The sequence below is a fragment of the Pelophylax lessonae genome (assembly GCF_965119305.1).
Source record: "Pelophylax lessonae genome assembly, chromosome: 2".
Lineage (NCBI taxonomy): Eukaryota > Metazoa > Chordata > Amphibia > Anura > Ranidae > Pelophylax > Pelophylax lessonae.
The window spans coordinates 299,962,711-300,251,068 of record NC_138769.1 but is presented as its reverse complement, the minus strand read 5'-3'; the positions used below and the strand labels follow the sequence as shown (position 1 = coordinate 300,251,068).

Sequence of the window (288,358 nt, the reverse complement as noted above, 5' to 3'; positions counted from 1 at the left end):
CCAGACCTGAAAGTCCAGAGAGTTTGGATTCTAGTCCCATTCGAGAAGGATCGCCTTCTAGGGGATCCCCGAGAGGGAGTGAGCAAAAGGGACCGTCTCGAAAGATGGCACCATCAGTCCCAGAATTCGCATGCAGGTCTGAAGGGACAATCATGTGCGGGACAGTAACAGTTGAACCGCAGTCTGAAGTTCCAAGAGTTTTTTCCCCAGGAGGGAGAAAACACCCTGACTGAGGGCGAGTCAAAAGTCAGGCCAGATAGTCCAGTCTCATGGAAAGGACCAGGCATAACTTCTGAAGCTTCAGAACCCACCTGAACTCCTCCAGAGTTCTCATGGTGACTTCCAAATTCATTTGTCAGCACCATAGGGGACTCCACACGGAGAAGCAGATCGGCCAGGAACCCCGGACCGATACGCCCTGCTGCCACAACAGCGCCAGGACCGGAGTCAACCCCTTGTGAAGACCCGAGTAGCAGAAGCGAGAACAAGGGGTAACGCCACAACCGATAGAGATCCTTCCCCACTGTAAAAATGGAGAACCCGTTGGTGTCCTGAAAACAACAGGATGTGAAGGTAGGCATCTTGATGTCTATGGAGGCCAGGAATCCCCCTGATGTAAGAAAGCCACCATTGTGCGAACCGATACCGCCTTGAATTTCTGATTCCGCATGTAACCATCAAAGGGCCAGAAGGTCCAGCTTGTTGAACCAGAACCTGAACTGCCCCACAGAGCACCTGTGCCTGTCATCCGGGCCAGCCGTAGGATCGAGAACCGGCAAGGACGACCCCCCACCCCATAGATAGGTGAGGATGCACCTTCAGGCCAAGTAGGCCTCGTCTACAGGTCTGGAAAAAACGCTCTCTTGTTTTCCAGACTAGGGTTGTTTGGAACCACCAGAGGAAGTCATGAAGGACTTCGCCACAGCGACTGTGGTGAGCCGAAAGGGAGGGACAAAGGCCTTACCCTTGGTAGCCTGTGGAAGAAAGCACTCTTCCCCCCCGTGAGAACCTTGTATAATGTCATCCAGGGCAGCGCCAAACAGGTGGTGCCCTGAAAGGGGAGATCCGTTAAGGTCTTCTTAGAAGTTTGATCCGCAGACCAACACTTCAGTCAAGTATACGCCGGATAACCATCGCCGAAACCGTCAGGTGACCCAAGAAAAGGAGTTCAGCGCGGCATCGCAAACAAATGCGCCAGCTGGTCCTACAGCTCCCCCAGGGCAGGAGGGACTGGCCCCTCACCAGGTCACGGTGTTGGAACTCGCCCATCAGGCAGAGTCTGCGTGGCAAGGGCAATCATGAACACTGTGCCCAGTGCAGACCCGCTAGGGAGTACAGATCGCGAGCCACAGCCTGCGCCATGCTATTCCCCCCAAGTCCTTAAAGGACGGGGATTCCTCCACCGGAACAACAGTAGGCCTATTCAGCCTAGAGACCGCCCGTCCACCATAGGTGGAACAGTCCACAGTACCAGAGACTCCACAAAAGGGTAGCGTCAATGAACGATAGAGAAAACTTGATTTTTGACTTACCGTAAAATCCTTTTCTCTTAAGTTCATTGATGGACGCAGTACCCGCCCCTCTATTTTGAGTGGGTTGGTGTTACTTTCTGACACTGTTTTGATACAAAACTGACATCCTATACAGGAAGAGAGAGAGGGTGTACCCTCTGGGACTGACCATAGGCATAGCCAGAACTTTTTTCTGCCTAGTGTCCTACTCCTGTAGGGGGCAGTATAACCCTACTGATATAGATCAGAGAGAACTACGTCCGTCAATGAACTTAAGAGAAAAGGATTTTACGGTAAGTCAAAAATTCAGTTATTATGTCTAGTGAATTGCCTTACCAGCACTCCCCCTTTCTAGCTATATACAGTATTAATTTGAATAGCTACCAATGCTTGGTTTTATTGCTTGTGCATACAGACCCGGTCTTTAGCTGCCTTGAGTAAGTTTTGGTCTTCACATATTTTCAATGGTTTGCATTAAAAACCCATGTTTTATTCAAAATCTTTACAAGGTAATTTTAGGCTGCCTAGCTGGATTGAATGCTTTGGAATTTGTTTAATGTCTCGAGACTACATTGCACTGCTCATGTAAGGAACACTAGTCATAAGTTAAAGGTCACTGACTGGAAAACACAGATGTTTAATAAGAGAACTATTCAGTATCATAAATGTACAGCCACCAAAATGACCACAGAATGGTATCAGCACTTCTGTTGTCCACTGGTGACACACATTTTTGACAAGGATGCCATTTGGAGCTATCAGTATCAGTATTAACATAAAGTATAATATCTTGGGGTGTGGCCAGCGCGTGGTATGAGGAGACGTGCTACACAGCAGCTACACCGGCATCCTGCACAATTTCCTGAAAATCACCACCTTTCATCAGTTCCAGAACATCCCGGGCAGAGCCCCTGCAACCCCTGCTTTCATATCAGGTGCATATTGAGCGTCCCGGTGATGTCTAGAAGGTGCCCGAGCACCCACGTGATCCAGGGATTCAAGATGGCGCATCCACGGCCCGCACAGCAAAGGAGAAGCAGAAGGAAGCAGCCCAGAGACTATTCTCTAAGCCACAAGGTAAAGATCATGCCAGTGACACAGAACTGTCTATTGAGGATATGGAGGGCGGTGGAGCCCCCCCCCCCCCGCAGTTTGCTGACAGGGCCTTGGCTGAAAGTATTACGCAGCACACTATTCCCATGTTGCCTGCCACACACTCCTCTGAACCAGACCCTGAGCCCCCTTTGAGGGAAATCTCTTCTGTGATAACTGGGAACTTCACTATTGCAGAACTGGCAGGGGAGATGAAAAGGATAAAAATTTAACTCTCACTTATCTGCTAGGACATGCAAAAACTCATGGACCACACTGTGGCCCTGGAAGGCTGTGTTAGCACTATTGAGGATGAATGGCAACCATTGCAGCGTGATGTGCATTACATTTAATCTATATCATCCGCAAATGCAGCTAAACTAGAAGATTTTGAAAATAACCTCCGTAGGAATAACGTACAGGCGGTTGGGATCCCTGAGAGGGCAGAGGGGAAGAGCCCGGTGACCTTTATTGAATCCTGACTTATTGATACATTTGGCAGGGACAGCTTCTCCCCTATGTTCACAATTGAGCCAGCACACCGAGTTCCTGTGAGGCCCCCTTCCAGCTGGAGCTTCACCCAGGCCCTTTTTGTTTAAACTCCTCAATTATAAGGACAGAGATGCAATTTTACATAAAGCTAGAACAACAGCAGATTTGTCCTTGGGTAATGCCCGTGTCTCACTCTTCCCTGACTTCTCAGCGGAGGACGAGCAAAATTCTTGGATATCAAGAAAAGATTGTGCAACCTGAATGTCCAATACTTTATGCTGTACCCTGCTAAATTGAAGATAATTGCAAATGGTTCCACGCAGTTCTTTGGCAACCCATCCTTCGCAATGCACTGGTTGGACAGAGAGGAACGTAATCTGACATGTAACGCACCAACATAACTACCCGCACCTACTATCCTACATATGGTGAGATATACATGGAGTAGTGCCTGTGAACTTTCACAGAACTACCCTAGCGTCTGGCAGGAAAACCCCCTAGTGCTTTGCTCACACAATATATCGCTCGGTTGAGCGAAGTTGTACTTATCACCTGTTATGTTCCTGATAAGGACGTTTTGCTTATCACCTACCTATCCTACAGTCCTGCGAGGACGTCACCACTCTGCTTTGCAGAGATACTCATTACCACTTTGGACCCTGTTGGTCCAGCTAACCGTGCTCTTTAGGTTTGTTCTTTTTACTTTTCTACAGGTGGGACACACTAATACTTTGCTGACAGCTCAGTCACCCGATTACAACAAGCTATCTCTGAATGGATATAAGCCATTGGCAGTAACTGAAGGGACACTACCCCACTGGTGGCAGCCAACACGTATCTATGCCCCCCGCAGGAGGGTCATGTTATTTTATTCGTACCTCTCGGAGGGGGGGGGGGGAGCCCATATTTGGCGCCCTCTGGGAAGATACAGGAGTATTCACATTTAGTACATAAATAGCGGTTCAAAACTCCAAATTACTTATGCTAACATGGAATGTTCGGGGATTAGGGGACGGGATTAAGTGGAAGGCTGTATTTAGCTGCTTTAGAAGGTTACGCCCCTCTCTAATATGTTTACAGGAAACTCACTTAACCACTACTACCATCCAGCTGCTGCGATCCAGAGACTATCCTCTCCAATATCTGTCTACTTTCTCTTCCTTTTCCAGGGGAGTCAGTATTTTAGTATCCAAGGAGGTGACATTTGTCTGTATACAGCAGCAGCTGGATGAAAATGGGCGATATGTTTTTTGCTATGTAATATTAATGTATTTTTGTGTATATTGGCATTGGTGTACTGTATATCCCTCCACCCTTCTCCCATGAGACTTTGAAATTGTTGGCACAATTTGTGGCTCCCTTCCCGAATATTCCAGTATTGGCAATGGGAGATTATAATAACTATCTTAACCAGGCCTTAGATAAATTCAGTCCAACGCGGGGCGCGAACCCCCCTTCCTCACGCCCTATGACCTTTGCTAAACTATTACAGGAGATGGGCCTCAGAGATGTGTGGAGTGATGGGCACAGAGAGCTTAAATTCTATTCATGTTATTCAGTTGCACACGGTGGACTAACCCCCATAGACATGGCCCTGGGTATTAATGCAGTGCTTGCATATGTGGAGGACTCAGCATATGAACCCCCGATTAGTGTCAGATCATGCTCCTCTTTGGGTACGTTTGTCTGTAGCTGGCCCCGTGACTCGCCCTCTGTGGCACTGATATGATGCACTGATAGCCTGCACTAAAGGGCGCTGATAGGCTGCACTGGTGGCCACTGATGGGGCTATACTGATGGCCACTGATGAGGCCACATTGATATGTTGCACTGATGAGGCCTCCCTGATGAGCAGTAATGAGGCTGCACACCCCCCCCCCCCCCGGAGCCAGGATGGTCTTGCATTCCAGAACGTGGCTAAATACTATTTGGCAACCCAATTATGTCCTATTGCCTCTTGGTATACACTCCGTGCCTATAACTGCTAGAGATAGATTGAGAAGCTGTGGAAGGCTCCTGTCCATCTGAACTCTATGCTTTGGAGTGTTGACGCTCCACTCCGCACAGACCAACTATTTGGACCTATGTTGCTCTTAAGTACCCTCTGGCGACGTGCAAAGGTAGCATATCCCCTTACCGCCACGGCCTCGCTGGTGACCTCACCCTTATAAACATTAAGCTCGAAGTTGGCGAATGATATATGCTATTTCCTCAGGTTTTGTTCCCTTTAACTGGGCCTCCTTGTATGTTGTGCGAGTTGACCCCACTTGTGGCTTTTGTCAATCTATATGTATCTTCCTTTTTGTTGTTCTTTTTCTTCCATTTGCTTTGTATTTAATTTTGAAAATCAATAAAATTATCAGTTTTCAAAAAAAAAAAAAATAATAAAAACCAATACCTGTGCACCACTCCTCCTACCAACAAGTTGGGGTTTTTTGCTTTGAAGTGGGTTATCGTGGACAAGCTCAAAGAATACTTATATGGGGCAGAATTTGAGGTTATAAAAGATAACAACCCACTAACATATGTTCCTGCCACAGCCAAACTGGATGCCACAGTAAATCGATGGTCGTTGGCACTGTGAGAGTTCCATTGCATTTTGAAATACTGCCCTGGAGTCAGGAATAGGGAAGCTGAAGTTCTGTCAAGAAGACCCTATGATTCACAGGCTCCTAAGGAAAAGTGTAATCGAGTTCAGAGCCAAAGTGGCAACAGGGGCTGAAGCCATTGGAGTCACCACTGCTGGCATCCCAAAACTCTACCTCACCCAGGTGAGAAATGAGGGTCTATCTACTTTCTCCAAGTAAAAACGTAAGGAAGACTAAGCAGAAGATTCTCTATGCTGTTTGACTTTAAAAGCCTTAGTGAGTAGTTGCCTAGATCTTCTACTAGCTGCAGATTCTCAGAGGGATGCTCGACTAGTCCACAAACAGTGGGATTGTTTACAGTTGCTGGAAGAGGTGGTCTACCAAAGGGGCACATCAGATGAATGCAAAGAAAGATGGCAACTGTTCATCCCTGGGATATGCACAGAACTGTTCTGAATGTGTTACTTGATGAACATGGACATTAAGGACCTGACAGAACATTCAAGTTAGTTAGAAATCTTTTGTACTGACCATGCATGCAGACCGAAGATGAGAGCTATTGTCAATCCTGCATCCAGAGGAAGTCTCTGCCCTCCAGAACTGCCCTAATAGGCCATTTTCAGAGTTGAGGTCCCATAAGTTTGGTGTGCATTGATTTATTGAGTATTGATTCCGACACAAGTGGCCAAGGGAATGTACTGGTAGCGACTGATTATTTCACTCGTTATGCCCAAGCTTTTTGAATGAGAGATCAACAGGCTGCTACAGTCACCAAAGTAGTTGTGGAGAAGTTCTTTGTTCACTATGGACTACCCCAGAGACTCCACTGTGATCAAGATTTCGAGAGCAGGGTCATTAAACAACTGTTTGATCTGTTGGGCATTAAGAAGTCAAGAAGGGCGCCTTAGCACCCTCAGGGGGATATGCAACCGGGGAGGTTTATTTGTACCCTCCCTGACATATTAGGGACCCTTCTTTCAGAAAGAAAACAGCATTGGAGCAGACACATCTCCACTGTGGTGCATACTTACAACAGTACTGAGAACAATGCAACTGGATATTTTCCTTATAGACCTATGTCTGAGAGAAAACATCATCTGCTAGTGGATTTGCCTTTGACATTTCCATAGACAGAGCATCAGCCACAACTCACAGAGGCTATGTGAACAGGCTCCAGGAAGAACCTAAAGGTGGCCTATAAGAAAGCGTGAGAAGTTTCTGATGCCATAGGTCAGAGGAGGTATGATCTGAGAGGTTGAGTACATGATTTACAGCCAGGAGACAAAGCTATGTTGAGATATCAGGGACCTCCTGGAAGGCATAACTTAGCAGACTGGTGGAGTTCTCAGCAATATGTCATCTGCAAGTAACTGCCTGGCTTCCTGTATACCAAATCCACCCTGATAGGAGGACATGGCCTCTGAAGACTTGGCATTAAAACCATTTGCTGCTCTTGGGTGAAGCCATCAGGGTACCTGCAAAAACAGTGGCGCCATCATCCAGACCACCTTCTTCCAGGTGAGTTCCAGCCACTAGGTCTCAACCACTGCCACCTGCTGAAGCAGAACAAGAAGAAGATGACAGTGATGATGACTTAGATGTGGATTCGTTTTCATCTTCCTAGCCAATGAATGCCACTCTATCTACCTCCTCTTTGGGAAGTAGTTCCTGTGTGCTTAGGCCTGAAGCCCCAGAGTTCATGCCACAGATTTAAGTTAAAGAGGAACTGAGGGATTCAAATGAAAGGAACTCTGCAGAATTTGTTTAATAATTGTTAGGCCTGCCAGAGCAACCAACCACCTCTCTGGTTTCCTGACCAGTAGTCTTGTTATCCCGGTATCAGGTGGAGGAGCGGATGGAGTCCTGCAGCCAAAATATCGGGACCACAAAAGAGTGCAACAAACAAACTCAGGGAACAACAAAATGAATATGACTCACAGTTAGGAGCAGTAGGTCAGAAGCCAGACCCTAAGGGAACGAAGTCCAGAAGATAGGTTGGGAGTGAGCCAAGACGAAAACAGGAGACCGTGCAATCCGAAAGGGGGGGTCCGAAGAGTGGTCAAGAGTGAGCCGAGTTTGATAACTAATGTCGGTACAGAAGATAAGCAGCGGTCAAACAGGAAGCAAAACCTATACTAAGGTGCCAGCAGGAAATGGAAAAGGGTATTTATAGGTCACAAGATCAGGTAACTGACTACAGCTGGTTTTCAGCATCTTCTACAGTATCTTCTCCTGTGTCCCATGAGCAGAACAGGGTAACCCCTATCTTAGAGTCACCAGAGCCTGAACAAAAAGATTATATCCCAGAGCCGTCTAAATCCAGGAAACAGCAGTTCAAGAGAATTGCATGATCCCCAAAAAGACTTATAAATTACTCACAGGGCAATAGATGAACTTGACTGTGCATTCGTCCTCTGATTTCAATGCTACCCATAACAGCACCAGAGGAGAGAGTCCCTTGCTTTACTTCTGACACACCTTGGTGGCAGTTTTCATAACCTGATGTGTTTTTTAGGAAATGTCATGACATCAGATTTGTTTCTAGATTATTTATTAACTTTCACTTAGTTCCTTGTTGCCTTTTACCTCTTTGGAGGTCTAAAGATTCTTTGGTTGGGGGAGTATGTTACCTGGATTGTAGCTGATAACTGCTGACGTACGTCTTCCATTGTTGCTGCTGTATTATTCTTCTGTAGTATGGACAGGTTTAAACTGAATATTAATTATTGCAGAAATGCAGCAGCCATTTTTAAGGAGACCACTTTGCAATGTTCATTTATGTAGTGTCTCCAGTGCAGGGAGCAGCCATTTTGTCTGAAGGACAGTAATTGGCTGATGTAACAAAGCAAGGAGAAGTGTGCTCTGCAGGCTAGGGAGGAGAGGGGAGTGGACAGTCTTGAAACAAGCAGATGAGTGGGAAAGAAACTGAGTGCCTGCTGGTGTTGCTGCTGCTGCTGGATGGACATATCTCCACCATAGCGGACCGCAATTGGATGAAAACTCAGAAGCAGAGAGACTGAGAACCTTCCCCATGGGAGGGTGTGATTGGGATGTCTGGTGAAATCAGACTGTACTAGAGAGCACTCCAACCACTTGTAAGAATGGGAAAGAGGGGCCGTCTCAGCACCAACTCATCACCAACTTCTATCCTTGTTTTACTTGAACTGGACATTTATTGAAACAGAGCATGTGTCTTGGGACCCAGAGAAGGTTGCTCTGGGACTGGTAACAAACTAACATCATACAAGTTAATCTTTTGCCTGCTGGGAACTGTTGTGCTTTCTTCAAGGGCCCCAACTTTGCCAGCCAACCTTTTTTTATCCACCAGTCACTGACCAGTGGGATAAAACTGGGATTGTTAGAGCAAGTTGGGACTGTCTTTATATACAGTGGGTATTGAAAAGAATAACCACCCTTTAAAATAATTACATTTTGTTGTTTGCAGCCTAAAATGAAGACACACAGTTTTTGTTTTATCCAGCTGTATCTACTCAGCACAACTTATAACATCCAAGTGAAAGATATAAAAACAACATGTCGGAAAAAATAAAATAAAAAACAGAATCACAGACCTAAACCCAATTAGGTGTAGATAATCACTTTCTCAATGCCACACACAGCCATTCGACTTTCAACTGTGACTAGCTGTGGTCATTTTAATCAGCTCAGCATGAAAATAACTTTCCTGTAGTAGTCCCTGGTAGTGCAACTGAAGCAAACAATCAACTATGGGTGGCAAGGCACTGTCAAAAGATCTCAGTAATAAAGTTGTGGACAGGCGCAAGTCAGGAGATGGAACCCAAAAAAATTGTAAAGGCTTTATCAATGCCTAGAAGCACAGTGAAGTTTATTAATAAGAAGTGGAAGGTATTTGGTACAACACAGACCCTCCCTGGATTAGGAGAAGAAGGAAGAAGGAAGAAGGAAACTGGTCAGAGAAGCTACCAAGAGGCCTACAGCAATTCTGAAGCAGTTGCAAGAATTTATGACAAAGAGTGGTCATTGTGTGTATGTGACAACAATATCCCAAATTCCCCACAAACGTGGCTTGTATGGGAGGGCTGCAAGAAAAAAGCCACTGCTCAAGAAAGGGCACATGCAGTCACGACTGAGCTTTGCCAAAATGCACCTTAAAGATTCTGAGGCCACATGAAAAAGGTGTTATGGTCAGATGAGACTAAAATTTAATTATTTGGCCTCAATATCAAATGATATGTCTGGCAGATACCCAATACAGCTCACAATCCAAGTAACACCATTCCTACAGTAAAGCAGAGAGATGGTAATATCCTGTTATGGGGGTGTTTCTCAGCAGGAGGGACTGGAGCACTTGTCAGGATAGAAGGAAAAATGGATGGGGAAAAATATTGTTAAATTCTTGAGGAAACTCTGCTGCCCTCTGCCAGAAAGTTGTCAATGGGAAGAAGGTTTACCATCCAACATGACAATGACCCAAAGCACACAGCAAAAATGACCACACAGTGGTTGTTGGAGAAAAAGGAGAATGTCCTTGCATGGTTTAGTTAGAGCCCAGACTTAAACCCCATTGAACATCTGAGAAATGACTTGAAGACTGCAGTCCACAGTCACCATCAAATTTAACTGAACTTGAGCAGTTCTGCAAAGAAGAGTGGGCAAATATTGCAAAGCCTAGATGTTCAAAGTTAGTAGAGACATATCCTAACAGACTAAATGCTGAAATTAAAGCAAAAGGTGGTTCAACAATATACTGACACAAGGTGGTGACCTTTTTTGAAACGCAGTGCTTCGGTTTTTGTATCTTTTTTCTGACACGTTGGTTTTATATCTTTCACTTGCATGTTATAAATACAGCTGGATAAAATAAAAACTGTATCTATCTTCATTTCACAAAATGTGATTATTTTAAAGTGGGGGGATGATTCTTTTATGCCCACTATACTGTTGCTAGGTAAATGCAGCTCTGTTAATTGCTGTTTGTCATAATACTGCTCTCATATCTCTCAGAATAACATTATTCTCTTATTGATTGTATAAGTAAACCTCCTTTTTGGCTATGCTTGGCATAATAAATTCTTTGAAATGCCTCAGGCTGTGTTGGTAAGTTCTGGGTGAGAGCAAGGTGTGTCATCTTCAGGTGTGCAGAGAAATCACAAGACAATTCATTAGCTCCTCTGGGAGTAGCCCTACACTTTGTATATGTGAAATATATACACTTTTGGATTTTTGGGCGGTAAAACTTCAAGCAGTGAGTTATTCTCGAAATGCGGTCCACAAAAGATTGGTAAAATACTGTCTCTGCAGTCTGTACAATATTCCTTTTCTTAACAGTAGGGGTTAATGGTTCATACTCAGAATAGTCTAAGGTTAGTAGTGGTGTACCCCAAGGTTCATTGTTGGGACCCCTACTTTTTAATATCTTTATAAATGATATAGGGTCTAGGACTAAAAGTACAATTTCAGTATTTGCAAATGACACCAAGCTTTTCAGTAGAGAACCATCCTTATAGGATGTCTCAAACTTAATGCACTGTTTATTTGGGCGACTGTGTGACAAAGGAGGTTTAATGTTGATAAATGTAAAGTTATGCATTTAGGGGGTAAAAATATGCATGCATCATAAATACCAGGGGGATTACAACTGGAGAAATCAATTTTGGAGAAGGATCGTGATGTTAGGGTAGATCATAAGCTTCATAATGGCATGCAATGCCAAGTTTCGATTTCCAAACCAAGCAAAATTATTATTATTATTATATAGGATTTATATAGCGCTGACAGTTTGCACAGCGCTTTACAACTTGAGGGTAGACAGTACAAATACAATACACTTTAATGCAGTAGGAATCAGAGGGCCCTGCTCGTTAGAGCTTACAATCTATGCGATCATTTCTTGAATTAAGAGAGGTATGGACTGCAGAGATAGCGATATCATTTTGCCCTTGTACAAATCATTGGTAAGATCTCATCCGGAATATGCAAATCAGCGGTGGGCACCAGTTCACAAAAAGAATATTGGGGAACAAGGGAAAGTGCAGAGAAGGCCAACCAAACCGATAAGAGGCATGGTGGAGCTCAGCTATGAGAAAACATTAGCTTGAAAAGAAAAGATAAAAGTGGAACTACACAGTACCACAAATCAAAAACACAATTTCATTCATTTTAAATATTCAAAGCAAACCCCCCCCCCCCCCCCATCCATCCATCCATGTCTCCATGCTTTGCTTTGCAGAGAAATCACTTTCAAAAATACCCCCTAGCATTTCTGGCTGTAGCCATCTTGAGTAAGGGCAGTCGATTCATGCAGCATTTACTTCCTAGAATCCATCTGCCCTTAGCTCAGGCATGCATAAAGGATGGTGTGCTTAGCTGAGAAAACCACTTCTTTTCCCCTGAAGACTCCAGGGATGTATGACTTAATTTGCCTAGGCCTGGAAACTAGGAAGTAACTGAAGAAATGTAAAAAAAAAACAAGTAAAATATGATACCTATCTATGTACTAATGCTAGATACATAAGGATTAAAAATAGTTAATGTTGATTGAAGTTCCACTTTAAGGAGGGATAAAATCAACAATTATAAAAATAAATAGGTGGTCCATACAGTGAACTTGGTGTAGATTTAGTCACTTTAAAGAGGAAGTAAACCCTCCTCTGCAAGTTGTACCTATAGGTAAGCCTATGATAAGGCTTACCTATAGGTACTGTAAATATCTCCTAAACATGTACCGTTTAGGAGATATTTACCTTCGATGCATCCAGTGACGTCACTGGCGCATGCGCTATGAAGGAACGGCCGCTCGTGCCGTGACTGTTGGCTCCCGCGCGTGTGCGTGGGAGTGACGTCACCGCGGCTCCGGCCAATCAGATGGCCGGATGCCGCGATCCCGGAAGACGGGCGACTAGACATGTCGCCCGTCATAGAGGTGAGCGGACGGCACGGCGGGGGCTCGTTCTAAGGTAAGTATTGCATAATGAGCTAGTATGCGATGCATACTAGCTTATTATGTCTTTCTCTTGCAGGGTGTAAAAAAACAAAAACGAGTTTACAACCTCTTTAAGGTCATCACAGAGGACCTTAAAGTGAATTTATGTCTGGAGGAAAAGAGATTAAATATCCAAATATGGAAAGGCTTCTTTACAGGGAGAGCTGTGAAATGTGGAATAGATTCCCTCAAGTGCTAGTTCTTTCCTAAAGGTTCATAATATAACTGGATAATAATATTTATAGGTAAAGTTGATCCATACCTGGTCACTGACATCACTGGGTATACCCCTTCACTTTGTTTACATTTAGTTCTGCGAACCTGGAGCTAGCATTCGCAGCAATTGTAGCGTCAACGGATGTCCTTTGTCGCAATTGAGGGGGATCAACATCACTAGATGATGTGACTGACAATAGATTTACATCATGGGACATTTGTGTTTTTCCATTTATGTAAAAAAATACTTTTGAAAAGGTGTGTGTCTTTATATACACCTAACACTTTTCTTTAATCAGTAGGGGTACTTTGTACTTTGGGAGGCAGGTATCTAGGGCCCCCCTATTTTTAAACAGGGCTTCCAGAATCTGAATAGCCCCCTTCCAGCAAACTCCTGTACCAGAGTTGTGGGAAAGAGGCCCTTGTCCTTATCATATGGCTGCCTGCTCATTCCCCTTTCCTGGCCTGCCAAGCTGTATGTTTACTTGAATACGAGTTTGGTATGAATTTTAGGGGACCTCACTTTTGTTTTCTCGTCTTTTGTGCTGGGTTCTCCCTTTAAAATTAAATTGAAGTTTGGATGCCAAACCTGAACCCCATTGAAATCGAGGGGAACCATAACCACTTGAACCAGGCTAGAATTATTGTTCTCACTCTGACGTTCATGGTGATACCTTACATGCGTAGTGCAACCTCCTTTTACATATGCGTGCAGAACCTACATATGCGTTTGCATTTGCGAGTGAGCACGAGGGGACAGAGGCACTTTACATTTTTTTATTTTATTTTATTATTTATTTTATTTAAAACTATTTTTGTACAGCAGCTGCAGCCATTATCCCGGTTTAACCACTTCAACCTGAGGATGTACAGGTACGTCCTATGGGGGTTGAAGTGGTTAAAAATGGGTAATAGCCATTCCCTAGGCAAAATAGGCAAGGGGCCATCAAATAGGAGGCATAGGGAGTTGGACCCTGGAGGAAAAATACCAAAGAAAAAAAATTATCTTTTAGTGGGGAGAGGGTCTATTATGGTGGTTTAACTGGCAACATTGGAATTATGCATTTCCTTTATATAACATGGTTGGGGGATGTCATTAAGCTGGATGTGGTTTTATGAGAAAAAAAAGCTACAATCCTCAGGGACAGCATCAGTGACAGAATATTGTGGCATTCAAGATTGCATCTGAAAATTGAAATATAAGACTAAAGATAGAAAAAGGTTAGAGATCTGCACCACAGCTATTAAGCCTTTTTGACAGGCCACATTTTTTGACAGAATGAGAAGGTATATTGCATCTGGATCTAGAAACAATTGTGTTTCTTCTCTGAGACTGAAAATGGAGAACATTAACATATTTGCACCACAGCTACTAAATTCTTTTGGAAAGGCTTCTATTTCTGAGGGATAGAACTGCATTTCTGCCCCTCTAGATAGATGCTGTCGGCACTCCCAAGACCTGCTCTACTACATATTGCTGTTGCATTCTGTGAGTGTTCCTGGTTGAGTGCCTTCCCGCTAAACTTGTTATGAATTGATGAACTCCAACTTTAACACAAGTTCTGTTTTCTGCAACTGGACCCTTAATGTTTACTGCTGCAACACCACGCTACACCTCCACACACTGAGCCTGCGGCTGAGGTACCCTAGTTGAGAGAGAGAACACACACAGTTTGGAGTGCTGTATATTATCTTGTATATTGCAATAAGGTTAACAGAGGTATTTGTTGTAGGCACTGGTATTCAAGTACTATACTGTTGCAAGATCATAAATTGTATTATTACAGTCAGGAAAGGCACAGTGTTAGTCATAGGCATGCACAGGAGGGGGTTAACAGCACACCCTAATCACTCTGTGTGTTGCCGACTCCCCCTATTTCCAGGGCTTGCCCCCATGTTGCCTCCCCCCCCCCCCCCGCAGTGCTGCTGGCTTCCCTCCTCTTCCCTTGGCTGCTGTGGGGAATGTTTCCAGATGGAGACCAGAGAAAAGGGCTAGTCAATATGTCATTTACTGGCACACTCACTGTGTCCATTCATAACTGAAGCATAGTAAAATGTGTTTACTATGCTTCGGTTTGTGAATGAACACGAAGCCGCTCAGCACAGAGCACTTCAAATGCATTCAATGTCCAGTGCAGCAGAAAATGGCATGTATGTTTGAGAGTTGGGCTGCACACCCTAATGCAATAGGCTGTGCACACCTATGGTTACAGTAATAGTACACTTAGTAATGGCACAGTATTGCAATAACAAGGCACTGTTCAATGCTTAGCCTGTATACCAGAGGAGGGCTTCTGCTGGAAGGGTGGCATACTGCAGTGTAGAGTAGAGACATTCCTGAGAAGATCCCCAAAAGCTGGTCTGAGTACCAGAATGACTGTAGAGAACATGAGTGACATAGGATTAGAGTCTCCAACGTAACTCATCCCAATTCCAATCACTGGCCGAAACTTTTAGTCAAACAGCAAAATAAACAAGTTGAATGTTGGTAGGCGAGGGAACATTTTGATAAATGCCCCAATTACATTCACTGGGTGTCTTCATATTTCTGCTGTCGCCCTAAAAAAAAACATTGGGGGAGAAGGGAAGGAATGTTTTGAACCAAAAGGTAGTTTCTAAGGGTCCTTTCACACGGCCGCTCCGTGTGTCCGCAAATCATCCAATCCGTTTGCGGATGATTTGCGGACATAATGTAAGTGAATGGCACTGCGGGTGTCAGCGGAATACCATCCGCTGACACCCGATTTTCCTCCTGTCAGTTCTGTTCCGTTTTTACGAATGGAACAGAACCCCATTTTTCCTTCCGTGTAAAAAACGGAAAGGAAGGAAAATCGGATGTCAGCGGTGTCATCCGCTGACATCCGCAGTGCCATATACTTACATTATGTCCGCATATCATCCGCAAACGGATGGGATGATATGCGGGCACACGGAGCGGATGACAGAAATGTCATCCGCTCCGTGGAAAAAAAAAAAAAAAAGTCCCGCAGCGGACCTTTCACACGGAGCGGCCGTGTGAAAGGAGCCTAAATTCGGACTGTACTATGCAGCTCAAAATACAGTAACCCAGTGTAGGGGATTCCTCCAATCTGTTAGCATTTTTTCCATTAAGCCCACTGGCTGGACAAAAACAAAAATGAGTGTATGGCCAGTTTTAGAATGTAAGGTATATTTAAAGTGCAGCAATCAAACAGTTCTTGCAGAGAACCGAGTGATACACTACCTGGCCAAAAAAAAAAGTTGCCACCAAAAAAAAAGGTCACACACGTTGGACCGCCTTTAGATTTGATTATAGCACGCATTCACTGAGGCAATATCACAAGATTTATTTCCGTCCAGTGTTGCATTCATTTTTCACAAAGATCTTGTATTGATGATGGGAGAGTCGGACCACTGCGCAAAGCCTTCTCCAGCAAATCCCAAGGATTCTCAATGGGGTTAAGTTCTGGACTCTGTGGTGGCCAATCCATGAGTGAAAATGTTGTCTCATGCTCCCTGAACCACTCTTTCACAATTTGAGCCCGATGAATCCTGGCATTGCCATCTTGGAATATGCCCGTGCCATCAGGGAAGAAAAAAATTCATTGATGGAATAACCTGGTCATTCAGTATATTCAGGTAGTCAGCTGACCTCATTCTTTGGGCACATGCAGTAACTATCCAAAAGGATAGTTACTGCAGGCTTAGTTTAGTTAGTTGCTTAGTTAATTCCAGGAAGCAACTTTTTTTTTTTTTTGCAAGGCAGTGTGTAAACCAATTACACTGCAAACATATTTGGCATAAAATAATTAAAAACATTATGTGACGCTGAATTTTCTGCTAAGTACTGTGACACCTGTTGTGGCTGCTGATGGGTTAAAGATTTGTGTAGGTGGCAAAACTTCTGTGTAATAAAACTAGTTGTTCTCATAACCGAAAGTAACCTTCGTAGTGGAAAAAATCTACCAATATGAAACTGCAAGCACGCTATGAGATATTTACAATAGCCAAAAATGAAATAAATAAAAGTGGTGGCCTTCTATATATATTACAGATTTATAAAGATCAGAAACAAAAATGATTAAAAATCAATTCAAATGTGTGCATATTCCAGTGAGTAAATAAACATTCAGTGCAATAAAGTTTATGCAACAACATATTATAAGTGAATCCAAGATCACACACCAAGGATGTCACCACCACCAAACATTCCAAGGGACTTACCAGAGATACAGTAGCTCACAAAAGTGAGGGTAAGGTGATGAGAAGCTGAGGGTAAAGGTGATGGACTGGCCAAGCATGTCTCCAGACCTAAACCCTATTGAGCATCTGTGGGGCATCCTCAAATGGAGAGCAAGGTCTCTAAAATTCACCAGCTCCATGATGTCATCATGGAGGAGTGGAAGAGGACTCCAGTGGCAACCTGTGAAGCTCTGGTGAACTCCATGCCCAAGAGGGTTAAGGCAGTGCTGGAAAATAATGGTGGCCACACAAAATATTGACACTTTGGGCCCAATTTGGACATTTCTACTTAGGGGTGTACTCACTTTTGTTGCCACCGGTTGAGACATTAATGGCTGTGTGTTGAGTTATTTTGAGGGGACAGTAAAAATACACAGTTATACAAGCTGTACACTCACTACTTTAGATTGTAGCAACAAAGCTGTCAACAAACCGACGCATGTCCGGTTCAGTTCTCTCCTCTCCTCGCACACTGTACACAGCGATTGGTACAGCGTGAGAGGAGAGGAGAGAGACTGTAGCTGCACTCATCCCCTGCCTCCTCCATGCCCATCCATGCCACATCCATGCCCATCAGTGCCACACTCATGCCCATCAGTGCCTCATCCATGCCCATCTGTGCCACAGCCATGCCTCATCCATGCCCATCTGTGCCACATCCATGCCTCATCTGTGCCCACTCATGCCACCTCAATGCTCATCTGTGGCTCATCCATGCCACATCTGTTCTCAACCATGCACATCTTTGCCACATCAGTGCTCATCCATGCCATGTCAGTGCTCATCCATGCCATGTCAGTGCTCATCCGTGTCACATCTATGCCACGTCAGTGCTCATCCTAGCCACGTCAGTGCTCATCCATGCCACCTCAGTGCTCATCCATGCCACATCCATGCCAACTCAGTGCTCATCCATGCCACATCCATGCCCCATCAGTGTTCATCCGTGCCACATCCATGCCAGGTCAGTGCTCATCCTTGCCACATCCATGCCATGTCAGTGCTCATCCGTGCCACATCAGTGCTCATCCATGCCACACCCATGCCACATCAGTGCTCATCTGTGCTACATCCATGCCATGTCAGTGCTCATCCGTGCCACATCTGTGCTCATCCGTGCCACATCAGTGCCTCATCCATGCCATGTGGTATCACCATACTCAGAAAGAGTAGCAGAATGTATTTTGGGGTGTCATTTTTGCTATGTACGTGCTATGTGTTAGAAATATCTTATAAATGGACAACTTTGTGTAAAATAAAAAGGCGTTTTCATTTTCTTTCCACATATTCCAAAAACCTGTGGAAAAAAATGACATGTTCTAAAGACGCATTATGCCACCTAGTGTATGTGTAAGGGTGTTTGCTTTCCAAAATGGGGTCATTTTGTGGGCATTTCCATTGTCCTGGTGCTTCAGGACCTTCAAAAGTGTCATAGTGTCAGGAAATTATATGTGTGATTTTTGCTCCTAGAACACCTGGAGGTGCTACTTGGATATTGGGCCTCTGTATGTGGCCGGGCTATGTAAAAGTCTCACACATGTGGTATTGCCATACTCAGGAGGAGCAACAGAATGTATTTTGGGGTGTAGTTGCAAGTATGCCTAGTATGCCTCAGTGTGTGAGAAATAACTTGGTAATATGACCATTTTGTAAAAAAAAAAAAAAAAAAAAATTAAAAAATCTTCATTTTGCAAAGAATTGTGGAAAAAGATTACAACTTCAAAAAACTCACCATGGCTCTTACTAAATACCTTGGAATGTCTCCTTTCCAAAAATGGGTAATTTGGGGGGTATTTGTACTGTCCTGGCTTGTTTGGGTCTCAAGAAATGAGATAGGCCTCAGTACATCAGGTGTGATCAATTTTTAATGAGTGGCACCATAGCTTGTAGACTCTATAAACTTCACAAAAAAACAAATAATATATACTTATTTGGGTTATTTCTAACAAAAATATGTAGCAACATAACTTTTGACCAAAATTTATGAAGAAAAATTACTAAATTTGCAAAATTTTAAAACCGAAACAAAGAAAAATGCATTTTTTTTACAAAATTTTCAGTCTTTTTTCATTTATAGCACAAAAAATAAAAAACCCAATGATGAATAAATACCACCAAAATAAAGTTCTATTTGTGTGGAAAAAAAAGGACAAAAATTTCATAGGGGTACAGTGTTGCATGACTGAGTAATTGTCATTCAAAATGTGAGAGCACTGAAAGCTGAAAATTGGTCTGGTTAGGACGGGGGTTTAAGTGCCCAGTGGGTAACTGGTTTAACGACCGTTAGGTGCCCACGTGGTCCTCCCCACATATTGTAAGCCACCTCCTAAAACTAGTTAGGAGGCATTACACTGTGGCCAATTCTGAATCACAAAACTTTACATTCTTGACCCAGTCCTTTTCCCACAGAATACATGTAGTGCTTGCCCCTGAAGGAGTTGCTTGATGTGTCGGGTTCTCTAACTTCTATGACTCTGCAAACAGCTCTGTACTCTCTGATACACCTGGGTGATCTAAAGACATGGATGCAGACAGCAGTGCATATAAATACCCCCAAACGCAGCAACACATGTACAGCAGAAAACAACATAGAGCTGTTTAAGTTTTAGTCTGTATAAATTACAAAGTATTTTGTAACTGATATGAGCAAGGGAAAATTATACCAGTGTGTATATACTATATATATATATATATATATATATATATATATATATATATATATATATATATATATATATATATATATATATATATATATATATATATATACATAGAAACTCAAATCCAAAAAGTTGGGACACTGTACAAATTGTGAGTAAAAAATTAATGGACTATTTTACAAATCTCATAAACTTATATTTTATTCACAATATATGATAGATAACATATCAAATGTTGAAAAGTGAGACATTTTGAAATGTCATGCCAAATATTGGCTCATTTTGGATTTCACGAGAGCTACACATTCCAAATAAGTTGGGACAGGTAGCAATAAGAGGCCGGAAAAGTTAAATGTACATATAAGGAACAGCTGGAGGACCAATTTGCAACCTATTAGGTCAATTGGCAACATGATTGGGTATAAAAAGAGCCTCTCAGAGTGGCAGTGTCTTTCAGAAGTCAAGATTAGAGTTGAGCGGACACCTGGATGTCCGTGTTCGGCGGGTTCGGCCAAACTTGAAAAAAAAAGTCCGGGTCTGTGTCCCGGACTTTTTCCGAACTTTACCCGGACACCGAACCCCATTGAAGTCAATGGGGACCCGAACTTTCAGGCACTAAAATGGCTCTAAAACACCAATGGAAAGGGCTAGTGTGCTGCAATGGCAGCAAAACGTAGTTAACAGCATGGCAAGTGCTCTGCAAACAAATGTGGATAGGGAAATAACTTAAAACAACAAAAAAAAAAAAACAGAAAAATAAAACAATGTTCTTCATCTGTGAAGGACGAGGCCCATATGGAGTAGGAGGGAGGTTGAAAGGGCTCGTGGATGTGGCGGTCACGGTGTAGGTGGAAGCGGCGGTGGAGGAGGACGAGGTAGCCAACACTGCTTTTTTTTCAGTCATTTTAAATGAGGGTACACCCCAAAAGAGTGAGAAAGATCAAAAATAGAACAATGGCTGGGTAAGGTCGGTATCCATCTCTATTCTGCACAAGGTACGGAAAAGTCCTGTGGGATCCATGCCTGGTTCATTTTAATGAACGTGAGCTTGTCCACATTGTCTCTGGACAGGCGGCTGCGCTTGTCTGTGATAACGCCCCCAGCCGTGCTAAATACCCGTTCAGATAATACACTGGCTGCAGGGCACACCAGCACCTCCAAGGCGTAAAGGGCAAGCTCAGGCCATGTGCCCAATTTGGAGACCCAGAAGGTGAAGGGGGCAGACCCATCATTCACTACATGTAGGCGTGTGCACACATACTGCTCCACCATGTTGGTGAAATGCTGCCTCCTGCTAAGACATTCCATATGAGCTGCTGGTGCTGCTGTTTGTTGTGGCGTGCTGACAAAGCTTTTCCACATTTCGGCCATGCTAACCCTGCCTTCTGAGGTGCTGGCGGTGCCCTGGTTGCGTTGGCGACCACTTCCTCCTCCTCCTCCTCTGCCTTAGCCTTGTGCTTCCACTGTTGCCCCGCTGTCAGGTGGGAATGCCAGCAGCATCGCGTCTACCAGCGGGCGCTTGTACTCGCGCATTTTGCGATCGCGCTCCAGTGAGTGAATTAAAGACGGTACGTTGTCCTTGTAACGGGGATCCAGCAGCGTGGCCACCCAGTAATCAGCACAAGTTAGAATGTGGGCAACTTGGCGGTCGTTGTGGAGACACTGCAGCATGTAATCGCTCATGTGTGCCAGGCTGCCCAGAGGCAACGAAAGGCTGTCCTCTGTGGGAGGTGTATCGTCTGTGTCCTCTGTATCCCCCCAGCCACGCACCAGTGATGGCCATGAGCTGGCCTGGGTGCCACCCTGCTGTGAACATGGTTCCATCTCCTCCTCCATCTCCTCCTCCTCATCCTCCTCATCCTCCAGAACTGTGCCCCTGCTGGACAATTGTGTCCCTGGCGTTTGTGGGTGCAGGAACCCACCCTCGGAGCCACTTGCGAATGACTGCCCTGAAAGCCTTGGAAATGTTACCTCTTCATCCTCCTCCTCCTCATCCTGTGCCACATCCTCTTCCATCATTGCCCGAATCGTTTTTGAAGGAAGCATAGAAGTGGGATAGTTAAGCTGACAACGGCGTCATCGGCACTGGCCATGTTGGTGGAGTACTCAAAACAGCGCAACAAGGCACACAGGTCTCGCATGGAGGCCCAGTTATTGGTGGTGAAGTGGTGCTGTTCCACAGAGCGACTCACGCGTGCGTGCTTCAGCTGAAACTCCACTATGGCCTGGTGCTGCTCGCACAGTCTTTCCAGCATGTGCAAGGTGGAGTTCCACCTTGTGGGCACGTGACATATGAAGCGGTGAGCGGGAAGGCCGAAGTTACGCTGCAGCGCTGACAGGCGAGCAGCAGCAGGGTGAGAACGCCGAAAGTGCGCACAGACGGCCCGCACTTTCTGCAGCAGCTCTGACCACCAAATTCAGCACATGCGCCAGGCAAGGGATGTGCGTCAAACCGGCTAGGCCCAGAGCTGCTATGAGATTTCGCCCGTTATCGCACACCACCAGGCCGGGCTTGAGGCTCGCTGGCAGCAACCACTCATTTGTCTGCTGTTCCATGCTCCTCCACAACTCCTGTGCAGTGTGTGGTTTTTCCCCCAAACAGGCAAGTTTTAAAACTGCCTGCTGTCGTTTACCCCTGGCTGTGCTGAAGTTGGTGGTGAAGGTGTTACGCTGACCGGATGAGGAGGCGGTAGAGGATGAGGAAGCGGAGTAGGAGGAGTTAGGAACAGGAGGCAAACTGAAGCGCCCTGCAATCCTCGGTGGTAGAAGGACATGCGCCAAATTGCTATCCGCCTCAGGCCCATCCGCCACTGCATTTACCTAGTGTGCCGTTAGGGAGATATAACGCCCCTGACCGTGCTTACTGGTCCACGTATCAGTAGTTAGGTGGACCTTGGCACAGATGGCGTTGCGCAGTGCACACCTGATTTTTTCCCCCACTTGGTTGTGCAGGGAAGGGATGGCTTGCCTGGAAAAGTAGTGGCGGCTGGGCACGACGTACTGTGGGACAGCCACCGACATAAGGCTTTTAAAATTGTGCGTCTCCACCAGACGGAACGACAGCATTTCAAAGGCCACGAATTTTGAAATGCTGGCATTCAGGGCCAGGGATCGCGGGTGGGTAAAGGGGTAGTTCCTCTTCCTCTGAAGTGTTTGGGAGATGGAAAGCTGAACGCTTCCACGGGACATTGTGGAGATGGTTGGTGACCCAGGTGGTGGTGTTGCTGACAGATTGTCTGTTTGCGGGGTGGCAGGTGCCGGTATCACTACAGAGGTGGATGGAGAGGCCGAGACTGCAGCAGAAGAGGAAGTAGGAGGAGCCAGAGACCTTTCTTGGTTTTGAAGGTGTCTACTCCACTGCAGCTCGTGCTTTGCACTTAGATGCCTGATCATGCAGGTTGTGCTCAGGTTGAGAAGGTTTATGCCTCGCTTCAGGCTCTGATTGCACAGGGTGCAAACCACTCGTGTCCTGTCATCAGCACATTTTCTGAAGAACTTCCACGCTAGAGAACTCCTTTGAGCTGGCTTTGGTGCGCTCGGTCCCTTGCTGCGTTGGGCAGTAGCAGGCGTAGTGTCTAGGGCACGGCCGCTCCGCTTCTGCACCCTGCTCCCTCTTCTGCTGTGCTGGTGGCTCTGTGCGACCACCGCCTCTTCCTCCAAACTACTCAGGTCACCTGCATGACCTTCATTCCATGTGGGGTCGAGGACCTCATCGTCCTCCACATCATCTTCCACCCAGTCTTCACCCCTGCCCTCCTTGTCGGTCTCCACAATTCTGAGTGCCGCAGCAGTTGGCACCTGCGTTTCGTCATCATCGGAGACGTGCTGCGATGGTCCTTCCATGTACTCATCTTGAGAAATAAGTGGTTGGGCATCGCTGCACTCAATCTCTTCCACTTCTGGGGCAGGGCTAGGTGGATGGCCCTGGGAAACCCTGCTGACAGAGTCATCAAAAAGAAGAAGAGACTGCTGCATGACTTGGGGCTCAGACTGCTTGCCTGATTTGCAAGGGGGTGAGGTGAAAGACGGTTGGACATTGGCTGCAGGTGCCAACTCTGACCTTTCTACAGTAGACTGGGTGGGAGACAATGTGAAGGAACTGGAGGCACTGTCAGCAACCCAATCTACTATCGCCTGTACTTCTTCTGGCCTCATCACTTCTAGAGGCGCATGATGCCCTACCAAATACTGCTGCAGGTTCTGTCGCCTACTCACACTTGAGGAAGGTGTTTCACTTGTGCGTGTAGCTGGCACAGATCGACCACGTCCTCTCCTTGCAACAGGAGCTCTACCAGCAGCACCACGACCCAGGCCATGGCCCCTATTTGACGTTCTCCTCATATTTCTGTAATTTATGATCTTGCCCTAGAAAGGTGTTTATTGAATAGCGGAACAAAACAACAGTATCGCACGGGTGTATCTCACAGCCAAATATGCAAACTATGCCGCAATTAAATTTTTTTTTTACCCCAAAAGGGTGTTTATTAAATAGCGGAATAGAAAAACAGTATACAAATACAACGGGTGTATCTCACAGTCAAATATGCAAAGTATGACGCAAATTAAATTTTTTTCACCCCAAAAGGGTGTATATTGAATAGCGGAATAGAAAAAAGGATATAAAACGGTGTATCTCACACGTACAAACACAGACTAGGCCCCGATTACAATTTTTTGTACCCTAAAGGGAGGATGAGGAAGAGGAGTAGGAGGAGTTCTGAACAGGAGGCAAACTGAAGCACCCTGCAATCCTTGGCGGTGGAAGGAGATGCGCCAAACAAATTTAAAAGGTGTATCTCACACGTACCGATACAGACTATGCCGTAATTTAATTTTTTACACTCCAAAAGGGTGTATATTGAATAGCGGAATAGGAAAAAAATTTATAAAACGGTGTATCTCACACGTACAAACACAGACTAGGCCCCGATTACAATTTTTTGTACCCTAAAGGCAGGATGAGGATGAGGAAGAGGAGTAGGAAGAGTTCGGAACAGGAGGCAAACTGAAGCGCCCTGCAATCCTCGGCGGTGGAAGGAGATGCGCCAAACAAATTTAAAAAAGTGTATCTCACATGTACCAATACAAACTATGCCGTAATTTAATTTTCTACACTCAAACAGGGTGTATATTGAATAGCGGAATAGAAATAAATTTATAAAACGGTGTATCTCACACGTACAAACACAGACTAGGCCCCGATTACAATTTTTTGTACCCTAAAGGCAGGATGAGGATGATGAGTAGGAGGAGTTTGGAACAGGAGGCAAACTGAAGCACCCTGCAATCCTCGGCAGTGGAAGGAGATGCGCCAAACAAATTTAAAAAGGTGTATCTCACATGTACCGATACAGACTATGCCGTAATTTAATTTTTCACACTCAAAAAGGGTGTATATTGAATAGCGGAATAGAAAAAATTTTATAAAACGGTGTATCTCACACGTACAAACACAGACTAGGCCCCGATTACAATTTTTTGTACCCTAAAGGCAGGATGAGGAGTAGGAGGAGTTCGGAACAGGAGGCAAACTGAAGCACCCTGCAATCCTCGGCGGTGGAAGATGTGCCCCAAAAGATTGGAAGGTGTATCTCACACGTACCGATACAGACTATGCCGCAATTTAATTCTTTTTACCCCAAAGGGTGTAGATTGAATAGCGGAATAGAAAAAGATTTACAAAACGGTGTATCTCACACGTACAAACACAGACTAGGCCCCGATTACAATTTTTTGTACCCTAAAGGCAGGATGAGGACGAGGAGTAGGAGGAGTTCGGAACAGGAGGCAAACTGAAGCACCCTGCAATCCTCGGCGGTGGAAGATGTGCCCCAAAAGATTGGAAGGTGTATCTCACACGTACCGATACAGACTATGCCGCAATTTAATTCTTTTTACCCCAAAGGGTGTAGATTGAATAGCGGAATAGAAAAATTTTTATAAAACGGTGTATCTCACACGTACAAACACAGACTAGGCCCCGATTACAATTTTTTGTACCCTAAAGGCAGGATGAGGAGTAGGAGGAGTTCGGAACAGGAGGCAAACTGAAGCACCTTGCAATCCTCGGCGGTGGAAGATGCGCCCCAAAAGATTGGAAGGTGTATCTCACACGTACCGATACAGACAATGCCGCAATTTAATTATTTTTCCCCCAAAGGGTGTAGATTGAATAGCGGAATAGAAAAAATTTTATAAAACGGTGTATCTCACACGTACAAACACAGACTAGGCCCCGATTACAATTTTTTGTACCCTAAAGGCAGGATGAGGAGTAGGAGGTGTTCGGAACAGGAAGCAAACTGAAGCACCCTGCAATCCTTGGCGGTGGAAGATGCGCCCCAAAAGATTGGAAGGTGTATCTCACACGTACCGATACAGACTATGCCGCAATTTAATTCTTTTTACCCCAAAGGGTGTAGATTGAATAGTGGAATAGAAATATTTTTATAAAATGGTGTATCTCACACGTACAAACACAGACTAGGCCCCGATTACAATTTTTTGTACCCTAAAGGCAGGATGAGGATGAGGAGTAGGAGGAGTTCGGAACAGGAGGCAAACTGCAGCACCCTGCAATCCTCGTTGGTGTAAGATGAGCCCCAAAAGATTGGAAGGTGTATCTCACACGTACCGATACAGACTATCTCGCAATTTAATTCTTTTTACCCCAAAGGGTGTAGATTGAATAGCGGAATAGAAAATATGATATAAAATTGGTGATTTTTCAATAGCACATGTGAACACAGCAGTGTCTTATGTCAGTCAGCTCTGCTGCAGGCTATGAAGGGGGAAAAAAAGAAAATTCCCCTTTAAGTATTGTAATTTTTAAATAGCTTAGTACAGACTATGCCACAATTTAATTTTTTTTAACCCAAAAGGGTGTATATTGAATAGTGGAATAGAAAAAAGTGTATAATATTGAAAATCACTAGCACATGTGAACACAGCAGTGTCTTATGTCAGTCAGCTCTGCTGCAGGCTATGAAGGGAAAAAAAAAAGAAAATTCCCCTTTAAGTTTGTAATTTTTGAATAGATTAGTACAGACTATGCCACAATTTAATTTTTTTTAACCCAAAAGGGTGTATATTGAATAGTGGAATAGAAAAAAGTGTATAAAATTTAAAATCAGTCAATAATAGCACATGTGAACACAGCAGTGTCTTATCACAGTCAGCACTGAAGCAAAAACGCTGCACACAACTGACTGATAAAAATAGATTTTTTTCTCCCTCCTCCTCAGCGGGCAAAAAGATTGTGTTCACTGCACCACCCCACACACAGCAAAATCGATGTAGAACACTGACCCTGCCTATTCTCCAGCCTCGCCCTAATATTGTCGATAAGATCGTTCACTGGCACTGCACAACCAACCCCCCACACAGCAAAATCGATGTAGAACACTGACCCTGCCTATTCTCCAGCCTCGCCCTAAAATGCCCTAATAACTCGCCCTGCCTGCACTCCGACCTGACCCTGCATTCTTTTCGGACATAATACAATTTTTCACTGTCTGTCCCTAATCAGCAGCCAGCACGTATGATGTGTGCTCTCTACCTAATCTACAGCAGAATGACGCGGCACGCTGGGGCTCTCGAACTTATAAAAACATGGTCACATGCTTCAGATGGCCAATCACAGCTACTAATACATTAGTAGGCAATCGCTTCTCGGCCTTTTGGCTAAGATCAAGTGTAGTATCTGTTCTTATCAGTTTGTATGGAACCTGATGGTTAGTATCGGTGGGGGCCGAAATGAACCAGGGCGCTCCGGAACAACCGGGGGACTGGGAAGTAAGCCACATCAAAGAAAGCCGGATGGGTCCATTGCCTCTGATTTGAATGGGTCCGCCCCTACCAGTTTGAAGGGAGCGAGAAAACTGGATTGGTTCCGTGGCCAGTTAGTACTGCTCCTGGATGTGATTGGTAAGGAACGGCGGTGGCGGTGGGGGAGCCTTTCCTCCTGGGTTGAATCTGGCCTTGCAAAAGGCTTGTCCCCAGTTGAAGGTAGGTTCTCCCTAAGCTGTCCAAAGTTCTGATGCCTCCTGGTAGGATAGGGCTACACTCGGTCTGGCCTTTGGGCCGGGGTAGAGAAAGCCCGTAGTGTATGTGCCCCCAGGGTGGCAGCCCAGGGGTGCCTTAATTCTCACTGGTGAGGGGCAGCTCGCCTTGAGTTTTTCGGCACCATGGTCACTGCACCTACGCACACTTTTTTAAGCACCTGCCTCTTGGGCAAGGCCTTTTGGCTTCGACCAGAGGAATTTTTATTCCGGCCGGAAGGCCTGCCTTTGTATTTTCACAAAGGCACTAATTCACCTCCCCACTTCCCCTTCCCCACCTTTTTGTTTGTGAGTGCTTTTTCTTTGTAGTGTTTTGTCACTTCACTATCACCTTTTTCTTCCTCTGCACGACGAGTACGGTGTGGGTCTCTGGGCCTACCTTGAAAGTCTTGGGAGGGGGTGGACATGGCCTTTTGGCTTCGTTCGCCCTCTCTCATGGGGTCTCCCTTCGGGGGAGCCCCACCCAGTACTTGGGGTGGGCTGTTTCGGCAGTCCCCCTGGAGAACGGGGTTTGCCAGGTTTCGGCCAGGCAAACCATAGGAAGTACCTCAGTCCCTGTCAGGAGTCTTGCGCCCCGGGGGATCAAGGTATAGGTCCAACCTCTTCGGAGGCCAGACCATTTTCGCACACCCTGTGCAGTTTTTGTGTGTTCACGTTTGCGTGTGTGCACTTTTTATGCACCGGGTGAAGTCTTTTGAGTGTGTTTCACACGCTACGGGCTTTAAAAAAAAAATTAGTAGGCATGGCTGGGATGGCTTAAGGCACACCAGTTAAACGCTTGTTGATTGGCTGTTGAAAGCCCGCCAATAAAAGCGCGCCATTACATACAAACCCGGAAATAAAATGATCGAACACGGATTTTAAATCCGAACATACAGTAAAGTTTTCAGGTCTGTGTTCGGGTAACAAAAATCCAATTATTCGGTACGAACACGAATAATACAGTCCGTGTTCGCTCAACACTAGTCAAGATGTGCAGAGGATCACCAATTCCCCCAATGCTACGGCGAATAATAGTGGAGCAATATCAGAAAGGAGTTTCTCAGAGAAAAATTGCAGAGTTTGAAGTTATCATCATCTACAGTGCATAATATCATCCAAAGATTCAGACAATCTGGAACAATCTCTGTGCGTAAGGGTCAAGACTGGAAAACCATACTGGATGCCCGTGATCTTCGGGCCCTTAGACAGCACTGCATCACATACAGGAATGCTACTGTAATGGAAATCATAACATGGGCTCAGGAATACTTCCAGAAAACATTGTCGATGAACAAAATCCACGTGCCATTCGCTGTTGCCGGCTAAAACTCTATAGGCCAAAAAATAAGCCATATCTAAACATGATCCAGAAGCGCAGGCATTTTCTCTGGGCCAAGGCTCTTTTAAAATGGACTGTGGCAAAGTGGAAAACTGTTCTGTGGTCAGACGAATCAAAACTGGAAGTTCTTTTTGGAAAACTGGGACGCCATGTCATCCGGACTAAAGAGGACAAGGACAATCCAAGTTGTTATCAGCGCTCAGATCAGAAGCCTGCATCTCTGATGGTATGGGGTTGCATGAGTGCGTGTGGCATGGGCAGCTTACACATCTGGAAAGGCACCATCAATGCTGAAAGGTATATCCAAGACCTAGAACAACATATGCTCCATCCAGACGTCGTCTCTTTCAGGGAAGACCTTGCATTTTCCAACATGACAATGCCAGACCACATACTGCATCAATTACAACATCATGGCTGCGTAGAAGAAGGATCCGGGTACTGAAATGGCCAGCCTGCAGTCCAGATCTTTCACCCATAGAAATATTTGGCGCATCATAAAGAGGAAGATGCGACAAAGAAGACCTAAGACAGTTGAGCAACTAGAAGCCTGTATTAGACGAGAATGGGACAACATTCCTATTCCTAAACTTGAGCAACTTGTCTCCTCAGTCTCCAGACGTTTGCAGACTGTTATAAAAAGCAGAGGGGATGCCACACAGTGGTAAACATGGCCTTGTCCCAACTTTTTTGAGATGTGTTGATGCCATGAAATTTAAAATGAACTTATTTTTCCCTTAAAATGATACATTTTCTCAGTCTAAACATTTGATATGTCATCTATGATTTTTTCTGAATAAAATATTGAAATTTGAAACTTCCACATCATTGCATTCTGTTTTTATTCACAATTTGTACAGTGTCCCAACTTTTTTGGAATCGGGTTTGTATATATATATATATATATATATATATATATATATATATATATACAGTATCTCACAAAAGTGAATTCATCACTCACATCTTTGTAGATATTTTATTATATCTTTTCATGTAACAACACTTTGCTACAATGTAAAGTAGTGAGTGTACAGCTTATATAACAGTGTACAATTGCTGTCCCCTCAAAGTAACTCAGCACACAGCCATTAATGTCTAAACCAGCCTTTTTCAACCGGGGTGCCCAGGCACCCAGGGGTGCCTTGAGGTTTCTTTAGGGGTGCCTTGGCAAAATGCCTAAAAATTGCCCAAAAATGTATACAAGCCAGCAGGTGGATCAAGCCTGTATTTTAGTTACACACAGCCAAAGATTTTTATTGTGTACCATTTCAACCTTCCATCAACTGGAATCCTAACAACCACCGATGTCTTAGGTGTTGATAAGAAGGATGTTGATCGCCTACACAGCATCCTTGTTTGACCCTCCCCTGCCCCTCGCTGTCAGCACTGGAGGCACATTAGCTAAGTGGTGGAGAGAAAGTGAGGGAAAGGAAAAACACTGGAATACGTGTCGGTAGTAGTGTGCAAAAGTCTATTTGCTTTGGAAGAATAAATCACCTCTAACGTTGGGTGTCCTACATGTGTCGGTGCTGCATTATGTAAAGCTATTAGAATCGTTTTTTAAATTTTTAGATTGGGATGCCCTGAGACTGTCCATAATTTTAAAGGGTGCCTTGAGATTGTCCATGATTTTAAAGGGTGCCTTCACTGAAAAAAGGTTAAGAAACACTGGTCTAAACTACTGGCAACAAAAGTAAGTACACCCATACGTTAAAATGACCAAATTTAGCCCAAAGTGTCAATATTTTGTGTGGCCACCATTATTTTCCAGCACTGCCTTAACCTTCTTGGGCATGGAGTTCACCAGAGCTTCACAGGTTGCCACTGGAGTCCTTTTCCACTCCTCCATGATGACATCACAGAGCTGGTGGATGTTCAAGACCTTGCTCTCCTCCACCTTGTGTTTGAGGATGTCCCACAGATGCTCAATAGGGTTTCGGTCTGGAGACATGCTTGGCCAGTCCATCCCCTTCACCCTCAGCTTCTTTGGTAAGGCAGTGGTCGTTTTGGAGGTGTGTTTGGGGTCTTTACCATGTTGGAATACTGCCCTGCGGCCCAGTCTCTGAATGGAGGAGATCATGCTCTGCTTCAGTATGTCACAGTACATGTTGGCATTCATGGTTCCCTCAATGAACTGTAGCTCTCCATTGTCGACAGCACTCATAAAGCCCCAGACCATGACACTCCCACCACCATGATGACTGTTGGCAAGACACACTTGTTTTTGTACTCCTCCCCTGGTTGCCACCACACATGCTTGACGTCATCTGAACCAAATAAGTTTATCTTGGACTCATCAGACCACAGGACATGGTTCCAGTAATTCATTACCATGTCCTTAGTGTGCTTGTCTTCAGCAAACTGTTTGCGGGCTTTCTTGTGCATCATCTTTAGAAGAGGCTTCCTTCTAGGACGACAGCCATGCAGACCAATTTGATGCAGTGTCCAGCGTATGGTCTGAGCACTGATTGGCTGACCGCCCACCCCTTCAACCTCTGGAGCAATGCTGGCAGCACTCATATATCTATTTCCCAAAGACGCTACTACCCTTAATATGTGATGTTAAGACATTAACTTAAAAATCTCTATACAAAGTGCCTAGGTGCTTGTTTTTGAAAAAAGTGCAAACGTGCTTCAAAAGTGCATTGGAAAAAATGACATGTGCAAGATGCATATACCTGTGCACAAATTTTACAAAATATACATTCGATAAATTATATAAATTATAATTGCTGTGATATATTATCTAAACAGTTTTGAAAACTTCACAGAAAAGTGTATAGTTCATTAGTCTCTTGTGATAATAAAAACAATAAAATGCTAGTAGATATGTGCTCCGTGCTCCACCACCTTGGTAAGTAATGGCCACTTACCAGAACAAGTCAGGACCCCAGGACCTATACTGCTATAGTATACCTCCTTTGATACCACCTCTACACAGGTTTTAAAAGTTAGTGCTACTGGAAGCACTTGTAAATGTGAGTGTCTTTTATCCTTTATCTTTTATTGAGCAAGCGTTTAATAAATGATATTTGCGCAATGAATACTTTTAATGTATTGTGAATACTGAGTAAAAACCTACGACTGGGTCAGCCATTCTGGATTGTAAAGCAAGCTCATTCACTGCATTCAGAGTGAAACATCTCCATATCAGAGGAGGCATACTATAGCTGTATAGGTCCTGGGGGCCTGACTCGTTCTGGTAAGTGGCCATTACTTACCAAGGTGGTGGAGCACGGAGCACATATCTACTAGCACTTTATTGGTTTGGAGCACTGATCACTTTTGGGGACACGCAGAAGAACCCCACTTTTATTATCACAAGAGACTAATGAACTATACACTTTTATGTGAAGTTTTCAAAACTGTTTAGATAATATATCACAGCAATTATAATTTATATAATTTATCAAATGTATATTTTGTAAAATTTGTGCACAGGTATATGCATCTTGAACGTCATTTTTTCCAATGCACTTTTGAAGCACGTTTGCACTTTTTTCAAAAACAAGCACCTAGGCACTTTGTATAGAGATTTTTAAGTTAATGTCATAACATCACATATTAAGGGTAGTAGCGCCTCACAAAAACCCACACACTTGATTTAAGCACAATACTTAAATTGATGGCGACACTACACAATAATTAAACGTTAATATGAGGATAGGCGCCATATTTTAAATTCTTTAATCCTTTATTTCCCAAAGACAACCTCTGGATATGATGCTGAGCACATGCACTCATCTTCTTTGGTCGACCCATGGCGAGGCCTGTTCTGATTGGAACCTGTCCTGTTAAACCGCTGTATGGTCTTGGCCACTGTGCTGCAGCTCTGTTTCAGGGTCTTGGCAATCTTCTTCTAGCCCAAGCCAACTTTATGTAGAGCAACAATTCCTTTTTTCAGATCCTCAGAAAGTTCTTTGCCATGAGGTGCCATGTTGAACTTCCAGTGACCAGTATGAGAGAGTGAGAACGATAACACCAAATATAACACAGTGTTGTTACATGAAAATATAATGCCTGGCCTCATGTGGCAAGAGTATGCAGCCAGTTCCTGGAGGATGAAGAATTTGATACCATTGAATGACCCCCATGCTCGCCTGACCTGAGTACAGGAATACCACATATGTGAGACTTTTTGGGAGCCTAGCAGTGTACGGGAGCACTCGAAACATTCCCCGATGCAGAGACCAGGTTGGTCAGGACATTTGGGTGTAACGCTCCTGCGTTTTTAGTATAGGCTGGATTTGCAGCTGCAAAATCTCCACTCAGTAGTCATGTAGAGATGTGTTGAATACCAGATCCAACTCTCCAGGACTCATCACCGTGGGCCTGTCAGCTTCAACATACAGATATATACACACTCAATGAGATGTTCCTGGAGTGATAGGATGTATATGATAGTATGAAGGTGATGTGCTGAAGGGACAGGTGTGAACAGTGACAAGGATGGTAATCACTTGATAGGTTTGTATAGGAGAGTTCAAGATGGTATTTAGGAATGCAGATAGGTTAGTATCGAGTATGCTAACAGGTGGTGAGGACAGCAGATGACAAATACAGGATAGACTAACCCAGTGCAAGGATAGTAGTAGACAGGAGCTAGCAATCTATGCAGCAGTGCAGATGATAGATGGCAGTAGGCTCAAGAGCTAGCAATCTATGTAACAGTGCAGATGATAGGATAGTATGGATAGGTAGTAACAGTCCTTAATGTGCATAGGTAGATAGTGCAATAAGGTTATGGAGGGTTCCCCTGCGGGGTACTTATCACTTGTAATGTTAGTAGTTTAGAGAGGTCCAGTAGATAAGGAATGATCCGGTAGCGAGATACAGGGATCAGTAGCGAGGTTCCGGTCTGCTCCAGGTAAAGGGAATAGCTGGAGGTTTCCGATCCAGAGACAGGCTTGAAAGCATGTGGATAACAAGGCAGGTTGAACGAACAATGTGAGTGAGACCGCCGGCGGTTGAAATAGCCGCTCTGCGGCGCTCAGCAGTGACATCATCGTTCTTAAAGGTATATGCGTACCACCTGAAGAGAAAGGTGGGACGCATTACAGAGAAAGTGGTGATTAAGGGTACCGGAGGTACCAGAATCTTACATTGGGACAATAATAACGGGTGTCATGCCTAAATCCGCGCCTGCTACAGACACGACATCTTCTTTGGGGGTATCTTTGGGTACTCGGGAGGACATGTGAAAAATGCCTCTCATGCAGCCGGCTGAGTGCATCTGGAAGGGGAAGTTGGGCAGGCATGCCTCCTGGGTACAGGTAGGCAAGGATGATCTCTTCCTGGAATTCCCGGAAGGATCCAGTTTGTCCTGACGCCCTGTATAGGACAAAGGCGTTCAGCATAGCCAATTGGAATAAATAAACAGACACTTTTTTGTACCAGCGTCTGGCTTTACGGGCAACTAAATAAGGCGCCAAAAGCTGGTCATTAAGGTCCACCCCTCCCATATTAAGGTTATATTCGTGGACACAGAGGGGTTTCTCCATAACGCCAGTTGCCGTAGGAATTTGGATCGTCGTGTCTGCGTGAAGGGATGACAGAACATAAACATCCCGTGTATCCCTCCACTTCACCGCAAGCAATTTGTCCGTTTTCAAGCAGGCTCTCGCCTCGCAACTAAGACGGGATGTTACAAGCCATTGGGGGAAGCCCCGACGATTAGGTCGCATGGTGCCACATGCGCCAATTTGTAATTCGAGCAGGTGACTAAATAGTGGCACGCTTGTGTAAAAGTTGTCCACGTACAAATGGTACCCCTTTCCGGATAAGGGTGACACCAAGTCCCAAACAATCTTGCCGCTGCTCCCTATGTAGTCTGGGCAGTTGGGGGGCTCCACACAGCTATCTTTTCCCCCATAGACCCGGAAACTAACTGTATAACCTGTGGCCCTGTCACACAGTTTATACAGCTTGACCCCGTACTTGGCACGCTTGCTGGGGAGGTACTGTTTCATAGCAAGGCGGCCAGTAAATTTAATCAGGGACTCGTCAACGCAGACAACTTGTTTGGGGGTGAACAAGGCTGCAAACCGCTGATTGAAGTGGTCTACGAGGGGCCGTATTTTGTGGAGCCGATCATATGCAGGGTCTCCCCGAGGACAACAGATTTCATTGTCGTTGAAATGCATAAATCGCAGAATTTGCTCATATCTCCCCCTGGACATGGAGGCAGAGTACATGCGCATATGTCGAAGTGGGCTAGTGGACCAATATAGCCGCAATTCACTGTGTTTGGCCCATGTTGAGGGAAATGCCCAGAAAGATTTTAAATTTGGAAACCGTTACTGATTTCCAGCCGAATGGTCTGGCAAGGGGCGAATTTCGATTGGCGGCGATGAATTGTTGTGCATATAAATTTGATTGATCCACAATAGATCTGAAAAGATCTTCTGTGAAGAACAGCTCAAAAAAGTTCAGGGGCGTAAAACCAGCTGTCGCCACGTGGATTCCAGGTTGGGCAGTGAATGGGGGAAGTACTGGCGCTGTAGAATCAGTGGGTTGCCAATTGGGATATGCCAGCGCATCAGGGAGGGCACTATGGGCTCTATGGGCCTGTCTTCGAATACGCGGTGGCTGCGGGACACTACCCGTGCTAGCCACCGCACCAGCTTCAACTGCACTTATGGGACTCGCCACGTCACCAAGTGATACTGCAGTGCTGGTTGTAGTAGGTCCAGGGTGTACTAGGCCGCTGGTGCTTGCCAGGTCACCAGAAGGATGAGCGGCACTAGTAGCCACACTCTGCTCTATACGAGCACCCTGCGATTCCTGCATCTCAACAACTCCAGAATGGGGTCGGGTACGCCTGGGTCTAACAGGGACCCATCCGTCATCGGAGCTATCTGTCAGGGAGCCGCTGCTGTCATCTGGTTCGTATACTGACCCTGATTCTGCCAGTGTAGCTTCCCCATCGCTATCATCTGACATGGCCAGTATACTATATACCTCTTCACCACTCTACCAACGTTTGGTCATTTTGGTAACTAAATTTACCGGTACAGTAGTGCGACTCACAGGTAATAAAAGTACCTGGTTGCCAAGGAATATTTCAAGTGCTACCAAAAAAAACTGCTAATGCTAGCAGGGATCAGGCCTGACTCTGCTAACACAGCGGTTTTGTGTGTGTTTTTTTGTAAGTGACAGTAATCTATTGATTACTACACTTGCCTGGGTGAAAGGGTTAAACGCAGGTGTTGGCCGGAATCAGTGCTGATCGTGCAAACACCGCGTTTTGGGAACCCTAAACTATGGGGACGCTAGTATAGTTCTGATCAGATCAGATATTGATCTGTTCAAACACTATACTAGTAATGGAAGTGTATGTGCGTGTGTGTGTGTGTGTGTGTGTGGTAATCAAGGGGTTATTTCTAACTATGCATCGGGGATCTGCGCTTTTTTAGACTGCCACTAACACTAGCTAATGTCACCTGTGTCACTAATAATAGTGATCAGAAAAAAACTGTACACTATAAAAGTGACACTGTGACACGTCAAGGAAGGGGTTAACTGGGGGTGATCAGAGGGGGATCAGGGGGTTAAATCTTTATTGGGGGGGTGGCGGAGACCCTAAACCTCCTTTGGGATAGAAACTAACTCGCTAGCGCAAACTCAAGTCACAATCACACTAATACAAAATACAGTAAAAACAGTATATTACGTGTGTATTAGTGTGCAATGTGACAGGGGGGAAGGGGTTAACTGGATGTGATCAGGGGGGGATCAGGGGGTTAAATCTTTATTGGGAGGGGGTGGCGGGTATCCTAAGGATAAAAAGAATGGTGGCAAGCGCTAAACCTGGTCACAAGTCACACTTATATGGGTATATAGAAAATGCTATATACTGTATACAGTGTGTGTTGTGACAGGGGGTGTAGGGGTGATCAGGGGGTTAAATCTTTATTGGGGGGGGTGACGGGGACCCTAAACCTCCTTTGGGACAGAAACTAACTCGCTAGCGCTAATTCAGGTCACAAACACACTAATATACAATACAAAAACACAGTATATTACCTTTGTATTAGTGTGCAATGTGACAGGGGTTAACTGGGGGTGATCAGGGGGGATCAGGGGGTTAAATCTTTATGGGGGGTGGCAGGTATTTTAAGTGAAAAAGGGGGGGTCGCAAGCGCTACACCTGATCACAAATCCCACTTATACAGGTATATAGGAAAATGCTATATGATGTATACAGTGTGTGTTGTGACAGGGGGTGTAGGGGTTAACTGGGGAGGCGATCGGGGGTTAAATGTGCCTATCTAATTGTAAAAGTGTGTGCTTGTGCAGTTACTCACAGTTAGATGTGCTCTCCTCTCACGCTGGATCCAAAAAGGATCATGGGAGGGGAGGACACATCTTTTCTGAGCCTGTGTTTACATTTCACAGGCTCAGCATGGATTCTGATTGGGCAGGACCGATCTACAGGTCCAGGCCAAAAATGATTGGCCTGGACCTGATGACTGATCGGTTCTGAACCCAATCGAGTCATCGGCGGGGGCGGGGGAGCGTGGGAGCGCGCACAGCAACGGCGGGAAGTGCCGACGTAGACCTACGTTACTCTGCCTGGCCGGGGCTGACTGCCGACGTAGATAGTCATGCGGCGGTCGGCAAGTGGTTAAAGGCCTAGCTGCCTATTGCCAATAGGGGACCGCTCCGCACAGTCATACTCATAGCAGATGCTATTGTCATCAGCTCAACCCCCTGTCTTCCACACATTGTTGATTGTGCTAATTTACTCACCTATCGTCTACTGTGGGGAGATGTTGTGTGCACTGGCCTCACTGCACATGGGCAGATTATGGTCTATATAGCACTGGTTTCCAAACAGAAAAAGAGCTTTCTTCCTCCTGCAAGCAGGGAAATCAGTCCCTTTAATGTCTTTGGCTTGGGAGCTGTAGTTTTCTAGCCGGCCTGTGGTAAAGCTCAGCCTCTCCTGCAGACTACATTTCCCACAATCCACAACAATTTTTCATCAAGAGTCTCTCTTGTGCCCCTGTTTTATGTTCCCTCTAATCAATAAAACAACACTGGCTGTAGCTGTGCAGAAGTCTTTTGTGGATACACATACAGACCAGCAACAACACAGTGAGACTGCAGATGCTCCTCTCCTGCCAGTTAAATACCGGGCTACAAACAATTCAACTACTGTTCCATATTTGAGAGCTTCACAGACTTGCATAAAATTAAATGTTAATTTTAGAAAAAAAAACTTTTGGACAAAGAGATAATACTTTCTCTGAATTACCTTAAACCTTTTGGATAGAGTAAGGGAGGGTTATAAGCCTGGTGGGTTTATTTTTTGCCATCTGTGCCCTTTTGGGGAGATTTGCCTTCACTTCCTGTTTCATAGCCAAAAAGCTCTGCAAATTAAGGGGACCCCCAGGTCACCAGAACTAGTGTCCGCAGTGGAAAGTGTTACCTCTATTACTTTTCGCCTTCCTCTGGATCAACTGCGGGTATAGGATTGTGTATATGGGATTGAATGGTTGTGTTTTCTTTACTGTTTTTTGTTTTTTATTGGTTAAGCCAGATGGACTTGTGTCTTTAACTATATGTTTTCTGTGGCCAACCCAAAATTTGGGGTTTCTTTTACTTTCATTTTTGATGATTATGGTAATCAGGACAAATAGAGAGGGCGAATCAACCTAATGGGGCACAGACAGATATAAAAACCGGAAGGGTGTTCTAATCCATCTCCACTACTAGCCTATATCCCCTTATTACCATGCCTTTTTGCCTTTTTTTTTTCAGCGATGTGATACTTTGACGTACAATTTACTTGGTCACACAAAACTGTACTCAAATGAAATGTATCTCTTTTTTTCTAGATAAAGCATTGTCTTGGTGGTATTTAACCACTTCAATACTAAACACCTCCTTTCTGCCCAGGCCAATTTTCAGACTTCACATTTTGAATGCCAAATACTTTCATTCACTGTCATTCATAACTACCCAAATTAAATTTTTACCAATTTGTTTGAGACAGATAGAGCTTTCTTTTGGTGGTATTTAAACACCACTGTTTTTTATAAATGTAAAAATACTGAAACTTTTAAAAACAAAAACTAATTTTTCTTAGTTTTTCTTTTGCAACTAAATAATCTTTCTTCATAAATGTAGGCCAAAATGTATTATGCTACATTTCTTTGGTAAAAATACCCCAAATCAATGTATATTATTTGTGTGAAAGTTATAGTCTAAAATCTAAAATTTCCCCTCTTAGAACAATACTTATCCCCTGCCACCCCCCAAATTCTCCCATCCAACCCAATCTCCCTGCCCCCATTCCCTTGTGGCGCCCCCTCCCCCACCTCACATGATACCACAGTGCACGGGGGCAGCCACCCATGCTGCCCACCCCTTGTCCAGGGTCTGATCCCAAGACAAAGCAAGTAGGACTGTCCTGGCAAAATATATATGTATATAAACTATGTACAACCAGCATTTACAAGCCCAAATGTGAGATAATTACGTGAGCTATATTTAATAATTGGGTTTACCTACATGTTTTTATTACAAGCAGTTTAAGTACTTAAATTTAACCTGGTATAGGCTTCTTGCACTTCTTTTAGAGCGAATATCAGACTGAGGAATGGAGAAGCAGCACAAAAGGCCAATTGGTTGTGCTGTAGTGCAAAGAGAATGCTGATAAGATGATAGAGAAGAATAACAGAAACATGAGCTTTATGGGATTACTGCTTTTCCTTTAATCAATCAGTCACAAAGGGGTTTATTTACTAAAGCTAGAGAGTACAAAATTAGTCACAATTCTGCAGAGAAACCAATTAGCTTCTAGGTATTTTTGCTAAATATTAATTAAACAAGCTGAGGTTAGAAGCTGATTGGTTTCCCCACAGAATTGTGACTATTTTTTGCCCTCTCTAGCTTTAGTAAATAAACCCCGAAGTAAGAATGGGGAGGAAATCTGAACTGCAGCAGAAAAAAAGGCTTCCTAACATATCCAAAAAAGTCCATACCCTATTTTTAACATTGTGGTCCACTACAATGTGTAATAGTAAGTTACCATGCATTATGGTGTGCTGCAATGCAGGTACATATAGAAAGGTGCTTTGGGTTGCCATTCAGCACCAATGCTCATATAACGTGAGCGCTGCATTTCTGCTGCAAGCTGAAAGTGTTGCAGCCTGACAGTATCTAATCTATTTGTTGCCGGTGTTCCGTGAGAATTACCTACCCGTGAGAAAAACCTACCCTCGTCACTTCCGGTTCACGGCAGTCTGTGTAACGCGAGCAGTTACATTAAAACAGCTGTGCTGCACCATGAGTCATCTCCGCTCCTGTCCCGGTCACTTCCCTGCTCTCGGCTACTAAATATAAAAGCGGCGGCGGCTGTATGAAAAGATAAATCACGGAGCCGCCAGCCGCTTTTATATTTACTAGCCAAGATCAGGGAAGTGACCGGGACAGGAGCGGAGATGACTCATAGTGCAGCACAGCTATTTTTTGTCACCGCCGCGTTGGTAGGTTTTTTTAACGGACACCGAGATCGTTTCAGACTAGTGCGCATGCGCACTAGTCTGATCCTCAGCTCTTCCATTAGGTATCCGGGGCTGTGAGCATGCGCACTGCTGCGCTGCTCAGCTGTTCCTGGCCGGAAGTGACGAGGGGTAGATTTTTCTCACGGGGTAGGTAATTCTCACGTTACACTGGTGGTCTCCCCTGAAACACCCACACTGGTCATGGGTTCATCTTCTACTCCTCAGAGCATGGGACCTGAGCTGCTCCTCGCTCGTGAACCAGCACTGCTTAGAGCCCATCCCTGAACAAGATGCCTGATATGTGCATTGTTCCCTTCACTGTGGGATAGATCTATGTTCCAATGTTGTTAACCCCTCTGCCTTGTCACAGAACCTCCACCATTCTCCCCACCTTATCACCTGCTATTCAAAGCACAAACCCCCTACATCATACCTAACCCACCAACCTCCCACTTATTCCCGGTTACAATGCCTTCCACCCTCTGCTTTACAATGCTTACCACCCACCTCATAGCACCCCTCAACCACAAACTTCACCTCACCAAACCCCACCCTGCCACAGCACCCACCTCACACGGCCCCTCACTCCCCTGGTCAAAGTGCATCCCAATAACCCTAACCTTACCCTTCCCCATAATGTGTCCCACAGCACTTCAAACTTTCCTACCTTTCTGTCCTTGCCACAGTGCCCCTTACCCACCCAACTGGTTCCCATTGGCAAAGCACCTCTCAGACACTTTACCCCTCTACCCAGCATCTCCCACCCACTTCACCCCCTTTACTCTGCTACAGCGCCTCCAACCCACCAGACCTTGCAAGTCACAGCCCTTACCTACCTACCTCACTCCCCCTCACAAGCCTCCCACTCACTTCAACCCCCTTGTCAAAGCATGGAGGTGCTTCTGCTGCTGTGACATTTCTGCTTATTCAGCTGGTAGCTTAGGGACTCTAGCACAACAGTGGCCAGAGAAAGAAGTCGCATCTTATGTGTGGAAGGTCAGCTGGTGGGGTTTGGACAGATGGAGGAAAGGATTTGTGTGGGAGGTAAGGAGGCCGGGAGGGTCAGAAGACTAGCTGAATGTGCAGGGAAGCTGGCTTAGTTTGCAAGAGGTGCACTGAACAAGATGCCTGATGTGTGCATTGTTCACTCCCTTCACTGTGGGATAGATCTATGTTCCAATGTTGTTAACCCCTCTGCCTTGTCACAGAACCTCCACCAATCTCCCCACCTTATCACCTTCTATTCAAAGCACAAACCCCCTACATGTTCTTTGTGATGCTGCAAGAGGTAGCTGGAGTTCCACTAGGGAAATCTCATGGGGGAGTGCATAGGGGCAGCTTTCCCCATCTCTAAAGACTATTATTGTGAAAGGTAGCTGGCATGAAAAAATGCCACTTGCTGCAGTGATGGGTGGTCGCAGTGTTGGGGACCCCGCAGGATATTTGTGTTCGTTTTTGTCTAAAACTTTTTCCTTTTCTCCTATTTGTATTTTTTATTGGTGCCAAAATCAGAAAAAATATATTGTGCTCTATATCATCCTTTTCCCAGGATGATGACTGAAAATCATATTGTTTGAGCTAACATTTTATAACATGTACACAAACTGTTGACCTGAATTCAACTAAAGTTAGTAAAATATTATCATTGGTTACCCCTCTGACCGATCCCAGGCAATCTATACCTTTTTTTTTTTTTAAATAAAGTTTCTAAGATCCACGTATTCTTCTCTTCATCCACAGTTCTGTAGTCTTCCTTCTACTTTATATGCTTCTTTCTTATGTGAGTTAGCAGAGTCTTTCAACCCCTATGATTTTGTAAACATTTGTTAACTTGGTCTACAATCTATTTTTGGGTGTTTTTTTCATATTTACTGCAGACGTGAATTTAGGTCCAGTTCCAATTTAAGCACCCTGGCTGCCAGAAATTTGGAAGTGCTCTCATATAAAAATACAAAAGAAAAGCCACACTAAATTGACACAATGATACTGAAATCAAACTGAAAAAATTATAATAACAGTGAACTGTGCTTAAAATTATACCATAATGTCCAATTGAATAAATCATGGCAGTGAATCAATCTAATCATAAATAATATCCATATAGGTAAAGCAAAATGAAAAGTCCAAAAATGGGTGCCAGGTGCAAGAAAAGAATCCTTCACCATATATTGTGACTTCCTCCACAATCAGTGCTGCATGCTAGGGGCACGCTAAATGCTTACCAGAGGGAAGATAAAGACAAGCATCCGGTATGTAATAGGAGCTCCAACGGGATCCTGTAGATAGCGTGATGCCTCTCTCTAACACCAGCAGGGAGCCGCAATCATAGACCAGCCACCGCACTAAAACAGTCCGGGTCTGACACTCCCAAACGGAATATAGAAGAAAGGGGCCACAGATAGTGTAGTACGTAGGGTAACACTATTATTAAATAAGGTGAAAAACTCACATGTAAAAGGAATAATAGCGCTATTGTCGGCAGATTCCAACAGAACACAGCCGCCCGACTTCCGGGTATCACGTGGTGACGTCAGCACGCCTTCCCGATGCGTTTCATCATAGATGACGTCTTCCTGGGGACACGGGCGGCATGCTGACTCACCACTTAAATACTCCAACAAACGAGTGTAGCTACCGCCCCCGTCCAAGTCAACCCTGAAGTGGCCAGCGCCATCTTTAACCAGGGAAAGTGCCAGTACCAATCGTCATTTCCAAACAAATAGATTCTGACAGGAAAAACATAAACACCACCCCTGTCTGAGCCGCCTCCAAACAGGGCCAGTTCCATCTTTGTTTAGGGAAAGTGCCAATAACAATCGGCAATGCTAATAAACAGGGATGGGTGAACTTAATTATTAACTCATAAAACGCCAAATCGCTCTTGAAAATGGCCGGATACCATCTATATTATATATGAATTATAGAAAATATAAAAATATGTACTATATAAAAACTCCTTACTGGGTTTATGGGTCAAGAGCCTAGCAACATGCACAACCTTTTAAGCCTCTCTGTTTTGGGCACCTAGGATGCCTAAAGAGCCTGCCACCTCAATATCAAAATAAAAGAACATGTTCCCTGCAAAGGAAGTTGTTTAATCTTTACCTATTCTGCACCTGCACCACCATTCTCCTCTGCATTCCTGAGACAGGCCCCTTTTCACAAGTAGTATTGGGGCTTTAATGTCCCTTTACCAAAGCAATAATATGTGGCCACACAGCACAGTACACAAATCTGGGTCAGTAACACTTTGCAGCAACTTTCACTTGACGTTTAGAGTTTGGGAGGCTTTGACTCTAGTCAGTCACCTCCATTCCAGTCTAAGAAAGCTTGGAAGAATATGTATACCTGAATGCAATGTTTCAGTTCCAAAACTCTTTGTATAATATAGGAGGTACTGCAGCCATTGCAAGTGGTGTTGTTGCAAAAATGACTTTTACTAATGTGGCATTATATCACAAAGTAGAACCCATGTTTTTGTCTTAAAAATAAAAGTTGGATTCATAAAAAAGGAAAGATGCACTATAAAAATCTAAGAAAACACTTGAAGTCACACCACAAATAGCCACACTTCAACCAGTCACTTCATACATCAATTTTCCTTTAAATTAACTATTATGAGAGAGAGGTTTTTGAGGCATGTTGATGCACATTCAACTCTGTGTTAAAATTGAACACCCATGTGAAAGATCCCATACTGCTGCCTGTGGAAGTGTCAGATGACTGGTCACCCTCTGCGCTCTATGGTTTCTCCAGGTGACTCCTACATCACTACAGGACACATGGTGGCTGGTGGAGGGAACCACAGCACGCAGTGGGGGACCATGCATCTGACACCGTTAAAAGTGTGCCAGGTGCTGAAGAGTCTTCAGACAGCAATATCTCAGGAATACAGAAGAGAATGGTGGAGTAGGTAATGATTAAAAAGACTTTGCAAGGAACGTGTTCTTAAATTTTTATATTAAGGTGATATGGACACCTAACATATTTATTAGATGTGATGTGCAGGCACCTTTAAATAACTTTATTAACAGGGAACTTGTTCTTTTATTTTTATGTAAAGGTGACAGGGTCACTTAACATTTATAATGGATGTAATGTACAGGCACACATACTGTATCTGCTACATGCTTGCAATGCTGGTTTAAGTACACATTTTACACTTCAGGTTTTATTTATGTTGCTGATTATCCTTTCTAAATATATATATATATATATATATATATATATATATATATATATACATACAGTGCCTTGCGAAAGTATTCGGCCCCTTTGAACTTTTCGACCTTTTGCCCCATTTCAGGCTCCAAACATAAAGATATAAAACTGTAATTTTTTTGTGAAGAATCAACAACAACAAGGACACAATCATGAAGTGGAACGAAATTTATTGGATATTTCAAACTTTTTTAACAAATAAAAAACTGAAAAATTGGGCGTGCAAAATTATTCAGCCCCTTTACTTTCACTGCAGCAAACTCTCATCCTCAGTCATCTGATGACCGCTGAGGAAGCCTCCACCCACGGGAGGCGATACGCGTGCGGGGGGATAGGAGGAGCGTCTGACGTCACCCGCTGACACTTCGGATACCGGCGAGGACCGAGCTGGTCTCGTAGCTCCCGCCGTTGCTTATAGTATATAAGTATATAAAGTAATATAATTCCTGGAGTTCTTCTTTAAAGAATAAAGGGCCATTGTTGGGCTATTCTAGGGCATCTGATGCCCCTAATCCAGCTCTGCCCATGACATTCCTTTAAAAGTTTATAGACAAAATATTGTGATTCTTACTGTCAATTCTATCCCTTTTAAACTTATCAAAATCCTCACTAAAACACTATCTGGGCAGCTCATTAAGGCCTTTTTTTTTACAAAGGTACAGGCAGTAGAGCCACTGATTTAATGCCACCTGACGGCCCACCTAAAACATAACAAGAAGCTGGAGGGGGGTGTACACATGTCTCGGCAGAGATGCTTAGCTTTTAGATTGATGTAAATTTACCTCGGAATGTCAAGTTTGGAGCTGGACAGCACCACCTGTCAAACTCGACTATTGATGTCAATGGGGCAGCAAAATATTTCCATACAAAATCCCCATTCAGCTGAAAATTCAAAACAGGCAAACAGGCAAAAAATCACAAAAATCCCCACACATTCAGGAGGTGAGAGGAACACCTCCTGAATGTCCAGAAGTCCATGCTTTTTCATATTTGAATATTGTATTGAGCAACACAAAGACCATCACATGGATATTAACATCTATTGTAAGTAGAGATAGTCTCCATGCATGGAGAGATACAGAAGCAAGCACCGTTAACATTTTTGATCAAAACACTAAACCATTGCAGGGGGCTGATCAAAAAATAAGCAGAAAGAATTCAACAGATGTTGGCATTTAACAGCATTTTAAAAATTTTAGGCCTGAGAGAGATGAGAAAGCAGAACAGTTAGATGGCCCAGTCATGGCCAAGGGAATAGTAGGGAACGTAATTGTCGGTGAAGTGTGCAGCCAAGTTCAGGCTAGCAAACAGGGAGATTAGAGAGATGGAGGAAGAAGAATGGGGGGGGGGGGGCAGGATTGGGGAAATTAAGTGGTTCCCGTATTTTTACCCAAGAGTTAATTTAAAAATAAAAAGGGGAGTATAGAGATCACTAAGGCTCCAAAAGGGAATCGTCAAAATCAGGAGGTAAAATTTTTTCAACCCAAAGTTGCAAACGTTTATTGTACCGTCTTCTTGTCTTGAAGAGTTGCCTCAATCTTGGCATGTATCAGACTAGCAAATAGGGAGAATATAAAGATGGAGGGAGAAGAATGAGAGGGCAGGGTTGGGGGAATGGCATGTATCATCACCCGAGTGACCCGAATTTTTGTAGCGACCAAAGTGCCTGTGTCTTCCAGGCTTTAGCAATTGTCCACTTAACAGCAGTCTTGATGACAAAGAGGAGACAACATTGGTTCCTGGTCAGCTCGGAGGGCTATTTGTGGATTGGGTACAATTAACTTGTCAAACAATGAAGACAGAATAGCAAAAACGTCATCTCAATAGGACTGTATGATAGGGCAGGTTCACCATGTGGGTATGTACAGTGGGGAAAATAATTATTTTATCCCCTGCATGTTTTGTAAGTTTGCCCACTTACAAAGAAATAAGGGTCTATCATTTTTTTAATCATACAGTAGGTGTATTTTAAATGATAGAGACAGAATATCAACCAAAAATAAAAAAAAACAAATACTATAAATTACATTGCAGTTCAGTGAGTAAAATAAGTATTTGATCCCCAAGCAAAATATGACTTAGTACTTGGTGGAGAACCCCTTGTTGGCAAGCACAGAGGTTCTTGTAGTTAGTGACCAGGTTTTCAAACATCTCAATAGGGATTTTCTTACAGATCTTCTCTAAATCCTTAAGGTTTCTTGACTGTGTCTTGGCAACTCAAAGTTTCAACTCCCTCCATACAATTTCTAAAGGATTAAGGTCTGGAGACTGACTAGGCCACTCAATGACCTTAATATGCTCCTTCTTGAGCGGCTCCTTTGTTGCCTTGGGTTAAGGCCATTGTCATGCTGGAAGACCCATCCACGAACCATTTTCAGTGTTCTGGCTGAGGGAAGAAGGTTATCATCCAAAATCTTACAATACATAGCCCCATCCGTTGGCCACTTAATGCGTCAAAGTCGGCCTGTTTGTTTAGCAGAGAAACAGCCCCAAATCTTCATGTTTCCACCACCATGCTTGACTGTAGGGGTGGTGTTCTTAGGGTCACAGTCAGCATTTTTTTTCCTCAAAACTTGGCGAGTCGAGTTAATGCTAACGAGCTAAATTTTGATTGCATCTGACCACAATCCTTCTCTGAATCATTAAGATGTTCATTGGCATGACTGTACATGTGCCTTCTTAAGGAGGGGGACTCGTCGTGTTTGGAGGAAGAAAAATTAACATGATCCCTACAGTCAAGCATGGAGGTGAAAACAATATGCTTTGTGGCTGTTTCTCTACTAAAGGTACAGACCGACTTTGCCGCATTGAAGGGCCAATAGATGGGGCCATGTATTGTAAAATCTTGGATGAGAACCTTCTTCCCTTAGCCAGAACACTGAAGATGGGTCATGGATGGGTTTTTTAGCATGACAATGACCCAAAACATACAGCCAAGGCAACAAAAGAGTGGCTCAAGAAGAAGCACATCAGGGTCATGGAGTGGCCTTACCAGTCTCCAGACCTTAATTCTATAAACAATTTATGAAAGGAGCTGAAACTTCAGGTTGCCAAGCGACAGTAAAAAAAACCTTAAGGATTTAGAGAAGATCTGTAAAGAAGAGTGGACCAAAATTCCTCCTGAGATGTGTGCAAACCTGGTCACCAACTACAAGAAACATCTTACCTCTGTGTTTGCCAACAAGGGTTTCTCCACCAAGTACTAAGCCATATTTTGCTTGGGGATCAAATACTTATTTTACTCACTGAACTGCAACTCAATTTATAACATATTTTATCGTGTGTTTTTTCTGCATTTTTGGTTGATATTCTGTCTCTATCATTTAAATTCACTTATGATAACAAAAATTATAGACTCGCCATTTCTTTGTATGTGGGCAAACTTACAAAATCTGCAGGGGATCAAATAATTATTTAAATTTGCCCGAGATGTTCTTTTTTTTCTATGCTATGTAGTGCTAGATAACATATCTATAAAACTTGATAGGATGTCTCTCACCATTTTCTTGAGAGAAAGGTACAGGGCTAAATCTGTGAAGTCCCTGCTTTTTAAACACATTTTTTTTAGGTATGCTGTGTGAATGGGAAGACATTCCAAACATAGAGTGCTGCTTTCTCCAACTTGACTTCAAAAGTAGAAAGACTTCAAAAGTAGAAACACATTTTTAATTAGAAAAAGCTAAGTTTTGACCCTAGATACATTAAATAGAAAAAAATCCTAATTACAGGCAGTCCCCGACTTACGAACATCCGAGTTGCGAACGACTCCTACTTACGAACGGGGGCGTTATCACTGCCGGCTTCTTCCGGCTTCTTCCTCTCACTCCTGTGCCAGAGACACAACGCACGCTGCAGTACTACATGTACTGTATGTGCCCACATACAGGACTGCCCAGAAGCATCTAACTCACATCCCACTACTGTCTGGAACCTGTGGAACTGGTGAGATTACAGTACTGTACTGCATTTGGAGAATGCCCTGTACTTGTACTTCTAGGATACTGTAGCAGGACTGTGTTGCAGTACAGTATTATCCCTGTGACCCAGCATGAGCTCATGTAGACCTCCCATTCAATTGTGTGTGCTTTGAAACCATTTTTGATTGTTATACTGAAGTTGGTCAGTACTGTATGAGGTTTGTACTGCTGTCTGTATCCTCAAAATTTTTTTTGGGCTGAAGTTACACTTAAAAATGTACATGTTCCAACTTACAAACAAATTCAACTTAAGAACAAACCTACATTCCCTATTGTGTTCGTAACCCGGGGACCGACTGTAGCTGGATAATGGACCACATTTATATATATGACATATTAACTTGCAAGGATGCCTGCTATCCAATCTGTTTGTATGCCATCAGGAATGAACTACTAGCTGCCACAATTAGGAATAAGTCCTTTGTTGGGTCCTGCCAAGCCTTGCTTGACAGAAAAAGTTAGATTGTATACTGATGATTCACTTTTGTATTTAAAAGATCTGAGAGATTTATGGAACATCAGAGCTTAAAACATTTGGTTGGTACTCACTCAGAGTTTACTATACTATCAATTAGGCTGGCTATAGATTATGCAATTTCCTTTCCTTCAACTATTGCATTATTGTATTCTGATAGCAGGTGATTTACCCGCCATTAGAACACAGTGATCACTGCTGGTGGCTATAGCTACCAACAATGATCGCACAAAAAAAAAAAAAAACAATCTGGTTGTGCTGAAGTCGATCGAGGTATCAACTACAGTACAATCAGCATGCATGTAGATGGATCGAAATTCGATCTATCCATGGCCAGCTTTAGTCTAGGTGGTCTTTACTGCCTCTGGACATAGTTGTTTCTTTAGATGCCCACACCACCCTCTCTCTGAAGTGCACCAATACCAATGTTCAACAAAATACAAATCCATCTTTTCAGCTCTCTTTATTTAGTACTTGTTTTCAGTTTAAGTCCCCACCAAAGTCTTCCAAGAGCCAGTCTGCTATATCCTTAAAATTGACAATAGAAAAGGGCAGCATCTGACCCTTCTTTCTTTCCTGAACTACATGATTGTCCCTGTTCAGAAACTTTTTACGCCTTCTTTCTTTTTCTTGTCAATTCTTCACTTTCACTCTTTTATTGCCTCTTTTTAAATTCTTGTACTTCTCTTTTCCTGCATTTTTTTTTTCTTCTTCCAAGCAACACAAATAAGCAAAAAGAACCACAATTATTGAGAATGAGAAAGCTATTTATTTGTCTAAACATTTGCCCAAACACGACACATAAAAAAACACTGAGTTATAATATATTCTAGGCATAGATAAGACATCTCTGGTTGATATGAATCATATATGATTACTCTTGCATGATTACAAATTGATTTATTTTACTCCGTTTTTCATGCTCATATCATCTAACAATGCATTCTCTATGTTTAATACATGTTAACTCAGAAACCTCATCTCTTCTAATCACTTTGTTTAACCAAAAATGTAACTTGTAATGCTTTCCAGATCTTTTTTTTATATTTAATACAACACAGATAACAAAAAAAAGGCACATGTGGTTAAAGTAGATTTAAATCCTAACTGAATCACATTTTGTTTGCTCTGTGCATTCTGTATCATAACCAACTTACAGTTTTGTTTGAAATAAAATATTTGCTTTCACATTTTTTACCGCTTGTTGCATTTTGGTGTTATTGGTCTTTAAGAGCCCATTCACATTAGCGCGACTTGTCAGGCGACTTGTCAGCCTGACAAGTCGCGCTCGGTCGCGGTCCATTGATTAGCACAGGACCCGTTCTAATAGGAGCGACACAAGTCACTCCGACTTAGAAAAAGGGTCCTGTACTACTTTGGGGCGACCTCGGAGAGACTTGCATAGACTTCCATTACGTGAAGTCTCTGCAAGTTGCGCCGAAGTCGCGGTGCACAGCGGTGCACGCGACTTCACAGGTCGCCCCCCAAAGTCGTGTCGCGCTAGTCTGAATGGGCTCTAAAACTCTCATTGTAGCCACTTCCTATCAGCATGTACTCCAGCAATTACTGGGCAGGTGACCTGATGGTGATTGAACTTTTGACCATATGTGGAGCCCATGTGACAACGCAGGAGATCAATTGACAGTATAGTAGAGATCATTGTCATCCCTTAACAGGAAATGCCTGAGCAAGGACTTTCATGGCAGGATCACTAGTTGTTATTTTTCTGTAAGCTGCAGATTAAATAACTGAAAACTACTTTGACATTAGCATGGTAAAGCTTTTATGAGATTTTAGTGATTGATTTTAAGTCTTTATGTATTACTTAGTTTTAGCATATTCTGCACTGTAAAAAAATAAACTTTTGAAAGTCTGTCTTGCAGCCAGAGAGTGAATTGTTTTGATAGAGGCCTTTTAAATTTTTAAGCATGTCATGGGATAGTGGGAGGATCCCCCAACAGCTAGTGGGATACTACATAAAAGCAGATAGAACACATCAACTCCATGCAGACAGTGCCTCCCTAGGATTTCAGCTTTACAATGAAGAATAATTTGAAACAATTTTGTTTTATATGAAACAATGTATTTTAAGTGTGAGGGTGTAACAAACTAAAAAATGCACAGGTTTTTTTACCTGTTAAAGGACAAACATGACAATGGGGGCAAATGGCCCAAAATTTCTGCCATGGCTGATCAAGCTCTCTTTCTTCATTTTTTTTCCTCCAGAATCTGCTATTGTCTGCTATTATTATCTGCTATCAATGTACTCTCTACATATCCTATAAAATAATTTTCTGAAAGCATCAAAAGTGTATTTCTTATACACAACTGACTTCTCAAGAATAATATTGCCATCCACAACTAGTAAGCATTCTTTATCCCAAAATGGCTAAAACCATTAGACGTGATTTTGTTAATGACTTAAGAACTAAAAACAAGCCTGTAACTTGTGGCTAGATAGACACCATGGAGAGCAAAGCCTTTCTGGCTTAAGTCAATTCCACAGGTTGAGGAGTCAATATCAGAATTTTTCATCCACAATTATTATTATTATAAATATACAGGATTTGTATAGCGCCAGCAGTTTGCACAGTGCATTACAACATGAGGGCAGACAGTACAGTTACAATACAATTTAATACAGGAGGAATCAGAAGGTCCTGTTCAATAAAATGTCTTCTTCAGGCCTGGCGATGAGGGACGCAAGGAAGGCATACCTTAGAAGCTTATTGATTAAGGAAATTAACAGTTTCAAAAGATCAGCAGGGCAATGGGAACATTTTCTACTGAGGAAGTACGTAAACCAAAGATACAATGTTTGGCTGATCCAACCTCTGATCATTTAAACTTTGGAAGGATGCCCAACTGAGGTATAAACAGACTGCTCTGACGACAGCAGAACATACGAGATTTGCTACCCAATGTCAATAATGTGAGGAGGGGGAATTTTCAAGTAATTTATTGGCAGTTATAGTTAGTTCCCAAAAAATCATCATTTCACCTAGGTACACCGATGACAGGGGAAACAGTGGAATCTTTTAAAGTCTTTTACCAGGACCTATATACAACGTATTTCTAGAGTAAACTATTGCCTTTTAATTACAAAGCATCTGGCATGGATGGTTTCCCATCCAAAATATATAAACAGTATAGCCACATATTACTGTCTGAGTTATTAGAAGTCCTTAATGAGGCGTTTCAGCTGAATGTAATCCCTGACTCTATAAATGAAGCTGGCACAATAGTTTTTCCCTAATTAGGGGAAAGATTTACTATACCCAGTCTCATACCCCCCCCCCCAATTTCTTTACTTACCTCAGACATAAAAATTCTGGCCAGAGTTTTAGCAAATAGATTAGGGGTGGTTATTCAAACGTTTGTGCCTGCAGACCAATCGGGCTTTATCCCCACCAGCTCTATAGCGATAAATCTGTGGAGGATCTTTTTGAACCTGCAATTGCCCATGGATAATATGGGAGGCAGGGCTGTATTGTCGCTAGACACTGCCAAGGTGTTTGAAATTGAGAGCGTTGAATGGCCTTATTGTGGGAGCCTTTGTGACTCTTTGGTCTGGGTAAAAGGTTCATCAGGTGGGTCCAACTACTTTACTTTGCCCCAAAAGCTTGCCTACAGGTCAAAGACTCCACTTCAGTATTATTCCCCCTTCACCATGGTACGAGGCAGGAGTGTCCTCTTTCTTTCCTCCTTTTTGCACTGGTGGTGAAGCCATTGGTGGCATCCATTAGACAATCAGACTCCATCATAGAATTTAAAAAAGGGAGTATTGAGGATAAAATCTCTCCTTATGCAGATGAGGCATCCAAAAATGGCTACATCCATCAGCTTCATGCAACATGCCCTAACAACCCAGGCTAACAAGACATCATTGTAACTGAGGGCAACCCCTTTAATAGACATTTTAGCTAATGCAAACGTTAAAAAGGGCCTTATCGCCAATCTTTATACGCTTACTGTACGGTAACTATTTCACTAACCTCCCTATTCTAGGCTGGGCGCGCTAGTAGAGGGACATAGGTATCTTGACAGAGGACGTCTGGACCAGTGTTCTGGAACTGATCCCAATGGTATCCCTGTCACCCCCTCTCAGAGATTATCCCAACTGTTTATATTACACAGAGCTTATCAAACTCCTTCAAAACTTTTTCTATGGCATGGAAGAGACAACCCAGACTGTCCTAAGTGTCAGGGAGTGCCAGCAGACAGCATACAAATGCTTTGGAAGTATCCCAAGAAATTTAGATACTGACAAGCAGTAGTAGACACCATTAACAAATACGAATCACTTTTATTCTCTAACTTGTATCTTGGGCTATCTAGACAAGGAGTATTTACTGGTGACTAAAGTATAATTAAATGCAAAACTTTTTTTTTTAGTTATGGATTGCGTGGAAGGGGAATAAAATACTTGCGAGTTTTTAATGCTGCCTGTGCCGCGTTAGGGAGATTCACCCTCTCTACTCGTCTTATTTGTCATTGTCATTAAAAGTGAAAGTAAAAGAAAATCCCAAATGGGACACAGATGGAAAAAAAAATCTGACAGGGGTTATAACCTTCCCTTGCTCTGTCCAAAATGAAAAACGTTTTGCCTATAGTTCTACTTCAAGGCCCCGATATCCAGACTACTTTTAATTGCCTGTAAGCTTATACATAGCTCTAAATTGGATATCTTCACTCCCTCGTTTGGGGAGTGGTGAACCAATGTTAATTTTGTTCTTTTAAAAGAATATTTCATTTTTCAACATAAGGGCACCCCTTTATAAATTCAATACAATGTGGGATCCCTGACTGTCTGTTCTTATTAATGACTTATTCCAATTTTGAGGAGTAGGACTCCCTATAGCAAGCTATTGGTAGCTGTGACCCATAGAATAAAGAGGCATAGGCTGAGTTATTGGAATAATGGTTCATTTTCAACATGGAGCAGCAAGTTATAAAAACTCAGATGCATACCTTAAAGCGGAGTTCCGGGCACAGATGTCATTTTTTAAAAAAACATACCCACGGGACAGTCAGGGCTAGCACATTCCACAATGGCTAGCCTCTGATCTGTCCCGGTTCGCAATTACCTTTTAGAAGAAATACTTACTTATAAAATTTCTTCCACAGCGTTTCCATCTCTCTTGTGGGCAGCTGAAGCCGGCGCGGTCCTCTTCTGTGTCTTCTTCCGCGTCTTCTTGTCCCAGAATGCGCCTGCACCGGCCCCTCTCGTCACTTCCGGTGCGGCGCCGCATTCCTAAACAGCTTCTGGGCATGCCCAGAAGTTGTTTAGCAGGGGAATGCGGCGTCGCCCGGAAGTGACGAGCGGGGCCGGTGCCGTCGCATTGATTCCTGGGAGCGATGACGTTTAGCTCCCAGGAATCATCGCAGCGCAGGAAGTGACAGCGGAGCCGCGGCGCTAAGGGAGGAAGTACCCTGAGGTGAGTATTTACGATCGTCAATTACAAGGTGAGTTTTTTTAAAAAAAAAAACCTAACTATCCAATTCCTTTTCAGGTTATGCTGAACTAGCGGACGGGCACAAAAAAAAAAATATCGATTTTGTGCCCGGAACTCCGCTTTAAGTAGTAGTTTGTGCATGTTGTGAACATGTTATTTCTTACTGTGGACCATAGAGGAAACCTCTAGTCTTACAACTGATGTTTTAATGAGGCCATGTAATGTCTTGTAATATTATTATGGTACTGATGAGAACTGCTTCATGTCTTTGCATTTTGGCTTTTCTTTTTATTTGGATTATAGACCACTTTTGATATGTAAGCCTCGGAAGTAGAGATCACATTTGTGATTTGCATGACATTTTTGTCTTGTTTCTTTAAAGCGGAGTTCCGGGCACAGATGTCATTTTTTAATAAACCTACCCCCGGGACAGTCAGGGCTAGCACATTCCACAATGGCTAGCCTCTGATCTGTCCCGGTTCGCACTTACCTTTTATAAGAAATACTTAGAGGAAGTACCCTGAGGTGAGTATTTACGATCGTCAATTACAAGGTGAGTTTTTTAAAAAAAAAAACCTAACTATCCAATTCCTTTTCAGGTTATGCTGAACTAGTGGACGGGCACAAAAAAAAAATATCGATTTTGTGCCCGGAACTCCGCTTTAAGACAAAAACATCTAATAAAACGTTTTTTTGAATTAGTGATGATGAAGGCACTAGGTTTCCTTGTAGATCTTAGTAACTGAATCAGTGTCAATCTGCAGCTTCTAAAGCTTCATGTACACACAGCCTACTTTGACCACAAAAAATTGCAGAGGGCCAGTGGTCAAAACATTCCTATCCTGAACTCAAGGTTGAAGCTCCCCTAACCGCAGCAGCTCCTAAACTCTGGCAAAAGCCTGTGGGTGCTTTGATACATAGGCTTTTGTGGAGTTGAGTTTAGGAGCTTTGGCAAAAAAAACGCCAAAAGCTTCTAAACTCAAGTTAAGGAGCTGTAGTGTACATGAAGCCTAAAGCTAGCAAGATATTTTCTTGTAATGAAAAAGGCCTAAACTTAAAGTGTAACTCATTGTCAAATTGCTATTTTAATTTTGGTTGAATGTGGGGGTCATTTCTGGGGTATTTGTACTGTCCTAGCATTTTAGGGCCTCAAGAACTGAGATAGGCTGTCAGTACATGAGGACTGAGCAATTTTCAAAAATATATCCATAGTTTGTAGATTAAAATTTTCATGCAGACTAAATAATATACACTGATTTGTGTTATTTTTACCAAAGAAATGTAGCAAACTACATTTTTACTTAGGCTACATTCACACCTGAGCGTAGCGTTTTTCGCGCGTTTTTTACCGCGATTTTTGCGGCGTTTTTTACCGCGATTTTACCGCGATTTTTACCGCGATTTTTGTGCAGGCGTTTTTAGATTGAATAGAGATCAATGGAAAACGCCTGTAATCTGCCCAAAAAGAAGCTCATGTACTTTTTTGAGCGTTGGGCGTTTTGTATACAGCGTCAAAACGCTCAGATGTGAACAGGGGCCATTGAAATGAATAGGATTTGTCTTGTTGGGCGTTTTGAGAGCTGATCCTAGAGCAGAAAAACGCCCCAAAAACGCCCCAAAACGCCTAGATGTGAACGGAGCCTTAAAGTTATGAAGAAAGATTGTTTTTTTGTAAAATTTTATAATAGAAACTAAAAAAAAAGATGGAAGATGGTAGTGACATAAACACACACACTGAAGGATAGACCAGTGTCTTTATTCAACCTTACCAAAGCATTCTGTGAATGGCACTAGTACCGAGAGGACAACCTCCTGTGTTTAGTAAGCAGCAGGGCAGCCACTCGGCACAGGACCTAGACGATAACAGTGATCATTGTAGTAGCAGAAACTACTACAGTGATCATCAGCTTTCACAGGAATCTCACAGGTATGGAATATGCATACTTACATTGGTCCAAGCTGGACCAATGTAACTATGTTATAAAATCCATTCCTTTAAAAGCACAACCCCTCCGCCCAATGTTCAGCATGGTTCTCTTCCTACAGGCAGCTGTGGTTTCAGCTGATCCACTGCATTCAGTGCCTCCTGCTGTTTGATTGACAGCTGCTCTGACCATATAGAAACAAAGACTGGGACCTCCTATAACTGTAACAACTGAAACTTTTTCTGTAGAGCTTGGCCAGTAGATAAAACAGGTAATAAAACTAAGAGGGAGGATCAGGAAATATAAACATTATTTTGCTCATAGTTCTAATATATTGGATTGGGGTAGCTCCTGCTGTGAATGGCAGAATGTGTCAGCTCTATATAAATGAGTTGAAATAAATACTTTTTATATGCACAATTTTTGTCTATGATGAATGCAGCAACTAGTTGATTTGGTTTACTTATGAATTTAGAAATATTCCAGAAGTATATGTCTGCTATTCTAGAACACAATACAAAGTTGTAAGGTCAGGTTTTGCCCTTCTGTTCTTTTCAGTTACAAATGCCATTCATTTCCTGAGTAGGTGTTAGATGTCTGCTAAGAATGTATTAGTCAGAAGGATGCAAGGGGAGACTTCGATGTTGAGTAACAAACAGATTTTTTGCAAACATTTGTGATGTTTCCTAATAGCTTTTTCTGATGAACCCCTAAACTTTCCTTCATGTACTATTAAATAGGAAACAACTGACAAAATGTGGAAGTACTATGTCTTAAAAAAACTGAATGAATAAAGCATAAAAACCCTTGTATACCAAGACCAACTAACTAATAAATAATTATATTTGTATTAACCTGAAACAAAAGCATTTTTCAAATTGATGATGATTATAATATTTCAACAGTTTGTTAGTGCTTGCTTTGTTAAAGTAGTTGTAAACTCCAACTGGATGACATTTAATTTGCTAAATCTATTATTATATCATAGGCTTATAATATCAAAAACACTTGCCAAATTTTGTTTTTATGAAACATTGTTTTTACCTCCTTTTTATCCATTTTTGCAACTCATCGCTGCTGATCTCCTCCAGCCTCTTTCAACCTACATGCACTCCCTCTAGATTCAGCTGCAAATCATTGGGCTGGGCCGCCTTTCTGATGGTGACATCATACCAGTGCCATGTGTGCTGGTGTAACCGCTTGTAAACCTTCTCAAAGGTGTGTGTGACAGGGTGACAATGCAAGAGCTCAGTTGGGAGATAGGTGTCACTCCATAACAGGAAGGGGGTGTAACGTGAAAAAACCCTACCTCGTGACTCCTTGTCATATACAAAATGGAACAGCTGAGCAGCGTAGCAGTGCGCATGCTCACAGCTCTGGATACGTCATTGAACAGCTGAGGAGCTTAACATTGCTCCGTGATTTATATTTTCATACACCCGCCGCCGCTTTTACATTTAGTAGCCGAGATCAGGGAAGTGACAGGGGTAGGAGCGGAGATGATTCATGTTGCAGCGAAGATGTTTTAATGTAACTGCGGCAACAGCTGATGCGGTGTAACGTTACAACACACTACCGTGAAAATTCCCTAACCTCCGAGCATGCGCAATGCTAAGCTCCTCAGCTGTTCAATGACGTAGGTGCACCAGAAGTGACGAGGGTAGGGAATTTTCACGGGTATGGTTTTTTCACGGAACAGGGGCAAACCAAAGACCCTAATGACAAGATCAAAATGGATTATTTTATTAAAAGCTCCATATTTCTCAAAATGTACCACTCTTGCTGGAATTAATAAACAACATATAATAGGAGGACTATAAGATTTACCTTTATTGGAAAAAATGCTGCTTCAGGTTTCTTACAGTGCTGCTTATGTAGACAAAGGCATAGAACTCCGATCATCCCCTTTGGCAGAGGTAAAGTGCCTATGTTTTTGTGGAAACCTTCTCCAAGAATGATCAGTATTCCAGCCATTCTATTACTCTTTATTTATCTATCCCAGCAGGACTGTTGACATTGCTTTATGTTAACATTTGAGAATTGGTCCTTTTAATAGCACAGGACTCTGTGAACACCTTCCCTGGCACCCTATATCTTGTTCATACATACCTTGTCTATATAGATGTTTATATTCTTTTTCCTTTTCATTGCAGAATATCATACCTTTTTAATGCAAATCAATTCACTGCATTTTTTTTTTATTAACAAAGTGTATTAGGAAAAGTGGCTCCCCATGCTGCCATTAGACACAGCCCTACTATATTCATTGCTAAATCTCTGAAAATACTTTCAAAGCTGGTTAGATTTTAATTCAAAAATTTGTAAAAAAAAAAAAAATCACCAGAGAATTCTTTCTTGGCATCATTGAGTCAACTAGTTTGTCAATCTCTCCATTGGCTCCAGCTCACCCAATAAATTAAATACCAAAAAAAAAAATTAGTTAGTTATTAGTATTAAAAATACTAACAACTTGCAAAGCCTTCCATAACTCTGCCCCCAGCTACATCACTAACCTAGTCTCAAAATACTAACCTAGTCATTCTCTTCGTTCCTCCCAAGGTCTCCTGCTCTCTAGCTCCCTTGTCACCTCGTCCCATTCTCGCCTCCAGGACTTTTCCTGAGCCTATCCCATCCTATGGAAATCCCTGCCCCTGCCCCAATCTGTCAAATTATCTCCTACTCTGTTTGCTTTTAGACTATCCCTGAAAACCCTCCTCTTCAGAGAAGCTATTCTTGCTAACAACTGTACTTTAATTTTCTAAATCAGCTCACCCCCCACAGCTATTACATTTTGTATCACTTGACCCTCCCTCCTAGATTGTAAACTCTAACGAGCAGGGCCCTCTGATTCCTCCTGTATTTAATTGTATTGTAATCGTACTGTCTGCCCTCATTATGAAAAGCACTTCCCAAACTGTTAGTGCTATATAAATCCTGTATTATATTCATTTGAAAGCCCTTAAAATTTTGTCATGGCCTGTTATTGGAATGCAATGCAAAGCATATTAAACAGGTTTTAATATGTACGATTTTTCCCAAACAAAAACCACATTCACAGTTACGAATCTGTTCAGTTGGGAAATATTTTCCATCCTGCCCCATCAAATTTTCTTGTAACTGGTCGAAAACGGACATTGACTTGACCACACTAACCATTAGAAAATTGAATGAACATTTAGAAAGCAAAGATTTTCTAATGAAATCCTACTAGTGTATGGTCAGTCTTATTGAGAAATCTGAGGGTGTTTGCACAATACAGTTAATCACCACATGAATCACTGTCTACTGTAACGTAATGCAACCAAAAGCAAACTTTTAGAACCCCTGGTGACTTTTGAGGCTATGGAGTTGATCTACTAAATAGTCTGCTCAAAGCCAAAAAATTTGCTGGAGCAAATTGGATCATGCTTTATTGGAGTTTTTTGCCTTCCACTGGATCAACTGTGGGTAAAATATTGTGTATATAGGATTGTATTTTATTTTTTCCATTCTATTTGATGAAGTAGATGGACTTGGATGGTGACTTTTTTATACCAGACTAACTATGAAACTTTGATTACTTTGCAGGGGTATCGTTCACTTTTGGCGCTTTTCCACTGCATGGAATCGAACGGTTCGGCTCGCTTTTGTGCTTTTCCACTGCTGGTACCGCATGGTATAGTGTAGGAACGGTTCGGTACGGTACAGTACAGTACGGTACGGTACGGCGGCACTTTTCCACTGCATGGAACCGAACGGTATGGCTCTCAAAAACAGTACCACCTCGATTGTGGTTCCAAGAGGTACCATACGCGGTACCATATCCCACAATCCTTTGCATGCAGTCACTACTAGCCACTGATTGGTCAGAGAATCCCACCCACCCCGTTGTTATCCCACCCACTTAACTTTAGTACTACTTTAGTGGAAAAGCAAACCGTACCGTAACAAACCGTTCCAACACCGTACCATGCGGTACCAGCAGTGGAAAAGCAAGCAGGGCCAAGCAGGGCTGAGTAGATCCATTTGCCATTTGCAAGGCAATCAGTCCCTTAGCTTAGTGATTGTGTAAAATTTCATAGTGCAAAGAATTCCCAAATCAAGTACATGGATAATTAAAAAAAAAAAAAAAACAGTATTTTTACTTGTACATGATTGAATGATTGAAGTCAGCAGAGCTTTATTTCATTCACTAAAGCTTGCCATGGAGTTTGATTTATCTATGACCAATCTAGTAATCGACTCCTCTTGAACGGGACTGCTGGAAAATTTGTGTTTGATTGGCGCATGGAACCTATCAGCTGCAGCACTGATCGGTGTATGCTGACAATGAAGGAGTCCCGCTGTCTGAATACAATAGCACAGCAGGGAGGATTAGTTCATCCACCTCGAATGTGTGTATTTGGGAATCCGTTGTTTTTTGTTTTTTTTTTTGATCAGCGGGCTGGCTAATCAAAAAAGATTGAACCATCTATGGCCAGCTTAAACTTTAGGGAACATGAGCAGAGCCTTTACTCTGGGGAAATACTCCCTTGGAAAATGAGCATTTGCCTTTAGAAAATCAACCCATATAAGCCTAATGTTGATGGATGCTCCTAGTGAGCACCAACGAATTGATCGGTCTAACAAAGATATCACTGCTTTTTTATATATAGAAGGTGATACGCATGGTTTCTTTAGAAAGGTATAATTTTTCCCTTTGTTTGATAAAAAACACGCCTTTTTATAGGTCCCCCCCCCCTTAACCACATAGCATACCCCCTCACTTAGCCATTAAAATGGCCTGCTGAAACAAGTGCCCTGTGTCGTCCACTTTCAATCATATTTAATCAAGTAAAGGAAATGTGTAATTAGAATCAGCTGCAGAAACAGTCTTTCCCTCTTCTTCCCGTGACCTTTAGCCTCTGCCCGTGGCAGATCTCCCCTGAGCTTGGCGTTGCACTGCATTATGTGCATCCCACACATTACAAACTGCTTAATGTAACCATTTGTAACCGTCTCCATTCTTCCCAACATCATATGTTTGCCTACATATCCTTGTGCTAAAAGCATTTGGGCACACTGCGACAAGTATTAATAGCTATGAACCTTAATTACATTTTTAAAAAAAAGCCTAAAAACTACTTTTGAACTATTGCCCCATCGTCAAATAAAATAAATAGCAGAGCATCTGGAAAAACTTGTCTTCTTTCTTTTTGTTGCAGATGAAGCTATGCAAACAAATACCGAAATCAAGAGGGAATTTACACTTTTTTTTTTATTATTCATTCATCTTGCCTTTAAGAGAGTCACATCTTTTTTTTCTTTTCAATCAAGCCTAAGGTAAAACCAGTTTGAACATGACAGGTAAACTTTTCTCCTGGCAAATAATGAATGGTAAATAATACTTAAAAAAAAAAAAAGTTTTTTTTTTTTTTTCTTTTGCGCCACACACTTAGAGAAAGTAGAGCTGCACCCTGCTAAAGAGAAAGATCAGGAAAGCTAATATATATTCAACAAGGAGGAGCATTGAAGTTGACAGTATCATTTATATGCAACACACAGCTAAGAGTGGACAACCTCTGTCCCAATGTATATTTTACAAGGTTGCAATGTTATTATAGCATCAGCAGGAAAATGGGCCATCTATAGACTTAAGACAAGTCCTTTTGGATTTAAAGGGCAGAATCACGGAGCTGACAATCTAGTGCCCAATTAACATCCAGAGAGAGGAGAAATGCTAGAGCATCTATGGAAAGTAAAACTGTACAGGAGGAGCATACCTCCCTCCTTCCCCCCCCCCCCCCCTTCTCATCTTGGTCCCCCTCCTCATTCCCTCCCTCCTTCTCCGCACTCCTTCCTCCTTTCCAAGCAGGAACCTTTGTGTGTTGCAGCTGGTGAGGGGGGAGGTTTTGCTCTATCTTTTCAGTATACAGGCTCTTTTTTAACAGACAACACTTCTTCTGTCCTCAATACCCTACAGATCTATTTTTATCTTATTTTTTATTTTTTTTTCCTGTGTGTGGGAGTTACAAACCTGCATTTGCCTCTCGTTTCCATCACCTTTTTAAAATGGTTTGAATTTTGCCAGCATCCAACTGATAAGTCATTTTTTTTTATTATCGTCTGACTTTTTTTTTTTTTTTTCCCATGATTGAATTAGTACTTTTCTACAGCGAAAATGCACAGAAAATGATTTCTATAGTAACGGCGCTGTAGAATTAGGTTGAAAAAAAAAAAAACGCTAAGAAAGTAAACTTCATTGTTACCAAGGTACCACTAAACAACATGGCACTTTTATTTACTTGATTGGATTTATGTGCTGTTTTTTTTTGCTTTTTTTTTTTTTTTATTAAAAATGCTGCAGCAGAAATTCATAGCATTGAATGTTCTGGCAGATCATGTTTGACAGCAGAACAGACAGAGGTTCTGACCTACTGGTAGTTCAACTTTCCCTGTTTCTGTAAAGTAGCCAAATATGTATTTTTACTGTAATAGAGCGCACAGAACCATTGCCATGGACGTACAATGGGACATGGTATACACGTTATTTTTGTTCCTGTTTCTCTACGGCCCCATCAGTCTCAGCATGGCCAGCCAAGGTAAGACCTTCCTGGTGTTATTCACATGTTGTATAACTTAACTACGCAGTTGAAAGCAGTGTAAACTGTCAGCTCTGTGGGTAAGTGGGAATTTTTCGAGCTGGGGTTTACAGGGTTTTTTGCCACTTCATGGGTCATACGTGATGGGCACCTTCGGGTTCATGGATAACTGACAATGTGTAAAGTGAGACAGCCAATCAGCAGTCATCTTTCATGTCTCTTGACTTCCCTAAACTGATGGAAGATAAATTCCTATGGGATGCCTGTTTTGTGCTGCCCTATAAATAATCTTGCTTCTTTCGCTTTTATCTCAGTATGCTTTTATAAATGTTGACATGTTTTTGCTTTAATATAATGATTTTCCTACATCAAAGTCGGCATATCAAATGGATTTATTTCGGAGCTAGGTTTCACGTGATGCAGGTTCAAAGTTTCGGGAGGAAAGCAGATGCAAGAAGAATTTAACCTATTTGGCTGTGTTTTCTCTATAATTATGTCTAATTGAATGGCTTGGTCGTGTTTTGCTTTTATCATAGTCATTTAGACTAAATTCATACATTTTGCTGTTGACGGGGTAAATAAGAACACCGTTATATTGATTAAACTTCATATCCACATTAGCTGCACTGTTCTCTATTCCCTTTAAAGCCGTAAAGCCCTTGTCTCTAGAGAGGCGCATAGTTACTATAAATTTAAACAGCAGCGAATTAAATGCCCCTGTTGTTTCATGTATAAAATGCTGCTTAGAGTCCATTCACATTAGCGCGACTTGTCAGCCTGACAAGTCACAGTATGTCGCGGTCCATTGATTAGCACAGGACCCGTTCTAATAGGAGCGACACAAGTCACTCCGACTTAGAAAAAGGGTCCTGTACTACTTTGGGGCGACCTCGGAGCGACTTGCATAGACTTCCATTATGTGAAGTCTCTGCAAGTCGCGCCTAAGTCGCAGTGCACGCGACTTCACAGGTCGCCCCCCCAAAGTCGTGTCGCGCTAGTCTGAATGGGCTCTTAAACATACATAAAGTTTCCATTTTCTTTTTTAAATCACCTTTGGCTATGAGAATTTTACACTGATACATTTGTGCTATATTTTGGGATTTCTATAAATAATGGTTTTATTAACCCATAGCACCCAATCAGAGATTACCGTTCAGCGCTCTGGTTAGGCATTATATTCATGCTTTTAAAGCTTAAAGGTTGATTCATAGATACCGGAAGAAGTGATATACAATTAGATGTTAGACTTTCCTCTAACCTGAACTTGAAACGTTATAGCTAGAATACGATTGGTGGCTATGGGTATCACAGGCGATTTCTTACCTCTCAATAAAGCGTAGCTAACCCCCCCCCCCCCCCCCCCACACACACACACACACACACACACACAAAAATAAAAATGAGGAATTAGCAGTCCCTAGGTGTTATGTGGCTTTTTAGATTTCTTTTTTCACACTTTTTTTTTTTACCTGCCATTACTTCCTGCCCAAGGGTGACAACCTTACTGAGCAGGGTTGTCACCCTAGGCAGGAACTGTCTTAGCACTACATAACACCTCCATCATTTCTACATAACATGGTGTTTTGTAGTACATTGAGCTAGCTGGGAACAATGTTGAACAATGTTGACTGATAACAGTCCAGAGGTAGAGAGCACAAGAAGCTTTTAGCTCACAATATGTCTGGCTGGGTGAACAGATTGTTTTGCATTTGTTGAACAGATATAATAAAATGCTTTCAATGGTATATTTAATAAAATACATTTATTGTTAGAGCTTCCATATACCTAAGTTGTTTGGGAATGTGCCATCATACAGTGCAGAGGTTTCAGCTACATTATATTACTGACTATCTGTATTCATACTTCAGCAATTGCACATCATATATTGGTACGTAGAACAGATTTTCTAAACTCTGTAGTACATCCCATATTTTACTATTAGGCATGTAGTTGGGTTATTTTTACTAATGCTTAGCACGAGTCCACCGTGCATGCTGCTTGCTATCGCTAGTACTCAGTGACTATGTATACTGTTGATTATACAGCATTGAAATCACATATAGCCATTCTGCTCCAGCTTTGTTCTGACCTTTGAAGTAGATTCATGAGAGCTGAGCTAGCCTATGATGTGTTTTCTACCGCTGTTATGAGGCCTCTTGTTATTTTTTGACATTTTTTAGCTATGACTGTGGATGTTTGGTGGGGTGGGGGAAATTTCAGCCCAAGGTTCAGGGCCAGAGGCGAGCAGTCTGGGGTGGCGGGGGCTACAGAATAAGATCTTGGTCTCCATAAAAAAGCTGTGGGTACGTCATATAATTAAAAACAGCAACTAGGAAAATGACCATGAGGTACAAAGTAAAGACATTCCTGTGAAATGTCCTCATTATAGAGATTACAGATACATTTGATATCAGTACTTACTACATTACATATCATATTGCCCAGTAATAATGCACAGCCTAACCACACACACTTTTCTTTTTTTATATCCTTCCTTTAGTAATGCAGCGAGAAATGTGCAGAAAGCAGCCAATCAGAACTTATTTTTCCATTTAGTCTTTTTTTTTTTTTTCTGAACTGGTAAAGGCCAACAACTGATTGGCTGTACACCACTACTGTTGTTGTCAATCAGTAATACTACTTTACTACTTGTTGTCACTTTCACTTAGCTGGCACATCTGTCACAGGTAACATCTTGGGAAGGTAGATGCACCCCACCTTGTTGAAATGAGATGCGGTTTCTTTTATTAAATAATTTAGGCACAGTGAAAGAACCATCATAGAGGAATTTCCAACATGCCAGGGAAGCAAAAGATAGCATGCTTTGCTAGATTCGAAATCTCTTGCTTGTTAACCCCCATAAACCAGATTTCCAAAAATGAATGTTAAAATTGGCTTGTAAAATAATGAAGCACCTTATCTTAATGAGTGGATCAGTGGGATCGTTTCTGAAATTGAACGGTGATCAGCTGACAGGGTGGTATAAGCCACCCATTTAAAATCAAAAGCAATGCAATATATTGGAGCATCATTTGACATAATCAAGTAGGGGAGGTGCCTTTGCGAAGAGAAAAGATTTTCAGCATGCTAAGAAACCCCCACCACTTAAATTGTATATATGCTCAAAATGTAAAAACACGTATTATTTTCTATATTGTATTTCAATTACTTCTACCCTACTCCTTTTCATTTGAACAATCTTGAAGTTTGTAAACTTACATTATGAAGATCTCCCTGTATTCTGTCACGTACTCACCGTGCCCTGTGGGTAGGTACTTCTGTGACACACATTTCACATAGTCTGCCTTCAGAACTACAGAGGTGTTGAGGGGAGAAGTTTCAGGAGTCAGTACAGGAATCACTGCTTGCAGACAGCAAGGTACCATGGGACATGTAGTCCTTAGAAAGTGAAAGTAAACAGCAGAGGAGAATCTGTAAAGCAGAGATGTCCAACCTGAGGCCCTCCAGATGTTGCAGGACTACATCTCCCATACTACTCTGTCAGCTAAGAGGCTGGCAAGGGAGTATGGGAGATGTAGTCCTCCAACATCTGGAGGGCCGCAGGTTGGACAACCCTGCTGTAAAGCATGCAGGGAATCCATGAAGGTATGGAAAGAGATGGCCAGGAGACAGGCAGAAATTGTAACATGAAAGGAGATTTTTCAAGTGAGCTCAAATTGTATTGTAAAATATAACTATTGTTTGTATTGTTATTACAATGCTTTTTTCTGATAAAATGTAAGTGAATGCTGCGACCAGAGAACTCCTTTAAGAATGGTTGTTCCCGATTAGACACAGAGAAAAAGATTTCCAGAAAGTGACCTTTTAATGAAAATGAATGATGGAAAGGGACTAGTTCACTTTATATATCCATAGGACATTGGCGTATGCAGGGGGGTGTGCCAGGCGTGCCTGGGCACACCCTAATCACTACACTCCATTATGGAGAGTGGGGAAAGGGGCTAGTAAATATGTAATTTACTGCCACCTTCCTTTTCTAAATGAACACTGAACACAACTAGGTTTACTATGCTTCAGTTTGTGAATGAACAGGAAGCCGCTCAACACATAGCACTTCCCATTCATTCACTGTCCTGTGCAGCTAAGGGTGTGGAGAAAGACATGTGTGTTTGAGCTTTGGGGTGCACACCCTAATGCAATAGGCCGCGTACACCTATACCATAGAATAATCTTAGTGGAGTCGTTGTGAGAAAAGCCACAGTGGGGAGGATTTACTAAAAATGGTGCACCCAGAATTTGGTGCAGCTGTGCATAGTAACCAATCAGCTTCTAGATTTTATTTTCAAAGCTTAAAGCGGAGTTTCGGCCTCAAAAAAATGTTTTCGATAAAAATACCCACGGGACAGTCAAGGCTAGTGCATTTCAGCAATGATAGCCTATGAACTGTCTCCGGGTCCACTTACCTTTTAGAAGAAATACTTACCTTGAAAATGTCTTGTTCAGCGCTGCCATTTCAGGTGTGGGCAGCTGAAGCCAGAGCGTCCTCTTCAGTGTCCACTTCGGTGACGTCAGAGTCCCAGAATGCCCTGCCCCGGAAGTGACGAGCAGGGCCGATGCAGGCGCATTGACTCCTGGGAGCAATGACGCTCAGCTCCCAGGAGTCAATGCAAGCAGGAAGAGACGGCGCGGGCTGCGGCCACAGAGGGAGGAAGTGGAAGGAAGGTAAGTATATTTTCTTCAAAAACAAGGTAAGTAAAGCAAAAAAAAATCGTGATTATCCAATTCTTTTTCAGGTTACTTAGAGCAAGCGGATGTCAAATTTTCATTTTGAGGCTGGAACTCCACTTTAATTGAACAAGCTGAAGTTAGGAGCTGACTTGGAGTTGCACCAGATTCTCTGTACATCACTTTTAGTAAACCTCACCTATTGAAGTTGGCATTTGTTTCTGGAATGTTAAGCTGGTGTTCCCCTAATTATCAAGGGGAGATCTCTTTGTGTATGGCCAATGATACATAGATCTGCTTGAATATGGCCAGCAGTTGCATCCTAAATTACCAGCCTTTTACCACTATGGTGATGTCCTGAAGCTTTCTGGTACAATTTAATAAAACAATAAACATGTTATACTTACCTGCTCTGTGCAATGGTTTTGCGCAGAGCAGCCCTGATCCTACTCTTATTCGGGTCCCCCGCTGGTGATCCTGCCCCCTTGCTAGGGGGGCACTCGTGCGTGCTCCCTTCAGAGCCGCCTCTGTGAGTCACGTGCCTGACGAAGGGGGTCTGTGTGACTCCGAAACATTGTACTACACTGTTTTGGTGATCTTTCTTTAATTAAAAACAGTTTGGACAAAAATTGACACGGCGTGCCTCTGCCCAGCCCCCACTTCCTCTTCACTACCTGTGATTGACAGCAGTGGGAGCCAATGGTACACAGAAGGTTTCCTTTACAACCACTTTAAAGTGTAACTAAAGGCAAAAATTTATTTTTTTTGTTTTATTTTTTTTTAGTTTTGGATAGAGTAGAGAGGGATTGGAATGCTTGTTAGTTTTTTTTTGGCTTGTCAGTTTTTATTGCTGTCTGTGCCCCTGTTAAAGAGATTCACCCTCTCTGTTTGTCCTGTTTACCATCAGGGCTTTTTTTCAGGGGGAACGTGGGGGAACGCAGTTCCGGCACCTCCAACACTGAATATATGAAATTGCAAGGGGTGCTGGGGTGTCCTGGAGGGTCTATTGATGATGGCCACTGGGGAAACTATTGTCACTTGTGGGGAATCTATTTTTGCATGAGGGTCTATTTTTGCTGGTGGAGGACCAATTTTTGCTGGGGAAGGATCTTATATTTCTGGGGAGTCAGTTGTTGCTAGGAGGGATCTACTGCTGAGAAAGAGAGGTATATTGTTGCTGGCTGCTGGAGAATCTAATGTTGCTGCTGGAGGTCTATTGTCGCTGGGGTGGATCTATTTTTGCTGGGGTGGTTTTTTGTTGTGGGGGGGGGGGGCAATGTTGTGTGGGTAATCGCTTGTTTCTGGGGGGTCTATTGTTGCTGGCTGCAGGGGATCTAGTTTGCTGCTTTTCTTGGTATAATTATTAAGTTCCATACAAATTACTTAGCACCAAAGAATGATACTTGGTTCTGAGTTCCCTAAAAGGGCAGTATTGGGAGGTGGGTAGGGGGTGGGACCAAGGGAGTGCTTGGGGTTGGGTAGGGGGCGGAGACAATGGGCGAATCAGAAGGGGGGGAGTTCCTGCACCTACTCTCTGAGAAAAAAAGCCCTGTTTACCATTATCATTGAAAGTGAAAGTAAAAGAAAATCACACATTTTGGGTTGTCCCCAGAAACGTAATAGACTGGAAATCTTCCAATGGGGACACTAGTTCTGGTGACTTAGGGTTTCCCAAGGAATTCCCTTAATTTGCAGGGATTTCCTCTCACTTCCAGTTTGACTATGGAACAGGAAGTGAAGGGAAATCTCTGCAATGGGACACAGATGGTGAAAAATAAATCTAACAGGTGTTATAACCCTCCCATACATTATCCAAAATGGAAAAAAAAAAAACTTTTGCCTGTAGTTTTACTTTAAGCTGCCAACCAAGAACAGGCATAAAGTTCCACTTCACTCTAGTTCAGCCTTTCTCAACCTTTTCAACACAGAGGGACCCTAGAAAAAAAATTCCGGTCTCAGGGAACTCCTGCTAAAAATGTAAATTCTACAACTCATGACACATTAGTGTGACAGTCAGTGGGAAGAATTACCCTCTTACAGATAGCTAAAAGGAACAATGGTGTCATTGGTAACTTATCTGTTAGGCAGAAATTGCCCATTTCTCAAGGAACCCCTAGCAACCTCAGGAAGAACCCTAGGGTTCAACGGAACCCTGGCAGAGAAACCCTGCTCTAGCTTAACCTCTTGCTGACCGCCGCACGACTATGTACGGCGGCGGTCAGCCCCTCACAGGCAAAGTGATGTATGGGTACGTCACTAGCCTGTGAGCCAATAGGGGGCGAGCGCGTGCCGCCGGAGGCGCGCTCCCGCCCCCGCTCGTTCCCTAAGCAGTCCCGATGTCCGCCGGTCACTCGCAATCGTTGGTTACAGCGGGAGAAAGGCAGGCCGCCTGTCATTCTCCCTGGTGTAACAGCAGAGATCATACAGTCCTGCTATGCAGGATTGTATTTCTCTGTTGTTACACAAACAGCCACATCCCTGCACAGTTAGAAGCACGCCCCTAGGGACACACTTAACCCCTCCTTCTCCAATAAAGTTAACCCCTTCCCTGCCAGTGTCATTTTTACAGTAACAGTGCATATTTTTAGCAATGATTACTGAAGTAATGTCACTGGTACCCCCAAAAGTGTCAAAAATGTCAGTCAAGGGTCCGATCTGTCCGCCGCAATGTCGCAGTCCCACAAAAAAAAAAACGCAGGTCGCCGCGATTACTCGTTATAAAAAATGAAAATAAAAATGACAAAAATCTTTCCCTTAGTTAGTAAACGCAATAACTTTTGTGCAAACCAATCAAAATACGCTTATTGCGATTTTTTTTACCAAACATATGTAGCAGAAAACACATTGGCCTAAAATGTTAAAAAATTTTGATTTTTACATTTTTGGGGGGAATTTCATATAAAACAAATGTGAAAAATATTGTTATATTTGCAAAATTGTCGATTTTTGTTTATAGCGCATGATCAAAAAAATCGCACAGGTGATCAAATACCACCAAAAGAAAGCTCTGTTTGTGGGGAAAAAAGGACGTCAAATTAGTTTAGGTACAGCATCGCACGACCGCACAATTGTCCGTTAAAGTCACGCAGTGCCGAATCGCAAAATAGGGCCTGGTCAGGAAGGGGGTAAAATGTTCCAGGGCTTAAGTGAGGTGCAGCAAACTTGTTTCAGGTCAGTGACTCAGAAAGTATTAAAGCTGAGGTTTGGTTACATGTTTTTGCAATGCAGCATGAAGGACATCACTTACCTGTGTCCCATGTCTGGCTGGCTGCTGTATAGTGTAGGAATCTTCTCCGTACTGCTGCTGAGTCCTCGCCACAGTGCTGATCTTTTAGCTTCTGCAGTTCAAAAGAATTGTGCCACTCGCCCACCCCCGATGTCCACCTCCTCCACTTATAGAACTCTTACTATTCTTTTCCAGAATGCGAGGCATTCTGCAAATGTCAGACAGGTAGGTAAATGAATGACAGGATCTGTCTCCTCCAGTCACAGAACACTTCTCTTTCTAGGAAATAATAATATGAGTTCTTTGACCACTTGCCCATTGCCTAACTGGGAAAATACGTCTTGATTTTCACGTTATATACCGGAGGTTATGGCAGCAACTAGATGCCATAACCCCAGTATAATTTTGTCCCTTGGGCGCCAGTCTTTCAAATAAAAATGCTCGCTGCGGGATCACTTTTGGAAGTAGCTTTGGAAAGTGGCTTTCCAGGGATTTTTGGGCTTACCTGGCAGATTGGGAAGCCTGAGAACCGATTTGGTGCCGACGGCAGCTAGGCATAGAAATGAACGAGGAAAAGATGGCCCCTCCTCATCTCTATGCCCTAGGACAGTGATGGCAAACCTTGGCACCTCAGATGTTTTGAAACTACATTTCCCATGATGCTCATCTACACTGCAGAGTGCATGAGCATCATGGGAAAGGTAGTGCCAAACATCTGGGGTGCAAGGGTTCACCATCCCTGCCCTAGGAGGACCGGAGCGATGTCATGAGGTCACCTTCGGTTCCGGTCAATGTAATTAAGGACATTTATTTTTCCAAGCAAAAGATCAACATTTTTTCAGATTTTTTTGCTTTTAAGAGTAGACCCCAGATCTCCCCATAAAGAGGACCTGTCATGCTGTATTGTTATAGCAATAAAAGTGATCAAACTTTTTTTTTTAAAAGGACAGTTTAAAAAATTTAATAACATTTTTAAAAGTGTCCCTGTCCCATCATGCTCATGCGCATGTAGGTCATGCCCACTCATGTAAACGGTGTTCACACCACACATGTGAGGTATTGCCATAAACATCTGAGCCAGAGCAATAATTCTGACACTAGATCCCCTCTGTATCTCTGAGCTGGTAACCTGTAGAAATGATGAAAGCATCACCTACGGGGATTTTTAAGTACCATAGTTCCACAAGTGCGTGCAATGTTACAGCTTGACATTTTAGGTATCTATTTACTCGGGGTAACATCATCTTTCATATTACACAAATAATTTTGGGTAAATATTATATTTTAGTTTTTAATTAATTAAAGTGAATTTCTTCCAAAACAATTGCGTTTTAATAACCGCTACGCAAAAACCGCATGACGTACAAAAACTGCAATTGCCATTTTATTCTGTAGGGTCTCTGCTACAAAAAAATATATAATGTTCGGGAGTTCTAAGTAATTTTCTAGCAAAAAATACAGCTTTTTACTTGTAAACAACAAGTGTCAGAAAAAGGCTGGATCCCTAGAGGTTGGCAGAAAGGGTGGGTGAGCGGCACGACTATTTTACCTGCTGATGTTAACCCTAGCAGCGCCACAAGATCAGGGTTTGTAGGGAGGACCAGACATGAGACACATTTCATTACAGGTAGGTTATGTCCCTGGTGCTGCATAATAAAATAAAATGAACTGAAGGCAGCCAGACAACTAGTATTTTCATTAGAATTTTGCCAACAACAGCCTACATGTTTCTCTTATCACAGGTTTCTTAGACATAATTTAGGTACATTACCTGAAACTTTAGCAGAAGTGTAGTTCTAGTCCCAGTATCCCATAAGGTTTCATTGTGTGTGAAATGAGAGAAGGATTTTTATATGTAACATCTCTTTGCTGCAGTTACTTTTTTTGTAAAGCAGCTCTATAAAATGAAAACTTTACCTGATTAACCACTTCTGGACAGGAAGGTTTTTCCCCCTTAATGACCAGGCCATTTTTTGTGATATGGCACTGTGTTATTTTAACTGACAATTGCGCAGTCATGCAATGCTGTACCCTAATAGAATTGATGTCCTTTTTTTCCCCACAAATAAATCTTTCATTTGGTGGTATTTGATCACCTCTGTGATTTTTATTTTTTGTGCTATAAAACAAAAAAAGAGCGACAATTCTGAAACAATATTTTTCACTTTCTGCTATATAACATTCCCCAAAAAAAAAAATGTAAATATTTTCATCCTTTTAGGCTAATTTGCTAATTTGTATTTTGCTACATATTTTTGCTAAAAAAAATCCCAATAAGCGTATTTTGATTGGTTTGCGCAAAAGTTATCACGTCTACAACTAGAGGAAAGATTTATATCATTTTTATTTATTTTTATTTTTTTACTAGTAATGGTGGCAATCTGCGATTTTTAGCGGGACTGCGACATTGCGGCAGACAGATTGGACCCCTAACTGACATTTTTGGCACTTTTGGGGGGACCAGTAATCACTGCTAAAAATACGCACTGCTACTGTAATAATGACACTGGCAGGGAAATGGTTAATCCCAGGGGTGATCAAAGGGTTAAGTGTGAGCCTAGGGAAGTGTTTTCTAACTGTATGGGGGAGGGACTTGGTGAATCAACACAGAGACCTGTGATATTAAATAGGAGGATCACAGGCTCTCTGTGTTCATTCCAGAGAGAACAACAGTCTGCTGTGAGCGATCGCGGGTACCCAGCGGCAATCACGGCCTCTGGTCACGTGGATCAGCTTCCCTGCTTCCTAATGGGGTGGGGGCGCGCCTCCGGCGGCACACGTGCGCCCGCCGAACCGCCTTACCTGTAGTATATCTGCGGCAGGCGGTCGGCAAGTGGTTAAAAAGAATAAAGGTAAGGAAACTGGTACCAAGCAGGCATTATGAAACGCTGGACCTTATAATCAGTTACAATAATCTTCTTTACAAGCCCCCTAAAATATCCAAACCTTTTTTTTTTCACTAGCTGAGAAACACAAACTTTACAGAGAAAGGAGAAGCCACACCTCAGAATCTTTTGCCATAGCTATAAAAGAAAAACATCTTTAGGTTAGATCAAACAAGCTTAAAGTGATTGTAGATGATCCAAATAAAACAATCCATTCAGTTTAAAATAGAAATAAAAGGAAAAACATTTTTGTATAGATATAAAAAAAAATGATACATACTTTTTTTCCCATTTTTTTAAAAGAGATCACATTCCCCCTGCTATTAGCTGCATAAGAGCTGGGGGAGGAGAAGCAGCACACTGATCTTCCCAGTGTAAGGTTGTACAGGGTAGGCGTGTTAGGAAAAGTCTGATCATTGGAGGAGAGCAGGCTGAGTTCCCAGCATAGCTAGAGAACTGACCACCGTGTGTTCTCCTGCTTAGTGTGGTCAGTTTTTAATAGTAAAGCAGAGGGACTGGCAGGAACACCAGGGATTTTACATAAAGGAAGCAATACAAAGAGAACAGGATACTTTTTCCTACAAGTACATGGTACAGCAGCCATATATCAGGAATAACAATTGTTGTGGTAACAAACACTTTAAAAGAGAAGTGCGAGATTAAAAAAAAAAAGAAAACAATTTTACTCACCTATACGATCTGATGCAGCAGCTGTCCCCTGTTGGATGTAAGTCTGAGAACTTACATCACTGCTGATCGCTTAGTTCTCAGCCTGCACTGGGCAAAGAGCAGTGACTGTCAGTCAGCGACTCTCTGCTCTGCCCCTCCAGCGCTCACTGGAGCACCGGACCGTGGAGGGGGTGGGAGTGGCTGGCTCAGGCTCCCAGCAGCGTGCTGAGAGGCTGAGCCAGCTGCTAGTTAGCTATATGGGTGGATTCCAACATTATTTTGGGGATTCCTGCAGTGCCTGGACCGGCTCTTTGATGTCAGCTGACAGCAGGGTTTAGCACTCTTGTAACCTACATGAGAAGTATGGCCAAATTAACTTTGGCCACACTTCCCCTTTAAATGAAGTCACATATCATTTCACTTACTTTTTCATAAAATTTTCAACAAAGGCACATTTAGAAATGTTTAGTAAGGACAATCTACAAACATACTTCTAGCTAGTTTCTAAATTTTTTTTCTTTGCATACTTTATTTCTCTTTTCCTTTCCATCATTTCAGGCTTTTTTTTTTTTCTTTCTGTACCTACCTTATTTCTCTTTTCCTTCCCATTCCTCTCACAGGGGCCATTTTCACTAAGGGCAGATGAATTCATCTCTATTTACTTCCTGGATCCCTGGGTTTGGCTCCTGGAACATGTGACAGGAACTTCCCAGGTTGCAGCAAAGCTGTATACTGATATGATTTATTAAAAGGGGGGGGGGTCTGCTTTAACCACCTGCCGACCGCCAGCAGTATATGTACATCATTTCATGCAATAGCCAGTGGGGGCGCACTGATGGGCAAAAGGAGGAGCCAATCAGCAGGTCTGGTGGACGTGATGTTCGCCAGCCACCCACGATTGCTCCCCAGAGAGACAGAATGGCGGTCTGCCGATGTAAACAAATTAGACTGCCATTCTGTCAGGAACACGGATCTCTGTGTTCATCTAGTCAGTCCATCCCCCACACAGTTAGAAAGCATCACCTAGGGCAGTGATGGCGAACCTTGGCACCCCAGATGTTTTGGAACTACATTTCCCATGAAGCTTATGCACTCTGCAGTGTAGTTGAGCATCATGGGAAATGTAGTTCCAAAACATCTGGGGTGCCAAGGTTCTCCATCACTGCCCTAGGGACACACCTAACCCTTTGATCACCCCTGGTGTTAACCCCTGCCCTGCCAGTGTCATTAGTACAGTAACAGTGCATATTTTTACCACTGATTACTGTAGCAATGTCACTGGTCTCCCCAAAAGTGTCAGTTAAGTGTCGGATCTGTCTGCCGCGATGTCACAGTCCCGCTAAAAATCGCTGATCGCCGCCATTACTAGTAAAATAAATAAATACAAATTGAACGTATGTTAGTATTTCTAAAGATGCTATACAGCGAAATGCATTGTTGTCCGTACAGTGTCTGAGCTTCCGGAGTACCCAGTGATGTCATTTCCTACACTCACATGGAATGCACGCCGGTCGCAAACCTCAGAGTGCAAGGAGAAGGGTGAGCTTGTCATCTGGCCACACGGAGGGGGATGCAATTTCTGTCTTGTTGTTCCAACTGGTGCCAGTCTGGGCACAGTACTCTGTAAGAATAACTATTATAGCGTCTTTGTTGATGCTCACTCCTACAATTAAACGGAGTTGCACTATTATTTGTCTCTGTCTCTTGCTTCCATAATGACCCTGGTATTTGAGAGGAGAGAGAGCGTTTTTTCTGGATTGGAATCCCAGATATATAAAAAAGGCTGTTTAGGTCCCAGTGACCTGGGACTTTCTGGTGAGCATTAGTATGAACTGATTCACGAGCTGGAATGGCCACTAAGAAGTGATTCTTCAGGCACGGTGTTGGTTTTTGGGATAGACCATCTTTCCTCTATGGTTTATGGACTGTTATATTTGATTAAATATACATTCATTTGTTTTTTTTTCTACAGAGTTTTTTTACTCACCTTATTCATGCACTCAAGCACTTTTTTGTATTTTTAGTGTGCACAATATCATATAATGTTTTTATTTATTTATGTTATTATCATGTTTTATGTATGAATTTAGATGTATTGAGTTTATACACATTGACACTTTAAGATGCACATGTAAGTAACCGTGCCTTGCCTTTTATGCATCTTATGACCATATGATTTAGTATAAGTTCCATTTAGATTCATTTTTTTGAGTTTATAAACATTTTTAGATGCACATATAATTAACAGCGCCTTACTTTTTCATTTATTTTATCAAATAAATAAAAATGCCATAAATCTATCCCCTAGTTTGTAGACACGATAACTTTTCCACTCCAATCCAAACCAAGCAATCAATCCAAACTGATCAATCCAAACCAATCAATATACACTTATTGGGATTTTTTTTTACCAAAAATATGTAGCAGAATACATATTGGCCTAAAATGATAAGAAAATTCGATTTTTTTTTTATTGTTTTATTTGGCTGTGATTTATAGCATTAAGTAAAATATATTGTTTTTTTTTATTATTTTTAAAATTTTAGTTTTTTTTTTTTTTTGTTTATAGCGTAAAAAATAAAAACTGAAGAGGTGATCAAATACCGGCAAAAGAAAGCTCTATTTGTGGGACATTTTTTTTTTATTTGGATACAGCATTGCACGACAATTATCAGTTATAATAGCGCAGTGCCATATTGATAAAAACGGCCTGGCCATTAAGGGGGTAAAGCCTTCCGGTCCAAAAGTGGTTAAGGAAAATCTGCTTTCAAAAAGGCCCCTATTACAAATAACTGTTTAGTAAGCATATACCGGTAAAGAAGAAACAAAATAAGTAGTATTCCTTCAGTTTTAAAAATACATACCTCGAAGTCCACTGGGAAACCAATATGCCTGAGAGTACTGATCTCTTGGGTCTCCTGCATCACTTTCATTGTCCTACTGATCTCCATATCAATACTGCCTCCTTGTAGTATTACCTACATATTGTCAGCATAGTTGCTAAGGAGTTGATTTACTAAAACTGGAGAGTGCAAAATCTGATGCAGCTGTACAAAGAAACCAATCAGCTTGCAGTTTTTATGTTTAAGCTTGAACAAGCTGAAGTTAAAGCTGATTGGCTACCATGCACAGCTACATCAGATTTTGCACTCTCCAGGTTTATTAAATCAACCCATAAAGCCTCGTACACACTGCTAGTTTTTTTTTTTTCGTTCAACGAAAAAAAAAAACTGACAACTCAGGACGGAGCCTTTATACTAACTATCTGACATTAGTACAGCGATCTTCCCTGCTGTTCTATTGTGTTCTGACAGGGGGCGATATGCAGATGTACTAAAATGTAGCTAACCAGTCTTCATATGCAGTAATGAGATCCACTAACTAGTGTGCCTAGCCCCAAATTAAGATACAGAGCGATAGTCTTCTAACTCCATTCATTAACCACTTTACCACCGGAGGATTTTGCTGTCTTACGTCCAGGCCACTTTTTGCTATTCGGCACTGTGCAAATTTAACTGATAATTGCGCGGTCGTGCGACGCCGTACCCAAACAAAATTTACGTCCTTTTTTTCCCACAAACAGAGCTTTCTTTTGGTGGTATTTGATCACCTGTGCGATTTTTACTTTTTGCGCTATAAACAAAAAAAGAGCGTAAATTTTGAAAAAATAACAATATTTTTCAAATTTTTTTATGTGAAATTCCCCCCCAAAAAAATGTAAAAATCAAAATTTTTTAAATTTTTGCCCAATTTGTTTTCTGCTACCTATGTTTGGTAAAAAAATATCACAATAAGTGTATTTTGATTGGTTTGCGCAAAAGTTATTGCGTTTACTAACTAAGGGAAAGATTTCTGTAATTTTTGGTGTTTTTTTTTTTAACGAGTAATGGCGGCAATCTGCGATTTCTTTTGCGGGACTGCGACATTGCGGCGGACAGATCGGACCCTTGACTGACATTTTTGGGGGTACCAGTGACATTTCTACAGTAATCAGTGCTATACATATGCACTGTTACTGTAAAAATGACACTGGCAGGGAAGGGGTTAATTTTATTGGAGAGGGAGGGGTTAATGTATGCCTGGTGCTTACTAACGTGTGTGGGGGGAGGTGACTGAGTGACACAGGGACAGATCGCAGGTTCAGCTATGCTGAACCCTGCAATCTGACCCTGTTTGTCACTTAGGCGATCCGCCCGCTCTATTTACACAAGCGGGCGGATCTCCAAACTTGATTCCCCGAAGAGCAGCGACGATCGCTGCCGCTCCTCCCCTGGCCCGACTCCCGCTGTGACTGAATACAGCGGGAGCGAGCCTCCGGCGGCGCACGCGCGCCGCCCACAAGGGGAGGAGTCCAGCGACGTAGGTCTACGTCGCTGGACGGGAACGAGCCACTTTGCCGCAATACAGTCAACGTGACTGGTCGGCAAGTGGTTAAACAATATTGCATACTGCTGACATGTTAAAATGCTCTGCTTAGAGTTTTAAAGTGATTCTGTTGCAATTTTGAAAACATGAAACAAATATGTCTCCATACGAAACCGTTGTTAAACAGTAATTGTTCACTTATGTATATTGCCAGTGTATGTGTATTGCCAGCAATATATTATACATTTTAATGAAAATACTTGTCCTTAACGGGGAGCTACACCCAAAAGGGTAAGCTCCACTTATCTGCCTTCTCCCCTCCTCCGCTGCCACCTTTTGGGGGGGGAGCGGGTACCTGATTTTGACAAGTACTGGCTCCCACTTCTGGCCATTCTCCTCCTTCCACTTCAGGCGGCCCAATTAGAGAGCACAGTGCAATTCACGCATGCGTAGTAGGGAACCAGCTGTGAAGCTCCATGGCTTCACTGCTGGTTTTCCTTAGAATGGTGGCAGCAACAACAGATAGCGGATTGACAAATCTGCTCGAGTGAAGACACCGCTGGATTCCTGGACAGGTAAGTGTGCTAATAGTAAAAGTCAGCAGCTATAGTATTGATAGCTGCTGACTTTAAATTTTTTCTGAAGGAGCCATGAGCTCCTCTTTAAAGTAGAATTCCAGGCTATTGCTAACTAGGCTTAAAGCTGTCCCCACCCCGACTCCTATTCTAATTACCCTGTAGAAGGAAGATGCTTATACTTACCTATTCTCAGGGCGCTCTGGTCCATTCATGTGATTCCTCCAGCGACTAGTTTTAGGGGAGAGGAGAGAGTGCCGACTGGCTGGAGCAGGGTTTCTCAACAAGGGTTCCCTGGAACCCCAGGGTTCCTCCTGAGGTTGCTAGGGGTTCCTTGAGAAATTTCTGCCTCTCAGATAAGTTTCCAATGACACCATTGTTCCTTTTAGCTATCTGTAAGGGGGGTAATTGTTCCCAATAATGACCAGAGTAAGAAGCCTTCTTCCCACTAACTGTCACACTAATGTGTCATGTGTTGTAGATTTTAAATTTTTTTAGCAGGGGTTCCCCAAGACCAGAAATTTATTTCAAGGGTTCCTCTGTGTTGAAAAGGTTGAGAAAGGCTGGGATGGAGTGTTTGGGCAGTGACATCACCCATAGGCATACTATGGGGCATCAGTTGTTGCCCCCCCTCTACAGCTGGTCCCCAATTGGAAACCAATAACGTGACCAGACTGGAGAATCCTGAGAAGTGCCGGGACAAGGTCATCTAGAGCCCAGGGCAAGCATGCCAAAATGCGCGCCCCCCCCCCCCCAAGATGTATGAGCATTACGTGTTAGAAAAATTCCCCCCAACAAAAACACTAAGCACTAATCTGCCTGCTTACCCCTAAGCATAAATTCCCTCTTCTCCCAGCACAAATCTCCCCCCCCCCCATTCCCCAAAACCCAGCTCAATCCCCCCCCCCAAAAAAAAATGTCACCCCTCTTTGCACAAATTTTCTACCACTAAAATTTCCCCATCTAGTACACATATCCCCCCCACCTACTTCAAATTTCCCCCTACCAGCACAAATTCCCCCAAAATACCCTCTCCTAGCACAAATCTTCTTCATCCCATACCCTCTCCCAACACAAACCAACACAAATCCCACAAATTTCCCCTCTTGGAACGATACTTACCCCCAGCCACTCCCCAAATTCCCCCTTCCAATACAAATCTCTCTCCCCCTAATCCCCCCACCTCACATGACACCACATTGCCCAGGGCAGCCTCCCCTCCTTCCCATCTCTACTCCTGGCCCTGGTCCTGAGAATAGGTAAATATAAGCATCTTTCTTCTACAGGGTAGTTAGAATAGGAGTTAGGAGGGGGGTTGGAGCAGTTTTATACTTAGTAATACTTAGGCTTCATTCACATGTCAGCGTATCGATCGCGGGCAGATCGCGCCTGTGCGTTGCCTGTGATTTGCAATAGCACCCCAAACGATGTGCGATGTTGCCACGATTTGCGCCTGCCGAATCGTGGTAACATCGCGCAAAAAAATCGTGGGATGCATGACGCCCAAAAAACAAGAGCTTCTTTGGGACGTCATGCGTCCCGCAATTTTTTTTGCATGATGTTACCGCGATTCGGCAGGTGCAAATCGCGGTAACATAGCACAACGTTTGGGGTGCTATTGCAAATCACGGGCATCGCACAGGCGTCCCGCGATTTTTTTTTTGCATGATGTTACCGCGATTCGGCAGGTGCAAATCGCGGTAACATCGCACAGCGTTTGGGGTGCTATTGCAAATCACGGGCATCGCACAGGCGTCCCGCGATTTGCAATGATTTCCGGATCGCGGGCAGAATCGCGGTGATTCTGCCCGCGATCGATACGCTGACATGTGAATGTAGCCTAAGTATACTTAGCCTGGAGTTCCATTTTAATCCTGCATTACTCAAAAATAATATAACGTTGCAGCTAGTCTTGTTATTTTTTGTTACAGTGTAACAAAAATAAGCAAAGAAGTTGAAAGAATGTTGCCACATAATATTGCTCTAAAGTGAGGCTGATAATGACGCAGGAGACACAGTAACAAAAACATATCAAGAAAAAGGGGTTTACCCATGACACACACAAAGGATTTGCAGTCTTTTGTGTTTTCTAAAGAAAGAGCAAAGCAAGTTTTTTTCATTTAATATTGTCTCTGGCTAAATGTTTCTACAAACTATTACAGAACTGGGGGAGAAAGGAAGGGGGTGATGAATCATTGCTCAATTTTATTCAGCTATGTGTGTATTTTGAGCTTCAGCCCCGGTTCACATTTATGCAAATTCTATGCAGATCAGATGCGATCTGAAAAGCATAGATTTGCATGTCATGTAAAAAAACATTATTTCCAATGATGGCTTTTCACATATATGTGTTGGGACTTTGATCCGGTTCAAAAGAAAAGTCCTGAACGAGTTTAGTGCGGCGTGAATTTCAGATCCATAGACTTCAATGGGACCAGATTGAAATCGCAGTTCAGTTTTCACATCACTGCAAAGAAAAGAAAATCGCAGATGTGACCACTCCCACTCACATATTCACAATTAATTTGCAGGAAACCACACATGCTAAGCAGAATTCCCATTGCAATGCAAAAAATATCACAATGCGAATTTGCACTGTGTACTGCTTTGAATTCTCAATGCATGAGTGGGGACTGGGGCTCAGTGATCAGGCTCTGCATGCAGCACACACTTCTTTCTTAGATTTTTTTGCTGTCTGTGCCCTATTGGGGAGATTTGTCTTCACTTTTTGTCAAGAAGATGTGCTAGAAAATCAAATTCCCCACAGTTGTCCCAATTCCTACACAGTTGTCACTAAAACATCTGTCCCCACTAATAGACTACCCATCACCTCTTGTTCTGGTGACAGTTTTGACCACTTAAGCCCCAGGGGATTTTCCTGCTCAAAGACCAGGGCCTATTTTGCGATTCGGCACTGCGTGAATTTAATGGACAAGTGCGTGGTCGTGCGACGCTGTACCCAAATAAAATTGACGTCCTTTTTTTCCCACAAACAAAGCTTTCTTTTGGAGGTATTTGGTCATTTGTGGGATTTTTATTTTTTGCACTATAAACAAAAAAAAGCGTCAATTTTGAAAAAATAACAATATTTTTCACATTTATGAAATTCCCACCAAAAAATGTAAAAATCTAAATTTTTTAACATTTTAGGCCAATTTGTTTTCTGCTACATATTTTTGGTAAAACAAAATTGCAATAAGGGTATTTTGATTGGTTTGCGCAAAAGTTATTGCGTTTACTAACTAAGGGAAAGATTTATGTCCTTTTTTTTTTTTTTTTTTTTAACGAGTAATGGCAGCGATTTGCAATTTTTTTTGTAGGACTGCGACATTGCGGCGGACAGATCGGACCCCTGACTGACATTTTTGACACGTTTGGGGGTACCAGTGACATTACTACAGTAATCAGTGCTATAAATATGCACTGTTACTGTAAAAATGGCACTGGCAGGGAAGGGGTTAACTTTATTAGAGATCCAGGGGTTAAGTGTGTCCTTAGGGGCGTGCTTCTAACTGTCAAGGGGCGTGGCTTTTGATGTAACCACAGAGACATACGATCCTACATAGCAGGATCGTATGATCTCTGCTGTTACACCAGGGAGAATGACGGGCGGCTTTGTTTACATCAGCCGCCTGCCTTTCTCCCTCTCCAGCGGGAGATCGCGAGTGACCGGCAGACATCGGAGCCCCTGTAGTTACGCCCCTGCACCCAATCACTTCTACAGGGCACAGAAAGCCACCACCTGCTGCCATTCTCGGGCTTAACAGTGCAGTTGGGAAGCCTGGGACCACTGCTACTTGTCAGCTCAGTTGTTCAAAGAGGAAAGGCAAGTACATCCATACTCGTCCGTCCTCTATCTTTAAAAACCAAAAGCGACAAGGATTTTTAGTTTACAAGCCGTTTCTGTGAAGCATTTGATCAAACCAATCAAGGTTTATTCAGATGCTTTTGAGGGCAGAGGAGAGATATGGGGTCTAGTAAAGAGTACCTGTCACTGCCCATGCTATCACAAGGGATATTGTTCATCCCTTATGATAGTAATAAAGGTGATTGAAAAAAAAAAAAAGAAACAGTGTAAAAGAAATGTAAATGTTTTAAATAATAAAACAAAAACAAATCTTAAATGGCCTCTAACCTGTGCCCATGTGCAAATGCGAACGCATATATGGGTCCCGCATGCATATTTAAACTGTGATCGCACCATACATGTGAAGTATCACCACGAAGGGAGAGCAATAATTCTAGCACCAGACCTCCTGTTTATCTCTAAACTGGTAACCTGTAAAGGTTTTTAAATGTTGCCTATGGATAATTTTTTTTTTTACAAACAAGGTTGCTCTTTATTGAAAAAAAAAACAAGGTAAAAACAGTATACAATAAGTGTGTAGACAATGGCCACCATGAGAGCAAACGGGAAGTAGCAATCCCAAAACATCAGTACATTGAGAGTAGGCAACAGCAAGGCACAGTGGGAGTACAATACAGTGATACGACAGCGAGATACAAGGAGGTCAAGTAAAATCCCTGAGAGAACCAGTAGATCAGTATGCGATATACAACCAGTGAATAGGAAATCAAGTTACATTATCTACCCATGGTTGCCAAATCTTATCATATTTGCGGGGGCAATTTCTAGCAATGTAGGTAAGTTTATACATGGGGAGGGCCCCGTTAACCAGGACCTTCCACGCCGACAGCGTGGGAGGGGAGGGGGAACCCCACCGCAGAATTATCTCTTTCCTGGCATAATACAGTACCAAAGATAGCATTAACCTCGAGTATTTAGAGCGCCTGACCTGGTCCGGGATGTCCAGAAGCGCCAGCTCCGGGGTGCACACAACCCTAAGGTCTAGGCGGGTGTTCAAAACTTCAAACACCTCACCCCAGAACTCCGCCACGCGCGGGCAGTCCCAGAACATGTGCATGTAGGAGCCCTCAGCCTATGGATAATTTAATGTAACATGTTGCCATTCCACAGGTGCAATTTTAAAGCGTTACATGTTAGGTATCTATGATATGTATCTATTTACTGTAACTTACTGCGGCTCCCCTGTACACCTGGATAGGAGGGGCGGCGAGGGCAGAATGTAGAGAAATCACTGTTCTCCTTTTTCCTCCTGTAGCTGCAGGAGTAAAATGGAGGAGATTGGTTCCTCTGTATGCTGCCCCCGCCACTCCTCCTATCCAGTTCACCTGTGTTCTGCTGTCTCTAGGCCCCTGTGTGCTCCCCCGGTCCCCCCCCCCCCCCCACTGTGCTCCCTTCCCACTCCTTCCGCCTGCTGCAGGGGATGTGTCACAATAGAGAACCAGGAAGGGGTCGGTAAATATATAATTTACTAGCTCCTTCCTTTTCTGAATGGACAGAGTCATAGTCAGTGACATTGTAAAAAAATAAAATAAAATAATACAATTAAAATAGCAAAAAATAAAACCACTGACACCAGTGGGTGAACTTCCAGGATCGCAAAGGTCACACTTGCAACCGGGCCCTGACATTCCACCACTGTGGGGAGGCCCAAAGATGGTAGAAAGGGGGCCCACTGCAGAACTTGTGAAAGGGTCCCGCTGCGGGACCGTAATAAAGGGCCCTGCAACGAGAGCAAAGGGCCCCAGGATCAGTGGGAAGAGCCCCAGGCTTGAAGGGAAGGGCCCTAGCCAGGGGTCCAGGGGGGCTTCATGGTTTCTTGCACCGGGGCCCTGAAGGTTCTAGTTATGCCTCTGATTGGGTGACTGTAATTTGGTGACTGTAGAGCTACATGGACCTCTGCTACAAGAAAGCCTATTTCCAGAGGCAAACATTTTTTTAACCACTTCGACCTGAGGCAAATTGGTATGTCCTAGGGGCATGAAATGGTTAAAGAGGAACTTTGGTGGTTTCTGAAAAATACTGTAGCTGTTGACTTTTATTAAACAAACAATTACCAGTCTAGGAGTCCAATGCTGCCCCCACCTAGGCCTGTTGTTCATCGGTGTTCGGGTCCCTGGTGCCACCATCTTGGATGTGGGAAACAGAGCAGAAGTGGGAGCAGGTACCTCACCAGAAATAGCTACCCACTCCCAGAAAGAAAACAAAAACTGTTGACTGTAATGAGAGAAGAGGGAAGGAGGAGGATGAGTGGAACTTTACATTTTAAAGTGAAGTACCGCTTTAAATACATAATTAAAATCTGTTCAGTAAGTAAAAAAAAATACCCACTGATCCTTTCCAAAACCAAGATAGCTTGTAATTTTCTATGCTCTCTGCTTCTGATGCACTGCAATCTCAGTGTTGATAGACCTGCCCAGTAAATCTTTGTAAACTCAAAAACAACCTCATTAGAGGATGGGGGGTGTTCTGTAGTCCAGATCAGGAGAGAGCTGCAGAGGATAATAGTGCTGCAATTTTATACATACAGACCACTGAGTAGGTATTGTCTCCCTAGGACAGAAAGTACAATTTTTGTTCTTGGGTTTAGATTTACTTTAGGGTTAGCTTCATAAATGTCAAAATGGAGCGGAACCTCCACATGCTACACTTATTAAATATTTCATATTTACCTGAGTAAAAAGTGAATGCACATTTTTACAAGATTTACTATTAGACTTGAAAAAGTATTAGTTTAGGTACTCTTCAGATTTTGGGGTGCCTGATTGACTTGCCTTGGCTAGTTTAGATAAAGAGCTTATAATTTTTAAGAGTTTGTTTTACTTTATATCATATGATAATGCAATCTTCATATTTTGCTTGTAACACATGACGCTGAGGCACAGCTCCCAACTATCCCTGATTTCGAGGGACTGTCCCTCATTCAGAACAATGTCCCTCTTTCCTACTCATTTGTCCCTCATTTTGGTCTGATCTATATAGTTGTAAATAATATATGTAAAAAAAAATATTATTATTATTTTAATATATGTAAAAAAAATAATATGTAAAAAAAAAGCACTTGTTGGTTTAACCAATCTTTTTTTTGTACAATTCTTCTTTAGGGGGTACGTGACATGGGGTTGTCCTATACCTACATACTTTTGCTAATAGGTGTCCCTTATTCCCATCTCAAAAAGTTGGGAGGTATAATTGAGGTATCCATACATGTGAGTTGCCTATTCTGCCGATTTAGGCCAGGTTGTGCAATTTATGTAATCTGCATCATCATCAGCAGGCATTCCCACATAATCATTTCAGGAACAAGAGATTGGCCAGTTTGGACCTTTTTGGTCAATAACTATAATGTGGGTAAGAGTGTGAATATATGTATAATGTGTGAAATACACTCATCGGTCACTGTATTAGGTACATCTTGCTAGTACAGGTTTGGACACCCTTTTGCCTTCATAACTGCCTTAATTCTTTGTGGCATAGATTTAACAAGGTGTTGGAAACATTCCTCAGAGATTAGGGTCCATATTGACATGATAGCAGTACACAGTTGCTGCAGATTTGTCGGCTTCACTTCCATGATGTGAATATCCCGTTCCACCGCATCCCAAAGGTGCTCTATTAGATTGAAATCTGGTGACTGTGGAGGCCATTGGAGTACAGTGAACTCATTGTCATGTTCAAGAAACCAGTTTGAGATGATTTGAGCTTTGTGACATGGGGCATTATCCTGCTAGAAGTAGCCACCAGAAGATTGATACACTGTAGTCATAAAGGGATGGACATGGTCAGCAACAATACTCAGATAGGCCGTGGCTTTGGCATTTATACGATGCCCAATTAGTACTAGGGAGCCCACGGTTGTGTGTGAAAATACCAGTAGACCAGTAGTACAGTGAACTCATTGTCATGTCCAAGAAACCAGTTTAAGATGATTTGAGCTTTGTGACATGGTGCATTATCCTGCTGGAAGGAGCCATCAGAAGATGGGTACAATGTAGTTCTAAAGTAATGGACATGGTCAGCAACAATACTCAGGTAGGCCGTGGCGTTGGCGTTTATGCGATGCCCAATTAGTACTAAGGGGCCCATGGTTGTGTATGAAGATACCAGTGGATCCGCAGTTTTTGAAATACTCAGACCAGCCCTTCTGGCACCAACAACCATGCCACATTCAAAGTCACTAAATCCCCTTTCTTCCCAAATTCTGATGCTCAGTTTGATCTTCAGCAAGTCGTATTCACACCTCTAGATGCCTAAAGCCCCGTACACACGTACTGATCACCGGCCGAACAATCGGCCGTCTTTTGTCCAGGGCTGTCGTGTCTGTTGAAAACTGCAAAAGACTGCACAAGAATTTTGTCGGCCAACAACAGCCGACTGCAGAAGTGATGTCATGTGATGGTTAACTTTCCTTGTCTTTTTTCTTTTCTGAGCATGCCCAGTCTTGCTAATCTGCTGTCTGTCGGCCGAAATCTGTACTGACTGGCGAACAATCGGCCGTTCTGGTGTTGGCCAACAAAAATTTTAATGCCTGCACGACAGATTCTGTTCGGCCGAAAATGCGCTGTCGGCTGTCAGAAGCATCATACTAACAAGCCTACAATCGGCCGATCGGTCGTCGGCTGAATATTTACGGCCGACAATCGGTACGTGTGTACGGGGCTTTTGTGCATGAAGTTGCTGCCATGTGATTGGCTGATTAGCAGTTTGTGTTACCAACAGGTGTACCTAATAAAGTGGCCGGTGAATGTTTATGCATGAGCTTGCTGGGGGTTTTTTTATAGACATCAAGAAATATTTATCAATCCCTGTCAGTAGATTTTAACTTATTCTGCACACAAAATGCATGCATGATAGCTTTTACATGATGCAATCATTTTAAATGATGTAAATTATACCATATAAAAAAACAAAAGCAGGGACAATGTGGCGTTGGTTAGTACAGAAATAATCTTTACATTGCTTGGAAGCAATCTTGGCAGCTCAGGGCTTTGCTTGGAAATCAGAAGCAGGTGGTAAAATAATGTTGTGTAATAACATATTAGACTGAAAAGCCTGTTCTTTAGAAAAGAGGAACTTCAGCAAAGTTGTAACCTATGGATTTAGCCTGGGATCACTCAGTACATGTTCTTTGAGCAGTTCCAGACAGGTATTTCCCCCTAAATTAGTTAGGAAACAAAACAGGAAGCACTGACAACAGCTGCCAGGTTCAACATAGAGCTAGGTATATATCAGGGTGTCAGGGTTTCTGGCTGAAAATGCCAGGACTAATCAGGGTACAGCAGAGTAAGTTGGCAACATAAAAATAAGACCATTGTAGTTTTTGGTCTACTCTAAGTACAGACCCACCCTTAAAGCGGCATTACACCTAAAAACAAAAATTGAAAATATTGCAGCTTACCAAATCTGAAAGTGGTATTAAACCCAAAAAGAAACATTTATTATATATCAGCTTACCAATTCATTGATGTGATGGCTGCATTTGTTTTCATTTCTTTATGTTCATCTGGAGATTCAGCTAGTAGGTTTGTTGTTTTTCAACAGAACAAGCTCCCCTGCAAATGTAGCAGTTAGTATGCTGAGACAAACCATTTACCACTGACAGGGGTGCATATAGTCAACTTTCATTTATTAGTGTAAAACCCTTGTCCCAAAAGGAAAAAAAAAAACGTTGCGTTAACTGCTAGCGTAAATGGATGTAGGATATAGGATATATACACCTCCAAAGACAAAGCAGCTCCAGATGAGCACATTAGACATCCATTTAGGTCAGGGATTCCCAAACTATGGCCCTCCAGTTGTTCAGGAACTACAATTCCCATCATGCCTACTAGTCATGTCTGTGAATGTCAGAGTTTTACAATGCCTCATGGGATGTGTAGTTCTGCAACAGCTGGAGGGCCGTAGTTTGAGGATCCCTGATTCAGGTAAAGGTGCTAGCACAGCTTGTCTGCAGATACACAATCAAAAGAAATTCAAAATTCACTGCAACACTTCACCTTTATTTATCCTTCATGCAAAAGACTTTACAGACAGTGCTGGCCTGGGTATAGTAAAAGTTTGACACATTTCACGCTGTTGCGCTTACTCATAACCTCATAATGAGGATTATCAGTAAAGATGAAGTGTAAATAGGGTTCAATCAGAACAGAGACCAGTCACTAGTGGTGTAACACAAGGCTCTGTACTGGGTCCTGTTCTATTTAATCTATATGTAAATGATATAACTAAAGCTTTGTTGGGCAAGGTATATCTTTTTGCTGATGACACAAAGGTGTGTAATAGGGTTGATATCCCTCTAGGTGTCCACAACATGGAACATGATTTGGCATTTTCTGGAAAATTGGTCAAAGCAGTGGAGGCTGCAGTTAACCACTTGCCGACCAGTCACGTTGACTGTACTGCGGCAAAGTGGTTAGTTATCGTCCAGCGACGTAGACCTAAGTCGCTGGACTCCTCCCCTTGTGGGCGGCACGCGCACGCCGCCGGAGGCTCGCTCCCGCTGTATTCAGTCACAGCGGGAGTCGGGCCAGGGGAGGAGCGGCTGTGATCACCGCTGCTCTTCCCCGATCGTCGGGGGAATCGAGTGTGGAGATCCGCCCGCTTGTGTAAACAAAGCGGGCGGATCTCCTAAGTGACGGACAGGGTCAGATTGCAGGGTTCAGCATAGCTGAACCTGCGATCTGTCCCTGTGTCACTCAGTCACCTCCCCCCACACATGTTAGTAAGCACCAGGCATACATTAACCCCTTGATCACCAATAAAAATTAACCCCTTCCCTGCCAGTGTCATTTTTACAGTAACAGTGCATATGTATAGCACTGATTACTGTAGTAATGTCACTGGTACCCCCCAAAAGTGTCAAAAATGTCAGTCAAGGGTCCGATCTGTCCGCCGCAATGTCGCAGTCCCGCAAAAAAAATCGCAGATCACCGCCATTACTCGTTAAAAAAAAAAACACCAAAAATGACAAAAATCTTTCCCTTAGTTAGTAAACGCAATAACTTTTTTCAGATGATTTCAAAATGAGTAAACAGTGTGGCCAGGCATTTGGAAAAGCGAATATAATTCTAGGGATCACCAACAGGAGGAAGGAGGCCCTGATTCCTCTATATAGATCTTTAGTGAGACCTCTTTTAGAATACTGTGTCCAGTTCTGTAGACCTCACTTAGAAAAAGATATTGATAAGATAGAATGAGCCCAGAGACGGGTAACAAAAATGGTGAGAGGTTTGAGGGATAAAACATATTGAGAGGGACTTCAGAAACTTAATATGTACATTCTGGAGGATAGAAGGGAAAGGGGAGACACGGTTGAAACCTTTAAACATATCAAGGGGGTGAATAAGGTTCAGGAGGGTTGTTTTTTCCATATGAAACCAAAATAAAGAACACGGGGACATGACCTCAAACTAACTGGAGGAAAGTTCAAACCTAATCTTAGAAAGTATTAATTTACTGAAAGGGTGGTTGATGCTTAGAATAGACTTCCAGCAGAGGTAGTGAGACAGTCAACAGTAAATGGCTTCAAACATGCTTGGGACAAACATAAATCTATAGTAAACTAAAAAAAAAAAAAAAACAATGAATGAAGAAAACACACAATCAAAAAAGCAAAAAAACAAAATGAAAAAAAAAAAAAATGGCGGACTTAATGGACTACTCTGTCTTTTTTCCTCTGTCACTTTTCTATGTTTCTGAATGCAGTGTAAGTTGGAGTTTAGCTTCAATTTGTGCATATAAAATTGCTGATCCATCTAACACTCCCCCCCCCCCCCCCTCAGACTGACAATGCTGCTGTCCAAAGGTGCCCCCTGTGCTCCTTCATCCTATGTGGGGGCACTCTATTACAGGAAGTATATTGAACCAGGCCAAATGTTGATCTGTCTATGGCCAGCTTAACAAATTAAAATCGGGCTTCTGATAACACAGCAGCAGTTTTTTTTTTTTACCTTTTGGGATAAAGTAAATACATAAATAAATAAAAGCTAACCATTTTAAGGAACCCTGTCAGTGTTAAATGATGTGTCTCAACCCTGTAACTGCAACTTTTACTAGACAGCTTGGGCTCACTGAATTACTGGCCAGATCTCCAGTGAAATAAAGAGAACAAAAATCCTAAAAAATAAATAAATAAATAAAAAAAATGAAAGCAGCCTCCACGTCTAAGAATTGGTAAGTTATAGTATAATCATCTTGTTTGTGTTTACTGCTGCTTTAATTTTGTAAAGATAAAACATATCTGTAGGCACTGTAAAAATAGAAAGAATATAATAATGGAGATATCATAAAAGACACTGATATAAAAAAAAAACTGATATAAAAAAAAAAATATTTGGAAACACAAAAAAAAAAGAGAAAATTGGGGGAAAAAGCAGATACGTGAATTAAACGAATTAAAAAATGGAGATTAAAGCATCCAGAGAAAAGATGGAAAAATAAAGATTTACTGGATAGATAGCTATATCTCTTTCACAGCCAGACAAAAGAAAATATTCTTTGGGCATTCTACAACTGTAGAATCAGCATCATTATGCAACAGACTTATATGCAAGTAAATACAATAACATACATGAGGACATGGACAACATTAGCATACACAATAAAATGTTTGAAAAACCAGTGTCAAAACAATAGAATATTAAAATGGGACTGTAGCAAAAAGGGAAAAAAATTAATATAATAAAACATTCTATAACTACAGAATGTTTCCTAAATATGATGTAATAGATAAAGTAACACTGCAATGAAAAGCACAGACTTGAGATACATTATTACATAGTAACATTTGTACATTTCATGCACAGTTTTGAACTTCCTGATAAAAATACAATGCAATACCTTAAAGTGACACAATATCCTTATTCTCCAAAAATAATTCATACACATTCACTACTTAACGGGATGCCAATCGGCAGACCTCTTTTGGTCATGCCCCTTTGATAGAAGCCAAATGTTCGGCCGGCTTCTGTTGAACCGGCTGCCATACACACAGGCCGTATGTCGGCCAGTTTCTGGTCGATATTCAGCCTGTGTTCAGGGATTTATGCTATCTATGCTGGCCTTGTTTATGGTTCCCATAACACGTCATTTGTTTCTGGATAGAATCATTCATCCTATGTTGAGCCCCAAACCTAAAAATCCAGGTCATTTTGGAGTAGCCATCTCCTAGACCAGTTGACCAGTTGTTGGACCATCAAAGATTTTAAAGTTCTCCTAGTCTTTTGGTAACATCCCTTATTTAATGCAAAGCAACAAGGGAAAGTGCTTATTTCATTGTCACATCTTTGACTTTTAGCATACTGTATGTGGCTTTTATCCAACAATATTATGTTAACAGTCATCTTATAACACATAGATAACGCAGCTCTCTGCCAAATATGTCCTTGTTTAAATGCATATATAGTCACAAGTCTACTGTTCACCACTTTTAACTCGTATAACCTCCTATAAAGTGTAACTCCACGAAAGCTATTTTTTTACTTTTAAATATAATGGACAAGGGTGCTAGGTTTTCATTGCTGTTTGGGATTCCACTGGGCACATTTCTCTAACTTCCTGTAGCGTGTGGTGTTTTATACAGGCAGTGGATGAGAGATCTGAACAGAGATACTGACAGCATTGCTTCCACTCCACCATTTAACAAGGTACACACTGTCATAACTCACTCATTCCTTTCCCTCTCTCCTCTTAATCCTCTAGATATAAAACTGGTATGTACAGCCGTCTCTTTCATTGTATCCCTTAAGTGTTGGATACGTTTTTGCAATACAAAAAAATATGCATCATATACTTTCCACTGAGTCTTAACAGAAGGGGACAAAACCCACACATCACCTATTGATCTTAAAAAAAACCTGTGATAGGACTATGACAATTCAAATAAGATTTACAATAAGCCCTCACTGACCTCTGTAACTTTAGTATCTGTGGGGAAATTCATCTTCAAATTTCATAACAAAAGTGCCAAAGTTGTTTTTTTTTTTTAGTCAATTTAGCTCACCCTGCTGCCTCTCCTAGTTGTGACGTGGCCTCTTCTAATCTCTTCAACGCTTCCAATCTCTATTCATTTCCATAGAAGGACCATCTGTTATATGTGTCAACAGTGGAGGACTTTTCATGGAAATTAATGAAGATTTTTGCACACATGCATAGAAGAAGTGCTTAGCAAGAAGACTTGTTGAAAGGTGGCTGTGCTGTGGTCTGTAGTTTCAAGCATTGTGAAGTATTTCATCCCCAGAGATCTCAATAGAGACTTTTAATTTAGGCTGCAGTCAGCTTCAGAACAGCATTATAAAGGCTATTTTTTAAAATTAAAATAAAAAAAGAAGTTTTACTTACCTGCTATAAGCAATGGTATTGCACAGAGCAGTCCCTTACTTCCTCCTCTGGAGATTCCCCGTCCCCCCCCCCCCACCCACGCTGTCCATGTCTACTTCCCGACAGGTACCCCTCAGTATGCAGCTTGCTGGGGGAATACCCATGTGGGCATGCTCCCGAGGTGGACTGTGTGCGTTCACAGACACACAGCATGGCTCGGCCACACTACCTGCTGTCTCCTTACAGGATTTAAATGACAGCAGCAATTGCCAATGACACACTCTGCTCTCAGAGTCTCCTGTGACTAGAACAAGGAGACCAGGAAGAGAGAGCAGCAGCTCTGCAGACAGCACTGGATCAAGAGAGGGCTCGGGTAAGTGTTTAGGGAGGTGGGTGGAGGAAAGAGGTAATAAAAGTTTTTTTTACCTTAATGCAGAGTATACATTAGGGTAAAAAAAAAAAAAAAACAGTTTGAGTGTATAACCACCTTAAAGGAGTTATATGGTTACATTGCTTTGATTTATAACATCAGCATTGTAATTTTCATACAAACAATAGTTATATTTGACAATCCAGTATAAGCTTGCTGGAAAACTTTCATGTTGGGAGTTCTTCTGGTCTTCAAGCCATCACTTTCCACAACTTCCTGGATTCCCTGCTTGCAGCTTCTCCCCTGCTGTTTACGTTTGATTTCTAAGGACTACATATCCCATGGTACCATGCTGCCTGCAAGCCATGATTCCTGTACTGACTCCACCTTCTGAAACCCCTACTCTCAGTACCTCTGTATTTCAGGAGGCAGGCTCTGTGAAATGTGGGATATTGCTGTGCCTACTCACAGGGCATAGTGGATATGTGTCACGTATTTACTATGTGTGGGGGAACTTCACAAAGTAACTTTACAAACTTCAAGCTCATTCAGATTAATAGGAGTAGGCTAGAGAAAACCGAAATACAATATGGAATTGAATATATGATTTTTGACCTCCTGGTGTGCATTTACATAAGAAAACTGTCTGTGCCAGAGAAAAAAGGGGGACAATCTACCAATTTACTGCCTCTATTTTGACATTTTAGGGTTATTTACCCCAGAGTACCTGCAGCTACAAGTCAGTGAGGTTTTGTTTTAGAGTTAATTTACTGGCTACTAATATTTTGTAAATATATGAGTGTGTACAGTCTGGCCTCTGGATTACTTTAAGCCCCCATTCACACTACCGCGACGCTACTTCGCACCGCGACCTCCGAGGTCGCGGTGCGAGCAGCGCGCCGCGACCTCGGAGCGGCCGCCACGGACTTCATAACATTGAAGTCTATGGCGGTCGCCTCCTGGTCGCCCCAAAGAAGCTCCGGACCCTTTTTCTAGGTCGGAGCAACTTGTGTCGCTCCTATTAGAACGGGTCCGCAGCTTCCCTATGGGAGGCGACCTGTGAGGCGACCAGGTCACCTCACAGGTCGCCCTAGTGTGAACCGGGACTTAAGCAAACTGCTTTTCAACCAGACTAGGGTATCATTTCGACATAATAGAAGCAGGGAATAAAAAATGTAAACTTTGAAGCATTGAAGTTATTAAGAAGACAGTCGGAGGAGAAAAATAGTAATTTCAGATAGGTAAAGAGAAAATATTCAAATGTTTTGATGTCATGTATATAGTGAATGAAACATCAGACTGGAAAGAAGAAGACAGCTTTCTAGTAAGGTTGTGTACTGACTGAGTACTTTAATAGGTTAACAGGTGGATTGAAAGTGTTATTGCAAAAAAAAGGTTGTGGTGTATCTCCCCCCTGCAGTTAAAGTCCCTCTATTCGGATATTCGGAAGAGAGGAGGAGAAAAAACTAAAAACAAGCAACCCAGAAAAAAGGGCATTTCATCCCTATCCTCTCTCTTCCTCTATTCCAACGTCTCTTCCCTTTTCTTGCTGTCGGGGGTAGGGATAGGGTCCTTCCCTGGGTCCTCGAGACAGCCAATTTTCAACCTCTATGGGGTCTGTCCCCATAAACCGAAAGAAGGCCGTTCGATCTTGAAAAGATCTAAGGTTAAAATATCGACCGTCTCTTTGAAATGTAACCGAGAAGGGAAATCCCCATCTATACGTGCATCCCATCTTTTTTGCCAGATCCAATAAAGGTCTTAGAAGTGCTCTTCTCCTCAGTGTTCCTCTTGCAATATCTGAAAAAATTTTAATCGGGGTTCCTTCCACATTTATGTCCTTTGCTCCCCATGCCTCCCTTAGTATTAACTCCTTATGCGTATAATGATGTAATCTGCATATTATGTCTCTTGGTCTTTTCTCATCTTTGTTTCTGGGGCCCAAAGATCTATGTATCCTTTCTATTTCAAGGCGGTCGGGGAATTTATCTCCTAGGACCTGCTTAAAGATAACTTCCGCCACTTCAGTTAGTTTTTCGTTATTTATATTTTCCGGGACACCCCGGATTCTCAGGTTGCTACGTCTACTTCTATTCTCCATTTCTTCCAATTGGAGTTGTACTGTGTCTTCCTTCTCCCTCTGTGAATCTCTGCTTTTTTTTTGGGTTTGTGACAGGCTTTGGGTGTAGAGCACATTTAGAAAGGGAGTGTTGAATTTTTTCAATACTCCCTATCCGTATTAATTTTTGACACTTTTTTTTTTTTTTTTTTTCCAGGGTTTTATGACAGGGTTTGGGTGTAGAGCACATTAGAAAGGAAGTGTGGAATTTTCCAATACTCCCTATCCTATATAATCTTTGACACATTTTTTTTTTTTTTTGGGTTTCATGACAGGGTTTGGTTGTAGAGCACATTTAGAAAGGAAGTGTGGGGAATTTTTTTTTTTTTCAATACTCCCCATCCGTATTAATTTTTGACACAAATTTTTTTTTTTTTTGGTTTTATGACAGGGGTTGGGTGTAGAGCACATTTAGAAAGGAAGTGTGGAATTTTTTTTCAATACTCCCCATCCGTATTAATTTTTGACACAAAATTTTTTTTTTTTTTTTTTTTTTTTTTGGGGTTTTATGACAGGGTTTGGGTGTAGAGCACATTTAGAAAGGAAGTGTGGAATTTTTTTTCAACACTCCCCATCCGTATTAATTTTTGACACAAATTTTTTTTTTTTTTTGGGGTTTGTGACAGGCCTTGGGTGTAGAGCACATTTAGAAAGGGAGTGTTGAATTTTTTCAATACTCCCTATCCGTATTAATTTTTGACACTTTTTTTTTTTTTTTTTTTTTTTAAGACACGTGGCACTTGGGGGGATAATAACACATTTTAGGGAAGGGAGAGTTTAGCTTTAAAACACTCTCTTCCCCTTGTATGATTTTTAAGATGGACTACACGGGGAGGATCATATGGAGGGAGGAGGGGAGGATGGATTGAGAGATATGTATATAAAGTGAAAGATGCATACATAAATGATAATACTTGTATTAAAGTAATATATATTATGTGCTTGGTTGCCCCATGGAGGGGGAAAGGGGAAGAGTGGAGAGAGAGGTGAGAGAGGAGAGAGGGGGGGAAAGACACCTGCAACTTGTTGTAATATAAAGGGGGAAGGGGATAAAGCTTTACCCCTTCACCTTGGAAAATTGGAAAAGGTATGGAATGAGAGACCCCCTCTCATTAGTTAGAGAAAGAATCAGATAAATAAATAAGGATACCGAGCCTCTCCACTCCCCCGAACCCCCCCCCCCTTGGGATATGTATACGGAGCATAGGATAGGGAATTAAGCTAACCCCTCTAAGAGGGGAAGGAGGGAGGTGGAGGATAGTTGGGATAATTTGAGGGAAAACAAATGTTAATACCTTGGTATGAAAGAATATTCACTAGGGAATGACAGAGCCGCTTTATAGATGAGGATGAATAAAATCTTGGTGAGACTACCCCCCCGAGGCCAATAGCCCACTTTGGACATACATTTGAATTGAGGGTAAATAGCTAGATATTGCCCCCTAGAAGAGGAGGGGGGAGAGAGGGGGAGGAATAGGTGGGAATACAGGGGGGTAGGGGGAGTAAATCAGATCGGCGTCAGGGAAAGAAGTATCTAGAGGAATTAGATAGAAAAGGGGAGAGGTGCGGGAGAGTATGGGGAGGAACATTCTGGGGTATAGCCCTTACTTTAGTCACACAAATGGCACTGGGAAGTGCCGTGTGAAATAAGGATAAAAAAGAGAGTTATCCGAACTGACGAGCGAGAGACTTGGCCTCCTGTAGAGGCCGATATCTCTCACCCGCCAGAAGGGGAGGGGAGTAGAGGGTAGGGGTCTTTTTTTTTTTTTTTTTTTTTTTTTTTTTTTTCTTTTCTCTCCGCTGACCAGGGATGGAGGACTTAAAAATCACTTCCTACAATGTGAAAGGATTAAATATACCGGAAAAAAGGCATACATTATTAACAGAACTGAGACGATTAAAAACTAATATTGCACTAATACAGGAAACGCATTTTAGGGCAGATAAAATATCCCTTATCAGAAACAGATTTTTCCCATATATATATCATTCCGCATACACGCAAGCAAAATCTCGCGGGGTCTCTATATTAATTGCAAATGGGGTTCCATGGACTTATCAAGACAGCAGACACGACCCAGAAGGAAGATTCCTATTTGTTAAGGGATTAATAGGAGAGACACGGGTAACGTTCGCAACAATATACACACCTAACAACCGACAGGACGCATTTATCTCTAGAACGCTAGCTGAGTTGATGGGTTACACAGAAGGTCAATTAATCCTGGGAGGTGATTTTAATGCACCATTGATAGCAGCATTGGACACATCCTCCGGGACGACTACTCTTACCCCTGGAATGAGTAAACGAATTTTAAGAGCCTTATATAAAGCTCAGCTGATAGATATATGGCGACTACAGCATCCCTCGGAAAAAGAGTATACTTTTTTTTCAAACCCACACAAGAATTACTCTAGAATTGACCTTCTTTTTGTACCCCATTCCCAGCTACAGGCAGTAAAAAAGTCAGATATAGACAGTATTACATGGTCAGACCATGCCCCAATATCAATAATATATAGCTTGACATCAAATTCTACACAGAAAAAACGCTTCTGGAGGCTAAATGAGGATTTACTGCAAAGAGAAGAGGTAGTGAAGGAACTCACAGAGGAGATGAAGGTCTACTTTGAGATCAATGACCAACCTGAGTGCCAGACAGGGACCCTTTGGGAGGCCCACAAGTCAGTAATGAGGGGCATATTCATTAAGCATGGAGCACGTATAAAAAAGGAAAGGGGAGAGCAAATGACACAACTTTTAGAAAGACTCAGCCTACTAGAGATAGAACATAAACAGACCTTATCAGAGACGGTGAGGGGAGATCTGAAGTTAATTAGAAAACAGATAACGGACCTGCTACAATATAAAGCCAAAGCAGCCATTCAAAGGTGCCGGAAAATGAATTACGAATCGGGCAATAAATGTGGGAAATTACTGGCTAGTTCAGTAAGAGAGCAGAAATTGAGATCGTACATACCACATATCATTACGGCAGAAGGTGACAAGAAAACGCTACCAACACAAATATCAGCAGAATTTGAGAAGTATTATACTTCTTTGTATAATTTAAAAGAAACCCCACCATCTTTAGAAGATATTGAGGGATATATAGACCAGTCACAGCTACCCAAATTGATAGAGGCAGACCGAGAAGACCTAGAGAGGGAAATCACGATTGAAGAGATACAGCAAGCTCTTAAATCCATGAAACCGGGGAAAGCACCAGGCCCAGACGGTCTAACGACTCAATATTATCAAACATGGTTCCACATCTTAGGCCCTTATTTAGCAAGATTATTTAATGCATCAGATATGGATGGGAAGCTAACTAGAGATACTCTCACGGCCCATATATCCTTGATATTAAAAGAAGGTAAGGACCCGTCCTCATGCAGCAGCTATAGACCAATATCTCTCTTAAATGTGGACCTAAAAATATTTACTAAAATACTTGCAAATAGACTAGCAAAGGTCCTCCCTAGCCTAGTACACTTAGATCAGGTGGGCTTTATGTCATCAAGGGAAGCAAGGGATAATACCACCCGAATTCTTAACTTAGTACAAGTAGTAAAGGAAAAAAAGATCCCGTGCGTAGTGTTGAGCACAGACGCAGAGAAGGCATTTGACCGGGTGGGATGGCCTTTCATGTTTGCTGTGCTCAAATATATTGGACTAGGGAAAGAGATGCTAGAAAAAATTACCAGAGTCTATACAGAGCCAATGGCTAGGGTAAAAACTAATGGTATATTGTCAAATGCCTTCCCAATAAGAAATGGCACAAGGCAAGGATGTCCATTATCGCCCATACTCTTTGCTTTGAGTCTAGAACCGTTCTTATGTAGAATTCGGTTAAACCAAGATATTAAGGGGGTAAAGATAAAAGAGAAACAATTTAAAATCGCCGCTTACGCGGATGACCTACTATTTTCACTAACTAGCCCAGGTATATCACTGCCAAATCTAATACAAGAGTTTAAAAAATGTGGGGTTATGTCATATCTGAAAATTAATTTTGGGAAGTCGGAAGCGATGGGAATAGGGGTACCTTTATCCCAGGTAAACGTGCTGAGAAGCAGCTTCGGCTTTAAATGGAAAGAAGAGGCGGTGAAGTACCTAGGGACATTAATACCAGCGAAATTAACGCGGGTGTACGATCTCAATTTCCTGCCCCTGATAGCAAAAACAAGGAACCTACTAGAACAATGGCGTAAAGGGATGCATTCATGGTTCGGCAAATGTAATTTGTTAAAGATGACAGTTCTACCAAAATTTGTATACTTGTTGCGAGCGCTACCGGTTAAGATCCCAAGTGCCTTCTTTAAAGCAATACACTCTCTGTTTGTGAATTATATTTGGAATTACAAAAAACCACGAATAGCAAGACGATTGTTAGTATTACCAAAGAAAAAAGGGGGGCTGGCTTTTCCAGATATACGAGTATACTATCAGGCCACTCAAGTGGCCAGAGTGCTAGACTGGTGGCATCATTCGGAAAACAAGCTATGGGTACAATTAGAACAAGCACAAACAGAAGTAGATTTGAAGAGAGCGATATGGTGCTACCAGGTATTACCTAAGGAACTGAAAAATCACTCGATAATAGGAAATACATTAAGGGTGTGTAGGAATCTAGATATATACAATAAATTGACAACGAGCGAGTCCCCTTTATTCCCAATTTTGGGAAATCCACAGTTTGCACCAGGCTTAGATAAGAGACAGTTTGTGGACCTGAGGGAGAAGAAAATTGATCAGGCCTCTTCTTTTTTGATACAAAGAAAATGGCCCTCAATTAATCAATTGATTGATAGAGCGGGAATATACAATGTTCCCTTCTGGCAAGCAATTCAATTACACCACTATCTAACATCAATACCAAGACCAGAAAGCTTCTGCAGAGCATTAACGAGATTTGAACAATACTGTGTGAGGCCAGGGACCTTATTACATACACTATCAATAGCCTATGGGCTACTGACAAATCCGGAAGAACAACCGGAATTAACGTGGCCGGGAAAATGGGGTAGAGATCTCGGATGCAATCTAACAAGTGAACAGGTCCAAAGGATATTAAGATTTACCTTTAAACCATCTGGGTGTGTCAGAACCCAAGAACTGAATTTCAAGCTCATAACGAGATGGTATATTACACCTAAGAAAATTCACAGATGGTTCCCGAGAGAATCAGGTGTATGCTGGAGATGCAAAAAAGAAGAAGGTACATTGTATCATATTTTTTGGACCTGTGCAGATATAAAACCATTCTGGGGGGGAGTAAAAAATATGACTCAAAAATTTACGGAATATAAAATTGAAGAAAATCCGCTCTTTTTCCTGTTGCAGGGGTCAGATATACCGGTGGGGAGATACGAAAATTCTATTATACCGTATTTAGTAAATGCAGCTAAAGCATGTATCCCAGGTAACTGGAAAAAAACACAACCCCCATCGATGGTAGAATGGATACACAGAGTAGAGGAAACTAGAAGAATGGAAGAGTTAATTGCATACTCCCAAAATAGACAGGAGAAATATAAAAAGATATGGGAAGAATGGAACTTCTTTATAATCTCGGAAGAAGGGAAAAAACTCTTAGGAGGATAGAGGCAAGGAAAAGATAAGAATATAGCGGAAGGATAAGGGGTCCTTTAGGCTGATGGCAGCGGAGCGGGGGAACTCTCCCCCCCCTTTTTTTTTTTTTTTTTTTTTTTTTGGGGAGGGAGGGGGGAGGGAGGGTAAGGGACAAAAAAGGAAAATAAGGAAGGAATACAAGTTAAAGTAAATGATGAAAGAGTGGAATTAACAAAGGTTAAAATGAGATTGTACTACCTGCTGAATTGTAAATGTACTCAAACTGAACTTCCTGAATAAAAATTTATATTTGAAAAGAAAGTGTTATTGCAGTCTAAGTGGAACTCAAAGGAGAAGTTTTGGGTAATTGAAAAAATAAACATACATACCTCTATGCTGCAGCATCAATCTGATGCTGCAGATATCCCCCGTTGGCTCTAAGCCTGAGAACTGAGCGATCACATGGCCACTGATTGCTCAGCTCTTGGTCCTTCTGAGTGGAGAGCATTGACTGTCAGTCATTGCTCTGCAGTCTTCCCTTTCAATGCTCACTGGAGCGTTGGGCAAGGTGACTCCAGCTGTCAATCAGGCATCTCGGTGAGATCCTTCCAGTGCTTGAAACAGCTTTGTGACATAAGCTGACAGCGGGCTTTAGACCTCTGTCAGCTGATTCTGGGTCATAAGAGTTCAAACGTTAGTGCACTCCTGTGATCCAGAAGAGAGGTATGACCAAAAATGATTTGTCCATACGAGAGGCAGCAAGTTGGACCAGGTTAAATTATTCTCATTCTTATTGTAAACAACACGCAAATGATATAAGTGTGCATTAGTAATATTCACTAAGTTTACCACTTGGACCAATGACAAACTTGTTAGTTGCTGCGGCTTAGTGTATATTCCAGCTCATGTCATGGATTAACAAAGTCATTTTTGAGTTCAATAACCACTCTGTAAGCTATTACAGTTCATTATTGAGTTTGTATTTTCAAATCTGAGTCTTTTAATTTGGGATTGCTCATATGTATTAAAACCCCATTTAAAAATCTTGGATATATTTTTCTTCCACCTAGCAGTAAATGCTGTTGTTGTTCTTTGCCATAAACGGCTCAAATCCAAACCATTAATGGACAGGCTGAATGTACCAAGTTGATTGATCAATAAACTTGGGTACAACCGCCTTCCAGATTTGCTCCAGATTTGCTTGCGATTACAGCAAGCAGCTGCTATAGCTGCTGGCAATAATCACTGTCTTCTCCCAGCGGGAAGAGTGAAAGAAATATGCACCGTCTATGGTGGTATGCCAGGAAAAACATTTAGTTTGGACTGAATGGGGGGGAAGTGCTTTTATTGCTGTCCCAATAACCATAGTCATGGGTACAGAAAAAAAGCTCAACCCCTTCAAACTGAACTTTCCAAGAGAATGTCACCGACCTGGCTATGCTGCATGGCAGGGGAGGTTAGATGAGAATTACAAATCAGGTAAAATAGTACCCACACAGTATATGTATTTCAACTTTGCATTTAAATGATTTTCTGGAGATCAGTTTAAATAAGTGAAAAATAAAATCAATATTTATAAAAAATGTTGGTCTATGAATACAATTCCTTAAGAATTGATACAAATTAGAAATTAAAAACTAATGAGATAAAATAAACATACACTCCAAAAAATTATTTTTTAAGCCTACCTGAGAGATATTAGGCTTCACTAATTACTTTGTGAAGCATGTTCGCTTAGTGAATAGAAAAGTCTGGTCCTTTAGAACATCCTTTTTCAACCAGGGTGCCCAGGCTCACCGGGGTGCCTTGAGGTTTCTTCAAGAATGCCAAGGCAAAATGCCTAAAAATTTATAAAAAATTGGATACAAGCCAGCAGGTGGATCAAGCCTGCCTTTTAGTTATACAAAGCCACGGGTTTCCATTATGCACCATTACGGCTTTCTAGACACTGGCATCCTTACAACCAATGACGTCATCAGTTAATAAGAAAGATGTCCACCCTCCTATGCCCCTCTCCCTCAGCACTGGGGTGACATTAGCTGACTGATGGAAAGAAATTGAGGGAGAAGAGAAACATTGGAATACTAGTCAGTACCAGTGTGCCAAAGTGTATTTGCTTTGGAAGAATAAATCACCTCTAATGTTGGGTGTCCTACGTGTGGATGTTGCTGCATTATGTGAATCTATATGAACAGTTTTTTACATTTTACAATGGGGCGCCTCGAGACTGTCCATAATTTTACAGGGTGCCTTGAGATTGTCTATAATTTTAGAGGGTGCCTTAAATGAAAAAAGGTTGAAAAACACTGCTTTAGAATACCAAATTCTGTGGAAAATTAGGAAACATAGGATTTTTGGGTGTACATGATTGGATGATTACAGTGAACACAGTTTTACCTTAACCACTTAAGCCCCGGAGGATTTGGCTCCTCAAAGACCAGGGCCTATTTTGTGATTCGGCACTGCTTGACTTTAACAGACAATTGCGCGGTCGTGCGGCGCTGTACCCAAATGAAATTGACGTCCTTTTTTCCTACAAACAGAGCTTTTGGTGGTATTTGATCACCTGTGCGATTTTTTACTTTTTGCGCTATAAACAAAAAAAGAGCGACAATTTTGAAAAAATAACAATATTTTTCAAATTTTTTTATATGAAATTCCCCCCAAAAAATGTAAAAATCAAAATTTTTTAACATTTTAGGCCAATTTGTTTTCTGCTACATATGTTTGGTAAAAAAAATCGCAATAAGCGTATTTTGATTGGTTTGCGCAAAAGTTATTGCGTCTACTATCTAAGGGAAAGATTTATGTCATTTTTATTGTTTTTTTTTTTTACTAGTAATGGCGGCGATCTGCGATTTTTTTTGCAGGACTGCGACATTGCGGCAGACAGAACGGACCCTTGACTGACATTTTTGACACTTTTGGGGGTACCAGTGACATTACTACAGTAATCAGTCCAAAAAATATGCACTGTTACTGTAAAAATGAAACTGGCAGGGAAGGGGTTAACTTTATTGGTGATCAGTGGGTTAAATGTATCCCTAGGGGCATGATTCTAACTGTGGGGGGGCGTGGCTTGTGATGTAACCACAGAGAAATACGAGAAATACGATCCTACATAGCAGGATCGTATAGTCTCTGCAGTTACACCAGGGAGAATGACAGACGGCTTTATTTACATTAGCCGCCTGCCTTTCTCCCTCTCCAGCGGGAGATGGCGAGTGACCGGCGGACATGGACACTCGCGCGGGGATGTTAATGAACGAGCGGGGGCGGGAGCGCGCCTCCGGCGGCGCGCGCTCGTCCCCTAGAGGCTCATAGGCGAGCGACGTAGCCCTACGTCGTTTTGCCTGTAGGGGGCTGACTGCCGCAGTAAATAGTCGTGCGGCGGTCGGCAAGCGGTTAATTACTAAGCTAAGTGAACTTTCAATTTGCAAAGTGAACATGTACTGACTATTCTTTAGGTAAATCAATTATACAGTAGTATCTTATAAGACAAAGTATAAAATGACTTTAAGTAGCTATGGTAGACTAGAAAATGCTAATGGGAGCATGAAGCCTGCTCTAAAGCTGGATACACACTATACAACATTTGTTGTTAGATTTTCTTTAGATTTACCTTCAGCTATGTAGTGCAAGGGCCTGCCAGATTGCATACAAATTGAAAGTGTTTAGGTTTAACCTCATATTATATGGTTTTGGTAAATCTAAAGGAAAAAATCTAAAGACAATTGTATAGTGTGTATGGCCCATAATTTATAAAACAGACAAACTCCTGTACAAAACACAAGATGACATTTTAATTTAATTGAAATCTTAAATTACAATTTGCAAAAATAATATTTTCTGAATGGCACCTGTGCCGAGTGTCCGAATCTCCTGTGTACAGTAGGCAGAGGTGCAGCTGCTCGGTATGGGACCTAGAAGCAAGTGGAGATCACTGGGGTAGTGGTGTTTACTTCAGTGATTTACAGCTTACAGGGGGATTGGCCAGGTACGGCCGGGGCCGCTGTTAAAGCAGGGCAACCGACCCTCTTGTACCAAGCCCGGGCCCCAATCAGTTCAAAAGGGGGGCCTGAGCAGCTGACGAGCTTATTCCTCTTTGTGCAGTTCTCCCTTCAGCACTGACAGTCCCTCCTCCTCTTTCTCCCTCCGGGTGCGCTGCAGAGTGATGCATTAATAAATATGTGCCCCTACCCCCCCCTGTATGCCCCCCCACCCGCAGCGCTACTGGCTTCCCAACTCTCCTCTCCCACCAACAGCAGCTGCAGGCACACAGGAGAATCAGTTCCAGGATGGAAAGTGGGGTCCCATAAATGTGTCCTATTTTCTTCCCGCTTCCTTTCTGGAATGAACACAGTGAGTGATCAGTACTGATCTCTCCTGTGTTCATTCATCATTCATGACTGAAGCATACTATGGTGTTTACTATGCTTCTGTTTGTGAATGAACAGGAAGTCGCTCAGCACAGAGCATTTCCTATTCATTCACTGTCCAGTGCTGAGGCTGCAGAGAAAGGAAGTTATGAATTTATATCCTCGTTTCCTATCTCTGTGACAAAAGTGAGACACTATGGGGTCTGTTTAGTCCCTTAATATTTCACCAAAGCCCCCCAACAGGGCTCCTAAAACATGTTAAAAAAAAATAATTGTAAAAAATAAAGTCTGAAATAAAAAGTATAAACATTTCTAAAAAATAATTTAAAAGATGAGGGCCCATTTATGTGCTACTCTCTTCAGAGAGCATTTGACAGGCGGTGAGGAGGTGTATTGCCTACTCACCACCTGCTTTAACCCTGCACTAGAGCATCGTGTGCTTTGCATGCAGTTGTAGGGCACAAGCAGAACAGTGCTATTTACTTAAATGGGTCTTGTTCGACGGTGGTAGAATTTCTGCCATGGCTGCAAAGCATAGCATCGCAACCATAGCATGTACACACCCCTAGCCACTTCCTCTGTTGCTAAAGGGGTTAGCAGTTGGTGAGTAGTAAAAGAACAGCTCAGCCATGGGGTTTTACTGTCCCCCAATCTCACGTGTGTATGAACCCCAAAGGACTCATTCATACAATTGCTCTGGCCATGTAAATTAATAGATTGTTCATGCAGCTAGAGCCACTTGTTACTCTAAGGCTGGCCATACATGTTCAATTTTCTTTTACTAATTTCCTTTAGATTTACCCTAAACTATATAGTGCAAAGGCCTGCCTAATTGGATACATAGTTACATAGTTACATAGTTACATAGTTACATAGTAGGTGAGGTTGAATAAAGACAATAGTCCATCCAGTTCAACCTGTGTAGGTGTGGGTGGCTGTAATCATCTCACATACCCCTGAATGTTCTGATCCTTGAGATGTAAGTCTAAGAGTCTTTTGAAAGCCACCATACTACCCGCAGAAACCACCTCTTGTGGTAGAGAATTCCACAATCTTGTAGCCCTAACAGTAAAGAACCCCCCACGTTGCCTGAGGTTAAAACGCTTCTCCTCTAATCACATTGTATGCCCTCGAGTCCTCATGCAATCCCTTCGAATGAACAGCTTTTTTTCTAAGCTGGGATCCCCATTAAGATATTTATAAATTGCTATCATGTCCCCCCTCAGACGTCTCTTCTCCAGGGAGAATAAATCGAGCGATTGTAGACGCTTTTCATAGTCAAGGTCCTCCAATCCCCTAATTAGTTTAGTTGCCCTTCTCTGGACTCTCTCCAGCTCCAACACATCCCTCCTGAGCACTGGCGACCAGAACTGGACAGAATACTCCAGATGCGGTCGGACCAGAGTTTTATAAAGTGGAAGGATTATAGTCTTATCTCTGGAATACATCCCTTTCTTTATGCATGCTAATATTCTCCTGGCTTTGGCAGCTGCCGCTTGACATTGCATGCTGTTGCCTAATCTATCATCAACCAAGACTCCCAGATCCTTCTCCATTTTTGATTCCCCCAAGGGATCCCCTCCTAACGTGTATTGTGTTTTTATGTTTTTAGTCCCCAAGTGCAAAACCTTACACTTCTCCACGTTAAACCTCATTTGCCATGTCGTTGCCCACTCTGTAATTTTGTCCAGGTCATTCTGTAGGATATCTGCTTCATGCTGTGCAGTTATTGCCCTGGCCAATTTTGTGTCATCTGCAAAAACTGATAACGCACTACTGATCCCGTCCTCAATGCTGTTTATGAATAAATTGAACAAGGTTGGTCCCAGGACTGAGCCCTGGGGCACCCCGCTTACAACCTCAGACCAGTCTGAGTATGCGCTGTTTATTACCACCCTTTGGACACGCCCTTTAAGCCAATTCCGTATCCAAGAGCAAACTCTGCTGTCGATACCTGCAGACCTTATTTTATAAATTAAGTGCTTGTGGGGAACTGTATCAAACGCCTTAGCGAAATCCAAGTACACCACATCCACTGGTCTCCCCCTATCTAGCTCACAGCTTACCTCCTCGTAAAATGCTAAGAGATGGGTTTGACAAGAATGCCCATTTGTAAACCCGTGCTGATTACTGCTGATGATGTTGTTGTCTTTAGCAAACTCTACGATATAGTCCCTTATCATCCCCTCCAGAAGTTTACATACTATTGATGTCAAACTGACAGGCCTATAATTTCCCGGGATATGCCTCTGGCCCTTTTTGAATATCGGAATCACGTTAGCTTTCTTCCAATCCCCTGGTACATCTCCTGTCCTAATACTGTCAGCAAAGATCAGGAACAGTGGTCTGGATATAACCTTACTGAGTTCCTTGAGTACTCTCGGATGTACGCCATCCGGACCTGGTGATTTGTTTGTGTTAAGTTTATCCAGCCTTTCCCTGATTTCACCCTCTGTTAGCCATAGTGGCAAGTCCTGTGTATTACTACTAACCATACAGTCATGGTCAGTGTACCCCTCCGTTTCCTGTGTAAAGACTGAGGAGAAAAAAGCATTCAGCACGGTTGCTTTTTCAGTGTCCTCTGTAACCATCCCCCCATCATCGCTAATTATGAGTGCAATATGCTCTGCCCTAGTTTTTTTGCTGTTGATATATTTAAAGAATTTCTTTGGGTTTTTTTTACTATCCTCCGCTATTTGTCTCTCAAAGTTGATTTTAGCCATTTTGATTTCGTGTTTACTTTTCTTATTTGCCTCCTTGTATTGCTCGAAAGCCAATACTGTGCCCTCTGATTTATATTTCTTGAAGGCCAGTTTTTTTCTCCTAATAAGTTTTTTAACGCTACGGTTTAGCCAGCCAGGTTTGGTTTTGTCTCTTCTAAATTTATTTCCCATAGGAATGCACTGCAAGATGCCTTTGCCTAATATGTTCCTAAAGCATTCCCATTTTTCCTCTGTGGTCAGGGATCCCAGGGTTTGGTCCCAGTTTACCCTTTCCATCAATGAGTACAATTTTGGAAAGTTTGCCCTTCTGAAGTTTAGGGTTCTTATGTTCCCCACTTGCCTTGTTATATTGTTATTTATACTAAATGTGATCATCCTGTGATCGCTAGAGCCCAGGTTGTCCTGGACTACTACCTCCGAGATTATGTCTGGGTCATTAGTGATCAATAGATCCAGGACTGCATTTTCTCTAGTCGGAGAGTCCACCAACTGTGACATGTAATTATCCAGTAAGGTTTCTGTGAATAGGCGGGCCTTCTGTGAGTGTGCAGTCCCCTCATCCCAGTCAATGTCGGGATAATTGAAGTCCCCCAATATGATGACTGATCCCAATTTTGCCACTTTACTCATTAGTGCTAAGAATTCCAGCTCTACCTCCTCCCCTTGGTTAGGTGGCCTATAGCAAACCCCCACAATTACTTTCCCCTTTTCTCCTTCCCTATGGAGTTCAACCCACACAGATTCTAACTCCATACTCATCCCTTCCATAATGTCACTCCTTTCTATCACCTTTATATTGTTCTTGACATAGAGACATACCCCTCCCCCTCTTTTTCCTACCCTGTCCTTCCGGTACACCGAATACCCTTGGATATTGGCCAGCCAGTCATGTGAGGGGTCGAACCAAGTCTCTGTTATTCCCACAAGGTGTATGTCCTCCTCATGTACTAATATTTCCAACTCATCCATTTTATTAGCTAGGCTCCTGGCATTAGCATATACCCCTCTTAGTTTTATGGAAGTTGAGCGCAATTGGTGGTTATGTTTATTCCTGTTTGGTCTGAGGTTTTCCCGCACAGACCTACCGATTGACGTTGTGGACCTACTGTCGCTGCTGACCCTACAACTGCCTTCAGTCCTCTGCTCCCTCCTGACTGACTCTACTTCTGAGCCCTCTCCCCCGTCTCCTAGTTTAAAAGCCCCTCCAACTTGGTGGCCATCTTTCTCCCCAAAAGAGCTGTACCGTCCCCATTAAGGTGCAGCCCATCCTTGCTAAAGAGCCGGTAGCCGACTGAGAAGTCAGCCCAGTTCTCCAGGAACCCAAACCCCTCCTTCCTTCACCAGTTCCTCAGCCACTTGTTAAGTTCCCTAATCTCCTTCTGCCGCTCCTGTGTGGCTCGAGGTACAGGCAGTATTTCAGAGAAAACCACCTTGGAGGTCCTTTTCCTCAATCTATTACCTAAGTCCCTGAAATCGTTCTTAAGGATCCTCCACCTACCTTTAACTTTGTCATTAGTGCCCACATGCACCATGACCACATGCATGACCATGACAATTGAAAGTTGTTTAGTTTTGCCCTCATATTTTATGGTTTTTGGTAAATCTAAAAGAAAATTGTACAAGAAAATGAGACATGTATGAGCAGCCTAAGGGTCCTTTCATGCGAACGATCCATGCATCCCTATGGGGCAGCGATGTCAGCAGAGACATCTCCGCTGACACCCGTTTCTATCCGCTTACGATCCTATTCGTGAAATCCGGACGGATGGAAAACCTATTTTCCATCTGTCTCGCGGATCGGATCGGATGGGATCGGATGAGAATGGACAGGCGGTCCGTTCTCATCCGATCTCCCAATAGAGGGCAGTGAGGATCTGACAGCTCCGTCTCTGCACACAGAGTGGAGACGGAGCTGTCATCCGCCTGCTCACCGGGGATCAGCAGATCAATCCCCCACTGAGCAGAACGGACCTCATCGGACACACTGCCATGTGAAAGGACCCTAAGGGGACGCAGCAGCTGTACAAACACAGCCACAGATCCTAATTTGACAGGTGCGCAGGTTTTGGGGAGTGGCCCTAAATGCACACTGTCTGTGTTCAGCTGTGTTCATACACCTGCTGCATCCCATTAGCATAACATAGACTGACTGCAAGCAGCTCCAGCCACATAAACAAACCACAAATTCACTAGGGATGATTGAATGGTTCTGGTCGACCATCGGTTTGACCCGAAAATTGGCTGTACAAAATTCGGCGGAATTCCGAACTTTTTGCGGTAAAAGTTCGGAATTCGGACACCAGAACCTCGCAAAATGCAATTGGACAGGAACTGGGCTTTAAAAGCCCATGATTGGCCCAGAAATGTCAGTAAAAGCCAATTGAGGGGGCAGTAGTCTGTTAGGAATGTGATTGGAGTGACTACGGGGTCCAGAGGCCAATCAGTAGTGAATACGCCCCCCAGTATATAACATAGCCCCGCCAAATCTCTAGCACTGTAATACAGGGGCTGTGGGAGAGAGTGGAAGCATTAGTGTTACCCCTGCTGTATGGAGCTGTTCTTTTAGTGTGAGGAAAGGGATATGCAGTGTAGTTAGGGTACTATATACCACTATAGTTAGATTCAATAATTTTGTTTCGTTAGGGATACCTTTAAGTGTCAGGGTGACCGTAGTGTAGTTTAGGTGACCTGACTCTGCCATGTCAGGCTGACCGTAATGAAGTTTAGCTGACTTAGCCTGCCATACCAGGGTGACCGAACTCTTCTATGTCAGGCTGACCATAATGAAGTTTAGCTAAATTAGCCTGCCATACCAGGGTGACCGAACTCTTCTATGTCAGGCTGACCATAATGAAGTTTAGCTGAATTAGCCTGCCATACCAGGGTGACCAAACTCTTCTATGTCAGGCTGACCATAATGAAGTTTAGCTGAATTAGCCTGCCATACCAGGGTGACAGAACTCTTCTATGTCAGGCTGACCGTAATGAAGTTTAGTTGATTTAGCCTGCCATACCAGGATGACCGAACTCTTCTATGTCAGGCTGACCCCACTATGCAGATTTTTTGTTAGGGGTATACATATATATATATATATATATATGTGTGTGTGTATATATATGTATATGTATATACACACACATATTATATATATATATATATATATATATATATATATATATATATATATATACATACACACACACATATATATATATATATATATATATATATATATATATATATATATATATATATATAGATTTATACCCCTATACAGAAGTTCAGATGTCATGCCTGCCTTCAAACGCCCAAAAAACGCCTGAAACAAAAACGCCCAGGTGTGAAAGGAGGGTAACACCATCCCTGCACTACTGAAATTCTAAGAAAAATTATCTTTTTTTTCTGGTTCTAGACATGCTACAGAGCTGAAACTTCACAGGTACACTTTTTAGACCCCCAGACACTAAATCCAAAGAAATCTCATTTTTTTTTCAATCATTTTTTCAATAATTGGCTCTCTATAAAAAACGACAATTTTTAAGAACTTTTTTTGCCTGATTAATAGTCCCTGGGGCATGACCCAGAACCCTAGGCACTTTTTAGGGGTATTTATTGGGTTTTAGGGCTTCAAAATGGTGTTTTTTGATTCCAGAAGTTCGGGTCCCATTGATTTCAATGGGGTTCTGGAATCCGAACCGAACTTTCGGGAAGTTCGGGTGTTCTGGCCGTACCAAACTTTTCAAAAGTTCGATCATCCCTAAAATTCACACTGTACAGGACACAGTGCCCCTGTGAATGAGCCCCTAAACCTTTTTAACTCACAGAGCTTTATTTATTAACTCAATACAGTTTTATCTTTTAGATTTAGCAGGAATTGTGTTATGTTTGTGACCACCACTTATAAGGGTTTTAGTGCATTTTTTGTGAAAATATAATTTTATATTTTCGGGGGAGGGGGGTTAGGGGGTATGTTAGGTAGGCTGTATGGGCCCCCTTGATTTCTAACAGCAGCTCTGGGTATAGTATATACATAGTTACATTGGTTCTAGTTTAGTTCAAAGTAACTATGTATAAAATACCCATGCCTGGAATTATTCTTTAAGCGCTGTCAACTTTGGATCCAAGGATTTGGTGCAAATAATACCGCTATTTCAAGATATATTATTAACATGATCAACTGAGATATTCAGCACTGTTTAGAACTGTTGTTACTGAATAAAGGAATATAGTGCAATATTTTCACTGATTTAGGAAATAATGGGTGCTATCAGCGAAGGAGCAAGATATAGTAGGAAATATTATTCTTAAAATCAATGATGTTGAGCATAAGTACAAGCGAGAGCTACTGTAGGCACTGTTACTGCCACTGGTGCCACTAAGTTTTTACATTATTGCTACTGAAGCAGTGAGTATAATACTTAATTGCTAACAGGTAAAGGGATTTTTGCTCTATCTTTTAAAGGATTGCATTCATTATTACCACTGCACTGCAGAATAATGGCACTATAATTACTGCTAAGGTAAGGTACTGTTGATAAAGCCAGGTATTTTTGGTACTGTTGTTACTTTTAGAACTGGGAATTTCGAACATGTATCACTGCAGCTAAAAATTTTACCAAAAAGATTTAGGAATTTATTGTGTTGTGTTCAATATTCGCTGCTGCTTCTTTCTTCCATGAATGTATTGTAGTGCAATTATGGAAAACTTGGAAGACTTAACCTTGGCAATGATCTACATGACCCACCATGTGCTTTTTCCTTCTCTGAAAGCACTGCACTGCACGAAAAAGGGATTTCTCCAGCTAAATCAGATTTCATAAGTAGATCCTTTGGCTTTTTGCTTTACTATATTCAAAAACCCTTTTATGCCTTGCATTCAAGTGATACTTGTTTTTCTTCTCTTAGCTGTGCTTCACTTCTCTGTGTATACCATTCTCTGTGCATATTCATTTTTTTTAGCACTGTATGCACATGGCTGTAAGTGCCATACTGGTACTAATGGGCCAGTGCCTAGGGCAGTAGGGCAAGGGTAAAAAGTAATCCAAGCTTCCATTTACAAACTGATTATTTTTACAAATATTTTGTTTCCCAATACTGGCTACCTCAATTCAGTTATGTAAAAAAAAAAAGGGGGGGGGGGAAACATGCCCCTATCCTTCCCAAAAGCAATCTGATAACATATAGATATATATCCCCTGGTATTTCTGAAAACCTATATCCCCATGTAGGTAGAGGTACAAGTACAACAACCTTTATAGAACTCTTCCACATAGCTGTGTTCATTTTCATGTGCCACTTGGAGGGACTGTGTTGTCAACATATTATCATTCCTTTCTTTTAGATGTTGATGAATGCGTGGAAGGAACAGACACTTGCCACATAGACGCCATCTGCCAAAATACCCCTCGGTCATACAAGTGCATATGCAAGTCTGGATACACAGGGGATGGGAAGCACTGCAAAGGTATATTAGAAGCATAGAGCATAGACAGTTGGGTTTTTCAATCTTGACTGCCCATTGTATTTGCTAATGCCTAAGTGCCCACCTGTTCTATTTAAAGGATTTCAAAAACAGCCTTATACATATGAAAGAATTCAGAATGCGTGTGGCTATTCTTATCTCTCATAGCATGGGTGAGCTACCTCAAATTGAGAACAAAACTTTGCTCTACAGGAATGTCTGCCATGGTGATGAAGTTGTGACGCTGGGTCTGACATTGGGTACCAATACTGTATGCTAACAATGAGTACTAGTGATCCTAAAGCAATTGTAATTATTATAAAAATAAGCATCTGGGTGTTTGGTTTTTTATCAATTAATTTGCACAGTACCAGTTTCAGAAACTGAGACAAAGCGTTTAACAGGTTCAATTTACAAATCTGTACATGTACAACTCTGCTGTACAGTTATTGTCTATGTTTTACAATTCTTCCCCACTCCTCAGGCAAAATGTCCACTTCAGCTTCATGCAATCCCCTGCACAGCATCACTTATACAAGGATAGAACTTTGTACGGTTCAGCAGTGACCGGACGAATTTCAATCCCTGTATGGGCAGGGTGGTTGTACAGAAGTCAATTTACTGACTGACTTCTGTACAACCATCCTGTTGGATATTTTGTCACTCGATCAGCACCGTCGGCTATAGGTAAAAGTAAAATGAGCTCAGGACAGAGTGCAACCAATCTTTGTATGTTGAGATTAAGACCTAAGGCCTACAAGAAAATACCCTGCCAACATAGGAAAGGATCTTGCACAAGAGTTTTGACCAGTTACTTGGACAATGGGTAGCTTCAATGATTCAGTTGTCCAAATAACCCATAACTACGTGTTATGTATGCTTTGTTTCTAGTTTAGAAGATTTTCAACAAAGTTGACACCAAATCTATGTATGTTTTGATTTATTTGACAGTAAAGGCATAGCTCTCTGAATTCACTTGTTATAAATTTGTAATTATTTCTGTTTTTTTTTTCCCTAGATGTAGATGAATGTGAACGAGATGATAATGCAGGGTGTGTACACGAGTGTGTGAACATACCTGGCAACTACAGGTGCATGTGCTATGATGGATTTCGATTGGCACACGATGGACACAACTGTCTAGGTAAAGTAAAACTTACTGACAGACAATATCTATAGGAAAGCTGAACTCCAGACACTTATAAAAGAAAACTATATTTTTCCTAATACTTTAATAAATGCATTTTTTTTTAATTCAGCCAGTGTAAATACCTGAATTTGACTTGATTTCAGTGTATTTAAATACCCTGTACAGCAGCACTGAGACTGGAAGAAAGCAGGCAGGACAGAGAACCAATCAGTTGTTCAGCAAATGGGCTGACCAAGGACAAGCTCACAGTAGAAGAGAACAGAATGAGCATAGAGATTACTTTATCAGTTTTCTTCTGCTACTTCACTGTACTATCTGCAGGCTGTGGGCGGGGAGATAACACTACTAACAAATTTGTGGCAAGTTATCCTTGCTATATGGGAATAAAGCACTTAAAGCTGAACTTTGTAGCTGGGCTACCCCTGCACGCAAGGGTTAAATGTTTGTTTAGGTCTAGAGCAGGGGGTATCAAACTCCATTTCAAGAATGGCTGCATCAGCATAGTGGTTGCCCTCAAAGGACCAGTTGTATCTGTAAGACTAGAAGTCCAGAGACCTCTACCCCCCCCTTACATTAACTGTCAAGAGCCCCCTACCAAAAGAAGTCAAGTGTCCCCCACCCTTCCTTACATCGCAGTGCACTACCCTCCCCACCCCCCTTACCTTGTGCTGCTGCTCCCGGGAAAAAGCTGGGGACAGAGCTGGCAAACAGAAAGTGCAACATATGGAGAAGGACACAAGCAGAGCCGCTGATAGGGCAGTACAACCGACCCTGTTGTACCGGGCCTGCCCCCATCAGCTACACAGCGGGGCCTGGGCAGCATGACAGTGCATTACTACATTTTTAAAAAATTGCTTTCTAAACTCCTTTCCCGCTCCTTCTTGCCTACGGAGGTGTGTTATATAATTTTCCTGGGCCCCATCGGGTCTACAGAGGTGCCCAGGAGGTGAGCGCAGTGGAGGAACTATTTCTTTATTTTCATCATTTTCATGTACATCATGCCGCCCCACTACTCAATTAGTCCCGGCCGGCAAGGTGTTACTATAATTCTCCGTCCGGCCCCTGGCTGCTGTCCTCACAAGATGTGAAGCAATTGAGTGGCTGACAGGGAGCAGCAGGAGAAGAACATGGCTGCAATGGACACAGTGAGTGTAAAATAGAGGATAGAATCCTCACTGTGTCCTTTTAAATCACAGCACAGTAGGTTATCATTAGCATTACAATAATCACACAGGCAGCACAATAAGCAGGGGCTCCATTATGGCTCTGTGTCACATGACTGTTGGGTGCTGACTTTCTTATGGCTGTGCTGTGTTACGGTCTGTAATACTCAGTACAGCCATAAGTTGACAAAGTCAGCACCCAAGAGCCGTGTGACACAGAGCCATGATAGAGCGCCTGCCTGTGTGATTATCATAATGCTGATGATAATAGGACATGGTGAAATGCTACTTTACACTTCAGTTGGGGGAGCAGTAAACATGTGCAGGAGAGCTGCATTTTTACTGTCCCCAAACCAATCACCTTTAACTGCTTCCCGTCCAGTGACATACTAGTTCGTGGCAGGATTGGAAGGGTGATATCTTGGTCATCACTACAGCAATGATCGAAATATAATTTTTTTTTTGCCTTAGCGATTCTGCACACAGTAAAAGTAATACTAGTGGCTAAGAAGTGGAAGGGGTTCCCACCCCTGCCGTTACTGCTTTTAGGATGCAAACAGTAGCATCCAGTTCCTGGAACACAGTGAGAGGGATGGATGTCGTTCCTCCCACTGTGTGATGTCAGAAACCAGAAGCGACAAGGATTTTTTCACTTCCGGTTTCGGTCTCATGAACAAGCATCTGATCAAACTGATCTTGGTTTGATCAGATGCTTTGAGGCTGGAGGACAGATATGGGGTCTAAAAGACCCCAGATCTTTCCATAAAGAGGACCTGTCATGGCCCATGCTATCACAAGGGATGTTGTTCATGTCTTGTGAAAGCAAAAAAGAAAACGAAAATGTAAAGATACAGTGTAGGATTTTTTTCTTTGTAATAAAATTAATCAAATACAATTTAAAAAAAAATTTAAACTGCCCCCCACTACTTTGTGCTTATGCGCAAACGAACACACACGTTTGTCCGCACGCATATGTAAATGGCAACAAACCTGTATTTAGTTTCGAGTCAGGGGCAGGGGCAGGGGCAGGGCCAGCGGTGGGGTCAAGGGTGTGGTTGAAGGGGGCCCCGTCAGGTAGACTGTACGGGGCCCCATGATTTCTAACAGCGGCCCTGCTCACGGGTCGATGGAGAAGAGGGGGTTCTACAACTGGCCAGGGAGGCACAGGAACTGTAGGTAGAGTTCTGTTGTCCTCTCTGCTTCCAACTGCTGAGATAAGGTGGGGCGGAGACAAGGGAGGCTCCGCAGCTGCAGGAGAAGTGCAAGGGCCACATGAAGTGGCCGGGGGGCATGATTTGGCCCACTGGCCCTATGTTTGACACATGTGGTCTAGAGGAACAAGAAAAGCAGTTTTACCTATTCCTCCGCACCCACAGGCTTCCTCCAGGCTGCAAGACTGGTCCCTGCGGCCCACTTTTCCTCCTTTGCGGGTCTACTTACATCATCAAGGCCTCGCATTGGACATTTAGACTGCAAAGAACAGTCCATCGCTGGAGTGTAGGGGAGCACTGGCTGCGACAGGAGTGGAGGATATGGTAAGTAAAACTGCTTTTCTTAACCCCCAGATATAAATGTGAATTTAGCCCTTGCAATGCAGGGACAGCCCCATTGCAAGGGAACATTTTTAATTTCCCTAAAGTTGGGCTTTAACTATGCTGCAACATTAATTAATTACAGTAGCCATAAACACCTAAATCTCTTATTTGGTACATTTGAGTCTGTAAAATAAGTCATAAAAAAAGTATTTTGTTTAATCTTTTGATAAGTGCAAAAAAAAATACCTGGGATGTTGCCAGAAATTGCGTCAGCTGATAACTTTTTGTGCCCTCTGCCTGTACTGCATTCTTATCCGTTATCTCTGAGGACTACAGAACCCATCCCATCTATGTTATGGATAAATAGATTTTGGTTTTATGAATGCTTTAATTACTGCGTCCTACTGCAGGAACATATGATGTGGTTTACCAGATCTATTGACACCTCTAGGAGAAGATCATTATGATGGTGGATCAGCATGAAAAGTGCTGTCTCCAGCAACTTGATGGACACAAAAGTCCTTGTTGCAATACCACAAGACTTGGACAAGACATTCCATACAGGCTGATGTACCTGTTAGCTTCTATATGCATGTCGTTTTTTAATATTTGAATAAGGAGTATGTGGATGATCTAATAGTACCCGCTTTGGACTTCTGAATCATCTCATAAAATATAAGAGGGAACTTGCTGTTGTTTTTGGATAAGGTGGGCAAAGGAGAAGGGTGGAACTTGTTGTATTGTGCAGGGTTTAGGCTTTCTGGTACATATATATATACTGAAATTAAGATTCAGAGTGGCTGATAAGCACAAATCATTCCTTGTGGAGAAATACCATGGTATGTTACCAAATAACCATAGTAATCAGAGAGCTTAGCCATTTGCCATGGTAAATCTGTCTTTTTTCTGTAGAGGGAAATTTACCATGAAAAATACTCACAAGCCATGAAATGTCATAGTAATTTCATGGTTCATTTTTCATTTGCCTTGGTAATTTTGTTTCTTTTTCTGTAAGGAGAAAATAAACCGTGGTGAATGTCCAAATCAAATGTGTCATAGAAATTTCCTGGCAATTTGGCATTTCTGTATCAATTTTGTAATGAAAGAAAACCTTTTTTCAACTGTAGCCATGGTACTTTCTTTAACATGTGCAGTGAATTAAAGGTAACACAGCTTCACTTCCTGCATGCTTAATTGATGTCAGATTTTTTTAATCAATTACAAGTGGTTATATTGTGAGTCCACGCAAAACTGACGTTTCAGTTGTGAGCGGATGACTGGTTAAAACTTATGTCAAGAAAGATTTCTATACTGACTCAGTCCATCCATTAGTGGTGGGCAACCATGGCACTCTGCTTTAAATCTCTAAGCTTTAGCATGTCAATGTAATTTCAAAAGTCATTATTTTCAAATCTGCAGCTTTCTTTAAATTAATACTTGGTAACCCTGACATAAAGGTCCTTATTCAAACACTGCCTGTTTTCAGATGACACGCTCTGTCCCCGTTTCCCAGTTGTGTTCTTTTGTTGTCATGCTGTTACAAAGGGTTCTAATAGGGATTACAGGTAATCATTTTAATATACATTAGGCTGGGATGGTAAACCATCATAAAATACCACGTAGTCATTGCTGGAGCACAGGCATGTGGAAATGAAGTGGCTGTGGCACAAAGATGCAATAAAGGATGAAAAAAGGTGAAAAAAGTATAGAAAGTCAGTTGTTTATTATACACTGTGTTTTAGCACTAAATGTGCTTTAGCAAACTAAATGTCATTTAAGTATGGTTTACGTTAACTTTAAGTGACACTAGACTTATGTATCAATAAAATATCAAATTTGGAAACTTGTGCATATGAAATGTATATTTGTAGGCATACTGTAAGTACCACGTGTTTTTCAAGAATCAGCATGGCAGCTGTAAATATGACTTAGCTTAGAACATTTGGGTTGCCAGCAGGTGGCATAGGCTTCTCTGTTGTGCAGAGTCCAGGAGTTGTCCAGCCCTCACCAGCAGCCTAACAGGGGGGTTTGGGGTTCACTATGGACAATTCAACCCTTGGATATGTTCCACTGGAAACAGCCCACATGCAAATAGAGCACTGAAGCAAAGTCCTTTTTGGGTGGAAAAAGCATAGGTCGTAAACAAACTGTGGTGGAGGCTGACTAAGTTCAGGCTTGTAAATTGTAAGGCTCGGAGTTGCAACTCATGTTGTGGAATAGGTCAAGCAGAGCAAGCAATAAACAGCCAAATAACATAAACCAGATCACAGGATAGAATCGTAGCAAGAAGCAACAAAATTTGTAGACCTGCCAAAACTCAGTCGGTCTTTGTTTTATTTACATAGACTAATGCAGGAAGACCTATATCTTTATGTAATAAAACTTTTTGTATATTTTTGATAGGGTTAAATTAGTTTAGGGGTTACTAACTTTGGGTTAGTTATGGCTGTTACGTCGAAGGGTTTAAAATTAAGGTTTTGTTTTTGGGGGTTAAGTTATGTTATGATTTGGGTTGAGTGTTAAGGGTCAATTTTAAGGGTTAGTGTAAGCATTAAGGTTGGAGTTTAAAGTGAACCTGTAGCCAGTCTATGGGCATTATGTATTTGCATATAAACAGGCAGTAAATGAGCTTTAAAAAAAGTCCTTACTGACCTCTGTACCTACAGATACTGTGGAGCAGTATTCTCCAAATTTCTCCAAAATTAATGACAGAGTTACCAAACAAAACAACTGTAGTTAGTTTCACAGCAGTTTTAGCTATTCCTATCGGAGCACTGACCTGGCTTCTTCAAATTTATACTGCGTTCTTTTAACCTCCATTCATTCCTGTGGAAAGTTCACATATTATAACAGTGGACAGCATAGAGAATCTTCTGCCCATACACATAAATGACCAGCTCAGAGACTTTGGAAACAGTGGCTGAGCTGTGCAAGGATCTTGGAGAAGCAGGGCCAGAAAAGTATAACACTTAGGGGGTTGCTGTGGAAGGTAGGCAAGCATTTCAAAGATAATATAATTTAAACATTTCTAGATTTCTTTTATTGGTTGAACTAGATGGACTTGAGTCTTTTTTTTACCAGACTAGCTATGTAATTGACTAACTGACTAACTATGTACTCTATCCAAAACAAAAAAATGGCTTTAGAGTTACTTCAATATAAGAGTTAGGTTAAGTTATAGAGTTTGCGAAAAGGAAAGCCTAAAAGTATAGGGTCAGTTTTAGGCCCAGGTTAATGCTAGAGGGGTCAGGGGTCTTAGTGGACATTTCTTCGAACATTAGTATTCTATACTTAAGCCTCTGCACCAAGATGGCTTACAGTTCTCAGTCTTGAAAACCAATGTACCTGGATTCTAGAGCACCATGAAGGACTAAGAGGATGATCTCACTTTGATCTTTAATATTTGGTAAATTACTTTGTCTGCCAACTGATATTTGACCCAGCACATGAAGAGATGCCATCTCTCTAAAACTTCAATCACCTGGCACTTTAATACTAGGCTTTTGATATCTGATTTTTGGAACTAGCAATGTCAGCAGCATTTAATTCAATTTAATTCAACAACAGGCGGGGAGTGTTTTAACTTGTAACAGTTGTGTGAAGTCTTCTCAATGCCAGCAACTTTGACTTCTGTAGGAAAAAAATCCCAGATAAGATGTGACTCCGTGATCACCATGGGTGATCCATGCAGAAGTACTATGCTCATTATTTTACTCATTGAAGTCTGCTGAGCAGTACACAGTGAAAGAGCTGAAATATTTACAGTTTACTGCTTCCCCCTACGGAGTCCAGGGCTGTCAAAGATAATTAATTCTTTATTATTACAGAGCAAGAACAGTATAGCTATTTGAAACTTTTACCCTGTTGTGCTATCTAGCGTGTAAAGATCGTGGGTGCATTAAAGAACAGCAACATATTATTGCACTTAAAGAACAGCAACATATTATTGCACAAGGTGAATGTCCAGCTAAAACCTTTTTTTTTAGTTTTGGATAGAGTGGTGAAGGTTGAATTTTTACTGCTATATAGGGTCCTGTTAGAGAGATTTCCCCCCCCCCACTTCTTGTCCCAGTGACTACCAGAGAGGAAGTGAGTGGAAACCTGCAACAGTAATGCAGGCAGCAGTAAAGTAAATAAAAAAACAATTTGACTAGACATAGGGTTTATTAACCACTTGCCGACCGCTCACTGAGCTGGTACTGCGGCAAAGTGGCTCGTTCCCATCCAGCGACGTAGACCTATGTTGCTGGACTCCTCCCCTTGTGGGCTCGCTCCCGCTGTATTCAGTCACAGCGGGAGTCGGGGAATCGAGTTTGGAGATCCGCCCGCTTGTGTAAACAAAGCGGGCGGATCTCCTAAGTGACAGACAGTGACAGATTGCAGGGTTCAGCATAGCTGAACCTGCGATCTGTCCCTGTGTCACTCAGTCACCTCCCCCCACAAACGTAAGTAAGCACCAGGCATACATTAACCAGTCCCTCTCCAATAAAATTAACCCCTTCCCTGCCAGTGTCATTTTTACAGTAACAGTGCATATGTATAGCACTGATTACTGTAGTAATGTCACTGGTACCCCCAAAAGTGTCAAAAATGTCAGTCAAGGGTCCCATCTGTCCGCCGCAATGTCGCAGTCCTGCAAAAAAAATCGCAGATCGCCGCCATTACTCTTTGAAAAAAAAACACCAAAAATGACAGAAATCTTTCCCTTAGTTAATAAACGCAATAACTTTTGCGCAAACCAATCAAAATACTCTTATTGTTATTTTTTTTACCAAACATAGGTAGCAGAAAACAAATTGGCCAAAAATTAAAAAAAATTTTGATTTTTACATTTTTTTGGGGGGGAATTTCATATAAAAAAATGTGAAAATATTGTTATTTTTTCAAAATTTACGCTCTTTTTTTGTTTATAGCGCAAAAAGTAAAAATCGCACAGGTGATCAAATACCACCAAAAGAAGGGTCTGTTTGTGGGGAAAAAAAAGGACGTAATTTTTGTTTGGGTATGGCGTCGCACGACCGCGCAATTGTCAGTTAAAGTCACACAGTGCCGAATCGCAAAAAGTGACCTGGACGTATGACAGCAAAATCCTCCGGTGGTAAAGTGGTTAACTAAAGGCAAATAGGCTGTCAACTTTGACAGGGAAGATGAACATTGCACGAGAATTTACACCAGAACTTGGTATTGCGGTGAAATTTGGTTTGAAAAAATTACCAATCAAATTTAAAAAAAATGAAAAAACAGCATTCTTGCTTGCACATAATTGGATGCTTCACCTCATTCACTAAGATCTGGGGAAAATGATTTTTCAAAGTGATTAGAAATTCAACTGTATGCAGGGTCCTCAGAGCTTATTTATTCTATCCTGGTTTGTAATATATGAATTTCAGATCAAAATGGAACCAACGGTGTTGGTACTGACAGTGATGTTCTTGTTTTCCTGAACCACAATAAAACCCTATATTACAAACCAGCTACAAAGCCCCCTGAACATTTTGAGACACTCAGTTTTTCTGTTGCTTCTGAAGCGAAGTGTTGCAGCTTCTGTTTTATTATTTATTTATTATTTCAGGTACTTATATAGCGCTGTCAATTTATGCAGCACTTTACATAAACATTGTACATTCACATCAGTCCCTGCCCTCAAGGAGCTTACAATCGAAGGTGTTTTAGAAACTTTTTCATATCAGTTGGTTCCTGAAGTAAGCGTTGCACCTCCTATCTTCACTGGTGAAAGTGTGCTGAGATACACGAGAGGCCACTTATATTTTAAAACTGCTTTATTGATGATCTGAGATGGGCGATGACTGCCACTAGGTACAACATGCCTCTAAAACTGTATTCGTTTTTTGGTAAAAGTTACACATTTTCATAAAGAAGGCACTGAAAGTTGACATAAAATTTGTAAAAAGCTATCGGAGCATTATATTATCAATACAATGATGAAGTTTCTCAGTCTGGCAGAATATTGTAGTGACGCAGATCGTTGTTAACCTAGTTATACCCTTATTGCATTACCACTGAGGTTTTTTAACTTGTTCCACATTAGGATCTTAAGGATAACTTTTCTTTATGGTGTTTTCCAAATCTTAAAACCACCTTCCTCCTCAGAAGCCCACAAATCTAATTCTATTGACTTAAATAGAGGAAGCCAGGAGCTGGGCAGGGAGGGGGAACCATGTGGTATGTTTCTGAGGTGGACCTCTGGGGAAATGAAAACCTGTATTTTATTTTCTGCCAGTATTTCAGCTTTTAAGAAGCAGAAAACTGTTACATGATTGCTAGCAGACTGCAGATCATAGAGCTATTACCATGTTTATAACAAGAGCCAAGTCTGTTATTCACCTTCAGCCTCAAAACCAGCAGCAACTCAAATCCCCATAATTTCAGGCATTATGTGCTACCAACTCAAATAGGTACCCTGCCAGAAAAGTGTTCCTACTTTGATTTAAGTAAATGTGCTTTAAAGTAGTGGTTCTCAAACTTAGTGAGACCAAGGTCGGGTCAATTCTTTTAAAACCTTCTATTCCCCAACAATAAAAAAAAAATGCTTTTAATGCTTGTACAATAAAAGTATTGGAGGGCAAAGTATGTAATTAAAATGCCTTAAAAAGGAGTAATCAGTTGAAGATATTGCCTGTAGTAGAGTTACTCTAATTGAAATTGACAATATGACATAAATTATTTAAAGCTGAAATTTTGTGAAAATTTATTCAATTAACCACTTTAGCCCCGCCTCACGTAGATTTACTGTGGCATTCTGCCGCTTACAGGCAAAGCGACGTAGACCTACGTTGCTCGCCCACAAGACTGTAGGGGGCGAGTGCGTGCCACCAGTGGCACGCTCCCGCTCGTTCTCTGGGGAGCCAGCGTGTGTGACCGGTGGCTCCAATGGCCGCCGGCCACTCGCGATCTCCCGCAGGAGAGGTAGAAAGACAGACGGCTGATGTAAACACAGCCATCTGTCATTCTCCTTGAAGTAAGCGCAGAGGCTATGTGATCCTGCTATGTAGGATCGCATGTCTCTGTGGTTACTTCACTAGCCACGTCCCTCTACAGTTAGAATCACGCCCCTAGGGACACACTTAACCCCTTGATCACCAATAAAGTTAACCCCTTCCCTGCCAGTGTAATTTTTACAGTAACAGTGCATATTTATAGCACTGATTACTGTAGTAATGTCACTGGTACCCCCAAAAGTGTCAAAAATGTCAGTCAGGGGTCCAATGTCTGGACAACTGTCTGCCGCAATGTCGCAGTCCCGCAAAATAAATCGCAGATCGCCACCATTACTAGTTAAAAAAAACTATAAAAATGACATAAATCTTTCCCATAGTTAGTAAACGCAATAACTTTTGCACAAACCACTCAAAATACGCTAATTGCGATTTTTTTTTACCAAAAATATGTAGCAGAAAACAAATTGGCTTAAAATGTTAAAAAAAATTGATTTTTACTTTTTGGTTTGAGAATTTCATATACAAATGTGAAAAATATTGTTATTTTTTCAAAATTGTCGCTCTTTTTTTGTTTATAGCGCAAAAAATAAAAATCGCACAGGTGATCAAATACCACCAAAAGAAAGCTCTGTTTGTGGGAAAAAAGGACGTCCCCTATCATTCTCTCTCTCTCTTTAATGTTCTTTCTCTCTAGTTCTCTCTCTTTCAATCTCTCTCTCCCTCTCTTTTTCTTTATTTCTTTCTCGTTCTCTATTTTTTGAATTCTCATTTTATCTCACTCTTTCTCATTATCTCTCACTCTCTTCTGTATGCCTATACCTCCTTCTTTTTTTCCTTTGTGCCGATCTGACTACTTTCTCTTACCTTATTTCTTCCCTGTTGGCCTGTCCATCCTCATTTTTTTTGTTACACAAAGGCAATTGGTTTTGCACCAAGTTGTGCATTAGCAAAGAATACTGTTTTAATGTCCATGAACATTCTAAATAAAGATACTGTCTTGAGATAAATGAGCTGTGCATGTATTTTGTAGGACTGCAAGCAAAGGATAAAGTTGCAACACTTGAAAGGTATCACTAGTAAACACTTATTTTAATTTTTCACCAGTGGTGGTAATCTTGAAAATTATACAGGGCTCTAAATGCCCCAACATTTCCAGAGGGATACACAACGGCAGTTGTTTTTATGCATTGACTCCGTGCATTTCATGACTGGGCTGTAACACACGGCCAAATATTTTAGTCCTTCTGCAATGTTTGCAGCATAAAACAATCCACACGAAAGAAAAACTGTGAATTAAGTAATTTCCTTCATTGGTGTCAATGGAAGTATTTGAAACACCCAGCATTAGTGTCAGTGGCTAACACAATAGCCCCCCCCCCCCCCAGCCCCCAGCATTGGTGTCAGTGTCAGTGTCAGTAAAAGTAACTCCTATGATTAATGCCAAAAGCAGTAATAGTAGTTCCCAGCATTGGTGTCAGTGGCAGTAATAGCAACTCCTGGCATTGGTGTCAGTGGCAGTAATTGTACCTTTCCTGCATTGGTTTCAGTGGCCCCCAGTTATAACCCCCAGAATTGGTGTCAGTGAACACAGCAATAACCCCCAGCATTGATATCAAAAGGAGCAATACTAACCTTTAGCACTGGTGTCAGTGGATACAATAATAACCCCCTGTCATGGTGTCAGTGGCATTAGTAATATCCAACAGCAGTGGTGTCAGTAAATGCAAGAATACCCACCAGAATTGGTGTCAGTGGCAGTACTAACTAACATTGGTGATCCATGGCAGTGCCATTTAACTCCCAATGCTTTGGTGGTCAGTCGCAATATAATTTAATCTCCTGCGTTGGTGATTAGAGTCAGTATTACTTAACCCCCCTGCCACATTGATGGTCAGTGGCAGTATTATGTAACCCCTTCTCCCTGGGGTCGGTGGAAACATCATTTGCATCCTTCCCATATCCCACATTGGTTGTCAGCGGTAGTAATTTTACCCCCTATTGAATAGCAGCATTAATATGTTACTCTCACCCCTCTCATGCCAGCTGCTTTTCACTAAAAATAGATTAAATCTGATTTATTTATGATAGTTTATTGCCCCGTGCTCTGAAACCATGAATCATGTACTTTTATTTGTATTCTCTAAAATGAAAACATATGCAAACATTTTTACGCTAAATCTAATTTAGTTAGAATATTATACATAGAAGAAATTGTAAAGGATCCTCAGAGCTTATTTATCTTATCTGTATTTATACTATATGAAATTCTGATTAAAATGGAAGCAACGGTGTTAATACTGACAGTGATGTTCTTCCCGAACCACACTGCAACACTGAAGATGTGTGAACACGTACGTAACTGTAAATATTGTACCATAACATGTCAAATTAGTTTACAACATCTATCTAGGAGTCCACTGGGGGTATAGGAACCAACGGGTGGAGGTACAGGAATGGATCTCTGAATAATTGAAAAAAATTTCCTTGCATTAATGTTCCATTGATCCTGAAATCAAAGTGAAAAAATGTATTCGAAATGCCAGATGACATGCGAGTAACAGTGTCAGTAACTGGACCTCGATTCTGTGTTTTATTTGAACAAAAACAACAGCAAAAATCTTACTAGACTTAGCTAGCCTGCATATTTGGGATTTGCTATTTTATATAAATAAACAGTAATACAATCCTAATGATTGCCTTTTCATGCCCTATCTATTCATATATAAATACAAATCAGGCTTTTGACATTGTTTTAAGTCATACTGGTGAAAATTTCGAAAGTGTGAAAAAGGGGGTATGGAAATATATTTGGCAATCCATTGAGGGCCTGTGTAATGTTAAAAAGGTAGAGTATTTCTAAAGGCAAAACTTTTTATTTAGATTTGGATAGAGTGGTGAGGTGATAGAACCACTGTCAGACTTGTTCAAAATTTTTATTGAGTTTTTAAATTAACAGGTTATGAAACATTGGTAAAGAACAGTTACAAGGTAGTTCCATGTAAATATAGCAACAATACGATAAGCGTGTACGTAATGGTAAATTCGGTACAATCCATATTTGGTAAAAAAAATCATAAAGTGACAACCAATCTTTTGGAATTGGGCACTGATTGAATGAAATGCTGCAACCAGATTGTCAAAAGTATTGATGTGTAAATGTGATGGTGCGCTTTTCAATGTAACGTGAACATAAACAAAAATTTATGTGTACAATAACTCAACATATATAAATGTGACAGTGATGTGAACCAAATAATATGCCAAATGGTGAAATTGATCAATAAACCAAAAGTTCCATAAAATTCAACTTGGATGACTAATACGATTAGTTATTGGACTTTCCACTCACAGTTTTATTAACATCACTATAATTAAAGGGAATTTATTTCTTTATGTATTATTGTGATTCACATCCAAGTTGAATTTTATGGGACTTTTGGTTTATTGATCAATTTCACCATTTGGAATATTATTTAGTTCACATCACTGTCACATTTATATATGTTAAGTTATTGTACACATAAATTTTTGTTTATGTTCACGTTACATTGAAAAGCGCACCATCACATTTACAAATCTTTTGGAATTGATCACAGTGCAAATTAAAGGTGCTAACTGTAGGGATTCAAAAATCGAAACTAAAAAGTACTTGTAATCGGATGGCTTGATCTGCAGTATACACGGGGTATATCTAGGGTTAGTGCAAGAGCCTTTAAAAAAGGGGCAAGGCGCGCTGTGGCAGGAAATCGAGTGAAGGCTAGGAGACGGAGTATAAAAAAAATTACTCCTCGATAACAGGGGATTTGTTAATTTGGGGAGGGATAAACAACAGCTGAGCTGGAGGCTAGGTGTCTTAAGAGAGTGGAAAAGAAAAGAAAGTAGAAGGAAGGGGATGGGAGGAGTGGGGAGAGGCCCCCAGGGTGACCTGACCACCAATGCATTCTCAAAAGCGGTAAATATAGCGCTTAGCTACCATGGCCTAAGGACCGACTCTTCAAAGTCTGGTGGCAAATGGTGTTTAATCCAGGGTTGCAAGATTTTGTCAATTTGAGAGATTTGATTTTTGTTGATGGCTTCCATTTTTGCATGTACTGTGTGCGGTTTACTCTATGTTTCGTTTATGCCACAGCCAAGGATGGGGACTTCCAAGCCTTTGCTATAGTTTGCTTTACGGCTGTAAGGAGTTGGATTGTGAGCTTAAATTGTTTACGCGTCAGATCGTCTGGTTTCAGATTGAGGAGGGCTATTGAGGGTTCTGGAGGTAAATACGCTTCAAGCATACTGGATGCAAGCGTAAATATGGCTTTCGAGAAAGCTTGGACCACTGGTCAAGTCCAACATATGTACATATGTGTACCTGGTTCTGAACAGCCACGAAAGCAGAGGGCTGAATAGTTGGGAGCAAATGTGGCTATCCTCGATGGGACAAGGTACCATCTGGTTAGCACTTTATAGTCGGTTTCCATCGCAAGTATGTTGGGCAAAGGCGATTTAGTCACCCCACTGTCAGATTTTTATTGCAGTTTATGTAGCTGTTAGGGAGATTCACTCTCTAATTGTCCTAATTACCAATGTCACTGGAAATTAAAGTGAGGGTAAATTCAAAATTTTGAGTGACAACCAGAGCAATAGACAGAAAATCTTCCAATGGTGACACATGTTCCTATGACAACTAAGAGGGGATATCCCCCACATTTGAAAGGTATACTTTTACTTACTGTTGAAGAATGGTGGAGATGGAAAAAAAAACCCAGAAACTGACAGTGGTTTTAACCCTCCAAATTGCTATCCAAAATGCAAAAATAAAATGTTTCTGCTTTAGCTGTACTAAGGACCCCTGATGTAGACATTCAAAGTGGACAGAATTTAGTAGAGTCTACAATTCACACAGCAGTGTGGTGTCACAGAAAGGCTTTTGTTGTTCTTTAAAATGCATGAACCATGAAAGCTTACACATATACACTTGCACCAAATAGAAAGTATTGGTTTACAGCTATCCAATGCAAAACTTTTGTGGAACATTAAGAGCCCTGTATTTTTCACAAGACATCAGCTTGCAAAATTAAGATTTTTTTTCCTTATTTGCTGTTCTTTTTTTCTGTGCCAGCTAAATTCCTGCTTGGCAGACATTCAAGAGTAAAAATAAGGGAAACTTTGATACAAGTTTTACATTTACAAGAAAGCTGCGTTTCCTGATTTTATTTCTTGTAGCTTGTATTCATAACACAACAAGCACAAATCATGGCTGTCAATATATACTTTAAAAGGGATAGATTATTTTTTTATACTATTTTTCTAATTATTAAGTTTGGATAGACATATCGTCTCACACAATCACTATGTGGTTTTACTTCCCAAATATTGAATAGCATTCTAAGAGTGCACAGGTACTAAACCCCAGCAGGCACTTCTGACACATTCAGCACAAAGAGAATCCTCCAAAAATGCAGGAATATTGTAGGCAATGACGGACAAGTGACCACAAGGGCATAAGTATATATAAAAAACAATAAATTTATTAAACACCAGAATAAAATCATCCAAGGAACAGGAAGGTTCAAAGGGAATTGGAGCTGAAATATAAGTGTACAGTACACAGCAGCACATACAGTAGATAAGGAAGGAACCTCTAAGTATAACAAAAGTGAGGAGTGAGACATCCAACGCGTTTTGAGACTTCAACGTTTGCGCTCTTCTTCAGAGATGCTAACATATACAGTATCTCACAAAAGTGAGTACACCCCTCACATTTTTGTAAATATTTAATTATATCTTTTCATGTGACAACACTGAAGAAATGACACTTTGATACAATGTAAAGTAGTGAGTGTACAGCTTGTATAACAGTGTCAATTTGCTGTTCCCTCAAAATAACCCAGCAAACAGCCATTAATGTCTAAACTGCTGGCAACAAAAAAGAGTACACCCCTAAGTGGCAATGTCCAAATTGGGCCCAATTAGCCATTTTCCCTCCCCGGTGTCATGTTACTAGTTAGTGTTACAATGTGTCAGGTGTGAATGGGGAGCAGGTGTGTTAAATTTGGTGTTATCGCTCTCACTCTCTCATACTGGTCACTGGAAGTTCATCATGGCATCTCATGGCAAAGAACTCTCTGAGGATCTGAAAAAAATAATTATTTCTCTACATAAAGATGGCCTAGGCTATAGGAAGATTGCCAAGACCCTGAAACTGAGCTACAGCATGGCGGACAAGACCATACTATGGTTTAACAGGACAGGTTCCGCTCAGAACAGGCCTCGCCATGGTTGACCAAACAAGTTGAGTGCACGTGCTCAGTGTCAAATCCAGAGGTTGTCTTTGGGAAATAGATGTATGAGTGCTGCCAGAATTGCTGCAGAGGTTGAGGGGGTGGGGGGTCAGCCTGTCAGTGCTCAGGCCATGTGCCGCACACTGCATCAAATTGGTCTGCATGGCTGTCGTTCCAGAAGGAACCTCTTCTGAAGATGATGCACTAGAAAGCCCGCAAACAGTTTGCTGAAAACAAGCAGACTAAGGACATGGATTACTGGAACCATGTCCTGTGGTCTGATGAGACCAAGATAAATGTATTTGGTTTACATGGTGTCAAGCGTGAGTGGTGGCAACCAGGTGAGGAGTACAAAGACAAGTGTGTCTTGCCTACAGTCGAACATGGTATTGGCTGTGTCATGGTCTGGGACTGCATGAGTGCTGCTGGCACTGGGGAGCTACAGTTCATTGAGAGAACCATGCAGGCCAACATGCACTGTGACATACTGAAGCAGAGCATGATCCCATCCATTTGGAGACTGGGCCCCAGGGCAGCATTCCAACATAATAACGACCTCAAACACACCTCCAAGACAGCACTGCCTTGCTAAAGAAGCTGAGGGTAAAGGCGATGGACTGGCCAAGCATTTCTCCAGACCTAAACCCTATTGAGCATCTGTGGGGCATCCTAAAACAGAAGGTGGAGGAGCATTAGGTCTCTATCATCCACCAGCTCCGTGATGTCATCATGGAGGAGTGGAAGAGGACTCCAGTGGCTCCAGTGAACTCCATGCCCAAGAGGGTTAAGGCAGTGCTGGAAAATAATGGTGGCCACACAAAATATTGACACTTTGGGCCCAATTTGGACATTTTGACTTAGGGGTGTACTAACTTTTGTTGTCAGCGGCTTAGACATTTATGACTATGTGATAAGTTATTTTGAGGGGACAGCAAATTTACACTGTTATACAAGCTGTAGACTCACTACTTTACATTGTAGCAAAGTGTCATTTCTTCAGTGTTGTCACATGAAAACATAATATAATAAAATATTTACCAAAATGTGAGGGGTGTACTCCCTTTTGGGAGATACTGTATGTATATAAAGAAGTTCTAAAATGTAAGAAGAAACAATAAATCCACAGTATATAAATACAGGCATAACAAGTAAGTACTTACAGCAGTGTATGGCATGCACATTGGAATGAATACTGACCAAGCTAGCACAGACTGCTCCACGTAGGAAATCAGCCCCCAACAATATGAAAGCAATTAAATGGAGTGTCGTCTGAGTGAAGCGAAAAGAGCAGTTGGCCCAATGCCCTCAAAAAGTGATACCACTGGGGGTGCAAAATAAGGCCAAACCAGCCAAACAAACACCACAAGACTGCATAAAAAAATAAATATGTAAAAGGGAATATATAAGAAAGTATACTTGTGAACTATAAATGGTTAAATAAGAGAAAGGGCATTTGCTAATGCTTAATACTGACAGAGACTTACATGTGGGACACTATACAAAATTGTTTCCCCTGAATATTGGGACTTTTTTGGGAATTTTAGGCTTGATCATACAAATGAAAAAATGTTTAAAAAATGATATATTTTATTAATACATGTTAAAAAATTGGTAATTGTGGCAAACACAGCCACTGTATATTGTCCTTCGTGTATGCATTAGGTGTATTGCATGTGTATACCTTTAAGAACCAAGTGTTTGGTATGAGGAGAGAGTGAGAACTCTTTCACTTGGGACTATCATATGTCTGAGCAATGTCCCTCAGGAGATGGGTGGGGGTTTGTTATTGTTACATACCTGCCTCCTATTGTCCTATTGTTTGTCTGGCAGACTAAGGTTATTATGGGATGTTCAGCTCTGTGTGTGGAATGTCTCGAAGAGGGAGGGGTTTTGGCTGAGTGTAGATCCCTGTGTTTTTCCAATAAACAAGCAGTCTAGTTTTGACCTCCAAGCCATGTGTCTGGTTATTGGAGGGTTGGGAATATTATACGCTACCAGGATTATTGTATGCTGTGCATGACTACCAGTGGAGATATCGTGGATCATACTGCTACCCCGCTACAATTGGTGGCAAGCGACGAGATCTTTATCCACAGAGCAAAGCAGCGTTTGGCAGTATTCACGCGAACAAAGAGAAAAGAAACAGCAACGTATGATCCAAACCATTCAGATGAAACCGGAGTTCGGCAGTACGTAAAACTACACGAAAGGCTGGTGAATGGGAACGGATTATACACGGCTAAAGCGGCAGACATTGAAAGCATTGCTGGAGGCAAGAGGCAAGATAGCCAGCAAAAAAAACAAGGCGACACTGATCGAAGAACTCATGGAAGAAGACAGAGCAGCCATGGATGCAAGGCCAGAAACAGACCGAGAATTTGAACTGGAATTTCGCAGCAGGATAGCGTTGTATCCAAGTACCCCATCAATGGAAACCCATGAACGGGTCGCAGCAGACGTACATGAATACATCATGGCCATAAGGGGGCCCCAGCCACAACCTCTCCAAGTACACCCAACTCCACTCAGCATGCCGCAAGGTAAACCCAAAATACTGTACCAGGCATTTAAAAACTTCACGGACACGGAGGGAGAAGTAGATGGGTATTTGCAAGACTTCGAGAGGCTGTGCCAGTTACATAACATTGACCCAGAGGATCAGGTACAGATACTGGCTGGGAAATTGTCTGGCCGGGCGGCCGATGCGTATCGGGCAGTCCCTAATGCCGACATCCGGGACTACCAGAAAGTTAAGCAGGCGATTTTGACCAGGTATGCCATCACCTCCGAGGCATACCGACTCCAATTCCAGGATCTTAAAAAGCAGGAGCAAGATTCCCACACTAAGTTTGCCCATCGTTTGCACAGGGCGGCCACCGGATGGTTAGATGCAGCACAAGCCACTTCACGAGAGGATGTCTTGCAATTATTATTGTTGGAGCAGTTTTTCCAGAGACTACCTCAAGAAATGCAGCTCTGGGTAAGGGACCGTAAACCTTGCACCCTTCCAGAGGCTGCCAAATTAGCAGATGAGCAGATGAGCACCAAGACACTAGGCAGGAACAACGACCACCGCCTAGGGTAGCAACCCTATCACTGACCAGCAGTCACCGAACCAGCACACCCGCGTTCAGGAGGAGGTAACAGTCAGTACCCCGGGTACCAACCACGAGCCCATACCCGGTGCCATCTCTGCAACCAAATGGGGCACATACAGAAAGACTGTCCCCAAAATCGGCCTTGTCAGCCCTGGCCGAATCAGGGCTACACACCAGCACCTCGAGCCGCTGTACACTGTTACCAAGCAGCCCCTGCATTACAACCCTCCACAGCAATCCAAATGGAGGAAACCCTGGGCACCCTACACGAGGTTAACCCCATCCAAGCGGCATTGGACAATCGACAAAACCACCGACAAGCTGTGCACATGGAGGGGAGACAACTAGAAGGGTTAGGTGACTCTGGGGCTACCATCACGTTGGTCCGGAATCACCTTATTGCATCCAGACAACTCACTGGGGATTCTGTAGCTGTGCGAGTAGCGGGGGGAGCCATTTTCAAATTTTCAAAGCGGGGGGAGCCATTTTCAAAGTTCCCACTGCGAAAGTACACCTGAATTGGGGAGCTGGGTCAGGGAATGTGGAGGTGGGCATGATGCAGGATTTACCCGCAGACGTTATTTTTGGCCAACGACCTGGGGGAGCTGACTTCAGCTTTTGTTCCTCAATCTACCATCCACGAAGCGTATTCAGTTGTTACCCGGCAGCAGGCTCACACCACAGGACCCCTACTACCACAGACGGGGCGAAACTCCTCAAAACACCAGACACCCAGATACCCGTCCCACAGTGGGGTACAGTGCCACAGGTGCAAGCAGTTTGGGCACTATCGACGAGACTGTACCCAGAGCAGGAACCAAGCTGCATGGATCTGACCAGGGTCACCCCCTTCAGCACGGACAACGGTCCCCTACTATCCCACAGAGGTTTCCCCAGTCGTACCCAGGTTCAAACACACTGAGGAGCAATGGGGTACCCTTCATGAAGCTAACCCGGTGCAAGCCGCTATGGAGAACCAACAGCATCATCTACAATCGGTCCAGTTAAATGGAATGCCTGCTCAAGGTCTCCGAGACACGGGAGCCACTCTCACCTTGGTCAAGCGACACCTGGTTCCAGATACCGCCCGAACCGGAGGCTCAGCAGTGGTACGGATGGCAGGGGGAGCAGTACACCGACTACCCACTGCGAGGGTCCACTTGAATTGGGGTGCCGGGTCAGGTCTGATTGATGTGGGGTTGATACGGGAGCTTCCCACCGACATCTTACTGGGGAATGATCTAGGCCAGTTGCCCTCAGCGTTCCTGCCAGTCCAGACCCCAGGCCAACATCCCGGAGACCTAATGGCCTTCTGAGGTCCAGACGCTTCAATGTTTGGATTAAGAACAGTATTGAGCCCGGTTGGGGAAGATGATAGAGAACAACCCGTAACCTACTTAAGCAGAGAGCTTCTCCCCAGGGAATGAAGCTTCAGCCCTACTTGTATGGACAACAGTTCACGGATCACAACCCGTTGGTATGGCTAAACCGAGTGGCAGGGGACAATGCCCGGTTGTTGCACTGGAGTTTGGCGTTACAACCTTATGACTTTACTATTCACTACCGCCCGGAAAACAGAATGGCAATGCTGACGGGTTATCGCGACAAACTGAACTGGAAAAATGATCTGTGAGTACTCCCCGGACATCCCCAAGCCGATCCGTTATGGATCAGACTGTGTATGCCGGCTTGGTTCTAGGGGAGCATTGTGGCAAACACAGCCACTGTATATTGTCCTTCGTGTATGCATTAGGTGTATTGCATGTGTATACCTTTAAGAACCAAGTGTTTGGTATGAGGAGAGAGTGAGAACTCTTTCACTTGGGACTATCATATGTCTGAGCAATGTCCCTCAGGAGATGGGTGGGGGTTTGTTATTGTTACATACCTGCCTCCTATTGTCCTATTGTTTGTCTGGCAGACTAAGGTTATTATGGGATGTTCAGCTCTGTGTGTGGAATGTCTCGAAGAGGGAGGGGTTTTGGCTGAGTGTAGATCCCTGTGTTTTTCCAATAAACAAGCAGTCTAGTTTTGACCTCCAAGCCATGTGTCTGGTTATTGGAGGGTTGGGAATATTATACGCTACCAGGATTATTGTATGCTGTGCATGACTACCAGTGGAGATATCGTGGATCATACTGCTACCCCGCTACAGTAATTACATATACAAAAAAATCATGACAATGTTCACACGACACAATGTATACATATTACGATGGACTGCGAATACATTAACTGTAAAGGATGCGATGATGAAGTTGTAACTTCCTCCACCCAACGCGTTTCAGAGAGCAAAAACTACTGAGCTGGCCAGAACCAGCTCTTGGGGGAGTCTATTCCACATTTTCCCTCCTACTGTGAAGAAGTCTTTCCATATTTGAAGATGAAATCTCTTTTTCTTTCTGACGTAAAGGGTGCCCCCTTGTCCTCTGTGATAACCTTAAAGTGAATAACTCAACACCAAGTTCACTTATTAGACCCCTTATGTATTTATACATGTTGATCATATCCCCCCTTAATCTCCTTTTCTCAAGAGAGAATAAATTCAGCTCCTCTAATCTTTCCTCATAGCTGAGCTCCTCCATGCCTCTTATCAGTTTGGTTGCCATTCTCTGCACTTTCTCCAGTTCCCCAATATCCTTTTTAAGAACTGGTGCCCAAAACTGAACTGCATATTCCAAATGAGGTCTTACTAATGATTTTTACAGGGGCACATTGATGTCTCTCTCTCTGGAGTCCATACCTCTCTTAATACAAGAAAGGATTTTGCTTGCTTTGGAAACTGCAGCTTGGCATTGCATGCTATTATTAAGCTTAGTAAATTATGGTAGCTACTTTATACTTTTTTAACAATCATATACTGTGAAAGGTTTATTCCGTTCTTCAACAATTACATGAGTTCAGATCCATGCATGTTTGCGTAAGTGCAGTTGCAAAAAATTATCACATTCTTGCTTACAGGATCACTACTGATGAAAAAAATTGTATTCTGAAATGTATATATGGGTAAAACATGTAGCAGTAGTATTCATTATACAATTTATTATTAGATTTTACTTCTTTATTTATATTTTCTCCACTTTTGCATTTAGGCTCCATTCACACTACCGCGACTTGTCAGGCGACTTGTCAGCCTGACAAGTCGCGGTCCCTCGCGGTCCATGCACTGGTACAGGACCCATTCTAATAGGAGCGATACAAGTCGCTCCGACTTAGAAAAAGGGTCCTGTACTTCTTCGGGGCGACCTGGAGGCGACTTGCATTGACTTCAATTATGTGAAGTCCGTGCAAGTTGCGCCGAAGTCGCGGTGCACGGGACTTCACAGGTCGCCCCCGAAGTCGTGCAGGAGTCGTGCCACTTCAGTGTGAATGCGGTCTAAGACCAACCCATCCTAAGAGACAGGGATTGAGACAAACAATAATACTATGATGAAAGCTTATACTGTATAAGTACTGTAAATATACTGTATACTTGCTGCATAGCTGAAACACCCATTGCATTTCATTTAAAGTTTGTCCCAACCCCTGTCATTGCCATTTTTAATAAACAGTTTGGTCTGCATATTTTGTAAGGAGATAAACCAAAATAATAAAAATAGAAAAATAAAAGCATATGAAAAAAAAAGAGAGTAATATGCTAAATGCTATCATTATATGTAATAAGCCTATACAGTTGTCGCAATACAACTAATTCATGCCAGTGGGCCTTTAAGCCTCTAGTATATATCACTGCTAGAATAGAAAAATTGTAGAATGTAATTGCCATATATACAGAGGTCTTGCAGAGCTGCCTTTTTTTTTTTTTGTGGACTATGCTTTGTCTTAGGCTGACTCTCACGGTCACTTCAACCGGTATTTATCATGGAATCTAAAACAAGCTAAACAAGGTACAAATGGCAAGACAATACTTTCTTGGTTGGAGACATTAATTGATGCAGGAGCCTGGAACCTAAAATTTGAAGAGTTACATGATAGTCTCGTAGAAGGTTTATTTAGGATACAGAAATACAATATGAATTACAGACTATTTGTAAAAATTAAAGACTTTCTGAAGTGCAGATGTAATAATTCTCATAAGAGAAAAATGACTTTTATAAGTAGATCTTTCACCTTTACAAAACAAATGAAAACTGACATGAACCACAGAATTTCCATGGTACCAGACCCAGGAATAATATTATGATCAGGTTCTATAAACCTAAAATCAGTGCCATGTTTACCAGACCCAGCGGCTATTAGAGCTTGTTCTCACTAATGGGATTTTCATTTGCTTTTATAATGAATGAAAGCTGCATGCCAGTGAGCTTCAGCCACAAGTCATTGGCTAACTGATCAAAAACAGATGAAGTGCAGAGAAACACTTGAAATAATCGTGGATTTTGGGATTGGCTAATATGGTATAGTTAATACTTATATTTGTGACATGACTTATACAGAATAAGAATATCTTCTGAAATGTCTCTATTACTATCACACCGGCCATATTAATGAACAGTTAGACATACAAGCATAGTCTGATATATTTTGTAAAGTGTCTGCCCCAAATGGGAAGGCTCCAGTTTAATAATCTGTCCCAGTCACATACAAAAAAGATGGGAACACCAAAACATATATGGTATATCAGTTTACCACTTTGAAGAATAATGTTCTGCCATAACTTGAATGTCAATACAGAATACACCTTATGTGGTTCCAGCTTGAGTATAATATAAAAGTGGTTTGTGCTTAAGTATCTCATACACCATAGCCAAAGCTGCAGTCTCGGGGCAAACTTTTGGGGTTGATTTACTAAAACTGGAAATAGCAAAATCTGGTGCAGCTCTGCATAGAATACAATTAGCTTTTCTATTTTTATTCCTCTTTCATCCATATAAATCAGTTTTCACTCCAGTTGAACTGGAAAACATCAGCCAAACCTGTGCAAACACAAGGAAAGGGATGGACACACATATTAAAGGGGAGGTGATACTTATGCCCCGTACACACGTTCCGATAATCGTACGACAAAACTCGCTTTCGACCTGATCTCAAGATAATCTGATCGTTAGTACACAGCTTTCGACAGCCGATCACGACAGTTGGTCCAACAAAATCTGAAGGGACAAACAGGAAAACTTCTGTCGTACGACATCTTCTCGAACGATAATCGTTTCGTCAGTACAGTATGCATACGCTAAAAGTCGATCGACAAATACCACGCATGATCGGAAACAGTAAAATAATCCGCAGGGGTCAGACGTATATACATCACTTCCGATACGTAGCTACAAAAAATACACTTGGTCAGTGAATGGTACGAAGAAAATCTGATGGTTTGTATGCAGAGTTGGTTTAGATTTTAGTAACATGCAACAATTTACGAAACATTAGTCGTACGATTATCGTACAATTATCGGAACGTGTGTACGGGCATAAGTTGCTTCTTAGCAATGTCTTTGCATGAGCTTCTAGGTTCTGTTACACATTCAGATTTAGATCCAGCCCAGGCTCAGTCATTCATTGCCAAAACTCCATACTTGGGAATGGTGCAAATTTCCAAAGGTATAGTAGCCTTTTTCCATTGTGCAGGCCTTGCTTCCACAATGTATAATGGCTATTCAGGTACACACTTTCCATGGCGCATCTGGCAGTCTGATCAACATGCAGTATATGAAGGTTATTTGGCTTCAAATACAAAATCTGCAGTTTTCCATCCCCAGGCTGGTATGAGGGAAGTACACATTTACTTTAAGAATTTTCCCTGAATAATGGCAAAATACCAAATATATTTTTTTGAAAACTGATATCTTTATAACATTAGCAATATGCATTGCAATTAAAGCTGAACTCTGGGTACAAAAACTCTCATTTGAATATATTCCTCAATAGGAACAAAGGCTATAAATCCAATTTGTGAACGCCAAATGCCTTTGCAGTCCCGGTGATTACACTGTAAAAATAAGAGTGACATAACCACTGCACTGTACATCACCTAGGCAGAGAGCAGAGCTGTGGGATGGACCCAGCAGGCCCATCCACTACGAGATGGCTGCAGCTAACTACAGGGGGGAGCAGATACAAAATCACTCTCCCTGCACAAGGACAGAGACCAGCAGTGACCGGTAATTATTATTGGAAGCTCCTGCACAGAGGCAAAATTTTATGCTATATTTCTTCACAGATTTCGAAAATATACACAAAACAGAATATACATGACTCTTGTATTTCGAGCAATATATGCTAATTATGGAGTTCAGCTTTAAAATATAAATTTTCTCCAAGGAAATCCCTAGGAGCATCCTATACGATCCAGTAATTGTGACTAACTTACCAATGTCTTAGGATCACTGTTCTTTTCATCTGGAATCACTACTCTCTGTCTTAAAAAGAAGACACTTTAGAACTTTTGAGACATATATTATACTGTATTTATCTCACTTTCTTCTTGACTTTCTTCTTGAATAAATTAAAACTACATGTAGTACCCCCTTACTCCTAGAGGCTATTAGGTACCCCCAGAGGTTAGGTGGGCTGACATTTCACTTCAGGGTTTTATTTTTGACTTTTAATGAGGACAAGAAAAAGAGTTTAATCAGGCTAATAACTTCCAGGGAAAGAGGGTTGTGGAACAGGACACCCAAAAGAACCATGCACGGACTCTGAAAAACATATTTACAGTCGATACAAAAAAAGACCTTAAAGCCAGACTGGCCATCTGTAGTCTATTGACTTTAAAGCAGTGAAAGCAATCACCGGACAAGTCACCAGAAATTTCCCTTGCAGAAGAAGTTTACCCCCTGGTGATCCTATTCAGGATCTAGCTTCACTCTTCCTGGGCAGTACATCTGGCCAGGCAGTGCAAGCTTTGGGCTCCAGCATTGGGTTTACCTTTCTCAGGCAATTGTGTCTTTACCAAGCAGCAAGCTAAGGAGACCAGAATCAACAGCAAATGCGACCCCACCAGGCAGAGATTAGGAGGCAAGAAAACTTCCACAAGGTTCCTCTAAATATTTATACTCTTCCGCAGCATGCTCCACAGGTAGTAAACCTCCTACTTGTTGGCCAGGGGGATATACACATTCATAACTCCAGCTTTTGAATCTTCCCCCACTATTGCTAGGGATACTCCACAGCAGCAGACAGACATAAGGAATAATCTGAATTTAGGAGAAGACCTGTAGACAGCAGACTATCCTATAAGGCTGAGTACTACATTTAGAATAGGGACACTACTAACCTATGGCAACCTATGGCACCTACATATGCAAAGAGCGCCTAGTTAAAAATGCTGGAAAAAAGATCCACCATGGCAGTAAACGGAAGTTGTTAATGGCTGATGCAGTGAGGCTTACCCTATCTCCATATAGAAATAATACATAATACAAGGGATTGCAGAATCTACAGCAATGATATTCTCCAAAAGTCACATGTCTTTTTCCACAGGCTCTCTGAAAAGTGAAAGAATGTGTCTGTATTGGTATTTCTATTGCCAGGCCAGTAATTGGTTTGATGGTTAACCTTGGTGAGCCCACTGTTCTAGGGGCCTCAATTTTCAGTTGTGTGTTTGCACCAGCAGAATATTGTCTGTAACGGTAGCAAACATCATCCATATATTTAACGAGACTCTATGTCATCACTCAAACCACATAAAAAAGTTCCAACTGGAAGGAGCTCTGGTTAGATGGGTTACTCCTTGGGGCTGGTTTACTAAAGGCAAATAAGCTGTTCACTTTGCAAGGCAGATTTCACTTTTGAAGAGAATATTCCCTTAGCTTAGTGGATGTGGCGAAAATTCATTTTGCAAAGGATGTCCCAATTACATATAAGAAAAATAAAAAAAAAAATGTATTTTTACTTGCACATGATTGGATCATGGAAGGCAGCAGAACTTCTCCTCATTCACAAGCCTATAGGGAAAACTTATCTTGCAAAGTAAAAATGCCCTTGCAAATTGAACAGCTTATTTGCCATTAGTAAGGGTTGCTCTTTCTCTAACAGACTGTGACCAGCATAAGTATTTATCCTTTCTCATTACTCCTGTAAATAAAGGTACAATATTAATGTGAAAAGATGGTTAGTAATCTCTGGCACAAGCAGAGACCCAGAGGCACATGCCATGCCCTTTTGTACTATTAATATTTCAATTTTCCAAGAATAATTAGTATTGATTTATTGAATCCCATTAATCATAGATGGGTTTATGTAAACAAGTTAGACAGATGGGTTTTGATATGGCACCTGAAGGGAACCTTAAAATCTCTATATTCCTATAACGTCATGTTCTGTATATGTAGATCTTTAATATTTGTACATATATTGCTTCAATGTAAAGTTAGTCTATGTATTTTCTCCAATCTATTATGTCATTCCTAATTAAGGGATGGCGTGATTTTACTCGCATTTAAACCACCGCCTAGGATTTCATTTCAACAATGTGATTATAAGTCACATCCCAGTTGTCAGTGCCATGCCTGCTGATTCTGTTCCAGGTTTCCTCTTACCAAACATCCTCGGGATACTGTAATTTCCAGCTTAGATGTTTGATATGATGCTTTGATCTCACCAGAGGTGTGTGTTTGATCTGTTTACTTATTAAGAATTTGCAAATGTTACTTTTTATTTAGCAATTCAAATGTATTTGGCCTATGTTTGCATAACCTTATCGTGACATGTCATATGAACACAAAGTAATAATTCATTTTGTTAAATCTAATTTATCAGAGGAATTAGGAAAGAGGAAGAAGGATTTGAGGGGATAGGGTAAGGATAGGTAAGGTTGCTATGTCTAATCTGATATATACTGTAAGTCCTTCACAAGCTGTCATCTTTAGGTAATGGAGGTTATAGATAGGTTTTATACTGACCATGCACATGGTCATTGTAGAAGCTTTCCATCAGATTTGATTGACAAAGAAATATTAAAATCTGTGAAAGATTACTGTTTTTTGGCATTGGTTCAAAACAATTTTATACAGCTTTTGTGATCGTTTGATCATTTAAAACCATTAAATATCAAAATCAACTTCTTTGCAAAGAAAAACTTCACCACATTTACAAAGCTCTGGGGCAAATTCCCTTGCAAAGTGAACAGCCAATTTGCCGTTAGTAAATCAACCCCACTATATAAGTTAGGGAGAACAAAGGCAAAACTTTAATTAAGATTTGGATGGAGTGGTGAGGGGATAGAACCACTGTTTGGTTTTTATTACTGTCTTCTTCACCATTAAGAAGATTCGCTATTTCTAATTGTCCTGATCACCGTTGTCACATGGAATCGAAGTAAGGGTGAATCATACATTTTAAGTTACCACCAGAACAGAAATTGAGGGGAAATCTTCCAGTGGGGACACTTGTTCCTGTGACAGCTATCTAAGAGGAGTTTTTTGTCACATTCCTGTTAAGTCTACAGGGGAGGAAATGGAAGATAAATCTCCTTATTGAGACCCAGCTGGCAAAAAAAGGACAATGGTTTAACCAAACCCTACTCTATCCAAAATTAAAAAGGAAGATCTGGCTTCAAGTATAACTAAAGGCAACATTTTTTTATTTTTGGAAAGAGTGGAGAGGGATTCAAACACCTGTCAGGTTTTTATTGCTGTTTGTGCCCGCCCCCAATAAGGGGATTCTCCTTCTGTCATGTACCATTTTCATGAAAAATATTTTGGGTTGGCCCTAGAACAGTAGTAGAGGAAAAATCTTCCAATGGGGACACTAGTTTGGGTGCCCTGGGGGGCCCCAATGCATTTCCTTAATTTGTAGGGATTTCCTCTCACTTCCTTATTTGGCTATGGGACAGAAAGTACAGGTAAATCTCACTAATGGGACACAGATGTAAAAAAATAAAAAAAAAAACTGATAGGGGTTATAATCTATTACTCTAACCAAAATTAAAAAAAAAAGTTTTGCGTATAGTTCTACTTTCAGATATACTTTAATGTGTTATCTGTATTGTCACAATCAGCAGCATGTTCTCTACTCATTGGGTTAGTGTTCTCCTCCTTAGGGAATAATAAGTATACCTTTCTAACATACTCTATCACATTATTATTATAACGGTTTATCTTTTTATGCTGAAGTTTTCTTTACCTCTTAAAGCAGAGTTCCACCTAAAAGTGGAACTTCTGCTTCTCTGTTTGCTCCCCTCTTCCGATGCCATATTTGGCACCTTTCGGGGGGAAGGGGGGAGCAGGTATCTGTTTTTGACAGGTACCCTTCCCTACTTCTGGTGGACTCGGCGAAGTACGTCACAAGTTTGGCTCCCTCCTCCTTTAGCCACCACCACACCATTAAGAATGCGCAGCGCACTTTGCGCATGCACAGTAGGAAGCCGGCCGTGAAGCCGCAAGGCTTCACTGTCGGGTTCCCTTCCCTGCAATGGCGGCGGCAGCACCTGACAGCCGATGAAAACATAGGCTAGGGTGCAAACATCGCTGAATTTCAGGATAGGTAAGTGTCCTAATAATAAAAGTCAGCAGCTACAGTACGTGTAGCTGCTGACTTTTAATTTTTTTTCTAGGGGCAGAACTCTGCTTTAATCACCAAAAAAGGATTTATGAAAAATACCCCTAATCATAGACAGACATTCATGTGACGAATGTACCAACACTATTAATAGTATCCAAGATGCTATTATATATAATAGGATAACTTTTAGAAGTCAGTAGATAATGATAGTGATGTAGATAACAGAGAGTAATGTTCTTACACAGAAACTGCTCAAGTACAGTTTTAAAGGTAACAGAAATGATACTTTCAGAATCATATTATTGTTATAAATACAAGTAGACATGACCATAGTTATAACATAATTTACTTTTAATAGTTTGGCAAAACTCAGGGTCAGTATCTTCTGCTTTTACAACATAAGAGACACATATTATATCAAATCATTCTTTTTGAAGCTCGCTTAGAAAATACTTGCCCGTTTAACTGCTCCATTGTGTACAAGAAACATTTTAATTTTTATAAAAAATTTTATAAAATGAAGTAGTAAAAAATGAAGGGCCATTACTTCCATGTTGTTAACTACTGTACTATATTATTTTTTACCTTGTTCTTCCAGATTTAGATGAGTGTATGGAAGGCAATGGGGGCTGCCAGCAGATATGTGTCAATATGATGGGGAGCTATGAGTGCCGCTGCCGCGAAGGATTCTTTTTAAGTGACAACCAACATACATGTATTCAGCGACCAGAAGGTAAGTTCAAAAGAGAATAGAAGGGGGCTGAACATGTAGGAAAGCCTAGAAATCCCTACTTTTTTGGTCTAGGTAGAAGGGAGTGAAGAAAATGTTACAGATACCTTTGACATTAGCAGAAAATAAAAGTGACCCCCAACCAGCCTGGGGCTCCCAAACTAATCCTCCTTAACCACTATCCTGGGGGAACTCCCTTCCCCTTCCTTTCCTCTGCTCCTCCCCTATGATCTGCCTTCTCTCACTACCCCCCCCCTTCTCTTCTCTCTGGACTCCCTGTCCACCACACTGATCTTCTTTCCCTCTTTTTGCCTCCTGCTTTAATTACCTCCCCCCTCCCTCTTTTTTTTTTTTTTTACTTGCTTACTTTAGCCCCTGAGTTCTACAGCTCAGGCACTATCCATTGGTCCCCTACCTGGGTCGATGGATCATTGTTCAGTAATAGTCTGCACTGTATGACACATCTTTTTCTGTGTTCCTATGAACATTCTGCACTGTGTCTAATGTTCATATCCCCTGCAATGGAATTTTATATCTGTTCTTTCCTTATATGCTAATAAAAATCATTGTACCAGAAAAAAAAGTGACCAAACAAGGTTTTCTTTCCTACTCTGCCAATGTTCCACCCAATGAGCCTGGGCTGATAACTCACAGATAATAGATTATCGCCTGTGAGCACCTGCAGAATACCAAGTTAAAGAGCAAAGTGATTATTACATACTTTTTTTTTTTTACTTTTTGAAAACAATTAACAGTCAGCAGCTACAAATACTGTAGATGCTGACTTTTAATGAAAGGACACTTACCTGTCCAAGGACCCAACACCATCCTCACCCAGGCAGGTTCTTTGCTGGTCTTCGGGTTCCTGGTGACGACATGTTCCTGGTGACTCCTTGCAGCTTCACAGCCAAATTCCCATGCACATGTGGAAGCCACTCTCCACTTTGTGCATGGTCTCACAGCCTTCTGGGACCTATGACGTGTCCCAGAAAGTTTCTGGCAGGGAGGGGGGGGGGTAACTTCTGGTGAAATCCCCTAGGCGATCAGACCGGAAGTGGGTGAGGATACTTGTCAAAACGGATGGCACTATATAAGTACCTGTAATAAACACATATATAAAACCAGCTACCTGTCCCCACCTAAAAAAAGAAAGGTCCGAAAGAGGAAGGGGGAGGGGGTGGAGGACATATGGCGGAAATTCCCCTTTAGGAAGAAGTTCAGATTTAAAGATGCAAACATTTCAGACCTATTAGGTCCCTTTCTTAAGCTTCATAAAGCTTGACAAAGGGGTCCAATAGATTTTAAAGGCTTGCTTCTTTAGGAATTAAAGTTAGACGATAAAGGGTATCACTCAAACATTCTGCATTAATCTATGGCTAACATGAAACAAGGCTCTACTACTACTTTTACTGTACATACATTTTGTTTTAGGAAGCTGTTGTAATGAAGCAACTTTTGTCATAGATTTGCTGGTCCTTCCATAATTCTGTAATTTCTCTGTTCTTTCTTCCTTCAGAAGGCTTCCTCTGCATGAACAGGAACCATGGATGTTCACATATCTGCAGAGAAACTCCAAAGGGTGTGTCCTGTGAATGTCGACCAGGCTTTGAATTGACAGGAAACCAAAAAGACTGCAAATGTATGTGTGCCTGTTTCTCTATTTACCTAATTTACTAAAAAGTAACATTTATCTTCAGATAAAACATTACATATGAAAGCTTCAAAAGTACAAGCAGCTGGTGTAGCTATAAATAATAGTTGGAGAAATATAAAGGATTAGTTTGCAGCCACTAATAAAAAAAAAAAAATGTCATATATATGTATATATATATATATATATATATATATATATATATATATATATATATATATATATATATATATATATATATATATATAAGTATATATATATATATATATATATATATATATATATATACTGCTCAAAAAAATTAAAGGAACACTTTGAAAACACACCAGATCTCAATGGGTAAAAAATCATACTGGATATCTATACTGATATTGACTGGGTAATGTGTTAGGAACAAAAGGATGCCACATTGTTTGATGGAAATGACACCCCAAAAATCAAAGTGAAAAAATGATGCAGCAGGCCAGTCCATTTTGCTGAAATTTCATTGCAGCAATTCAAAATGGTACTCAGAAGTTTGTATGGCCCCCACATGCTTGTATGCATGCCTGACAATGTATATGTGACATATATATATATATATATATATATGCTCTCCTAGTAGAGATGAAAGTGCCTTAGAGGAAATCTGTGCCTAAAGAAATATAGATGTTGCTATTACTGACCATGTCTTTGGAGAATGTTAGGTACCTGGCTGTTATGGGAATCCTTTGGTTTCAATGCTTTCTGATTTACTGAACCAGAAGAATATGCACTGTTACTGTAAACATTACACTGGCAGGGAAGGGGTTAACATTACTGGTGATCAGTGGTTTAAATGTGTCCCTAGGGACATGATTCTAACTTTGGGGGGGGTGTGGCTTGTAAAGTGATCACAAAGACATGCAATCCTATATAGCAGCAGTGCTGTATCTTGGCTTAGGCCAACAAGGCCCAGGCTAGGGCAGCACTTTGTAGGGGGGGGGGGCAGCAAAAAATTTGGACTTGTGTTTGCTGCCACTGTTTATTTCACTTATTTGTATAAGGACTATGGACTTTCTATTTATTATACAAATAAGTGACATAATCCTAGGATTACAATCAGTGGCAGCAAACACAAGTCCAAATATCTTAGAAGAACTGATGGGACTGCACTGATATGCTGCACTGATGGGCACTGATATGCTCTGATATGCTGCACTGATGGGAACTAATATGCTGCACTGATGGGAACTAATATGCTGCACTGATGGGAACTAATATGCTGCTCTGATGGCCACTAATGAGTTGCCAATGGTGGGTACTGATAAACTGCACTGATGGGCACTAATGAGGCTGCATTGATAAGGCAGCACTGATATGCTGCACTGATGGATACGAGGCGGCACTGATAAGCTTCACTGCTGGGGCTGCACTGATATGGTGCCCTGATGGGCACTGATATGTTGCACTGATGGGCACTAATAGGCTGCAATGATGGCAACTGATGAGGCGGCACTGATAAGCTGTACTGATGGGCACTGATATGATGCACTGATAGGCTGTACTGGTGGCCACTGATGGGTCTGCACTGATGGCCACCAATGAGGCTGTGCTGATATGTTGCACTGATTCGGCTGCACTCATGGGCACTGATGGGCTCTGATAGACTGTGGTTGTGGTTTGTGGTTTACAGATGACAGGGCGGGTCATAAACAGGAAGGAGTGTGGCCTATACAGGAAGGGGTGGGTCATATTTCAATTAGGAGGTGCACAAGTTCAGGCCTAGGGCAGCACAAAACCTAAATACACCACTGTATAGCAGGATCACATAGCCTCTGTGATCACTTCAGGGAGAATGACAGACGGCTGTGTTTACATCAGCCGTCTGTTCTCCTCTCTCAGCTGCGTGAGCTCGTGAGTGGCCGGCGGCCATTGGAGACGCTGGTCACACGCACTGGCTCCCCAGCTAACAAGCGGGGCCGAGCGACGTAGTATAACGTCGCTTTGCCCAGGAGCGGCTGCCTGCCGCAGTAAAACTGTGGCGGGCGGAGCTAAAGTGGTTAAAAATATATCAACGCTTTCACTCTAATGGATAGGTCAAGTAAACATGGTGAAAATGGTAATACTACCCAAAATTCTTTATAAATTCCAAATGTTACCAATAGCTGTTCCACAAGCATATTTTAAAACAGTAAAAGCAATGCTTTTAAAGTTCATATGGCAGGGGGAAAAGCCAAGAATACAGTATATGGTAAAAGACAAATCACAAGGGGGATTAGCAGCACTGGATATCAAAAGATATTACACCGCAGTTATAATAGCATGAATGATAGAATGGACTAAAATTAACTTGGATTAAAGATGGGTTAAGATAGAAATCACATTAAGTAGCTCACATTTAAATAAGAATATGTGGATTCCACTAAAACACAGAAAAATGTATGAAAATACACATGAAATAACTAGAACTGTATATAATATATAAGACACAATACATAGACACGCTAAATGGGAATAAAATTCACCATTGATACCACTAGAGGGCACAGATTATTTTCCACCAGGGAAGGAGGCACAATTTGGTGAATGGATAAAAAATACACAGTTTAAAGATATTATACAAGAAGGAAAGATAAGCCTATATCACGAATTAAAAGCCAAATGGGAAATTATGTCACTAAATGAATGGAGGTATTCCCAGCTAAAGCATTTTGGGAAATCTTTACCACAACTGATTAGATCTAAGAAGGATTTAAACCTAGTGGAAAAAAATGATGTAGTCCACAAACAAAAGTGAAGCATTATAAAATGCCCACGTGAGATGACGGGGCTGAGAATGCCTCCATTTATGCCTCCACATGCCTCCAGAATGCCATTTATGCCTCCAGAATGCCTCCACATGGGAAAAAAGATATGAAAAAGAACAACAAACAAATAAAATACTGAGAGCTGTACACGACTTTGCGGCAGATATAAACACCATTGAATTTAACTAAAAAAGTCTTGTAATATGGTACATAACAATAAAAGCACAAAAATGCCAACCAGACGAATCCCTATTGTGTTGAGGGGATGTAATATGAAGGGTACAATGACCCACATATGGTGGAATTGTCCCAAAATCCAAGAATATTGGGGAAAGATGCAACAATATCAATACAGGGGTAGATATCATCGATGAACCATGGGTATGCCTGTTCCATAAAACGAATAAATTAAAAAAAAAATATAAACGTACAATAGTACCAAATTTATTAAACGAAGCAAAGGGGGCAATTCCAAAAAAATGGCTAGACCCAGAAAGCCCTACACTTAGAGACTGAGTGGCGGAGAAGAGGACCAAGTAAAAAATTTCTCAAATAAATGGTAAAAATGGACAGAATTTGAAGGAACTAGCAAATATGCAGAAATATGGGGGGGGGGGGATAGGGGAGGGAGAGAGACAGTGAAGTGAAAAAGAAAGGTTGCGCAATAGAGGAAAAGAGAGATATGAGTAAGTAGGGAGGAGGGGGAGGGGGGGGGGGGAATTAAAAGGAGATGAGTTGCCTGTTTTTTTTTTTATATACATTTCTTGCGTTTTGGAATGTTTATGTATTTATAAATTTATATCAAAACCCAAATAAAGTCTAAATGAAAATAAGTAAATAAATACATTTTATATATAACAATGTTATCTTCTTCTACAGAATAATATCAGAAACAATAGGATTATTAACATACAGTATATTGAAATATATGCTTTTTTACTTTTCCCAATGTTTCATACTTATTACTGGTATAATGAGTAAGTGTGTAAATATAGTGAGGTCAAATTGTGTTTTTTTGTTCCATAAAGAACACTATTAAAAAGATTTCATTTGTACTAACTTATAGTACTCAATACATGACATGTTTTTGCAATGAATAATTATGTTGTGCACTCAAATATGATTGTTTATTTTTCTTTAATTTGTTATAGTGACATGTAACTATGGAAATGGCGGTTGTCAGCACACTTGTGATGACACAGATCATGTACTCAGATGTGGCTGCCATGTCAAATTTGTTTTGCACTCCGATGGCAAAACCTGCATAGGTAAGTAAAGCAAAAGATAAACACAAAAATTGTTTTATTAAAATGACATTATTTAAAGGATAAGTCCACCCTTAAACTAAAATCCCTGCATCTATAGACCTCCTCGATCTAACAATAACCTATCTAGCCCTCTAAATAAGAAACCTTTTTTTGAAGCCGATCTGATCCGGTCTCCAGTGGCGAAAGCTCTGCAGAGGACACGACCGACAACGGCTGTGAAATGAATGGGAAGTGACTTCACCCATAGACTTACTATGGGGTTTCCGTTGTCAGTCGTGTTCTCTGTACACGCCTCCACAGCGAGGAGGGATCGGGTCAGATCAGCTTCAAAAAAGGTAAGTATACTGATTTCTTGTTTACAGGGCTAGATAGGCTAGTCTGAGATCGAGGAGGTCTAATAGATGCAGGGATTTTAGTGTTTAGGGTGGACTTATCCTTTTATTGCTTTGCATGTTTTGTCTCTTTTTCAAAATGTTATTAGATTTATAGCTTATCCTTAAACTAAAGTACGTTTAGATCTTTATTCCAATAAAAATTGTCCCATTAACTTGGCAGTCAGTGATCTTTTGTTTGAAGCTTCCAGCCTTTTTGTCTGTGCAGGGCCATGTTTTTAATATCATGCTGCCCCAAGCAGACCTGGATGATAAACCTTTTTTTTTAACAAGCTGGTTCCTTGTTTAATGTAATTATTTCAGTAAAGACTATGTCTTTACTGGAAGCAGTATGCATTCTGCATTTTATGCATAGTAGCTTTTCAGCTGTACAGACCATCAAACAAGAGAAAGGTGGGATTGCTTCTTGTAAAGAGCCTTCAGACTCTTTACAAGACAGCGTCCCCTTTATCTTCTTCTACTAACAGTTTTCTTGCTGATTTTAGCTACAAATGTCTAGAGGTGTACTTGAAAGGGAAATAAAAGAAGGAGAACATTATCAGAATTTTTACATTGTGAGGTGCTACCCTATCTAACCCTACTGCCGTAGGCCTTTAATAATGTTTATATTGCATACATTAAACTAGATTTACCAATATATTTATATAAGTTTTAAAAAGGCATGCAATTGAATTCTTGTATAAAAAAACTTACATTACTTTCTCAAAACTGCACAGGAGCTGTAATGGTTACAAATATCAAGATACAAAATGTCAAAACACTTTGACAAAACTAATAGATGATATGCTTTAGGCCCCTTTCAGATCCTCCATGCATCCCTATAGGGCAGCGGATGTCAGCAGGGACATCTCGGCTGACACCCACTGCTATCCGATCTGATCCTGTCCGTGAAATCTGGATGGATGGAAACCCTATTTTCCATCCGTCCAGCGGATCGGATTGGATGGGATTGGATGAGAGCGGACAGGCGGTCCGTTCTCATCTGATTCCCCCATAGAGGGCAACGGGGATCTGACAGCTCCGTCTCCGCACACAGAGTGGAGACAGAGCTGTCATCGGCCTGCTTAGTGGGGATCATTGGATCGATCCCCCGCTGAACAGAACGGCTCCGTCGATGGAACAGACCTGTGTAAAAGGGGCCTTAATTAACTTAGTGGGTGAGGATTAGATAGTGATGGTTTCAGCAAGATTAAACAAAAGATTGGAAGAGGGAGAATCTGGCAGTTCTTAAAATAGACCTTAAACCAATATGCAAGGTCCACGTTTTAAATAGTGTGACCACCTCCCCATCTACAAAACCTTGCAATCCACATAAAAAAAAAAAAAAAACTTCAATGCCATACTAACCTAACACTCAACTTCTGCCTTCGGCGCCTAGGCAAGGGTGGTATTGCAGTCTATCTGAGAAGATTAAAGTATAATTAAAGGCAATTATTTATTTATTTTTGTTAGTTTTCGGTAGAGTGGAGAGGGTTTCGAACATCTGTCAATTTTCATTGATGTGTATGTCCCCATTAGGGAGATTTGCTTTCTCTATTTGTCTTGTTTACCATTTTTACTGAAAGTGAAAGTAAAAGAAAATCTCAAGTTTTAGGTTGACCCTGGAAAAGTAAAAGAGGAGACATCTTCCAATGAGGGCACTAGTTAGGGTTGCCACCTCATCCCTTTCAACCCGAACACATAGGAATTACACAGGTTCTGAGGCTAATTTAATCCAGATAAGGCACCTAGTGAGTTTAATTACCACCTTAATCAGTCACAGAACTTGTGTAATTAATATGTGCATGGTTTTAAAGGGATGAGGTGGCAGCCCTAGAACTAGTTCTGGTGACCTTGAGGGCCCCAGGGTATTCCCTTAAAGTGGCTGTAAAGTCAGGATATTAAAGTACTGCCATCCCCTTTGTGTAAGCAAGATCTACAGTACTGCGTGTTCATTTTTTTAAATTCTAATCCTAAATATCTTTTCTCACAGCACCGATGTGCAGTCAAATGACATTCCTCTGCTCTCCTTCCCTGATCCAAGGAATGCGGAGGGAGGGGTTGGCCAGCAGGGGAAGGTCAAATGACCTCACAACAGTGCTGTGGGAGATGGTATTTAGGATTATAATTGTAAAAAAATGGACACACAGTACTTTAGATCTTGATAAAACAGAGGGGATGCCAGTTACTTATAAATGGTATTTTCAAGCCACAGCAAAGAGCAGCAGGAGGGGAGGGGCAGGGAGGGGATTGCTCTCACACACAGGCTTCAGTACTGACAGGCAGGGAGAGAGGGGGAGAGGGAGAGACTCACAGCAGAGAGCAGGATGATGGAGGCACGTAAACTGACCATGGTATCATGGATCAGCAGCCATGATTACTGTGGTCCGCACACACGGGTAAACACAGGAACAGGTAGGATCAACCAGATGATTTACATCATACAATGGGACAATTTAAACAGCACAAGCACTGTGCTGTTTAACATGCTTTAAAGGAACAGGATTTTCTTCTTCTTTTTTTAGCGCTACAAACACTTTAATTTGCAGGGAGTTCTTATCACTTCCTATTTTGGCTATGGGACAAGATGTGAAGGTAAATCTCCTCCAATGAGACACAGTTAGCAAAAAAAAACAGACAGTGATTATAACACTTCCTTACTCTATCCAAAATGACAAAAAAAGCCTATAGTTCTACTTTAAGCAAAATACCCAGATTAAAATGGGAGTTGGTGGGTATTTTGTGGATAGGGGAGGGTATGCATAGAAGCAATTTTTTGGCAACCCTTTTGTTTTTAATGTAATCACTGGTATGATCAAACTCTTCTTAGGACACATTCAATTTTTTATTTTCACCTGATGGAGCCATATAGTGGGAAAACATCCTGAGATTGGGCTTGTGGGGCCACAATTATTTAGCAATTATTGCTCTAAACCATTTTTGGGATTTAGAGAAAGGGGAAACAAATTAGTTATGGGATTCTACACGTCCTCCTTTCCTTGTGCCTACTCTCCCCTTCCTTTTAGCATAAGAGTTTAAGCTAAACTCATGGATCAGCAAATATTGTCTAGTCACAAGTGGCATGTGTATTTTTAATAATGATGTGATTTGTGTATTTCTTGTAGATCTGGGCAGTAGTCCATTGTGAGGTTTTTCTTCTGTGCAGAAACTTCCTGTAATAGAGACCGGTCACTTCTGCTCTTTCTCATTGTGCAGGGTGACTGGTCTTGTCTTTTCCCCTTCTGTAGTTTTCTGCAGGCAATCTGTAGTAGGTGGGCTTGCTGGACCCCTCCTACAGCTGTACTCTATGCGCAGGCTAAGTACAGCTGAGAAAATATGTCACTGCTATTTGGCAATGTAAAATCTGGATTTGGTGGGAACAAAGTGGACTTATATCCTTTGTAGCCATTGACTAGTATGTTTAACTTAAATATTTGTGCCCAGGGTTTAGCTTTAAAGTAAATCTAAAGTCAAAACATTTTTTTTTAGCTTTGGATAGAGTGGTAAGGGATTAAAACACCTATCAGGTTTTTACTGATGTCTACATTAGGAAGAATATAAGAAAGAAGAAATAAATGCTCCTGCGCTCGAGAGTTGCTATGCGGCTTGATCTATAGACGAGCAGCTCCACTTATTTAGCCGCTATTTCGACTGTGCTGCCTCTCCAAACAGGTCAGGGAAACCCAGATAGGCTCTAAAAATGAAAATAATACAGAGGGCACACCAGCCTAGCGCATTACCTTTGTAACAATTTATTACAAAAAAGAATTTCTGTACATCATACTCACAAACGAGATGACTTGTTCAAGCGTGATAAAAATATATATACACACATATATATATATATATATATATATATATATATATATATATATATTTGTCCACCAAATATCCATACAGCATGATCTACTGGTTAGAAACAGTTGTGGGATGTAAATCTCCAAATAAAGTTGACGCGTTTTGAGGGTGACCCCTCTTCTTCAGAGCTGGCGCCCTCTGTATTCTTTTCATAGAATATCTCTCTATATTTATCCTGTTTTACCTTTGTCACCGAGTGTGGAAGTGAGAGAAAATCCCAAATTTTGAGTTCCCACAAGAACAGTAACAAAGGTAAAATCTTCCAGTAGGGGTGTATTTATGGTGACAATTTTTCTAGGAAGGGATTTTCCTCACTTTGGAGAGATTTCGAGTCACTTCCTGTGGTGTGTCTTTGGGACAAAATGTGAAGGAAAATCTCCTCAATGGAGCACAGATGGCAAAAGAAAAAAAAAATAAACTATTTAAAATGAAAATAATGGTTTTGGCTTTAGTTATACTGAGGAAGGGATTTGTTTGGGAGTAGTGGGAAATAGAAAATAAGAAATTAAAAGTTCAGATTCTTTAAAGCCTTGTATGAAGGCTTTAAAGCCTTTAAAAAATGTAATCATATAAACAGACAGGAGCAAGAGTTTGACAACGTTAGTAAAGCTGCTTATGTGTGATTTTTTACATAAAAGATACATTTTATAGGTTGAGATATTGATGTACAGTTTATATCACATATATCATTTTTATTCCACTAATTTTTTAATTTCCCTAAAACCAGAAAGACAATAATATCAAAGACTGTATGGGTCGGTGATTGGCTTTCATGTTTAAAGCAGAGTTCCACCCAGTGCGCATTTTTTTTTTAAAAAATACCCCCGGGACAGTCAGGGCTAGTACATTCCACAATGGCTAGCCTCTGATCTGTCCCGGGTTGCACTTACCTTTTAGGAGAAATACTTACCTTGAAAAAGTATTCTCCAGCGCTGCCATCTCAGGTGTGGGCAGCTTGAAGCCAGCGCGATCCTCTTCGGCGTCCTCTTCCTTCTTCTTCGGTCCCACGATGCACTGCACCGGCCCCGACGTCACTTCCGGGTGCGCGCGTCATCCCTCCACAGCTTCTGGGCATGCCCAAAAGCTGTTTAGAAGGGAATGACGCGCGCGCCGGAACTGACGTCGGGGCCGGTGCAGGCGCAATGATTCCTGGGAGCGATGACGTTCAGCTCCCAGGAATCATTGCAAAAGCCAGGAAGTGACGAATCGCCGCGGCCGCTGAAGGGAGGAAGAAGGAAGTAAGGTAAGTATATTTTCTCTACAAGGTAAGTAAAAAAAAAAAAAAAATTGTGATTATCCATTTGTTTTTCAGGTGACCCGGAGCGAGAAGATGGAGGTAAGTATAAAATTAGGGTGGAACTCCACTTTAAGTGACAATTACTTCCATAGCCTGCCAAGGTTACAACATTTAATAAACATATAGATGAATATCATGTGAAATAAAAAAATTGCAACTATCACCATTTTACAACTGTATTCTCCTGGGTCTTTGCTTTCAGAGCTGTATACTGCTTATGGGTTTAACTAATCTTTAGGCCTAAAAAGGTGTATTTTAAATGTACAAAAATGTAAAAAGTGTCTCTGAAAGACAAGTGGTTTGTCCAAAGAAAAGTTAAAGCGGTTATAAACCCAACAACAAAAATGTATTATATTGCAGATCACCAATTTTTATGCTGGCCATACATTATACGAAAAATCGTTCAAACTCATTTTCGAAAAATGAACACTCGGGTCGCCCGTGAGCGCAGACGATTGTTCCATCATGTAATGACCGATAAATCGTTCAAACTCATTTTCAAAAAATGAACACTAGGGCCGTGAGAGCAAACTATAGTGCTATCATGTAATGACCGATAAATCGTTCAATGGACATAAATAAATCAGTTTTTTGTTCGTGTTTTCACATATGTCTAGTGCAAAAAGTTTGGACGACAAACACATTAACCTTTCAATTTATCGTTCGTTCGGCAGAAAATTTCCAAACTTGTCCTTTGTTTTTCGCTCAAAAACATCACAACCGATTACCCATTTGTGCCTATTAACAGGCCGAAAAACAAATGAACTGTCCAAATGACCGAATTTCGGCCGCTTTTTGTATAGTGTATGGCCAGCATTAGATGTGGTGGCTGTATTAGGTTTATTCTTATTTTCTTTATTTTCACCTGGTAACCCAGACAGTAAGGTGACATTCACACTGGCAATTAGGGCCAGTGCGAATTGTAGCGGCAGGAATCTTCTGATTTCTGCTGTGGTTCTCAGCAGGTAGGTGCAGCCACTGGCCATGTTCACTGTAATGACAGGTCGTTGGCAACTGCAGTTTTTTGCAGCTGTCTGCACAGCCATTGATTGCTGCGGAGCGCACACAAAGTACATCCAGTAGCAATCAGTGTAGGTAATCGCTGGCTGTGCGGAAAGCCACGAATACCTGCGGCCACTGATTACCTATCATTATGGTGAACAGGGCTGGCGGCTGCACCTAGTCGCTGAGAGTCGCTGAGAGTCACAGCAGCAGCAGCCGCAACAATTTCCACCAGCCCTAATCCCTGGTGTGATCATAACCTACGTCTGTTATTTTTCAACTTTCTTTAACAGACCAAACTGTCCAGCAGAAGTGTCAGTTAGAGGGAAGAGATAAACCATTTACTACTGACAGGGGGGCTCACAATAGTCAGTGTGACGGTACTCGTACTCACCATCTCTGGGAGTGAAAGACAGATACTTTATGGTTTGAAAAACAGTCAGCTTCTGTTCATTTATGTAAAACCTACAAAAACAAAAGGAAAAAACTTTACTGTAACTGCTTAATAAGTGTAAGCTTGAGTTCAGCTTTAATTTGATAGTCAAATCCATCTAAATCTGCTAATCTAACACTACCCTCTCCCCAGACTCAGTGCCAGGACAAGATTATCCAGTGCCCAGGGCAAAGATGCCAAACAGGGCCCCCTTCCCCCATTCATGATGTGCAATTTTAGAGGCTCCTACACTTAGTAAACCATTGTGCCAAGGGCAACCGTCCCTCCCACCCACCCCTTGTCCCAGCCATGCCCAGACTGACAATACTGCTGTTCGAAAGTGTCTCTGTTGCTACTCCATCCAGAGTAGGGACATCTTAACCACTTGCCGACCGCCGCAAGTAGATTTACTGCGGTGGTCAGCCCCTCACAGGCAAAGTGACGTATATTTACGTCACTAGCCTGTGAGGCTCTGGGGAGCGAGCGCGCGCCGCTGGCGGCGCGCTCCCGCGCAGTCACGGACCCCCCCGCGCGTGTGACCGGCGGACCCAATGTCCGCCGCTCACTCTGCGATTGTCGGGGGAGAGGGAGAAAGGCAGGCAGCTTGTGTAAACAAGCTGCCTGTCATTCTCCCCTGTGTAGAAACACTGATCATACGGTTCTACTATGTAGGACCGTTGATCAGTGTAACTACAGCTCAAGCCACAGCCAATCACAGTTAGAATCACGCCCCTAGGGACACACACAGCCCCTCCCTCTCAAATAAAGTTAACCCCTTCACTGCCAGTGTATTTTTACAGTAACAGTGCATATATATAGCACTGATTACTGTAAAAATGTCACTGGTAACCCCAAAAGTGTCAAAAATGTCAGTCAAGGGTCCGATCTGTCCGCCCCAATGTCGCAGTACCGCAAAAAAAACGCAGATCGCCGCCATTACGCGTTAAAAAAAAAAACAACAAAAATGACAAAAATCTTTCCCTTTGTTAGTAAACGCAATAACTTTTGTGCAAACCAATCAAAATACGCTTTTTGCGGTTTTTTTTACCAAACATATGTAGCATAAAACAAATTGGCCGAAAATGTTAAAAAATTTTGATTTTTACATTTTTTTGGGGGGAATTTCATATAAAAAATTTGAAAAATATTGTTATTTTTGCAAAATTGACGCTCTTTTTTTGTTTATAGCGCGTGATCATAAAATCGCACAGGTGATCAAATACCACCAAAAGAAAGCTCTGCTTGTGGGAAAAAAAAAGACGTCAAATTAGTTTAGGTACAGCGTCGCACGACCGCGCAATTGTCCGTTAAAGTCATGCAGTGCCGAATCGCAAAATACCCCCTGGTCAGGAAGGGGGTAAAATCTTCCGGGGCTTAAGTGGTTAAGATAGGTGTTGGCAAAACACCAAGTGAAATTAAAGGAAAAATACTTGTAAAAAAAGAAAACTATTGCTGCCATCAAATTTAAGGATTGTAAAGTGCAATATATAGCATTTTTTTGTTCAGGGTTTCATTTGGGTTTAATACTACTTTAAGTACATTTAAAGCCAATATTTTATTTTTCACTTTGAATAGAGCTTGAAAGGGTTAAAATCTCAGACATTTTTTTTTTTTTTTGCCATCTGTGTCCTATTGGTGAGATTTCCCATCACTTCTTGTACTGTAGATGCAACCACATGAAGTGTGAGGAAATTGATCCAAAGAGAGGGAGTTCCCCTCATAGCTGTCACTAGAACAAACCAAGAAGGTGAATCGTCCTAAAACCAGACAGAGGTTCTAACCCCTCAGCACATTCCAAAACTGAAAAAATGCCATTGGATTAGTGTAACAGGCTTTATTTCATGAGGCAGGTTTCAACCTAAGAACAGTAATCAACACTTCAGAATTTGAACTTTTTAAGAATTTATTTAGAATCACACATCCAACTGAATGCATGTTTTCCACTGATGCCATGGACTTGACAGAAAAATCTATTTTGTATGTGAAGTTACAGTATCTCACAAAAGTGCGTACACCCCTCACATTTTTGTAAATATTTTATTATATCTCTTCATGTGACAACACTGAAGAAATTACACTTTGCTGTAATTTAAAGTAGAGAATGTACAGCTTGTAGAACAATGTAAATTTGCTTTCCCCTCAAAATAACTCAACACACAGCCATTAATGTCTAAACCGCTGGCAACAAAAGTGAGTACTCCCCTAAGTGAAATGTCCAAATTGGGCCCAAAGTGTCAATGTTTTATGTGGCCACCATTTTTTTCCAGCACTACCTTAACCCTCTTGGGCATGGAGTTCCCCATAGCTTCACAGGTTGCCACTGGAATCCTCTTCCACTCCTCCATGACGACATCTCAGAGCTGGTAGATGTTAGAGACCGTGTGCTCTTCCACCTTCCGTTTGAGGATGTCCCACAGATGCTCAATAGGGTTTAGGTCTGGAGACATACTTTGCCAGTCCATCACCTTTACCCTCAGCTTCTTTAGCAAGGCAGTGGTTGTCTTGGAGGTGTGTTTGGGGTCATTATGTTGGAATACTGCTCTGCTGCCCAGTCTCTGAAGGGAGGGGATCATGCTGTGCTTCAGTATGTCACAGTCCATGTTGGCATTCATGGTTCCCTCAATTAACTGTAGCTCCCCGGTGCCCACAGCACTCATGCAGCCCCAGACCATGACACTCCCACCACCATCCTTGACTGTAGGCAAGACACACTTGTCTTTGTACTCCTCACATGGTTGCCGCCCCACACGCTTGACACCATCTGAACCAAATAAGTTTATCTTGGTCTCATCAGACCACAGGACATGATTCCAGTAATCCATGTCCTTGGTCTGCTTGTCTTCAACAAACTGTTTGTGGGATCTCTTGTGCATCATCTTTAGAAGAGGCTTCCTTCTGGGACGACAGCCATAAAGACCAATTTGATGCAGTGTGCAGCGTATGGTCTGAGCACTAACAGGCTGACCCCCCACCCCTTCAACCTCTGCAGCAATGCTGGCAGCACTCATACATTTATTTCCCAAAGACAACCTCTAGATATGATGCTGAGTATGTGCACTCAACTTTTTTGGTCGACCATGGCGAGGCCTGTTCTGAGTGGAACCTGTCCTGTTAAACCACTGTATGGTTTTGGCCACTGTGCTGCAGCTCAGTTTCAGGGTCTTGGCAATCATCTTATAGCCTAGTCCATCTTTATGTAGAGCAACGATTCTTTGAGAAGAGGGTTCTTTGCCATGAGATGCCACGTTGAACTTCCAGTGACCAGTATGAAAGAGTAAGATTGATAACACCAAATTTGACACACCTGCTCCCCATTCATACCTGAGACCTTGTAACACTAATGAGTCACATGACACCGGGGAGAGAAAATGGCTAATTGGGTCCAATTTGGACATTTTCATTTAAGGGTGTACTCACTTTTGTTGCCAATGGTTTAGACATTATTGGCTGTGTGTTGAGTTATCAAATTTACACTGTTGTACAAGCTGTACACTCACTACTTTACATTGTAGCAAAGTGTCATTTCTTCAGTGTTGTCACATGAAAAGATGTTATAAAATATTTACAAAAATGTGAGGGGTGTACTCACTTTTGTGAGATACTGTATATGGGATAGGATAATTTACTGTCTGCAATAATAGTTCCCATTGTTAGTATATGTGACTTGTCCTTCTTAGTTGGTACCCAGACAGGTTAGCACTGATGAGATGAGTGGTTTGTGTATGATGTAGTGCTTTTTTGATACTTTGGATTTTCAATAAAAGCTTCTAGCCATAGTAGGGTTTGCAGTGCATAAAGAAGAATGATGTGCAAAGACGAATAACCCATAATTATCAGTTAGATTTCACCCTTCTTGAGTTCACAATAGTACCACATTTATTTATTGGTTGCTGTCGGTACATGTGCCAAGGATAAATGTGGTACATTTTTTTTTTGCTTCATGAAAAATATATCAAATATTAAGTAAAGTTTGAAGTTTTTAAAGGACAGTGGCTCATTATGTTTGCCTAGTCTTATTATAATACTATTCTATTACAGCTGATGCAAACAAAAGCAAAACAGAATCTAAACCTCCAAGTTTTGGCCATAAATATTTGGCATAAAAAATGCAATGATAAGTTATTATATAACTGCTATTACAAATATTACCAATACATTATTATCAATGCCTCAAACACAGTTACTAATGCAATTATAAATGTATATTTGAGTATTTTAAAGAGGTAACAGTGAATGCATACGATAATTACAGTAGATACCAAGGGGTCTTATTTATAAATGTTTTCACACAAGATTCAGGGCCGGTTCACGTGGGAACACGCGCAGTTCTGCACAGTATGGTTTTGAAGCCCATTCATTCGAATGGGCTGCAAAAGGCAGTGGAAGGTGGAAAATTAAGTGCTACTTTTTCTAAACACACTGAAACAAACCGCATAGTGTTGGGGTACCATGCAATTTGGTGCCGGCATATGCAGCACGTTTGCAAGATGCGTTTGGGGTGCTATTAACAATTCATTGGCATTCGCACACTCTCGCAATGCATGGAATGCATCTTACCCATACCGCATTTCCGTGTGAACCCCTTTACAAATTTCACCCAGGAATCCAACTAGAAAAATGTGTAAATTTCAGGTTAAAGGTGTAAGACTATTGTGTGAAAACATTTATAAGTACACTCCAAAAATTCTGTGAGCACGCAACCAGAGGGTGGTAAAAATAGGAGGTTGAGCCATGTTTTTTTGCCCCTCACTGCCCCTTTAACCACTAGCCGACTGCTCACAGTAATCCTACTGCGGCAGTGCGGCTCCCCTGGGTCCAGCGACGTAGACCTATGTCGATGGACTCCTTGTGCTCTCTAGGCTCGCTCCTGCCGTGTTTAGACACCGCCTCCCTTCCCTCATCGTTGGTGGAAAGTGTGAGAAGACCCGCCTGCTTATGTAAACAAAGCAGGCGGATCTTCTCAGTGACAGACAGGGAGAGATTGCAGGATTCAGCATTGCTGAACCTGCAATATCTGTCTGTGTCACAGATCAAAAATAAAAATCGCACAGATTATTAAATACCACCGAAAGAAAGTTCTATTTGTGGGAAAAAAAATACATCAATTTTGTTTGGCAAAGGCAGGGGGAGCTGTTCCCCCTCCAGGTCACGGAGTAGGAGCTTAGCCCACTCAGTTAGAGTTTGAGACACTAGGGCAATGGTAAATACCGGCCTCATTGCCAAACCAGCAAGACTGTACATAGTGCGGGCCACAGCCTCCGCCTTCCAGTCAGCTGGATCCTTAAAAGCCGGGGACTCCTCAACCGGAATCATGGTCACCTTGTTTTTATTCTGGAAACTAGAGGGTCCACCAATGGTGGCACAGTCCACTTCTTAACCACTTGCCGACCGCCGCACGACTATTTACTGCGGCAGTCAGCCCCCTACAGGCAAAGTGACGTAGGGGTATGTCGCTCGCCAATGAGCCTGTTCCCTGCCTAGCCAGCGCGTGTGACCGGCGGCTCTGATGTCTGCCGGCCACTCACAATCTCCCTAAGGAGAGGGAGAAAGACAGACGGCTGATGTAAACACAGCCGTCTGTCATTCTCCCTGAAGTAATGACAGAGGCTATGCGATCCTGCTATGTAGGATCGTATGTCTCTGTGATTACTTCACTAGCTACGGCCTCCAACAGTTAGGATCACGCGCCTAGGGACACACTTAACCCCTTGATCACTAATAAAGTTAACCCCTTCCCTGCCAGTGTCATTTTTACAGTAACAGTGCATATTTATAGCACTGATTACTGTAGTAATGTCACTGGTCCCCCCAAAAGTGTCAAAAATGTCAGTTAGGGGTCCAATCTGTCCCCCGAAATGTCGTAGTCCTTGAAAAAATCACAGATAGCCGCCATTACTAGTAAAAAAAAAAAAAAAACAATAAAAATGACATAAATCTTCCTCTTAGTTCAAAATATGCTTATTGCGATTTTTACTTCTTTTTTTGGGGGGGAATGTTATATAGCAGAATGTGAAAAATATATATATTTTTTTTTTCAAAATTGTCGCTCTTTTTTGGTTTATAGCCAGGATCGGCATAGGGCTGACTGTCGGTCACTCACTGAAGCTGTAATATGCTTCAGAAAAGGGTGGACCCAGGGCGCAGAGCACTGCGCCCTAGCCCACGTATTTGTGTGACAATAGCGAATGAAAATTCGCTATTGTCACATGGATCCTCCTCCTGGCCAATCAGATTGGCCAAAAGGCGAACCCATGCCATTGGCCGAGGAGGAGGAGGCGGGAGGACTCGAGGAGACGTGGGGGACTGAGGAGAAGCCGCCCGCCACTGCAGGTAAGTGCACTGGTCTCTCTGGCAGTCTCTGCACGCTGGTCGCTTTGCATTGAAAGGGGACACGCTGTGGTCACTCTGGCATTGAAAGGGGGCACGCTGTGGTCACTCTGGCATTGAAAGGGAGCAATCTGTGGTCACTGGCATTGAAAGGGGGCATGCTGTGGTCACTGGCATTGAAAGGGGGCACGCTGTGGTCGCTTTGCATTGAAAGGGGGCACGCTGTGATCACTCTGGCATTGAAAGGGGGCACGCTGTGGTCACTCTGGCATTGAAAGGGGGCACGCTGGGGTCACTGGCATTGAAAGGGGGCACGCTGTGGTCACTCTGGCATTGAAAGGGGGCACGCTATGGTCACTGCCATTGAAAGGGGGCACGCTGTGGTCACTGCCATTGAAAGGGGGACACACTGTGGTCACTCTGGCATTGAAAGGGGGCATGCTGGGGTCACTCTGGCATTGAAAGGGGGCACGCTGTGGTCACTCTGGCATTGAAAGGGGGCACGCTGGGGTCACTCTGGCATTGAAAGGGGGCACGCTGTGGTCACTCTGGCATTGAAAGGGGGCACGCTGTGGTCATATATATATTAATAAAACAATAAATATTGAATTATTTTTTTTGTGCACTGCAAATAAAATATGCGCATTAGAATTTGTTCATATTTTTTTTCAAACTATAGTCCAGCCCCCAACAGTGTCTGAGGGACCGTGAACTGGCCTCCTGTTTAAAAAGTTTGAGGACCCCTGTCTTACAGTTTCTTTTTTTTTCCCTTTTTTTTTCCTAGAAAGCAGCCACAGCTTGAATATAAAAGCCTCTCCTCCACCAGCATGCTACAGAGAAAAACCTGTGTTTTTCATATGGAAACAATGGTCTCTCTTCATAGGTCCAACACACCGCATGCTGAGTCAGAGCTAAAGCTCTCCTATTATCAGGGAGAATGGACCACTACTTATCAAGCAAAGGTCCTTCTCTACAGCATGCTGGCAGAGCAGAGGCTTTTATATTCAGGCCGTGGCTGCTTTCTAAAGAAAACAAACTGTTAGACATTCCACACCTTTTGTTTTGCTGTACCTAGAATGATTTCAGCTAATTCAAACTGAAAGATCAATTTGGCTTTCAATGAATTAACCACTTCAGCTCCGGAAGGTTTTACACCCTTAATGACCAGGCCATTTTTTGCGATTCGGCACTGCGTTGCTTTAACTGATAATTGCGCAGTGTGACGCCGTACCCAAATACAATTGATGTTTGCGCTATAAACAAAAAAGGAATGACAATTCGGAAAAAAAAAACACAATATTTTTTACTTTATGCTATAAAACATTCTCAATAAAAAAATTTAAAAAATCAATTTTTTTTTATCAGTTTAGGCCTATTTGTATTCTACTACTTATTTTTGGGAAAAAAAATCCCAAAAAGCATATATTTATTGGTTTGCGCAAAATTAATAGCGTTAACGAACTACGGGATAGATATATGGACTTTTTATTTCTTTTTTGTTTTTATTAGTAATGGCGGCAATCAGCGATTTTTTATCGGGACTGGGACATTGCGGCGGACAGATCGGACCCCCTAACTGACATTTTTGATATTTTTTGGGGACCAGTGACATTAAAACAGTAATCAATGCTAAATATGCACTGTTACTGTATAAATGACACTGGCAGGGAAGGGTGTTAACACTGGGGGTGATCAATGGGTTAAATGTGTTCCCTTTCGTGCTTACTTACTGTGTGGCAGGATGGGTTGGACAGAGGTAGAGAGAGATCGGTGATTTAGTTTAGCTGAATCACACAATCTCTTCCTGCCTCTCTGACAGAAGACCCGCCTGCTTTGTTTACATAAGCAGGCGGCTCTTCTGTCATTCTAGCTGAAGATCACGGGAGGCTGGCGACGATCAAGCCCGCTCCTCCCATGGTCTGGCTCCCGCTGTGTCTAATCACAGTGGGAGCGCAGCTCCTGTGGCGCGGGCGGCCGAAACTGCATGCACATAATCACGTAGATCTATATGATTATGCGTAGCCGAGCCGCGCTGCTGCTGTAAATCTGCATGGGACGGTCGGCAAGTGGTTAATAAGAACAAAAGTGGATATCCCTTGCTTATTTTTTGACTCCTTTGTATGGCAACAAACGTACAAGGAGCCATATAAGACAGAGGTTCCTTGTCAATGTCCCTAACAGAAAAGGAATTTACATTTTGCAGGCATACCTTTCATAAGGTATTATGACATGCTGCAAAACTCATTCTACAGCCTTCTATAGCTGCCGCTACTGGCGTTTTTATAATGTCCAGTGTGCATGAGGCCTAAAACGTTCCATACGTCACTTCCTACTATCAGGTTTGGGGTGCGTACCCCCTGCTGGCATCCACTGTGATTGTACACAGTGGGAGCCTGTCAGCAATTCCTGCCCAATGATTCACGGCCAGGACATGCTGATTGGTTGTGTACATTCACAGCCCAGAGCTCTGTGTTGACATTCAGCATAGGGCTCTGTACACATGGAGCTAACGTTAACCGTGTCCATGTCTGTTCGATGCACTGTTGTTTTCAACGAATGGGAATAAACACTTCAAGTTCATCTACCTTTGAGTGCGGTCACACTTTCTCTTTGGATATCTGTCTCAGCCAATGAGAAGGGGAGTCCTGGGCAGTCAAGACACTCCTGCAACATCGCTGGATCTAGCTGGATCTCAGGTAAGTATTAGAGGGGCTCAGGGGGGAATGCATTGAGATAAAAAAAACTTTCTGACTTTACAACCACTTTAAACAAAATATAGCCTAGCAGAAAAAGGATGTGACTAAAGGGAAAGGTGCTGACCTATTTATCATAGAACTGGGAATGAGTAAACAGCTAATAAAAGTAATACGCATGCTTGCTCTGTGGCCACATGGACCTTTGATGTAGTTGTCCCTCTTGAACCATTGTGGTTATTCCCTATATTCTTTACTATGCTCTCAACCAAACAATTACAGTAGTGTCCATTTTGAACAAAAGCATAGAAGAACAATACAAAATAGATTGACGTTAACTTCAATGAAGATGTAATTTTTAATTAAAGACTGGTTTGATTTTACTGATAGATCACTCTCTTGTAAACAGGGGAGAGACGCTCCGATCAGACTCCTAGCGCCCCGATCTTAGCCAATGGTAAATATTCAGCCTGTTTTGTGTTATCTTTATAGTTTATGTTTGTAAGTATGCATGCTTGTGTGTATAACTATGACATCCTAAAACAGGACTGTTGCAGAACCACAACTAGAAAAACTAGAAAAGGAAGGTCATGGTGGAGACAGAAAACAACACAACCACACTTTGGAAGCAATGTTATTTTTGCAAACAAATTTTTTTGTTATACAGAGGAGAGCTGGCATATGAGGGACATAAAAAGTGTCTTAGTCCCGATATGTACAGTATGAATACAACAAGAAGAATGCCCAAGGGACTTTGTAAGACACAAACCACATGGTATAAAATGTACAAAATGTATTAAACACTTTAGTACATACAATTAAAATAATTCAAACATAGGTACAAAGATATATGCATGGGTTTCCATAGTTACATAAATCAAAATATAACTGACAATCAAAGGTGTAAATGTATATATGGTAAGATTTCTCAATGGACAACAACATGGACCGCTTGGGGATCTTTCTGTTTTACCTACATCTTCATCTCCACTGGGGAGTTCTATGGGAAACATGAATCTATTTGACTGTTTACCCTGCTTTGGAAGTTTGTTTTTATATACACAATTGTAAGTTTTTTTGGCCTTCCCTCTCCCCTTTTTTGCCTACTCCCCCCTCCTATTTCCTTTCTTATCCTCCCTTTCTGCTCTGAGGCCTAACAACTGTCTCTAATTTCAGACATTTATATATGTATCTCCTGAGGAAGCGAGCATGGTCTCGCGAAACGCGTAGAGAAATCTTACCATATATACATTTACACCTTGGATTGTCAGTTATATTTTGATTTATGTAACTATGGAAACCCATGCATATATCTATGTACCTATGTTTGAATTATTTCAATTGTATGTACTAAAGTGTTTAATACATTTTGTACATTTTATACCATGTGGTTTGTGTCTTACAAAGTCACTTGGGCATTTTTCTTTTTGTATTCAAATTTATTTTTTTAGTCTGTTCTGCAAATATGACATTTTGGCAACAACACATAGGTTTTAACAACACAACAACAACAATAAGTAGGCTTATTCAGTAAGGCAAAGAGCTAAATGCATTTATCCATAGCAGCCAATTAGGGTTTATCTTTTACTGATTTAACTTCACTAAGGTGAAACTAAAATGGTGGCTGAAATGGTTACTGTACTTAGCACATTACATTGATGCATTATTGTTTTAGCTCAGTTGGACTTTAAACTACACTTATCACATTATAAAAAATATAGCTATAGAATGTGGCTCTATAAATACGATCTGATAACAAAGAACACAGTCTCAGTGAAACATCAGCATCTACAATATATTACATTGCCGTGCCTTTTGCCAGGCTGTTGTGATTGGGTAAATCTCATACAGTTCCTGGTTCTTCATGCCATTCATATGTTCTTATTGGCTCATCACTAAGATGGGTTGTCTCAATGACCAATGAGGAGGTAAAGGTGGTGGGAGGGGGCACGGCATGCAAGTTTAGACATTAACAGAAAGTGCCCAAGCTTTGCCCAAGTAGAACAACCTGGTATTCGGCCAAAGGATTGGCAATGAATGTTGCTGCAGGTATGTACAGGTATGCACTTTTAGACTCCTGTACTTAATACCTGTCAGAAGCTTTTTTGTGTTGCTGTTGAAGTCATTTAAGGACTCTGTGGTATAATTAAGAATAAAGTACTTAGTTTAGCAGTCAAGTGTCGGGGGGAGGGGATTAAGCTTACTTTAGGGCTTAAGTAATTTGTGAAAGGGGGGGGGGGGTACAGTCTAAAATTAGGGACAAAACAGGACTAAACCCATTAATTTAACTGTTTCGTCAAAACAGTTACAACCAAGGCTCCATTCACACTTGTGCAACTTGCCATGCAGCTTTAGACATCAAAGTTGCATGACAAGTCATTCTCCATGTTTACCAATGATAACCATTTATATATGTGCGACCTAAAGTTGCAGCGACTTCAAAGTAGTTCATGCACTATTTTTATCTGACTTTCAACTTGAGGGCCGTAGACTTTAATATTAACCCTCAAAAGTTTCATAAAAGTCATACCTAAATTTTATATAATGCAACAGTTGTGCAACAGTTGCCCATTATCACTGTTTAAAGCCAAAGTCGTATCCAAGTTGCATCCACATTTGCATCAAAGTTGCACCAAAGTTGCACTCAAGCCAGCGCAACTTTGAAGTCAAACAAGTGTAAATGGAGCCCAAAGGATGACTGTCACAATTTCCAATGTGCTTATATTAGCTCTCATATAAAACATGAAAAAATCTGCACTAGGTCAAACAAAAAGAACAAAAAGATAAACAGCCACTTAACCAACTATGATACCAGCTGTAAATGATCAATAAAAATAAGAAGGGGCGCTAAATCCTAATAGTGCAATCATGAATAATCATATGGTAAATAATGTGGCATGAAAACAACTAACCATGCAGTGAATAAATTATGAGCAAAATATATCATTGAAAAAATGTATCATATGAAAGTGATATAATGAAATAGATGCAAAATCCAGTATTAGGTGAACATAAAAAAGTAAACACAAAAAAAAAATGAAAAAGTCCTTATTAATATTAAACTAAAGTGTCCATAAAGTGCAAAAAAGTGTATAAGTAACGTTGATTGATGAAATCCTCCACCAAGCACCAACACTTAGCATAATCTTCTTACCAGATTGCGTGGACCATTAATTATAATGGTCATAAAAGTACAAAATAACCCGGCATCAGAGACAGGCAGTGGCTGCTCAGCAGTAGCTCCAAATGGATTGGGAATAAGAAAAATGAACAAGTATAGTGAAGCCTGCTAACATTTAAGTCCTTTAATTTAAATCATATTAAAAAAGTACATTTGATGAGTTGTAAAAAGACACATACGAGTAAAAAACCAGCAGGCTGTCAGCTCTTTAGAAAAGAACACCGTGAGTGACCGCGAAGCAAGCGTGATGTCTTCAATAACAGCCAATCCCAATTATTTATGTTAGCTCTCAACCGAACTGTCTAGCTATCAAATGGCTGGTGTCATAACTGATCACATGTGCAGCAGCATGGCAGCTGCAGTTTAAACAGAGGCTAAGATGGCAGCTTCCTTGGCTGTAAAAGATAGGAGGGTTTAGTTCTGCTTTATGGCCCAATATTAGAGTTAGTTTAAGTATAAGGATTTTATGAAGTTAACTGTTAGGAGTCAAGTTAAGGTTTAAAGCAAAACTAGTCTTCAGGCATATCCATTGGCTGTTGTCAGGATGATGTAACTCCTGCACATGTGCCAGAGTCACTAATGCCGGCACACAGGGACCATGCCGATGATGTTTAGCTGCACATGTGCAGCTCAGTTTACATGCAGCAGAACAGCCTGCCTACTCATCAGTTTTTGTAAAATGCCTTCAGTTCCGCTTTAAAGTGGCAGTAAACCCTCCTATCATTTTCTGCCAAGGAAGTTGCCATCTTGGCCTCTGTTTAATCTTCAACTGCCATGATGCTGCACATGTGATCAGTTATGAACCAGCCATTGGATGGTTTGACAGTTTGGTTGAGAGCACATCCAATGTGACAGTTACATTCCCGACATGTGCCGGAAATGTAGCTGCTTTTGAAACTGTTAAATCCATGGGTTTATTCCCGCTTTAAGTGTTTACTGGTTAAGGGATTGTTTTCAGGTTAAGTGCCCATTCACACTAGTACGACTTGTCAGGCGACTTGGTCAGCCTGACAAGTCACGCACCGTCGCATCCCATAGTGTAGTACAGGACCGGTTCTAATAGGAGCGACTCAAGTCGCTCCGACTTAGAAAAAGGGTCCTGTACTACTTCGGGGCGACCTGGAGCGACTTGCATAGACATTCATTTTATGAAGTCCGTGCAAGTCGTGTCGAAGTCGCGGTGCACGCGACTTCACAGGTCGCCCCCTAAGTCAGATCGCCGTAGTGTGAACCGGCGCTTAGGTTAAAGCAGGAGTAACCCAAAAATTAAACTGGTTCTCAAAATAGTTATATTCAAGGCATACTGTAAAAAAAACTGTCACAGCTGCTTGGTCATGCAACTGAACTGTCAAGCCATCAAATGGCGGGAGTCATAACTGATCCCATGTGCAGCACCATGGCAACTGTCGATCTAACAGAGGCTAAGATGTTGGCTTCACTGGCTGTAACCCAATCACTAAAACCACAAAAAAGAATCAACATTTTAATGCAATTTCTAAAGTGGTTTTCAATTTCTTTAAATCTGCAGCTATTAATAAAATTATACCTGGTGATCCTGCCATGAAGACATTTCCTGTTATGGGGGGACAACTGTCCCACCAATTCTGCTCCTGCATTATCACCATCTCACACGTGGTGGAGAGAACAAGGGCTATGCTAACACACATTGGGGGGATTTACTAAAAGTGGAGCACACAGAACCTGGTGCAGATGGGCATAGTAACCAATCAACTTCTAGGTTTTCTTGTCAACATTTAAATGAACAAGCTGACTGGTAACTATGCACAGCTACACCAGATTCAGTTTTAGTAAATCTCCCCCACTGTGTAGTTATTGTGTATCGTGACTATTATGACTGTCAGGAAGCTGGTCTGTAGCAAAGTTGTGCAGCCAGTGCTGAAGTACACAGGAAGTGGCTAAAAGAAGCATTATGAAATCATCAGCAATGTGATGCAAAAGAGAGGGTGACAAGCATTATATAAAAAAAGGACACTTTGTTGATACACAATACCTTAGCACATACCTGTCATCCAGTTATGGTTTGTATCTGTTTTAGATGTTTAGGTAGAGCAGGGGTAAGTGTTTTGTGCTTGGTGTAGGTTACATTTATTAGCTAGTGCAGCGTAAGGCACGCTTCAGTAACCACCTTGACTCTCAACTCAGGGAACCTTACTGACATTTTCCAGCCCTGGATTCCCAATGCCTAGAACAAATGAAAATATATTTTTTGGCTGTAGGAACAGAATATGCAGAGAGTCACAGAAACACAGGGAAATCATATAGTAGATATGCCTAGGACCTTGAATCCAGGATCATAGTGCTGCAAGGCTCCAAAGTTAGCCACTGTGATAAATGTGTAAAATGCAGTGTTTGCCTTTATTATTATACCGCACATGAAGATTAGATTACATTTTAATCATCAATGCAGAAATCTGAAAATTAAAAATGATTTGTGATTTTTTTTTTTACTTGCAGTTGTATAGGGCAATAGAGCCATCTACAGGCTAAGTGTGATCATTATAATGAATATTATAGTGGGAGAAAATCTGAACTGCAGTATTTATTTTGTGACACATATGCTTTCCTGTCTTTGGCATAATAAACAGCATGTTAACCACTTTAGCCCCGGATGATTTGGCTGCTCAAAGACCAGGCCCTATTTTGCGATTTGGCACTCCGTGACTTTAACAGACAATTGCGTGGTCGAGCGAAGCTGTACCCAAACTAAATTGACGTCTTTTTTTTCCTACAAATAGAGCTTTCTTTTGGTGGTATTTGATCACATGTGCAAATTTTATTTTTTGCGCTATAAACAAAAAAAGCAACAATTTTGAAAAAATAACAATATTTTTCACATTCTTTTATATGAAATTCTCCAAAAAAAATGTAGAAATCAAAATTTTTTAACATTTTAGGCCAATTTGTTTTCTGCTACATATTTTTGGTTAAAAAAAAATCGTAATAAGCGTATTTTGATTGGTTTGCGCAAAAGTTATTGCGTTTACTAACTGCGGGAAAGATTTATGTAATTTTTATTGTTTTTTTTTTAACTAGTAATGGCGGCAATCTTCGATTTTTTTTTGCAGGACTGCGACATTGCGGCCGACAGATTGGACCCCTAACTGACATTTTTGACACTTTTGGGGGTACCAGTGACATTACTACAGTAATCAGTGCTATAAATATGCACTGTTACTGTAAAAATGACACTGGCAGGGAAGGGGTTAACTTTTTATTGGTGATCAAGGGGTTAAATGTGACCCTAGCGGCGTGATTCTAACTGTCAGGGGGCTTGGCTTGTTAGATCATCACAGAGACATACGATCCTATATAGCAGGATCACATAGCCTCTGTGATCATCTAAGGGAGAATGACAGACGGCTGTGTTTACCCCCTACCCTATAATGTATTCTTTTCTTTATTGTGGGTGGAGATTTCCCTTATTTTTTTTCTGGGGAAACTGTTCACATCATGACTGTAAGTAAGAGAACATCTCTCTACCAGAACATTGGGGTTCTAATGATTCCTTCACTCCATTTTTTTTTTTAAATTAAGGTTATATTTAATATCCTATAAGGGCAGCCTTTCTCAAGCAAGGCTTCCTTGGTACCCCAGAGTTTCTCCAGCAGTTGCATGGGGTTGCTTGAGTATTGAGCAATTTCTGCCTCTCAGATAAGTAAACCCTGACTAATGATTCTTTACAACTATCTGAAAGAGGCCATGGTTTCCACTAACCACATATATAAGGAGCATTCTTCCTACTGACCACCAATGTATCCATTAAAGTAAATACTGGTAAGGCATAGTCTCACAAGAGTTTCCAGGATTGTTATAATGTTTGAACTTTTAGTCACAAACTGAATGCCCCCCTTTCAATTAAACATCTCATTAGGTCTTTCTAACTGATTATTTAATCACACATTTGTGTCAGGCAATTCTTTCTTTGACCTGTTGGGTGGTTTCTGTATATAACATAAGCTGCATAGACACCAAACCTTGTATATTACAATAGAGTTAAGACCAGTATAAATATTGCACATTTTCAGTGAATAAACCTGATGGGAATGAGAAAGCATTCCACCTTTGTTCATCTTTGAACAATGAATGGATGAAATGCATGGAAAACTGCCATTTGACTTAGCTTCAAAAATGTAGTTACCGGATTGACTTAAAGTGGAAGTCTGGGCTAAGCCTAATCTAATCGTAAATCTGCTCCCAACCTTGCTTCTAACTCCTATATTACCTAGTCTGTAGAGGAAAGATGACTATACTTACCTATTCTCAGGGCACTCTGGTCTAGTCGCATGATCTCCCCAGCAGCCGGCTTAAGGGGACAGGAGAAAGCATGGGAGAAGAAAGGGAGAGCATGGGAGAGGGAGGGAAGAGGAGAGAGCATGGGAGAGGGAGGGGAGAGGAGAGAGTAGGGAGAGGGAGGGGAGATCAGAGAGTAGGGAGAGGAGAGCGTGGGAGAGGGAGGGGAGAGGAGAGAGCATGGGAGAGGGAGGGGAGAGGAGAGAGCATGGGAGAGGGATGGGAAAGAAGCGAGCGTGGGAGAGGGAGGGAAGAGGAGAGAGCATGGGAGAGGGAGAGGAAGGGAGGAGGAGAGTGCATGGGAGAGGGAAAGGAGGGGAGAGGAGAGTGCATGGGAGAGGAGAGAGCATGGGAGATGGGAGAGGGAGAGGAGAACGTGGGAGAGGGAGGGGAGGGGAGAGGAGAGTGCATGAGAGAGGAGAGAGCATGGGAGTGGGAGGGAAGAGGAGAGGGTGGGAGAGGGAGGGGAGAGGAGAGCATGGGAGAGGGAGGGGAAAGGAGAGGGCATGGGAGAGGGAGGGGGAAAGGAGAGAGCATGGGAGAGGGAGGGGAAAGGAGCGAGCGTGGGAGAGGGAGGGGAAAGGAGATCGCATGGGAGAGGGAGAGGAAGGGGGGAGGAATGTGCATGGGAGAGGGAGAGGAGGGGAGAGGAGAGTGCATGGTAGAGAAGAGAGCATGGGAGAGGCAGGGGAGAGGAGAGAGCCTAGGAGAGGGAGGGGAGGGAGCATAGGAGAGGGAGGGGAGAGGAGAAAGCATGGGAGATGGAGAGGTGAGGAGAGAGCGTGAAAAGGGGAGGGAAAAGCAGAGAGCATGGGTTAGGGAAGGAAAAGCAGAGAGAATGGGAGAGGGGGGGAGAGGAGAGAGCATGGGTAAGACATGGGAGAGGAGAGCGCATGGGAGAGGGAGGGGAGAGGAGAGAGCATGGGAGAGGGAGGGGAGAGAGCATTGGAGATGGAGGAAAGAGGAGAGAGCATGGGAGAGGGAGGGGAGAGGAGAGAGGGAGCTGATCAACTGGACTAGAGCTCCTTCAGAATATGTAATTTTACACATCTTTCCTCTAAAACATAGTTAGAATAGGAGTTAGAATGGGGGTGAGAGCAAATTTAAGGTTAGACAGGTTTAGTCCGTACTTCCACTTTACCCACAATCTGTTCAACAACTCAGATTGCTAAACCTCTTCTAAATTATTGACGGGGAAATTTCAGAAATTCTGAGACTACATGATGCTTATCAATGTCTCTTTAAACAGGCATAAATTCTATTTGAGAGAGCATGAAATTGCAACATAGAAGGTATCTTATTATGGCCAGTACTTTTAGTCATACACCTAACTCTTAAGATCATGTTCTCTTTCCATTTCTTGTAAAGGATAACCACACCCACACAATTGGTTACCATTTCAGGGAATCCCTGCTCCTAAACTGACTCATCTTGAACAGTACATTAAATCCTCGGAAACTGGCTTTTGGGGAAAGACTTAAATGTAGATGCAGAATAAAAACCTGTGTATTTAGGTATTTGATTGCAGTTTGTGGGCTTAACATAAAGATCACTAAAAATAATTATCCTGAACAATATATCCTTGTATCCAAAAAATAAATAGAATTTTGATCATACGTTCTGATAAACTGTACAGCACCATTTAGCCTAGTTCACACCAGTGCGGCTTTGAAATTGCACTACTTCAGCATGATTTCAAAGTCGCAGATCAGTGTGATTTGATTGCAGCTTACAACTAACAGAAGTCAATGCAAGTCTCAATGAAATCACAGAAAAGTAGTACAGGAACCATTTTCAAAGTCCCTGCAACTTGAATTGCAACAATTTGAATACTTCTATCACCACAAATAGGATGCAACTTGTTATTTTCAGCTGTAAATCGCAAGATAAATCACATTGGTGTGAACAAGAGCTAATAGGAAATTACAACAAAAATTCAATATCTCCTTTCAATATGAGGGACACATCTTACATGAATCTTATATTAAACAATATTTTTAAAACAAGGGATTACTATAATTGTGTTGTTTCTCATTCCAATAAACAAATGCATTGGCATATGGTGGTGCACCATGGGAACCCATTGCTGCACCCTGCAATTGCAAGTCGTAGTCATTCTAAAGCATAAAATAGTTATTATGCAAGATGATTCCTAAAATAGCAATTATAAATAGCTTCTGGTATATTTTGCACTCTCCAGTTTTAGTAAAACAACTCCAATGACTACAAAAATATAGACAATAAGTCTTCTCATTAAGAAATAATCCATAAACCCCACCCTCATTTTTTATTGATGCACATCACAATGTAGGGTCCTCAACAGAACCTCCACATGATGTAAAACCCAAATTATGGCAAAAAAATTCCAATAAATTCAAAGTGTAGTCTCCCGATAAACTAGCAAGCATAAAATATCCATATTCGTATAACAAGTGGTGCATTGTGCCATAGACAACAATGCACTGGTGTTCAGATCAGAAAGAAACAAGGCATTTTTTTTTCTCCTTTGTGTAAGAAGCCTTAGGCCAGTGACACATGGCCATGAGAATTCTGAAATTTATACTCAGGATCTTATTGACAAAAAGATCCTGATGTTCTGTAAAGACCTTGTATAAATGCGCATAAATGTGTGTAAGCCTATACGAGAGTAAAATTCTTCTTCATTGCTAGTATTGTAATATTTGCATATATATGTGCGTAAACATACATACATGTGTATATTACTGCTGAGAAGCACAACATTTTCTATTTTTTCTAAATTGTGAAGTAATCAATTTATATATGATTACCTATAGTGCTTGCTTAAATAAATAGTAATAAAATAAATAATTCTAACACTGTTAGATTCAAACTTTTTATCATAGATCTCTATGGCTGTGTGGGTAAGTAAAGGGACAGTGAGAAATAAAATATACATTTTCTTTTTTTTGTTTTACAACACGGTACTCCATAAAGATCAGTAATACAGTAATGAGTACAGAGCCGTAAAAAATATAGAACATTTTACATTTGAGTGCAGTAATTTATGTGCACACACATGTATAAGCATATTTACGTGCATATATTGCAACAATGGAAACTAGAAGAGGATAAAGAAGAATTATATGTGTGTATACACATACATACGTTTATGCATGTAAACACAAGGTCTTTACAGAATCTACAAGATTCTTAGTCTAGACATCAGTAAATGATTACGTCCATGTGCAAGAGGCCTTATGCGCCACACTCTCATTTCATCAGTAAGTGAACCACATCGAAGTATATATATATATATATATATATATATATATATATTAGGGCTGTGCATCTTCACTGGTCTCATGATTTGATTTGATTACGATTATCATGTGAACGATTATCGATGCATCACGATTACTGCCCACAGCCCCCATTTACATAACACAGCCCCCCATTAACATTAGACAGCCCTCCATTGACATAACACAGCCCCCCATTGACATAACACAGCCCCCCCATTGACATAACACAGCCCCCCATTGACATAACACAGCCCCCCCATTGACATAACACTGCCAATTTATATTATATAGCACCCCCCCCCATTGCACTTTACAGGAAAGCCCTGCTGGCTGTCAGTGCACTCAAAAGTTACAACAAATTAGTGTCAGTGACTCAGTTTCCGGGACCCTTCCTAGTAAGGGTTAATGTAAACTGATGCCTGATTACCTTATTATCTCCCGATCTTTTCATTGCTGTCAGTCTCGTGCACTCCGCAACTCCGGCCGGCGGGGAGGAGGAGATCGGCCGGTCAGAGGGCACATGACTGACGGCCAAGACTGACAGCAATGAAAAGATCGGGAGATAATAAGGTAATCAATCAAGCATCAGTTTACATTAACTCTTACTAGGAAGGGTCCCTGAAACTGAGTCACTGACACTAATTTTTTTAAAACTTTTGAGTGCACTGGCAGCTGGCAGGGCTGTCCTGGGAAAGGCGGGGGGGAGTCGGGATGATGTCATCCATCCATCGATGCGGCCGTTCCTCAGCATAGTATACGAATTGTGTAAGGCCGCATCACGATGCATCAATGCAACGATTATTTTCAACACCCCTAATATATATATATATATATATATATATATATATATATATATATATATACTGTACATATATATATATATATATATATATATATACTGTATATATAAACAGTACTGTACAAACATTTTAGGCTCTAGTGAAGAAATGCTGTAAAGTAAGAATGCTTTCAATATATATATATATATATATATATATATATATATATATATATATATATTAAATATATAATATAATAGTTGTTTATTTTTATCAATTTCCAAAATGCAAAGTGAGCGAACAGAAGAAAAATCAAAATCAAATCAAAATTTTGGTGTGACTACCTTTTAGCTTCAAACTGGCATCAGTTATTACATTTGCATAAAGTCAGAGATTTGGTAGGATTAGATTCAAATGTATAATTACCAATTATACCAAGCAGGTGCTAATGATCAGCAAGTTCATATGTAGGTTGAAACATGGTCATTAACTGAAAGAGAAACAGCTGTGTAGGAGGCCTAAAACTAGGTTAGGAACAGCCAAACTCTGCTATAAAGGTGAGGCTGTGGAAGACAGTTTCATGTCACAAGTGAAACTATGGCAGACTGAGCACAGCAACAAGACACAAGGTAGTTATACTGCACCAGCAAGGTCTCTCTCAGGCAAAGATTTCAAAGCAGACTGGGGTTTCAAGACGTGCTGTTCAAGCTCTTTTGAAGAAGCACAAAAAAAAGGGGAGCATTGAGGATCATAGAAGCAGTGGTAGGCCAAGTAAACTTAATGCAGCAGAGGAAAGACATCTCATGCTTATTTTCCCTTCAATATCGCAGGATGTCCAGCATCCCAATCAGTACAGAACTGGCAGAAACCTGAGGGACCCAGGTACACCTATCTATGGTCCAGAAAAGTCTGGCCAGAAGTGGTCTTCATGGAAGAATTGTGGCCAAAAAGCCATACCGCTGACGTGGAAACAAGATTAACCACTTGCCTACAGTGCACTTTCACCCCCTTCCTGCCCAGACCGATTTTCAGCTTTCAGCGCTCTCACACTTTGACTGAGAATTACTCAGTCATGCAACACTGTACCCATACAAAAATTGTGTCCTTTTTTTCACACAAATAGAGCTTTCTTTTGATGGTATTTGATCAATACTGGGTTTTTTATTTTTTGTGCTATAAATAAAAAAAGACTGAAAATATCGTGAAAAAACGCATTTTTCTTTGTTTCTGTCATAAAATTTTGCAAATTAGTCATTTTTCTTCACAAATTTTGGCCAAAATTTATACTGCTACTTATCTTTGGTAAAAAAAACCCCAAATAAGTGTATATTATTTGGTCTTTGTGAAAGTTATAGAGTCCACAAGCTATGGTGCGAATCATTGAAAATTGATCACACTTGATTACACCTGATGTACTGAAGGCCTATCTCATTTCTTGAGACACTAAAAGGTCAGGAAAGTACAAATACCCCCCAAATGACCCCTTTTTGGAAAGTAGACATTCCAAGGTATTTAATAAGGGGCATGATGAGTTTTTTGAAGTTGTAATTTTTTCCCACAATGCTTTGCAAAATGAAGATTTATTTTTTTTTATTTTTTTTTTTTTACAAATTGCCGTATTAACAGGTTATTTCTCTCACACAGTACATGTATACTTGCAACTACACCCCAAAACACATTCTACTACTCCTCCTGAGTATGGCGATACCACATGTGTGAGACTTTTTCACAGCCTGGCCACATACAGAGGCCTAACATCCAAGAAGCAGCGTCCGGCATTCTAGGAGCACAAATTACACATATCATTTCCTGACAACCTATCGCACTTTTGAAGGCCCTGGAGCACCAGGACAATGGAAACCCCCATAAAATGACCCCATTTTGGAAAGCAAACAGCCCAACGTATAATTTTTGAGGCATAATGAGTCTTTTGAATATGTCATTTTTTTCCACAAGTTTTTGGAAAATGTGGAAAGAAAATGAAAACACATTTTTTTTACACAAAGCTGTCCATTTATGCAATATTTCTAACACATCGCATGTACATAGCAAAACTTGCACCCCAAAATACATTCTGCTATTCCTCCTGAGTATGGCGATACCACATGTGTAACACTTTTTCACAGCCTGGCCACATACATAGGCCTCACATCCAAGTAGCGCTTTACACAAAGTTGTCCATTTATCCACTTTAAGACTGGGCCTATTTTTGACACTTGGTGTTTACAAGCTAAAATCATTTTTTTTGCTAGAAAACTACTTTGAACCCCCAAACATTATATATTTTTTCTTAGCAGAGACCCTAGAGAATAAAATGGAGATCGTTGCAATATTTTTTATCACACCATATTTGCGCAGCAGTCTTCCAAATGCGATTTTTTTGAAAAAAATTCACTTTTTTTGAACTAAAAAATAAGAAAACAGTAAATTTAGCCCAATTTTTTTCCATAATGTGAAAGATAATGTTACGCCGAGTAATTTAATACCCAACATGTCATGCTTCAAAATTGCGCATGCTCACAGAATGGCGCCAAACATTGGTACTTAAAAATCCCCATAGGCAACATTTTAAAAATTTCTGCAGGTTACTAGCTTAGAGTTACAGAGGAGGTCTAGGGCTCAAATTATTGCACTCGCTCTAACGATCGCGGCGATACCTCACATGTATGGTTTGAACACTGTTTACGTATGTGGGCGGGACTTGCGTATGCGTTTGCTTCTGCGCGCGAGCTAACGGGGACAGGGCGCTTTAATTTTTTTTTTTTTTTTCCTATTTATTTTATTTATTATTTTTTTATTTTTACACAGTTTAAAAAAAAAAATGTTTTGATCATTTTTATTCCTATTACAAGGAATATAAACATCCCTTGTAATAGAAATAGGCATGACAGGTCCTCTTTATTGTGAGATCTGGGGTCAAAAAGACCTCACACCTTACAACTACACTAAAAAAGAAAAAAAAAAAAAAAAATTGTTGAAAGAGGAAAAAAAAAAAAAGCAAAAAAAAAAAGCGGCCCTTTAAACCGGTTGCTAGGCAACGTCTTTTGACGTAGCTCCGGTCTTCCAAGACCATAGAGTTGAATGAGGGCCATCTTGCCCTCACTCGACTTCCTGTCTCTGAGGATCCGGGATCGGATAGTTTTCCCCGCTGCCGGCTGGTCCGGTAAGCTGGGAAAACGTCTGGGACGCGGCAGGAGGGGGGGACACCTCTTCCCCTGCACCGTAAGGGTAATTCCGCGGCGAATCCGCCACTGGGACCACCCTTATCTGAAAGCCGACCGCCCGCCGTTTCAAAAAATACCGGGGTTATGGGGGCTATCTGCTGCCATAACCCCAGTATTTAGCTTTTAATGGCCGACGCATATAGTCGTTAGGCGGTCAGTAAGTGATTGCATGTATATGGCAAACAGGTGACGATGACTGACGGGGTGACAGGTGACGATGACTGATGGGGTGACAGGTGACGATGACTGATGGGGTGACAGGTGACGATGACTGACGGGGTGACAGGTGACGATGACTGATGGGGTGACAGGTGACGATGATTGATGAGGTGACAGGTGATGATGATTGATGAGGTGACAGGTGACGATGATTGATGGGGTGACAGGTGACGATGATTGATGGGGTGACAGATGACAATCACTGACAGGGTGACATGTGACGATGATTGATGGGGTGACAAGTGACGATCACTGATGGGGTGTCAAGTGACGATGACTGATGGGGTGACAGGTGACGATGACTGATGGGGTGACAGTGATTGATGGGGTGACAGGTGACGGGCGATGGTCACTGATGGGTGACAGGTGACGGGCGATGGTGCACGGCGGTACTGATGGCAGTCTCTGGTGACCGGTGAACTTTAGGCTATGTTCACATGTGAGCGTAGCGATCGCAGGCAGAATCACTGCGATTCTGCCCGTGATCCAGAAATCATTGCAAATTGCGGGGCGCCTGTGCGTTGCCCGTGATTTGCAATAGCACCCCAAACGCTGTGCGATGTTGCTGCGATTTCCGCCTGCCGAATCGCGGTAACATCGTGCAAACAACGCATGACGCTCCAAAGAAACTCTTGTACCTTTTTTGGGGCGTCATGCGATGTTTGCGCGACGTTACCGGGATTCGGCAGGCGGAAATGGCGGCAACATCGCACAGCGTTTGAGGTGCTATTGCAAATCAGGGGCAGCGCACAGGCGTCCCGCGATTTGCAATGATTTCCGGATCGCGGGCAGAATCGCAGTGATTCTGCTTGCGATCGCTACGCTCACATGTGAACGTTATGGGTGTCAATTTCTGGGCACTGATGAGGTGACTGTTGGGTGACAGGGGACATTGGGGGGGGCTGAGGACTGTGTGGGGACCTTTATTAGTGTGATTTTTACTTTGTGACAGGTGTACAGAGCAGTAACTCACTATTTCTAGCTCTTCTCCCCTCATACTGGAAACTGTATGAGGAGTGAAGAGCTAGTAACAGTGAGTTACTGCTCTTTGTTTACATTTTGTGATCGGCTGTGAATGGATTCACAGCCGATCACATAGTAAACAGTCACTGTCAGTGACTGTTTACTACCGCCGGTGACAGCTGTGTTCCTACGGAACACAGTGCCACCGACATGACCGCGCTGCGCGCTCCCGATCGCGCATGCGCGGTCATCTTGTGGGCGCCTTCATTGTGATCGGCTGTGTCATTGGAACACAGCCGATCACGTGGGAAACAGCCACGCCCATTGGCTGTTTCCCCCCTGCCGGTGAAGGGGGTGTCCCGGGGACACCCCGACACCGGCAGTGCACGGCGGCGCGCACGCGATCGCGCGCCTGCCCTGCTTAAAGTGCCGCCGTCATATGACGGCGGCCCAGGATAATGGTCGCACCGCTCCGCCGTCATACGACGGCGGGCGGGCGGCAAGCGGTTAAGCAACTCAACTGTGCATGAAAACATTGGAACTGAGGTGCAGAAAAATGGCAGCAGGTGCTCTGGACTGATGTGTACAAATTTGATATATCTTGCTGTAGCAGGAGGCAGTTTGTTTGTGAAGTGCTGAAGAGAGGTACAATAATGAGTATCTGCAGGCAACAGTGAAGCATGGTGGAGGTTCCTTGCCAGTTTGGGGCTGCATTTCTGCAAATAGAATGGAGATTTGGTCAGGATAAATAATGTCCTCAGTGCTGAGAAATACAGGAATACACTTATCCATACCATCAGGGAGGTGTGTGATAGGCCCCAAATTAATTCTGCAGCAGGACAATGACCCCAAACACACAGCCAATGTCATTAAGAACTATCTTCAGTGTAAAGAAGAACAAGGAATCCTGGAAGTGATGGGTTGGCCCCCCCACAGAGCCCTGATCTCAACATCGAGTCTGTCTGGGATTGCATGAAGAGACAGAAGGATTTGGGGCAGCCCACCTCCACAGAAGATCTGTGGTTAATTTCCCCAAGATATTATTTGGAACAACCTACCTGCCCAGATCCTTCAAAAACTATGCGCAATAAGTGTACCTAGAAGAATCTATGCTGTTTTGAAGACAAGGGTGGTCACAACAAAAATGTATTTGATTTGGATTTCTCTTCTGTTCATTTGCTTTCCATTTTGTTAATTGATAAAGAATAAACTGTCAATACTTCTGTTTTTGAAAGCATTCTTATTTCTATTAACTATAGATAAATGCATTCTATATTGTAAAGTATACATGAGCATTTCCCTTGCAACTAAACAATGGGCAATTTTGCTTTTTAGTTTAAAAGCAATAGGTAAAACTAGGAGCTAAACACTGTTCTAAATACTATGCTAGAGAATAGTGCATTGTACTTTTGTATTTTAATGACCATTCTTATTTTCTTTATCACTTTTGTTCTTTAAACCTTTAGAGACCTGCTCAGTGAATAATGGTGGTTGTGACAGCCGATGCCATGATGCAGTAACAGGAGTACACTGCAGTTGTCCTATGGGTTTCATGCTACAAGCAGATAGGAAGACTTGCAAAGGTTAGTAGACCTGGAAGCTTTCTGTTAAATTATTTATTTATTAAGAAGCAACACCACTTTTGTGGGGGGGGGGGGGGATCCTCTGCAACAAACATTTAATTTTTAGTAACTTACAAAGCGTTAATAATTTCTAAAGGGATGCAGACACTGCACTCTCCTCCTTAGAACACTACAAGTGCATCAGCTGATTAATAATGAAAAAGTAATTCCCATTCAGAGTCACTCAGCACATTGACATAGACAAGTAAAACAGCTTTTTATTCAGAGCAGAAATAGGAAAAAATCTAAAACATGTGTTAAAATCTATTCAATTATCAATGGTCAGCCAGAGGGGATTGTTTTTTTTCTCAACAAAAGTGGAAATACTCTTTAACTTTAAAATCAAAATACACATGTTGGGAAATTCTACCCAATAAACTGTAATCTGTGTCCTATAAATCCCTCTGCAGTCACATTTAGGATGCCTTGTCAAAGGATTTCTGAGTGGGGCTGCACTTTTTTGCACAGCCCCAAACTGTCCCTCTTTTGGAACCATATTTCTCTTTCCAACTCAGTTGTCCTGTTTTTTGGTCTGATGTATATAGCTCAATAAAGAATTGGAGAATTTATTGGCCAAAGCCAGCAGAATATTAGCATGCATAAAGAAAGGGATGTATTCCAGAGATAAGACTATAATCCTTCCACTTTATAAAACTCTGGTCCGACCACATCTGGAGTACTCTGTCCAGTTCTGGTCGCCAGTCCTCAGGAGGGATGTGTTGGAGCTGGAGAGAGTCCAGAGAAGGGCAACTAAACTAATTAGGGGATTGGAGGACCTTAATTATGAAGAGCGTCTGCAATCGCTTAAATTATTCTCCCTGGAGAAGAGACGCCTGAGGGGGGACATGATAGCAATTTATAAATATCTCAATGGGGATCTCGGCATAGAAAAACAGCTATTCAGTCGAAGGGATTGCATGAGGACTCGAGGGCATACAATGCGATTAGAGGAGAAGCTTTTTAACCTCAGGCAACGTGGGGGGTTCTTTACTGTTAGGGCTACAGGATTGTGGAATTCTCTACCACAAGAGATGGTTTCTGCAGGTAGTATGGTGGCTTTCAAAAGACTCTTAGACGTACATCTCAAGGATCAGAACATTCAGGGGTATGTGAGATGATTACAGCCACACACACCTACACAGGTTGAACTGGATGGACTATTGTCTTTATTCAACCTCACCTACTATGTAACTATGTAAGAATTAAAGGAAAAGCAGTGTTGGAAAAAATATTTGTGGGTTTGACCACAAAGGAGATAAAAGGTGTCACTCATCTTGGAAAGTTAAGTGGTGTATTTTTGGCACATGATTCTATACTGTGGGATCTCCCTCTCAAGCTGATTATGTGAGAGCAGCACTGAATGAGGCCAGAGTTAGGGCCTCCTGACCTGCATTTTGTCAGCCTAGCAAGACAGCCAGCTGCACAGAATAACTGGTAATATGAAAATTTTAAACCACCAATTCATCACTTAATCATTTCAGTGCAGAGTCTTTCATGTTTGAGGGTCCCTTCGCACCACTCAGGCACATCAAATACATACATGTTAATGTGGGTTGCGTAAAGTTGTTCCAAAGCCTAAGAATTTTTTACTTAATGTACCCCCTGTATTTGGTAGTGATATTGCCTCCCCCCCCCCTACACCCCTGAGCCAGAGGAGGAGCCAGAAGCACCAGCGGGGGACCCCAGAGGAGGAGAATCAGGGCCACTTTGTGAAATTATATTGCACAGAGCAGATAATTATAATATGTTTTTTATTTTAAAAATTGTAACTTTACAATCACCTTGAAGTGATATTAAAATCTATTTTTTTTTTTTAAACACACATGAAATACTTACCTGCTCTGTGCAGTGGTTTTGCACAGAGCAGCTCAGATCCTCCTCTTCTTGTGGTCCCCGCCGGCACTCCGTCTTATTTCTCCAATCAGCTCTCACTTAGTGTAAGTGCTGTATCTTCACCCTTCCTATGTACTGCTGGCAGATGAAGGAAGATTTTTAGCACAATCTGCACTTTTGAAAGGGCATATAAAGGGGAAGACAGTAGATATACAAGTAACACTTATGTAGGAGGATTTGTTTCATCTCTGTGTATCATCTGACGCTATTCACTTCACTGGTTATATATAAGGGTTTACAACCACTTTAAGGTAGCCCAACAGTACAATGAACGAAAAGCCATTTTTCCTGTGTACCGCATAACCATGTGTTAATGTGCCAACTACCAAAATTGTATTAGGTTGGTATGTTGGGGTAACATTCAGGATGAATATTTTTAAATTTGTCAGGAACTCTAGTTTTGAGGTCTCTATGTCTGTGTTTCTGCAAGGCTAAACTGTATTTTTTTTCAATTCTTTAGTTATGGAATTTTTGATTAATCACTTCAGCTCTGGAAGGTTTTACTCCCTTAATGACCAGGCCATTTTTTGCGATTCGGCACTGCGTTACTTTAGCTAACAATTGCGTGGTCGTGCGATGCTTTACCCAAATACAATTGATGTACTTTTTCCCCCACATATAGAGCTTTTGATAACCTCTGCGGTTTTTAGATTATGCGCTATAAACAAAAAAAGAGCGACATTTTTGAAAAAAGAAAAAAACAATATTTTTTACTTTCTGATATAAAACATGCCCAATAAAAACATTTAAAAAATCTAATTTTTTTATCAGTTTAGGCCAATTTGTATTCTGCTATATATTTTTGATTAAAAAAAATCCCAAAAATTGCATTTTAATTGGTTTGCTCAAAAGTTATAGTGTTTACAATCTATGGGATAGATCTGTGGACTTTTTTGCGGCTGACAGATCGTACCCCTAACTGACATTTTTGACACTTTTTGGGGACCAGTGACATTAATAAAGTAATCAGTGCTTAATAATATGCACTATTACTGTATGAATGACACTGGCAGGGAAGGGGTTAATACCGGGGGTGATCAAAGAGTTAAATGTATGGCTATTTGTGCTAACTAACTGTGGGGGGGGAGGGCTCTGTGACAGGCACAGAGAGATCAGTGTTTCAGCTTAGTTGAAACACACAATCTCTCTCGGCCTGTGTGACAGAAGAGCCGCCTGCTTTGTTTACATAAGCAAGCGGCTCTTCTGTCAATTTTTGTAAAGATCGCGGGAGGCCGGCGTCGACCGTGCCCGCTCCTCTCGCGGTCTGACTCCCGCTGTGTCCAATCACAGAGGGAGCGCGGCTCTGGCGGCGCCCCACCAGGACCGCGTGCAAATAATCACATATATCTACGTGATTATGTCAGCTGAGCCGCCCTGCCGCAGTAAATCTGCGTGGAGCGGTTGGCAAGTGGTTAAACAGGAGTGAAGCTGTCCAGTTACATCAAACAGCATAAGCTGTGTGTGTCACACAGTTTTTCCACATGGTACATAAAGGCAAGGACTAGTCATCTGATAATAAAACATTTACTGGACATTTATGCTCTGACCGTCTTTGGCAAAATTTTGTATTATCAGATGACTGATAAGGGGAGATGGATTCCAGAAAGTAAATGATACATGAATCATCTGCCCTTACTTAAGATGGCCATGACCAGAAATGCTAGGGGTGTTTTCCAGAATGATTTCTCAGGAAAAAAAAGCATGGAGACATGGATGGATGGGGGAGATTGTTTTGAAAAATACAAATGAATTAGCATTTTTGGTTTTATGCTCAGATGCAGTGCAGTTCCACTTTAAGTATGCCCTTGTGATCAAGGCTAAAAAAGACATTTCTCCAGACAACTGAAGTACATATATGAATATAAAATACAGTATGATTGCTTCCAGTTATATACTATTTTATTTCCATTTGTAGATATTGATGAATGTCGTGCCAATAATGGCGGTTGTGATCATAACTGTCGCAATTCAGTCGGTAGCTTTGAGTGCGGCTGCAAAAAAGGTTACAAACTGCTAATTAATGAAAGGGGCTGCCAAGGTGAGTGTTTTATGTGCAACAAAATAAGAGTTGGTTGGCTCTCAACAGTTTCTCTGTATTTTTGACAGTCTTTCACTTTCAATTCAAATGTATTATTAGATCCACAAGAAGATACATTTATTTGCAGATAATGACTCATTTCAAATGCATCTCTTTTTTATATTATGTTAAAAAGCCAAGGCAACATAAATACAGTAAACCCCCGTCATATCGCGGTTCGGTATTTTGCGTTTTTTTTTCTGTAAGACCTATTAATATTATTTTATTAATTAAATCATTGTTAATTAAGTATTTTTGTGTTTTCCATTGCTTTTGCTCTGTCTCTCAGTATCCTTTATGTGTTTAAATGTGTTGCTATTGTTTTAAACGTGTGTTTAAAGACCTTAAAATGCTTTTAAAAGTACAGTGAAAGTTATAAAAACATACCTACAGTTTATTTAACTTCCTCGCATCCGCGCTACAGCCTATATACGGCTGCAGTGCGGACTCGAATTTTCGGGAGGCCGTTTTTAAACGGCCTCCCAGAAGCAGGCTCCCCGCGCGCTCCCGCGAGCGCGCATCGGGGAGAATCTGTGTCGGCCGTGTCCCTTGGACACAGCCGATCACAGATCGTGGTGAATGGCCAATCACAGCGGCCATTCACCACGTGATCGGACCATCCAATGAGAGATGATCTCATATGTAAACATATGAGATCATCTCTCATCGCCGGCGCTCCTTCCTCACACGGAGCCTGCAGTGTGAGGAAGGAGGGGGAGCCGTCAGCCGCCGGGGACACAGACACATGTAATCAGGGCACTGATCACCAGTGCCCTGATTACTAAAAGGTAAAAAAACATACAAATTGCCCCCAACAGTGCCCACAGTGCCCGCCATCAGTGTCCCCCATCAATGCCCACAATCAGTGCCCATAGTGCTGCCAGTCAGTGCCCATCAGTGCCTGCTCATCTAGGCACTGATGAGCACTGACAGTGCCGCCCATCAGTGCTCATCAGTGCCACCCGTCAGTGTCCATCAGTGCCATCCGCCAGTGCCCATCAGTGCCGCCTCTCAGTGCCCATCAGTGCCGCCCGTCAGTGCCGCCTCTCAGTGCCCAGCAGTGCCACCTCTCAGTGCCACCTCTCAGTGCCCAGCAGTGCCACCTCTCAGTGCCCAGCAGTGCCGCCTATCAGTGCCGCCTATCAGTGCCGCCTATCAGTGCTCATCAGTGCGGCATATTAGTACCTCCTCATCAGTGCCCATAAGTGCCACCTCATCAGTGCCCATAAGTGCCACCTCATCAGTGCCCATCAGTGCAGCCTATCAGTGCCCATCAGTGCCGCCTCATCAGCGCACATCAGTGAAGGAGAAAAATTTATTTTCAAAATTTACTCGCAGAAAATAAGAAAAACTTTCTTTTTTTTCAAAATTTTCTGTCTTTATTCTTTTTTTTTGTAAAAAATAAAAAACCCAGAGATGATTAAATACCACCAAAAGAAAGCTCTATTTGTGTGAAAAAAATGATAAAAATTTCATAAGGGTACAGTGTAGCATGACCGCGCAATTGTCAGTCAAAGTGTGACAGCGCTGAAAGCTGAAAATTGGCCTGGATGGGAAGGGTGTTTAAGTGCACAGTAGGCAAGTGGTTAAATAGGGTATTTCTATTTCACAGATTTTCACTTATTGCGGGTGGGTCTGGAACTTAACCCCCGCGATGGAGGGGGGTTTACTGTATACTGTGATAGGGGAGTTAACAAATTATACCAAAAGGCTTTTTTGTTGCAAGGCTAATTTCCCAACCAAGAAACATTTTGATGTAGGAAACGTTTTCAGTAACAGCCCCTATAACCACCACCATCAAAAAAAAAAATAAAAAAAATGGACTATTCTTGGAATTTAGGGATAGTTAACAGCTAAACACTGCCTCTACCACTTCCCAGCTTTTAGGTAATGAAGGATTGCAATCTTCTCCATATAGTCTTTTAATATTTCTTTAAATCTGGTTTGGCAGCATTACAGTATGGGTAACGATTGTGGTTCCTGTTTCTTATCTGATGGAAGAAAATACAGAGCCCTTTTCCTGCAAATGAAGCTGTTAATTTATTGACAATATTTTAACAATCTAGTCAATCAGTCAGTACTATACAATACGTGGATTTATCATATTTAATTCTTTCACTCCACTATACAATTAGTTTTGAGGGTAAACTGTACATCAAAAAGTATGATGGCTTGTTCCTAAAGCAATTGCAGGAAATCTAAAAATTAGTAGAAGCAAAAAGGAACTACATAGAAGAGTCTGTGTTTAAAAAAAAAAAAAATTAAAAAAATGGACGTTTTTGTTTCTGACTGCACCCACGTCTCCATCATCAGTGAACAATTTAGGTATTTATATCTTTTGGTTCCCCGGTCATTTCTACTTATATTACACAGCTGCAGTTACATAGTAAGGGCCCTTTCACACGGGCACTCCGTATGTCCGCAAATCATCCTATTTTTTTGCGGATGATTTACGGACATAATGTATATCAATGGCATTGCGGATGTCAGCGGATGACCATCCGCTGACATCCGATTTTCTTCCTTTCAGTTCTGTTCCGTTTTTTGGAACAGAACAGAACCCTATTTTTCCTCCGGTAAAAAAACGGAAAGGAAGCAAAATCGGATGTCAGCGGTGTCATCCGCTGACATCCGCAATGCCTATAGACATACATTATGTCCGTATATCATTCGCAAACGGATGGGATGATATGCGGACATACGGAGCAGATGACACAAGTGTCACCCGCTCCGTGAAAAAAAAAAAAAGGACCGGAGCGGAGCCAAAAAAATGAACGGCCGTGTGAAAGAGCCCTTAAGTAGGCAGGTTGAAAAAAGATAACAGTGTATCTAGTTCAGTAGAAAAAAGTAATAAATAAATATAAATGATTAAAAAAATCTATAAACCATGGTCCAATTTACTCCAGCAGGAGAAAAAAAACATTCCTGATCACCAGAAAGCAATTGAATTTTCCCCGGATGAACAATTTCTGGTGTTATTATTACCTATAAATGGTAATATCTAGTTATATTCTGTGCATTTAGGAATCCATTTAGCTCTTTTTATTTTATTATTATTGTTTGTGTGTGTGTGTGTGTTAACCTCCTTCATATGTGGATTTATTTATTACTGGATGTGACAAACCTCTCATAGACATTTCCTCACCCCCAGATATTGACGAGTGCTCCTTTGACAGAACATGTGATCACATCTGTGTCAACACTCCTGGGAGCTTCCAGTGTTTGTGTCACAAGGGCTATACATTATATGGACTCACTCACTGTGGAGGTAATGTTTTCACTTTGCTTACTTTCATATTGCCCTTTAGTGCCGGTTCACATTTGTGCGATGCGGGAACGCTGCGAATATACAGCGTGTTCCCGCATCGCATCTGCACCCCTAGCAGTTCACACTGCCATATGCGATACGCTGGGGTGTCAATTAAAAGTTAACGACACCCCCAGATCAGAATGCATATCGCAGTGTGATCTGAAAGTTCGCACAGAATCGGATCGGACTAGTGTGAACCACCATGCGCTCCGATTCTGCTGCGGACCAAAACAAGGGTCCTGTGCGTCTTTTAGTGTGATTGCAGTGCAAATTCAGCCATACAAACTGTATGGCTGAATTTGCACCGCACAGAGATCGCATGTAATTTTAGTAGCAGTGCGCTCCAAATTACATGCGATCTCTGTGATTGCACAAATGTGAACCGGCACTAATTGTTAGCTACTTAACCACCAGTCGTACTATTATTTGTTTGTTTTTTTGCTGACCTACCAGTCTAAGGTTGGCCATACACAGTCCTGTTGAAACTGCCAAGATTCGAACCATTAATGGGCAGGCTGAATGTGCCAAGTTGATCGATCGATCAACTTGGGTACAACCAGCCTGCAGAATTCACTTGCGATTATCACAAGCGGCTACTATAGCCGCTAATGATAATCACTGTGTTCTCCCAATGGGGACAAGACAATGGCCTAGCAGGGTGGTTGCAGGAAGCAAATTTGCTTCATGTACGACTGGCCACTTATGGTTCAATGGTTTATATTGTTTCGTTTCACATTTTAACAGGTACAGTAAACATTTTCATGTTTGTTTCAGTGATGAAAGTATACAAATGCATAGGACTTGTCGTATAGAAAATGGAAAAAACAAATTGATCTGAGACATCATTTGCCATATTACCAATATAGGTAGAATGAACTTGATATATTTAACACTAGTATATTTGTCCCTGATAAGGTAAATAAAAAAATGTAAGAGGGGAGGAAAGAGGAGGGTAGGAGGAGGGAAGACTGTTGGTATAAAGGAAATGATATGTTATATAAACCAGGAGGGTAGGTCATAAGTGAAGGGGAATAGGTGGTCAGGACCATGGTCATCTCCTGATTTAAAGGCCTAGTAGACAAGCATCTGTTCCATTGGGTAGGCAATGCGTAAACTAAGGGTACTGGGTAGTCTTGTACTTTTCCATTGTATGGGACTTCCTTCCTTGCCCCTATTTTGTAGTGTAGCATAGTCTCTGTAACTCTTGATTTAACTTCAATCATGGAGAGAATAAGAGATTTCCAAGCTTTTTCAATTGTTGGTTTCACTGTGGGGAGGACATGTCCCAAAAGTTTAAATGGGGCTTTAAAGAGGTCTAGTGGTTTAACACAAAGGAGGGCAATTTTGGTATCTGAGGGATCGCTTGTCCCATAAGGCTAGCAAGAAGTGAAAAAATATCAGTCCAGAATATCTGGATCACCAGGCAGGACCACTAGGTATATTAAAAGGTTTCCAATAGTCCACATCTTCAAAAACATAAAGCTAAATGGCCAGGTACTTAACAGGTTTAAAATTGGTCCATATACCAGGTCATCACAACCTTGCAGTTGGTTTCAAAGGCTAGAACTAGACTTCACTGTTTCCCAAATTTGATACCATCACTCTTCCCTGATAGCGGACGCTAGATCAGTATTCCATTGTCGGGTGTACGTCAGGAGTTGTGATGAAAAGGGTGATGTTAGCAGAGTATATATAAGTGATAAAAGGCCTGGAGAATGTGTAAAAGGTGGGAAGCTCAGGGAACATAACCTGTTCTAAGTCGTGTTTAATCTGGAGATATCGGAAGAGTTCCACATATGGTATATTGTAACGTGGTAACAAAATGATCACGGCAAGTTGTCTGTGATCAACTTTTAGGTGCGGTAAAAGAAACATTTATATGTATGCAAAACATGTAATTTACTTTTGTCAAATCCTAGATATAGATGAATGCAGCATTAACAAAGGAGGCTGCAAGTATGGTTGCATCAATATACCAGGAGGCTTTGAGTGCACCTGTCCAGCTGGCTTTAAACTTCACTGGAATCAGAAAGACTGTGTAGGTAAGTGTTTTGAAATTTTTGATGGGATTTAAAGCACTGCAAATCTTTTTTTATCAAAAATAAAACAATATTATTTAACAAAATAAATATTAAGGGTCCATTCACACTAGCGTGACTTGTCAGGCGACTTGGTCGCCTGACAAGTCGTGGTCGGTCGCTCGCCATTGAATAGTACAGGACCCGTTCTAATAGGAGCGACACAAGTCGCTCCGACTTAGAAAAAGGGTCCTGTACTACTTTGGGGCGACCTGGAGGCGACTTGCATTGACTTCAATTATATGAAGTCCGTGCAAGTCGCGCCGAGGTCGCGGTGCACGCTGTGCACCGCGACTTCACAGGTCGCCCAACAAAATCCTGTCGCGGCAGTGTGAATGGGCTGTAAGAGGTATTTTTTACAACCAAAATAAAAACATACAAAAAACAGAAAATGTATTAATTCTGTACATACATCACTTTTTGATGCCCTTGAGTGTCTGAGATTTGTCTTTGGATAGGGTAAATTGTTAAAGATATATTTTGGTCAGTATAGAGTCGGCATAGGCAAATCTTTATGTCTATGGAGGAACAAAGAAATTTTGGAAATGACTGCCAAATTATTTAAAGAGCACATTACTGTAGTTATTGTCTTCGCCTTTCCCAGGTTTTTCTTTTTTTAAAGTACCTGTATATGTAAAACCACTGAATGAAGACACAAATGAAAATAACACACAGATATCTACAGGTGTAATAACAGACATATATCAGTAGGTAAAAGTTGTACTTTTTAAGTTATATTACTGTACAATTTTATTCATACATCCAAGTAAGTAAAATGACACGTGCATCAAAATTTTGGTCATTGCCAAAAACTCTTGTTAACCTGTAGCACTTTTGTATAGGTATGTTATAAGAAACACTTATTAAACAGTTCTTTTGCCCCTTAGAGCTGGTAAAATGTATGACGACTGGCATGTCCTCCCGTGCAGCTATGATATGTTCTCGAACTGGGAAGAAAGATACCTGTTCTCTCACCTGTAGCACCAAGACTTTGCTGCAGCCAGGTAATTTCCAGAGCTTCAAGTCAGGGGGATTAGCTATAGGGTACAAAATATAATGTGTGGCATGAGGCTTGTTTCTAAGAACTTTATGTTTTAAAAAAGTGATTACAAGAATTAAAGTCTAAACCCAAACACAAAAATTAAATTTATTGTGGCTTACCAATCCTTAGTTAGCTGTATTTTGTCTTCCGACTTTTTTATTTTTTATTTTATTTGAAACTGGTAATCCTGCTATTAACATTCCTTCTGTCCAAGGGTACTGTATCTATGGAGAAGCGGTGTTGTCACCTTTGGGCAGTAAGTGTTAAAACCACAGAACACCACAACTTCTCATCATCTCCATAACATAGTTCAAAGTAGTTAGCACAGTAAAATCTTGGATTGTGAGCATAATTCGTTCCAGAAACATGCTTGTAATCCAAAGCACTCTTATATCAAAGCGAATTTCCCTATAAGAAATAATGGAAACTTAGATGATTCCTTCCACAACCATTTATTCATAAGTCCTTCAGTTTATAGTCCATATAAAAAGATTATAGCAATGTAATAGTGCTATATTTTTAATAGTGCTAATAGTTGCTATATAGTGCTATAATAGTGCTAATAGTTGTGTAATCAAAAAATGTCCATCCACAAATGGCAGCCTCTACAAGGGGATAAGAAGCAAAGTCCAGCAGGAGCTACAGAGTATAAAAGAGAAGAGAGGCGCCTCTAAGTGTAGCAATAGAGTTACATTTAATGAAGGTATAACATTTAGCAGCTCACATGGTTGATGATTAAAAGAGGCACATCTAAGTATGCAGGCATCCGGGGTAAAGCTGTCCACATAGACCATCTTCCTCACCGCCCGCTCTCACCACCGTCAGTCTGCAATCGTGACCGGGAAGAATACCCTGCAGTAGAGCGACCTGAAAGCGAGGCTTGAAGCGCTCGTGGAGTGAAGCATGGAAGGGATGACGTTGATGGCAGTGTGGAGGATGGTCTATTTGGACAGCTTTACCCCAGATGCCCGCATAATAAGATGTGCCTGTTTTAATCATCAACCATGTGAGTTGCTAAATGTTGTACCTTCATTAAATGTAACCATATTGCTACACTTAGAGGCCCCTCTCTTCTCTTTTATACTCAGTTGTGACATGATGCTACTTGTATATCAAGACATCGCTTGTTTATCAAGTCACAATTTATAAAAAAAATGTGCTTTTCTTGCAAAACCAAGTTACCAAACCAAGTTACTCTCAATCCAAGGTTTTACTGTAGTTCACAGATGTAAACTGGGCAGGGCTGATAACAAAGTTTGAGATTTCAGTTCAGCATTGTCATATTATTTCAGGAAAATAGGGGCTTATTAGATTTCTGGTAGGATTGACCGGTATTTTTGCACTTGCAGAGCAAATAAAACAAAAAAAACCTTCAAAGGTATATTTAACAGAACAAAACACAACAAATAAGAGATGTTTAGATAATATTTACATGCACTTTATATAAGAAACATATTCATTTCTGTGTCAAAGATGTAGATTTTGTGTTTTTTTTTTTTAAATACATAAAAAAATGAAAAAAATATCCAGTTCATTGGTTCGCATGCACTAAAAGGGAAGTTTAAATTAATATAAACAGTAAATATTTCCTGAAGGAACTAAAAGTAAAATAAGGAAATGGATTTATATTTTCAAGAAATGTAATTTAAATATTGCTGTTTTTGTAAAATGAATCTTCTATGTATCTTATATATTATTAACAACAATAATACATTGTTCTCTGTTTCTCTGTGCAGAGTCAGACAGCAGTTATATCTTCAGCTGTGGATCTCCAGCGCATAAACCTGGACTCAGCTCTAAACAGAATACTAGCCATCACTGCACTGGTAAATGAATGCCTATCACAATTGGGGAAACTATAAATGTATTGACCCTATAACAAAACAATTTTGTGGTTGCTAAGCTCTCCATGATCATTCACAAAAGCAATGAAACTAATGAGCTATAGCTATTTTCAGTCCTACAGACACGTCTTCTGTATTGTCCCAGGCACCAGGGCTCGGTGTAAAGTTCTTCATAAAAGCTCAGTTTCTTCCATCTCTTAAAAAAATCATTAACCACTCGCCGACCGCCGCACGACTATATACTGCGACAGTCAGCCCCTCCTGGGCAAAGTGACGTACCAGTACATCACTCACCCACGAGCCTGTAGGGGACTAGCGTGCACCGCCGGCGGCGTGCTCCCGCCCCCGCTCGTTCACTAACATCCCTGCGCGTGCGACCGGCTGCTCCGATGTCCGCCGGCCACTCGCAATCTCGCTCAGGAGAGGGAGAAAGGCAGACGGCTGATGTAAACACAGCAGTCTGTATTCTCCCTTAGATCACGACAGAGGCTATGCGATCCTGCTATGTAGGATCGTATGTCTCTGTTATGATCTAACAAGCCCCACCCCTTGACAGTTAGAATTACGCCCCTAGGAACACATTTAACACCTTGATCACCAATAAAGTTAACCCCTTCCCCGCCAGTGTCATTTTTACATTAACAGTGCATATTTATAGCACTGATTACTGTAGTAATGTCACTGGTACCCCCAAAAGTGTTAAAAATGTCAGTTAGGGGTCCGATCTGTCCGCCACAATGTCGCAGTCCCGCAAATAAAATCGCAGATCACCGCCATTTCTAGTTATAAATAAAAAAACAATAAAAAGGACATAAATCTTTCCCGTATTTAGTAAACGTAATAACTTTTGCGCAAACCAATCAAAATACGCTTTTTGTGATTTTTTTTACCAAAAATATGTAGCAGAAAATAAATTGGCCTAAAATGTTAAAAAATTTTGATTATGACATTTTTTTTTTTTTTCAAATTTCATATAAAAAAAATTGAAAAATATTGTTATTTTTTCAAAATTGTCGCTCTTTTTTGTTTATAGCGCAAAAAGTAAAAATCGCACAGGTGATTACATACCACCAAAATAAAGCTCTGTTTGTGGGAAAAAAAGGACATCAATTTAATTTGGGTACAGATCTTAGACATCTACTAAGGCTCATCCCCATACCTCCCAACTTTCTAAAATGAAAATAAGGGTCACCTACTAGCAAAAGTATGTAGGCTTAGGACATCCTCCCCCCCCCCCCCCCCATTGCCACATGCCCTATAAATGAGAATTGTAAAAAAAAAAAAAAAAGGGATTGGTTAAACCCACAAATGCTTTTTTACCACCACTATTCCTATATGTTGGCTTTTGGAATTTACAGATGCAGCAATTTAGAAATTGGATGAAAGATTTAGCACTTACAACTATACAACTATGTAGATCAGATCAAAATGAGTGACAAATGAGGGGGAAAGAGGTACAGAGGGAATTCCTTTGAAATCAGGGACAGTCCCTTAAAATCCGGGACAGTTGGGAGCTATGCATACCATGTAATGATGTTACAAAACGGGAAGTTGGGAGCCAAGAGAAGGATTTCCATTTACATCTTAAATACCCGCTCTATACCCCTGTGTGGGGTGGGTATATCTGGTTAGTAGGCTACTTACTAGTGGGATTTTCCCTTACCTCACCAGTTACCCACCACGGGGTAACCTTGAAATTTCATCCACTTACCAATTCTTTCTGGATTTGGACTTATTAGCTGGGACTATTTCACTCATTTGGTCACTTTGATCATCACTCTAGCCAGTTACCAAATACTTATTGTTTTTTGCACAATTATTTTGCACCATTCGCACTTATCACATTCTATTCCACTACCTTCATTTGTGAGTGGATTATTTTTATTGGTACTGGCCACTTAGTCATCAATTTTTAGCCAACTATTATTGTTGATTGCATACCATTGATAATTTTTCTCACATTTATTGCACTTATACCTTATACTTTTTTTGCTGGTAATATACTTATATATTTATATACTTCTGTTCTCTCATACAGCACTTTTCAGTCACTGGTCACTTTATAATGATATTTTTATACAGTTCACACCATTGCACTTGGTATTTTTTAACACTAATAGTCACTTGTCACTTCCAACCGATTCTACATTGATTTTTATATTTTTATCACATGTTTGCACTATGTTCCTTTATTATCTCTAATGTTTACATGTTGATCTTTTAATTTTATTTATTATATATATGCCATTTTTATGATATTCATTTTTCGGATATATTCATTGAGATCCATATTTATATACATTTATTGGCATTTGCACTTTACTATATTCACTACAGGTAGCGCCAATTACCCACCCACTGATCTTTCATGTTACAAAACTGTTTGATTTAGCCATTATAAGACAAATTCAGAGTTACACATGCAATAGTTATATTCTGACAGCTTGATGTCATCTTAATTGCAAGTGTGAAAGGTCCTCTAACAGATGCACTGCTAGCTCTGGTGATAGTTAAACCTGTAGGGTTTCTAATCTAAATTATTTTTCAATCCTCAAAGTGCTGTAAACCTCAGACATGAAATATGAATAAAGCATGTATATCTATAGTGTTTACTTGCCCTCTCTCCTAAGGGGTTGATTTACTAAAGGCAAATATACTGTGTCTTGCAAGTGCAGTTACTCCAGAGCTTAGTAAATAAGGGAAAACTTCACTTTGCAAAGAATACACAATCACATGCAAGGAAAATAAAAAACAGCTTTTTTGTTTGTACATGTTTGAATGATAGAAACCAGCAGAGCTTCCCCTCGGATCTTGAGCAAATACACCTAAAGTGAACTCACAATGCACAGTATATTTGCCTTTAGTAAATCAACCTCCCCGTGCCATTTCTCTCTGCTGCCTACTTCCTCTATTATTAGCATAAATCCCTTCTTATAAGTTTTCCTGACACCAAGTCAAAATAGGTGACAGGGGAGAGATCAATCTGTGATTGACAGCCTCAGCCTTGTTCCTGTAAGCTGTGTGAAGGGGTGTGTCCCTTTGCTCCAATTAGCTCTCAGAGCTCTGGTACAGTGTGTAACTGCAGATCCTCGCCCCTGCTTTGTGAAACTGTGAAAAATCTTTTTCATCACCAAATTTTACATGGATGTGTCGGAAAAATGGCTGCAAGTAAACAGGTACAACCTTTGTAGGAGGATTTATTTAATCTCTGTGTATCACCTGAGGCAAGTCACTTCACTGGGTATATGTAAGAGCTTACAAACACTTTAAGCTAATTCCAAGCAGGAGATGTTGGCCAGCATGCAGGCTCAACCCAACCACCAAGAGATCTTCCCATAAATGTACACAATAAATTGTATTGCATGAGAGTGAGACCTTAAAAAACACCCCCTATTCTAGTTTACCTCAGGAGAAATCAGTGGAGGCCAGTCTAGTCCTCTGATTGTTCCCATAAGCTTGGGATGTTTCAACAGATGTACCATTTTCCATTTAAGCCACAACCAGCTGGATTGGAAAAAGATTGCCCGTGGGCACTTTAAATTCCTTTTGTGAAACATTTAACTTCAAAGCAAAATTAAAAAAAAAAAAAACACGCACATATGCAGTAAATTTCCTAAATAAGTGTACATTTTCCCATGTTATCACTTTCAAACCTGTTAGCATATACAAATTTCTGTTGATTTACCAGATATTCACCCAGCTCCTAATTTCATATTGTGAGCTGACAACACATAGCTATTTTGTGGAGTGATTGTTGTCAGCCCTACTCATTGTCTTTTGCTAAACTACTTAAGCACTCCAACTGTGTTCTTATCCACAGTATAGAGACTACATGACTTGTAGTCCAAGATAAGAACTGGGAGGGCTAAATGCTCCCTTAGAGATAACATGGGCAGAGAGCAACAACATGATTTTAAGGGTATATTTAAAGCAGAAAGATTTTACATTTCCCATGCAGTGGGGCTGTGCCCGCACTGCATTGGTTAACTGCTGATTTTGTCTAGGGGCGCACAAAAGACTTTACTTACCCGATCCTTCAATCCTCCGGAAAACCGAGCTCTCCCAGGTCAAGCGGAGGACTATGGGCATGACGACATCAGAAACAGTTAATTCACAAGACCCCTAGCATGCAGAGGGGCAGGAGCAGTGGAGATCAATCTTGCTATCAAAGTAACTGTGGATTAGGTAAGTATATCCCCACTCTGCAATCCCCTAGACAAAAATTAGCACATTTTTTGCCCGGAGTTCTTCTTAAACCGAAGAAAGGGAAACAAATAATAAAAAATCATTGTTAGGATTTATATACTTTTTAATCAATTTTCATTTCTTATTTTAGAAACTCTGGTGCCACCAGTAAAGCAGAGAGCATCCTTCAAACTCAAAGATTCCAGATGTGGCCTGAGAGTGCGTGGCAGATCAGCAAGAGGGGAGGAAAGCGCAAGACATGGAAGTATGAGAAATGGAGAAGGCGAAAAGTGGTAGGAAGAGAGGATGAAAAGGAATTGTGGGAAAGGCATTAAAAGTGGACATTCAGGGAAAAAAAAAAAAAAAAGAAAGAACAGAGATGTATCAGGGAGGGATAGAATTGCAGATAAGAAAATTCAGTTACTGTTAAGTAGTTTTTTTCTGTTCTTGCTATTTCCTATGATCAGTTTGCTTATCTTGTCCTAATCAGGTTCTCATGCACCATGCTCAGACTGCCATCTAACATATATTCAGTTGAAATGTGATTCTCTGTGGAGAAATAAAGGCCGCAGCACTCGCTCTTCACCCAGTAAGGAAGTTACCAGGATCTCATTGGAGTTGGAAGCTGAAGTCAAAGTGGAGGAGGCTACATGTAAGAGTTTTCAAGACTTGACATAAGTTTTAGTATTGTAAAGAAATTAAAAGTTACTGATCAGAATAATAAAAAAGAACATTTGTCACATAAAATGTGATGGCATGAAAAATTGGAGGCTGATGAAAAGCAGGTGAAATAAAATAGAAGTTTTGAATTGTTTAGAAATTCGGTGTTAAAGCGTAACTTTAATTTGTTGAGAAAAAAACATTCCCCTCTGGGTGATCTATGTACATTGCAAGGATTATAACAATCTACCTTCTGTTTTTCTGAAGAAATCAATGTTTATTCCTCTGTGCTGAGTGAGTCTAATGGGATTGTTTCATAATTATCAGTCAGCTGTGCAGCTGCAGAGCACTATTGAGGAAATCTGCTGGGCCTGCATCCCTTTAGATGTGTTCCTAAGAGGAATATCTCACCAAAAAATAAAATTTTGTTGCAGGGGATGCCTGACATCTGACTTGTATCTTAGGCAGACTTCTTGGAAAATTGGTGAGCCAATCACACAAGCAGGAAATTATGTTTCTGGGGTGTGTTCAGTACACATTCTGTGTACAGAACAACTCCAGGTTGTCATATTGCATTCCATTTTCAAAAAAATACAGCAGTTGCAGGTTGAAAAGGCACTGGAGGGCTGGGGGGGGGGGCTTAAGAGCACTGGGGGGGCTGGAGGGGGGGCTGAAGAGCACTGGGGGGCTAGAGAGGGAGGGCGAAGAGCACCAAGGGGCTGGAGAGGGGGGGCTGTACAGCACTGGGGGGCCAGCAAAAGAAAAAAAGAAGTTGGATAGGAGGAGCGGTGGGGCAGCTGCATATAGAGGAATTGATCTTTCCATATTCCTCCTGCAGCTGCTGAATGCCTGCAGAGAGGAGAATCAGGCATCCAGCGGCTGCAGGAGTAATATGGAAAGATCAATTCCTCTATATGCAGCCGCCCCACTGCTCCTCTTATCCAGTCACACAGGGAGGCTGCTAAATCCTTGGACACTCACCTTCTTCCAGCCCCCGCGAGCAGCGCAGCACAGACCGAGGGAGCAACTGCCTTAACATGAGATGATCGGCGCGAGTAGCGGCTTGACACCCCCCATTGGAATGCCACTGCTGGCCGGATAATGTCAGAGCGGCGGATCATCCCACTGTAACAGCTTTAATTGTAGACGTCATACGTCCTGGTTGGCCAGGTGTTCTGTCTATCAAAGAAGAGGGGCTAGGAGGCGTGCTTATGTGTGTCGGCGAGCGCCTGGCAATTACAATTAAAGCTGTTATAGTGGGATGATCCGCCGCTCTGACATTATCCAATCCGTCGGCTGGCCAGCTTTCCTCTCCTCTCTTCCCCTGAGCTACTCCCGGAGCTCGCCCTACATAATTTTCCACTCGCAAAATGCGAGCAGGCGAGTGGAAAATTTGAGGGCTGTATATATATATATATATGTGTATATGTGTATATACGTATACATATATTATATATATATATGTATGTGTGTGTATGCATATATACGTGTATATCTATATCTATCTATCTATCTATCTATCTATCTATCTATCTATCTATCTATCTATCTATCTATCTATCTATCTATATATATATATATATAAACACACACACACACACACACACACACACACATATATATATATATATATATATATATATATATAAAGGACAGTAAAACTGCAGGAAAGGGCACTGGGAGGCAAACTAATGTCAATTTATTGTATTTTGTAATGTAATCCAATAGGATTACAATATATTGGTGTGTTTGTGTGTTTTACTATTTGCCGCCAGTTCCACCCCCCCCCCCCCTACGAGCATGACGTCGCAGGAGACGAAAGCCAGGGCTTACCGCTAATGGCACTAAAATTCCACCCTGAACCACAATCGGGAATACCGCTAAGGAGGTTAAGCTTTATACCAATGTAAAGAAGTTTAGAAAGAGTTATATATGAAGTTTATTTGAAGTTCAGCTATGGTTCCTCTGTTGGACTACATATGGGGATTTCAGTTTAAAAAGAGCTGTACCTTGTCAAATATTTTTTCATTTTTATTTTCCCAGCAAGTTGTTCACTGACATGCCTCCGCCAGCGACTAGAACGCAAGATTAAATCCATACTGAAATCTTTGAGGAAATCTATTAATCAAGAAAGATTTGTGATACGTTTAGCATCTGTAGAATATGAGGTAGCACAAAAGGGAGGCACAGCAACTGAAAGGGGAGAAAACTGCACTCCAGGACATCACCGCATGTGGGGAAAATGTGGTAAGGATGGAGGATATTTGCCTTAAATCACTAAAGGAGAATGCCAAAATAAAATGAAAACATTGCTTCTTAAGAAATACCAGAAGTAAATCCTCAAGCAGGATGAATGAAAAAAAAAAAAAAATGGGTTCCTACACCCACACAAGCGAAGTGGATGGAGTAATCCACCTTGCTGAGACATTGTATTCTGACAGCCCAACTCTTTGCTGTCAGAATACGCTGATCACCAGCTGCAGTGGATTGATGGAGAAAAGTTTTCCAACATTCCCGGTAGACGGATGTCAAAGTAACGATCGACTTCTGTTAAATAGGGACGGCCAAACATGGATCCCTACTGCTAAGGTTGAACTTTGACCCATTTATGGTCAGCTTCAGTTAGCTCTTGCTGAATACATAAATGACAGTATAAAGGCACTGTCTATGCTACTAATGTCAGCTACTGTAAATCTGCATGCTTATTTCCTGAAGATGATTCTTCTGATCGGAGAAAATAAGACTGCAAATGTTTTATTGCACTCTTCTCTTGTTTGCTTGTCTACTGTTTAAAATGTATGTATAGACAAATTCTTTTTTTTCTTTTTAGGATAGAGTAATGAGAGATCAAGTTTTTCTAGGAAGATTGGTACTTTGTAGAGATTAGTGATGGATGAATCTGCTTGGGCTTGATTAGGAGACATGGGGAACAGTTCTAAAAATCTGAAAATTGCTAACTTTAAATGCTAACTTCAGATTTAACAACATATTACACTAGAAGTTAGGTTGTAACATGTTGCTAAGGAAGTAGTTCTCTATGAAACACAAGTACGGTGATCACTGCACTAATGCACTTGTAATGCATTGACACTTTCTCCAGCTCTCTAACCTGAAGAGGTAATAAACCTTTTTCAAAAGAAAAAATTGGGCAGAGTATATGGCAAATTAACAGTACACTTTGGTCCACATCACATTCCAGCCAGTGACTGCCCTCACCTCTTTAAAGAATGCTCAGAGACAGCACTGTGAACTGAAATAGATTCATATTGGTTAAAAGTGTTGCCCATTTTCACCTAGTTTGAGTGCTACTGTGCAAGGGTATCATAAGGCTGAAATCAAGACAGATTTGCTTACTTTATGCTAGTTCTAAGTAAAAATAAATATATTTTACCAATGAATTCCTAAATAGTAAATGGTGTTGCTAATAATGCCTGAAGTTCAACTTTAATTTGTTTTCTGTATTAAATTTCACAAAACATTTAGTTAGCCACTACGGTATTTCACAATTTCAATTGGTATGCTTATTTCATAGAATAAATGACACTTCCTTAGTTTTCTTCTTACCCCTTTCCCTGTCTCTCAGCTAGCTGCCCTCCTGGCACATATTACAATGGTCAACTGGATCAGTGTCAAACATGTCCGCAGGGAACTTTCCAGGAAAAAGAAGGGCAACTGTTATGTGAACTGTGCCCAGGGGCAGAAGCCAGTGGACCACCAGGAGCCATTAATATTACAGCTTGTACTGGTATGATCGTAGAGTAAACACTGTAAACTGCTAGACTAGTAAATTAGCTGACATAGGGGGTTTATTATTGAAATAATAAAAATTATTATCATATTCTTTGCAGGTCAGTGCCTTCCAGGGCAATTTTCTACAGATGGCTATCGACCTTGTCAATTGTGCCCACGTGGTATGTACCAACCAGAAGCTGGGCGCACGCAATGCATATCTTGTGGAGGGGGACTTAGCACTAGACATGAAGGAGCTGTATCTTTCCAAGACTGTGAAACTAAGGGTAAGGTACCTTACGCAATACATACTAATGCAATCTATTTTCATATTTTTTTTCAACTCTACTTGAATAAAACCAACCAGGCCTTGGTCCAGTGCAGCAGGACAGCTAAAAGCAATGCCTATTAGCTTGCATCCAATTACACCATTGTTAGGTCCTTACTAGTGCCTCCTCCTCTTGCAGTGCTGGCTACTAGTATGTGCTTCTTATATGCCAGTTGCTCTCAGCATCAAAGTGAAACACAGGCTGCTTGTGTCAGGAAGTACTTTCGGTGACAAATCCCACCAATATAGGTGTGGTAGGGCATGCCACAACCAAGCACTAATATTCTTAAAACTTTCTGGACCTCTGCAGTAGACCATTTGAACCCTTCTGCTACATACTGGGTGACACAAAGTGATGCTTACTTCTCCTAAAGTAATATCTGAGCTTATTTTACCCTTTTACAACACATATTATGTTCAATATTTATTCCAAGATATGTATTGTTTTAATCATCCACTTTTTAGGCTTGCTGAAGTAATGATTAATTGTGCTTATTTTTTTACTCTACTCCTGTTTTCTCTCCCACAGTCCAGTGCTCACCAGGCCATTACTATAACACAACTCTACATCGCTGCATTCGCTGTACGATTGGCTTTTATCAGCCTGAATTTCGGCAGAACTTCTGCATTGCATGTCCTGGAAATTCCAGCACGGACTTCGATGGCTCCACCAGTGCCGCCCAGTGCAAGAGTGAGGGGACATAGCGGGACAGCAAGAAGGTCATGGGGGTGGAATAAAAGGAAATGTTACTCAGCTAGGAAGATGGTAGGGGAGGGAATGGAAATGCAAATAACAGTAAATGACTAAGCTGACAAGATCACAGACAGTCAAATATACTGTTTATATGAGGTGCAACACAGGTTTTCTAAGTCATAATATGCTGGCCAAAAGTTACGGCAGCTCAAACTTTTTTCATCACTACCAGCACTTGATATCACTAATAATATTATTGCCTTTCATTGGAAAAAAAGGTTTATTCCCAACATTTTATTAATTATAATGGTAATGATAATATATATTGACGTCACTGTCATTTGTGTGATTGGGCAGCTTAAACACTAATGCTCGCCAGACACTTGCAAGAACACCAAACAGTCTGCAGTAATCTGCCAGCCATTGTTTTGGCTATTTCCTACTTTTGAGCATCTAAATGATCAAAAAATTGTTCCTCCAATCTCAGTTGTTTGATCATTTTATATTGAGTCAATTTATATTGAAAGCTGGTGGAAAACTTTAAAATTTGCTTTTGTAAAATGGTATGGTCAGCATGACAGTCAGACAAGCAACACCCAAGCTGTAGTCATGTGCTGTACAAATAAATATCAATCCTGCAGTCTTCTCTGATCTTCTGCTTAAATAGGGTGATTGACTTGACATTTTGCTTAACATAAAATATCTAGAAGAATAAAATAATATAATTAGACATTTGTGAGTAATAAAGGTTACCTGTGCTGTATAACCACAAGGTGGTACAGTGACAGTCTAACAATTAGGATTGTGATGGCAGACCAAACAGTTCCACAAGCCAAAGAAAACTCAACTTAAAGGAGAACTTTCTTTTCCACTGAGATATCTACTGTTACCTTAAAGCTACCACTTAATTACTGAGGGACAGACGGGGTCTTACTGAGAATTAAGACCACTAAACTATTCAAAAATGATATATGCTCTTGTGAGGTTTTAAGAATTCTATGATGAATAAATTAAATAATGTGTAACGTTCACTTAAAGAACAAGAATTTACAGTAGCACTATGTATGCAGAAACATGACACATAGCCCTAATGTAATTGAGCAAAAAACTACAGCTTTTTTGTTAGCACAGAAACTTTATTTTGGGTCCATGTCTCAAACAGTCTTGCAGATGTTAAAAATGTAAAAAATTTGTCTCACAATGGTCTTAAAATAACAGAGGCACAGACACATAATCCCAGCGAGTATGTAATTTGCAAACTAGCACCTCTTTTAGAAACGGAAAAAAAATTATTAATTTGCTATGTTGCCATCAGAAACTTACTTTGCAAACTGTTTTTATTGCTCAATAAGATTTCTTAAAGCCAGACTCCAGGCAGATGCTGATAGGAACAGAAAGCAGAGTGATAGAGAGATAAGCTCCTCACTGTGCTGCTTCTCCTTTCACTGTTCAGACACAGGCTAATGGCGGGTTTAGGATGACTAGAGGAAGTGAGTTGAGAGATGTTGGTTTGGTTATCTTATCTGGTATCTTGTTATTTTTGTCTGGGGCTCATCCATGTCTCTCATCCATGTCTTTATGGACCTTGCTTTGTTCACTGCTGCGCAGTCATGTTGGGACAGGAAGGGACCATCCACGAACAAAAGTTCGTAGCATGAAATTCCCACAAAGTTGGGAGCATGAAATTGTCCAAAATGCCTTGGTACCCTGATGCCTTAAGAGTTCTCTTCACTGGAACTAAGGGGCTAAGTCCAATCCCTGAATAACAACCCCACACCATAATCCCCCCCCCCCCCTTCACCAAATGATTTGGACCAGTGCACAGAGCCAGGTCTAAAAAGACATGAATGAGCGAGTTTGGGGTTGAGGAACTTGACTGGCCTGTACACAGAGTTCTGAACTCACTCCGATAGAACACCTTTGGGATGAATTAGAGCGAAGAATGCGAGCCAAGCCTTCTCATTCACATCAGTGCCTGACCTCACAAATGTGCTTCTGGAAGAATGATCAAACATTCCCATAGACACAATCCTAAACCTTGTGGACAGCCGTCCAAGAAGAGTTGAAGCTGTTATAGCTGCAATAGGTGGGCCAACTCAATATTGAACCCTACGGACTGGGATGTCATTAAAGTTCATGTGCGTGTAAAGGCAGGCGTCCAAATACTTTTGGTAATATAGTGTATATTCCAATGGGGACAATAGTTCTGGTGACCCTGGTGACACCCAGGGATCCTCACTCTTTAGAGAGATTTTCTCTCACTTCCTGTTATGGCTATGGGAGAGGAAGTAAATGGAAATCTCCCCAATGGTATACAGATAGCAAAAAAATACCTGGGTTTTAACCCTATCTTACTCTATCCAAAATGGAAAAAAAAAGTTTGCCTTTGGTTCCATTTTTAAAGGCAGAAAAAAATCCTGAATAATTTAAAAGTGGTACACACTGGTGCGATTTTAGATGCAACTTGGGTTGCACAAAATCACATGACAAGGGAAATCACATTAACTTCAATGGTGCTGGTTCACATCAATGCGAATAAAACTTTAATGTGCATTTTTGATGTGATTCCTATGAGTTCCCCCCCCCCCCCAACATTCTACTTCTTACCCTCCCCCCCCCCAAAAAACAAAAAGTACACCAAAATCAAAATCACCTTAAAAACGCATTAAATCAGCAAATATGCACTACAGTTGCGCTACATAATTGTATTGGAAATCAGATGAAATTGCAGTTGCATCAGTCTGAGCCAAGCCTTAGATGACCTCAGTTAAATGACATCATGATTCTTAAACTCCATTGCAAGCAACAAGTGTAGGGAAAGGAAAATCAGCGTTTATTTCTGTTTCCTAAAGAGGAGTTGGTATTATAAAACTGATTAAACCTTACCTTTTTTTTGCAGACCGGCATTGTGGAGGGGAACTGGGGGATTACACTGGTTTTTTAGAATCACCAAATTTTCCAGGAAACTACCCTTCTAGTGTTGAATGTACGTGGAACATCAATCCGCCACCGAAACGTAAAATTCTGCTAGTGGTACCAGAGATTTTTCTGCCCTCTGAAGATGAATGTGGAGATGTACTGGTCATGCGCAAAAATGGTAAATGCATGAGCCTCATGCTATAATATAACTGGAAATAATTTCTTGTGTGGAAAAAAATAGAGAGATATTAGAGTAGTAGTATTAATTATGCAGTAATAGTGGTGACCTATAATACCAATTAAAGGGTTGCTCTTTCTCCTCAAGATTGCATATGCTATTTGTATCAATCATTTTAGCTATTAGACTGTAAGCTAGTGTTGGTAAACTTGGTGATGACTCCTAATGATAGTTTAGTTTTTATTACTTTTTACTATAATTAGTACTTTAGATTGCATCACACCCAGGAGAAAACAATCTGTGTAAAGCCCTCATGAGGTTCACGTAAAATCAACATAAGATCAATTTAGGTTTGCACGGATACAAAAAATGGCACGCCAGCAACATTTCACAGGTTTGCCATTGTAAAAATGTTGAATAACATTGTGCTCATTTACGTAAGTTACATAGTTTGTCAGGTTGAAAAAAGACACTAGTCCATTTAGTTCAACCAATAAACTAAAAAAATTAAAAAAACACACACAAATAGAAAACCTCCATATACACTATACTATACCCACAGTTGATCCACAGGGAAGCAAAAAACCCAATAAAGCATGATCCAATATGCTCCAGTAGGGGAAAAAAAATCCTTCCTGATCCTTCATGAGGCAATTGGATGTTCCCTGGCATTATTACCTCTATAAATTAGTATTCATTTACATTTTGTGCATTTAGAAATGCTCTTTTTTAAAATAATCTACTGAGCTGGTAGAACAAGTTTTTGAGAGAGTCTATTCCACATTTTCACAGGTTTTACTGTGAAGAAGCCTTTCCATAGGTGAAGGTTAAATCTCTTATCCTCCAGACGTAAAGAGTCCCTCCTTGTCCTCTGTAATGGTCTGAAAGTAAATAACTCTACACCAAGTTCACTGCGTAGACCACTTATGTTTTCAAACACATTGATCATATCCCCCCTAAATTGTAAACAGGGATGACTCTCGCGCTATTATGGGAAGGAATGTCTAAGATGGAGAAATAGAAGGAGGGAGGTGGCAGTTAGCACTGATAGTTTTATCCCTAAGCTACAAGAAAATGGGAGGTGTGGGGTAGTGCTGCGCTACCTCTTTCGTGTAATGGTATAGCAAATCAGAAGAAATCCAAAACAAATAATTCTTTAGCTCAGATATGCGAAATGTACTAATATACAAATATACAAAGTATATGAAAAATGATGCTAATAGAGGACAGAATAAATATTCCAGTGCATTAGTAAAGTGCTTGAGGGTAGTGCAAAATCTGATGTTAAAAAATTCCTAGTGCTATGATGGCCAAAAGTGCTTGGTGCAGAGGGATGAAACGTCAATACATAGTAGAAAATAGATATATAAATCTAAAATATTGGTGCTGATAAATATGTGCGCAGAGTGATAGTACTTGCAAATATATAAAAAAACAGTACTTGGCTAAAAAAATATAAAAAATATACATAGATACAAATAGTCCCAGACAAAATGATAAGTGATAATAAGTTCACTTATTCAAATAAAGTGCATGGTGCAGGAATCTTGGGAAAGGAAAAAAACACAGGTCTCTTCACATGTGATCAATGTGTTGATAATATATTGTGGTAAACCAAAAGATAGGTGCTGGTGATGGTAATCAATCCGGGGTACACATGCAGATAGGCGTTACCAGGTATCTTCGAACTAAAGTGCAAGTGATGGACAGTGGGGGCCCCCTAACTGTGTGGTTGGCCTCTAATCTGTCACTTTCTATCTATAAGGCTTTATACAAGAAATGTACAAATATAAAACTCCTCATGGTGTAGTATTTCAAAGATTTATTTAAATAAAAAAGTAGCAACTCACATAGAGGATAGTAGTCAGCAGTATAGTATTGCAGGTAGCGTGCGTCTCTTCCTGGTATGCCACTTCCGGGTCTACACGTTACGTCACGTGACTTTGTGACTTCTTCCAGGAAGGAAGAAGGAAGGAACTCCATGAGGCCCCCTAACTGTGTAGTTGGCCTCTCACCAGTCACTTTCTTGTATAAAGCCTTATAGATAGATAATGGCTGCAGGGTTCTATGGATGGGTCCCTCTCCTGGCTCCTGGTATCGGTATGCCCTCTGGTGGGGGGGTATTGGTGTTCACTCCTGGGGTCCTATAGGTGGGGTTCTCCTAAGATCCTAAGGATGGGGATCCTGTGGGGGTACTCCGCTACTCCTGGTAATGCTCTCAGAGGTGGGGTACAAATATAAAACTCCTCATGGAGTTCCTTTCTTCTTCCTTCCCGGAAGAAGTCACGAAGTCACGTGACGTAACGCGTAAACCCGGAAGTGGCATACCAGGAAGAGACGCACGCTACCTGCAATACTATACTGCTGACTACTATCCTCTATGTGATTTGCTACTTTTTTATTTAAATAAATCTTTGAAATACTACACCATGAGGAGTTTTATATTTGTACATTTCTATCTATAAGGCTTTATACAAGAAAGTGACAGGTGAGAGGCCAACCACACAGTTAGGGGGCCCCCTACTGTCCATCACTTGCACTTTAGTTTGAAGATACCTGGTAACGCCTATCTGCATGCATACCCCGATTTGATTACCAGCACCAGCACCCATCTTTTGGTTTAGCACAATATATTATCAACACATTGATCACGTGTGAAGAGACCTGTGGTTTTTTCCTTTCCCAAGATTCCTGCACAATGCACTTTATTTGAATAAGTGAACTTATTATCAGTGCATTTTTTTGCATCAAGGCATATGTGATATATTTTTGTCTGGGACTATTTGTATCTATATATATTTTTTATACTTTTTTAGCCAAGTACTGTTTTTTTTATATATTTTCAAGTAATATCACTCTGCGCACATATTTACCAGCACCAATATTTTCGATTTATATATCTATTTTCTACTATGTATTGACGTTTCATCTATCTGCACCAAGCACTTTTGGCCATCATAGCACTAGGAATTTTTTAACATCAGATTTTGCACTACCCTCAAGCACTTTACTAATGCACTGGAATATTTATTCTGTCCTCTATTAGCATAATTTTTCGTATACTTTGTATATTTTGTATGAGATGGTTTATATTGGATTTGTCCACATTTCGCATATCTGACCTAAAGAGTTACATGTTTTCGGATTTCTTCTGATTTGCTATACCATTACATGAAAGAGGTAGCGCAGCACGCCTCCTATCCCCCCTAAATTGCCTCTTCTCAAGAGAGAATAAATTCAGTTCTTCTAATCTTTCCTCATAGCTGAACTCCTCCATGCCTCTTTCACAGTTTGGTTGCTCTTCTCTGTACTTTCTCCAGTTCCCCAATATCCTTTTTGAGAATGAAGCCCCAAAATTGAATTGCATATTCCAGATGAGGTCTTATTAATAATTTTTACAGAGATAAAATTATATCTCTTTCCCTGCAGTCCATACCTCTTTTAATACAAGAAAGTATTTTGCTTGCTTTAGAAACTTCAGCCTGTCATTGCATGCTATTAAGTCTGTAATCTCCCAGAACACCCAGATCCATCTCTACCATTGACTCCCCCAGCTGTTCTCCTCCTAGTGTGTGTGATGCATGCATTTTTAGCCCCAAGTGCATATTTTACATTTATCGACATTAAACCTCATTTGCCACATGGTTGCCCAATTAAAAAGTACATTGAGGTCAGCTTGTAAGTTGAAGACATCCTGTAAGGACGTACCTCCACTGCATAGCTTGGTGTACCAACACTATACCACCTTGGACCATTGAGAGTAAAACAGAGTTACAAATTGAAAATTTCTAGGCCCTTGGACTTTAATTGACACATTAGTTCCATGCTTGATTTAACTATGCCAAATGCTTTGGCAAAATCTAAGTATACTATGTCCATAGCCACTATATTGTCTAGGGAGCTACATCTCCTTGCAGGGAAGACCTGTACAGGTAATCAGTGCACTGATCATCAGTGCCCTGATTATCAGTGCAGCCCCAACAGTTCCCACCATTGATGCCAGTCAGAGACCATCTGGGATACCAATCTGTGCCCATCAGTGATGCCAATGTGTGCCCATTAGTGATGCCAATCTGTGCCCATCAGTGATGCCAGCCAGTGATACCTTTCAGTGTCCCTCAGTGCCTGCTCATCAGTGCAGCCTATCTGTGCAACCTATCATTGCCCATAAATGCCACCTATCTGTGCCCATCAGTGCCCAGCCATCAGTGTAATAGATTAGTGCCCATGAGTGCAGCCTATCAGTGCCCATCAGTGCAGCCTGATCAGCGCACATCAGTGAAGGAGAAAATTTACAACATTTTCTCACAGAAACTAAGAAAAACTTTTTTTTTTCAAAATGTTCAGGCTTTTTTCTTTTTTTTTTTTAGCAAAAAATAAAAAACCCAGCAGTGATAAAATACCCCCAAAAGAAAACTCTAATTGTGTGAAAACAGAATGATAAAATTTTAATTTGTGTAGTGTTGCATGACCACGCAATTGTCATTTAAAACAGGGCTGAAAGCTGAAAATTGGCCTGAGCAGGAAGGGCTCACCTCTTTGAGGACCCTTGGGTGCTTTATTCACCTTTATTTTGTCTAAATGTTTCTGGAGCATGTCAATTTTGAGCTTTTGTGGATCATTTAGGGGTTTGTCAATACTACTTCCATTAAGGACTTGGGCTTTCACATTTTCCTTTGTATATACAGGGCTGGAGAAGGTGTTCAATAAATTTGCCTTGACCCCAGTAACCAACTCAAAATGATCTAGTAAGGTCTACATGCTCAGACCTAACCTTTTTACTGTTATATATTTGATGAAAATTTGGGGGGTTTTCCTGCTCTCTTTTGAAAACTATCATTCGTTTTTTAATTTTTGCAATCTTGAATACCTTTTTACATATATTGATATATTCTTTGTATCTTTTAAATTGTGATAGTGTTCCTTCATTTTTATATATTTTTTAAATGATTTTAACTTTGGACCTGAGCCACATAGGTTTTATTTTAAACCTTTTAAAAATATTGCCCATGGAAATACATTTTGCAGTTTGTTTGCTTACAATCGATTTGAAGCATTCCCATTTCTGTTCTGTGCTTTTTAATGACATCATTCCTCCTAGTCTAATGGTGTGAATACACGATTAGAATATCGCCCGATCATTCGACCACCGACTTTTGAAAAAGTATTTGTCTGTCGAAAACTTTGCCAACATACACGGCCCGAATATCGCCCGACCGATGCCAGCCGACTATCGAAACAGTGTTCGTCGGTCGAAAACGTTGCGTTTCGGGCATGCGTGATGAGGTTAAACTGAACGACCTCAACATCAACGTATAGAATATCGTTCTTTGGCAAACGAGACAACAGAATTTTTCGGGTTTTTCAAACGGTATTTTTCGTTTACAATATCGATATCGCTCATTGATGGCCGGACATTAACGAGTAGAATATCAGCCGATCGCTCGCTGAACGGAAATTTTCGGCCGATTTTCTTATCTTGTATTCCGGCCATAACTCTTGAAGAGCAGCCCTCTCCTAAACTGAAGTGCTTTTATCTTCCCAGTATGTTTGCTGTTTACAGCTAACATTTAATAAAACGGTGTTATGGTCACTGCTACCCAGATGTCCCCTTATCTAAACATTAGTAATAGGCTCTGTATAATATGGGATTAACAGGTCCAGCAGAACATAATTTCTTGTTGGGGCCTCTATGAACTGTACCGTAAATTTGTCATGTAATAGGTTTAAGAAAATTCCTAACTTTTACTGTTCTAGCAGTGCCATTACTCTAGTCAATTTCAGGGTAGGTAAAATCCCCCGTTATTACCACTGTCCCAGCTAAAATGTAGTTGATGCTTTAATAGTAAATAAGCCTTTTAGCTGTGCAATAAATATTTTGAAACAGAATCATACCCGGTACAAGAGTGGAAAGCAAGAGTATTCAGATGCAGCTAGGAATTTTAAAATGTATTTTAATGCGTTGGTTTCATTTGTTGACTTACAGCTTCACCTTCTTCAATCACCACCTATGAGACTTGTCAGACATATGAGCGGCCTATTGCCTTTACAGCCCGGTCACGCAAGCTTTGGGTACACTTTAAAAGTAATGAGGTCAACAGTGCCCGTGGTTTCCAAGTGCCATATGTCACATATGATGGTAAGAACACACATTGTCTAAAATGTATATTTACAATTATTTGCTGAACAGAGTTTACCACTAATGATAGGGTTGGATTCCATGATAAGAAGTTGCTTATCGTGATAAAGCTTCCACAAGTGACACCTTGCTCTAAATTGCCATGCTAATAAAATATAGCTATTAAAATAGCTTCAGGCTACTTGCCAAATGGGATATGATTGTTGCCAATGAACCCACTGGTTTCATTGGTCACATAATGTACTAATGTAAGTTCTCCTAATTTATGTCAGTTTACATGGAAAAGGTCAGGGACTGCTACTGGGAAAAAAAATGATTACTCTTTTTTAATTCCTGGTGGAAAGTGTCAACATATCTACAATTTCCAGTCTATGCTGGCTGCATGATATTTTCACATGCAGAAGCATTTAATAGCTGTTGATTTGATTATGTTATGTGACAAAATCTAATTAGATGTAAATGAGTAAATGGGTCAGTTAGACAGACCCTCCTGCTAACCAGTTGTTTGTAATTTTTTTCCTAGCTGGCTGAAGAAAGGGCCAACAAAATTGAATTGTGTATGGCCTATCTATTTTATGTGCAGATTGCTTAAGGAGACCCTGCAACCACAGAGTTGCTTATACACAAGGCATAACCTGTAAAAGTAAAGGCAATATGCCTACCTTTTCAGTGAAATCTGTATTCAAATACCACTGCCCTGCTTCTCCTCTAGCTGCAGCAGTAATTCCTTTTGAGTATGTAGATACTGTATATATTTTCCGGCGTATAAGACGACTGGGCGTATAAGACGCCCCCCCTAATTTTAAAGTTAAAACATAGGTTTTGGGCTATACTCGCCATATAAGACTACCCCCCTTTTCTGAAGCAAGGCAACACCATTGAAAAACATCAGATTTCTCATAGATCTCCAAGGTACCCCAAGTACTGTAATACATCTAATCTCTCATAATACTTAGGTTTCATTGGAGATATTATACTCGGCGTATAAGACGACCCCCCCATTTTTGGGGGATTTATTTGAGGTTCAAAAGTAGTCTTATACGCCAGAAAATACAGTACTTCCCCCCTAAGAGTGTGGTGGTTCTAGCTACTGCACCACTACAGGACATTTGATCCAATAGGAGAAACCAAAGTGTGTGCGTGTGTGTATGTATGTGGGGGGGGGGGGGGGGGCGCGGAGTAACAAACACCCAACTTACCTGAAAGGTAAAATACCTGTAGCAACTGAGGAAAAACAAAGCAGTGGCAGTTCAACAAATGGGCTGTCAGAAAAGTAAGTACTTACCTCTTCTTTTACAGAGTTTTTCGGTATGTACAAATATCTGTAATGACAGGTTCACTTCAGGATGTTGCAGAGGGTTGCTGAAATTTGTTGTTCATCTTGTTTAGTGTCATTGTGAAGCTATTATTGATTTACTTTTTGACCACATACAGGAAAAAATTACAGCAAACCTTGTGCTTTAAAATTAGTAGTCTCCTGTGATTCTTTGAAACAATAATAATTTTTGCTCTATATTCATTACTGGGAGGTGTCATATGACTTGATTATATGGTAATATTTTAAAAATTCAAAAAAATAATTTATTTTTTTTAAACATATTTTATATCTGTAGGTTTTGGTATAACATTTTACAGTCCTGATGTTTACAGCTTGACAGCTGTATTTTAGCACCAGCAATTTTGGAACAAAACAGAGTAGGACAAGGGGAAATTCTCTGCTAAGTGATTGATTCCAAAAATGGCACAATTTATCTGAGAGTCGCATAAGACAGTTGGCCTGATGGGGCTCAAAGCATAACACTGACTTTGACTGACAATTTGTAGGCCCATTGTGAATAAACCCTCTGCCTAGATAGTCATAATATAGAGGACTAGAAAAGAGAAATGTTTTATTGTCTTCCAAATTTCATCTAAATTTTGTCATTGCGGCAAAATACATTGAAATCAATGGGATTTCAATCTACCTTCTACCCACTCATTGCCACTCACCTCAAAGACAAGATTGATGCAATACATGAGGACACCTCCACTGTACAGACATTTTCCCCACTTAACATGCCTTGTATAAAAGCACAGTCAACACTTTCCTCTTTTGAACTGGCTACTACTGAAGAGGCTTCAAAACTTTTCACAGATGCCCACCCAAGCAATTATCTCTTGGATCCTGTTCCCTCACAACTACTACGGTCACCCTCTTATTCTATCCTACGCTCCCTCACTCACATTTTTAATCTCTCCCTCTCTACTGGTACCTTCCCCTCCCTCTAAAGCATGCTCAGATCACTCCCATACTTAAAAAGCCCTCACTGGACCCCACCGACCTGACCTCATTGCTGCCATTCACCTCTAAACTTTTAGAACACTTAGTTTACTTAGTCTATGTCTGAGCTCCTACCTCATTGAAAACAACCTTCTTGACCCCTTATGGTCTGGCTTTCGCTTGCAGCACTCCACAGAAAATGTCCTACTAAAACTCACTAACGATTTACAAATTTCTAAAACCCATGGACACTACTCCATACTCCTACTATTAGACCTCTCTGTGGCCTTTGATACTGTTAGCCATCCGATCCTTCTCAATAAACTCAGTTCCCTTGGTTTCCAAGATTCTGCTCTATCCTGGATCACCTCCTCCCTTTCACAGCGCTACTTCAGTGTTACCTACAACTCTATCTCCTCCTCTTTATTTCCTCTTTCTGTAGGGGTTTCCCAAGCTCTATTCTTGGACCCCTTCTCTTCTCTAGCTACACCTCCTCTCTTGGTCACGTGATAACCTCCCACGGCTTCAAATACCATCTCTACGCCGATTACATTATCTACCTGTCTACTCCTTCCTTCACTCCTTCGGTCTCCTCTTGCATTACTAATATACTAACTGACAAAGCATGGATGTCGCACCAATTCCTTAAACTAAGCATCTCTGAAACCGAGCTGATAATATTCCTTTGCCCCCCTCCATGACTTTTCTATCAATGTCAATAATGCAACCATCAATCCCTCCCCTCACGCCAGGGTACTAGGTGTAATCTTAGACTCTAGTCTGTCCTTTCAGCCCAAAATCCAATCGTTGTTAAAAGCTTGTAGACTTTGCCTCTGTAACATCTCTATAATCTGCCCCTTTATAACTAATGAAACCACCAAGCTACTCATTCACTCCTTTGTTATTTCTCGGCTTGACTATGGCCACTCCCTTCTCAAAGGACTACCTTTATAGGCTATCCCCTCTTCAGTCTATCATGAATGCTGCAGCCAGACTCATCTACCTTAACAACTGCTCAGTGTCTGCGACCCCTCTCTACCAATCCCTACACTGGTTTCCAATTGCCCAGCAAATTAAGTTCAAAATACTCAAAAGAAATAAATAGTGAAATCCAATCATGTGGACATGACAAACTCACATATATCACCAGTAGTGTAAACAAACTAATTGAATAATCAAAGACAATCCACACCCATATACTTTTTCTGTGATAAAAGAAAATAAATATAGCATGAACAAATAAACAATGTGAACAAGTGATACTTGTCCTATAATTCTAGTGTTAGATAAGTGTAAAGTCCATAAAGTTCCAGAAGTCCAGGAAATAGGGAATCCAGTGACACCTCGATAAAGAAAATCCCAGCAAACTCCACCATCATTGTGTGTCCCCACTCCCATCAGATGGTAACTCACCAGAAATTTAATGCCTCCCATTCTCATGGCTAGGCAAATGCGCTTGAGTTGAATACGTTAATACCAGATCCTTTAATGAGCCTGTTCTGCTCCTCCACCCCTCTTGTTATACTTAACATTCCATGGGGGTACATGTAAAAGAAAGGCTCCGCTAGTGTAATACAGTTACACACTCTAGTGTTTATTAAAAGTTTTCAATACACTCACATGATAAAACAATATTTCAGGCGTTACGCTTATGTCATAGATCTGTGATCCGACGCCCTTTTGATCTCACCACATCCATGCTGGCATACAGATCATTTGGGGACCATCACACAATCTCTCTCTGCTGTTCCGGCTGCCGTACAGTCATGCCCAACGCATTTCGTCACTTCTGACTCCATCATAGGGGGCGACTGTGCGGCTCTACACATCCTCAATCAGGGCCTTAAGTGCGCATCGAAAAGACCCATTAATAAATTTAATGTATATATAGATACACATAAGTACATTAGAAAATTGAACTTAAAGAAATATTTTCTCACGAATTCCATTTCCTCCATTAGTAATTTAAATGTAGCTGGTGGTATGATTAATAGTGGCGTTCGCAATAAGTCTACTTTCAATCCACCCTTGAGGAATAATCACTGCGTGAAAGTGTTCAAACAATTAGTTCTGAAAGATTTGGAACTTATTAAACCTAAAAAAGACTCTAGAAATAGACATATAAAAGATGGAATAGAGAGTTTAGAAAGTTGAAAAGAGATTATTATAAGACCAGCCGATAAGGGCGGAGGAGTGGTAATCCTGGATAAGGATTTCTACCATCAACAGTTGATACCAAAATACATAAATATGATCAATGTCCACCAGCGCGACCCATAGTCAATGGTATAGGTTCTGTGATGGCTAGACTGGGAGAGTATTTGGATAAATTCCTCCAGCCTAGTGTTATCAATACCAAGGCATTCTTGAATTATACAAAGGATCTCTTGTGCTCTCTGAATGATATTGAACTCAGCTGGGGCTCATCCGTATTTCTGGTTACTGCGGATGTGTCCTCATTGTATACTATCATTCAACATGATGATGCATTACTTGCATTAAATTGGGCATTAAGTAGGAGGGAGGATATCCCCCATCCCCAAAAAGTGTTTGTACAGAAAGCATTGGATTTCTGTTTATCTCATAATTACTTTTGGTATCACAGAGAATTTTATAGCCAAAAAACTGGTGTTGCGATGGGGGCTAAATTTGCCCCCAGTTTAGCGAATATTTTTTGGGCAGAATGCGAAGATAAATTTGTGTTTAATTCATTAGGACCTGAGTTAAAATACTACAGACGTTTCATTGATGATATTATATTTATTTGGGAGGGCTCTGAGGAAAATGTAAAGTCCTTAATGGACCATTTGAATAATAATAAAAAAAAGGAATAGTTATTTGTTTATAAATAGTGGACACCATCCATCCCTGCTTAGAACTATCCCACAGGGACAATTGATGTGAATTAGGCGTAATTGTACATTTGACCATGACTATGTTGAACAATCTGAACTAATTAAATGTACAGTAAGTTTATACGAAAAGTCTATAGAGAAGATATTTTAGATCAGAAAATTCAGAATATTTTATAAATCCCTAGGGATCATTGCTTAATAAGTAGAGATAGACCCCAGAATGATACTAAAGAGTGGAGTTTCCTATCTGAATTTCATTATCAATATAGGGACATTGAAAACATGTATCAGAAACATTGGCATGTCCTATTAATGGATAGAACATTGGGATCTATTTTACCTAATATCCCTTCTTTTATATATAGGAGAGCTCCAAGTTTTAGGGAGAAGATAGTTAAAAAGATAATAGATCAACCTCTTTTTTTCCCAGAGAGGAAGAGATTTCTTGCTTGTGGTAAGTGTAAAGCCTGCTTCTATGCAAGAACTAATAAGAGGAGACATGAATAGTGTTGAGCGAACACGGACTGTATTATTCGTGTTCGTACCGAATAATTGGATTTTTTTTACCCGAACACGGACACGGACACTTTACTGTATGTTCGGGTAAAAATCCGTGTTCGGTCGTTTTATTTCCGGGTTTTGCATGCTTTGGCGCTCTTTTCATGGCGGGCTTTCAACAGCCAATCAACAATCGTTTAACTGGTGTGCCTTAAGCCATCCCAGCCATGCCTGCAAATGTCTTAGTAGCTGTGATTGGCCGTCTGAAGCATGTGACCAAGTCTTTATAAGTTCGAGGCAGCCGCCGCAGCAGCGTCATTCTGCTGCTTAGCTAAGGGACAGAGCACACATCAATGTGCTGGCTGCTGATTAGGGAAAGATAGGCAGGAAAAAACCATTTGTGTCCGGATAGAATTGAGGGACAGGTCGGAGTGTTTAGGCAGGGCGAGTTGTAGGCATTTTAGGGATAGAGTCTGCTGAATTATAGGGTCAGTGTCTTCTACAAACTACAATCGATATTGCTGTGTGGGGGGTGGGGTGAATCTGCACTCAATCCTGATCTACGATCTCTTCTCAATCCTGTTAGGGACAGAGTCTGCTGAATTTTAGGGAAACTGTGTTCTACAAACTACAATCGATATTGCTGTGTGGTGTGGGATTGGAGATAGGCAGGTGTCAGTGATCCACATCCATTTTTCTGTGTGTGAGCTGCAGTGAACACAATCTTTTTGGGCTGCAGTGAACACAATCTTTTTGGGCTGCAGTGAACACAATCTTTTTGGGCTGCAGTGAACACAATCTTTTTGGGCTGCAGTGAACACAATCTTTTTGGGGTGCAGTGAACAAAATCTTTTTGGGGTGCAGTGAACACAATCCTTTTTGGTGTGCAGTGAACACAATCTTTGTGGGGTGCAGTGAACAAAATCCTTTGTGGGGTGCAGTGAACACAATCTTTTTGGGGTGCAGTGAACAAAATCCTTTTTGGGGTGCAGTGAACAACATCCTTTTTGGGGTGCAGTGAACACAATCTTTTTGGGGTGCAGTGAACAAAATCCTTTGTGGGGTGCAGTGAACACAATCTTTTTGGGGTGCAGTGAACACAATCTTTTTGGGGTGGAGTGAACAACATCCTTTTTGGGGTGCAGTGAACAAAATCCTTTTTGGGGTGCAGTGAACAAAATCATTTTTGGGGTGCAGTGAACACAATCTTTTTGGGGTGCAGTGAACACAATCTTTGTGGGGTGCAGTGAACACAATCTTTTTGGGGTGGAGTGAACAACATCCTTTTTGGGGTGCAGTGAACAACATCCTTTTTGGGGTGCAGTGAACACAATCTTTTTGGGGTGCAGTGAACACAATCTTTGTGGGGTACAGTGAACAGAATCTTTGTGGGGTGCAGTGAACACAATCTTTGGGGGGTACAGTGAACACAATCTTTTTGGGGTGCAGTGAACACAATCTTTGTGGGGTGCAGTGAACACAATCTTTTTGGGGTGGAGTGAACAAAATCATTTTTGGGGTGCAGTGAACAACATCCTTTTTGGGGTGCAGTGATCAAAATCCTTTTTGGGGTGCAGTGAACACAATCTTTTTGGGGTGCAGTGAACAAAATCCTTTGTGGGGTGCAGTGAACAGAATCTTTGTGGGGTGCAGTGAACACAATCTTTGGGGGGGGTACAGTGAACACAATCTTTTTGGGGTGCAGTGAACACAATCTTTGTGGGGTACAGTGAACAGAATCTTTGTGGGGTGCAGTGAACACAATCTTTGGGGGGTACAGTGAACACAATCTTTTTGGGGTGCAGTGAACACAATCTTTGGGGTGTACAGTGAACACAATCTTTTTGGGGTGCAGTGAACACAATCTTTGTGGGGTGCAGTGAACACAATCTTTGGGGGGGTACAGTGAACACAATCTTTTTGGGGTGCAGTGAACAACATCCTTTTAGGGTGCAGTGAACACAATCTTTGTGGGGTGCAGTGAACAACATCCTTTTAGGGTGCAGTGAACACAATCTTTGTGGGGTACAGTGAACAGAATCTTTGTGGGGTGCAGTGAACACAATCTTTGGGGGGTACAGTGAACACAATCTTTGTGAGGTGCAGTGAACACAATCTTTGTGGGGTGCAGTGAACACAATCATTGTGGGGTGCAGTGAACTCAATCTTTGTGGGGTACAGTGAACACAATCTCATACTTCTGAAGATTTGAGGGTGCTGCCTGTTCCATACTCCCCCTACTCCTCATCTAGCCTTTTAGGGGTACAAACAATAGTAATTGGGGCCTAGTGTGGTTGTGTACGTGTGATATACATACACTTTTTTTGGATCATATTTTCTATTCCGCTATTTAATCAAAAACCTTTGGGGATCAGTTAAATTGGGGGATAGTCTGTGTTGGTACGTGTGAGAGAGATCCACCTTTCCAAGTTGTTGGGGTTCATCTCATACTTCTGAAGGTTTGAGGGTGCTGCCTGTTCCATACTCCCCCTACTCCTAGCCTTTTAGGGGTACAAACAATAGTAATTGGGGCCTAGTGTGGTTGTGTACGTGTGATATACATACACTTTTTTTGGATCATATTTTCTATTCCGCTATTTAATCAAAAACCTTTGGGGATCAGTTAAATTGGGGGATAGTCTGTGTTGGTACGTGTGAGAGAGATCCACCTTTCCAAGTTGTTGGGGTTCATCTCATACTTCTGAAGGTTTGAGGGTGCTGCCTGTTCCATACCCCCCCTACTCCTCATCTAGCCTTTTAGGGGTACAAACAATAGTAATTGGGGCCTAGTGTGGTTGTGTACGTGTGATATACATACACTTTTTTTGGATCATATTTTCTATTCCGCTATTTAATCAAAAACCTTTGGGGATCAGTTAAATTGGGGGATAGTCTGTGTTGGTACGTGTGAGAGAGATCCACCTTTCCAAGTTGTTGGGGTTCATCTCATACTTCTGAAGGTTTGAGGGTGCTGCCTGTTCCATACTCCCCCTACTCCTCATCTAGCCTTTTAGGGGTACAAACAATAGTAATTGGGGCCCAGTGTGGTTGTGTACGTGTGATATACATACACTTTTTTTGGATCATATTTTCTATTCCGCTATTTAATCAAAAACCTTTGGGGATCAGTTAAATTGGGGGATAGTCTGTGTTGGTACGTGTGAGAGAGATCCACCTTTCCAAGTTGTTGGGGTTCATCTCATACTTCTGAAGGTTTGAGGGTGCTGCCTGTTCCATACTCCCCCTACTCCTCATCTAGCCTTTTAGGGGTACAAACAATAGTAATTGGGGCCTAGTGTGGTTGTGTACGTGTGATATACATACACTTTTTTTGGATCATATTTTCTATTCCGCTATTTAATCAAAAACCTTTGGGGATCAGTTAAATTGGGGGATAGTCTGTGTTGGTACGTGTGAGAGAGATCCACCTTTCCAAGTTGTTGGGGTTCATCTCATACTTCTGAAGGTTTGAGGGTGCTGCCTGTTCCATACTCCCCCTACTCCTCATCTAGCCTTTTAGGGGTACAAACAATAGTAATTGGGGCCCAGTGTGGTTGTGTACGTGTGATATACATACACTTTTTTTGGATCATATTTTCTATTCCGCTATTTAATCAAAAACCTTTGGGGATCAGTTAAATTGGGGGATAGTCTGTGTTGGTACGTGTGAGAGAGATCCACCTTTCCAAGTTGTTGGGGTTCATCTCATACTTCTGAAGGTTTGAGGGTGCTGCCTGTTCCATACTCCCCCTACTCCTCATCTAGCCTTTTAGGGGTACAAACAATAGTAATTGGGGCCCAGTGTGGTTGTGTACGTGTGATATACATACACTTTTTTTGGATCATATTTTCTATTCCGCTATTTAATCAAAAACCTTTGGGGATCAGTTAAATTGGGGGATAGTCTGTGTTGGTACGTGTGAGAGAGATCCACCTTTCCAAGTTGTTGGGGTTCATCTCATACTTCTGAAGGTTTGAGGGTGCTGCCTGTTCCATACTCCCCCTACTCCTCATCTAGCCTTTTAGGGGTACAAACAATAGTAATTGGGGCCCAGTGTGGTTGTGTACGTGTGATATACATACACTTTTTTTGGATCATATTTTCTATTCCGCTATTTAATCAAAAACCTTTGGGGATCAGTTAAATTGGGGGATAGTCTGTGTTGGTACGTGTGAGAGAGATCCACCTTTCCAAGTTGTTGGGGTTCATCTCATACTTCTGAAGGTTTGAGGGTGCTGCCTGTTCCATACCCCCCCTACTCCTCATCTAGCCTTTTAGGGGTACAAACAATAGTAATTGGGGCCTAGTGTGGTTGTGTACGTGTGATATACATACACTTTTTTTGGATCATATTTTCTATTCCGCTATTTAATCAAAAACCTTTGGGGATCAGTTAAATTGGGGGATAGTCTGTGTTGGTACGTGTGAGAGAGATCCACCTTTCCAAGTTGTTGGGGTTCATCTCATACTTCTGAAGGTTTGAGGGTGCTGCCTGTTCCATACTCCCCCTACTCCTCATCTAGCCTTTTAGGGGTACAAACAATAGTAATTGGGGCCCAGTGTGGTTGTGTACGTGTGATATACATACACTTTTTTTGGATCATATTTTCTATTCCGCTATTTAATCAAAAACCTTTGGGGATCAGTTAAATTGGGGGATAGTCTGTGTTGGTACGTGTGAGAGAGATCCACCTTTCCAAGTTGTTGGGGTTCATCTCATACTTCTGAAGGTTTGAGGGTGCTGCCTGTTCCATACCCCCCCTACTCCTCATCTAGCCTTTTAGGGGTACAAACAATAGTAATTGGGGCCTAGTGTGGTTGTGTACGTGTGATATACATACACTTTTTTTGGATCATATTTTCTATTCCGCTATTTAATCAAAAACCTTTGGGGATCAGTTAAATTGGGGGATAGTCTGTGTTGGTACGTGTGAGAGAGATCCACCTTTCCAAGTTGTTGGGGTTCATCTCATACTTCTGAAGGTTTGAGGGTGCTGCCTGTTCCATACTCCCCCTACTCCTCATCTAGCCTTTTAGGGGTACAAACAATAGTAATTGGGGCCTAGTGTGGTTGTGTACGTGTGATATACATACACTTTTTTTGGATCATATTTTCTATTCCGCTATTTAATCAAAAACCTTTGGGGATCAGTTAAATTGGGGGATAGTCTGTGTTGGTACGTGTGAGAGAGATCCACCTTTCCAAGTTGTTGGGGTTCATCTCATACTTCTGAAGGTTTGAGGGTGCTGCCTGTTCCATACTCCCCCTACTCCTAGCCTTTTAGGGGTACAAACAATAGTAATTGGGGCCTAGTGTGGTTGTGTACGTGTGATATACATACACTTTTTTTGGATCATATTTTCTATTCCGCTATTTAATCAAAAACCTTTGGGGATCAGTTAAATTGGGGGATAGTCTGTGTTGGTACGTGTGAGAGAGATCCACCTTTCCAAGTTGTTGGGGTTCATCTCATACTTCTGAAGGTTTGAGGGTGCTGCCTGTTCCATACCCCCCCTACTCCTCATCTAGCCTTTTAGGGGTACAAACAATAGTAATTGGGGCCTAGTGTGGTTGTGTACGTGTGATATACATACACTTTTTTTGGATCATATTTTCTATTCCGCTATTTAATCAAAAACCTTTGGGGATCAGTTAAATTGGGGGATAGTCTGTGTTGGTACGTGTGAGAGAGATCCACCTTTCCAAGTTGTTGGGGTTCATCTCATACTTCTGAAGGTTTGAGGGTGCTGCCTGTTCCATACTCCCCCTACTCCTAGCCTTTTAGGGGTACAAACAATAGTAATTGGGGCCTAGTGTGGTTGTGTACGTGTGATATACATACACTTTTTTTGGATCATATTTTCTATTCCGCTATTTAATCAAAAACCTTTGGGGATCAGTTAAATTGGGGGATAGTCTGTGTTGGTACGTGTGAGAGAGATCCACCTTTCCAAGTTGTTGGGGTTCATCTCATACTTCTGAAGGTTTGAGGGTGCTGCCTGTTCCATACTCCCCCTACTCCTCATCTAGCCTTTTAGGGGTACAAACAATAGTAATTGGGGCCTAGTGTGGTTGTGTACGTGTGATATACATACACTTTTTTTGGATCATATTTTCTATTCCGCTATTTAATCAAAAACCTTTGGGGATCAGTTAAATTGGGGGATAGTCTGTGTTGGTACGTGTGAGAGAGATCCACCTTTCCAAGTTTTTGGGGTTCATCTCATACTTCTGAAGATTTGAGGGTGCTGCCTGTTCCATACCCCCCCTACTCCTCATCTAGCCTTTTAGGGGTACAAACAATAGTAATTGGGGCCTAGTGTGGTTGTGTACGTGTGATATACATACACTTTTTTTGGATCATATTTTCTATTCCGCTATTTAATCAAAAACCTTTGGGGATCAGTTAAATTGGGGGATAGTCTGTGTTGGTACGTGTGAGAGAGATCCACCTTTCCAAGTTGTTGGGGTTCATCTCATACTTCTGAAGGTTTGAGGGTGCTGCCTGTTCCATACTCCCCCTACTCCTAGCCTTTTAGGGGTACAAACAATAGTAATTGGGGCCTAGTGTGGTTGTGTACGTGTGATATACATACACTTTTTTTTGGATCATATTTTCTATTCCGCTATTTAATCAAAAACCTTTGGGGATCAGTTAAATTGGGGGATAGTCTGTGTTGGTACGTGTGAGAGAGATCCACCTTTCCAAGTTGTTGGGGTTCATCTCATACTTCTGAAGGTTTGAGGGTGCTGCCTGTTCCATACTCCCCCTACTCCTCATCTAGCCTTTTAGGGGTACAAACAATAGTAATTGGGGCCTAGTGTGGTTGTGTACGTGTGATATACATACACTTTTTTTGGATCATATTTTCTATTCCGCTATTTAATCAAAAACCTTTGGGGATCAGTTAAATTGGGGGATAGTCTGTGTTGGTACGTGTGAGAGAGATCCACCTTTCCAAGTTGTTGGGGTTCATCTCATACTTCTGAAGGTTTGAGGGTGCTGCCTGTTCCATACTCCCCCTACTCCTAGCCTTTTAGGGGTACAAACAATAGTAATTGGGGCCTAGTGTGGTTGTGTACGTGTGATATACATACACTTTTTTTGGATCATATTTTCTATTCCGCTATTTAATCAAAAACCTTTGGGGATCAGTTAAATTGGGGGATAGTCTGTGTTGGTACGTGTGAGAGAGATCCACCTTTCCAAGTTGTTGGGGTTCATCTCATACTTCTGAAGGTTTGAGGGTGCTGCCTGTTCCATACCCCCCCTACTCCTCATCTAGCCTTTTAGGGGTACAAACAATAGTAATTGGGGCCTAGTGTGGTTGTGTACGTGTGATATACATACACTTTTTTGGGATCATATTTTCTATTCCGCTATTTAATCAAAAACCTTTGGGGATCAGTTAAATTGGGGGATAGTCTGTGTTGGTACGTGTGAGAGAGATCCACCTTTCCAAGTTGTTGGGGTTCATCTCATACTTCTGAAGGTTTGAGGGTGCTGCCTGTTCCATACCCCCCCTACTCCTCATCTAGCCTTTTAGGGGTACAAACAATAGTAATTGGGGCCCAGTGTGGTTGTGTACGTGTGATATACATACACTTTTTTTGGATCATATTTTCTATTCCGCTATTTAATCAAAAACCTTTGGGGATCAGTTAAATTGGGGGATAGTCTGTGTTGGTACGTGTGAGAGAGATCCACCTTTCCAAGTTGTTGGGGTTCATCTCATACTTCTGAAGGTTTGAGGGTGCTGCCTGTTCCATACCCCCCCTACTCCTCATCTAGCCTTTTAGGGGTACAAACAATAGTAATTGGGGCCTAGTGTGGTTGTGTACGTGTGATATACATACACTTTTTTTGGATCATATTTTCTATTCCGCTATTTAATCAAAAACCTTTGGGGATCAGTTAAATTGGGGGATAGTCTGTGTTGGTACGTGTGAGAGAGATCCACCTTTCCAAGTTGTTGGGGTTCATCTCATACTTCTGAAGGTTTGAGGGTGCTGCCTGTTCCATACTCCCCCTACTCCTCATCTAGCCTTTTAGGGGTACAAACAATAGTAATTGGGGCCCAGTGTGGTTGTGTACGTGTGATATACATACACTTTTTTTGGATCATATTTTCTATTCCGCTATTTAATCAAAAACCTTTGGGGATCAGTTAAATTGGGGGATAGTCTGTGTTGGTACGTGTGAGAGAGATCCACCTTTCCAAGTTGTTGGGGTTCATCTCATACTTCTGAAGGTTTGAGGGTGCTGCCTGTTCCATACCCCCCCTACTCCTCATCTAGCCTTTTAGGGGTACAAACAATAGTAATTGGGGCCTAGTGTGGTTGTGTACGTGTGATATACATACACTTTTTTTGGATCATATTTTCTATTCCGCTATTTAATCAAAAACCTTTGGGGATCAGTTAAATTGGGGGATAGTCTGTGTTGGTACGTGTGAGAGAGATCCACCTTTCCAAGTTGTTGGGGTTCATCTCATACTTCTGAAGGTTTGAGGGTGCTGCCTGTTCCATACCCCCCCTACTCCTCATCTAGCCTTTTAGGGGTACAAACAATAGTAATTGGGGCCTAGTGTGGTTGTGTACGTGTGATATACATACACTTTTTTTGGATCATATTTTCTATTCCGCTATTTAATCAAAAACCTTTGGGGATCAGTTAAATTGGGGGATAGTCTGTGTTGGTACGTGTGAGAGAGATCCACCTTTCCAAGTTGTTGGGGTTCATCTCATACTTCTGAAGATTTGAGGGTGCTGCCTTTTCCATACTCCTCCTCCTACTGCTCAACCATCCTTTTAGGGGTACAAACAATAGTAGTTGGGGCCTAGTGTGGTGGTGTACGTGCGAGATACATACACTTTCTTTTTGATCATATTTTCTATTCCGCTATTCAATTAAAACCTTTGGGGATCAATTCAATTGCGAGATAGTCTGTGTCGGTACGTGTGAGATCCACCTTTCCAAGTTGTTGGGGTTCATCTCATACTTCTGAAGATTTGAGGGTGCTGCCTGTTCCATACTCCTGCTCCTACTGCTCAACCATCCTTTTAGGGGTACAAACAATAGTAATTGGGGCCTAGTGTGGTTGTGTACGTGCGAGATACATACACTTTTTTTGATCATATTTCCTATTCCGCTATTCAATAAAAACCTTTGAGGATCAATTGAATTGCGGGATAGTCTGTGTTTGTACGTGTGAGATCCACCTTTCCAAGTTTTTGGGGTTCATCTCATACTTCTGAAGATTTGAGGGTGCTGCCTGTTCCATACTCCTCCTCCTACTCCTCATCCATCCTTTTAGGGGTACAAACAATAGTAATTGGGGCCTAGTGTGGTTGTGTACGTGCGAGATACATACACTTTTTTTGATCATATTTCCTATTCCGCTATTCAATAAAAACCTTTGAGGATCAATTGAATTGCGGGATAGTCTGTGTCGGTACGTGTGAGATCCACCTTTCCAAGTTTTTGGGGTTCATCTCATACTTCTGAAGATTTGAGGGTGCTGTCTGTTCCATACTCCTCCTACTCCTCATCCATCCTTTTAGGGGTAGAAACAATAGTAATTGGGGCCTAGTGTGGTTTTGTACGTGCGAGATACATACACTTTTTTGGATCATATTTCCTATTCCGCTATTCAATAAAAACCTTTCTAGGGCAAGATCTTAAATTACAGAAATATGAGGAGACCGTCAAATAAGGGCCGTGGCCTGGGTTGTGGTGCTGCTGGTAGAGCTCCTGTTGCAAGGAGAGGACGTGGTCGATCTGTGCCAGCTACACGCACAAGTGAAACACCTTCCTCAAGTGTGAGTAGGCGACAGAACCTGCATCAGTATTTGGTAGGGCATCAAACGCCCCTAGAAGTGATGAGGCCAGAACAAGTTGAGGCGATAGTAGATTGGTTTGCTGCTGACAGTGCCTCCAGTTCCTTCACATTGTCTCCCACCCAGTCTACTGCAGAAAGGTCAGAGTTGGCACCTGCAGCCAATGTCCAACCGTCTTTCACCTCACCCCCTTGCAAATCAGGCCAGCAGTCTGAGCCCCAAGCCATACAGCAGTCTCTTATTCTTTTTGAGGACTCTGTCAGCAGGGTTTCCCAGGGCCATCCACCTAGCCCTGCCCCAGAAGTGGAAGAGATTGAGTGCAGCGATGCCCAACCACTTATTTCTCAAGATGAGTACATGCAAGGATCATCGCAGCACGTCTCCGATGATGACGAAACGCAGGTGCCAACTGCTGCGGCGTTCAGCATTGTGGAGACCGACAAGGAGGGCAGGGGTGAAGACTGGGTGGAAGATGATGTGGAGGACGATGAGGTCCTCGACCCCACATGGAATGAACGTCATGCAGGTGACCTGAGTAGTTTGGAGGAAGAGGCGGTGGTCGCACAGAGCCACCAGCACAGCAGAAGAGGGAGCAGGGTGCAGAAGCGGAGCGGCCGTGCCCTAGACACTACGCCCGCTACTGCCCAACGCAGCAAGGGAACGAGCGCACCAAAGTCAGCTCAAAGGAGTTCTCTAGCGTGGAAGTTCTTTAGAAAATGTGCTGATGACAGGACACGAGTGGTTTGCACCCTGTGCAATCAGAGCTTGAAGCGAGGCATAAACCTTCTCAACCTGAGCACAACCTGCATGATCAGGCATCTAAGTGCAAAGCACGAGCTGCAGTGGAGTACACACCTTCAAAACCAAGAAACGTCTCTGGCTCATCCTGCTTCCTCTTCTGCTGCAGTCTCGGCCGCTCCAGCCACATCTGTAGTGATACCGGCACCTGCCACCCCGCAAACAGACGATCTGTCAGCAACACCACCACCTGGGTCACCAACAACCATCTCCACAATGTCCCGTGGAAGCGTTCAGCTTTCCATCTCCCAAACACTTGAGAGGAAGAGGAAGTACCCCCCTACCCACCCGCGATCCCTGGCCCTGAATGCCAGCATTTCAAAATTATTGGCCTTTGAAATGCTGTCATTCCGTCTGGTGGAGACGCACAGTTTTAAAAACCTTATGTCGGTGGCTGTCCCACAGTACGTCGTGCCCAGCCGCCACTACTTTTCCAGGCAAGCCATCCCTTCCCTGCACAACCAAGTGGGGGAAAATATCAGGTGTGCACTGCGCAACGCCATCTGTGCCAAGGTCCACCTAACTACGGATACGTGGACCAGTAAGCACGGTCAGGGGCGTTATATCTCCCTAACGGCACACTGGGTAAATGCAGTGGCGGATGGGCCTGAGGCGGATAGCAATTTGGCGCATGTCCTTCCACCACCGAGGATTGCAGGGCGCTTCAGTTTGCCTCCTGTTCCTAACTCCTCCTACTCCGCTTCCTCATCCTCTACCGCCTCCTCATCCGGACAGCGTAACACCTTCACCACCAACTTCAGCACGGCCAGGGGTAAACGACAGCAGGCAGTTTTACAACTTGCCTGTTTGGGGGACAAACCACACACCGCGCAGGAGTTGTGGAGGAGCATGGAACAGCAGACAAATGAGTGGTTGCTGCCAGCGAGCCTCAAGCCCGGCCTGGTGGTGTGCGATAACGGGCGAAATCTCATAGCAGCTCTGGGCCTAGCCGGTTTGACGCACATCCCTTGCCTGGCGCATGTGCTGAATTTGGTGGTGCAGAGGTTCCTTAAAAACTACCCCGATATGTCAGAGCTGCTGCAGAAAGTGCGGGCCGTTTGTGCGCACTTTCGGCGTTCTCACCCTGCTGCTGCTCGCCTGGCAGCGCTGCAGCGTAACTTCGGCCTTCCCGCTCACCGCCTCATATGTGACGTGCCCACAAGGTGGAACTCCACCTTGCACATGCTGGAAAGACTGTGCGAGCAGCAGCAGGCCATAGTGGAGTTTCAGCTGCAGCACGCACGCGTGAGTCGCTCTGCGGAACAGCACCACTTCACCACCAATAACTGGGCCTCCATGCGAGACCTGTGTGCCTTGTTGCGCTGTTTTGAGTACTCCACCAACATGGCCAGTGGCAATGACGCCGTTCTCAGCTTAACTATCCCACTTCTATGCCTCCTTGAAAAAACAATTCGGGCGATGATGGAAGAGGATGTGGCACAGGATGAGGAGGAGGAGGAGGATGAAGAGGTAACATTTCCAAGGCTTTCAGGGCAGTCATTCGCAAGGGGCTCCGAGGGTGGGTTCCTGCACACGCAAACGCCAGGGACGCAATTGTCCAGCAGGGGCACAGTTCTGGAGGATGAGGAGGAGGAGGAGCTGGAGGAGGAGATGGAACCATGTTCACAGCAGGGTGGCACCCAGGCCAGCTCATGGCCATCACTGGTGCGTGGCTGGGGGGATACAGAGGACACGGACGATACACCTCCCACAGAGGACAGCCTTTCGTTGCCTCTGGGCAGCCTGGCACACATGAGCGATTACATGCTGCAGTGTCTCCACAACGACCGCCGAGTTGCCCACATTCTAACTTGTGCTGATTACTGGGTGGCCACGCTGCTGGATCCCCGTTACAAGGACAACGTACCGTCCTTAATTCACTCACTGGAGCGCGATCGCAAGATGCGCGAGTACAAGCGCACGCTGGTAGACGCCATGCTGCTGGCATTCCCATCTGACAGCGGGGCCACAGTGGAAGCACAAGGCAGAGGAGGAGGAGGAGGAGGTCGCCAACGCAACCAGGGCACCGCCAGCACCTCAGAAGGCAGGGTTAGCATGGCCGAAATGTGGAAAAGCTTTGTCAGCACGCCACAACAAACAGCAGCACCAGCAGCTCAGATGGAACGTCTTAGCAGGAGGCAGCATTTTACCAACATGGTGGAGCAGTATGTGTGCACACGCCTACATGTAGTGAATGACGGGTCTGCCCCCTTCAACTTCTGGGTCTCCAAATTGGGCACATGGCCTGAGCTTGCCCTTTACGCCTTGGAGGTGCTGGCGTGCCCTGCAGCCAGTGTATTATCTGAACGGGTATTTAGCACGGCTGGGGGCGTTATAACAGACAAGCGCAGCCGCCTGTCCAGAGACAATGTGGACAAGCTCACGTTCATTAAAATGAACCAGGCATGGATCCCACGGGACTTTTACCGTACCTTATGCAGAATAGCAATGGATACCGACCTTACCCACCCATTGTTCCATTTTTGCTCTTTCTCACTCTTTTGGGGTGTACCCTCATTTAAAATTTTTGAAAAGAAGCAGTGTTGGCTACCTCGTCCTCCTCCTCAGGGCCAGATTAATGTAGGGGCTATTGGAGCTGCAGCTCCAGGCCCCTACCTTTTATATAGGCCCCGGGTTGGCCATATTCACTGTTACCGCTCTTCTGTCACTTGTAAACACAGAAGTCTGGCTTCTATGCTCGCTTCCCCAGGCAGCACCCTCAGAACCTCCCCACACAGCGTGAAGGCCGGACAAGGAGGGACAGTTGGCGATGCATGGATGTGTTTATGGGCTTCAGAGACAGCATCCCATGTTGAATTAGGCATGCATGGCTGCACCCTTCCTCCTCTGGGTGCATGGCAAGGCACGGCCCTTAAGGCCCTTCAAAATCCTCAGCACCAAGCCCATGATGCTGTTAATCCGGCCCTGGTCCTCCTCCACCGCCGCTTCCACCTACACCGCCCATAGGTGTGCGCAGCCTATTGCATTAAGGTGTGCACCCCAAAGTTGAAATACACATGCATGTGTTTGCCAGCAGGGAGAGTAATGTATCGGGGCCATGTACCTGTAGGCAAGGAGAAATAGAGCAGAGCAGGTCCCAGGGAGATCTTTCCCATCTCCTCACTGGCAATGCTATGTGCCCTAGGTGATTAGGGTGTGCCCAGGCACACCCAGCACACCCTGTGCGCACGCCTATGTCACCGCCACATCCACCACCACCTCAACCTCCCTCCTACTCCATATGGGCCTCGTCCTTCAGAGATGAAGAAGAACATTGTTTTATTTTTCTGTTTTTTTTTGTTGTTTTAAGTTATTTCCCTATCCACATTTGTTTGCAGAGCACTTGCCATGCTCTTAATTACGTTTTGCTGCCATTTGCAGCACTCTAGCCCTTTCCTTTGGTGTTTTAGAGCCATTTTAGTGCCTTAAAGTTCGGGTCCCCATTGACTTCAATGGGGTTCGGTGTCCGGGAAAAGTTCGGTAAAAGTCCGGGACACGGACCCGGACTTTTTTTTAAAGTTCGGCCGAACCCGTCGAACACGGACATCTAGGTGTCCGCTCAACCCTAGACATGAATCATTTCAGTCACCATTTACTGGTCGTGAATATGAAATTAATCAACCTATTACATGCGATACGATACATGTTGTATATGCATTGTTAGCCCGTGTAATTTATTGTACATTGGGCGTACGAAACGCATGTTATAAAAGAGAGTAGGTGAACATACACAGAATATCATTAAGGGATTCAAGGACCCCGGTGTATACGGCACCATCAGAGAGATCCGAGGTGCCTCCAGTTTTGGGAAGCAGAAAGAGTTTTACCCTCTTGGAGGGGTTCTAACTATATGGGTTAGGGACCTCTCCAAATGCAAAACAAAGTGGATATACTTATTACATACTTTAGAGCCTGCAGGCCTTAACATTGAACTGGATCTAAATTGTTTTATCACTGAGTATTAGATTAAGATAGCTTTATCATTATCATTGATTTTCAGTATATATATTAATGCTATAGGCTTGATATTTATTAATATAATTATTATTTTATATTTATATTTCACATTAATAGTGCTTTTGTTTATTTGTAATTCTATTTTTATTTTTATATTTTAGTTTTTATTTTCAATTTTATTTTTATTTTTGTATTTTTTATTTTTTTAGTGCTAAGTCTATTTATACGAACCTGGGTCCATGGGTAATGTATAGGTAATATTGCCATTTGAAATTAAGGCTTATGGGGTCTTGTAATAACTACTTGACCTTATATATATTTTTAATGAATTTTGAATTTTTTTGAATATTATCTTTATATCTTTGCAGCTCCTTTTAGGTAGCTTTGTAATGTTTGGTATTATATACCGGGTCAGAATAGGTTAATTGAGCAGACGGATAGGTGTTAAGCCTGTCAGTAACCATAGCTGCGTTACCATATGTTTAGTGTTTCATTTGAAATTGGCATATGTAGGGTTAAGTGAGCAGACGGATAGGTGGCGCTGCTGTCAGTGATTGAAGTTGCGTAAATATGCACTCCGTCTCCCACTAAGTGCCTTGGAATAGGTTAACAGCCCAGCAATGGGGAGCTGATAAGCCAGGTTGCCAAGCCCCACAGTCACCCCCTGTGACGAAGTGGGAAGTTGTGAAACGCGTCAGTCATGACTGTACAGAAGGTAGAACAGCAGAGAGAGATTGTGCGATGGTCCCTGGATGATCTTTATGCCAGCATGGAGGTGGTGAGATCAAAAGGGGGTTGGATCACAGATCTATGACATAAGTGTGTAACGCTCCTGCGTTTTACGTATGATGTGGATTTTCAGCTGCAGAAATAATCCACTTCAGTAGTCATGTAGAGAAACGCTGAGACACCATTCCCAACTCTCAATGACTCATCATGTGTGGATGATCTCAATTCAGCAAGTAAATACACACACTCAATAAGATGTTTCCTAGAGTGACTTATGTATATAGTAACACAGTGATGATAGGCTGAAGAGACAGGTTGGGTAGAGATGGTAGATGACAGACACTTGAAAGGAAATGTTCTTGAAAGTAAGATAGTAGCAGATGGGATGCAGATAGGTTTAGCAATCATGTATGGTAGTAGATGACAGAGTAGCAGGTGGACATACAAGAGAGATCAACCCAGTGCAAGAACAGGTGGTAGTAGGCTCAAGAGCTAGCAATCTTAGATAATGCAGATGTAGTAATAGTCCTTAGTATGCAGAGCTAGATAGTGTAAGCTTTAGTATAAAGGTTATAGAGGTTTCCCCTGTGGGGTACTTATCACTAATAGCAATGTAGCAGAGGAGAGGTTCGGCAAGAGCGGATGATCCGGTAGCGGGATACAGGGATCAGCGCAGCGTGGTTCCGACAGCGAGGTATGCTTGCAAGCATGTGAGCTTCAAGACAGGTTAGCATCAAGGCACAAAGCAGTTTGAACGAACACATGTGAGTGAGAGCCGGCGATCTAAATAGCCATTCAGTCCGGCGCTCAGTGATGACAGCATCAGTCTTAAAGGTGTATGCGCACCTTACCAAAAGAGAATGGTGGGGCGCATACACTTATGAAAGAGTAATTAGGGTACCCAAAGGTACCAGAACATTACAGTACCCCCCCTTAAGGCCGGCTCCTGAAGGCCTCTGGAGCTGGTTTGTCTGGGTACTTCGCATGAAAATTGCGGATTAATCTAGAGGCATGTATGTCAGAGGTGTTTAGCCAGGTGTCGTCTTGGGGCCCATAGTTCTTCCATCGAACCAAGTACTGAAGTCTTCCTCTGTGGATACGAGAATCCAGAATCTCTTTTATCTCGTATTCTTCTCCACCTTCAACTTGTACAGGAGGAGGAGGTGGGATAGTAGGCCTTATTCCTTGGTCAGGAACATGGGGCTTCAGTAGCGACACATGGAAAATGGGATGTATTTTGAGGTCTATTGGCAATGTAAGCTGTACTGCAGCTTTTCTAATAAGTTTCTTGATTGAGAAAGGTCCCAAGAACAGAGGTCCAAGCTTTTTGCTAGGGATTTTCAGTCTTAAATTTTTTGTTGAGAGCCAAACGAGGTCCCCGATAGCGTACTGAGGAGAAGGTCTTCTGCGAAGATCATAGTACTTCTTTTGTTGACTATGAGCGTGTGCAATAGTAGTATTAAGCAAACCCAGAGAGTCCTTTATTTGGGTAAGATAGTCTGAAGCTACTGGGTTATTTGAAGGAAGGATGCGTGGTGGAAGAATAGAGGGATGAAACCCATAGTTCAAGTAGAACGGACTCTGCTTGGTCGTACTGTGGGTTGCGTTGTTGTAGGCAAATTCTGCCAGAGGGAGAAGATCCACCCAATCATCCTGTTGGTAAGAAGTGTAACAACGTAAATATTGCTCGATGCATTGGTTGACTCTTTCAGTCTGTCCGTTGGTCTGCGGATGGTAAGGAGAAGTGAGCTTCCGCTTGATCCGTAGTATGTGACATAGTTCTTGCCAGAACTTGGAAATAAATTGTGATCCACGGTCAGACAGAAGAGTTTTTGGGATACCATGTAACTTAAAGACATGTTTCATCAGGAGTTCTGCTGTTTGTTTGGACGAAGGTAGTCTGCGAATAGCAATGAAATGTGCCATTTTTGTCAGATGGTCCACTGACACTAAGATGGTATTAAATCCTTTGGAAGGAGGCAATTCCACTATAAAGTCCAAGGACACAACTTCCCATGGAGTTTGGGGTATTGGTAGACTGCATAGTAGACCTGATGGTCTCGTAGTGTCAATTTTGGACCTGGCACAGACATTGCATGAAGAGACGAATTTTTGTATAGATGTTTTCATGTCAGGCCACCAGAATTGCCTGGTAATCAGATTAAGAGTCTTTGTCATACCCATATGTCCTGCCATAGGCACATCATGCGATAATTCCAAGATCTTGGTGCGTATGGTAGGTGGTATGTAAAGTTTGTCGTTGTAGTAGAGGAAGCCTTCTGCATCAGTATTTAGTTGTGGTGGGGGTGAATCCAAACTTATACCATGCAAAACCTCTTCCTTCAAGGAACGGACAACTCCAATAATGCGTTTGTGAGGTATTATAGGAACGGAAGGGATTTCAAAGTAGTTTTCTTCAGTTAGTCGTGATAGTGCATCCGCCTTTTTGTTCTTATCTGCAGGTGTGTAGGTCACTAGGAAGTTAAACCTTAAAAAGAATAGTGACCATCGTACCTGTCGGTGCGAGAGAGTTTTGTTAGTCTGAAGATATTGGAGATTTTTATGGTCCGTGTATATAAGTATTGGTAATTGGGTGCCTTCGAGTAGATGTCGCCAATTCTCCAGAGCCAATTTTATAGCAAGCAGTTCCTTTTCACCCACGGGGTAATTTATCTCGGGACTGCTTAGGGATTTAGAAAAAAAGGCGACTGGATGAAGTGGTGAAGTGTGAGTTGGTCGTTGGGAGAGTATTGCTCCTACTGCCATGTTTGACGCATCTACTTCCAGAATGTATTGGAGGGATGGGTCTGGATGGCGTAATATGGGAGCAGAAGTAAACCTTGTCTTTAACAGGTGAAAAGCTTTATTTGCTTCATCTGACCATTTGAATGGGTTTTTAATGCTAGTGAGCTGTGTGAGGGGTCTCACAATGGCAGAGAAGTTTCTAATGAACTTCCTGTAGAAATTCGAAAATCCAAGGAATCGCTGTAGCGCCTTGCGTGTGGTTGGTGTAGGCCAATCCTGAATGCAGGATATCTTACTCATGTCCATCTCGATTCCTGTTTTGGATATGATGTAGCCTAGAAAGAGTACCTCTTCTTTATGAAACAAGCATTTTTTCAGTTTCACATAAAGGTTGTGTGCAAGCAATCTCGATAATACTAGTCTTACATGTCTTATGTGTTCAGACAGGGATCGTGAATATATAAGTATATCGTCCAGATATACCACAACACAGACATCTAGTAAGTCTCTGAAAATATCGTTTATAAATCGTTGAAAAACTGCAGGGGCGTTGCATAGCCCGAATGGCATTACAAGATATTCGAACAATCCGTATCTGGTTCTGAATGCAGTCTTCCACTCGTGTCCATCACGGATTCGAATGAGATTGTATGCTCCTTTCAGGTCCAATTTTGAAAAATAGGTAGCTCCACGCACCTGCTCAATGAGCTCAGGGATAAGCGGTAGAGGATAGCGATCTTTTATTGTAATAGCATTCAATTTCCTATAGTCGATGATAGGCCTGAGACTTGAGTCCTTATTGCGGACAAAAAAGAGTCCTGCTGCTGTGGAAGAAGTGGAAGGTCTAATAAAACCTTTTTCCAAATTCTCATCCAAATAGTCTTTGAGATGGGAAAGTTCATCCTGTGAAAGAGGATAAACATGACCAAACGGCAATTTGCTATTTGGGAGTAGATCAATGCTACAATCATAGTCTCGATGGGGAGATAGTGCTTGAGCATTTTTCTCAAGAAAAACCTCAGAGAGATCCTGATAACATAGTGGTGCAATCTCATCTGTCACCACAGACAGGATCTTCCCGAAAGACGGGAGGTTACACGTACCCTCGCAATAGCAAGAGAGGAAGGCCAGGGTCCGTTCCTTCCAATCTATGGTTGGTTGATGTGTGTGCAACCAGGGAAGTCCCAACACAATGGGAAAGTGGGGTGAAGGTATTAGATCGAAGGTAGTGGTCTCCATATGAGACCCGTTAGTAGTGACTAGGAGTGCCTGTGTCTGATCAGTGATCGGACCAGAGGATAAAGGAACACCGTTAATAAGACTTACTGAGACAGGTTTAAGTTTAGAAATAATAGGAACTTTATTTAAAGCAGCAAAACGTATGTCAATATAATTTCCACAAGATCCTGTGTCAATCATGGCCTTAGTAGTAATCCTGTTCTGGTCCCACTGTAATGTTAAGCAAACAGAAAGGTAAGGGTTAGTGATTGAAGTTGTCAATCCCCCTAGGAGGACATTTGAACACTCACCCTTCTTTTTGTAGACTAGGGGACAGACGTTTATCTTGTGATCCGGGGATGCACAGTACAAGCAGAGATTACCAGATCGTCTTTTGGCTCTTTCCATAGTTGATAGAGGTGGGCGTATGGTTCCTACCCCCATAGGAACGGGGTCAACGGCCAAAATCCGAAAAGAACTGGATAATGGCATTCCCATTTTCTCAGCCTTTCTTTCTCGTAGTCTTCTATCTATGGTGATACTGAGTTGTATCAATGCATCCAGGGTTTTTGGCAGATCCGCTCGGGCGAGCTCGTCTTTAACGGCCTCTGATAGGCCAAGCCTAAATTGGGATTTCAGAGATGCATCATTCCATTCTGAATCAAGGGTCCATCTCTTGAATTCTGCGACAAAGTCTTCTACAGGTCTCCCACCTTGTTTCAAGGATCTTAATTGAAGATCGGCAGTACTCTGCCTATTGGGATCATCATATAGGCTAGTGAGTTCTGCTAGGAACAAGGCATAGGAGTTGAGAAGCTGGTCGCTTTTCTCAAAAAGAGAGTCTGCCCAGGCCCGAGGATCGCCTGTTAGGTAAGAAATAATAGTACAAACCTTAATGTGATCAGTAAGGTAGGTACGGGGTTTTAGCAAGAAAAGTAACTCACATGCGTTTTTAAATTCGCTAAATTTTTTGCGATCGCCTGTAAATACCAAAGGAGGATTTATTTTGGGTTCAGGGGACTGAGCAGTGGTAAGTTGTGTCAGTCTAATTACCTGCTGCGACAGAGCCTGATTGTCTTCTTTTAATTCAGCAAGTGCGTGTATTAACGCAGGTACTTGCTGTTTTAATTGTGTCATCTGAGTGGTTATTTCTGCTGAATCCATTTGTGGTTCGTTCAATCTGTAACGCTCCTGCGTTTTACGTATGATGTGGATTTTCAGCTGCAGAAATAATCCACTTCAGTAGTCATGTAGAGAAACGCTGAGACACCATTCCCAACTCTCAATGACTCATCATGTGTGGATGATCTCAATTCAGCAAGTAAATACACACACTCAATAAGATGTTTCCTAGAGTGACTTATGTATATAGTAACACAGTGATGATAGGCTGAAGAGACAGGTTGGGTAGAGATGGTAGATGACAGACACTTGAAAGGAAATGTTCTTGAAAGTAAGATAGTAGCAGATGGGATGCAGATAGGTTTAGCAATCATGTATGGTAGTAGATGACAGAGTAGCAGGTGGACATACAAGAGAGATCAACCCAGTGCAAGAACAGGTGGTAGTAGGCTCAAGAGCTAGCAATCTTACATAATGCAGATGTAGTAATAGTCCTTAGTATGCAGAGCTAGATAGTGTAAGCTTTAGTATAAAGGTTATAGAGGTTTCCCCTGTGGGGTACTTATCACTAATAGCAATGTAGCAGAGGAGAGGTTCGGCAAGAGCTGATGATCCGGTAGCGGGATACAGGGATCAGCGCAGCGTGGTTCCGACAGGGAGGTATGCTTGCAAGCATGTGAGCTTCAAGACAGGTTAGCATCAAGGCACAAAGCAGTTTGAACGAACACATGTGAGTGAGAGCCGGCGTTCTAAATAGCCATCCAGTCCAGCGCTCAGTGATGACAGCATCAGTCTTAAAGGTGTATGCTCACCTTACCAAAAGAGAATGGTGGGGCGCATACACTTATGAAAGAGTAATTAGGGTACCCAAAGGTACCAGAACATTACAAAGTGTAACGTCTGTAATATTGTTTTATCATGTGAGTGTATTGGAAGCTTTTAATACACACTAGAGTGTGTAACTGTATTACACTAGTGAAGCCTTCCTTTTACATGTACCCCCACGGAATGTTAAGTACAAAAAGGGGTGGAGGAGCAGATAGGCTCATTAAAGGATCTGGTATTAAGGTATTCAACTCAAGTGCATTTGCATAACCATGAGAATAGGAGGCATTATTTTCTGGTGAGTTACTATCTGATGGGAGTGAGGACACACAACGGTGGGAGTTTGCAGTGATTTTCTTTATCCAGGTGTCACTGGATTCACTATTTTCTGGACTTCTGGAGCTTTATGGACTTTACACTTATCTAACATTAGATTTATAGGACAAGTATCACTTGTTTACATTGTGTATTTGTTCATGCTTTATTTATTTTCTTTTATCACAGACAAAGTATCAGGGTGTTGATTGTCTTTGAATATTTAATTAGTTTGTTTACGCTACTGGTGATATATGTGGGTTCGTCATGTCTACATGATTGAATTTCCCGATTTTTTTCTATTGAGTTTTACATTTTAAGTAGCAGCATTTTTAGTTATTGTGATTCACTTTATGTTTGAGCGCAGGGGATCACAATTTTAGGTTCAAAATACTAACAACATCATACAAAGCCATTCACAGTCTTCCCTCGAGCTACATCACCAATCTTGTCTCCAAATATCACCCAAACCGTCCTCTCTGCTCCTTCCAAGTCCTCCTGCTCTCAAGCTCCCCTATCTCCTCCTCCCATGCTTGTCTCCAGGACTTCTCCAGAGCCTCCCATCCTCTAGAACTCTTTACCTCAATCTGTTCAGCTATCTCCTTCTCTGGCTGCCTTCAGGCGATCCCTGAAAATTTGTCTCTTCATGGAAGTCTATAATGCCTCCAACTAATCTTTTATCACTTCCATTAGCTCATCCTCCACAGTTACAACATTTGTTACCACTTGCCCCTCCCTATTAGATTGTAAGCTCTTATGAACACAGCCCTCTTAACTCTTTTGTATTTTACTGTATTGTAACTGAACTGTCTCCCTTCTATTTTGTAAAGCGCTGCGTAACCTGTTGGCACTATACGAATCCTGTATAATATTATTAATAATAAGAGGAAAGTACCATGTTGCTAGGTGCTTTCTAATCCTAGTTAGAGAAACAAGCAGCGGCAAGAGAAATACGAAGGGAGGACATGTCAGCCTCTGCATTCCTCTTGCCACTTTACAGCAAAAGTACACAAATAAGGATAAAATACAACAGACACAAAATTGGTATAAACTGCAAATATAAAGAACACTAAATGATGTTAACTTCTTTCTGACCACATTAAACATACTGTATGTGTGGCAGCAGGAAGGGTGGACCTTAAAGGGGTTTAAGGTAAGATATTTTGTGCCTTAAAGTGGAAGTAAAGGCCTTTGGTTATGTTTAACCTACAGGTAAGTCTATAGTAAGTGCACTGTTCAGGAGATATTTACTTGTGAAGCCGCAGGTGAGGATACCAGGGCATGCACTCTGAAGGAACGGCATACCCCAATGAATCCCGTGAGCATGCGTGGGACTGAAGTCATCGTGGCTAGTCCATTCAAAGGACCGGAGCTGGTGAACCTGGAAGGAAGACCGGGTAAAGATGGAAGCCCTGTAAGCGGTGACAGCACACTGCTGGAGGGCTTTGTTTTAAATTAAGTTAGAAACATAGAAACATAGAAACATAGAATGTGTCGGCAGATAAGAACCATTTGGCCCATCTCTTCTGCCCAATATATCTGAATCCTATGAATAGTCCCTGGCCCTATCTTATATGAAGGATAGCCTTATGCCTATCCCATGCATGCTTAAACTCCTTCACTGTATTTGCAGCTACCACTTCTGCAGGAAGGTTATTCCATGCATCCACTACTCTCTCAGTAAAGTAATACTTCCTCATATTACTTTTAAACCTTTGCCCCTCTAATTTAAAACTGTGTCCTCTTGTGGTAGTTTTTCTTCTTTTAAATATGCTCTCCTCCTTTACCGAGTTGATTCCCTTTATGTACCGTATTTATCAGCGTATAACACGCGCCGGCGTATAACACACACCCCAATATTTGGAGAGAAATTTCAGCAAAAAAAGCTTAAATTTAACATAAACAGCTTTGAACTCAGAACATTTTTTTTTTTTTTAATCAAATGATATCTCACCAGTGCCCATGAATGCATCCTCATCAGCAGTGTCCATATATCCAGCCTCAATATATGCAGCCCACCAGCAGTGTCCATACATGCAGCCCACCAAGTGTCCATACATGCAGCCCACCAAGTGTCCATACATGCAGCCCACCAAGTGTCCATACATGCAGCCCACCAAGTGTCCATACCTGCAGCCCACCAAGTGTCCATACATGCAAAGCCCACCAAGTGTCCATACATGCAGCCCACCAAGTGTCCATACATGCAAAGCCCAGCAAGTGTCCATACATGCAAAGCCCACCAAGTGTCCATACATGCAAAGCCCACCAAGTGTCCATACATGCAAAGCCCACCAAGTGTCCATACATGCAGCCCACCAAGTATCCATACATGCAAAGCCCACCAAGTGTCCATACATGCAGCCCACCAAGTGTCCATACATGCAGCCCACCAAGTGTCCATAAATGCAAAGCCCATCAAGTGTCCATACATGCAAAGCCCACCAAGTGTCCATACATGCAAAGCCCACCAAGTGTCCATACATGCAGCCCACCAAGTGTCCATACATGCAAAGCCCATCAAGTGTCCATACATGCAAAGCCCACCAAGTGTCCATACATGCAAAGCCCACCAAGTGTCCATACATGCAGCCCACCAAGTGTCCATACATGCAAAGCCCACCAAGTGTCCATACATGCAAAGCCCACCAAGTGTCCATACATGCAGCCCACCAAGTGTCCATACATGCAAAGCCCACCAAGTGTCCATACATGCAGCCCACCAAGTGTCCATACATGCAGCCCACCAAGTGTCCATACATGCAGCCCACCAAGTGTCCATACATGCAAAGCCCATCAAGTGTCCATACATGCAAAGCCCACCAAGTGTCCATACATGCAAAGCCCACCAAGTGTCCATACATGCAGCCCACCAAGTGTCCATACATGCAAAGCCCACCAAGTGTGCATACATGCAAAGCCCACCAAGTGTCCATACATGCAGCCCACCAAGTGTCCATATAAGCAGCCTCGCAAGCGCAATGTCCAAATATGCAGCATCGCAAGCGCCATTGGAACTGACCTCATTTGTTTTCAAAAAGACCGGGAAGCAGCGCCGAGAGCAGAAGGGGCGGGCCGGGCCGAGAAGGAAGGACGAGCTGTCATAAGAGCAGAAGGGGGCGGGCCGAGCAAAGGAGAAGGGAGAACGAGCGAGCGCAGTCATCGGAAGTCCCGCCTCCTCTGCCGAGACGTGTGACGTCTGTCATAGGCGGGACTTCAGATGACTGCGCTCGCTCGTTCTCTCTTCTCCTCGGCTCGGCCCGCCCCCTTCTGCTCTTATGACAGCTTGTCCTTCCTTCTCCTCGGCCCGGCCCACCCCTTCTGCTCTCAGCAATGCTTCCTGGCCGTTTTTTTTTTAATATCGGCGTATAACACGCACTGCTGCTTTTTCCTCCATTTTTAGGAGGAAAAAGTGCGTGTTATACGCCGATAAATACGGTATTTAAAAGTTTCTATCATATCCCCTCTGTCTCTTCTTTCTTCCAAGCTATACATGTTAAGGTCCTTTAACCTTTCCTGGTAAGTTTTTTCCTGCAATCCATGTACTAGTTTAGTAGCTCTTCTCTGAACTCTCTCTAGAGTATCTATATCCTTCTGGAGATATGGCCTCCAGTACTGCGCACAATACTCCAAGTGAGGTCTCACCAGTGTTCTGTACAGCGGCATAAGCACTTCTCTCTTTCTACTGCTTATACCTCTCCCTATACATCCAAGCATTCTGCTGGCATTTCGTGCTGCTCTATTACATTGTCTTCCCACCTTTAAGTCTTCTGAAATAATTACTCCTAAATCCCTTTCCTCAGATACTGAGGTCAGGACTGTGTCAAATATTCTATATTCTGCCCTTGGGTTTTAGTTCAATCTGATTTTATTAAGAAAAAGGAGTTTTACAGAATATGGGTGAAAGCTAAGGAGCGAGAAGCAAATAGAAAAAAAAAAATTCACAGCCATGTCACATAATGAATTTCAAGTAAGTGCTTAGTACAAACAATATCAATCAGTGTTGGGACGAAACAGAAACTACCAAGTCCATTGGAGAACGATTGTATCGCAACTTTCTGCCCTTGGGTTTTTACGCCCCAGGTGCATTATCTTGCACTTATCCACATTAAATTTCAGTTGCCAGAGTTCTGACCATTCTTCTAGTTTTCCTAAATCCTTTTCCATTTGGCGTTTCCCTCCAGGAACATCAACCCTGTTACATATCTTTGTGTCATCAGCAAAAAGACAAACCTTACCATCGAGGCCTTTTGCAATATCACTTATGAAGATATTAAACAAAATTGGTCCCAGTACAGATCCCTGAGGTACCCCACTGGTAACATGACCTTGTTCTGAATGTTCTCCATTGACTACAACCCTCTGTTGTCTGTCACTCAGCCACTGCCTAATCCACTAAACAATATGGGAGTCCATGTTCAATGACTGCAGTTTATTGATAAGTCTTCTATGTGGGACAGTGTCAAAAGCCTTACTAAAATCTATATATGCAATGTCTACTGCACCTCCACCGTCTATTATTTTAGTCACCCAGTCAAAAAAATCTATAAGATTTGTTTGACATGATCTTCCTGAAGTAAACCCATGTTGTTTTTCATCTTGCAATCCATGGTATTTAAGATGTTCCACAATCCTATCCTTTAATAGGGTTTCCATTAATTTGCCTACTATTGATGTCAGACTCACTGGTCTATAGTTGCTCGATTCCTCCCTACTACCTTTCTTGTGAATGGGCACGACATTTGCCAATTTCCAATCTTCCGGGACGACTCCTGTTACTAAAGATTGGTTAAATAAATCTGTTAATGGTTTTGCCAGCTCACCACTAAGCTCTTTTAATAATTTTGGGTGTATCTCATCAGGACCCTGTGACTTATTTGTCTTCACTTTAGACAGCAATCTTAGAACGTCTTCCTCTGTAAAGACACATGCATCAAATGATTCATTAGTCATCCTTTCAAGTGGAGGTCCTTCTTCTTTTTCTTCTGTAAAAACTGAACAGAAGTATTCACCTTCCGTCCTTTGTTTTTAATTTAGTTATTTTCTGAATGCACCACAATAGCAAGCCACTTGCTAGGGGGAAGCATGTGTGGGCTCACGCCTGAGCCAGGCTGTGTGCGTCCAAAGACACACCCAGTGAGGCTCAGCTCTGCCCCCTGCTCCCTCCTTACAGGAAGGGAGCATATTAGCACATAATGTGCTAATATGCAATGCATACTAGCACGTTATGACATTGCCTTGCAGGGGAAAAGGTTATTTTTTATTTTTACTGAGCTTACCACCGCTTTAATGGATTCCCTGCATTAAGGTAAAAAATGTCCCAGCATTTGTATCGCCCCCTTACCCCCTTTTAACGCTTACCTAAGCCTGTTCTCAAGCCAGTGCTGTTTCCATCTGCAGCAGCACTGTTCTCTATCCTTCCCCTCACAGGACAGAGAGGCAGCAGCAGATTCTATTAGCTCCTGCTGCTGTCAATAAATTCCTGTAAGGAGGGAGCAGGGGGCAGAGCTGAGCCTCACTGGGTGTGTCTTTGGATGCACACAGCCTGGCTCAGGCGTGAGCCCACACATGCTTCCCCATAGAAAGTGGCTTGCTATTGTGGTGCATTCAGAAAAGGAGGAGCGAAGACTCCAGTGGGGAATCCCAGAAGAGGAGGTTCGGAGTCACTCTATGCAATATGATTGCACAGAGCAGTTAAGTATAACATGTTTGTTATTTTAGGAGAAAAATTTACGTTGTAACCGGTTTATTGCCCACTCCACACATAGGCATCTGTGAGAGCAAGCATTCTTTTAAACCCTATTGGCATACTAGTTAGCCAATGGAATGAAATGAATTATTTTCATGGCTCCACCTACTATCTTGACATAAGAAATATCCCTCTTATTTTGGGGATTTGTAATGGAATAGGACATGTTAATACCTTCTAATCCAAAAGGGCTTTACTATGCTACTATATAGAACTGTAAATTAAAAGGGTTTTTGCAGAACATTCAGTCACACTGATGTTAAAGTTGATGAGCTATCTCTGCAATATCTGTACGTACCGATCTATAACACCTTATAAGAGTAATCTGGCCCTACATCCTGTAAACTTGCAATGTACACATGAACAGAATATTTTTGTGTTGTTTCAGAGGACTATGAACAGCTAGTAGAAGACATTGTGAGAGATGGGAGACTATATTCTTCTGAAAATCACCAGGAAATCCTGAAGGTAATGCTCTTATCGTTCTCTTTACAGCCTGTATAATATTACCATACAAAAAGTGGTTTTGATAAAATGTAGATAAGTAAAAAAAAAAAAAACAGAAAAATGGAGCAGTAAGAAATGTCCAGTCCCATAAGTGAAAGAGAAAATGCACAGTCAGTGACACAATGTTAACTGTGCTGAAATTAATGTTCTCAAAGTTGGATCACTGAGCACCTGGAGGAACTTTCATATATGCAGTGATACACTTTGTGACACATTGATACACAGATTGGATCTCTTTCAATTGCTTCATGACGTATTTATTTTTCATATCTTCACAAAGGTTATTTCAATTCACATTTATATACAGTGATACAATACAATTTTTTCCAGAGATATGTTTATATAGCTTTGGACACTAATTATTCATCACATGCAAGTGTTTGTATGATTTTAAGATAGCACACTTTATCTTTTCACACGTACTTTTCTGTTATTCAGGAACACTAAGCGCAGCAATCTATCTGTCTCTAGTCAGCGCATCCTCATTCCATTTTTTTTCCTTTTTAAAATGTAGATAATAATAGGCTTAGATATGCTCTTATTAAATTTTTATAAAGTATTGTAAGATTTTTAGTTTCATAACTAAAATGTTACTTTAGAAAGCAGAATAAAGGAGAGAAAGGATTTGTGTTCTACATTGTGCTCAGATTCAATTTCAGGTCTGTCCGCGCTGTGTTTACTAAAAACAATTTTATTGGATTATTTGATATAAAACATTCTTGAATAAAATGAGAATGGGGATCCCTGGAAAATATGCCCCCTGCCAATCCACACATGGCTATCCAGTTGTTTTTGTGTGGTCCCTTAGTGCTTTTTCCTGTTGCCTGCTAGTTGCAGATAACTGTGATTAAAAATCAACTATTTTTGCGGACCTCAGGATGCTGGTTCCATCTAATAGCTTGTATGTTCATCAATACTGTGAAATGTGGAATACTATATATATGACACTGTGACTTAAATTTTTTTTTCGTACTGTATTGTACCTTTCTGTTTATGCGGTCACATTGAGTCCGCATTCACACTACCGCGGCACGACTCTGTACTACTTCGGGGGCGACTTGTGAAGTCCCGTGCACCACGACTTCGGCGCGACTTGCACGGACTTCATATAATGAATGTCTATGCAAGTCGCTCCAGGTCGCCCCGAAGTAGTACAGGACCCTTTTTCTAAGTCGGAGCGACTTGTGTCGCTTCTATTAGAACGGGTCTTCTAGCAGTCAATGGACCGCGAGGGACCGCGACATGTCAGGCTGACAAGTCGCCTGACAAGTCGCGTTAGTGTGAATGGACTCTTAGAGTCATGTTTACTGTAACCATGAATACCTCTTCTTCATTAAAAAGAGTTTAAAAAAAATCTAATATTTACAGCAAATATATGCAGATGATGATATATTTTACATCACCAACCCTAGAATAACTCTCCCAAATGTCATTAACAAGTTAAAGAAATATTGGGGAATTATCAAACTTCAAGATCAACCCAATAAAGTCAGAAATCCTGAATATTGGGTTAAATAGAAAAGAAGAGCAGGCATTACAAAGGGAATTCTCATTTACCTGGGCAAAGTCAAAATTAAAATATCTTAAAATATCAAATATTTAAATATCTTAAAATAATTTAACTCAATCATTAGAAAACCTGTATCACGCTAATTATATACCTATGCTAAATTAGATAAAAGCAGATATTGGAAAAATATTGAGTCGCCCACTCTCATGGCGGGGGAGAAAAAAATAAAAACAAGATGATAATACTGCCCAAAATATTGTATGGATTTCATAGGCTACCAATCGTTATCCCAACAGCATATTTTAAAATAATAAAAACAATGATGTTGAGTTTTATCTGGCAGGGAAAAAAGCCTAGAGTACAACATGTAGCTCTCAGTAGAGTTAAATCAAGAGGGGGGGCGGGTTGGACAGCACCAGACGTTAAAAGATATTACACTGTAGTCATAATTTAATGTATGATAGAGTGGACAAAAATACATTCAGACAAAAGATGGGTTAAGATCAAAACTACACTAAGTAGAGCACAATTAAATAAGAATATCTGCATCCCCCTAAAAATATAGGGAGATACATGAAGACACACACAAATGACGAGAATTGTATACAGGATCTGGGACATGATTCACAGACAATTTAATTGGGAATACAATTCTCTTCTAATACTATTAGAAGGCACAAAATATTTTGCACCAGGAAATGAGAAACAATTTGGTAATTGGGTAAAAAATACGCAGCTAAAAAACATAATATACAGTGGAAAGATCAGGCCATATCAAAAACTCAACACTAGGTGAGGAAACATGATATTGAATGAATGGACATATCTTCAGTTAAAACATTTTGTGAGATCTCTGCCACAACCCATCAGATCTGAGAAAGACTTGAACTTAGTGGAAAAGCTCTGTAACCCTTTAACAAACATAAAACATTGTAAATCTCAGATATACAAGATGATAACTGAGAAGGCGGGTCCGAGGAAACCTCAATTCACAGTAACCCGGGATAAGGAGATAGGATCTCCTGTTGGAGGGGTTGTGGGGTGTATGTTCCATATTTGGTGGGACTGCCCTAATATTCGTGAATACTGGTTGAAAGTACAACAGCTCATTAGAGAAATTACAGGAATGAGCATCACGGATGACCCATGGGTATGTCTATTCCACAATAGTCTATTCCACAAAACGGATAAACCCCCTAAGCAGTACAGAAACACAATAGCTCCAAATCTCCAAAACACAGTATAGGGGGCAATACCAAAAAAAGGGTTAGATACAGAAAGCCCTACCCTCAGGGATTGGTGTAGCAGAATTGAATATATATATATATATATATATATATATATATATATATATATATATATATATATAAAACATGGAGTATCTGGGCAGTACAGAGAAGGAACAAGCAGATAGTTTTTCAAACAAATGGACTAATGGGTAGATTTTTTAAAAAAATAAATAATAAACAATATGGGTGGATTAGGAGGGTGCTTGAAGACCGTTGACTTGTCTGGTAAACGTAAATGGAGAAGGGATACTTTTAAAGATAAAAAGGGGAAAAATTGTAAGAGGGAGGGAGGTTTTATGGGTAGTGGGGTATAGAGGGAAATAGGTTGATATGGTAGTATGTGGAATACTTTGTATTTGTATATACTGAATTGAAAATTAATACAATTTAAAAAGAAAAAATATATAAACATATTTATAGCAAAGACAGAGATCAAAGAAATTCTGATATCTTAGCTGCTTTCTCAGTTGCTAAAATGGAAATGCAGTATGATATTAGCTGGCAACAACTACAATGTTTTTTTTTAAGTGTTACTAAACTCAGGACGCTGCATTCACTATATCTGATTTCCTGCAGTACACAGAACAAGGAAATGCAATAGTTTTAGTAAATATAAAGTGCTAAATACCTTTTTTCATCAGGAATTAGTGCAGTCTTGTGACTTCTATCAGTGTCTGGTTAAAGCTTGTAGGAGGAGCTTTCATTCTGCTCTGACTGTGCTATCAGGCTGCAGGACCCCTGGCCCTCTGTTTGGATAGTGCTGATTGGTCCTGTGCTGACCACATGCATTCTCCAAATAAAAAAAAAACTCTCTAGCAATACACACTAAAATGAGCATGTGCAGTTTGTCCCCTAGCCTCTGTTCTATCAGCAGATGGTTTAGGGACAGTGGAAGAAGGGAAGGATCAGAGAAGACAGGATCAAACTGCCTTTTTACACAATGTGCAGGATTAACCCCTTAGGTTCGACAGTGAGTATAACAAGCATGCTTTATTGCATATACAGACTGATTTTACTATTGTGGGTTTAGTAACACTTTAATGTATATATTAACAGACAGCATTGCAGAAGGGGTGCAGAGGGGATGTATGTTACGAAGTTAGTGAAAGGGTGTGTAAAAATAAAGTAAATAAAAGATGATAAAACTGAAGTTAAAAATACACTTTTATTGCACTATGTCACTTTATTCCTAAATTCAGGGGCGTAACTACAGGGGTTGCAGGGTTTGCAGTTGCAACCGGGCCCCATGCTCTAGGGGGCCTGTGCGGCTCCCCTGTACACCTGGATAGGAGGGGCGGGGGGGGCAGCATGTAGAGAAATCACTGTCCTCCTTTTTCCTCCTGTAGCTGCACTCCTCCTATCCAGTTCACTTGTGTTCTGCTTTCTCTGGGCCCCTGTGTTATCCCCTGGTCGTCGTCCCCCAAAGTGCTCCCTCCCCTATCCTGCCGGCTGCTGCAAGGGATGTGTCACAATAGAGAACCAGGAAGGGGTCGGTAAATATGTAATTTACCAGCTCCTTCCTTTTCTGAATGGACAGAGTCATAGTCTGTGACATTATTAAAAAACAAAAAAAAATTATAACAAATATTACAATTAAAATACCAAAAAAATAAAAACTACTGACTCCAGTGGGTGAATTTCCATTATCGCAAAGGTCACACTTACAACCGGACCCTGGCATTCCACCACCGTGGGGAGGCCCCAAGATTGCAGGAAGGGGGCCCACTGCAGAACTTGTGAAAGGGTCCCGCTGCGGGACCGTAAAAAAACGGTAATAACGATTTCTTAATAAGGAACCCAGGATCAGTGGAAAGAGACCCATGCTTGAAGGGAAGGGCCCCAGCGAGGGGTCCAGGGAGCCCTTCATGGTTTCTTGCACTGGGGCCCTGAAGGTTCTAGTTATGCCTCTGCCTGATTTTTTGTTACTCACTATTGATGTTTACAGTTTACTAATTGTAGCACATATCAGCATATCTATATGGTATAGCGAGTGCTGCCCCGGATTTATATTTAAAAATACACGTGTGTTTCAAAGTGTCAGCTCCAACCTACCTGGCCCCAGGCATCTACTCACAATATTACTGTAAATGAAAATGTTTTTGACTAATGATTACTGCTACTTTAGGAAAGTACCTGCAATTAGTTTAGCGTGACATAGCTCAACAGCTTTACAAATGTCTGTCTTTCGTTAACTGTTGTTCTTTTTTCTTTTATGTTATTTCTATTTTTTTGTAGGATAAGAAGCTGATTAAGGCTTTTTTTGAGGTCCTTGCACACCCTCAAAACTATTTCAAATACTCAGAGAAACATAAGGAGATGTTACCACGATCCTTCATCAAACTTCTGCGCTCCAAAGTATCTGCCTTTTTGCGACCGTATAAATAATATGAACTGGATTATGGACTGTGAAGCAAATGCACAAGCACATGTATGTGCAGAGGGGCCACATTCATATCACAATCAGCAAAATGCACAAGAACAACTACAATATGACTAAACATATTGATAGAATTTGCCAGCATATGATGTAATAAGATTCATGCGTTTTAAATATGTGTGTGTCCTTTTGAAGAGGTTAGGATAGTATATGAGGTTAGGATAGTATAGAAAGACATTACACTAACCCGCAGCGTCCTCATATGCTATGTATTATTGACTGTGGCCAAATGTCATTACAAAAAGTTCATGGGCACAACCATCATTGTACAATGGACATCTTGGATGATACTAGTTTGGGATACACCTTAAGGGTACAGAGTTGTAATGCTTTTGGACAACCTCTAAACCAAAAGACTAATTTAGTAATTTCTCCATATTTTTCTTTTAACAACAAGCTCCTTTAATCGTTTTCTTAAAAATGTATCTCACGCAATCCACTGTATAAGCCTATTGAATGTACAAATTGATAAATGCCTTAAGACTGTCACAGGATGCAGACATTTGTAAAAACCCTTTACAAATTTAGAAGTCATGAGACAAAATGTTTGTTAGGGTATGTATAGATGGAGAGGTGTCTCCCTGGAAAAAAAAAAAAAAACATCATCAAAACTGCCAGGACCTGCTGTGATGTATCTTGCGTCTTTGCCGATAAAAAGAAGGGGTGCCCCTATGGCAATGAAAATGAAAAAGAATTGAACCTAAAACAGAGATTTTTTTCAGCAAACATAAAAATCTCTGCATGCAATAATAAGTGTCTCCAACACTCGGATGTGCACTATCCTAGAAAAATCCTATGCAGCCCAATCATTACCCTTATCGTCACATGGGGTGCTTGAATGATGCTTTATATGGTCACCCCTACATAAGTCTTCCTCTTGTGGTTGCCTTTAATCAGTGCTTTAAGTGACCCAAAAGAGGTGCCGGTACTCTATTATAGCCTATAAATTTTGTCGCCCCCCCCCCCAACCCACATCAGGGTCCCCACAGAGCACCCCCCCTGGCCTGGGCTGGGACTCCGGAGCAGGGGGACTCACTGGTGGTGACTGGTCTGGCTCTGGAGTGGGAAATATTCTTGGGGGGGGGGGCAATTGAGGGTGCAGATGTCCAAAATGAGCGTACTGGTACGCTAAGGCACACGGGGAGGTGGCGGTATGCTCAAGAGCCATATTTGGAAGTGGCGGTACTGAGTACCAGTGCATACCCACTTAAAGCACTGCCTTTAATAGACTAAAGCCATTGGATAAAATGGGTAGTAGTGAAAGAACGGGAACAGCCTAAAGCCTAAGGTCTGTATAAATGTTCCAAATTCTCATCGTGTTCCAAGCTCTTATTGCAATTATTGACAAAAACAATTACTGCAACCTGCCTCATCAGGGCACTTGCCTAGTGAGAAATTGAATGAATAAATGTAAGCTTTGATAAGATATTGTGAAAAGACGGAAACACTGCGGAAACATGCAGTGTAGACTCAGACTGGCCATCTGATATTGGCCATAAGGGTTAGCATTTTAGACAGAATGTAGAAGGCTAGTGTGAGTTTCTGAAGGCTGCTCAGCTTCAAATAACACTGTTTAAACCTGAACTCCAGATTGATAGTAAAGAAACAAATTAATGCAGCTCTGTAATGATTACCACATCATTATTGTTTAATGCAAACAGTTTAAATATCTAAACTTGAATTGGTGTCTGCCTCTTGCAGTCTACTCTACAGTCTGTGTAGCAAAAGATGGGAAGAGAGAAGCAGCCCGGAGAACCAATCTGTGTGCTGCAGTGCAAGAAACAGGTGGAGAAAGCGGAGTACTGCTTCTCTTTTCACAGGCCAAAGGGCACTTAAAAATGTAAATGCAGCAGAGAAAGATCAGTTCCCCTCCCCTGCCAGGCAGGATTGTGCTGTGGGGAGAGCTTTGTAAATCTCAGGACTGGATAGACAGAAATTAACCACTTCCGCATTGCTCACTAGAGCTGTACTGCGGCAAAGTGGCTCGATAACGTCTGGCGACGTAGTACTACGTCACCAGACATTCCCCTCTCTCGGCGGCGCGCGCGCCGCCGGAGGCTCGCTCCTGCTGTATTCAGTCACAGCCGGAGTCGGGCCAAGGGAGGAGCGGCAGCCATCGCTGCTGCTCTTCCCCGGTCGTCGGGGAATCGAGTGTGGAGATCCGCCTGTTTGTGTAAACACAAGCGGGCGGATCTCCTAAGTGACAGACAGGGTCAGATTGCAGGGTTCAGCATAGCTGAACCTGCGATCTGTCCTTGTGTCACATAGTCCCCTCCCCCCACACACGTCAGTAAGCACCAGGCATACATTAACCCCTTGATCACCAATAAAAATTAACCCCTTCCCTGCCAGTGTCATTTTTACAGTAACAGTGCATATTTATAGCACTGATTACTGTAGTAATGTCACTGGTACCCCCAAAAGTGTCAAAAATGTCAGTCAGGGGTCCGGTCTGTCCGCCGCAATGTCGCAGTCCCGCAAAAAAAATCGCAGATCGCCGCCATTACTCGTTAGAAGAAAAAAACACCAAAAATGACATAAAACTTTCCCTTAGTTAGTAAACGCAATAACTTTTGCGCAAACCAATCAAAATACGCTTATTGCAATTTTTTTTACCAAACATAGGTAGCAGGAAACAAATTGGCCAAAAATTTAAAAAATTTGATTTTTACATTTTTTGGGGGGGAATTTCATATAAAAAAATGTGAAAAATATTGTTATTTTTTCAAAATTTACGCTCTTTTTTTGTTTTTAGCGCAAAAAGTAAAAATCGCACAGGTGATCAAACACCACCAAAAAAAATCTCTGTTTGTGGGAAAAAAAGGACGTAAATTTAGTTTGAGTATGGCGTCGCACGACTGCGCAATTGTCAGTTAAAGTTGCACAGTGCCAAATCGCAAAAAGTGGCCCAGACGTAAGACAGCAAAATCCTCCGGTGGTAAAGTGGTTAAAAGCCTTTGGCAGGTTAAACAGCTCTATTACTGTATATGTATTTAATCTGTGTACTTAGCTGTTTGCCTGGAGTTCAGCTTTAAATAATGTTTTAGAACTCGCTACACTGCAATTTCTGCTCATATCTCTTTTTATTGTTTAGGAAGTGTAGCCAGTACATAAACATTAGTGCCCCAGTTAACTTACACTAATGGTGGGCTGGTGTGCTTTATATGCCAAGGGTTCTTTTTGGGCCCCATTTGGCACTTGACACGCAGTTGCCTTATATATGCACCTCTTCTTTTCCTAAAAATTCATGGACCCTACCTACTGTTGGTTTGTATTAGCAATGTTTAAAAAATACTGAGTGTACTATCATCTCTTCTTTAAAACTGTCATAGTGCAGCTTGCCTTTGTGCCTGTATTTCTGCAGTGTTAGAGGTACTAAAAGGTTATACTGTTAAATATCTTGCATTACGTTTATGCATACATCAGCTGAAATTAATTATTTTTACTGACTATGGCGATAAGGTAAGTAATGGTGGATTAACTGGGTCTATAAATGCTACTATGTCACTAGTGCTGTAGTGAAAATAAATGAAGATGCCACAAGGAGAGAAAAATAAATGTCATATGTACAGAGAGTTTAGCTTCCACATGGATTTTTGAGTGACAAATCGCCTACATTTTTCTCCTGTCACTAATGATGACTGTCTTAAATTTCTTTTGCAAAAATAAACTTGTTTGCACTTGATAACTAAACAAAATATGAATGTATGTGTATGGAATAAGTGATTTGATTTTTTATATAGAAAAAAAATGTGTTTTGCCCCGTATAAGAAATATGCATCTATAAGGCCACTTTCACACTAGCGGACCGTTCAGATCCGCCTGTCAGTTTTTCAGGCGGATCTGAACAGATGCCCCATGCATCTCTATGGGGCATCAGATGTCAGCGGAGACATGTCCACTGACATCCGATCCGATCCTGTCCGTCAAATCTGGACGGATGGAAACCCTATTTTCCATCCGTCCAGCGGATCGGATGGGGTCGGATAAGAATGGACTGGTGATCTGTTCTCATCCGATTACCCCATAGAGAACAGAGGGGACCTGACAGCTCTGTCTCTCAGCGCGGAGACAGAGCTGCCACCCGCCTGCTCAGCGGGGGATCGGCGGATCGATCCCCCGCTGAGAAAAACGGAGTCTGCCAATGGACTCCCATGTGTGAAAGGGGCCTAAGGCTCAACAAGGTTATAATTAAGTATACATAGGTTCAAAACATCCCTAACTTGCAGCAATAGTGCTTTTTGTAAGTTACATTTATTATTTTATATCATGTCTAGTATCTGTGATTATGAGGGTGTAATGGAAGCTTAAAGGTGAACTCTAGGTGGATATAAACAAACAAATGAATACAGCTTTGTAATCATAGGCACATCCTTAAACATATCAAGCAGTGTAGGCACCTCAGTGTGCCTTGGTAACAGCCTCTTGCAGCCCACTGTACAGCAGAGCTCAGACTAAAGGAGGGTGGAGCAGCACAAGGAACCGGTTGTGCTCAATGGCGGCTGGTGCTCAAAATTTTAGGGGGGGAGGGCGCAAACAGAAAGATTTAATAGACATTGCTTCGCGGCAAAAAACGCAGTAAAAATTTGCGTGACTTACATCAATGCAGCCCATCAATGCAGAGTGACCAGTGAGCAGTTTTCCCCATCAATGCAGAGTGACCAGTGCCCCAAAAGCCCCCTATCAATATAGAGTGACCAGTGCCCCCATCAATGCAGGGTGACCAGTGAGCAGTTCCCCCATCAATGCAGAGTGACCAGTGAGCAGTTCCCCCATCAATGCAGAGTGACCAGTGACCAGTGCCCCCAAAGCCCCCCATCAATGCAGAATGACAATTGAGCAGTGCCCCCATCAATGCAGAGGGACCAGTGACCAGTGAGCAGTTACCTTATCAATGCAGAGTAACCAGTGACCAGTGAGCAGATCCCCATCAATGCAGAGTGACCAGTGAGAAGTGGGCAGTTCCCCTATCAATGCAGAGTGACCAGTGACCAGTGAGCAGTTCCCCCATCAATGCAGAGTGACTAGTGACCAGTGCCCCCAAAGCCCCCCATCAATGGAGAGTGACCAGTGAGCAGTTCCCCCATCAATTCAGAGTGACCAGTGAGCAGTTCCCCCATCAATGCAGAGTGACCAGTGACCAGTTCCCCCATCAATGCAGAGTGACCAGTGAGCAGTTCCCTTATCAATGCAGAGTGACCAGTGAGCAGTGCCCCCCATCAATGCAGAGTGACCAGTGAGCAGTTCCCCCCATCAATGCAGAGTGACTAGTGAGCAGTTCCCCCCATCAATGCAGAGTGACCAGTGACCAGTTCCCCCATCAATGCAGAGTGACCAGTGAGCAGTTCCCTTATCAATGCAGAGTGACCAGTGAGCAGTGCCCCCCATCAATGCAGAGTGACCAGTGAGCAGTTCCCTTATCAATGCAGAGTGACCAGTGAGCAGTTCCCCCATCAATGCAGAGTGACCAGTGAGCAGTTCCCCCATCAATGCAGAGTGACCAGTGAGCAGTTCCCCCCATCAATGCAGAGTGAATAAAGGAAGAAAGAAATGGGGGAGGCATAAGGACTTTAAAGGTACTGTAAGGCTGGACATACAAATTGTTAAATCGTGAAAATTCATTGAGTCACAACATATTAAAAAGGGAATACATGAATAAAGACACAATCAAAGCGTCTAAAAACAAAGCATATAGATAACAGAATACTCTCATGGTACCACAAGGAACATGGTGCCTAATGTGTAAATTCCTTGCCCAACATGTTTTGCGGTAACTTCTCCACTTCTTCAGGGGTCTTATATTAACAGAGATTTTTTCTAAACATCTACACAGAGAGCTTGTGTTCAAATCTATCAAAAGATAAATAAATTAGAAAAATACAAAAGATACAAAATTGTTATCATAGCATATATCAAAAAGGCCATTCAACCACAGAAGGCCTAGGATAAAGCATAATATAGCATATCATTATGTATACATACATAGCTTGATGGTGACACTAATATCCACAAGAAATCCCAGATTGCCAGGATGGTCCCGGGAGGAGAGAGGGGGGGACAACCACCAAAAACCAGAAGAATATCAAAAACGCCTCCCAGGCGAACATGGGAGTCCTATATAGATGTAGAGATTGGTAAGTACTTGCAATGATGTTTAGAAACTATTAATGGATAATAAGTAGTACACATATTGCAAGAAGCAAGCATGTGTAAAACAATAAAGAGAAAGAGATAAGGAGATCAAGGATTATTCCATGTTGTGAAAAAACAAAAAGGTATATTTAATATGTTGGTTAACCTTATCCATATCTCTTTACATTCCTTACAAAACCAAAATAATTATAGTAATTAGTGCACACTAAACATGCAAAAGGAGAATTGGATATGTAAAGAATACAAATGTAAATGCTATTTAGTACTGTTGACATCAGCAAGCATCATAAATAACTCACCAGGGAGAGACTGCAAAAAAAGATGCCCTGGATTGGCTGGATATGTATGGAAATAAAAATAAATGTAAAGAAAAAGCCAGCAGCAGATCACCAAATGGGAGCCATAGACCCAGCAGGTCAGATAGATGGTAAAAGGCTGTATGCTGCAAAAGAGAGGGGGGGTAAAAAGTATACTGCATAAGGTCATCTATAGAGGTGTCTCATATGTGGGGACATAGTGCCCAAGTGTGTCTCACCAATGTCAAAATTGTCTGCAGCTTCCATGTGATCCATCCGGTGTAGTCGTGGCCGAAGCTTGCTGACCGGCAGATGCCGGTATTTATATGACTCCAATCCGGCCGTGCACGCCCACTGGTGTGTGACGTGGTCGGACCCCGGCCCGCAATGCGTATGTGCAGGGACTCGCGCAGCTGATAATAGGCCGGCAAGCGGGAGGGCAGACAGCTGGCTAGCCTCCCGTCTAACCCGACCAATCAGCATCCGGAACAGGAAATAGTTCCGGATTGCGGGGCCGCATGTCCGCCATGGAGGGATTCCATCCGGTAAGGGAGCGGCCCACACATCCAATTGCCGTGACCAGGGCGGCCATCATGGAAAAGGGAAAAACAGGCTGATAAAAGGGCAAGGCTCCAGAGAGACTGCAATGTACAGTCTTTTTAAATATGTTGTGACTCAATAAATTTTCACGATTTTACAATTTGTATGCCCAGCCTTACTGTACCTTTAAAGTCCTTATGCCTCCCCCATTTCTTTCTTCCTTTATTCAACTGATCTCAGGACGTTGGTACAGTAAACCCCCCTCCATTGCGGGGGTTACGTTCCGGACCCAGCCGCGAAAAGTGAAAATCTGCGAAATAGAAAAACCCTATTAAAATGCATTGTAAGCATGTTTTTTTTACTGTCACTGTACGTGTAAAAGCATTTTAAGGTCTTTAAACAGACTTTTAAAACAATAGAAACTAATTTAAACACATAAAAGATACTGAGAGACATAGCAAGAGCTATGGAAAACACAAAAATATTTCATTTTTAATGATTTATATAGTAAAATAACATTACAAAAAAAAAACGCAATATACCGGGACCGCAAAAACTGAACCGCGATGGAGCGGGGGTTTACTGTACTTTTTCTGATATTGTTTATTATTATCTGTCTGACACCTTATCAACCATCAATGCAGAGTGACCAGTGAGCAGTTCCCTCATCAATGCAGAGTGACCAGTGAGCAGTGCCCCCAAAGCCCCTCATCAACGCAGAGTGACCAGTGAGCAGTGCCCCATCAATGCACTCACCTTTTGTGTTTGCAGAGTAAGGGTTGAAGTCAAGGTCTAGGAAAGCTGTCCTCCTCCTGGCTGGCTGGCTTGTCGTAGCGCTGTCCTATCTGAATCGATCCGTCCTCAGCAGAGACAGTGAGTGGATGTCCGCATTCGTTGAGGCTCAGGCAGGCTCTACCGCGTTCTTCCAACGCGGTAAGAAGACAGTGACACCCAAGCACCACCCTACGACGTTGAACGTCCTATGGACCAATCACAGGACGGCAATGGTACAGTGAGAGTGTTTGGGGCGCATCACTCTGCACCCCGAGGACACTCTAAGGGACGCCAATCAGCATCACAGAAAAAAACATTATCATTCAGCTGCTGATTAGACTCTTCCTGCCCACTTACTTTTAGAACATTTCTTGACAACCAAGGGGAAGAAAACAATCATGCAGCCACTGAAACACAGAACTGACCAGAACAATCAAACATAACTACACTGATTACAGTGAGCCAAAACTAAATTTGCCTAGCAATGAAATGCAGCTCCACTGCATACAGTGGGCCAGAACTAAATTTACCTAACCTAGCACCTATCTAGGAAATTGCTTTACGTTTAATAAGGAGCAACAACAGCAGTAGTTGTCTTTTTTTAGGCATGATGCCTCTCAGGACTCACTACCACTTTACAGCAACACAAATGCACGTTAACAAAAAGCGTAGTAGCTCACCATGCACATATCAATTGTCATTAATTTAGTTTAGTTTTATTCATTTTGAAAGGCACTCCAACACATCTACAAAACGCAACTGTGTTACAGCACCATAATTCATAATGGTCATGTTCATAATGGTCATGAATGTGCTCAGGGCTCAGTGCTCTGCAAAGAAAATGCAGCTGGGTCTATTTTTTCATGCATTGAGGTACATTACAGCCCATTCTAATTTTTTTATTTTAATGCGCTGCCTAACACAACACGCTACAATGTATCTTAATGTGAACAAAAACAGAGCGCACTGGATTCTGGTGCCAGTGGGACCTTATTGAAACCTTGGCCTGAGACACGGGAGAGAGGAATGTGTCAGTTCTTTGACTCATTCACTTGTGTATAAATTGAAGAATGTGTAAAAACATTCTTTAAAAGGCATAGGTACTGCAACACAGGGAGAATCTCGCTGCAGAGTACCCTCAGCTCCAAACCAGACCCCAAGAATTTTGATGAAGTCCATCTTGACGCTGAAAGGGATGGATGCAGGAGAAGGCAAGAACCACTTTTCGAACAGCATGACTTCTGACTTCCCAGAGTGTTGACCTTTGCCCATGAAGCTTTGCCCAAGACCTCACAGGTTTAGATGAGTGAGTCGATGGAGTGCTGGTCAGTAGTGTCGGACGAACATCGGCCGGGGTGGTTCGCGAACATCACCCGCAAATTTTCTCAAATGTCCGCAAACCGCAAGTTTGCGGCGGGCCCCGTTGACTTTAATGGGAGGCGAACTTTAAAAACCTTTAGGCCATATTTGCAGCCACAAAAGACTTACTAGCTGTGCACATATAGTCCCACCACATGGACAATGTCATAACAGAAGTATTGCAATTGGAAAAGTTGCCCTAAAAATTATTTTTTTTTTTTTTACAGCAAAAAAATGTTTTTTTTTTCCTAAATCAGCCAGAACTGACAGCAGCCGGTAAATACATATCAAATACATATAGGGTCCATTCACATATCTGTAAAATGGGTCCGCATCCATTCCACAATTTGGCGGAATGTTTACTGACCCATTGATTTTCAATTCCAGTCTGAAAAATTAGGCATTCACAGGATAAAGTAAGTGTCGGCCATTCCAGGCCCCAAAAATTAGCCCACATAGGTTTACCTGACAGCTAAGAACGTTGTATTCTGAATAATAAAAATAATTGTTCGCCATGAAAGGCCCCAAAAATTAGGCATTCAATGGACATGAAATGCCTTTTATGCCACTGTATTTACCGAAGACAAGGACCATGAATTGTTGTGGGTGGATGGTGGTCTGGCAGATATTTGTGCCCTGTCATGAGGAATTTAAATGAAACATGGTCTACTGGTCACATGTGTTGAATTCCTAAGAGATCCATGCCTCATTCATTTTTATAAATGTGAGGTAGTCAACACTGTCATGAGCTAGACGAGTGCGCTTATCTGTCACGATCCCCCCTGCTGCACTGAACGTCCTTTCGGACAGGACACTGGACGGGGGGCAAGCCAACAGTTCCATTGCAAATTGCACAAGCTCTGGCCAGAGGTCAAGCCTGCCCACCCAGTAGTCCAGGGGTTCATCACTCCTCAGAGTGTCCACATCGGCCGTTAACCTGATGTAGTCGGACACCTGTCGGTCTAGGCGTTCCCTGATACTGGATCCGGAGTACAGTTGTCGATGGGTCGGCTGAAAGAAGGATTTCATATCTGAAGTGACCAACACATCTTCAAGCCGCCCTCTTCTTGAAGGTGCTGTTGGATTGCTACCCTCAACTGTTTCTCTGTGAGTGGAAATTCCTCTGCCAGTGCACGCAAGAGCAGAATGCAGCATTTCTCGCAGCAAGGCCTGGAAGTGCTGCATTCTGACCGCCCTCTGTGACGGTGGTAACATTCCTGCCATTTTTTGTTTGTACCGGTGGTCTAAGTACGTTGCCACCAAGGACTGGTCCTTGCCCTTTATGCTTTTTATACAGGGGTCCCCCTTAAATCACTGGAGCATGAAGGCCTCCATTTGCACTAAACTGGATGCGGGGCAATGGCCTGGCTCCAGCTCATCATCCAGGATAATGTCGTCCTCGTTCTCCTCCCCCCATCCACAGACAACACCAGGGATCCCAGACAGGTTTAAAGAATGCTCTTTTTGCTCCTCCTCATCCATCCGGCAGCATCCTTCTCTGACTCCTCTTCAGACTCCTGTTGTTGATTGTCTCAGATGGAGTAGCACCCCCTGGGAATTCATCCAACATTGTGACATTCCTGCTCCTGCTCCTCGACGACTTGATTAATGACACGACGTAATGCACACTCCAGAAAGAAGGCGTAAGGTACGATGTCACTGATGGCGCCCTGGCCATGACTGACCAGTTTGGTGAGCTCATCAAATGGCCACAGAAGTCTGCATGTGTCATGCATGAGCAGCCACTGACGAGGTGAAAAAAACCCAAGCTCCCCAGAACCTGTCCTGCCGCAGAGTTCGTACAGGTAGTCGTTAACTGCACGTTTCTGCTGGAGCAGCCTATCAAGCATATGCAACGTTGAGTTCCATCACGTTAGCCAGTCACAAATAAGACACCTGACGGGCAGGTTGTGTCGCCGCTGAATGTCAGCAAGATGACCCATGTCTGTGTAAGATCTTCTGAAATGGCCCGAGATTTTCCTGGCCTGCCGCAAGACGTCCTGGACCCCAGGGTATTTGGCAACGAATCTCTGCACGACCAAGTTCAGGAAGTGTGCCATGCATGGCACGTGTGTAATTTTGCCCTGTTTCAGCACGCTCAGCAGATTGGCACCGTTGTTGCACACCACTTTACCAACTGTCAAATTGAGCTGTGTTAGCCACTGATCTGCCTGTGAACGCAAAGCTGAAAGGAGTTCAGGACCAGTGTGGCTCTTGGCTTCCAGGCACAACAGACGCAGCACAGCATGGCAACGTCTCACCTGGCATGTGGAATAGGTTCTGGGGATCTTGGGCGGCGCAGCGGAAGAGACGGTAGCAGAGGAAAAGGAGGAGTCAGCCGAGGAGAAGAGGGAGGATGGAGTAGGAGGAGGAAAAGAAGAGGCAGGCCTGCATGCAATCCGTGGCGGTAAAACCAAATCTTCACGGGTGCCACGGTTTACATGCTTGACGGCCATCAGAAGGTTCACCCAGTGGGCAGTAAAAGTTATATACCTTCCCTGCCTGTGTTTGCTAGACCATGTGTCTTTGGTCAGATGTATCTTGGCACCGACACTGTATGCCAGAGATACATTCACTTGCCGCTGAACATGGCCATACAGCTCTGGAATGCCGTTCTGCGAGAAATATTTCCTGCCTGGGACCTTCCATTGTAGTGTTCCAATGGCCACAAATTTCCGAAAGGCCGAGTCCACCAGTTGATATGGCAGTAGTTGGCAGGCTATCAGTTCCAACAAGCCAGCAGTCAAACGTTGGGCAAGAGGGTTATCCGGCATCATAATTTTTTTACGCTCCAACATTTGGGCCATGGAAGCCTGCCTTTTTCCAGAACAACGTGAGGACAGCATGATGGAAGGTGGAGTGAGGGGCAATTGTGAGGAGAGAGGAGAAGGAGAAGAGGCTGGACGGTGAGAGCCTGGAGTGTGGCTTTGTGGGTTCTGACGGCGTTGCTCCCACTGGGCTCGGTGATGGGAGTTCAGGTGCCTTCTTAAGGCGGTCGTCCCTAGGTGACTGTTGGGCTTACCGCGACTTATGCGTTGACTGCAAAGGCTGCAGATGGCAACACTGTTGTCAGCAGCGGACACATTAAAAAAGCCCCCACTGCGGAGCCATGTGCCGGCGTCCTGGGAGTGCCAGATGTGACTGTACATGGTTGATGGCTCGCTCCTGATACATTTGCAGTCTGCTTTGTCCCTCCTGTGCAATGCAAGTTCTGTCTGCTTCTCCTCCCTATCTGCTGGTTCGTCTCTCCCTCTGAACTCCCCTCCTCTTCCTCTCTTGAGGCCACCCATGTGACGTCCATAGACACGTCATCATCCACGTCACCTTCTCCACCACTAACATTCGAGATCTTGGAGTAGGCAGCAACAGCGGGGACCAACCTCCTTGGGCTGATCTGGATACTGTCGTCAGACTGCTGGGTGGCAGCTGTTGCTACCTCCTCTTCCTGATCCGATGCCAGGAATGGCTGCGCATCGCAAATGTCTTGTGATGGATCGGAAAATAATTCCAGTGACTGAAGCGGAGGGTATATGGTGATGTTGGTGTCTTTGGGGGCGCACACAGCAGAGAGTGAAGAGGGTGCAGATAGAGAGGATGAGGAGGGTGCACAAGAGGAAGGCTGAGTGAGCCACTCAACCAAGTCTGGTGCGTCCTTTGACGTAATCGAACACACCTTCTGAAACTTCACACTTTGGCTCCGGCCTACTGCTCCTGCCTTACCCCTACCACCCCTGCCTAAGGGCCTGCCTCTTCCTCTACCTGTCATTTTTTAGATTACCCTATGACAAAAGTCTATAGAGAAGCGCAGTATATGTGGATGAGGTATATAACACCCCTCTTCAATCTGTGGTATTGGGGGGCAACTGGTTTATCACACCAGTTCTACAAAAAATTGGCCAGTAACTGTTGTCACTGTGTGTAGCACAGTTAACGCAGTAAAAGAGGGCACATTTTTGCAGGACTAAAATACACTGTTATAAAAGTATACTGTTAAATAACACCCCAGTTCAATGTGTGGTATTGGGGGGCCACTGGTCTATCACACCAGTTGTACAAAAAATTGGCCAGTAAGTTTGGCACTGTGTGTAGCAGAGTTAATGCAGCAAAAGAGGAAATATTGTTGCAGGACACAAATACACTTATAAAAGTATACTCAGATAACACCCCACTTCAATATGTGGTATTGGGGGGCCACTGGTCTATCACACCAGTTGCACAAAAAACTGGCCAGTGAGTTTGACATTGTGTGTAGCAGAGTTAACGCAGCAAAAGAGGCAATATTGTTGCAGGACACAAACACACTTATAAAAGTATACTCAGATAACACCCCACTTCAATATGTGGTATTGGGGGGCCACTGGTCTATCACACCAGTTGTACAAACAATTGTTCAGTGAGTTTGACACTGTGTGTAGCAGAGTTAACGCAGCAAAAGAGGCAATATTATTGCAGGACACAAATACACTTATAAAAGTATACTCAGATAACACCCCACTTCAATATGTGGTATTGGGGGGCCACTGGTCTATCACACCAGTTGTACAAAAAATTGGCCAGTGAATTTGGCACTGTGTGTAGCAGAGTTAACGCAGCAAAAGAGGCAATATTGTTGCAAGACACAAATACACTTATAAAAGTATACTCAGATAACACCCCATTTCAATATGTAGTATTGGGGGGCCACTGGTCTATCACACCAGTTGTACAAAAAATTGGCCAGTGAGTTTGGCACTGTGTGTAGCAGAGTTAATGCAGCAAAAGAGGCAATATTGTTGCAGGACACAAATACACTTATAAAAGTATACTCAGATAACACCCCACTTCAATATGTGGTATTGGGGGCCACTGGTCTATCACACCAGTTGTACAAAAAATTGGTCAGTAAGTTTGGCACTGTGTGTACCAGAGTTAACGCAGAAAAAGAGGCAATATTGTTGCAGGACACAAATACACTTATAAAAGTATACTCAGATAACACCCCACTTCAATATGTGGTATTGGGGGGCCACTGGTCTATCACACCAGTTGTACAAAAAATTGGCTAGTGAGTTTGGCACTGTGTGTAGCAGAGTTAATGCAGCAAAAGAGGCAATATTGTTGCAGGACACAAATACACTTATAAAAGTATACTCAGATAACACCCCACTTCAATATGTGGTATTGGGGGCCACTGGTCTATCACACCAGTTCTACATAAAATTGGCCAGTAACTGTTGTCACTGTGTGTAGCACAGTTAACGCAGCAAAAGAGGCCAAATTTTTGCAGGACTAAAATACACTGTTATAAAAGTATACTGTTAAATAACACCCCACTTCAATATGTGGTATTGGGGGGCCACGGGTCTATCACACCAATTGTACAAAAAATTGGCCAGTAAGTTTGGCACTGTGTGTAGCAGAGTTAACGCAGCAAAAGAGGCAATATTTTTGCAGGACACAAATTCACTTATAAAAGTATACTCAGATAACACCCCACTTCAATCTGTGGTATTGGGGGGGCACTGGTCTATCACACCAGTTATAATACTTTTTTAAAAGTGTTTTTGTCACTGTTTGTAGTATTGCTGCAGATCTAATCCTATCTCTCCCCCTTCCGCTTATACAAAATCGGGATCATCCCCTCCCTCAGCGAAGGAGGCATTCCGCCCTCCTCATACCATCTCCTCATAAAGCTTGAACAGGTCCGGGCCTACGATATCCCACAGCACTAAATAGAGCTCTGCTGGGAGACCATCGTAGTCCGGGTCCTGCCCCTCCTAAAGGATCTGACGACAGAGTGCAGCCCCTCCAATGCCAAGGGAGTGTTGATGGGCGACGAACCTGCAGGATCAATAGGGTTAGTGATACCTGACAAGAACCTGTCGGTCTGTCATGTCCGTTTCTTTAGAGGAGTAGAGGTTGGTGTAGTATTCGCTGACCACTTCCATCACAGCCTTTTTCCTCTTCTGGTGTGTTCCAGTCTCGTTGGGCAGCTCTGACAGGGGTGTGTGTGTCCTGAGTGGAGTTTCCTGAAAAAGAAAGAATTACACTTCTCACATTTCTAAAGATTCTGCACCTTGGCACAGAAGACAATGAGCCTATATTCTTCCTCAAAGTGTCCTTTCAGGCTCTTCTTGGTGTACTCCAGGTCCTGCCTAACGTCCTAGCCGCAGTGGTGTTATTCAAAGTCTGACATCTGAAAATTGGCCTGGAGAGGAAGGGGCTGAAAGTGTCTGGTATTTAAGTGGTTACATGTAAACACATATCATTGATTCGAGACATACAATATGAGCTATGGAATAAATAAAAATTATTTTTATGGTATCTGCTACTTTTTTATCATCTCTATATTAATATAGTATTTGTATTGTTTAATACTATGTGGCAGTGCAACTAGTGGTGAGCAGGTATTTCTCCCAGGATTATCAACCAGGCAGGTTGAAAGGCTCCAGGAGGACTGTTTTACTGGAAAAGACTGGGTTTGCAGTTTCCCCTATGGTGGATAAAGTCCAGTTGGGGACCTGGAGTCTGGAGATTTCCAAGCGATCTGGGTGGGAGGAAATCTCCAATCCTGGGACCAGGACTTAGGAACATCCAGCACACTGATAGTGCAGGTGGATCTGGGCCTTTTAAGACAGACAGGACCAGGGTTCTGGGCTCCACCCAGGCAATCGGATTCCCTGGATGAACTTTACTTATAAATATTAGTATCCAGTTATATTATGTGCATTTAGGAAATAATACAGGCCTTTTTTAAAACAATTTACTGAGCTGGCCAGAACCAACTCACGAGGGAGTCTATTCCACTTTTTTACAGCTCTTACTGCAAAAAAGTCTTTCTGTATTTGGAGATTAAAGTGCCCCTTTGTCCTCTGTGATGCCCTTAAACGGTTTGTTACCTAAACATTTCATATTCCTGATATGTGATGTAAAGGAAAGTGCGCTGATTCAAATTGGGTGTGCTGCTACCTTAGAGTGAATATAATGAAGTGTGTATGAAAAAATCAGGTGCGCTGGCCCAAATTTGGGCCAGCGCACCTGATTTTTTCATACACATATTCCTGATATGTGCCTGCTGTACCATGTACGTGTATGAAAAAGTATCCTGTACTCTTTGTATCACTTCCTTTGTGTGAAATCCCTGGTGTTTCTGCCAGTCCTTCTGCTTTCCTATTAAAAACTGACCACGCTAAGCAGGACTCGGCCTGCTCTCCTGCAATGATCAGACTTGTCCTGACATGCCTCCCCCGCACAGCCTTTCACGGGGAAGCTCAGTGTACTGTTGCTGCTCCTCCCCCAGCTCTTATGGAGCTGAGAAAATAGGAAACAGAGGGAATGTGATCACTTTTAAAAAAGGGGGAAAATGTATTGATAATGTTTTTAATATCTATACAAAAAGGTTTTGCTTTTCATTTCTAATTTAAACTGAATGGATTGTTTTACAAGGTGACAGTTTAAATTCACTTTAAGGTGAATTACTCTCCACTTATTTATATATTTTGATCATATCCCCCCTAATCTCACCTTCTCAAGAGATTCTGGGTGTAGTGAGGGGGGCAGACTTGTCCAGGGTAGAAGACAGGGATCTATTGTAGACAGAAGTGTCTAGATTGGGGCAAGACAGGTGTGAGATTTTGACATAGAGGCGGCCAGTACCAGAATAGAGAAAAGAGGAGGAGAAAAGTGACAAAGGTTTCTACGGGTAATTGTACGGCAGTTGGAGAAAGTGGTGGTGGAAGACGGGGGGAAGCGAAACTTATACTGTGGTGATCAGAGAAAGGAAAAGGATTGTTGGAGAGGTTGCACAGAGTGCATAGGTAGGAGAATACAAGGTCAAGAGTGTTGCCATCAGAGCGAGTAGGAGCCTGTATCCACTGCTTCAGGTCAAAAGAGGAGGTTCGACTGAGAAGTTTAGAAGTAGCAGGAGTGTTAGTAATAGTAGGGATGTTAAAGTCACCAAGAATGATTGTTGGAATTTCATAAGAGAGAAAATAGGGTAGCCAGTCAGAGAAGTCATCAATGAAAGATGATACCAGGCCAGGGGGGGCCAGTAGATCACAGCAATTCTTAAAGAAATTGGAGAAAATAGATGTATACAGTGAGCTTCAAACCATGAGAGGGACAGAGAGGGAGGAGAGTGAAGAACCTGAAAGGTGCTGTGTGGGCATAAGGGGATTTCTACTCCTCCTCCCTTCTATCTGCTGGGTCTGGGAGAGTGAGTCCAGAGAAGGGCACCAGGGGAGGAGAAGCAGTGTCAGATTTTTGAAGCCACGCTTCAGTAACAGCTAGCCGATTAACCACTTGCCGACTGTATACTGTATATATACAGTGGCAAGGTGACTGCACTTCTGTGTCTGGGGGGCGTACAGCGTGAGCCAATCGGCAGGTCCCACAAATTGTTCGGGACACAAGCAGAACGGCAGTCTGCCTATGTAAACAAGTTTCAGTAGGAAAGGTATTGATCCTGTGTTTATGCAAAGCAGGAACATGGATCAATGCCTTCCCCTAGTACATCACCTCCAAAACAGTAACCAAGCACTGGTTAGGCACACAGTTACTTACCCCTTTGATCGCCCTGATGTTAACCCCTTCCCAGCCAGTGTCATAAGTACCGTGACAGTGCATATTTCTAGCACTGATCACTGTTTTAATGTCACTGGTTCCCAAAATAGTGTCAAAAGTGTCACTTAGTCCCCGTTCACATTAGGTCGCTCCGACTTCGGGGGCGACCTGTGAAGTCGCATGCACCGCGACTTCGGCGCGACTTGCATGGACCTACACGTCGCCCCGAAGTAGTACAGGACCCTTTTTCTAAGTCGGAGCGACTTGTGTCGCTCCTATTAGAACCGGTCCTTTACTACTCAATGGACCCGACGGTGCGCGACTTTGCCAGGCTGACCAAGTCGCCTGGCAAGTCGTAATAGTGTGAACCGGCTCTTAGGGGTTTATTTACTAAAGCTAGAGAGTGCAAAATAGGTCACAATTCTGCAGAGAAACCAATCAGCTTCTAAAGTCAGCTTGTTTTATTAAGAATTAGCAATAAAACCTGGAAGCTGATTGGTTTCTCTGCAGAATTGTGACAAACTTTACCCTCTCTATCTTTAGTAAATAAACCCCTTAGTGTCTGATTTGTCAGCTGCAATGTCGCAGTCCCGCTATAAGTCGCTGATCGCCGCCATTACTAGTAAAAATAAATAAAAGACAAAAAATTTCATAAATATATCCCATAGTTTGTAAATGCTATAACTTTTGCACAAACCAATCAACATACGCTTATTGGGATTTTTTTTTTTTACCAAAAATATGTAGCAGAATACAGATTGACCTAAATTGATGAAGAAATTCGATTTTTTTATTGGAGGAGGTGAGTTTGTTGCAGACAGAGTGGGCGTTCCAAAGGGCGCCGAAGAAGGGGAGAAGAGGAATGGAAACTAAAATTGTGTGGATTGTGGCTGCTGCCAAATGGTGCAGGGTAATGGGTGTGTTGGGTACAGTTAAATGATGGAGGCACAGGGTTTGGGGATAAATCTCCAGAGGTTAGGTGAAACAGAAGGGTGAGGGAGGTGATATGGGAGTTCGATTTATATGAAGGGACATGTCTTAGAATCCTGGAGGTTTTAGCAGTATGTGGGATTAGAATTAGGAGGCGATGAGTGTAGTAATAAGGAGAGGATAGAAGTGAGGGTGATATATACAGATTGTATGGTGGAGAAGAGGGGTGAAGGAAACAGAGTTTAAGGAGAGGGGATTCAACTGTGAAAAGGAAAGGTAGAGAGCGCATGTTACAGAGAGGAAGGTTAGCTGAAAAAGGAATGGGGGATACCTGTAATCTGTTTGGTGTTTTGCAAAGTAGTTACTGTAGCTATAGATTTTCACTTTGTGCAATCTCAAGAGCAGAAGTGCCACCTAATTAACCAATTCAATACAGTGCACTTTCAACCCCTTCCTGCCCAGGCCAATTTTCAGCTTTCAGCACTGTCACATTTTGAATGACAATTACGAGGTCATACAATGCTGTACCAAAATAAAAATTTTATCATTTTTTTCACACAAATAGAGCTTTCTTTTGGTGGTATTTAATCACCGCTGGGTTTTTTATTTTTTAAAAAAAGAAAAAAGCTAGAAAATGTAGAAAAAAAAAACAAAAAACGTTTTTCTTAGTTTCTGTCAGTAAATTTAGTAAATAAGTAATTTTCTCCTTCACTGATGTGCGCTGATGAGGCGGCACTGATTGGCTTCACTGGTGGGCACGGACAGAAGGCACTGATGGGCACTGACAGGTGGCACTGATGGGCTGCACTGATGGGCAGCACAGATGAGCAGGCACTGATGGGCTCTGACTGGCATCACTAATGGGCACTGATTGAGGTCACTGGTGGGCACTGGTTGGTGTCACTGATGGGCATTGTTTGGTTTCACTGATGTGCACTGTTCTTGCTTTACTGTAATCAGGGCACTGATCATCAGTGCCCTGATTACTTGTCCTGCACTCCCCTTTGAGGAGGAGCTGCTAATCGGCTCTTCTCGCCACACAGTCTGACAGGTATATCACCTATATAAGGTATATATCCCCTTTCTATGGTGTGGTATATAGTATTTTACCTATATAGGCTGTATATCGCCTTTCTATGGTGTGGTATATAGTATTTCACCTATACAAGGTACAGTATAGATCCCCTTTCTATGGCAGTGTTTTTCAACCAAGGCACCCTTTACAATCTGGCAGAATTTTGAGGCACACCAACCAAAGATGTCACAAAAATTGAATTATTACTTACATCAATGGGATACTTGAGCCTGGGACGATCCACACAAACGCTCTTTTCTTGCAGGAATGGATGAGAGACAAACATGGAGCTCCTGATCCACAGCCCTAAGTCACTCTCTGCACTTGTTATTGATGTAGGTTAGCCTTAACCACTTCCCGCCCGCCCTATTACAAAATGACGGCGGGAATGTGGTTGTGTTATCCTGACCGGACGTCATATGACGGCGGCAGGATAACACAGCTCTGGGCGCCCCCCGGGGGCACGCAGAGCGGCGATCGGTGATGCGAGGTGTCAGTCTGACACCCTGCATCTCCGATCTCGGTAAAGAGCCTCTGACTGAGGCTCTTTACCATGTGATCAGCCGTGTCCAATCACGGCTGGTCACATAGTAAATAGGAACAGCCGTTGATCGGCTTTCCTTAGTTCGTGCCTGACAGGCACGAGCAAAGGAGCGCCGATCGGCGGCTCCCCTGACAGGGGGGGGGGTCGGCACTGGTAATCACTATGACCCCAGGGATGCCCACTATGACCCCAGGGATGCCCACTATGACCCCAGGTATGCCCACTATGGCCACCAGGGATGGCAATCAGGGCTCAGGGAGCCCCCCATTGCCCTCCCCATCAGTGATGCCCACCAGTGTCCTCCCTATCAGTGCTGCCCACAAGTGCCCATCATTGCCATCCTTTAGTGTCGCCCACCAGTGCCCATTATTGCCCACCAGTGCCGCCTATCAGTGCCCATTAGTGCCCATCAGTGCCGCCCGTCAGTGCCACCCATCAGTGCCCATCAGTGCCCACCAGTGCCGCCTATCAGTGCCCATTAGTGCCCGTCAGTGCCACCTATCAGTGCCCATCAGTGCCACCTATCAGTGTCCATCAATGCCGCCTATCAGTGCCCAGCAGTGCCGCCTATCAGTGCCCACCAATGCTGCATATCTGTGCTACCTATCAGTGCCGAATATCAGTGCCTATCAGTGTCGCATATCAGTGCCGCCTATCAGTGCCGCCTATCAGTGCCACCCCATCAGTGCCACCCCATCAGTGCCACCCCATCAGTGCCACCCCATCAGTGCCTCCTCATCAGTGCCTGTCAGTGCAGTCTCATCAGTGCTCATCAGTGCAGGAAAAAACGTATTTATTTACAAAATTGTATAACATAAACAAAAAAAACTTTTTTTTTTTTTTTTTCAAACTTTTCGGTCTTTTTTTATTTGTTTAGCAAAAAGTAAAAATCGCACAGGTGATCAAATACCACCAAAAGAAAGCTCTATTTGTGGGGGGAAAATGAAATAAATTTGGTGTAGGTACAGTGTTGCATGACCGTGCAATTTTCATTCAAATTGCAACAGCGCTAAAAGGGGAAAATTGGCCTGGGCAGGAAGGGAGGGATGTGCCCTGTATTAAAGTGGTTAAAAAGCTCAGTTCACACAAGTACGTAGTAGAGAAGGGTAGCAGAATTGTAATGGCGGTACTGGAAACTACTAAGTACTCACTATTCAATGGTATCCAAAAATGTATCCAAAGCCACATGCAAGTTTTGCACACCATTGCGTCTTACCATCAATTCTGCATATGTAGAATTCTGTCCTATTAGAAATGTTCTGATTTGTTCTCTTGACTCATATAAGACTTTTTCTGTGAAAGCTAGCGGACTGCGGTGTGTAACAACAAGCTGTGATGTTCTGCTCCCATTTCTGCACTCAGAATTGAAAAGAGACGTGTCTTCAAGGGCCACACCTTGATAGAATTGACAATGTTCACTGCTCCATCCAGTACATCTGACAGTTCTTTTGGCAGGGTCTTTGCAACTAGTGCCTCCCTGTCAAGAAAACAGTGAGTGCTTCGCACACTGGGGTTCTGAACTTTGACCCTGCTGATGAAGCCCTTGGCACTACCCATCATGGCAGCAGCGCCATCAGTGCAGACACTGATACAGTTCTTCCAGCCTAATCCGCCCTGTTCAAGATACTCTGTTGTCACACGATAAACCTCCTCTCCAGTTGTTTTCTCAGGTATCGGATTGCAGAGAAAAAAAGTCTCCCTGATATAAGCCTCATCTATGAATCGAACATTTATCAAGAGCTGAGCATGCCCACTCATGTCAGTGGATTCATCAACTTGTAAGGAACATTTCCCAGTAGATCTGATTTTTTCAAAAACCAGGTTTTCAATATCTGCAGACATTTCATTGAGTTGCCTTCCAATCGTACTATCAGACATTGGCACTTTTGCAATTTCTTTTGCTGCTTGCAGGCCTAGCATTTTGTTGACGATTGCTATGCATGCTCGCAAAATGACTGTTTCTGCAATTGTGTGTGGCTTCTTAGCTTTAGCTACTATCTCATCAGCTAAATAGCTAGCCTCCAGTGCTTTCTCTGACACTTTTGTACTTTTCCTCATGACTTGCTCTTGTCGTTTGTGTTGACTTTTCTAACAAATTAAATATTCTGGTCCCTTGCTAGCTAGTGATGGATAATTTGTTGTCAGGTGTCTTTTAAGTTTGCTTGGAACCATTGCTTCATTTGATCATTTTATACCACATATCACACACATAGGGTGAGGGCATGATGAATCCCCTGTATAAATGAAATCATATGACAGGTATCTGTCATCATACTGTCTTTTCCTTGTCTTGATGCTGAGCAGTTTGCAAGACAGATTGTAGTAGTTTGTAAGGAAGAGGTAAGTAGTTGTTAATGCCCCATACACACGTGCAGATTATCTGCAGACTTTTGTCTGCAGACTTACCAAAACCATATAATATGAGGTCAAACCTAAACACTTTCAATTTGTATGCAATCCTGCAGGCCCTTGCACTACATAGAAAAGGTAAGTCTGCAGACAAAAGTCTGCAGATAATCTGCACGTGTGTATGGGGCATAAGGCAGACAGTATTTGGTAACACGAATTTCAGAGTTTAGTAGTTTGTAACTGTGCTTTCAGAGTTTAGCAGTTACAAACACAGATCAGTAGAAAGTAGCAGTTGTGCATTTAGCAGAGACCCTAGGGGGGCGATCGTTGCAATTTTTTATGCCACATGATATTCGCGCAGTGGTTTTGCCACATTTATGTTTGGAAAAAAATACACTTTAATGAGTTGAAATAAAACACAATATATACCCCAATATATACCCCAATTTGTTTGTATAATATTAACCAGTTGCCAACCGCCCACCACAGATATACTGCAGCAGGGTGGCTCGGCTGCGCAAAATCACATAGATCTACAAGATTTTGTGCACGCGGTCTTGGCCGTGCGCGCGCACCCCTGGAGCCGCGCTCCCGCTGTGTTTAGACAAAGTGGGAGGCGGCCTGCGGGAAGAACGGTGGCAATTGCCGTCGGCCTCCCGCGATCGTCAGAGAAACTGACAGAAGACGCGCCTGCTTATGTAAACAAAGCAGGCGAGTCTTCTGTCACACAGGCAGGGAGAGCTGAGACCCAATCTCTCTGTGCCTTTCACAGAACCCCCCCCCCACAGTGAGTAGGCACCAACAGGCATACATTAACCCCTTTGATCCCCTCCAGTGTTAACCTCTTCCCTGCCAGTGTCATTTATACAGTAACAGTGCATTTTATTTAGCACTGATTACTGTATTAATATCACTGGTCCCCAAAAAGTGTCAAAAATGTTAGTTAGGGGTCCGATCTGTCTGCTGCAATCTCACAGTCCCACTAAAAATCGCTGATCGCCACCATTACTAATAAAAACAAAAAATAAATAAATAAAAAGTCCAAAAAATCTATCCCGCAATTTGTAAACGCTATAACACAGTGCAGGTGTAGTGCAGAATACCCGCAGTTTTCATGTGCGTTACCTGTGGTTTCTCATAAACTTCTACTATGTCCTACATTTTTGGTGCATTTTCTGAAAGCACACTAAAAAACAGGGACATAATAGAAGTCTATAGGAAACTACAGGAAACGCAGATGAAAACTGCGGGTATCCTGCGTTACACCTGCACTGCGGCCAAACTTAAGCAGATGTGCAAGCGGAATACAACATAAAAAAAGAAGTGCAGTTTCCATTATCAATAATACAGTATTTAAAACCCACATATCTTAAGTATATTTTTATTATATAGAAAAAAAAAAAAGCAATAACCATTTACCAGGTAATGACATATCATATAATTCATGTACCTCATGAAGCTCAGAGGAGCCACTGAAGAGCCTCCTCCCTGTTATTCCTCCTCTCCTCACAGGCTCACACGCTGTGCTGTAACTCCCTCGGCGAAATGCGCGCCAGCAAGCAGCTCCTGGGACCCGCAGCTCGCACATCCCAGCAAGCCCATTGTATGCTCGATCCGCCCATAACAACCGGTGATGTCATCAGTTGGCAAGACGCGGTCGGGAGGCCCGCACAGCTTCCCGAGCGCATGTGGCAGTGGGAAGGGAACTTAGACCGACCCCTCTGTCACTACTAATGTATGAACAATGTTTTATGATAAGATGGCTGCAAGTTGGGGTCATTTTGCCGCGGCAAACCTAGGGACTTTTTGCCACGACACACTAGTTGAGAAACCTTGTTCTATGGTACAGTATATTACCTACATAAGGTATATACCCCCTTGCTATGGTGTGGTGTATGGTATTCCACCTATATAAGGTATATATCCGCTTTCTATGGTATGGTATATACAAACCCAAATCCAAAAAAGTTAGGACACTGTACAAATTGTGAGTAAAAAAGGAATGGACTAATTTACAAATCTCATAAATTTATATTTTATTCACAATATAATATAGATAACATATCAAATGTTGAAAGTGAGACATTTTGAAATGTCATGCCAAATACTGGCTCATTTTGGATTTCATGAGAGCTACACATTCCAAAAAAGTTGGGACAGGTAGCAATAAGAGGCCGGAAAAGTTAAATGTACATATAAGGAATAGCTAGAGGACCAATTTGCAACTTGTTAGGTCAATTGGCAACATGATTGGGTAAAAAAAGAGCCTCTCAGAGTGGCAGTGTCTCTCAGAAGTCAAGATGGGCAGAGGATCACCAATTCCCCCAATGCTGTGGCGAAAAATTGTGGAGCAATATCAGAAAGGAGTTTTTGAAAGAGTTTGGAGTTATCATCATCATCTACAGTGCATAATATAATCCAAAGATTCAGAGAATCTAGAACAATCTTTGTGTGTAAGGGTCAAGGCCAGAAAACCATACTGGATGCCCGTGATCTTCGGGCCCTTAGACGGCACTGCTTAACATACAGGAATGCTACTGTAATGGAAATCACAACATGGGCTCAGGAATACTTCCAGAAAACATTGTCGGTTAACACAATCCACCGTGCCATTTGCCGTTGCCATCTAAAACTCGATAGGCCAAAAAAAGAAGCCATATCTAAACATGATCCAGAAGTGCAGGCATTTTCTCTGGGCCATGGCTCATTTAAAATGGTCTGTGGCAAAGTGGAAAACTGTTCTGTGGTCAGACGAATCAAAATTTGAAGTTCTTTTTAAAAACTGGGATGCCATGTCATCCGGACTAATGAGGACAAGGACAACCCAAGTTGTTATCAGCGCTCAGTTTAGAAGCCTGCATCTCTGATGGTATGGGGTCGCATGAGTGCATGTGGCATGGGCAGCTTACATATCTGGAAAGGCACCATCAATGCTGAAAGGTATATCCAAGTTCTAGAACATGGGTGTCCAACCTTTTGGCTTCTACTTATTTTGCACACTGCTGGCGGGTACTGCTGGCAGGTACTGCTGGTCATGCGGGTACTGCTGGAGGAAGCAGCGGGTGCAGTAGAGAGCAGAGCCGCTGCTTCCTGTATGCCTCCTGTCACAGACGGAGTGCATTTCATATCACTCTGCCTGTGACACAGCCGGAACTATACAGGAAGTAGCGGCTTTATCACTGACTGCAGACATCCTAAGTCTCCCGCAGCAGCAGGGAGATCACACAGCACTTGCAGCCTAGTGAGTGCCCATCCAATGCAGCCTGATCAGTGCCCATCCAATGCAGCCTCACCAGTGCAAGCCCGTCCAATGCAGTCTGCAATGAAGAGAGAGGAGAGCCGCTGGATTACACAGAGCGGGGAACTCCGTTTACCCGGCGACCGCTGTCATACGAAGTCCTGCCTCCTGGACCGACTCCTATGATAGACGTCACCAATGTGCTATCTATCACAGGAGCCAGTCCAGGAGACTGGGCTTCACATGACAGCGGCAGCCGGGTAAGCAGGAGATCCCCGCTCTGTTTGTAATCCGGCTGCGCTCGCCTCCCCTCCCCTCCAAGGCGGCCTCTGTCTACAGTTAGTTGGAAACCGCTGTGGCCGTGCCCCCGACTCGATTTCCTTCCTCCCCAGCAAAAAATAAATAAATGTCAGGGGGCAGTGGGCTGCATTGCCTGCGGTTCCGGGCCGCATGCGGCCCCTGGGCCGCAGGTTGGATAAGCCTGTTCTAGAACAACATATGCTCCCATCCAGATGTCGTCTCTTTCAGGGAAGACCTTGCATTTTCCAACATGACAATGCCAGACCATATACTGCATCAATTACAACATCATGGCTGCCAGACCATATACTGCATCAATTACAACATCATGGCTGCGTAGAAGAAGGATCCGGGTACTGAAATGGCCAGCCTGCAGTCCAGATCTTTCACCCATAGAAATATTTGGTGCATCATAAAGAGGAAGATGCAACAAAGAAGACCTAAGACAGTTGAGCAACTAGAAGCCTGTATTAGACAAGAATGGAACAAAATTCCTATTCCTAAACTTGAGAAACTTGTCTCCTCAGTCCCCAGATGTTTGCAGACTGTTATAAAAAGAAGAGGGGATGTCACACAGTGGTAAACATGGCCTTGTCCCAACTTTTTTGAGATGTGTTGATGCCATGAAATTTAAAATCAACATATTTTTCCCTTAAAATGATACATTTTCTCAGTTTAAACATTTGATATGTCATCTATGTTGAATTCTGAATAAAATATTGAAATTTGAAACTTCCACATCATTGCATTCTGCCTTTATTCACAATTTGTACAATGTCCCAACTTTTTTGGAATCGGGTTTGTAGTATATCACCTATATAAGGTACATACAGTATCCCCTTTCTTTAGTATGGTATATAACATGTCACCTATATAAGGTATATACCCTCTTTCTATGGTACAATATATCACCTATGTAAGGTATATACTCCTTTTTATGGTATACAGTATATCACCTATATAAGGTAAATACCCCTTTTCTATTGTACGGTATATAGCAGGAGTCTTCAAACTATGGCCCTCCAGTTGTTCAGGAACTACATCTCTGACTTCCCATCATGCCTAGTCATGTCTGTGAATGTCAGAGTTTTACAATGCCTCATGGCATTGTAAGTTCCACAACAGCTGGAGGGCCGTAGTTTGAGGATCCCTGGTATACATTATATCACTTATATAAGGTATATATCCCATTTCTGTGGTACAGTATACCACCTATAAAAGGTATATATTTCCTTTACATGGTACACAGTATATCACTCTATATAAGGTATATACCCCCTTTCTTTTGCATGGTATATACTATATCACCTGTATAAGGTATATATACCCTTTCTATGGTACAGTATATCACCTATATAAGGTATATACTCTCTTTATATGGTATACAGTATATCACCTATATAAGGTATACATCCCGTTTCTATAGTATGGTATATAACATGTCACCTATATAAGGTATAATACCCCCTTTCTATTGTATGGTATACAGTATCTTACAAAAGTGAGTACACCCCTCACATTTTTGTAAATATTTTATTATACCTTTTCATGTGACAACACTGAAGAAATGACACTTTACTACAATGTAAAGTAGTGAGTGTGCAGCTTGTATAACAGTGTAAATTTGCTGTCCCCTCAAAATAACTCAACACTCAGCCATTAACCTTCCTAGCGGTATTCCCGAGTGTGACTCGGGGTAAGATTTTAGAGCCAAAAGCGGTAACCCCGAGTCACACACGGGGTAGTGCTAGGAAGATCGCTGGATGCTGGAAGAGGTTTTACTTACCTTTTCTCTGGGATCCAGCGAAGAATGCGGGCGGTGTGCGGCGGCGGAGCTCCCTCCCGATTGTCTGCGAGCCCCGGCTTCCGTCTCCGGCGACGTGGCGTCCGCCGGGGAGTGGAACCGGCGGCAAATTCAAATGTAAAACACACCAAACACACTGATACCGTTCAAAATAAAAAAAAAATCACATTACATTGCCCCCCAGTGCCCTTTCCTGCAGTTTTACTGTACTTTTTATGTAAATATTTGTATATATATATATATATACATATATATATATATACAGTATATATATACAGTATATATATATATATATATATATACATAATATATGTATACATACATATATATATATATATAATATATATATAATAAATGTATACAGTTGGTTTGGGCTGCTCATTCACAAGAATTACTTGCAAAATAATGGTACCGCTTTCAGCACCTAAAATCCAAAAGAATCATACCGCCAGGGAGGTTAATGTCCAAACCGCTGGCAACAAAAGTGAGTGCACCCCTAAATGAACATTAGGGGTGCACTCAAATTGTGCCAAAAGTGTCAATAATTTGTGTGGCCACCATTAATTTCCAGCACTGGCTTAACCCTCTTGGGAATGAAGTTCACCAGAGCTTCACAGGTTGCCACTGGAGTCTTCTTCCACACCTCCATGACGACATCATGGAGCCAGTGGATGTTAGACACCTTGCGATCCTCCACCCTCTGTTTGAGGATGCCCAACAGATGCTCAATAGGTTTTAGGTCTAGAGACATGCTTGCTCAGTCGATCCCCTTTACCCTCAACTTCTTTAGCAAGGTAGTGGTCATCTTGGAGATGTATTTGGGGTTGTTTGCATGTTGGAATACATCATGTGGCCCAGTCTCCGAATGGAGGGGATCATGCTCTGCTTCAGTATGTCACAGTACATGTTGGCATTCAGGGTTCCTCAATGAACTGTAGCTCCCAGTGCCAGCAGCACTCATGCAGCCCCAGACCATGACACTCCCACCACCATGCTTGACTGTAGGCAAGACACACTTGTCTTTGTACTCCTCATCTGGTTGCCGCCACACACGCTTAACACCATCTGAATGTAATAAGTTTATCTTGGTCTCATAAGACCACAATATATGGTTCCAGTAATCCATGTCCCTAGTCTGCTTGTCTTCAGCAAACTGTTTGCGGGTTTTCTTGTGCATTATCTTTAGAAGAGGCTTCCTTCTGGGACGACAGCCATGCAGACCAGTTTGATGCAGTGTGCTACGTATGGTCTGAGCACTGACAGGCTGAATCCCACCCCTTCAATCTCTGCAGCAATGCTGGCAGCACTCATACGTCTATTTCCCAAAGACAACCTCTGGATATGATGCTGAGTACGTGCACTCAACTGCTTTGGTCGATCATGGTGAGGCCTGTTCTGAGTGGAAATATCACATGTATCCTATTAAACACACCGTGGGTGATAAAATAGAATGAAATAAAATAAATACACAACCCGTGGATATACTGTATACTAGTATAGTGAGTCCATATTCCCATATAACTAAATGAGAGGAAAATACAATTCAAAAAATTCAGCTCAAAAAATATTCAAAAACTTGAGCAAGCAAGTGTTCAGTGAAAGTCTGTATAATGTGCTCTTATTTCAAAAAGTCCATGCCAGTGAGAACACCCACTGTGCGGGGTGAAACGCATCAACGTAGATTCCAGCCATTCAGCAACGTCACTTCCCGGTCGTTGGAACGCATGCGGAAGTGTAGTGACATGCACGCCGCTGTGTTCACATCGATACTGAGTTTAACAGACTTTAGGATCTCCAGCATTACTGTTATGACACACGATTTTAAAAACTGATATACTGTAAGTGTAACTCCTTTTAAATACTGAATAAAGCTTGAACATATTACACTATTGGACTATTTCTGTCTTCCATTTCGAGTATTGGACAATAGGAGAAACCAGGAAGCCATTTCCATTATACTTACCAGCCAAAGCTTGTCAGTATTGCTAAGGGGTCCACATTGTCTGGTAGGTGAATTCACTTTGGGGGGGGGGGGGGGTTGAAACACAGCGACCTTGCATGAAAGTCACAGATTGGCATGGACTTTTTGAAATAAGAGCACAATAAGAGCACATTTCACGGACTTTCACTGGACACTTACTTGCTCATGTTTTTTAATATTTTTTTGAGCTGAATTTTTTGGATTGTATTTTCCTCTTATTTAGTGATATGGGAACATGGACTCACTATACTAGTATATATCCATGGGTTGTGTATTTATTTTATGTTTTTCATTCTATTTTGTCACCCACGGTGAGTTTAATAGGATACATGTGATAGCACAATTTATTTATTGCACTTTTGCGCTTTTGTGTTATTGTTCTTTATTATTGAGTCACTGAGTGATGAACAGCAGCAGCAGTTTTTTGAAGTGCTAGATATTTATTTAGCACAGGGAGGACGTTATTTTTTACTGTGCTGTTAAACCACTGTATGGTCTTGGCCACCGTGCTGCAGCACAGTTTCAGGGTCTTGGCAGTCTTCTTATAGCCTAGGCCGGGCATCACGTCCGGCCCGAGCTACTGCTCTATCTGGACCACCACGACCGTGCTATTTAGCTGACGGTTTTGTCCCCAGCCTCCGCCGCTGTCATTAGCAGAGCAGATCGGGAGGCGGGACAATTCTGGACTGGGGGCGGGACCAGCATTGCATTGATAGAGGCAGCTGCCTGTATGAACATTTCACATTAACCAGGAGGTGATTGGCTGCTAGGAGGCAGTCCTAGCAACCAATCACCAGCTTACTAATATGAAAGGTTAACCCGGAAGCTTCCGCACCCCATCCAGTGCTGCTGTACCTCTGCGTTTAGTTCAGGATTTTCCCACCTCCTTTTCCTCGCTCTGTGTAAGGTAGAATAGTGAAGGGAGGTAGGAAAGGACAAGGCTGTGAACTTGTAAAGGATGGGGAGCAGGGTCATGTACAGGGGGGCAGTGCTGTGTGTGGGAGGAGGGGGGGTCATGTAAAGGGGGCAGTGCTGTGGGGGGATGTGAAGGGGGCAGTGCTGTGGGGGGATGAGAAGGAGTCAGTGCTGTGGGGGTGATATGTTAAGAGGGCAGTGCTGTGTGGGGGGGAGGGGTGATGTAAAGGGGGACAGTACTGTGGGGGGGTGAAAGGAGCAGTGTTTTGGGGGTGACATGTGAAGGGGGACAAAGTTGTGGGGGGGTATGTGAAGGGGACAGAGCTGTGGGGGGATGTGAAAGGGGCAGTGCTGTGGGGGTGATATGTGAAGGGAGACAATGTTGTGGGGGGTATGTGAAGGGGGCAGTGCTGTGGGGGGATGTGAAAGGGGCAGTGCTGTGGGGGTGATATGTGAAGGGAGACAATGTTGTGGGGGGTATGTGAAGGGGGCAGTGCTGTGGGGGGTGTAAAAGGGGCAGTGCTGTGGGGGTAAAAGTTGACAGGGGACAATGCTGTGGGGGGTATTTGAAGGGGGCAGTGCTGTGGGGGGGGGGGTGTGAAGGGGCAGTTCTGTAGGGGAGATGTGAAAGGGGCAGTGCTTTGGGGGTGATATGTGAGGGGGGACAGTGTTGTGGGGGGATGTGAAGGGGACAATGCTGTGGGGGGATGTGAAGAAGGGCAGTGCTGTGGGGGGAGGGGTGTGTGAAGGGGCAGTGCTGTGGGGGGGATGTGAAAGGGGCAGTGCTGTGGGGGGGGGTTGAAGGGGCAGTTTTGTGGGGGGGATGTGAAGGGGCAGTGCTGTGGGGGTATGTGGAGGGGGCAGTGCAGCGGAATAATTATGTGAAGGGGGCAGTGCTGCAGGGATAATATGTGAAGGGAGACAGTGATGTTGGGGGGGTGAAACGGGCAGTGCTGTGGGGGGGGGGGGTGAAGGGGGCAGTGCTGTCGGGGGGATGTGAAAGGGGCAGTGCTGTGGGGGGGGGGTATGTGAAGGGGGTAGTGCTGTGTGGGGGGATGTGAAAGGGGCAGTGCTTTGGGGATATGTGAGGGGGGACAGTGCTGTGGTGGGATGTGAAGGGGCAGTGCATGTAAAGGGGGCAGTGCTGTGGGGGGTGTGAAAGGGGCAGTGCTGTGGGGGGGATGTGAAAGGGGCAGTGCTTTGGGGGTGATATGTGAGGGGGGAAAGTGTTGTGGGCGGATGTGAAGGGGGCAGTGCTGCGGGGGGATGTGAAGGGGGCAGTGCTGTGGGGGGATGAGAAGGAGTCAGTGCTGTGGGGGTGATATGTTAAGAGGGCAGTGCTGTGTGGGGGGGAGGGATGATGTAAAGGGGGACAGTACTGTGGGGGGGGGGGTGATAGGAGCAGTGTTTTGGGGGTGACATGTGAAGGGGGACAAAGTTGTGGGGGGGTATGTGAAGGGGACAGAGCTGTGGGGGGATGTGAAAGGGGCAGTGCTGTGGGGGTGATATGTGAAGGGAGACAATGTTGTGGGGGGTATGTGAAGGGGGCAGTGCTGTGGGGGGTGTAAAAGGGGCAGTGCTGTGGGGGTAAAAGTTGACGGGGGGACAATACTGTGGGGGGTATTTGAAGGGGGCAGTGCTGTGGGGGGGGTGTGAAGGGGCAGTTCTGTAGGGGGAATGTGAAAGGGGCAGAGCTTTGGGGGTGATATGTGAGGGGGGACAGTGTTGTGGGGGGATGTGAAGGGGACAATGCTGTGGGGGGATGTGAAAAAAGGCAGTGCTGTGGGGGGAGGGGGGTGTGAAGGGGCAGTGCTGTGGGGGGGATGTGAAAGGGGCAGTGCTGTGGGGGGGGGGTTGAAGGGGCAGTTTTGTGGGGGGATGTGAAGGGGCAGTGCTGTGGGGGTATGTGGAGGGGGCAGTGCAGCGGAATAATTATGTGAAGGGGGCAGTGCTGCAGGGATGATATGTGAAAGGAGACAGTGATGTTGGGGGGGGGGGTGAAACGGGCAGTGCTGTGGGGGGGTGTGTGAAGGGGGCAGTGCTGTGGGGGGATGTGAAAGGGGCAGGGCTGTGGGGGGTATGTGAAGGGGGTAGTGCTGTGTGGGGGGATGTGAAAGGGGCAGTGCTTTGGGGATATGTGAGGGGGGACAGTGCTGTGGGGGGATGTGAAGGGGCAGTGCTGTGGGGGGGATGTGAAGGGGCAGTGCTGTGGGGGGAATGTGAAGGGGGCAGTGTCATGGGGGTGATGTGAAGGGGGCAGTGCTGTAGGGGATGATTTGTGAAGGGAGACAGTGCTGTTGGGGGGGGGAGGTGTGAAAGGGGCAGTGCTGTGGGGGTGACATGGGAAGGGGGACAATGTTTTGGGGGTATGTAAAGGGGGCAGTGCTGTGGGGGGTGTGAAAGGGGCAGTGTTGTGGGCGGATGTGAAAGGGGCAGTGCTTTGGGGGTGATATATGAGGGGGGAAAGTGTTGTGGGCGGATGTGAAGGGGGCAGTGCTGCAGGGGGGATGTGAGGGGGCAGTGCTGTGGGGTGATCTGAAAGGGGCAGCCCTGCTAGGGGGGCAGTTAAAGGGGCAGGTTTGTGTGGGGGATGTGAAGGGGCAGTCCTGTGGAGGATGTGTGGAGGAATTTCATATAAAAAATGTGAAAAACTATTGTTATTTTTTCAAAATTGGCGCTCTTTTTTTGTTTATAGCGCAAAAAGTAAAAAGTTAATTTGGGTACAGCGTCGCACGACCGGGCAATTGTCCGTTAAAGTCACGCAGTGCCGAATCGCAAAATA

At 42.2% G+C, this 288,358-nt stretch overlaps 1 protein-coding gene across 4 annotated transcripts; it reads left to right on the top strand.

The window, feature by feature from the left end:
* Window positions 1-62,517: 62,517 nt before the first annotated feature.
* Window positions 62,518-255,489, top strand: SCUBE3 (signal peptide, CUB domain and EGF like domain containing 3). Of its 4 annotated transcripts, XM_082245253.1 has the most exons (23): window positions 62,521-63,252; window positions 114,349-114,471; window positions 115,487-115,612; window positions 145,684-145,818; window positions 147,332-147,454; window positions 151,386-151,502; window positions 167,893-167,940; window positions 184,890-185,006; window positions 188,854-188,976; window positions 192,167-192,283; window positions 194,245-194,367; window positions 195,291-195,407; window positions 197,182-197,271; window positions 201,626-201,739; window positions 201,965-202,126; window positions 204,178-204,381; window positions 205,718-205,879; window positions 205,983-206,150; window positions 206,721-206,882; window positions 209,785-209,982; window positions 215,969-216,121; window positions 249,423-249,502; window positions 254,576-255,489. In XM_082245253.1, the coding sequence occupies exons 1-23, from the start codon at window positions 63,129-63,131 to the stop codon at window positions 254,723-254,725; spliced, it is 3,036 nt and encodes a 1,011-aa protein (XP_082101379.1). In that variant the 5' UTR covers window positions 62,521-63,128; the 3' UTR covers window positions 254,726-255,489. The 4 variants fall into 4 exon arrangements, with proteins under 4 accessions (XP_082101382.1, XP_082101379.1, XP_082101380.1 ...); XM_082245254.1 differs by lacking the exon at window positions 167,893-167,940; XM_082245255.1 differs by lacking the exon at window positions 114,349-114,471 and having other exon boundaries at window positions 62,522-63,252.
* The last annotated feature ends 32,869 nt before the right edge of the window (window positions 255,490-288,358 follow it).

Excerpts from the sequence above, each read along its gene's own strand:
- SCUBE3 (XM_082245253.1), top strand. The coding sequence starts at position 63,129 with ATGTATTTTTACTGTAATAGAGCGCACAGAACCATTGCCATGGACGTA. Across the intron at positions 185,007-188,853 it reads AGATAGGAAGACTTGCAAAG|ATATTGATGAATGTCGTGCC; the intron begins GTTAGTAGACCT and ends TTCCATTTGTAG. Across the intron at positions 216,122-249,422 it reads GCCATATGTCACATATGATG|AGGACTATGAACAGCTAGTA; the intron begins GTAAGAACACAC and ends GTGTTGTTTCAG.